Source organism: Pseudorasbora parva, chromosome 2 (assembly GCF_024679245.1).
Source record: "Pseudorasbora parva isolate DD20220531a chromosome 2, ASM2467924v1, whole genome shotgun sequence".
NCBI classification, from domain to species: Eukaryota; Metazoa; Chordata; class Actinopteri; order Cypriniformes; family Gobionidae; genus Pseudorasbora; species Pseudorasbora parva.
The window spans coordinates 46,597,539-46,885,896 of record NC_090173.1 but is presented as its reverse complement, the minus strand read 5'-3'; the positions used below and the strand labels follow the sequence as shown (position 1 = coordinate 46,885,896).

Genomic DNA, 288,358 nt, shown 5'->3' with positions numbered 1-288,358 from the left:
AGTAGCCTTCAAGACTCAAAGTGATTCAAGGCCCAAGTTATTTTTCATTCTTTACTTAAAAGTTAAACAAAGTTGAAAATAATAAGTTAAGTTAGTAAAATTAAGTTAAAAATAAAACATAAAAGTAAAAATTACCTTTGCCCTGCAGCAATACACAAAAAACGTGTTGTTCATGGTGCTGGGACCTGATGAATAGGCCTATGTAAATAGGCTACACTCTCATTGATCTCAATAACTAAATTTTTTAAAAAGTACAACAAAAACCACAGTGACCAGCAGTTAAACAAGCATCTGATCATAGCAATGTGGATATGTTTGCATTTCCCGTACTGCTTAACAATGTTGAAGAAATCAACTAGCTAGCTTAGTCATGACTGTTTCCCGAAACCGTATTGTTACAAATCTGTCGTACAACCACGTTGGTTAATGATGTCACGCAGGTAGTGGAGTAATAAATGCTTTTAATTAATTATTTTGAGATCAAATTCATGCTAGATTTTTTGCTATAAATCATGGACATGGCACCTGAGGACTTATTTTTATTTATTTTAAGTTATTTAGCTTCATTTTTGCATGTCAAATAGGCTCATTCTTACGTAGGTACTAGGGGACATTCACACATGTGCACTCTTAGGCACACTTCATGTGCACTTTCGGTCTTGTGGACTTACAATGGCCATTCTGTGCACGTCCACAGGACCATAGGGTGTCCCATTCGTCATTTAAGCTTAAAGAAGGGTGCTCTTGAGCGTCCCCTTTGCGACTGCTAAGCACCCTCGATGCGCCCTTCAGCTGAGCCCGCAAGTTTGCGAGCTATGCAGAGGACTTCTACCCGGCAGTCAAAGCGCCATTACATCGTGAAAGTGCGGACTCTGAGGAAGGCCCTGAGGGTTTAGGGTGCCATTTGGGACAGGGCCATAGTGCTTAAAAATCTCTGGACGAACTACAAGACATTTGTAGGTCTATGTGTTCGAAATAAAATATATAGATTGTACTAAATGTCAGCTTGCTTATTTTGCTCAAGTTATCATCTGTCATACAAGCAAGAAACGAACCACGTCAAAAGCTGTCGTTTGCAACCACACAAGTTTGTGATACTGTTGGCGAATGTTCATTGGGAACTATGGTTTCGGGAAACTCGCTTGACTCGTTGATAACGACGGAACTTGCAACCATAGTTGGCTAGCGATGCTTCTGGGAAACGCACTACAGAATATCTTATTTCATTAGTTGTAGAACGGAAGAGAGGCTCTGGGAAGCGTGCATAAACGTCACATCCTTTTGATTTTCCCGACAAAAACGCCCCGAGTCCTTCACATAAAAATCAGTCTACAGGATTTCATAGACAACCTAAGTAGGGGAAAAGTCTCATTTTTAAGTTTTGTTACAATCTATTCACACTTTTGACGATAAAAAAAAAAGATTACGAACATTCTTGCTCCTTTAATAATTAAATGAGCAGCCTTTCTTTCATATTTCCTCATAAACTTCTTAAGTGTTACGTGGAAACTGCAACAACAAATATAATTTATGCATTAATTTATTTCCATTTACTCCAATATAGCAAAATAAAAAAAACACAATAGCATTTCTTTCCAAAAGAGAAAAAAATATAGTGAGAGACAATTTTGAGAGAAAGATTTTTAGAATTGTCAGTCACTCCAGCCATTGTATTAATAAAATCTCATGCAGCATTGTCTAGTTTACTAAAATTGAATGACAAGGCAATATAACCAAGAATAGTGTTATAAATGTATAATAATAATGGTGGAAACGCGTCATCTCAGTGTGTGTGTGTGTGTGTGTGGGGGGGGGGGGGGTGCAGGCAGGAAGGCGTCATTATACACAAATGTGTATAATGACATGGGTATGACATAGGTATTACAAGGAGAGGGTGTAATATGAGGACATTGGCCATGTCCACTTTTCAAAATGCTTATAAATCATACAGGATGAGTTTTTTTTAGAAAGTAAAAATGCAGAATGTTTCCTGTGATGGGTAGGTTTAGGGGCAGTGTAAGGGGATAGAAAATACGGTTTGTACAGTATAAAAACCATTACGCCTATGGAATGTCCCCATATGTCACAAAAACAAACATGTGTGTGTGTGTGTGTGTGTGTGTGTGTGTGTGTGTGTGTGTGTGTGTGTGTGTGTGTGAGCCTGTTTATGTGGTTTATGAGGACACAAATTTGTATAACTACATGGGTATTACACTGGTATTACACTATAAATGTGGTTTATGAGGACATATCAAATGTCCTCATAATTCAAATGGCCTTAAAAACATACTAAATGATGTTTTTTTGAGAAAGTAAAAATGCAGAATGTTTCCTGTGATGGGTAGGTTTAGGGGTAGGGGCAGTGTAAGGGGATAGAAAATACGGTTTGTACAGTATAAAAACCATTACGCCTATGGAGAGTCCCAGTAAACCACATAGACCAACATGTTTGTGTGTGTGTGTGTGTGTGTGTGTGAAAAGGGTCCATAGTTAATTTAGTTTTCGAAATCTATTAAAATAACTATTTTACATGACAATGTAAGAGAGAAAACCAAAGACTGACACACTTCACACACACAAAAAACAATGAAAATAATAAAATAAAATATGACAGAAAAGCAAATGTGCCAATGAAAATGTCCGAAATGTTTTACCTTCAAAGTAAAGTGTGCTAACCTTTGTGGGCTCCGGAAAAAAATTCCCTGGGAACTGTACCTAATTTAAATGTTCAAAGCGCCTTTCATCTTAAAGGTGTATGTTTCTGTCCCCTGAAGACCACACGGTTAATCTGGCAAAGGCTTGAGAAGACTTTGAAAGTGTTTTGAAAAGTGGAATCAAACTATCTGACCACTGAAGGTAAATCTTGACAGTTTTTTGGATTTTACTTTAATGATAAAGATGTATCATGGTCTAAAGCGAGCCGTGTAACCTAATGCTTGTTTGTAATGCCATAATCTATATATCAGCACGTGTGTGGCTAATGCATCAAAGGAGAGGTAACACAATGCTGTGAAAAAGACTTAAGCCCCTCGGCCTGACCTGACCCAGTCGGGGAGATCAACAATGCTCAGCGATGAGATAAACACCAGAGAGCTGCACAGTGATTGGTCATCTGTGGTGAGGCTCCATCGGGATTGGAGCAGAATGCAGCTCTCACACCTTATCAGGTTGGTGCACAGCATTGCTTCAGGAGAGCGAGTCTCAGGAGGAAACGCCTGCGAGCGCTGCGCTTATCTTACACCAGCAAGAGGGCTTCATGCCTCTGATTAAGAGAGAGAGACCGTGAAGAGAGCCCAACTCATGTACCTTCAGGACACAGGACATAATAATATATGTCTAAAAATATTGTATGTTTTTACACAATGAAAACCCAGTTTTGATTAGGAGGAAATTATGCATGTACAAAAAGTCTGAAACCGTCTGAAAGTTTGAGGTCAGTAAATATTTGTTATAAAGAACTTGATACTTTTATTCAGCAGATTTCCATTAAACATTTTAAAATATACTAAAATAGAAAACTGTTGATTTAAACTGTAATCATATTTCACATACACACATGCATTTTTGACACAACCTTGGTAAGCGTAAGACTTTACAAAATGTACAGACCCGATGCAAACTCATTGGGCTGTGTATATAAACTATGAAACAATAACTACAAAAACTAAGATGATACATTTTCAGAGGATACATGAAACCATCATGTTGCAGGTGCTTTTTCGGGTGGTTGCTCATTGGCCAAATCAGAGGAGCCCGCTTCATGTCTCTATAATCTGTTTTCGAGATACGCTCCCGGTCCCTCACTCGCTTCATCATCTGCCAGGCATAAAGCTATGACTAATGTTTAATACTTTGGGTTAGGGGTTTAAAAAAGCCTAGCAAAACTTCACAAGAATAAACATATTTGCATATATCTGACCCGTGCGTGCTTATAGAGAAAGAAATAATGAGAACTAATCAGAAACAAGAAGAAATGCAGTGCTTTGGCCTGAATATGCGTATTAGTGCAGCAGGGTCACAAAAAAGTCAAGATCAAATCCATCAGATGGCTTGGCTGGGATGTCCAGCTCGTGTGCGTGTGTGTGTGTGTGTGTGTGCGTGTGTGTGTGTGGAGAAGAGCTGCATCTGGTCTGGATCCAGGCTGGTCCAGGGGGATGCAGAGCATTAAAGCCAGTGGATGCTGGGGAGAGGGGTTGTCCTCCCCTGGAGAGACTGAAAGAGGAGGCCTGCTATAATCTGCTTCCCTGGCTCTTCATGAAAGAGAGCAGAGGACACACACACCAGAGACTGACCCCCTCCTCCAGCTCGAGCCTCTCTCATCTGTTATCACCATATACCTCTACCGTTCTGCTCCTTCCCTCCATTCTTCCTCAATCCTCATCTGTCTTCCCTCCCCGGCTTAGGTCTTCTGTGCTAAAACCTGCTCCAGCCTTTTTAATCTTTCTGTCTCCATCCTTCAAGACTTTAGTTTGGTCGGTACACAGACTGACTTTCTATAAATGTACAATGTGAAACTCACTGATGCTTCAAAGAACCCACTTTGATTGCTCACCGGTTGCACTTTCATAGTTCAGAAGCGAACGCTGTTTGAGATCTCTGTTATGTTTCATACAAGTATCAAGTTTGTCGCTGATGTCTCTGCTGAAGAGACATCAAACTAGACCCAAATGAGTTAATAATTAGCGTAAAGTAAGAGTATAGAGCTTTGAAAGATCATATCCTCTTTGATGAAAAGTGCTCAAGTTAAAAAATCTAGGCAAATCTGATCATAGTTTGAGACATTATTGAGATATCTTCTGACAATTCTACTCAAATCACTGGGAGAAGCATAAGACATTTTTTGGGGAGTTTTGAGATCAATTGAGATCTGATTAGAGGGTTTTATGTTCTGTTGGTATAAAAAAAACTATTTGCCGATATGAAGAACCAGTAAATGCATCATTAAAATAGAACCATAAAGACATATCCAACGTGCTCCAAAAGAATAACTGAATGGGCTCCAATGACTCACTGAACATCTAAACTGATCATCGGTTCATTTTCTTCGCTCATGTAAACTCCAAAACTTTAAAGCAATCAAATTTGTGTCAGCTCTTATAAGGAATGTTTGGTTTTCAGTGGGTAAAAACCAATTTGTCAATATAAAGAACGTAAATGCATTGAAAACATGTTTAATCTCCTTAAAATCAATTTAGTCTCATCACTGTTTAGGAGAAACCGCCAAGATGTCAATATGAACCTATGACTGCATCATCAAAAATATGGGTTGGACTTTGTTTTACAGTACATACATGCATGTATTTACAGTATCCTTGCCTAAGAAAATATTGGGTAACGTAAGGCAACTACAGGGGTTAAGGTTAGGTTTAGCTGTAGGTTCAGGGTTTGTACCTAGTTATTATTATATATTGTAATTACTGTAATAAGTACATGGGTAACAGGATTAAACTAAAGTGCTACCAAAATATGATTAACCCACATGAAAAAATACAATAGTATATTATAGTAAAATTACTCTAGTAATACTATAGTGTTTTTGAACCATAATAGTAAATATACTACAGTAAATCAACAAAGTGTAGTAAATTTACTGTAGTATCTTTACTATAGTATAATTCAAAAACACTATAGTATTTACTAGAGTCATTTTACTGTAACTTTACTATAATATACTATAGTATTTTTTTCATGTGGGAATTTACAAAGAACCATAAAGACAATTCCAGTGTGTTACGAAGAACCATTTGAAGAATAAAACAAGTAAAAAAGTAAACATCTAAACTAAATATCGGCTCATTTTATTCCCTCACTTGTGAATGTAAACTCCAAAACTTTGAAGCGATCTGCAATTTTTTGGTCAGATCTCATTAGTAATGTTTGATTTTCAGTGGGTAGAAACCAATATGTCAATATAAAGAACCAACCTCCATAAAGACATTTTAGTCTCATCCCTGTTTAGGAGAAACTATCAAGATAAAGTCCAGCGTGCTAGAAATAACCATTTGAAGAACCTTTTTATTACTGAATATTGGTTCATTGTCTTCATTTACTCCAAATGACAGTCTAATGTTTTAAAATCCAAACGATATTTGATGAAAAAGAGTTTGGTATGGATGAAAAACGGTATGAATGAAAAGAGTTTTTTTTTCCCTATCTATCTCAGTCAGAGTGATAACGATGATACTTTCTGGGATCGTCATCCCTTCTCTCTGGCTTTTCTTTCGGCTGTCTTTCACAACTCTCAGCGTCAAGCCTTAATTTGTGGAATCAGGCCACAGAGTCTGGCCTAGTCTTACGGTTCCTCTTTTCCACCATCTCATCAAGGGGAGGGGCTTCCTTGGCAGTGCCAGGCTCTGTTTGGTAGAATGGCTCCAAATTAACATGAATATTCATGAGCCCCCCTCCCCTTTCCTAACAGCATCAACACTTGGTAGCAGCACATGGCAGGACAGCTGTTGAAGGCCAAAGCGGGCATCTGTGCACAGAGAGACAGAGATATGGACCAGGCGAGAGGAAGAGGTGTGGACATCTGTAGCCAGGGATTGACAAACACTTGGATGGATGAAGAAGAGAGGCGAGACGAGAAGGAAAAGGAGAGGAAGTTGGACTAGTGCAAGGGAGCAGGATTAATTGAACAGATGACAGGGATGTGCTAGAAAGAAAGAGATCACTGAAGGATTGGCGGTATGTAAATGCCGGATCCTGCATTCAAAACGAGAATTTTACCTTTTATAAGATGAAAACATAATGCACTTGCCCATGCAAAAGAGTCAACCAACATGATCTTCTGGTCTCGAGATAGGACTCAAGTCCATTGTTCATTGTAAATCTATGGGATTTTTTCACCTGGTCACTTAGGAACAGCAAACATCTCCATATGATTTAAGCAATATTCCTCACAGTAAGTTTCATAGTTAGGGTTAGGGGTTCGTTTAGATCGCAAACCGTTTGTAAACTCCTTTATAATAAAAGTTCTTCAATAGTTAGCACCTTTTTGGGGATTTTGCATTGAAAAACGTAAGATGCGCAAAGACACTGTTGCAACAAAATGCAAAAACTTGTTCTTTGTCAACAGGCTTTGACTATAATGGTTCTTCTGAGGTTCCTTGATGTTTCAGCTTTTTAAGATCAGTCTGTTGGTTCATGTTCTTTAAAGCACCAAATCATGGATGTTTTTCATTCAATCTAAGGAATAAACGTTATTTAAGTATAACTTAAAAGGATAGCTACCCAAATATTTAAATTACCTCATGTTTACTCATCTCAAGATGTATATGACATTCTTCTTTCAGACGACTATAATCAGAGTTATATTTTAAAAAATGTCCTGGCTCTTACAAGCTGTATAATGGCAGTGAATTACTTTTTCTGTTTTAAAGTCCATAAAAGTGCATGTGTCCATCAGAAAAGTGCTCCACACAGCTCCAGTGGGTTAATAAAGGCCTTCTGAAGCGAAGTGATGCATTTGTGTAAGAAAAATATTCATATTTACAACTTTAAAAAACTGTATTTGCAAATCTCTAAATTCCGCTGAATGTCCCACGTCCACGAGAGAGTGGTGTTCCAGCGTATGACGTGGGATTCATGCGTAACATAAGTTCCGGTGACGAATATGGAAGAACAGAGGATAGAGCAAAACAAAACTTGGTTCTTGCGAGAACTAGCAGATTCTCAACCGGAGCGTCCTTCGTCATACGCTGGACCGCCAGTCTCTCGCGAACGGCTTCACTTTAGAAGGCCCTTTATTAACCCCCCGGAGCTGTGTGGAGCAGTTATATGATGGATAGATGCACTTATGGAATTCAAAACAGAAACAGCCATTTACTGCCATTATAGTGCTTGGAAGAGCCCGGATATTATTTATATAACTCAGATTTATATTTGTATGAAAGAAGAGAATGTCATATACACCTTAAAGGTGAATAAATCATGGGGTAATTTTTGGGTGACCTATCCCTTTAAGCAGGTTCATCTATGACGACAAATCTTGAAACCCCAACTTAAAACCCCTGACACAAAGCCATTATCTTTATAATATTATTTTGCCACCCCTCGACATTAAACCACAGCTTGCTCAGTGTTTATCCTCAAAGGACTTAAGCTCTCCACGATCTTATTCCTCTCTCTCACACACACATATACACACACACAAACAGGGCGCCTGGTTCTCGCTGCCCTACATAGCCAGTAGCACAGCAGGCAGTCTCTATGAAAGGCCCATGAGGTTTAAACTGTGTCAGATCCCCCGATAAGGCTCTGTATACAGAAGTCTCTGAAATCCCTCATCTGAGGACCCTCTGTGTTTAGGGGTTGTGCTTTACATCACTTTCCATGATTAATTAGGCTTAATTGAAAAGGGAAAAGTAGCACAAAAATGTAAATATCCTCAGATCCAACATAATGCAATGTTTTGATTTAAAAAAAGCTCCCATTTTGAAGAGGAAAACTAAATGATTAATTAGGATATTGTATTTAATAATCCCAATTTAATTATTATATTAAAATGTTGACTTCTCACTACAGATTACACTGGGGAGATGTGTATTTGTTGCCTTAAAATATTTTTTTTGAATTGCATTGAACTAAATTAAAACAAGAATTGAGTTAAAGTATTTTAAGATGAAATAATACTAATTTGTATCCATTTGCCTGCTGTCTCTAAAAGAGTCCAGTCCTCAGGGAGGCCATGTAATGTTTTGAAAGGACTGGGAAACTGTACGTTTTTGCTATATTATACAACGAATGGCATAAAAAATGAAATGAAATGCTTCTCTAAATCACAGTAAATCCGAAAGTGCATCGCAAACAGACAGCAAACACATTGACCAGCAGCTTTAGGAGAACTTGCAAGCTCTAAGAGAAAATGCAAGCAGCAATCTTATCCTAGATGGCATAAAATGAGTTTCAGGAAGTGGGGAAAAAAGTGAGAAAGATAATGTGAAGTGAAAGAGAGCAAAAAGAAAGAGAGGGTGGTCATACCATCAGCCACGACCTGGCAGAGAAGTCGTAACACAGCTGCCACCTGAACCCTGGGTCAGCCTGCCTGTCCAGAGCCATTCCCGCGGCCTCCTGCCAGAAGAAATCCTCTTCCTGGGATGGCGGAAAAATTAATAAATAAAAGAAAAACGCACAGCGAGCACCAATCAGAAGGAGCGTGCGTGCAGGATGCAGCCAGCATGCATGCCTGTGTTTGTGTGAGTATGTGTTAGCGAGAGGGAGAGAGGACTTTGACATAGAAAACGCCAGGAAGTGCAATCCGGGCAGCTGTAGCCATACGGAGCCAGCGCCAGCCGCCCGCCTGCCATCAGCAGACTTACTGACACACCGATCCCACACAGCCAACCAACACTGGGCTCTGGGTGTCACCAGAGTGTTTTATGTGTACATACAAACAAATATTTACTTCAAGGACGGCATTCACAGGAGCTACGGGTGGTGAAACACTTTCACCTGTGCGTCAGTCTGCTTCTTAAGTTCACCTGCCTCATTTTTCATTTGAATTGACACTAAAGTCAATACAACAACATATTGCGCTTGTTAATTCTTACTGTCTGACACAGGCTTTTATGAGGCCTATTGTATAGCGATGACTGTAAGCTGATGTGCATTTTTGTTTTAAACTGTATCAGATTGTTTGGCTGGATAAACTGTGATCCTACAATTATGTTTAGTATGTTTAACAGTTTAAGCTATATATCTTGCATGATGTGTATGAAGCTTATGTAATGTTATAGCAAAAAAATTATAATAATAAGACCGCCTTTTCCATACAAAAAATGATTAGGGTAACTTTAATTAAATCAGACTGACATATTTATCAGGCTGATTAACCAGCATGTTTTTGCCTATACGTGTTGTTAAGTGTACATTTTAAATAAATAAAAACTGCAGACAGCCTTGTCAATGAATAATATGTTTTGCATTTTGGAGATTTTTTATTTTTTTTAAATAGTAATAATATATATTTTTCAATTAAATGAATAAAGACATATTGTAATTAAAAATATTAAAAGACAAAATTGCTGCAAAAAATTATAAACAATAAATAATCTTAATGACAAAACAAATGTCACCCTGGACCACAAAATCAGTCATAAGGGACAATTTTTTGAAATTGAGATGCATACGTCACATAAATAAATGGGCTTTCCATTGATAAATGGTTTGTTAGGATATGACAATATTTGGCCGAGTTACAACTATTAAAAACTATGAAAATCTGGAATCTTAGTGTGCAATAAAATAAAATCTAAATATTGACAAAATCGCCTTTAAAGTGTAATCCTTAGCAAGGCATACTGCTAATAATACATTTTTGATATATTTACAGTAAATAAATGACAAAATATCTTCATGGAACATGATCTTTACCCTAATCATTTTTGTCAGAAAAGGAAAATTGATCAGTTTGACCCACACATTGTGCTGTTTTGTGGTCCAGGGTCACACATTTCAAATGATTTAAAACATATAAATAAAATAACATAATAAAGACAACATATATTTTAAATGATTTCAGTTTTAGATTTAACACATACTTTGAGAAAACCGTCCACCACTGCATGTCTTCCAAAATCCTAATAATAATTACATTTCTCAAAATGTCAAAGAGAGATCATTGTCTAAAGGAGATCCCACATTAATTTACTATGATGAGAAAGCAGTAACTATATGGTAATTATTTTGGCAGTAACCGTGGTAAACGTCCACGCTGCAGCCGCTAATGAAAAATGTAAAGAACAAGCGGGCGTCCTACAGTTTTCTTTAGCTTAAAAGCAGCATGTCAATTCCATCGTATTATTTTTTTTAATTAAGTGGCATTCCTCAGTTCAAAATAGTTCATTGAAATATTTCCGTGCTGATTATCTGATTATCCTCGTCCAGCCGCATCTAAACGGTGCAGTCATGCATGCATGTAATGTGTGAAAGTGAATAACAGAGCACATGCAGTCCTGGGAGCAGCAGCGCTCTTTAGAGACACACAAAGCTGTGACGAAGACCCTACGTGTCAGATGAGGGACAATTATAAGTCTGCTTATGGTGTGATGGCTGCTAGCGCAGGACTTGGCACGGCTCCCTAATTTAAGGGAATTAAAACAAGCTAAACAAGACTTCTTTGTGTGCGTGTGAGAGAGTGTGTGATGCAGGACTGGCACCAAGCTGGCATGGCCTCAGAGAGAGAGAGAGAGAGAGAGTGAGAGAGTGAGAGAGAGAGAGAGAGAGAGAGAGAGAGAGAGAGAGAGAGAGAGAGAGAGAGAGAGAGAGAGAGAGAGAGAGAGAGAGAGAGAGAGAGAGAGAGAGAGAGAGAGAGAGAGTTATGCGCTTGAATGCATTAAGATACACAGAAATACTGAGGCTTGTTATGATCAATAAACATACTTGTGCCCAACCAACTGGCACCATAAAAGCGTCACTCAAGCACCTTTTGACCTCTGCCAGTGGAAGAAAAAAAAAAAAAAAAAAACAGTGATCGATTGCCAGTCAGCTTACACCATATGGGGACTTGAAGTTATATTTTCATATTTTTTTTGTGGATATTATCAAAGATCATAGGTCAAATGATCAGATATTTCTGTCATTGTAACATTTCAGAGTAACATGAACCAAATAATAAAAAGATAAAAAGCATCACTAAAACTATGATGTTTGTGCTTTTTCCCATAAAAAGCAGTCATATCCTGGAAGATGATGTCATTATTAAGGCTCATCATTCACTTGTCTCAGTAAAAAATGTGCTTGTCCGTAATTTTGTGTGTGTGTGTGTGTGTGTGTGTATGTGTGTGTGTGTGTGTGTGTGTTGTAAATATAATTTATTCTGAAGCAATATTCACAGTAGTGTTCAATCAACTTTGACATATTTTAAATCTGCATATTTGTAATATTTTTTTTACCATTTATAAAGGGCATTTACCCCCTAATCTTATTAAATAAAGGCTATGCTTCAGCTTTAATGTTAGATTCTTACATTTTATAACTAGAATAAGACTCTATAAGGGCTGTTACCAATTAAATTAAATAATTTACACTGAAAAATTACCACTGCATTAAATAACGTTTTGAGACTGTTTTAAATATTTTTGGAATATACAAATAAGAAAATGTTGGAAAGAATGTTTAAACATGAAACTAAACTGCCAGTAGGGTGCGCAAGTGACCATGATAATGAGTGAGTCGTTCAAACGGCTAATTCATTTAAGAATAAGGCAGTCGTTAATAAACAGGTCATTGAAACTTTGATTCAACCGATTCATTCAAATGCTGAATCATTCAGTAACACACACTGTTGCTGTGAGACGCGTTATGGTTCTGCTGTGATCTTTGTTCTGAACTATTTTCGTTGCTGAAATAGAACAAAAACAGTCAATATTGCATCTAAAATGTAAGTGACTTGTTGGTAATTAATTGAATATGGAACTGTCATATGAAATCAATGTCGGACAAGTAAAATTCTCTTTCACATGTCCCTTTAAAAAATCCACTTACACCAGACAAGTGTTAATGTCGAGCCCTGATTAAAGGATTAGTTGACTTTAAAATAAATGAAGCTACGATGTACTCACCCTCAAGCCATCCCGGTCTTCCGGCAGACCGGCTTCCGTATTCAACTTCTGTAAAAAGCGTAACTGACGCAACATATGACACTGGACACTTTCTGCGTAAGTTTAATACGGAAGGCGGTCAGCCGGAAGATAGATATTTTACTTTGTAAAATTTTTAAATTTTATTTTTTATATTTGAGCTTCAGAAGGCATTTATCAACCTCTGGAACCATACGGAGTAAATTTATAATGGATGGATGCATTTTTATGAGCATCAAACTTGTGAGCCCTGTTCACTGCCATTATAAAGCTTGGAAGCATCTTTTGGTGTTAATCAGAAAGAAGAAAGTCATATACCGATGGCTTGAGGGTGAGTCAATTTTGGGCTTATTTTAATTTTAAAGTGAAATATTCCTTTAAAGGGATAGTTCACCCAAAAATGACAATTCTGTCATCATTTACTCACCCTCAAGTTGTTTCAAACCAGTAAGAATTTCTTCTGCTGAACACAAAATAACATATTTTGAAGAAAGCTCAACCAAGCAGGGAGAGCAACCATTGACTACCATAGTATTTTTTCCCTATGGTAGTGAAAGGTTTGCCTGACGTGGTCATACTCAATTCTAGTCAGAATATGAGTCTGAAACTGCTCCATTGGGCTGTGATTATGAGGCGTGTTTCAACCGAACCAGGAAAGACCTCAATTAGATAGAGCTACAACCAATCAGAGCAACGAAGCGACGCATTGTCAAATGTCAACAGAGCTCAACTGCACGGTGTTGCCAAGTCCACGTTTTGTTTTCCGCTTTTCAGCTATGTCCGAGGGTTGAGGTGACTATTATGTTATATATAGACCCATGAGTGCAAATTTTAGCAGCAACCTTGCCAAAATAACACACATTTTACCCCCCAAACGCCATTTTTTTCCCAGAGAACCCTCAGAGAAGCTATTGTTTAGGGCTAGTAGTTGGCGGGTTTCGTTGTAAAAACTTGGCAACCCTGTCTGCACGTGTGCTGGAATAAACGATCTTTGCCGGTGTTGTAAAAAAATTAAAGAATTGAATGATACACAGAGTACTTACACTCTAAAAAATGCTGGGTTGTTTTAACCCAATATGGACTAACCCAGCAATTGGGTTATTTTAACCCAGTGATTGGGTTGTTTTAATCCCGGGTTGGGTTAAATATTTGCTTAAGACAACCCAATCGCTGGGTTAAAACAACCCAATCACTGGGTTAAACAACCCAACTGCTGGGTTAGTCCATATTTGACCCAACATTGGGTTGTTTTTTACTCAGAATTTTTTAGAATGTACCAACATGATCATCATTTCTGAGAGAAATTGTGAAGGTGAATGCATATACAAACAAGCTCTCCGTTTAGGATTTGAACAAATATAATCCAAGCCCCTTTGATGACGTGATGATTACATTACTGTTGATCATCTGTCCGTCATCGTCTAAAGCCCGCCCTGATGATTTCATAGGTCCGAACAGTTTCTGTTCGAAGATAACTATTCTTCTATGGATCGATGCCAGACCGAACCGCCCGACCTAAACATTTTGTGGGCGGGGCTAAGTTCGGCTGCCATCCAGGCTAGTGAATGGTTGCTCTATTAGCTTTGTTACAAACATTCTTCAAAATATCTTATTTTGTGTTCAGCAGAAGCAGAAATTCTTAACAGTTTTGAAACAACTTGAGGGTGAGTACATTTTCATTTTTAGGTGAACTATCCCTTTAAGGAAATAGCACTTTTAATGCCATGATTTAAATTTCACTACGTCCACTTAAAGGGGCCGTACGTAAGAATTTTTATTTATCGATCACTTTTTAATAATTGATAATGTGTGAACAACCCAACTTCCTAGGCTGTCTACAAGCTGATTTAAGTGATTTGTGTGTGAAGGACAAGGGACTAGGGTTGAGTACAGAACTCTTGGTACAGTATTTTTAAGGGCACCGCCTGAATTATGTCGGTTCTACCGAGTCTGTGCCAAATGTCGGTACCTGATAACACACCTGGTGATATAGTGTCTGTAAATATTAAACAGCAAAAAGACTATTTAAATATAAATCCTGCATGTCTCTGTGTGAATGAATGGTGCAGATGAGCATTTTAATTTAACATTACCACACACACACTCCGATCCCATGAGGATATGAATGTAATCTCCAGAATCACTTCATGATCATTTTACCGTTTTGAGAAAAATCACCATCATATAAACACAGAAACTCAAAGGTCTTCACGGCAGCCCGTCAAAATATACATTTGGTTTGATGTAACAAATGAATTATTGTTGTCCAGTAGAATGCGAATCAATGTAACAATAATAACCACTAATGTAATGCAATAATAAACTTAAGTAATACATCACAATAAAAGTCTCAATTTAATTATAAAGCACAGTTGTGCACCACTTTGTTTGAAAAAAAAGTTGAATTAAATCAAAAGATACATTTACATTTTGATTACCAGAATATAGTATTCGTGGGAAAGCTTTGTCACTTTTAAATGAGCTTTACGTATTACAAACCTGCTGCTTTAAAAGTCAATGTAAAATCACAATCATGACATTGAAACATGATATTCAAAAAAATAAGAAGTAAAACGTAGAGTGGGACTTAATTTTGTCCATCAGAAATTGATTGGACATTTTATGAACAATGTTTGGAGGGGGTGTAAAATATGGGTTCACGAAAAGGTCAGTTTCACAGTGGAGTGAGTTTTTAATAAAAGATTGGACTGATGAAGCGTTCATGATGAGACCAGGAATGTGCATTAAGTGAATTTAATTTACGTGAGACGAACCTCAACAGATTGCAACCCTAGTTTTACCTAAATAGAATTGGTTTTTAAAACAAAGTGCTTCTATTAAAGCCTGTTTCTGGGTAATTTGTCCATAAAAACTGGAAACACTAAACTTCACGTTTCTCTCTGCTCTCTCAGAGCCTAATTTGAGAATCCACTGGTTTCACTTATTAAATCTCAAAGGTTTCTGGGCAACGTAGGTTAAAAAAAAAAAAAAAAGTTACCATGGCATTTTTTTGGCACACCAGCGCTTGTGCCGTGCCCAGGACAGGAGGGTTACCATGGCATCAGCAGGCACCTCATAAAGCAAATCATTGTTGGGGGGTTTGTGTGAGCGTGTTTTCTGCGTGGCTGTGCCACCCCAAATATCTAAATGTTATGCCAGCATCCTTTAAATACTAAAGGGCACGGGATAATGCCAGGCTGCTTCTTATCCTCGCTAGCTTACCATTCCTGTCTTTCCACTGGAAATCATTGCTCTATCTGTCCGTCCATCTGTCTATCTCTCTAGCGCTCACCTCACACTTGTGGCACGGCCTGCCAGCTCATCTGCCACTTGATTTGTCTCCAGCTGCCTTCACCCAACAGCAAACCAATTTAATAAAATTGCATGTCAAAAGAAATCCAGCCAAAGTCTTGATCAATGATGGGCGATGCCTCGCAGCAAAGGAAACAATAGACGCCTCTTCCTGTGCGGACCCTTTCTCTGAAGAACGATCTGTAAAATCACGCTGCCTTCTATCTACAATGATTTCTCATAAAGACAACCGAAGCAGGTAGAAGGTGTGCTTTCAAGCCGAATGTGGATATTCCCAGTGTGGAAGCTGTGCAGAAGGAGCACAGCACCTGTCCGAGCACCTGCTTCATTAAGAAACTGATTATACAGATCCCACAAAATGCTGACTTAATTGATGCATGAAATTATGAACAGACGCAATAATGTATAATCCCTTAGATTGCACGAACACAACTGAACTTTAATGCTACGTAATATTGATATAATAATGATGTAGAAATTACAAGACCCTAAATGTTTATGTCACCCAGAGGAGAATAAAATAAAATGATAAAACTGAATTTCATTTCATTTACAGCCAGAGACATGTCCCAATACCAAACTCTCTACTTCCATACATAATAAATAAATAAATAATAATAATAAAATAGCCATCTCTATAACTTAACCATTATAAAATATAAAGTAAATTGGACTATGCGAGACAATCAAACAACACATGTTGTGCATATGTTAAAAGCAGTTCTTTACCTGTCAGATTATCTAAAAAATATATTTACGTACATACATATAAAAAGATGAAGCCTTTAGTTCTGTGCTTTTAGCACCACCTATAAATCAATAGAATAATGTATTAGATATATCTTCTTATCATGATCTGGATTGTCTAAGAAGTTTTGTTCATCAGTTTCTGAAGAACATGTGTCATGCACATGCATTTAACCAATAAAAACAGAAGCCGCACACTAAAGGCTATTTCATGCATACAACCAACCCAGAAAAAGGTCACTTTATTGATGAGGGAGGGAGAGAAGCCTTTTGCAAACCTGTTTTCAGTGTTTTAGCACAATATTCAGCACATCTGACCTCTGCCAGTGCACCGAAAAACTGTGTTGGATTTACATGATTTAATTGTGTACATCGGTACCACATGAATCAATTGCGTTAAACAAACATAATTTATTCATGTAACTTTAACATCATGGAATGAATATATTTTAAGTGACTCAATTAAGTAGTTTCAAAATGATTTTTACCTGGCTCCCTGACATGATTTAGACATTCAATTTCTTATTTTCATTCATCCACTTCAATTTCTTATACTTTAATATTACACAACTCAATTATAATACTGCATAGCTAGCTGACAAACTTTTAACAAGTAAAAGCACACATTAGCATTTTAAATAAATGCTAAGCATTCAAAGCTCCTCTGGCAAAGCCGTAATGACATTAGTTGTATTAGTCCACAGCCTAGCAAATGCTCCACTCTTCTCCACAGTGGTAACCCACTGTAATTTAAATATAGTTTATTCCAACACAATTGGATATTAAACTCTATTAAACACAAGCAAATCTCCCCCTTTCTCAAAAACTACATAAAAAACACTTTTACACATAAAATAACATTTACTCTTTCTTGATTTAGCCATATGAAAGCACGCTGGGAACTAACAAGCCCCTGCCCAGTTTCAGTTAATGCAACGCAAATCATTCACGAAACACAGCACAAACAGATTAAGTAAACTTCAATTTGACTTGTATTTAAATGGGTTGAACACAATCAAATTAAGTTAGGACAAAATGTAAAGAAATTGTGTTGCTTTATCTAATTTTAATTAAGCAATTTGAACAAGCAGTACATTTTTTCCCAGTGTAGAGGAATAAAATGATTTGTGTCAGAAAAAGCATTGTTTTTCTAAATTATACAGTTGGAATAATAGCTAAACAGTTCTGTTTTAAAGAAACATCACATTTCCCCGCACACTTTGCTGTATTTTTTTTAGACAAATGTTTAGGATACTTTGATTTTGACAATCATTTTTATCAATAAAAATCAGGAAAGCATGTTCCACACAGTCAGATAACAAGATATAAATGGGATAGGATTATTTAAAAAACAACAGTGCGGTGATCACTACAAAGCAAACAGCACAATTTGTGGAAATTCTTTCAAAATATGATATGAATAAATATTCAAAATAAAGGATGAGTTTTTCAGACATTCAGTTTGATTTGAGAAAAAAAAAAAACACTAATTCAAATGAAGTAGCTACCTTGAATTATTATTATTTAATTACTATCAAATCAACAATGCATACAATAAATAAACAATCTTGATTTAGATATTATTTATCAAATCTGTATGCAGTGTATCTGACATTGTGATTAAACACTAAATTGATTGTTCTTAATTTTGAATGCATTACCACACTTAAAATACAGTCTTCACTCTTTATACTGTGTGTGTATTTATTTAATGTAGGCTGTATTATTGTGTAAAGTAAAACAGTTTTTTCATTCATCTTTCAGCTTAAGGACATATAATAATGTTCCATGTCATTTTAATTCGCAATGAAAGCTTACATACATTTAAATAAATATTTGTGGAGTTGAAACAGGACGTACTATGTGTGAAATCATGGCAACTATTGCCAGTGGTTTGACTCGCTGTCGCTGTTCCAGTACATAAACATCAGTAAAGACAGGTGCGCGTGCATGAGAAGCGCGTGCTGCAGCGCCCTCTGCTGGATCACAACACTCACAGATTTCACATCAGGAGCTTCCGTCCGTTTTTTAGACCAAAGAGCCTTGAAGAATAAAGATGAAAGATGGGGTACACAGTGTTAGATTAAACGATAAGTGATGAAGACACACACACTGCTGAAGCGAACCATTTGTATAGCTTCCCAAGGGCACTTGGACAGCATAGGAAATATTATGAAGAAATATAAATAACATGATAAAAATGGTGAATATAATTACCATTCAATCATAAAATATGATGCTTAAAACTGTTAAAGCTGACAAATAAAATAAAAAAGTGTAATATAAAAATATTGTATTTAGTGCTAGGCAATCAATTAATCGCATCCAAAATAAAAGTTTGTTTGTTTACATAATATATATGTGTGTATTGTGTTTAATTATGATGGATATAAATACACACTCATGCATGTATATATTTAAGAAAAATTATATATATATAAAATATAACATATGTTAAGACACTTTATGCATATATATATATATATGTCTTAACATATATGCATAAAGTGTTTTTATTTACATAATTATACACAGTACACACACATATATTATGTAAACACAAACTTTTATTTTGGGTTAATCACGATTAATTGATTGCCCAGCACAAAATATAATATTATTTTTTAGTATTTTAATTAGTTTTTATTTTTGTATTATCTTGTTTTCATTTTTAAAAAATGTTTTAAATGCCTTTACAGTTTTTATGAATTTTTAAATGAAACTAAAATGAAATATTAACGAAAATGTATTTGTGTACATTTTTAATGTAATGTAAAATATTTTAGGAAAAAATTAGCCTATATAGTTTATTAAAAGTCAATGTCTATTGTATTTTAAGTAATTACTTTTTGTGTTTTTATTTTTAATTAACTAAAAATTAATGTTTTAGTTGGCCGAATTGAATTTCTGTGAATTAAATTTCATCAATTCACAGAATTTCAATTTGGCCAACTGAAAAATGTAGATGTGATCAGTCACTTGAAAATTGGAGCCATTTTTATTTATTTTTTACAGTGTGTCTATAGAGGATAAAACTTAATGGCAAGAACATTCATATTTCCTACATTTTTAATAAAAATGTCACTTAATTAGATAAACTATTTAAACAAATGGCATTTATCAAATGCAAAGAAAGCCCTTTTAAAACTACATATTTCACATATTTAACTCCCTTACAACAGCCAAGCAATGCAAAACCATTGCAACTGCATAGCAACCATCCATTGGTTGCTAAACGGTCATTGAGCAAAAGTGAACATTAGTAGCACCGTCATTTGTTTTTAGCATCCACACGATGTCTGTAAGCCGCATGCAGCCGCGTGAGTGAAAACACTCTCAGTCTCGAATCACATCATATGACTCTGAGCGTTATGAGACTGCCTGGCTGTGTGTGGAGGGTTAAAACCGAGGTGTTTATTTTTTTGGCACATGAAGGTCTTGACTGTTTTATACATGTGGAAAACAGCTCCAAACTGATTTTAGAGCAAGACAGGTGCCAACATAACCATCTGCTTTGAGTTTCAGCTCTCCTTCCTATATGTATTCAACACCAGAGCTGCTCACCGTCAGCCAATCACAGAGCAGCGTGTCTCACCCGGTAACACTCAGGTCAGGACGGAGACCTCGTCATGAAAATAATTGAACAGCTTTTTCATAGCATGTTTTTTTTTTTTTTTTCCTGTTCATACCACCCCTTTTATTTTGAATAAGTCTTTTGAAAGAAAACTGAATGAGTTTTGATCTGTATTAAACTTGTTACAGGCCAATCATTTTCTGTAAAATGCAGTGATTTTTTCTGATTGCAATGTGATTAGTGCTGTCAAACAACATTTCATTAAAGTGATCTTCACATAAACCCATGTGACCCGTGTGAGTGAGTTTCTCCAGGACCAAACCCTGATCTAACAAGTAGAAATCAGGCTACAGAAATTGAATAAAGTAATGAAACACTTCACAGTCTTGCATAAATTGTAAATTAAACATAGATGAATCTGCATTAAAGCTACTAATGTTATTCAGAGAAATCAGTGAGTGATTTTCTCTTTGTATTTTGTTCTTTGATTAACATATTTTAACATTGCTGTCTGAACATGCTCATTTTAAAATCAACAAACTTTTGTTTTGAAGGAAAACTGCAGGGAGCCTTTAAATATGACTGCCATGATGAAGGAATACAACAGTTACTAAAAATTAGATTAGGTATCCTCATGGGCGTCGGAAGCAAATAAAAAAGTGGGTGGGGTCAGTATCGGCTAAGGCAAAATATGATAGGTGGGGAAATTGTTTTGCGGGGGGGTCTGGTGGTTCTCCCCTATAAAAAAAAAAATTCATAGATGTGATTTCCTGCATTATGGTGCGTTTGAGGCCATATCCTTTCCTATACAAAAAAAAAGACCTCAAACCAGTCAATACCAATAGTCTGATAAAAAGACTATATTCATTTAACTGCCATAGAAATCAACAGTTTCACAGAGAATGATAATGAACAAGTTGCATGTTTTTTATGCTCCGTGTCCAGACAGACAAAGTGCCGTTTACTTAATGGTTGTTTGGGCTAGACAAAATTACAGAAATCCTTAAATTAATACCTGTGGCTTTAGAGTAGGGGTAAGACGCATGGCTTAGTTTTGACGAAAATCGAGCATAAGTTCGAATCCGCCTTTTTCCACACTCGCTCTACTCCCTTTCCCCATCACATATCGGATCGGAAAGGTATTTATTTTCAATAAAAAAAGGAGAAAATATTAGAAAAGGGGAAATAAAGCGTAACGTGTTTAATAATACGTTTCTTAATAAGTTTCTCAGTTAAGGGGTAGCCAAGGTAAACAGACATGTGCTGAATTACAGACGATAAAAGTGAGTGGGTCCAATATCATTGGTCTTAAAAAGTGGGTGGGTCTGGTCCCACACACACACAATGGTTCTGACGCCCATGGGTATCCTGATTGGACTACCAATCTAACAGTCAAATCTTCGCAGAGGTGTTATGAAACCAGGATCATACCAATTTGGCTATATACATAGGGGGAGCTCAATGGCCCCTTTCACACATACAGGCTGCATCCGAAATCCTAGGCAGCTGACTTATTGCCTCAAATCAAATGTGGAAAATGTTGGTTAAAAAAAAACGTATATTTACACCAACTGACCAGCAAATGCAACTTTTGGACACCATCTTTTTTTTTTCTAGCTCAACTGTCACTGAATGGAAAGCACAGGATTGTGGGATTTCAAAGGCAGCGAAGGATGCATCTATGCTGCCTTCAAAACTCGATCAGATGAAGGGATCTCAGGAGGCAGAAGGAGAAGCTAACATTAGATTTGGACGTGCCTTGATGCCTTGCTACCTTGAGATGTGTCCTCTGAAGGCAGCATCTTCCAGGTTTTTCAGACGCAGCCACAGTCTTTACTGGTAAAATACCAGTAAATGATCATGTGTGAACATAACTTTTCAAAAATATCAGTAAATCAGTTCCGGCAATTTACCAGTATTGCCAGTAAATTACCGGTAATGTGTTCTTTGTGAATGCAAAATGAAGATTACCAATATGAGCACATACTAAGTCTGCTTTGGGCCAATCATAAATTCTTATATGCGCTAAATGATCATCTGTGACAGCTGCGCCAAGTCTCACAAAATTGTAAATGTGTCACGCCGTCAATGTCAACTGCTCTAGAACAAAACTGTCTGTATTTGTGAAGGCAATCATCACTACTGTTGTTTCCTCTTCACTTTCAAAGTGATCAGACCTACGCTACGACTTTCACATATGAGTGACCAAACAGGCAGCAAAACCTGAGACCAAAATATCACAGACACATGAGGATGGCCTCCTCTGTCTTGGACCAATAAGAAACCACCTAGCAACCACATTACAATACTTTGGCTACATCCTTGCATTATGTCAGTAAGCTTTCCATGAGCAAGCGCCACTCAGAAAATGTGAAACCTCACTTTTTTGAATGCAAAACAACAGCTGTAAAAGTTTCAATGCCATTTTAATTAGCAATAAATGAGCACAGTTTAAATGTGTTTTGGGATTGTAACACAACTTCCTCTCTGTTAAAATGTGGTGACAATTTGTGGTTTCCCCAACTGTCACTGTTTTAGTCCATAAAAATCCAGCAACTAATGAGACTCTAATGACAATAATCGTCGACTCATCTGGAGGCGTTTATTTGTAATGCAGATTAATGAAAGCATTCGACCATCTTCCGTTTATCCATTAAAACCAGTGGCTGGATTGTAAATCAAAGATGACCTTTTGAGAGCAATCAAATAACTTTTTATCTTCAAGGCCATACATACTGTTTTAAGTTGATGTATCTTAAATATGTGGAATCTGTGGCGCATATTATGGCACAACCACAAAATACTCTCGAATCACATCATATGACTCTGAGCGTTATGAGACTGCCTGGCTGTGTGTGGAGGGTTAAAACCGAGGTGTTTATTTTTTTGGCACATGAAGGTCTTGACTGTTTTATACATGTGGAAAACAGCTCCAAACTGATTTTAGAGCAAGACAGGTGCCAACATAACCATCTGCTTTGAGTTTCAGCTCTCCTTCCTATATGTATTCAAAACCAGTGCACCAACACCAATGCTAAAAAACACTCCAAACACATCTTAATAACTGCTTTGAAACGGCTAAGCAACCATCTAGAGCACCCTAGCCACAGCCTAGCAACATGCTAAAAACTACTCTAAACACTCCATAGAAACAGCCCAACAAACACTTGAAACTCCTTTGCAACAGCATATTAATGTACAACCTTATCAACTGCAGAGCAAGAAACCACCTAGAACACCATAGAAACATGCTAAAACCCACTTTAAACACTTTAGTAACTGCATAGAAATGGCCTAGCAACCACTTTAAAGTCCCTTTCAGCAGCAAAACTCTAGCAACACAGCAACATCTTAACAAACATCTAGAACACATGAACTTATACACTATGCATTTATGCACTATATATGCTCTGTGTACTTATACACTATGAACTTATATACTTATGAACTTATACACTATGAACTTACAAAATATGAACTTATACACTTATGAACTTATACACTCTGTACTTATACACTATGAACTTACAAAATATGAACTTATACACTTATGAACTTATACACTCTGTACTTACACAATATGAACTTATACACTCTGTACTTATACACTATGAACTTATACACTCTGTACTTATACACTATGAACTTATACACTATGAACTTATACACTATGAACTTATACACTATGAACTTATACACTATGAACTTATACACTATGAACTTATACACTATGAACTTATACACTCTGTACTTATACACTATGAACTTACACAATATGAACTTATACACTCTGTACTTATACACTACGAGCTTATACACTCTGTACTTATACACTATGAACTTATACACTATGAACTTATACACTCTGTACTTATACACTATGAACTTATACACTCTGTACTTATACACTATGAACTTATACACTATGAACTTATACACTCTGTACTTATACACTATGAACTTATACACTATGAACTTATACACTCTGTACTTATACACTATGAACTTATACACTCTGTACTTATACACTATGAACTTATACACTATGAACTTATACACTCTGTACTTATACACTATGAACTTATACACTCTGTACTTATACACTATGAACTTACACACTATGAACTTACACACTATGAACTTATACACTATGAACTTATACACTATTAACTTACACACAATGAACTTACACACTATGAACTTACACACTATGAACTTACACACTATGAACTTATACACTCATGAACTTATACACTCATGAACTTATACACTCTGAACTTACACACTATGAACTTATACACTTATGAACTTACACACTATGAACTTATACACTATGAACTTACACAATATGAACTTACACACTATGAACTTACACACTATGAACTTATACACTTATGAACTTACACACTATGAACTTACACACTATGAACTTACACACTATGAACTTACACAATACACACTATGAACTTATACACTGTGTACTTATACACTATGAACTTACACACTATGAACTTACACACTATGAACTTACACACTATGAACTTATACACTATGAACTTACACACTATGAACTTACACACTATGAACTTATACACTATGAACTTACACAATATGAACTTACACACTATGAACTTATACACTATGAACTTATACACTTATGAACTTACACACTATGAACTTACACACTGTGTACTTACACAATACACACTATGAACTTATACACTGTGTACTTATACACTATGAACTTACACACTATGAACTTACACACTATGAACTTACACACTATGAACTTATACACTATGAACTTACACACTATGAACTTACACACTATGAACTTACGCACTATGAACTTAGACAATATGAACTTAGACACTATGAACTTAGACACTATGAACTTAGACACTATGAACTTACACACTATGAACTTACACACTATGAACTTACACACTATGAACTTATACACTATGAACTTACACACTATGAACTTATACACTATAAACTTACACACTATGAACTTACACACTATGAACTTATACACTATGAACTTATACACTTATGAACTTATACACTTATGAACTTATACAATATGAACTTACACACTATGAACTTATACACTATGAACTTACACACTATGAACTTACACACTATGAACTTACACACTATGAACTTATACACTATGAACTTATACACTTATGAACTTATACACTTTGAACTTATACAATATGAACTTACACACTATGAACTTATACACTATGAACTTATACACAACTTACACACTATGAACTTACATACTATGAACTTACACACTATGAACTTATACACTACAAACTTACACACTATGAACTTATACACTATGAACTTACACACTATGAACTTACACACTATGAACTTATACACTATGAACTTATACACTTTGAACTTATACAATATGAACTTACACACTATGAACTTATACACTATGAACTTATACACTATGAACTTATACACTATGACTTAAAAAACTGTGTACTTACACACTGTGTACTTACACACTATGAACTTACACACTGTGTACTTACACACTATGCACTTACACACTATGCACTTATACACTATAAACTTAAACACTATGAACTTATACACTGTGCACTTACACACTATGAACTATTACACTGTGTACTTACACACTATGCACTTATACACTATGAACTTATACATTATGAACTTACACACTGTGTACTTATACACTATGAACTATTACACTGTGTACTTATACACTATGCACTTACACACTATGAACTTATACATTATGAACTTACACACTGTGTACTTATACACTATGAACTATTACACTATGTACTTACACACTATGCACTTATACGCTATACATTTATGCCCCGTTTACTTGCATTTATGCACTATGAACTTATGCACTGTGTACTTACACAGTATGCACTTAAACACTATGCAGTTACACACTATGCATTTATGCACTGTGTACTTATACACTATACTTACTATGCAGACAGTTATACACTATATACACTTTTGCACTGTTTATTAATGCACTATGCACTTATACACTATCACTATGTACTTATGCTCTATGCAATGCAGACTTATGCACTATGTACTCAACCTTGTAGTGAAGGAACATCTGAGTCTGATATCCCCTCCCCCTCTGCTACATAATTAAAGCTGCAACAGTTGAGTGCATGAAGTGTCCCAGCACTTTGTTTTTGGTTAATTAAGTGCTTCATCTGGGTATTTAAAGTGCACTTTTTCTTTTGGGAATTTTAACTGTGAATTTTAACACTACTCTCACCATTTATACTACAAAAAGGCATATGGCATAAGTACGCAAAATGGGATTCACCTATAGTTCCCAGTTTGAGAGGAAATGTACTTTGATAGTTACTCTGAAAGCTTATATTGTTTTGGTGAAGGGGCGAGAGAATATAAGTCCACATTTTCAATTTAAATACATTAAGATTTTAAAAATCATCTTTTCGTACAGTTTATTCAAAGATCTAAAAATAAAATAAAAAACATAACTAGAAACAAAATAAGGATCCCATAATTCAACACAATGCTCAGGCCTTCCTCAGTCTCTCTGGCTGTCCTGAACTGAACCCTAAACCGCCTGCCCACCACGCAAGGAAAGCCATCCACAAATCACCTTATGAAGCCATATGCTCCGGGCCGCTGCCAGCATGCTGCACGGCACCATGGGACCTCAACTCAAACACAGGAAACTGAGAAGACCCACATTTTATGTTCCATACCTTTCCTTTGAGCTACGTCCAACAGGCACAATAGTCTACCTCGAAAAATCCACCTCTATTTTCTTCTTGGGAATTCAGCATAAAGCAGTCGACCCTACACATTCCAAGACCGTGAGTTCAGCATGAAGACTGAAGCTGAACATATTTTTCATCAAAACAACCATTTTCCGGGCAAAGTTTCGAATGAAAATGTTTTCATTTAAATGAGCCGGTATTTTATGCAAACTTGCCTAACGTGAGGTGACAGGCCTCATTTAGTGGATGGCGCCTGTGTTTATGAGCCTCATTATGTGAACCTGTGCGGCGAACGCTGCCAACTAATGAGCTCATTTAGATTAAGGTGGGCTCTCGACTCGGGGGTGGGAAAACAAACACACAGGTGACAAATTGTGCGGGGGGAACTGAATCTTTTATCACAGCAGAAACGCGAGCTTGTGTCTTGAGCGATTTCCTTTCCTCTTGGCGTCTGAAGGCGCAGGCTAAAGGATCAGATGCCAAGTAGTGGAGCGCTGACCAGCGGGGTTTCAGGAGAATGTAAAAGAGCGACTGCCGCTTCGCAGGTGTTCCTTTTAAAAACAACGAGTGCCAAATAATTTTGGCGCGGCTTCTTGAGATCTTGGTGCCGATGCTTTTAGTTTGTTTGTCTTCCCTTTTCAGAGCTTTACTCTTTCTGATTTAGGCCTCTTTTTCCCCCAGTTGCCTATTAGTCAACAAAACAGACACTCTCGCCCCTTTTTCCTCCCTTTCTCTTTTAGATTTCGGTCCACAATTACTGTTTTTGGTGATCTTCAGAATTTTAAATGTCGACTCACTTCCTCCAACTGGCCGTTTTAGTCCCCCCCAATCTCACAGAAAATTGCCATATTATATTTATTTAGCAACAAAGTCATAAATTGCATTCATTTTGGGCACAAATATCTCAAAAGGAGAATCTGCTTTTAGTTTGCAACCTTAGTCTGCAGTTTACACATTGTGATACAAATGCAGTTTAGGGAAAAACAGCAACCCGTAAAATAAAAAATGCATTCTTTCTTGAAACAAGTCTTAATATTAACATAAACCATAAATTGTTAACTGATAATGTCATTTCAATGGCAACCACACAAGTTTTGCAAATGCGATAAATATGCAATATTAAATAATGCAATTTTCTATATGATAATTCTTTATTTAAGTAAAATAAATTGTGTTTTTCTGCAGCATTACATAAAAAGTAAGTGTCATTGTAATAGCAGTTTAAACCAGGGGGTTTAGGGTTTCAGGTAGACCTATATTAGGTTTATTTAACAAAAGAAACTGAATGATCAAATGTAAAAATAAAGCACTCCTTAGTCTTTAAGTAAATGAATTAAATATCATGATTCTTATCAAAGCTTATACATTTTCTTTTTGTCTTTTGATTAACATTAAGCACACAGTCTGAAGCAGGTTTATTAAGCGGCTGTCACTTTAAGAGCTGCATGGCTCAAATATAGTTTTGACGTAATTTTGTCTGTATTTGGCCATATAAGCTTCAGAAGATGGACTGCATTTATATGGACTGCATTTATATAGCGCTTTTATCCAAAGCGCTTTACATTTTTGCCTCACATTCACCCATTCATACACCGACGGCGATGTCAGCCATGTAAGGCGCCATCCAGCTCGTCGGGAGCAGCTGGGGATAGGTGTCTTGCTCATGGACACTTCGACACTTGGTCAAGTGGAACCGGGGATCGAACCACCAACCTTCTGGTTTGTAGACAACCTACATGAACCACTGAGCCACTGCCGCCCCAGATAACTGATAACTGAAGATAACTGAATTTGGGATAATGCGCTGTCCGAGAGGTGGCTTTCTGTGTGCGAGCACTTATTGCATTTAATAACATTGAGCTAGCCTGACAAGCCAGACCCACATCAAGATGTTTGGTCTGGAAACTCACCATTGACAGGGCTCAATCTGAGGGGCGGGAAAACGGTTGCCTTTCAAACTCCCTCTGCACGCGATAGGATAGCGCTACACCAACCGGAGCAACGAAGGTGAAACAGAGCTGACTGATTAAACGTTCACCGTATCCGGTCGGCAAAACTCCGAACACATCTTCCCTTTTTAAGAATGACTTCAGTGCCGTTCTTTGTTCTTTTCTCAGAGAGAAGCTTAACTCCAAGTCTTCCAGAGTCGCGGTCAAAGCTGATTCGAAAGACCGCCGCCGTTCGCCAGTTTCTGTTTACTAGACAACAGAAGCACGCAAACACAACTCGGCCGTCGTCATTATGGCCCCGCCCGCTGACTGTATACATGATGTGATTGGGCCGTCCAGATTGTGAGGAACACAGCTCAGAAGGGTATTGAGAGTTCCTAGACGACACTTGGCAGATTAAATTTGCTGCCGCTAGGGTGCGTCTAGATTTCTAGGCTAACATTGAGCATGTTTGAAGTAAAATCTGGACATTTCAACTTAGAATTTATCTAGATTCTGATTTACATAGTTAAGTTGAAAATTTCTAAACTGCTAAATGTGTAGCACATATAAAGTATGTTGGGGATAATCCACATCCAGCTCTGTATTGAGGCAAAGCACCACCTAACCTTCCATTTAATGCATAGCTAGCCGTGGATTATCCCGCTTATACCATAGTTTTTTGCCAGCACTGACAAATGAAAGCTGTTGCTTGTTTGCAGTGCACATTTGACTGGAAGGGTATAACTTACAGTTATTTTTGGTAGTTACGGCTTGTTAGATGTAGCATTCTACCCGCTTTGAATAAGAGAGATGATAAAGTAGTGCGAAAGATTACATTTATTTGCATTTATTTTGAATCGAGATCGAGCCCTGATAAGATCCTACAACACAGCAGCATCATGACAGCGTGTTACATGTTATTACTAAATCAATATAGAGCTTTGTTTACAAAGTAATCAGGATCATAGCCAAGAATGTTAATTGCAATGTGGTCTAATGGATGCCTTGCAGGTATGGAAGAATTTCAAGACCTCAGCATACTCCATTATAATGAGTATTACTATTCGCATTTTAAATAGATTGTTTCCTCAACTCATCTTAACATCTTAGTTATTACTTCATAGCCACAATTGCCTTTATCTTGCTCACTTTGCACGGTACAAATATATTTTAGATGACGGGCGGCGTGGGGTGAGCCATCTGATATGAGATATGGGAAGATAAGTGGAAAAACAATCTTGTCACGGCACTGCTAGAATTATAAAAAAAAACAACAATCAAACCATGATGATTAGTGGTTGAAGATGTGATTAGTGTTCTGGGAGCAGCTTCTCTACCCACTCCTCTAGTCCCCCCAGCAAAATCCAAAGCGGGCCACAGTGGCACCGGGCATCAAGGGCACCTTGGATTTGCAGATGTTGTAGCTGATGACAGATGGCACTGGCACGGACACGGGAGCATCGGGACAGAGTCTGCACCAATCCAGCACCACCTGCACCCCTTTGCCAGTCTACAATACCCACAGCAATGGACGGACAGTGTGTGATTGTGTGTGTGTGTGTGTGTGTGTGTGTGTGTGTGTGTGTGTGTGTGTGTGTGTGTGTGTGTGTGTGTGTGTGTGTGTGTGTGTGAGAGAGAGAGAGAGAGAGTGAGAGATGAGTCAGCTCTCAGGGAGATCAGATCAACCCCAACAAAGGTGAGAACATCAGATGTGGATCGCTTCATGATCTCTGCATTTATGCTCTGTCTTTGGAATCAAAGTGTTTGTGCTGATATTTATACACAATCTCTACAGTATATAATATTTAATCTTGTCTAGAATTATCCTGAGTGTTGATATAAAAATACAACTAATTTTGTATAATATATCAAATTATATAATTTCTATATACTTGTCCTCTTTTGGCATATTATGGAACTAGAAATATGACAAAATGGTTTGAATTTGAATTGTATAAATCTGAATTATTGACAAGTGTAATCCAGTCCCTACAGTTTTTCGTGATTCCGCGATCGCTGAATACAATGCAAAATCAGAAAAATGTCGCATTTTTTTTGCGATCCTGCATAATTTGCCATTTCACCACAAAATAATCACAAAAAAAATATTTTCAATAACAAAAAATTAAAATAAATATCTAACTGAACTATCTCTAATTTATTTAAAGCTTTAATACATTGTTTTCATGAGGATTACAGACTTTGGGGTGCTTGCACAGTGTGTCTTTGTAAAAAACGAAAGTAAATCTTTCTCGCCTGCCATCTCGTCTCGCATAGGCCTAAGTGCCAGGACCGGACGAATTGATTACTCTAGATGGATGAATGACCAAATAAAAGTATGATATGCCCGATAACACTAAAAAGAGTTAATAAAAGCGTTGTATAAGCGTTAATAAAATACCACGAACTCAATTCGCTCCTGACACACGGACCGATGTCAGACTGGCGGAGGATTGTTTGCCGGCTGTCAGTGCTTGCGAGTATACAGATCTGTTCTATATAGGCTTATGCCCTTGAACAATCATAATCAAATACACCCATTATTATGTCTAAATGTCCGTCTTGGCAGTGTCTTGAGTGAATAGGTTTTGGGAAGTGTGGTATAGGCTATAGGCTAATTGGTCCGTTTATTAGCCTGTAGGCAGTAGGCCTAATCTTAAAAGTGAAAGCAAACCGCAGCCTATAGGCTAGCCTACCTATCAAAAAACAACCACTGAACAAAATAAAAGAAATAACAGTAGCCTGACTTAAACAATTAAAAAAACGACTTAAAAAGCATTTTTGTATTTATTTATCATTGTAGTTATTTGTCCTCATATCATTTGTTTATTAGTTCTTATTTTATTACTGACTGTTTACTTGATTAATTCATTATTTGAGAACTTTTTATATAGCCTAAGGCAATTGCTTATTGCTGTATTTACTTTTCCCAGATATTTCCCACCCTAAGCGATCATGTTATTAAAGCTAATAGTAGGCTACACCACTGGACTAGCCTTTTTGTGTAAGATACCAAAATAAACAAGATTTGTGCATTTTGTTTGTTCTATTGTTGTGTATGACTATTGTACATCTAACATAATACATAATATGGCAAATGTGGTATCTTAATTATTTTAAAAAAACATTGCAAAATTGTTCGCACATTTCTGGAAATAACCTCCACAAAATCAGTCATATTGATCGCAAAAATCACAAAAAAATATTGTGAAATCCTGGAGGGACTGGTATTGGTTTATAGATTTTTACTGGTATATAGATTTTCTTCACTAATCAGCGATTTAAAAAACAACCCACGAAAAATGAAAAATCTAGCCAAAATCTAATTTTCCGTGCATTAATCTAAACTAAACTAAAGTATGAAAGGGCCGTTTGATCTTTTCTCTTTATTCCATTACAAATTAGGGGTGTAAGAAAATATCGATACACGTGAATATCGCGATATTATGTTTGGCGATACTGTATCGATTCTCAAAAACGCCGTATCGATATTTATATATTTATTTATTTACATCCAAGATTCGTGGCTTTGTGTTCGGTTTAAAGCACAGACTGTATAACACCCAACCGCTAGATGGCAGTGTTATCTCAGAACGCATTACTGACGCGGAGCCGGAGAAGCGCAAGGTGAAAGTGCATCGCTAGTGTTTACATTAGCAAACCCAGCTCTCAAGAGGATAGAATTATTCCACTCCAGTATACAGAGCTGAAGTGAGGACTCATGTTGGCTTCAACTAAAAAGAAGCCACTAAGGAAATCAACAAGAATAATTTTTTTTGCAAAATAGGCCAAGTTATAATCTAATACTCGGGAAACACATTGAAACAGAGCTCGCTTAACATCCTAACATCCGCGCTGCTGAGAAGCCTTTCGATAGAATGTACTGCACGTTTTCCTCTCAGTAACAAAATAAACACACTCCAAAACTGACAGCGGTGGCAGGAGAACGAAAGATAATAGCGATGTGGATATGGATGCACCAGCTCTGCAGCTCAGTAACGTTACCTGAAATAGCACTTTATACAATAGACTGCTTTATAGAAAACAGCTTTAGGCGCACTGCACTCCCTTTTTTGGTCGGCGTTTATTCATTCAAAAATGAGCAGTGCGCTTTAATGTTTCTAGGCAACCCCCGAATCACCTGTACTGTCAGTCAAATCAATGTAACGGTCAACACAACGGAAGGGCCGCCGGCCCGCCGCTTCATTCATTCGTTTGGACAACAGAACATAAGCGTGATGATGTTGCGCGCTTTTCTGCTCAGAGTTGAGTTTTTTTCAACTTCATGCGCTCGCAGCGCTCCTTCAAAAACGCGAGGCGCAGCAAGCGGTTTAAACGCGAGGCGCCCAGGGCGCATAAGCAACGCGCATAACGCTCTCTGCCAACCGAAATCCATTAAAAAAGCCGCCTCTCGCTGCAAAAACGCGCTCTGTGTGATCGGGGCTGCTGTGTTAAATATAAAACAAACAGTCATTCAGTCATGAAATGGACTGCACTTTCTGTTGTTAAATAGCCACTGCTATACTGTGAACCTTTAAAACATTTACACATAAAGAATCCTGCAGTCACTTTACATTTCCCTTAACTTAGATTGCACATTGCATATGATTAGTGATATAAATTATACTGTATTAATTAAATAAAATAATTTGTCTCGTGTTTTAGGCTTATGGTTGTGTTCTTTATTCTTTTAAATTATAAAAAACAAAAACACACAAAAAAGAAATTTCGCAATATATTGCCTCTCTTACAATATCGCAATATATTGCAATATATTGCCTCTCTTACAATATCGCAATATATTGCAATATATCGTATCGTAACCCCTGTATCGTGATACGTATCGTATCGCCAGAGTCTTGGCAATACACAGCCCTATTACAAATAGGAAATAAAATAATCAGATGGTGCTTCGTTTGACTTTTCTGACATCCTTTACTCTTCCCTGATGATGACCTCTGGCCTACTTTCTGTAAGAATTTTAGAATATTGAGTTCCCTTTATCGAGGGAACAGATCAGTTCAGCCTGGAGGCGGGCGGAGTGCAGGTGAATTCACCTCTTCACTCCCCCGCTCAAGAAGAGCTGGTGATTCCGTTTGGCCTGCTATACATGAGGCCCCTCCAGTGGTGGCTAGGAACCAAGGGGTTCTCCTCGAGGGGAAAACCTTTCCGTATGATCAGGGTAACGCACAGATGCCTTCGTTCCCTCGTCATATGGAAGAATCCGAGGTTCCTGTCCCAGGGGCCGGTGTTAGGAGCGCTATGTTGCAGGAAGATCCTTTCAACAGACGCCTCCCTCACGGGCTGGGGCGTGGTCATGGAAGGCTGGTTCACGAGAGGTCTGTCCCAGACCTCCACGGCCACCATGTCCTGATACGATCCGACAACACGTCGGGAGTATCGTATCTGAATCACCAGGGGGGTTTGAGGTCGCGCCCACTATGCAGGTTGGCGCATCAGATCATCCTGTGGTCCAAGGGGAAACTGTCGTCCCTCAGAGCGATGTATGTCCCAGGGGACCAGAACCAGGGAGCGGACGTCCTGTCGAGGCAGGGGCTGAGGCCCGGGGAGTGGCGGCTCCACTCCGAGGTGGTGGAGGCCATGTGCGAGAGGTTCGGCCCGGTGGAAGTGGATCTGTTTGCATCACCAGAAACGACCCACTGTCCGCTGTGGTTCGGCCTCAGGCCTCCGGCCCCGTTGGGGCTGGATGCTATGACACAGACGTGGCCGAGGCCGAGTTCTGCTCCCGGGAGTTCTAGAGCGAGTCCGCCGGGAGGGCATCAGCCTCCTATTAGTGGCACCCCGGTGGCCGTCCCGAGCTTGGTTCTCCGACATTGTGGCACTACTAGACGGAACCCCGTGGCAGGTCCCTCTGAGGAGGGATCTGCTGTCTCAGGCAGGGGGAATGATATTCCACCCCAGGCCAGAGTTGAGGGACCTCTGGGTCTGGCCCTTGAGGGGGCACAGTACCTAGAGGATGGTCTGCCACAAGAGGTCGTAGAGACTATTCTCAGCTCTAGGGCTCCCTCTACGAGGAAACTGTATAGCCTTAAGTGGAATGTCTTCACTAGCTGGTGTAGAGAACGGGGGGTGAACCCAGTTAACTGTGCAGTCGCCTCAGTGTTGGAGTTCCTCCAGGACCGTTTCTCCGCCGGTTTGACCCCATCCACTCTAAAGGTGTATGTGGCTGCCATAGGGGCTTTCCACTCGCCTTTAGAAGGGGGCCCACTGGGCAGGCACCACTTGGTAGTACGGTTCCTCCGTGGGGCTAGGAGATTGAGGCCTGCGGCTCATCCCAGAGTCCCAGCCTGGGACCTGGCAGTGGTTCTTGAAGGGCTGGCTGAGGCCCCCTTCGAACCATTGGAGTCGGCTGAGGCGAGGAATCTGACCCTCAAGGTAGCTTTTCTCCTCGCTATCACTTTTCTGAGGAGAGTGGGGGACCTCCAGGCCTTGGCGGTAACGCCAACCTGCTTGGAGTTTGCCCCTGGCGGGGTGAAAGCTATCTTGCAACCCAGACCGGGCTACTTGCCCAAGGTCCCATCTTCAGGGATGGGGTCAGTATTTCTTCAGGCTTTTCATCCTCCGCCTCACGCGACGGCAGAGGAAGCTAGGCTGCACCTGCTCTGCCCTGTTAGGGCATTGAGGATATATTTGGAGAGGTCAGCTTATTGGAGGAAGTCGGACCAGCTTTTGGTGTGCTTTGGCCCCCCTAAGAAAGGGTTGCCTGCGGCGAGACAGACTATTAGTAACTGGATCGTGCAGGCTATAGCCATGGCTTATCGGGTGCGCAATTTGCCTTCACCCATGGCCGTGAGGGCTCACTCTACGAGGGGCTTGGCCTCCTCGGTGGCCCTCCTTTCGGGAGCCTCACTTATTGAGATTTGTGAGGCGGCAGGTTGGGCTAATCCACACACCTTTATAAGGTTCTATAAGCTGGACCTCCCGGCTACGCCGGGTGCTAGAGTGCTCGCATCCTGAGTGTGCCTGGTTCCCAGCTTCACACCAGGATGTGCGTGTTTCGGTGTGGCATAGTGGGTATTGCGTTCCCAGAGTGTCGTCACTCGACGACGCAGTGTTGAGTTCCCTCGATAAAGGGAACGTCTCGGGTTACTATTGTAACCCTTGTTCCCTGAGAGGGAACGAGACACTGCGTCTCGTCGCCACACCTGCACGTAGAGCGCTCGCTTCATCGCAAAGGCTGTTGGTTGTTTGGGGCGGCGCCTTCTTATAGCTTTCGAGTACGCCGTCGCCTACTACGTCATGACGTTGCACCAATCGGATTGGTGGCTGATTTCATTCATACTTCAGAGCCGTCTCGCTGGGGGCGTTCCCAGAGTGTCGTCACTCGATGACGCAGTGTCTCGTTCCCTCTCAGGGAACAAGGGTTACAATAGTAACCCGAGACGTTTGATGATCTGAATTTCTACTTCATCTGAAATCTTGAATATGTATTTTCAAAAACTGAATATTTCCAGTCTATTAATTCAGAACAAAATATCTGCTGTTTGAAAATATCTGCTGTTTGAAAATACATGTCTATACAATTTCACCCTGAAAACATTTCAGATGTGTTCAATTTCAAATGTTCTATATTCAACATTTAAAAATTCAAATTCAAAACTATGTAAAATGCAACATAATATTCAATTTTGTTAGTTTACACATATTTCTAGGTCCAGTATACGAGGGACTGTGTATCTGATTCTGAATAGTGCTTAAATGCTAAAGGGAAGCACTAAGAGGACATGGATTTATTCTCAGGACTGCAGAAGCGTTCAGATAATGATGACATTTGAATTCATTGACCATTAACTGTATTTAGCGCCTCTGGCACTGCATCCATTTTCAAAGTATCAGCAGAAGGGCTCGGCTTCTGATTGGATGATGCTGAGTCCCCGATGGGTAAAGACACAAGAGACGGACACAGAGCGCATGACACAAATGTCAAATCACTTATTAATGTGGGCATGCACAGCCATGGGAACAAAAATCTGCTCTCATATTTGAGAGTGGCAAAACAAATAGGCAACGTTTATGAGGAAAAGAGTTTTACAAAAAGAGTTTAAAATATATATATTTAAAGGGGTAGTTCACCCAAAAATAAAAATTCTGTCATCATTTACACACTCTCAAATTGTTCCAAACCTGTATGAATTTCTTACTTCTGCTGAGCACAAAAGAAGATATTTGTGAAATGTGGGTAACCAAACAGTTGATGGTAGCCATTGACTTACGTTATTTTCCATACTATAAAAGTCAATGGCTATCCAAATGAACTATTCCTTTAAGCAATGTTCCAAGTTTAATTTTACAAGATATAAAATAATGCCGCATTCCAGGTAACTTGTGTTTTTTTAACCTTCTACCCATGAAAGTGCACTGGAATGGCAGTCAAACCCGTGACTTCCCACCCGTGAACTTGTACTAGATCGATATACTCCCAGTTACGAGTTCTGATGTCACATTTGGCGTCACAAAAATGGGCTGACCCTACGGATGTGGTGTTTATGAAAGTCCTACACCAAATACATTTCTAAATATAAAATAACGTAAAATAAAAGGTATAACAGCTTTCCTTGTCTTATGTGACATTTTTTTCTCCTCAGTTTCCCTCAAATAAAGGAGTAAGCACCTTTGGCCATATAAATGATTGTAAATTAACATAAGCCCTGTACGTCTGCCATGCTTTGTTTACATCTAGCTACCACAATTCCTTGCACTCAGGCAGTTTGGTGTGACTTTGGAACGCTACAAAGTCGTGACTTGTGAGTCACCCAGTCGTAACTTACGGGCTCAGAAACCTGCCTGGAATGCAGCATATAAGTCTCTGATGTCCCCAGAGTGTGTATGTGAAGTTTTACCTCAAAATAGTGATGCCACTAACTCGGGAGGAGGCTTGCGTGTCTCTACCAGCCATTTGTTGTAGTCCTTAAAAAGCAATTTCTGTAAAAGAAAATGTTTCCCTTTGCTTTGAACTTTGAGCGTTGTAACTTTGTAGATATTGTTTATGCTCAAACAAAGTGAGTATCATTAAAAAAGTGAGATCATAATTAACCACCCGTTTAATACATTTTAAGCTCTATGAATTGCATCTGTGACATTACCACAAAAATTCCACATAATGGAATCTCTAGACTTTATATATGCGCCTTTTCAGCGCCACTCTCGTTGTGTTCTGTCTTCCGATTTGTATTTTCACAGCATGAAGTTAAGATCTTACGGATTTATGAACAAACCACTCTTTTTAAAATCAACCCAGACATTTGTTTTGACATCCACTTCAAACTTTCGAATGCTCTTGATAACTACAATAAGTCAATCCACTTCACCAGCTTCACCAGCTACTTGGACAGGGATGCCATATAAATATACAGAGCTACCGCTAAACGGAAGATCCAACCCTTTATTCTAAAGATGGCTGCAGGCTTGTTTCTCTGCCTCATAAGGTCTAGAGAAAGATGATTTCAACATTGCATGTTAACATGAATCTAGTGTGATAAAAATCAATTAACCTAATATTTTTGCACAGTGAAACCTATATGAATCCCATAAGCACAATGTACAATTTTAGCCCTGATTTGGCCATCTGAGACCAATTTTGCGATTTCTAAAAGATTCCTCGGATCCTGGGCCAAAATCTTTTGTCTTTAATCGCTAGTTTGACGTTCCCCAACAGCCGTTTAAATGACTGTTGTGATCAAATTTGACCTCAGACGAAATTCTAACAGTTGTCAGAGGTTTTGAGGTGCAGTCCTGCAGTGCGACGTCTCCTGTGATGAACGCCAAATCAAAAGCGAGTAGGAGCAAAGAACCTGATGACGCAATTTGTGCGACAACTATACAAACCACCACTTTGTGCTCCACCCCAAGCCTGCAGTCTCCCTCTCATTTACTGAAGCTTTCGGGCCTCGATCGCCCCCCGGTGACCGGTCCCAGTATAGCCGCCCCTCTGTGTTTTCTAATGGACGCGAGGCAAACTAAATAATAAAATTGCACTTCAAAAATGTTTCCCAAAAGTTAGTTTATGTCACTGAAGGCAGTTATCATCACGATGATTTCATTTCAGGTGTTCGTTTTTAAAATAAGTTTAGTTTGAGTTAGTTATCTGATGCTATAAAAACGGGGGGTGTGACGTCATGATTGACAGCTGAGACTGACGGCTTCTCTGAGTGAAGTTGTCACTGAGGCACTAACGGACTTTTTTCGAAATTTTTGGGAGCAGATTAGAGCTTTAGCTTTAATTTCTACATTTCCATAACTGTTTATTTCACACCAACATAATTAATTGTTCTGCATCTGCGAGAGTGTGGGCGGGCTTTTGATATCGCGGCTGTACTTCCTGCTCTACTTCCTGCGCTCTACTGCGCAACTCCGGTCCCGAAATCGCTACTGCGCAGACTCGGTCCCAAGATGTCCGCGCCGTGCAAGGCCGCCTGAAAGCTTCAAATCTGCCAAGCGGAAACGGATGATGTCGAGTCGTCCATATTTTTTTTACGGTCTATGCTCCACCCACATTGTCTTTTTTCCTCCCATTTTTCTTTTCAAGAAAGCCAAGATCAAACTTAACACTTGAGATTGTTTTTGTTTGCTAGCCACAATTTCAATCCAACATGTAAGGGCAGATCAAATCATGAGACTTGACTATCTTACAGGCTGACATTAAAGACTTCTCAGTTTTAGAAATGTAGCGCCACCACTAAAAGGACGATTTTGACTGTAGAGTTCACATTACATGTTAGAAGAATTAACGCAAGTTATTTAATAAGCATCACATTTCTGCTTTTAAACATCCAACGTGAACACAATTGTTTATGTTTAAACAAACTAAGGGGCAAAATAAAATAATTTTTAACAGTTTTCCACAGATAAACTTAACATGTTCGAAGTTTTAACATTCCTTTCAATCTTGTCTATAAACACTAATGTTCACTGACATATGGATAATTGCTTCAATCCATAATTTCATCTGTGAAAACACTATAATCAGAAAACACATTTACGATAATAACAGCTTCAATGATGATGTTCATGGGTTAACAATCCACTGTGCTCTAAAATCACCATGCTTTATTTATTTATTTATTTTTGCCTGTTAAACAAAGCCAAAAGACACGGAAAATGTTTGAAAAGGAGCCATAGTGAGTTATGACTAAGTTTCCTTAACTTTGCATCCCATTATTCTCTCGTCCGCCTCTGAAATGCGGTTTTCTGTCTCCCGCGGTGACAGAAACACATTATTAACGGGAGCTCAATGTGGTACGTCCATTATTGAAAAGCTCCCCGCTGAACACGCTCCCCTCCTGAGGTGCTTTCACGTGTACTTCTAGCTTGGGTTCGTTCCCAGTTTAGTGAAGGGGAATCATTTAAACAATGACATGAAGACTTCCAGATCCGCCTGCAGGATGAGAACATGAGCAATGTCACACTCTGCATGTGCACCGCTGATATTTACTTCTGTCTAATACGGAGCGGTCAAACATCTCAACAGAATGGCTGCGTTCAGAATGGCACACTACCGTGCCATATATTCCATGTGCAGTACGCAGTTCTGTGCCAACAGATGCAGTATAAGAGATCCTGTGGCCCAAAATGCACATGCTCAGCTTGAATGTTTATTTCCAGAAAGATGAGTCATTACGAGCCAGTAATATATCATTTCAACCCTAAAACACCTACATAACAAGTATATATAGAGAGAATATATATATATATATATATATATATATATATATATATATATATATATATATATATATATATATATATAAAGAGATTTGCGCAAATTGTAAACTAAGTAAGCACAATTCCGCCACACACACAATTTTAATAATTATGACTTAAAAAGGCAAAATTATGATAAAAATTATGATTTTGTCATCATTTTAACATGCTATAACTTTTACTTAGTATGCCATTATTTCACTATTTTACGTCCTAATTTTGAGAGTATGACATATTTCAACTTTAAGCACATAATTTAAACTTTTTATAATTTTAATAATATTTATGACTTAGTGTGTCATAATTAGGATTTACTAGAGCATGTCTTTTTTAAGTGGCAGAAACGAGCCATTCCATACTAAAATTTTCCATACTAAACAGCTAGTTGTGAGTGAAATGCAATGGAAGAGCTAAAAAAACCCTGGGTTGCTACCCTAACACCATAACATTATAACCCTAGCCCCAGACTAAAATGCATGTTTGAGCTGTTTTAAAGAAACTTGCTTAAAATCTTGTCATTGTTTTGTCTCAAGATGTTTTTTTTTTCTTTTTTCTTGCACACGTTATTAAAGCTACTTTAATACCACAATTGAACTACAGCCAAATCATGCCTTAATCTAAGCCCTGTCTATAAAATTGATCCAGCATGTTTTAGTAGAACATTAATTTAATAATGATAAGTAAAAGTAAAGTATATGCACGGAAAGTATTCAGACCCCTTTACATTTTTCACTTTGTTATATTGCAACCATTTGCTAAAATCATTAATGTACACACAGCACCCCAGATTGACAGAAAAACATAGAATTGTTGACATTTTTGCAGATTTATTACAAAAGGAAAACTGAAACATCACATGATCCTAAGTATTCAGACTGTGCAGTATTTAGTAGAATCACTCTTTTGATGTAATACAGCCATGAGTCTTTTTGAGAAAGATGCAACAAGTTTTTCACATCTGGATTTGGGGATCCTCTGCTATTCCTCCTTCTAAGATCCTCTCCAGTTCTGTCAGGTTGGGTGGTAAATATTGGTGGACAGCCATTTTCAGGTCTCTCCAGAGTGCTCCATCTCAGAGATGCAGGTGTTGAGCACTCTGGAGAAGATTTTCCAGGATATCCTGTACTTGGCCGCATTTATCTTTCCCTCAATTGCAGCCAATCATCCTGTCCCTGCAGCTGAAAAGCACCCCACAGCATGATGCTGCCACCACCATGCTTCACTGCTGGGACTGTATTGGACAGGTGATATTTTTCTCCATACATACTGCTTAAAAATAATGCTAAAAAGTTCTATCTTGGTCTCATCAGACCAGAGAATCTTATTTCTTACCATCCTGGAGTCCTTTAGGTGTTTTGTTTTAAGCAAACCTTCATGTGTCTTGCACTGAGGAGAGGCTCACCTTGGCCAGATCTGTGCCTGGCCAGAATTCTATCTCTGAAATCTTCAGGCAGTTCCTTTGACCTCATGATTCTCATTTGCTCTGAGATGCACTGTGAGCTGTAAGGTCTTATATTAGGTTAATAAATACTGTACGAATATATTGCTCAGTAACACAATGCATTAACTAATGTTAACAAATGAGAACTTATTGTGAAGTGTTCAATTCAGCTGTGAAATGATGTACGATAATATACCATAACTATATATATATATATATATATATATATATATATATATATATATATATATATATATATATATATATATTTATATATATATATTTTTTTTTTTTTCCTCTCATTTGTATGCTGCATTGAAAAAGCAACTGCTAAATGAATGAATGATTTAAACGTGATCAGTGAACAAATGTACGTATTACAGGTCATTGTGTGCACATTAAAAGCATGAGAGATCATCATGTTTACTCAGTTGACATCTGGAAATTCCCTGGGTTGTTCTCCAGTTATTGTGGGAGGGGGAAACAGCAGTGAACAGGAATAGAAACATCCCATAATGCAAGAGCTCCATGAATTTCTCATGAGTTGGTTGGAAATGGCTTGGCCTGTAAATATTTAATCATAAGGCCATATGGATGGTTTCTTTGGATGAACTCACAAGAGAACAATCCCATCCATAGTACCTATATAGCTGACCTTTCATGTCTAGACATGCCAAATAACAATGATGTCCTGTCCTGCGCCTGTTGCTAAAGGTATCACTGGGAATATTCAAGGACGGATCAGTACAAGTTAAGCCCAATTGAAGGCATTTGTGGTGTGATATCAATAAAAAAAAGATTAAAATCTTTTGTGTAAAGATATATTCATTTTCTCCATCTATCTGTCCATCTTTACTGTCCATCTATCCATAGCTCCTTTCACACAGAGAGCTTGGAAAATACACTGACAATCTTTATAACTATCCTGGGTTTGCTTCCCTCTTATTTACCGAAGCATACCGTTCAAAAAGCTGTAAAGACTTATGGTCTCCGTTCACAAGAACATCCCGAAAGTTTGTATAAATATGGATAAAAAGGTGTTTAGTTACACTGCTTGGAATCAGTTACACGATGAATTGTTTTAAAGAGTTAAGGCCCATTCACACCAAGGACAATAACTATAAGATAACGATAAAGATATCGGTCTAAACATTTTACTCAATATTAACACAGCGATAACGATATAGAAAAATTATGTTGTTGGAGTCACTTTCAGAACCTTTTTTTTCAGGTGATGAATGATAAAAACAAAATCCATCATCCAATCCTGCTGTAATGAACTCTAATGAGCATTTAAAGTGACACACAAATACACACGTAGACTGAACAGAGCGATATCGTCTGGTGTGGATGCTTATATAGTTATCTTTAAAGCTATCGTCCTTGGTGCAAACAGGCCTTTAGTCTCTCTAAATTAATTTAAGAGTATTTTAAATTATTTGGTATCTATGAGGGCTGTGCAATATATCAAAATTATCGAAATAACGCAAATGTACATATCGCAACAGCACACAATACTTGAATGATTTTAATTAAATATTGTGAAAAGTGTACGTTTTAGACCAATGCGTATAGCAGAGAATAGACTGGGCACACGACTACTGTAACTTATGTGACTTGCTTGATGTTAAAAAGAGTTATTAAACACACACAACTAACAACAACTCCTTGCAGTCTTGCGCTGTCTGACACACACACCGAAACTCTCTGAAAGTGTGTGATCCCTTCAGTTCTGTTTTGTGTCTTGTTACACTCAAACTGTCAAATACACACACAGTTATGTCAAAATGGCTGTTTTGATGAGTATTCATGCAAACCCAGTCACTTATGCTTTAAGTGAACGATGTCAGTCAGGGAAAGAAACCGAATGCGTGTCAATGGGATCAATGCATTAGGTCTTAAAATGTCAAACAACAATAACAAAATATCCATCCATCCATCATATTGTACATTGATTAATAAAATAAAACATTTTATTTATAAAAGTTTATTACTTAAGGTTTTTTGAATTGCTGAGCAAATGTACCATTTGTGTGACAGCAGGCCTACTTGTGACACTTGCCACAGCTTTTTATTATTATATATCATTACATGATAAAGTCCTGGCATTAATGCCAGCAGACCTGATTTTCTCAGACGGTCGTGTCTTTAAAGCCTCTCAGTTGGCACCGATCACCGGTGTCTAAATTAAGTCCTGTGTCACGCATGGCACACTGCGGACCCCTCTCAAACCCTCCTCAACCCCCCGCCATGGGAACTTTTGAGTTATAATGATGCGCTCGTCTCCACACAAAAGCTCTGACATCTGTCTCTCCAAGAGCCGCATTCTAAAGCTGCTTGTTTGTCCCATCTTTACATTTTTGAAAAGAAATCAAAACTAAAAGAAGAGTAGCGGAAAGAGAGGAGGGGTTTGTGATAGAGAGGGAGGGCTGGAGCATTTAAAACAAAGGCCTTTTTCTTCCTCAGAGTGTTTGCTGGTTAATAATCCAACCCTCCCATGCTGCGTTCCAGAAATTCAAAGCAGAGTTTCTGCTCATCTGCTCACTGAAGCTGGCACGGACCATTAATAAGAACAGAAGTAGACCACATGCAGCCCTGTGGGTGAAAGAAACACTCAGGGAAAAATCTAAGCCCCCTTAAGACTCTTCAAACATGATAATTCATCCATTCATCAGTAAATTACGTGAGGACAGAAACTCTCAGTGTGTTTGTAAAATAAACTCGATCGTAGTCTATAAAGCTTAACCTTATAAACTTTCACTATTGCTTGATTTACCGGATTAAGATCATAGCATTAAAATACATAATTAAAGTGACTGATATTAATATTCAAGCAAAGTTCCTTTATCTGCTTATTTAGTGATTCATATGGAAATATTCATTGTAGAGAATGCAATAAAAAGGCCTATCATATGTAGCCTATTATATCTATCTATCTATCTATCTATCTATCTATCTATCTATCCTTTCATGTTTTATCTGTTTATATTCTTTTTGTACTTACACATTTCTATAATTAGTCCTTCATAATATGTGTTCTATTGTTCTTCTTTCTTTAAAGTAATTCAATTAAATAAATATGCAATGTGGCCAAAACGGCTCCAAGAGATTTAAAATCAGCCATCATCTTTGTTTTTCATAGTACGGTCCGGACTCTGTGATAAACAATACCAGCGGACCAGATCCATTTAAGACCTTTATTTCCAACAATAGGATCCCACTGTGCCGCTAAACTACCGGAAAAGATTTAAGAGTCCACCATTTAGGACCCACAAAACCTTTGAGGATTGAAATAGCATTGTTAAAGGCCCCCTGGGGTGATGATTAAACTCTAAACGAAAATGATCAGGGAGGAGCGAGGGTGGAGAAACAGAGAAGACTCATCAGTCCCACAATACCAACAAACACTCAAGCTGAAAACCAATGCATTTAAATGTGTTTCTCATTAAAGGGATTCGCCCAAAAATGATTCTGTCATCATTTACTCGCTCTCAAGTTGTTCCAAACCTGAATGAGTTTCTTTTGTTCTGTTGAACACAAAAAGATATTTTAAAGCAAATATGGGTAGACATAGGTTTCCCCCTCTACTATGGAAGTCAATGGCTACCGTTAACTGCCTGTTTACCAACATTCTTCAAACAACCTTCATTTATGTTCCACAAAACAAAGACATTTATATAGCTAGGTTTGAAACAACTTGGTTCCTGCTTTGTTTTTGTTTTTTTACATGACAAAGACAATAAAGGAATGTTTCCAGCACCTTGCTGACTATATTCCACGATGAATTAAAAGGCAAAAGGGGCTCCAACTAGTGTACATCCTTTTTGACACTTTCATTTACACCAGCAGAGGGCGTAAAGACGTCAGCACCACGCGTCTATATGACGTCAGAGGTCACTGGGTTGTCATCAAACATGGCGGCCTCCATGCTATGCAGGAGGACAGCCTTATTCTTAAGCGTTAGTAAATTCAACTCCTGTATACCGGCTGTAGTCCAGCAGATCGCGAACTATAACCCTAGACCCCTCCGGTTGAATATAAAGAACCCCTACATACCAGACAAAGAGAGCGAGAAGACACCCGACTGGCAGAAGACTGAGAAGTATGAGCGCAGACTGTTCGGCCGTTATGGACGCGCGTCTGGGGTTGACCCGGCCAAACTCTGGCCCTCTCACGCCCGGCTAGAGGAGCTGATGGCCGAGGAGAGAGAGTGGCACCCTCCGATCGAGGTGATGCTGGAAAACATCGCGGCCAAAGAGAAGGAGAAGGCGCAGAAGCGGATGGAGAGGTGAAGTGAACCTTACTAGTCTCTATCGCATGTTTGCAGTCAACAATATTCAACAACCAACTCCACATATTCATTGATAAACGATTCAGGCCACAATTAATTTTTTTGTAATTCACGTTACTCACCTTAACGTGGTTACAAAGTCTTGTGAGGCGTGTTTCTTACAATACCCGAGCTTCGGTTTTCCCATGCTGAGAAAGTGGATAGGGACTGGTTCTGTCAAACTCCATAACCTTAAAGTAATAATCGTATTATTTACGTTATAACGTTAGTTGTGTGCCGGTTGACTATGCTGGGAAAAGAAAATGACTTCTGAAATCTTCTGAACCCGTTTAGGATTTAGCTTTGTGCTTGCATACCGAGATTGAAACCGTTTTTCAGTGACAAAATTCAAGTTTGACGGTTAGGACCCCTCCTCACGTCACGCTTAACTTAATTGGTTCCCGTGTGTGTCATGTCCGATCAAATTAAACAAATTAAATCTAGGTACATATTACAATACATTTTATTATTTTGTATTTGTTTAGTTTTTCCTGTTTAAGATGGAAACATTCTTATTCTTTATTTATGTTATTCGTTAAGACACAATTTGCTTTCATGCGGCAGTTGTTCTTAAAGGAGCAGTTCACCCAAAATTGAAAATCATTGAAAGTGCGAGGCATAGACTGCAAATTAAAAGAATGCACCTTCACTCTCTTTCATTGTAGTAACGTGAAGTCACCAGTGTCCAAATATTACACTGACATCTTGGGTCATATGGTGTGTTCAAGTCCTCCTGGGTTGTTGGTATTTACAAGGTCTTGTTTACAGCATCATTACAGCATCAAGTCTCTGGTCGGAGCAAAATGGCGTTGTAGCGCTACCTTCTTTTAAAGGTGCACTATCCAACTTTCCATCCACTAGAGGTCGCCTAATTAAAACAAATGCGTATTTTGATGACGCAAAGTTTGAGCGCAGCATCTTGGGACATGTGGGGCCTGTACCATGATGGTAGTTTAACAAACTCAGGGTTAAAGGATTAGTTTCGAGTTGACAAAACCAAACCATTGTATTAAGGCTTTGTTGGTCCCATGATGCTGATCATCAGCTTTCTTTGTCAACTCAGGCTTTGATCCTGACTTCAGGAGTTTAGCTGTGACATCAGCAGTGAACAGCCAATCACACGCTGTGGAACTGAGATTCACTTCTCGCGAGACAATCAGTGAGATTAATTTCTCTCTTCTGCAGAATATTGCATGATTGAAAAATATTAAGAATAAAAAATAAAAAAAAATACACAGCAAGAAGAAAAGCTGTCTATGAAAGAGGACAACTTTAAGAAAAAATTGTATAAGTCAATGCAAGTAAACGTTATGAAGTTAGTTTAGTTGATATAGAGAAAATTAAACATTTAAGCTCAGTGAGCATCTTTTTTTTTTATAGGCTATTTTTATTTATTGATTTTAAAACTTTGTCCATATGACTTTATGCAGGTGATGTTATTTATATGACTTATGTATTAATTTTAACAAAGTGCCTATTAATGATTGATTAACTAAAATGATAAATGTGTAATTGATTTAAGGTATAATAATTACATAAATTATAACTAAATCATTCAAAATTAATATTATTATAAATAAGCATTGTTAAAAGCAAGACGCTTTAGTCTTTAAAAACCATTTGCTATGTAATGACCTTTAATTTGGAGCAGAAACAGGGGGAGTGGCTTTACTGCATCAGAGGTGTGTCACTTTACTCACAGCTGATTGGCCCAATTTCAGTTTGAGATCTTTAATCCAGAACATAACCTGCCCTGGAGCAGGTTAGCCGTGGAGCATAAGTTACTATGGCGATGAACACAGCTAAAAGCCAAACCACTTTAATGGTACCTAAAACCCAGGATTGGCACAAACTAAGCTTAAACAAATCAGGCTAGCCAGCTAAACCAGCTTCATGGTACAGGCCCGTGGTCTTCACCTCACAGCCGGTGGAAAATAGGACTTGTGCAGAAATCACGTTCATGCATGCGGTTATTAACGTGACTATAGTGTAAAGCATAGCAGGACCGAGTGTTGTGGAGCGGAGCACAGCTGCTGGAGCGATTGTTAAAGAAATTAGGTATTGTATTGGCTAATTGTTACATTACAATGCTAGCTTACTTTATTGTAAAGAACAGCATTGCTGCTAAATCCCTGTTATATTCAACTACAGACGTTGCATCCATTGATTCTGCTGTTTCTCATTGACACGCCATTAACTCATACAGATCGGGTCTTAAAGAAAATCCCCAACTTCCACTGGTATTTACGACTTTGTGGTGGCGTTCATGCGCGTTCAACTCAAATATGATCTTTACGGCTTGATTTGAACACACCAAGTCTGCGCACTAGTGAACACAAAGTGGAGGGTCTCGCTAATCAACAACTTTTTGTGAATATGGAAATTAAAGGTAAAGCTGTCCGTCAGGTGCCTGACAACCTCGCTCAATTGTGACGTGTCACCCCCATTTTTATAGCATCAAATATAACTAAAACCGAACTCTTACATTTTATCAAACAAAGTTGTATCACATGGAGAGGATGGGGTTTATGACATATACCGCATCCAGCCACCTGGGGGGGCGAACAAGACGCTATGGCTTTACTTTTTAGAACTGTTATTTGTTATTCTTCTAGATGTTTACCTGCAGTTTTTAATGAATCAGAAATAGCACACATTCATATACAATACACTATCTGGCCAAATAAATAAATTGTATTTTGGATATAAATAGGTAAATGTTTTAATGATTGGATCATTACTGCAGTGATTTTTACGTTTCTAGCATGTCATATGTTTGGCAACAGTTCTTCTTACCCTAATTGATGGAGTGTGTAGCTTTTAATTTTCCTAAACAACCATGTAGGAAGATGCATCATGGCCATATTTCAGGTCACAGTGACCTCGTGATGGAAAAAAATGTTGTATTTTTCAATCATAAGGTGCATCAATGTTTGGTCAAGATCATGCCTTGACAATGCAAGAGTCCAGCACTCTGTAAAGTCTTCTCCAGTACATCCCAAAGACTTTCAATGAATTTAAGTGTGAAATTCATGTGTGAAAATGATTCTTCATGCCTGATAAATGCCTCTTGACATTGTCATCCTGAAATATGGCCATGATGCATCTTCCTACATAGGTGTTTAACAGTTAAAACTACACACTCAATCAAGAGTTAAGGTTAGAAGAACTGTTGCCAAACATATAACATGCTAGAAGCATCATATCACTGCAATAATGATCCAGTCATTTACTCTTGAGCATTTTCTAAATTTAGAATCATTCCATGGGTCAGTAGTTCTTTTCCTCACTAAAACTATTACATGCAACGGTCATCACCTGATCATAGCTATTAGTTTTTACACCGCTTTAATGCGCTTTTCACTTTATTTCAACACAGAGAAAAGACAATTGCTGCAAACATGGCCAAAATGCCCAAGATGGTCGCAGACTGGAAAAAGCAGAAAAAGGAGATTAAACAGAAACAAAGAGAGGAGAAAATAAAGCGGGACAAACTGCTGGCCGAGGCGAGAGAGCGCTTTGGCTATGCGCTGGACCCCCGCAGCATCAAATTCAAAGAGATGGTTGCTGAAATAGAGAAGGAGGAGAAGAAGAAGAGGAAACTTCTGAAGCGCAGGAAGAGAGAGGAAGAGCAGGGCTTGCCCACAGCGACAGCTGAATCCAGCCAGTAACCCTCATGGCAGAGGATAAGGACTTTTATACAGTGCTACTGGACTATATTGTAAAATTGGTTTCTTTGTACATGTCATTGTGGTTATTGTTGTTTAATGAAAATCAGTCACTGAAACAATTCAGAATAAACTGACATCAAAAAATAAACACTGTGATATTCAAAGAACTTCATTATTAAATTTGATAACATAATTCTGTTATATTTTAAGTAAAAAAAAACATACTTTTTAGTTTAGCTTATGCATTAAAAAAGCAGATGGAAAATTGATTTATTCATACAGTAACCCATAGTATTTATTGCTAAATGATTGCATTGATCTTAATTTATTATAAAAGAAATTGCATAAATTATACATTTCAAAAAATATTTTAATAGCAATAATAAATATTAACTACTAATAAAATATATTGCATAACAAAAAATAACCACAGTATTTGACAATTGATTATGATGCATGTTGGGGAACTATTTGATTATTATTAATGTAAGGAATATAATATTCAATCCCACACTCAACCTTACAATAATCAGTATGTTTAATCATCAGAACTTAGTGTAAAATGGTTTGTCCTTTTTTTTTTAAACACAGTCAGTTTTCCCTTATTACACTTGTAAAGGACTTGACAAAAATACAGATTTTTTTTTTTCTTTTCAATTTGATTTCTAATGCTCCCTAGAATGTATATTTTAACACAAAAGGAGCTTAAACCCCAGTTTCCATTCAAAGTTTTCATTCACAAACTATTTACTATCTGACTAAAACAAACATTAATTTGGCAGAAATAAGTGGGGGAGAATGTACAAATGAAAATGTTAGTGTCTCCTATAATAACACTAGGCAGTGTCAATGCATAAAAACCACACCGTGTCTTTCATTCTCCCCATAAGTGACCAGGTCATCAGTGAAGAGATGCCATTGATTTAGGACAATCTTTCCTTACAAAGCTGTTATTTCGTCTTGGTCACTGGTGTCAGCCTTTAGTTTGATCAGGGCTGCATGGACCCTGAACTGCGTACGAGACTCCATCGAGTACTCTTTGTAGTTATTCCTGACAGGAAAGACAATAATAATGTGACATTTTAAACTGGAGAAAAGAAAACAACAAACCAGTAAAACCAATCATTCTGTGTGTGAACTGTATGGGTTTTGTCCTAGCCTGAACTCACTTGGCTTTCTGCAGTAGTTTGATGGCTTGCTCTTTCCTCCCTGTGTCTATGTACAACAGACTCGTCTCCAGCAGAGCATTAGGAACCAGGTAATGATCAAACTTCAGCTTCTTTTCACTGTTAAAGACACAAACAGATCTCAAACTCCATCCTGAGATAGAACAAACATTTCTGAAGGGAAAATCCATTAAGACAGAAGCACTGGCCTGCTGTAAACCTGTCTGAAACAGTCCTCTGCAGCCTGCATCTGGCCTTGGTTCTTGAGACACAGGCCTTTCAGAAGCAGGATTAAGCATGTGTCGTCCACACTGTACTCGTTCTCTACACATACAGAAAGAGTGTAAAACAATATAGGAAACAGCATACTACTCTAAAGGTAGTATACATTTGTTGGGCACCATTGATTTCCATAGTATTTTTTTTTCCATACTATGGAAGTCAATGGGGACCATCAACTGTTTGATTACCCACATTTTTTAAAATATCTTCTTTTGTGTTCAACAGAATAAAGAAAGTTGTATAGTTTTGGGGTGTACTTTCCCTTTAAGGCCTGCTATTGTCAAACAATATTATAAAATTATAAAACAATATTCAAAAGGAAAATATATATGCAGTAATGATGAAAAAAGGTGTAAAATAACAGTTTACAGATTTTTTTTAGCAGTTACTGGCATTTTAATTGAGACTTTTCTAAAATGCACAAATGAACTCTATCTGTCTGTCTGTCTATCTATTTATCTATCTATCCACACACACACACCCTTATATATAAGGTACAATATATGTATTATACACATTACACGCACTGTTAACACAAACTTGTATTTTGAACGCAATAAATCTATTTGACAGCACTAATATATATATATACAAAATAAAATGTGTGTGTGTATATACACGTTTTTATGTATGCAATACACCATACACAATATAAAATCTTGTGATTCTTTTGGAATTTAGCTTTTGGATGTCGAAATGAATAAATAAGTTAAGAAATTCATTTGAAAATGAATCTATTATTAGGCTAATAAATAGGTTATAAACTCAAAATTAAAAAAAAAATTAACCAAGCAATAGAAATTAATTATATAAAGATGGTATATTGGTTTTTAAATATATGATTTGAAATGGATTTATTATTCACAGACTGCAATTACTTAATATAAAACACGAGGCATTATACATATTCACTAAGAAAGTGAGTGATACTGCTAAGATTAGCATATTTGCCTTAAATGAAATAGATGTCATTTCTCATTGAATACGCAGCGGAATGTGTGTAGCAGTACCTGGAGCCGCCTGTAGGGTGCGCTCAGCCTCTAACAGCGTGTCCATCATGCCCTCTGTGAGCTCAGGTCGTTTGCTGATCATGGAAAAGCCATTCCACATGTACATCATCTCCTGAAACACGCAGGACATTAGTCAAATATAAATATTTTCAATACTGAAAAAATGAAGTGTACTGAATGTGTTGTTTGTTATTCTTACAAGCACAGGAACAGGAAGTCTGATTGGATTGATGGCTTTGTACCGTCTTGCTTTACGAATGGCAAACTTCTCTGTGGGTGGAGATTTACCGGCTATCTTTTGTTTGTATGTTGGTACCTGTCTGAGTGACAGATAGAGAGAGATTGGAAGTGAACCGGAATTAAACAAAGACTAATGTCTGTTTTGATACCATACTGCATGATAATATCATACTGTACAACATTAACATACACGCAATGAACCCACATACAGAAAAGCTGCGTCCCAATTCGCCCACTTATACTACGTCCTAAAAGTATGTACTCCTTTTGTGAAGAAAAAGTATATACATTTGAGTGTGTAGCAGAAAAGTATGCAAGCTTCGGGACATACTACTTCGCCATCTTTAACAGACTCTGTCGCTTAGTTACGTGCATTCCATCACCGTTTAACTGCCCTGTCAGTCATCACACAGTTCAAATCCTCCACAGTTTGTTTAATCTCCTACCGTATCGGAGAGAAATGTAGCCGCACGTTGATCTGCCATTTGCGAGTCTTTAATGCAGACTCTCTTCATGTGCTTGCAGTTGAAATATAATGATGCATTTAAAAGTTAATGGCCAAACGTGTCATTACAAAAGTTCACAATGCTGATTGAGGTGAAATATAATGTGGACAACACTGAATCTACAACACAGGTCAACACAGGTATCTTTGGAATACTCTTTTCAACATACATATTTGGAATATTCTTTTCAACATACAAAAAAAGATTTGGGACATACTAATTCTATTTTTGAATACTAATTAGTATGGATAGTATGCGAACTGGGACGCAGGGAAAGAATTAATTGTTTCATGGAAGCCTCGTCTGCTCATGTGTTGGCAATGCAATTACATGCGAGTGTATTTACCTAAAGAGATCCACCTCATTATCCCCGAACGGCCGGGATTCTGCATCTGGAAGCATGCTGAGATAAGCCGCCTTCATGTACACGTACATGGCCTGAGAGAGAAAGAGAGAGACAACCATAATGATCCTTCTGTACACTTGAAACACACGGTACATAATCACAACCAGCAAGAGAACGAACCAGTCCAAACAAAAACCTGGCAAAGACATCAGCCCACAAAGCCAATTTACACAGCTTACACATGGCAGTTTGTATAATCGCTGGATATAACAAATGTAGCATAACTTCAATATATATATATAAAAAATAAAAAATAAATACTGTGCAATCCCAGGCTTTACCTGTATGGTTTTACTTCATGTTTCAGAAGAGGAAGTTTGTCTACATTTAGGCTAGAATTGTTGGCTAACGCAACTGTTGGCTCACAAACGGCTGAGAACATTTCGACAATCATTAAGAAATAGGTCATTTTGCCCTTTTTAAAAAAAATGTGAGACCTTGGACCACAAAACCAGCTATAAATTGGAACAGTATACTTGTGGCAATAGCAACTATACATAGTATGGTTCAAAAAGATCAATTTTTCTTTTATGACAAAAATCATTAGGATATTAAGTTAAGATCATGTTCCATAAGATCATGATATTTTATGAATTTCCTTATATATCAAAAATGTATTATTATTAGTCACATGCATCGCTAAGGACTTAATTTGGACAACTTTAAAGGCGATTTTCTCAATATTCTCTCCCAAATATTGTCCTATCCTAACAAGCCATACATAAATGGAAAGCTCCTTTATTCAACTTATTTAGAAGTATAAATCTCAATTGCATGACTTATGAATTGTTTTGTGGTCCAGGGTCAAATATATGTTAATTAACAAATATCTTGAGTTTTCTGACTTGGCGAATATGGAAAATTCAAATGGAAATTTCAGTGAGTACATTTATTCACACTCATGTAAATGGAAGAAATGGAAACCTTCCTTCATAATTTGGGAAGTAAAAAGATTTACTTCCCAAAGATTACTGCTGTCTTGATTTATATCTCTGCTAAATTCAAGAATCCATTCCATTTCAGATAAAATCATGTTTTTTTTTTGTTGTGTTAGTATATGTGCCTTGGTATATTTGTGTGTGTGTGTGTGTATGTGCATACATACAAACATTTTCCTCACTATATATATATATATATATATATATATATATATATATATATATATATATATATACATACATACATACATACATACATACATACATACATACATACATACATACATACACACACACACAGAAAGAGAGAGCGAGAGAGAAAAATAAGCATTTCACCACTTGTCTATCAGCTAGAATTTTGACCCTCACAGACCTGTTAGTCTGCCTTTAAAATGTCCACCTCCACTCCATGTATTATCCTAAATTAGATGCACCTGTTTGAGGTCTTTAGCTGCATAAAGACACCTGTCCACCCCATACAATCAACGGGGAAATTGCCAAGCAGCTTGGTGAAAAAAGGTCTACTGTTGGGCTGCATTTACACTGCAGGTCTTGATGCACAATTTCGATTTGGTGACTATATCCGATTTTTTTGACGACCCGCTTACATCATCTTTTCAAAAGCGACCCATATCCGATATTTGCATTTACACTGTACACTGGCAAAACAGCCCAAGACGATCTTAACCGGTGAAAGGAAGTAAACCAGCGCAATATGCAATGGACGCAGACAAAATGATTGCACAATGTTTTGCTGTCTCCACTGTTCCACGCATCTTTAAAGTCGGCAAAACATTTCTCTCTTAAGGCGGAGAAAAAGAGGAGAGCCCTTGACGGGGTTGCCAGGTTTTCACAAAAAACCCCGTCCAATTGCAACTCAAAACTGTGTTAAAGTAGCCCAATTCCGCTTGAAAACCGCAGACTTGGCAACACTGGATCGCAGTTTGTGTCCACCTGAGTTGACATCATTCGCCTCCATTCTTTTTTCGATGACGTACGACTCACATTTACTGGGGAATATCCGATCTGACCACTTACATGGTAGACGCTAATGCACGCATCCGAATCATATCGGATTTATTACCACATATGAGTGAGGCCTGAATCCGATCTGAGGATATCGGAATTCATGCGTTTTGTTCCTGCTTACACGTTCACATGCCACATCTGTGCCACATGAGAGGAAAAAAATCGGAATTGGGTCACTTGAACCATGCAATGTAAATGGGGCCTTAGAGAAATCATTAGAAAATGGAACAAGCTAAACATGACTGTCAATCTCCCTCGGACTGGGGCTCCATGCAAGATCTCACCTCGTGGGGTCTCAATGATCCTAAGAAAGGTGAGAAATCATCCCAGAAATACACGGGAGGAGCTGGTCAATGACCTGAAAAGAGCTGGGACCACCGTTTCCAAGGTTACTGTTGGTAATACACTAAGACGTCATGGTTTGAAATCATGCATGGCACGGAAGGTTCCCCTGCTGAAACCAGCACATGTCCAGCCCGTCTTAAGTTTGCCAATGACCATTTGGATGATCCAAAGGAGTCATGGGAGAAAGTCATGTGGTCAGGTGAGACCAAAATAGAACTTTTTGGGCATAATTCATAAGAAGAATGATGAGTACCATCCCATGAACACCATCCCTACTGTGAAGCATGGGGGTGGTAGCATCATGCTTTGGGGTGTTTTTCTTCACATGGGACAGGGCGACTGCACTGTATTAAGGAGAGGATGACTGGGGCCATGTATTGTGAGATTTTGGGGAACAACCTCCTTCCCTCAGTTAGAGCATTGAAGATGGGTCGAGGCTGAGTCTTCCAACATGACAATGACCCGAAGCACACAGCCAGAATAACCAAGGAGTGGTTCTGTAAGAATCATATCAAGGTTCTGGTGTGGCCTAGCCAGTCTCCAGACCTAAACCCAATAGAGAATCTTTGGAGGGAGCAACTCTGTGTTTCTCAGGCACAGGCCAGAAACCTGACTGAGAAGATCTGTGTGGAGGAGTGGGCCAAAATCCTTCCTGCAGTGTGTGCAAACATGGTTCTTTGACTTTTAGTTTAAACACCTTTAAAGTGGGCAAACCATGGAAAGCAAAATGCATAGCTTTCTAGTTTGCATGACACACAATTTAAGCATGCTTTTCCCCACCACCAATAAAATCCTACATTTGATTTACATTCTGGGTGGAGGCCATTTCAAACATGTGACACAAATGTCTTGGTTGTATAAGTGTGATCTGTATAAATGCCATGACATGGGTGTTTCTCAGACGTACAGTAAACTAAACTGCCTTTTGAATTATTAAGGATGTTATTTTGTTAATCATATCTCCAAAAATCAATGTAAATAAACTTCTCGATTTACACTAAAACATAATAATTCAGGTGATTAAATAATTCCCAACGGGCCTTAATCATGAAACACAACCAGATCAAACTATGTGAAAATTTTGAATTTTGCATACAAATCACCGATTTAATCTGTTTTGCACACGTTTCATTAGCACAATGAATATTTGGTCACTTAAGTAGAATTGCACGCTTAACTGTAATAAAGGCTTTGTGCAATTATCAAATCTCAAAGGCACAAATCGAACTAAATAAATGCACTGCCATGTGTTCTCTTCTCTGATGATATGTTTAATGGCGATCATGAGATCCACCGATAGCAAGCCACAACCATCCAAACAATTCCCCACGGATCAAGTCCTGCCCTGCGGTTTTCCATCAAAATAAAAGTTTGACATTTTAAAATTAAGAAATCAAGACAACCATAAAAAAGTTTATTTTAATTTTACAGCTGTAATGTCAAATAAAATTTTCATGCATTTCTTTATTTTACATTCTTAGTTAGTTTTAATTTAGTACTTATATATAGTAGTAGTAATTATAATTATAGCCATATTGATGAATAATCTAGGAAATAAATAAATAAATAATTTGCAACTAGACTTTTAACGCCCGCATTGTGCAGCCCTTCTTGAAAAGTTATTTTATTTAACATGCAGACTAGAGCTTTTTTAGCAGTAGGGTCACCTTAGACCAGCGGCTCTCCTGGCTGAGCAGGTCTGCGTAGAAGTACGCCATCTTCCAGTGCCTCTTAAAAGTGAAACACCACATCAACTCCCAGTAGCACATGTGATGAAACCAGACCTGCTGTTTCCAGACCTGCTGGGCCTTACAGCCGTCCTCAAACAGTGCCACCGCCTGGATATGCAGAGGTATAATAATGTTAATTGGTGAACATTAAGACCCATTTTTAATGTTAGTCAAAATTTCTTACAAGACATTATCTTTGGTCCGTCCAAAACCAGAAATTCTATAGTCAGTTATTTAGACAATCTCACGGCATATGTTAAGTTACATGCAAAAAATGTAGGTGTTATTTTTGATTCCGAGCTTTGTCTTAAAAAACAAATTAGCTCAGTTGTTAAAAACAGCTACAATCAATTGAGAATAATTTCTAGACTTAAATCAACTCTTTCCTTCCAAGATTTGGAGAAAGTTATCCATGCATTTATTACATCACGGCTGGACTATTGTAGTTCTTTATAGCATGGTCTCCCTCAATCTTCATTGGCACGTTTACAGAGGGTTCAGAATGCAGCAACAAGACTGTTAACTAGTACAAAAAAATGTGATCATATCACTCCAATCTTGGGTTCCCTTCACTGGCTTCCTGTTTATTTTAGAATTCAATTCAAAATTTTGCTGACTGTTTTTAAGGTTCTTAATGGACAAGCCCCATCTTACATCTCCGATCTGCCAATAAAGCTCTTATATGTCCCACGGTCATGACTAAAAACGAAAGGTGACAGAGCCTTTGAAGCTGCTGCTCCACGATTATGGAATCAGTTGACACCTGACATTAAGTGTGCTCCTTAATGTCAAGACTCAAGACACATCTTTACGTTTTTAGCATTTCCTGCTTATTCATTTTTGGATTAGTAACTGGTTTCTAATTCAGATTTTTTTTTAATTATTTTGTTCTTATTATTTGCATTTTAATGGATTTTTATGATTGTTTTGTACAGCCCTTTGGTCAGTGTAAGCTGAATTTAAATGTGCTTTATAAATAAATAATATTCTTACACAGTGCACACTGATATACAGAATAACTCTCTCAGGAATGACTTTGCAGACATTTGTCATGCTCAAACAGCAACATTACACACTAAAGAAAGCTGAAAATGTAAAAAAAAAAAAAAAAAAAAACAATAGATCCTCTTTAAAATCATCAAAATAGAGAATAAAATGCTACGTGGTCAGATTCAATATGAAACCACAAATATTTCAGTATTCATTATTTATGAATTCTGGTAAATGTTCTCCTCACGTTTCTTACCTCATCAATGTTGCCCTTTATTTCTTCTGCCCGACCTGCAAAGAAAAGGAAAATAGCTCCCTGGAGAGATAATCAGAAAATTAGCTTCAAAAACACAATAAAAAGAACCCAAGTTATGGCTTGACCAGCACAGGTTTCTTTCCTATTTGGGTTTCTATAGCAAGTTGGTTGCAGGTGTTAATGGGAGGGACATTCGCCTGAATAAAATGAGTCATCAATTATTTTGGGGTGTTTTTATAGAAGAGAAAGACTGCAATTTTTCAAATGTTCATATAAATATGAATTTGTCAGCTAGTATGCGAGAGAACTCACAGTGTGTGGACATGAACTAAATGCCACAAAAAGTCAAATTTTCCTTTTAGAGGGTCTTTAAAATAAAATTAGAAATAAACCAGATGATCTTCATGAGCATGCAAACTTGTAAAGGAGAGAAGGACAGAAGCAGAAACATACCCGTGGGTATCGCAGGAGAAATGGCTTCAGTAGTCTCTCTGCCTCCTCCACCTCCCCCTCTCCAGTTCCTATACAAAACATCACTTTATTAATAACAATAAAAATATCTGAAAATTCAATCTATACAGTTCAAATGTTTAGGGTCATTGAAATTTTTTGAATGATCCTTCAGAAATCATTCTAATATGCTGATTTGCTGCACAAGAAACATTTCTGAATATTATCATTGTGCCACTTCATATTTTTGTGGAAACTGATTAAACATTTATTTAATTTAACTGTTTGTAGCTTTAATAAATCTGTTTACTGTTTTTTTTTTTTCAATTTAACGCATCATTGCTAAATAAAATCATTAACTTCTTTAATAAACTTTGAAATAGTAGTAGTTTATATATATAAAAACTACTATATATATATATATATATATATATATATATATATATATATATATATATATATATATATATATACACATACATAATTTATATTAAATAAGTCATATAAAACTTATTTTCACTTATATCACTTTATAAAAGTCTAATGTATAAAAAAATATTTAAATACAATAATGTATTTTATACACTATATTGGACTGTATATAATGTATATATTATACATGCATACATACATACAAACACTGTATACGCAGCATTTTGAGATTTTTTATATATATATTCAATTTTTTTAATATACATCTACATATTTAATTATTTCAATTTTATGTCTGTCTATCCATCCATCCACCTATCTATAATTACTATCCCAAATAGTAATTATAAGTTATCCCTTTAAGTTGCACAGTTAACTAAAGAAAAATGAATGCTGTCAGATGTCTGATTTATGGGGTTATAAAATGTATAATTTAATCACAAATACATGCTACCTAATATAAAGGAGAGGAAGGTGTAGAAACAGAGCAGGAGGAGGGCACATAGCATAGAGCGCAGGGTGTGAGAGGTGGCTCCGGCATTCAGCTGAGAGATGCCAAATTCCTACACACACACACACACACACACACACACACACACACACACACACACACACACACACACACACACACACACACACACACACACACACACACACACACAAATTACACACTTAAGAATTAAGAAAATAATAAACACATTTTCTCACAAAACTGAGAATATAAGAATGTAATTTTTACTTAAATTTTCAAATAAAATTTCAAAACCTTATCTCCAGAAAAGCCTGCAAACTCTAGCAGCTTGAGTATCCGGGCAGGAAACAGTGAAAGAGTCTGTGTGAGAGTGAAGAACAGCAACACAATTGACAGCCTGGAGTTTATTCATAGGACGTAATATCACAGAAAAACATACCAAGTTGAAAGCCCCGATCCCAAAAGAGACTCCGCCCTCTAAGTGCTTGTGGTTAAGTCCTTTGAAAGATGTATCTGACTGGATGTAGGTGTGCAGCTCCCTGCATAAAAATCATGATGTCATATCAATCATGAGTCGCTGAATACTTCAATTCAAGGGCATGTTGTTGGTGCATACATGGGAATCAAATATAGGTTAATATTTGGGTTAAAATAGATAGGGTTAAATAGATTGGGTTAGATAGATAGTTCAGTCAAAAATGTCAATTGTCATCATTTACACACCCTCAAGTTGTTCCAAACCTGCATGAATGTCTGTCTTCTGCTGAACACATAGATATTTTGAAGAATATGGGTAATCAAACAGTTTTGGGGCACCATTGACTTCCATAGTATGGCAGGAAAAAAAAAACCTGTGGAAGTCAATGGTGCCCCAAAACTGTTTGGTTACCCATATTCTTCACTCTATCTTCCTTTGTGTTCAACAGAAAAAAATAAATTCATACAGGTTTGAAAAAACATGAGAGTGAGTACATTAAGAATTTTAATTTCTGGTTTTACTATCCCTATAAAAAGGGCAGGTGCCATGATGGCACCAATTTTTCTAATTCATGCACAACAAAAATACAGAATTCTTTCACTTACTTGCTAAAGACTTACTTGTATATGAGGTAACTGTTCCGTACTTTGATTCCTCCTTTAATAAAACTCACCATATTCTCATCCTGTCAATAGAGAGATAATTAGAAATCAGGTACAAATTTGAGCTTTGCACTTAGAATTTTTTTTCAATGGGGTTCTAGGGTTCTTGACTCAATAAATAATTAAAAAAATCTTTATGCATTTCTGTAGGCTAAAACCCAGAACAGAGTTAGCATTTTAGCAATTTTTTTAATTTTTATTTATGGGATTTTGGTTAACAGCTTAAAATAAGGTAATATATTTAATATAATATTATATAATATAAATATATTTTTCATGTTTTCAAAGCTTTTACGTGTCTTGGATGCAGAGGTTGTCGGGACATTAAGGTACGTTTACGAGCTGTTTAACTGTCATAAATGTCATAATATTTCATTAAGATTAAAAATGAATTAAAATTAAATCCAGAAAATGATGCCATGATAGAAACCCCTAAACGGTTCTATATAAGAAGAGCCTAAAAGAATCTTTTAAAGGGTTGGTTCTGTGTTTTTTTTCTAGGCTTGGTTGTGTTTTATGAGATGCAGTATAACATGTCTATTTTCATAGAGCTTTATTCCACACCGCTGTCTCCACTGTCCTTTGAACGGCTCGTTTGCTTCCTGCTTCTATGAAGCCCGTCCCTCCGAAAAACGCAATGGTCTTAGATTGGTTAGAGGACCAAATGTAGTTTCCTGTATTTTTATTGGCTGAAGTGCTAAGCACAGGTTGCCAGAAACGCCACGCCCCTTACCATTACGGGCAGAAGTCACATCTGGGGTGACTCGCAAGGGTTTATGATGTCACCAACCCGGGAAGAAGCTCGTTGTAGTCCAAACCGGCCGTTTTTGTAGGCAATAAACTGCCATAACTTTAAAAGACAATATCTCCGTTTGCATTGAGCTTTCAGCGCTCTAACTTTGCAGATACTGTTAATGCTCAAGCAGCGACATTACACACTAACTAAAGTTAAAAAAAGTGAAATCGCATGCAACCACCCCTTTAAGGATCTACATAGAAACTTTTCTTCAAAAAAAGCGTGGAGTAGCCATAACCAAGGACTAAAAGTCATTCAGCATGTTTACATGCACAATAATATGCTGATAACTATCAAAAATCAGTTTATTGAAATAACCCGATTTACATGCAAATCAATAACCTGGCAATGCAGGTAAACCACGTTTACAAGACTGTATTTAAAAAACAGGTTACTCCCCGCTGGTGACGTATACAAACATAAGCATCCATGTATTTCACTCAGAGTATTCTATCTGTTATGTTGTGGTGTTAAATAAAGCATTAAAACCCTGGATTATTTCAAAATATCAGTGGGAAACTTGACCAGATTCATTCTCGCATATTCTCTCATATCAAGTTTCTACAACTGAACCACTAGTCTTTGTCTGCATGAGATGAGAACACATTTTTTATATTTGTTGGGTCAAGAAAAAGTCAGAGTTTGCATTATATTTCTCCTCCACTGCGGCAAAACACTCGCTATAGCTAGATGCGCCTAAATCTGCCGTATACCTTAATTTTCAGCCATTTGTAATTTTAATATGTCTGGCTTCTGATGTCATTCGCTAAACTGGTATTTCTTAACATTATTTTAAAGCAATATCCTAATTATAAACACATGGTTTGTAGCAAACATTTTTACAGTCTACTGCACTGTGTTATATTCATCTCGTTACTTCCCAATAGCGGCTAATAAATCGGAAGTCTCGCACATTTACAGAAAACACCTTACTTCAGCGTTGAAAAATAAAGTGGATATGGATGCTTACATGTAATGTATAGCATATGACACTTCAACAAGCTGACAGACCGCAGGTTAAGTCATTTACATGCCGGGAAAAATTGAGGTAATGGGTAAACAAAAAAAACTATCTCTGTCGATTGGTTTATTCTTAAGCGAAAGCAGTTTAATGCATTTACCACACGCGCTGACGGATTACTAAGCATGTAAACGTATATATAGGCGTATCAGACCTCTAAGATACCAAATAGCACACATAGTTTGAACAAAACATTTGAGATTGTCTGAGTGACTGTTTTAAGCCTTATTTAAACCTGGTATTAAGATGCATTTTGATTGATTGGGTCACAAGTGGACGATGCTAAATACAGATGTAAATGGGGTCCAAAATGTTTTGAGTTTGTCCACTTTCAGAGTTAGTCGAAAATTCCACCAGATTGCTTTCATAGTGTATATGCTCATGTGGTCAAAAGTGTTCAAACAGCCACAAAAGATACCTACTCTCCACCTACTGGCATAATGCTTAAACACTATGGAGAGTGCACTAGCCAGACGGGATTTAAACTTTGTCGGCTGGAGACCAAAGTTTAGTTTGAAAATAAAAAACGTATCAAGCACAATCTCTCACTGATTTCTAACACACACACACACACACACACACACACACACACACACACACACACACATGTACCATCCTCTCAGAAATCAGGACAGAAGGGGTTTAAAGTGGACAAAAGAGACTAAACAGAATAAAACACCAGGTGTAAACGGGAATGGGTCTCTCTTGTCTACTTGTGATCTGATCAACCAAAACGCATCTTAATACCAGGTGTAAACAGGGCCTTAGAGACCTTTGTCTGGAAATGTGTCAAACCTGTAAAAACGTGAGAGCAGCTCTGTGTAGTAAACACTCAGCGTAACACACTTCAGCATGGAGCTGCTCTGTAAAACATCACATAAAATAAAAATAAAATTCAAAGCTTGGTTGAACAACATTTCATCATAAAATTGTCATTAAATTAAACACCTTCTAAGAAATGTTAAATGCCAGTTTTCAGTCGAAACATTAGCCTAAAAATCTTCAAAAGTAATGCTGTGCCACATAATACGTTTTTTTGAGTTTTATTTATTCTATAATAGCAATGTGAGATGGACATTTCTAAAAAGAGAAAAATGGCACCTTCTGAGAGATCATCATCATTTGCTCCTCGGATCCTCAGAGTACCAGACTTCTTACGGAACCTGAAAGAGAACAGAAAGAAGTCAAGTGAAGTCACACTTCTTGAAAACCACACTTGACCTGGCTAACATCAGCCATTATTTGAATTATTAATTCAAGAAATTCAAGATAAAATTTGAAAACATGCACTACCATTCAAATTTTTTATTTTTAAATTATTTCGTGCAGCACTTTCATGCAGAAAGTGAGAGTAAAATATATTTATAATGTTATTTATATTTCAAATTAAGGCTGTTCTTATTAACTTTCTATTCCTCTAATTCCTCACATTGATAATCATGGGCCAGTTGTTCAAAACATTTAATCTAAATCAGAATTATCTGGGTTTGGAAATTCCATGTTTTGCTATCTAGGATCAGGTAATCCATCTTACTTTTGTGCCGGTTTTTCAAAGCAAAATTGGATTGGATCCCCCTGATCCAGATACACACTTTTTCAGATGACCAATTCTGGATTACTAGTGTTCTATGGAGCTGATGGAGGAAAAAAAATGCTTTTGCATTCTCTCAGAAAAGTTTTTGTCTAGCGTTCACCCAAGAAACCTTGCATTCGCTCGCAAATAACATTTGACTGGTTTATGTTTTATAATTGATAAGAAAAAGTCTTATAATTGATAAAAAAAACATAAAATTTAATATTATATTTTTGTTTAATAGTTACATCTGTTTGTAATTATTTTATGGCGGCTAAATCATTTTTTTTACTTTGACTGTAGGCTACTGAAAGGCTTAATAGGTAGCCTAATGTCTAATTCTAATTTATTACTTAAAAAATGTGCCTAAATAATCAAGAACAAAAAAAATTAATATGTGTTTGTGTATTATATGATACAAATGTTGTATTTTTTGACCAGTTTTAAAGTTACTACATTTTCTTCCAGGAATTCACCTTGAAGTCCTTGGGATCAGGATAATCCTGTTTTTTTGGATCAAAGGTATCCAAATCCTACTGACAAATTTTGAACAACACAAACTGAAGGTTTGTTCCAGATTAAAACTATGATTGGTTCCCCATGATCTAATCTGATTTCAGATAGCTTCTTTCCCTTTTGAACAGCCCATTTTCAAGATTTGATAACAATCCGATAACCAAAATCCGATCAGTTTACCTTTGATCAACTGGCCACGTAAGATTATTTATTTCTTGAAGAGCATATAAGAGTATATGCTAATTGCTAACTGCACTTGCCAACTGACTGATGGGATATTGGATATGAATCTTTTACTACATATTTCATATCAGTTGCATAATTTGAAATATGTCCATTTATTTGTCAATGTGTACTGTAAACTGATTTATGCATTTACACATTAAGTATTTTTAGGTGGCTCTCTTACACATATATGATAACATATCACACAATCTTCTCTGTGATCTCTTCCTAAATCCCTCCAAACATCATACTGGGAGAGTGACATTATATATATATATATATATATATATATATATATATATATATATATACATACTTCAGTACAGACTAACGTCACTCTCCCAGTATGATGTTTGGAGGGATTTAGAAAGAGATCAGAGAGAAGATTGTGTGACTCGCTCCTCCTTAAGCAAACCGAAAGTGAGCTAGTGTGTGACATTGCTACACCCACATATATACGGCCATCTAGATTAGTGCTGCTTCATAACTGTGTGTGTGTGCGCATCTCTTCTGCTCAATTTAATCTATGTTATGTAAGGCCAATAAAAGTCCTCATTAGATATGACCAGCTGTCTGTCATTTAAAGCTACGCCGTTAAATGTCTATGCAAATACAAGCAAATGTAAACGCTGCAGGACTGGGTCAGCTGACATGGAAATAACCCCATTTGCCTAAAAGTACAAATGAAAAGCATTGTTTTGGCTCTCTTTCTACCTCTGGCACACCTCCTGAGCGCTCTTCATGGTGTTCCCAGCATGCACTATGTCGTCGTGTTGGAAGGTCATCATGGCCTGCATTTCTAATACTGTGGCATAGATCAGAGCATGATACATGCTCTCTTTAGACCTGGAATACAACACAACTCATGCTTTTACATTCACAATGTGAGATTACACTTTACAGCAGGCTGCTAGAGGAAAATACCTAAAACTTTCTCTATGCAGGAATCTGAATGAAAATACACTCAATTTCACATGATGTTTCACATGATTAGTTAGCGTGATGCAAGTTTAAAGGCACATTCACACCAAGAAGGATAACTTTCATTCACACTAGCATCCACACCAATGGATGAATATCGTTCTGTTTATTGTAAGTGCGTGCTGTAGTTATGTTGTCTGCAGCTTTAAATGTTTATGCTCTTTAAAGCTGCAGTCCTTAAGTTTTTACATCTCTGTTTGAAACCTGCAACTGCAGTTATTTGTGGAATTATCATCTTTACTTGAGGTTGTGCATCAGCACGGCTCCTCAGCGCGGACCAATTTAATGTTTTGATGAGTTTGTGTGGCTGTCATTCATTCAGCTCACCGGTGTGGAAACTGCACTTCGCAATCACAGATTCTAAGTCTTAGAAGTATGACCAAAATAAGAATTTTCACAGGAAAATGTCATCTGAACAAGTAAGTAACATGTCTGCCACTTTTGTTCTGACAAACTAAGAAAAAAAAACAAAAAAACATTTCAATAAATTGCGCTTCCAACAGAGGGAATCTAATGATCGCTCAGCTCACATCACATCAAACCATGCAAATTATTATTATTGTTATACTTTGTTCTCAAATTAATGGTCAGCATTGCATGACTGTGTATTTAGTGTGTATTAGCATGAACTGTAGATTTTAATTTCTGTACAGCCAAATATTTTGCTTTTGACTACGAGTGAATCTCCAGTTGTCACTGATGATTGTCATTTGGACCTTTCTGGATTACAATTTGCCATCAAAATTATATGTTTAATTATCCCAGCTACTGTGAGAAAAGGCAATAAATGATACGCCACACGCAGTCTCCTCACGTGTGATATAGCCTACTAGCCAGACTCCTTCTTTATGTATACCGATGCGACGTACTGCCGCAAAGATGAATATATATATACACACACACACACACACACACACACACACACACACAAAAAATGTTGTTATATATAGTTATATATATATATATATATATATAGCATTTCTGTCAATATATTCCTTATAAATACTACACACTGCACCTTTAAGTTATGAAAAAATAACAAAACATTAGACCTTCAAAACTGACTAGACAGAAACTTTCCTAGCATACTAATAACAAAAAATATTTATAGCTGAAACCAAGCATTGTGAGGCCCTACATAAAGTTTGGTTTCAGGCTATAAACTAGATTTCACAATTCTCAATATAATATTGAACCGTTCAGTATGGCATTCAAGGTTCAATACACACTTGTGAATTGCTTTTTTTTTTTTTCATTTAATTTATTATTTGTATTTAACTCCATTTTAAATATTTCTCTCATATGCACTAAAGTTAGTGGGTGTTTAGCCACACTTGAAATGCTGGTGTCAGAGAGTTATACTCACAGAACATAGTTATTCACATTAACAAAAGTTTATTATTTGCATGCATTTTAAAGTAGTCTAGAAATCTAGACACATCCTAGTGGCAGCAAATCTAATCTAGCAACTCTGAATACAGTTCTGAGCTGTAAAAAAAAAAACTCTGGTCGGGCCAATCACATCGTGTATAGAGTCGGTGGGCGGGGCTTAACACAATAATGGCTTGTTGCGCTTGCGTGCTTCTAGTAAACACAGAAATTGGTGAATGGCGGTCTTTCAAATCGGCTTTGACCGCGACTGTGGAAGACTCGGAGTTAAGCTTTTCTCTGAGAAAAGAACAAAGAACGGCACTGAAGTCATTCTTAAGAAGGGAAGATGTTTTCTGAGTTTTGCCGACCGGATACGGCGAAAGTTTAATCTCTCAACGAGCTCCACTTCACCTTTGTTGCTCATGTTGGTTGTAGCGCTATCCATTTGCGTGCACGCCATGCAGAGGGAGTTTGAAAGACAACCGTTTATCCCGCCCCTCGGATTGAGCCCTGTCAATGGTGAGTTTCCAGACCAAACATCTTGATGTGGGTCTTGCTTGTCAGGCTATGTTTCAAAGCCTTGGCGGTTAAACATTTAATTTACGTACTTATATGCACTGTTTTTCATGCGCTGAACGTGCGCACTAAAAAAACTTGACTACTGGAGTAAGTAGTCTTACTACACTAATAATACTGTCAAAAACACACAAGGTTAACATATATAACCACAGTAGTAAAAGTAAAATCGCATGCGTCTGTATAGGAGATTCAAGCAGGGCGAGAACACTTGTCCTTAAAGGGACAGTTCACCTCTAAAATTATGTTAATAAAACAACAAAAGACAATGAGAAAAATCACTCACTGCTCTTGAATTAAAAAAACTATTACAGTAGCTTTTAATCAATGTCTATTTTATATTGAAGACTATGTAGTGTTTTAATTTTACATTTATTCATTCAATTTCATACTTAAACGCTGCTGTACATCTCTGAGCTGCCACTGTAAATCTTTATATATATTTATTTTATATTATACAATACACTAGGAATGTGTACATAGTTTTTTTGAGCAACGTTTTTTGCTTTTTTTTGCAATTTTGCTTTTTTGAGTAAAGTAAAGTTTTTCAAGTCTTTTAAGTAAAATAAAGAAAGAGTATTGCAATAAAAAAAGAATCTTTCTGTTCCTGTCGCCTAAGAATAGAATAGCAGAAAAACGAACCAAACCGGAAACCGTGGTTGAAAACCGAGGTATGTATTGAACCGTATTGTTGCATCCCTATTATGAATTTTTTTTTTTTTAAAGGATGGTTGAAGACACGTAAGAATGAGGTTTCCTTCCCAGCCTAAGTTGTCTTCCGGCTGTATATTAATGAGAATGAAATTACTCTGTATGCGGGACTATTGTCAGGCTTGGGGGTGTGTGATCTTTAGGCAAACATCCTGGAGAAGGGAGGAAGTCTGATGCAATTCTCTATCAAAACCGGAATAAAGCATGCCATCATGGGATGGCATCTACAATTAAACAAGCACTTCACAGGGAAGCACATTTAAAGCAGCAACAGACAAAATTTGCTGGTGCATCTGACAACAACAAAAAAAAAAAAAATAGAAACATGGGCTTGGTAGGTACCACACCTTTACTAAACACCTCACCTGCTCTTAAAAATACAGATACTAGAGGGGTGGAGAAATGAGAGAACAGAATGGCTAACACTTCTCTCACCGTGGACGTAGTTTATCCAAACTCTCATTAAAGTGGTTGTTGAGGAACAGATCCAAGGCCTCCATGCATTCATCAAGACAGGCCTGAAGGGAAATCTGCCTGGAACTGATGACACACACGCACACGCACACAGACACACACACAAAATGAGTACATGCCTAGACTTCAATTGCTTTTCTTTTAAGCTTATTCTAATGACCATTCAATGACCTATATCATTAATATGTATTTATTTTTAAAGCCATATATATAGTACAAGCTGTGCGATAAGAAATGTAATTTCTGATGATATATAATTGTAAATGATAGCTAAGAAACGTGCACACAATGTATGCATTTTTTTCATACATTTATGGATGTGCATGCACACTTTCAAGATTGATTTCAGCAATCATAAATGCTTGAGCAATAAATCATATTAGAATGATTTTATGTGACACTGAAGACTGGACTAATGATGATGAAAATTCAGCTTTAACTCACTGGAATAAAAAAAATGTTCTGGATTTAAACATACCTGGAAACATTTGGACACAAGCACACAAGTCAACAAACTAACATGGTTCCATTTTAATCCCCAAATCTTACATATTGTGTCAAAATATTACATGTTGAATAACATAAAAAAGCTTAATTTTTTTAGGGAGTTAATGTAATGTAAAAAAAAAAAAAAGGTTGTCATGAATTCTGGATCATATAATTTTTTACAGTGTATAGGTCTTTAAATAGGTTTTTATTGCAGCATCCACAGCCCTTTAAGGCCACTTATAATCCAAAGTTGCACCGAACGAGGGATAGAGCAGCATTTAACACTGAAGCACCGTTCTTCACACAACGTGTGTGTCACATGCACTGCTCACTCACCAGGACACGTCTCTGATGTTTGCTCAGGCTTAAGATGAACAGAAGGTTCTGATCGGGTCATTGTCCAAAGAGAGATGAGATAAACATTTAAAAATCACCAATAAAGGACTACTGATGCAGCAAGTTTCACAATTACAGACTGTCAGTTAGTCAAACCTGCTGAGTGCCAGTAGAATAGCTGATCCGTTTTTGTCCCCACTTCAAAAAGTATGACTTCAAACTTGACAAATGCAGTTTTATTTTATGAAGGTAAAAAATAAAATAAAAGTCAGATCCCTTAGAACAGGTTAAGTCTCCTCATGATTTGATTTTGAGGAATCATCAGACTATATATTGATTTTTTTTATTGAAAGGAAATTAATTAATACAAGGATGCATTCAATTACTCAAAAGTGACACTAAATATATTTTTAATTAAATGTACAAAATATTTGTATTTCAAATAAATGCTGATCTTTTGAACTTTCTCTTCATCAAATAATTCTGAACAAAAACTATGAAGCAGATAATAATCAGAAATGTTTCTTGAGCATCAAATAATAATGTCAGAATGATTTCTGAAGGATCATGTGACACTGAAGACTGGAGGAATGATGCTGAAAATTCAGTTTTACCATCACAGGAATAAATTACACTTTAAAATATATTCACAGAGAAAACAGTTATTTTAAATTGTACAAATATTTCACAATATTACTGTATTTTGGATCAAATAAATGCATTCTTGATGAGTAGAAGAGACGTCTTTTAAAAACATTTGTAAAAAAAAAAATCACAACACTTTTGAACGTATATTATAAACATTTTTGTGAATAATTTTCCAGATGGTGAATGCCATGAAATCTCCCAGAAATAAAATGGTCACATTTGGTTATCATCTGTCTGTTGACAACTTTGCTCCAAAGCTCCCAAAGTCAAGTAAACCCACTTGGTGAAATTACATTTATTACTAAATACCAAGACACCATTCCGACCTGTAAACAGCGCCCTTTATAAATTATGAAGGCTACCTGATGCAGAGTTCTTCAGCACCGGACCATTGAAGATATATTTAGCAGGACTAATTAATGTCAACTGGTTGATCCTGTTTTAGAGGCGCATTAAAGAGCAGATATACATTCATGGAAATGCACGAGTGAGAAATATGGGTCTCCAGCAACTGTTGTTGCATATGAAATATATAAACCAATTCACATGCATTTGCTTGGTGGTGTAAAGCAATTGCATGACTTTACAGGTAATTTAAAGGTATCTCTAACCTTTAACTCTCGCAAGCCGCAATGACTCATGTACAAACACACACATGCACTGCAAAATATGGCTCACACACTGTGTCATTTTGTCAAGGTGTTTGATGTTTGCTCTGAGTACACATGCAGGGCTTGGACAGCCAGCGCCTTTGGATAAGAACATGAATAAGCCACACTACACTCAAGAATTAAATCGTTAAGAGTGCAAAGTAAATCATCTAAACTAGTGTATGTGCCACCTGTGAACATTTCTAAAGCATTATTTCCAGGGATAGTATTTCATTCTCTCACTGAGAACATGAGCTGGGCTCAAACTCTATTGCAAAACAAGGAAGGAAGAGATGTGAAAATTTGACCAAAAAAAAAAAAAAAAACCCTGCCAAAACTAAACACAGACATACTGAATCAGCCATTTAGTGACTTCAGGAACCACAAAGCATCAGAGTTTTCAGTTTTACTAAGTAGACAGTTGAAATGTATAGCATTGTTGCATTTCTTTAGCTTCAAAATAACTGTACAAAAATGTACAGAAACAAACTCACTCATACTCACTTTTCTGAGACAGGTGCATTTTTCCCACTGGACATGATGTACTATTTTGTCTTGTTAGCTGTCCTCCTCTGGGCCTTGTGGCCACACAAACACCTGTTTCGAGTGCTCAGACTCCCTGTGAAGAGCTTTCCTTCAGAAGTCCTGTGGAAATTCACTCTCACTGTGCATGGAGGTGCTGCATTGATGAGGAATGTTATAAGATTCGACCTGAATAAGAAATATGGATCAGTAGTTCGGCTCGATTGGCAGAAGTTGTGAGGTGGGTGTGTGTGTGTGATGTGAGAACACTGAGCTCTCGACTCCTCCTCGGAGCTCACGGCAGGTTCAATGGCAGGATATCAGTGCGAAAGGGACAGAAGTTCGTAGCGACATCTGGTGGTGGGGTGAAATAGGTGCTCACACGTTTCATTCACTGTTACTTGCTGCTGTTTCTTTGTAATTATTCGATATTTACGAGCAATTTCTGAGGGGAAATTGTTGTCTAGCCTTTGTTAAATAAATCCTATTAATCAAACGGTAGCCACCAGTGACTTTTATATAAAATACTATGGAAGTCAATGTTTTAAAGGCACAATATGTAATTTTTCGCCTCTAGATTCCCAATAGTGATGACGCCTTGATTTCACGGAGCTTTTATTATTCTGCAGACGGACGTTTCCGATTCTTCTGCTCATGCGTATGTGGGGAAACTCAGCTTTGCTTTATCATTTTGAATAAATTTGAGCATGTTGAAAGTTATTCTTATAGTAATGGTACTCTGTGAGTTCACTCTGCAGCTATAAGAAACTTGGTGCACACTGCAGTGAACTAGTTCGATATTTAACATGGTATTCACAGTAAATCATGAAAACGAGACTTAAAAAATAAGATTAACTGTGTTGAGCTATATAACAATTTGTTTTCTGTTGATGATATCCAAACAGTTTCTCAATTGTCTAATAAAACACAGAATATATAAAAGCCTTGTCAACGCATAGACACTGACACGGACACGGCTCATGTCCTGGTTAAAATTGCTTATTTCTCTGGATTTAAACATTCTTGGAAGCATTTGGGATGATGTAATTATACAAGTCAACAAAATGTATAACTCCGTTCTAGTGGTTTTTGTACATTTTAATAAAAAAATCATACATATTGTGCCTTTAATTACAGACATCCTTTAAACTATCTTCTTTAGTATTCAACAGAAGAAAGATAGGCCTACACATATAGGTTTGGAGCAGCTTGAGGGTTCTGATCGGGTCAAATTATGAATTTTTTTGGGGGGATATCTTTAAATCAAGACACTGGGACAATATTACTATTAGTATGTCAAAGTAGCGTACTGGCAGCCTAAAGTTTTTTAATTAAATTGGTACCAAGCCATTGCAAAAAAATAAATATGTATAAATATATACATATATATGTCAAATATGTATATTCGAATGATTGTGAAAAATACATTTTCTGTCTTTTCTCAGTCTAGAAAGCACCAAATTCAAATATATCACATTTCTACTACATTAATGACCCAGTTTAAATACAGATTCATATTCCCAGCACTGAAGTACCCCTTAAAGATTTTTATTTTAGATCAGATATACTTGTGCTGCAAAAATATGTATGGATTTTTGCCATGTATGTATGTGTGTATATATATATATATATATATATATATATATATATATATATATATATATATATATATATATATATATATATATATAACATAGCACAAAGCTCACACAGTATAGGCAAATATAAAAACCTAATTAATATCTGTATAATAAGTGACAGCTAAATTTTTGTACAAAAACAATGAATACATGATATTTTCTTAAACCTTTATGCTCTTTACACCACAACCAACATATTTTCTTTAGTAGTTTATCTTTTGTCAATCCACATCATGCATCGAGATGTCAGTCATTTTGCGGTATCGCCACTTTATAACATTAGAGGGCAGCACAGTCCTATGAGACATGAAGCGGTTCTGCGCCAGTAGAGGCTGATAGTAGTAGAATTGTTATATTTATATATTATAATAGAGCTGTTTAGATTTTAGGTAAAACACAGACACAAGGGTGAGTAAATTATGACCACACACAAAATATTTTCAAAACATGAATTGTTCATCCTCTGTCTAGACTTAATCAATCCTCATTTGCAAAAAATAATTTTGCAACTCTAAAAAGATACAAAATGTTTTAAAAGTGTCCTTGTAGGACACAAAATGTGATCAGATGTTCGCAATACAGGCTACATTAAAGGAGCTGAAGTTAGCTTAACAAAATGACAAGTGTAGAAATATTGTCGTTATAATTATTTTCAAAATAACATCTTACATGAACGTTTTAGATATAATTGTTGTTGTCTTAAAAACTCTATACATCACATACTCTAAAGATAAAACAGTGCTTTATTATGAACAGGCACATATAAAATGTTTTGTAAAAGGTTTACAATAAATTAAAATCAGCAACATTTGATAGAAAACATTTGGCCTCTTTTTGGTCATTGCACATGTAACGACAATAGGAAAACATCCCAGTGTGTTCATAATTACAAAAATAATGCCGTGGGTTGTGCAATTAAACAAATCATTCTGTTTTTAAATAAGAAAACATATTGCATAGGAAAAGTAAAAAAAAAAAATCATAGGTCTCAGGAAAACATTAGGTATTAAAACATCTAAAATATCTTATTTTAACACAACTACAGTAAAAATGGGATCCGTCAAAACACACATTTTCGGCTTGACAGTCTTAATTTACTTTTCATTAAAGGCATTGAGAGCGGCTTGCGAAGTCTGTCAGTGTGATACATTTGGAAATGGTTGAAGTCGTCACAGTGATCTTGTTTATATAGATGATCCACTTCATCCTCAGAAAAAGAGGAGTCATCAGAGAGATATTTAAATTAAAGTGAGACATTAATCAATTTTAGACCCTATTTTACAATACAGGGTCATGGACACAACCATCGCTGCAAGCTGAAAATGAGAACAGAAAGAGAAATAAATGTCATTAGTGTCACAGAGATTCATTACTATCATAAAGGGCTTTGTATTTATATTTAGTGTTACAATGAGGTACATTATGTAGTAATTATTCTCCTAACAAAGGAAATGAATGCACTACCCATCAAAGGCAACAGGGAATCAAATGCTTGTTAAAAATGTATTATGCATTATTCATTCATGCGCATACGTGTCATCAGTGTGGCGTCGCACATCAAGTTTATAGAGCTTTATTCACAGAGTCCATTCAAATACTGATTTTGGCTGCCTGAAATGGGTCAAACCATAGATATTTCCTAAGAAGTTCAAGTAAATATGCTAGCGCTCAAATCCGCGCTCATTGAATGATGTGCATTTATTGCATAGACGGAGAAATCGTGGACGCCTGCAGGATTTCATCTGATGGTATGCAAAGTTCTTTATTTTATTTAACACTATAAATTTAAATAAGCATATAACTATTACACAACTTTCAGAGCATCAGTGAGAGCAACGGGACCGCAGAACATCTCTAGACGTTTTAAATGTTTTTAAATCTGAAAACAAAATCGTCAGAAATCCATTCAGCGCATTTCCACAGACGAAAACAACTGAAAAACAGCGCTGTTGTTCTTTCAATACTGTCTGTTTATTTTACTGACTGAGAAATTGATTCAGGTGATTAAGTGAGAGAGCAGTCCAAACGAATTCAAGTGGATTCAGGCCATTTTACAAATGCGTTTGACCCATTCATAATAGAATTTAAGTGTCAAAATGGGTGCACAGTGTAATTCAGTTAACAAAGTTTATCTTTTTTAACCTAATGCCGTTTTTGAACCTTGCGACGAGCCGGTCTGTGCCCCTACCTTTCATCACGGCAATTATTCCAACCTGCAGATTCGAACACTTGGCTTTTTTGTCTTGTTTATATGCGCATGTAAGATAAACGCTGGATGCTCTCATTGCGTTACATTCACGGTAAGCTGTTTTCTCGCTTTATTCTCTCCTGTGGGATGGGGATATAGTGTTTGCACAGAGGGCGACAATAAAATAGTTGTGTTTACACACATGCTTCAGACACTGGTGGTGACACTAATGATGTTCAGGATAGCAGTGTTGAGTTCCCCTTTCTCAAGGAACCATGGTTACACCCTTAACAACTTGTGAGATATAAACTCGGAATTACGAGATTTAAATTTTTATTCATTGGGGGGGCACAAGCTTTCATGGTAAGCAGTATAAGATTTCCTTACTTTTAAAATGATTGACAGCTATAAAGAGTGTATAGTACCTCAAGAACAGCGATGCCCAATGCAACAGCTATGATGATAACTGCATTATCGTCAACCAGCTTATTCAGTGCTGGGAAACAACCTGGTATAGTCTGAGAGAGAGACAGAGAGAGATAAGAAAGATACACAAATATAAAAGGTCAGAGAGTGTGCAAAATTGATTGGAGACCGCATACAAATAAATATAAATACTGTCATCAAGCCTCACCGAATTCCTAGCTGCGGCCTCATTACAGGTAACTCCATTACAGCACTGAAATGGGTAATTCTTGGTTTCATTCACAAAGGTAGAATTTGTGAAATCTGTATAGTTGTTGAATCCACAGCACTTCAGCTAAAGAAGAAAGCAATGACAGTTAGATTCAACATCAGCCCAATTCAGCCACAAGCTGATATTACATTCCTTACATTATATTCATTATTAATCACTGGTCTCATAGGTGTAAAGAGTATCTGAAAACCAAACTTGAGTAAAAGTACAGATTCCTTGCAGTGAAAATGACTATGAGTGAAAATGAAAATGACAAATAAGTCACCAATTCCAACACAACTCGAGTAAAAGTCTTAGCACATCCGATTTTAACAGCTCTTAAATATTTTACTCATTCTAAATATAAGCTCAAAAATGATCTAGTCCTAGACACCTGAGAGACATACAAGTGAAAATAAGAAACAATTGATTTGGAAGATGAGAAATCATGTTTATTTTCTAAAATCTAAATAAAACTGAATTATTGTAATAAATCATGACCGACACAATAGCCTTTTAAACGTCTAGAAACTCTCAAGGTCTCAGTAGAGAAGGCCATAAGTAAACCAATATCATTCAAAAAGGACTTGCCAATATAGCGAATAAATAAAATGATGTTTGTTAAGTCAAATTAAATAGTCAATGATTTCTTGCACTGGATGTGCCAGTGGTTTCAGCTTCATCACCGGCTGCTGTCATGTCCTCATCTCATTTGAGATTCATCATCTACCTGCTAATGCACTCGCTGTCATCTTAAGTAGCCTTGTTGACATGATTGGGTGAGTAAAAGGCAAAACACACAAGATATAGTACCTTCAATGCCCTAAGATGGTGATAAAACTAGAAATAAACTGTTTTAAAAGAAATAAAAGTTAGGTGCCATGCAAAATGTTATGTGTAATTGCATTACTCAACACGCATGTATTGGAGTAAAAAGTACATTTACTTGTTCAAAAATGTAGAGTAAAAGTTGCTAAAATCATTGATACTCAGTACAACTACAAAGTAGCCAAAAAGATAACTAATTACATTTACTCAAATACTTCACACCGCTGTCTCAGTGAAACAAATGTTCAATATTAAAACAGAAGAATTGTATGTATTAATTTACATGAGTATCGAGGTTCTTTATAGGAATGTTTCTGTAATAAATCTGAATTCATTTTATAATAGCCAAAGTGTCACAAACCCCTTTCATTGTCGTGTTCCAAATTCCAGTCACATCTGGGTTTTTCCCATAATCTTTTCTGATGCTTTTCACAGCTTCATCTCCCAACTGCTTTATGAGCGTTGCTGCCTAAAATATACAAACAAGGAGGTTTGAATGGTATGTGATTGAAACAAATAAAGGCTTTTTACATTTTCTTAATCCTCGAGCGCCATGGCCTTATATGTTTCTTAAGGAGGTTTGAGTATTCCTTCTGCGTGCACAGTGGGGTCTGTGGAAAATATTATGTGTACAAACTTACCAGAGGCTTAAAGACCAGAAGCACAATCGCTCCAGCGACTTCAGCGATGAAGACAATCAGAATAATGATGAAGAACTGAGGAGGAGAGAGATTTAGAGACAAATTGAATGAATGAACAAATATGGGCTATCTAAAGATATTTAAACATTAAAGAAAATGTTACAAAACATTTATATACAGTAAATACTGCTAGTTTGAACTATTCTTTAAAGAATCCTGAAAAAAATGTCTCATCACGAATTCAACAAAAATATGAAGCTGGACAACTGTTGTTTTCAACATTGATAACAATCAGAAATGTTTTTTGAGCACCAAATCATCATATGAGAGTGATTTCTAAAGGATAATGTGACACTGAAGACTGGAGTAATGGTGCTGAAAATTCAGCTTTTGTAGTAATTGTGATAATATTCCACAATATTACAGTGTTTTTGAACAAATAAAGGCAAATAAATGCTTAACCCCTTAACTGTCACCCTCTTTATATATATCCAAACTTAAATGGATGTGTAATTCAACTTAGAATGCTTTGCAATATAGATCTGAAGTTTGAGCTTGTTTTAAAGACGACATTCAACAGATAATTGTTGAAGTGCAATTAAAATATGAAAGTCAGGGAAGGTTAAATTCACTGTAAATGAAATACTGTACTAAATAATTTTTATATTTATATAAAATATATATTTTACGAAAATACTTTTACTCTAAAAATACAACCATATGTCTAACCAAGGTGCGTTTCAAATTTGAAGTTCCCATGAGATTTTGTTTAGGCGCTATACCAAAAATATCCACCGGGTGTCATCCATATTCCATTGATGGGGTTTTTTTGGCGTATTTTCCTGTACATTTCTGTCCAGGGGCCTATTGCACAAAACTAGGATAAGGGATTCAGCCGGGATATCTTGGTGATCCTGGCTCAATTTATCCGCTACTATAGTTTTCTTTCATTATCATTCTTGGTGTGAGTGTGCCTTCAGAGTACGTTTACACGACAGCAGTGGACTAAATTTTGCATACATGACAAGATCAAGATATCCCGGCTTAATCCCTTATCCTAGTTTTGTGCAGTAGGCCCCAAATATCACTTCCATCACAAAACTGTCACCAAATATGGAACCTTGAGACTTAGACCTTTCCGACGACGTGTTTTGTCAAGATCAGAAAAGATTTTGCTAATAATGCAGTTAAAATAATTTTAATAATATAAAACATGACACCGCCCACTAGGGGAGGAGCCCGCTAAAATAATTTAGAGTACCATTTTTAAAGGTAAGGCAATGCCCAATTTCAACATTCTGTTTTCACAGGATGAATTTTGAGAATGGTACCTAATTTATATTAATTACAAATAATATAAAGAAAAAAGGCCGATACATAAACTGATACAGGTTTGAGAGGGCGAATAAGTGATGAACAAATATAATTTTTTGGGTGAACTATCCCTTTAACTAGAATTCTAGTTGACTACAATAACTCTCCTCTGAGAGGCTGATATTGTGGAGCAGCTGGAGTTGTGTAGTTGTCGTACCAGCATCAGCATACACCTGCTCTCTCTGATCGCTCCACAGCAGCCCAGGAAGCCCAGGACGAGCAGCACAGCGCCCACCGCAATCAGGAGGTATCCCACGTTCAAGAGCTGCCCCAGCTGACCTGAAGCTCCTGGTATATTCTGCAGAAAATTTAGGATAGACCCACTGTCCACCTTCACCCAGATCCCCACACCCAGAATAGCTGCTCCTGCCAGCTACACAACAAAAACACAGACAAAAAGATTTTTGAATTAGAAATTGGAATGGGTTTAAACATCAATCATACTGCAGCCTTTAAATGTCTTAAGTCACCGGGGTATCAACATTTTTAATGGAATATTGCAGTATTTATTATAGATGATTTATCCATACACATCTTTCTTTTTTTCTGATAATGAGGGCGGGGCAACCTGTCACTCACATGAGAACAACCAATAGCAAACCACAAACATCCAATCAATTCCTGTTGAACAAAATCAAGCCCCATCCCATTCTCTCTTGAAAACTCGAAAATATGTCACAAGAAAATATATCTTTAAAGAGGATCTGTACTGTATTATGCCAATTATCAAAGTCTTGATTTTATGGTTTACCAGAATAAGTTTTGGACATTGTTGCAGCACCTCTCCTCTGCTTCTCAATACTGAAATTGTTGCTTCCTCGTTTTCCTCGCTCCTATGTCCTCGAGCCAGTAATCTGTCAACTGATCGCGCTCTGTAATTGTGCTCCGAGGAGGCGAGGAAGGTTCCTGAGGAGTCATGAGCGAGGATACTCAGGTCTATCCTTCCCTCAAATCCTAAGAGGGTGGAGCTGAGACGTGAGGAAAGGAAGCGAGGGAAGTAAAATGAGGACGCACAAATAAGAAATGAGAAGCACCCTCGGTTTGTCAGCGACGTTCTGTTTAGTTCCAGTCTCTATGAAGCCACCCCTTCTGAAAAAGCACAGATTGCTCAGATTGGTCGGCTGGATCAGGGTGTTGTGATTTGTCAATCGTTTTAGCGTGTTTGAGAAATGCCACACCCCTTACCATTACTGTGAGTATCAACCAGGGGTTGAAACACTCAGTTTCAGTCACTCTCATGTCAATCTTGAGTACCTATAGAGTAGTATTGCATCCTTCATATCTCCGAAAAGTCTTTAGTTTTATTATATTTATAAAAGAAATATGGGCTGTACAGAGTCTTTCCGGAAAAAAACGAGCGCCTGGAGGCGTATCGTGTGGGCGGAGCTAAAGAATGACGATCGTACACAAAGCGGTGACCCCTCAAGTGTGGAGAAGAAAACGCTACCCTAAATCAGATTCAACTAATAGATATATGATCCAGAATCAGATCTGAGGCTGAAATAAATTGAACAGGGGAAGCAACAACAGCAGGACGTCCGTCTCTGTGGTATGTACTGTATTTAGTGGCCTGTCAACATTTGGTTGTCTTTACTCGCAGTTTATGAGGACATGATTCGGTTTATGGACTATTGTATGCGACTAAACCTTAGCAGTAGCAACCAAAACGGTTTTGCACGTCAGACTAGTTTAACCTTATACAGAACAACAATGGAGTAACCGTTAGCACATTTGAATGACGAAGCATGCTTTCGCTAGGTTTATGTTTGGGTGGTTTTACTGACACCTACAATGTTAGTGGTCAGCTAAACAAATGTATTTAAACACACACCATAGATCGCATGCTCCATTGATAAATTAACTAACGTTATACACGATCGTGTCGTTTACTGATGTTTACTCACGCGACGATAGCCAACAGCAGAGACATTTGAAGCAGTTTAACTCACCGGCTGCTTCCAAAGCAGGACCGAACCTTTATCGCTGGGACCGCTCCGTCAAAAACACACTTCTTTGGTAACTGTTGATTTGGTGAAATCCTGTGACAGCAGAGACCGTGGAGATCCACTTTTGCGACGCGACTGAAGCGATGTTGTGAAGCTTCCCGTCATTTCTGCGTTCAAATCGGTTCAAATGCAGCGCTGCCTACCCGGAATACTGTGCTGAAGCGTTGAAGTCGTTTGATGTCACTTATAGGAATAAAGTGAAGCGTGGCGCGGCCTATAACGTCATAAGTGTTCACGGACGACTGGATCTGCAGCTGAGCGAGTGTTTATGGGCGTGCATTTCCTCTCTCGCTCTAGTCGCGCGCGCATGCTACCGGGAGAAGAGCCCGTACGGCCCATACAAGGACCTTCCGCTCTATCGACGTCAAGCTGACCCATACTCGAAAAAAACTCTCCGAAACTTGTGAGAAACCGGAAGGAGTATTTTTGACACAGAAATACTCCATCAAACATCCAACTTAGTTTTTGAAACTTTGTCGATGTTTAGGATGAGAATCTAAGTCTTTAACAGTGTAAAAAGCTCAGTATGCATGAAACAGCATTTCACCCCCCTTTAAAGGTGTCATGAACTGGCTTTTTAATTTTTTTTATACTGTTGTCTGAGGTCAACTAATGATGTTCGTGTGGTTTTTACATTCAAAAACATAACTAATCAGTAATAGGCTATTTTTTACACTGGTTTTGAGGCTCTCCCCAAAACGCTGGGTTTTGATGGGCGTGACGCACTGGAGGATTGGACGTAAACACCCACGGCTAGGATTGGATAAGATTTGCATATTTAATGATCTCCAGCTCCCCTGTCAGTTCAGTGACATGAGAGAGGAGATAATCATTCTGGTTGCCGATTCTCCTTCATTTTCTCGATCACATGTTTTATTTCTCATCGACCAGTGACTGATTGGACTATTATTTTTATATTACACATAGCCCGCACAATCGGACGATATAAGCACGAATCGTGCGGACACGTACACGTTCGGCGCGCGATTTCAGATGTCAACTTGAGAGAGAGAACAGCAGAACAAGAACCGAATATTAAAAGATTCATCAACCGGAGATTTTTTTTACAAGCGATCCCGCAGTAAACATGTCTTCTTCACCCAAGCTGGAACTTCATTAATAATAAGTTCAACCACTCATGCCTAATTTTAGGATCAGCACGAAGCTTATGTATCGACTGTGTTCTTCCACAACCAGGAATAGTGCAAAATCTTAATCTTCCTTTGTTTCCTCTGCATTTATTGTTGTTGACCAGCTTGCACGAGCCCTCCATGAGTCGGTGGGTGAGGCTTCTGGATTAGACGCGCTGTAGATTCTGTAGAGGCGTGTTTCATCGTGCACTGACATCAGGATGAAGCACAGGACCGTTTGCTGAGCCTGGTGTCTATAAAAGCTTTTCTTTGACTAACAAGGACGTTTTTATATATCAAAAGCTCAAGGGAAAGTTGATTCCTCAATTCATCACCCCTTTAATTTTGCATATGCCTTGGGCAGGAAATATTTAAATGAGTAACTTTTGTAACTTTGAAGACCTTTTTCCTGCTCAAACAGCAACGTTACACACTAAAGAAAGGAGAAAATGTAAGAGCATAATAGGCCCATTTAAATGTGGGTCCTATAATGCCCTAAATGTATTTGGACCACCAAGTCACACCTAAAATGCCTGAATGTCATTGTGCTAGATATTTATTTTGTCTGCACAAAAGAGGCATATTTGCAGCAATATGATTTGCATTCAACCTAGCTAAACCATATGCAAATGAGATGATTTGCTTGTTTGTTTGTTTGTTTGTTTTGTTCTCTGAAGAAAAGGCACCATTTCCATCGCACACAGTATTCAGTATATAGACTGCACATAGCAACCAAGAACAAAAATGTAAATAGATGGTTTGGAATGAAATAAAATACACACAGTAGATACATCTGTCTTTATGCAAATCAAGGAAACAGAGTCTTAAAGGGATAGTTCACCAAAAAATGAAAATTCTGTAATCATTTACTCACCCTCAAGTTGTTCTAAACCTTGTATGAGTTTCCCACAAAAAAAAAAGATATTTGGAAAAATGTTAATAACAAAGCAAAGATCACAACAATTCACTACCATAGGGAAAAATACTATGGTATGGAACAGTTGCTCTCTGCTTTATTACAAACATTCTTTCATTCTTCCTTAGTGGTCCAACAACTAGAGGGTGAGTAAATTACAGAATTTTCATTTTTGGGTGAACTATCCTTTTTAATGCTAAAGAACTTGTCAAACTTGAAATGATTTTCACAGAAATGTTTTAACCATAATCAACCGAAAAAGAAGAGCAAATCAGGCTAGATGTCATCCGTTTAGTAGAGGAATGTATGCAACTCATAACTTTTCTTAAACATGTCATCTAACAAACATGAGCTTTACTTACAAAGATGATCCCATTGAAGAGAAACATCATAGTTTTCAAAAATCCAAAGCAGCCCATTTTTATTGGATGGATACGACACCTGAAAAGAAAGAAAATAATTAACAATAAAGAACTTTTATAATTAGGGGACTTTTGCTTTGCTTATAAATCTCTCCGTGTGTCTTGTTCCAAAGTTAATCTTTCTTAAAAAAACTTTTAAAATTGTTAACATTTTTTAAGGATACTGTATACACAATAAACACAGCTGCTTAGATGATTCTGTAAGACAAATGACACCGTCCAGGAAATGCTGAGGGGAAAACAATGGTTTTGCTGTTGTAACTGATTTAACTAAAACCCTCGTTAACCCCGAAACGCTGGGCCGCAGGTCATAGCGTCATGCAAACCTTGCAAAGTAAGTTGGTCACTTATACAGGAAATGGCTCTTTAAAAAGTTACGCTCAAACTGTATACAAACTTAAAATATTACACATACAAAGAGGACTCATTTTAAGTACATGAAACTAGTATTTGTTCTCTTCCAAATGTTAATATAATCCAGCACCTAAAGGACTGGGCAGTTTTCTATGTAGTCAACGAAGATTAATAAATGTGAGATTTTATTATAAACAAATACATACTCTATAGATTATGTTTATAGGTTTTTGTGATACATAATGTTCTGATGTGTATAAATAAATGAACTTTTTTTGTTTTCTGAACTTTTTTGAACCATGTAACCTGAATAAGGCGTGTAGTACCCATATGACAATATTGCACACCCTTTTCAGCTCTTTTAAAGGTCAGATCCGTGTTTTAATAGAGCTGTGAATAGACCGAAGGACCTGAGCTAATATTTAAAGAGTCTTTGAGCTTTTTGTAGGGAACACAATGGGAGCGAGACAAACCTTCCTTTACTCTTCCATACTTGGAGCGAGGTCCAAAAGTTTGAGATAAGAAATAAGATTCTGCACTATCCTAGGTCTCTACTCCAATGAAAGAAACACCAAGCACCAAGCCTCACACAGAGTTTCTTGCTTTATTATTTACACACGCCATACACGTTATATGTTTATCATGGGTGATTCAAAGCTGAATTTTTACCATAATTACTCCAGCCTTCAGAAGCACATGATCTTTCAGAAATCTCTTATATGATGATTCATTATCAATGTTGAAAACAGTTGTGCTGCTTAATATTTTTTGGTAACCTGTGATACTGTTAGGATTCACTGATGAATAAAAAGTTAAAGAACAGCATTTGTTTAAAATGGAAATCTATATTTTTACTATCACTTTTTATCAATTTAACACATCCTTGGTGAATTAAAATTTTTTTTTCAAAATGGAAAGAAAAAAAAATTACTGACCCCAAACGTTTGTTTGAACAGTAGTGTATAATGTTACAAAAGGGTTTCTATTTTAAATAAATGCTGTTCTTTTTTTTTTTCCTTTTCTTTTTAATTCCTCAAAACTCCTGAAAATGTATCACAGGTTATTTAAAAATTAACTGTTTCCAACATTGATAATAAATCATATTCTATATTATAATGATTTCTGAAGGATCATGTGACTCTGAAGACTGCAGTTATGATGCTGAAAATTCAGCTTTGATCACAGGAATAAGTTACATTTTATAGTATATTAAAATAAAAAATAAAAACATTATATAATATGCTTCAAGAGATTCTAACCAAGCAACTGATGTCACATATGGACTACTTTGTTGATGTTTTTATTCCCTTTCTGGACATGGACAGTATAGAGTGCATACACTTGGATACGCTCTCGGACTAAAAATAAAATATCTTAAACTGTGTTCTGAAGATGAACGGAGGTCTAACGGGTGTGGAACGACATTAGAGTGAGTCATTAATGACATCAATTTCATTTTTGGGTGAACGAACCCTTTAAAGCATAAAATACTTATTTTAAAAACATTAAAAAACATATAATATTTCCAAACTTGACCGGTACTGTGTGTGTAATTTAAATAAATCAAATGTTATTATATGACTAAAAATATACTTTATTTCACATATCATTGACTTTATTATGAAACTGCTAATTAATGCTCTCTGTACAGCTAATGTACTTCTGTTGCTTATGTTGCTAAAACAATAACTGCCAGCCAGTGACTCAGAGACAACAAGGTGAGGGGATTTTACAAGAGCATTTCCTTTTAAAACACAATGTAAAATCAGAACACACTGCAGCTTTCATAGAAGTATTCCTGTACGTGTTAGTAACCTGATCACTACCGTACACAAATAACCTCATTTTATGAACTACACTTCAACTTGTCATTGTCCACCAATAGAGGCTGTTAGATGACGCATCACTAATTGATAGAAGCGGAGATCACTTATGAGCCTTTATACTTAAAATAGAATTTTTAAGTTCAATCAACTTGACTGTGGAAGTCATTTCACTTAAATTATAGAATACACTTAATGAGCTGAATCTTGTATAACTTATAAAAAAGTAGAAAATTGGTTAACTCATTTTGATAAGTTAAAGCAATGTGACAGTGTATAGGTCTTTAAATAGGTTTTATTGCAGCATCCACAACCTTTTAAGGCCACTTTTTTAAACCAAAAGTTGCACCGAACGAGGGATAGAGCTGCATTTAACACTGAAGCACCGTCCTTCACACAACGTGTGTGTCACATGCACTGCTCACTCACCAGGACACGTCTCTGATGTTTGCTCAGGCTTAAGATGAACAGAAGGTTCTGATCGGGTCATTGTCCAAAGAGAGATGAGATAAACATTTATTGGTGATTTTTAAAGGACTACTGATGCAGCAAGTTTCACAATTACAGACTGTCAGTTAGTCAAACCTGCTGAGTGCCAATAGAATAGCTGATCCGTTTTATCCCCACTAGACTTCAAATGGTATGACTATTATTATTAATTATACACTAGATTTTTTTTTACCATGTTTTATTTTATGAAGGTAAAAACCTTAAGTCAGAAAAGTAACAGCTCATGTCTCCTCATGTCTTTCAATATTTTTATTGAAAGGAATTAATACTTTTTTCACGCATTCAGTTGATCAAAAGTGACACTTAAATGGTTAGTTCACCCAAAAATGAAATTGATGTCATTAATAACTCACCCTAATGTCGTTCCACACCCGTTAGACCTCCGTTCATCTTCAGAACACAGTTTAAGATATTTTATATTTAGTCCGAGAGCCTATCCAAGTGTATGCACACTATACTGTCCGTGTCCAGAAAGGGAATAAAAACATCATCAGAGTAGTCCATATGGGACATCAGCTAGTTAGTTAGAATCTCTTGAAGCATCAAAAATACATTTTGGTCCAAAAATAGCAAAAACTACAACTTTATTCAGCATTGTCTTCTCTTCCACATTTGTTTTCAATCCTAAAATAAATATTCAAACGGTTCAGCGGATTGATTCATGATTCGGATCGCGTGTCAAACTGCCAAACTCACGTGACATTGGCGATCCGAATCATGAATCAATCTGCTGATTCATGACCGTTTGAATATTTATTTGATGATGTTTTTATTCCCTTTCTGGACATGGACAGTATAGTGTGCCTACACTTACATACGCTCTCGGACTAAATATAAAATATCTTAAACTGAAGATGAACGGAGGTCTTACGGGTTTGGAACGACATTAGGGTGAGTCATTAATGACATCAATTTCATTTTTGGGTGACATAACCCTTTAAGATATTTATAATGTTACAAAATATTTGTATTTGGAATAAATGCTTCTCTTTTGAACTTTCTCTTCATCAAAGAATCCTGAAAAAAAGCCTCACGGTTTCCACAAAAGTATGAAGCAGCACAACTATACTGAGAATACATCAAATAATCATGTCAGAATGATTTCTGAAGGATCATGTGACACTGAAGACTGGAGGAATGTTGCTGAAAATTCAGCTTTACCATCACAGGGATAAATTACATTTTACAGTTTTTTAAAAATGTTATAATATTCCCAAATATTACTGTGTTTTTGTATTTGTATTGTATTTTTGAAAAGTTGTCTGAGCCAGGGTGAGATAATATGATAGTGATTTTAGCACCTGAGGGTCAAAGGTCAGGTCACTGTTTAGCAGTCTGGTAGTAACATGCATAGATATGTAGACATATCTATGGTAACATGATATACATCCTAAAAAAGATGATACCGGGGTCAAAGGTCAGGTCAGTGTTTAGCAGTCTGCTGATTCATCATGTGATGAACTACAACTAAAACCTTTTGCTATTGTTATTTGTGTTCTGTCAAAAAACTAAAAATATATATTTAAAAAAAAAAAAAAAAAAAAAAAATCAGCTGTTTTTTCCTCATTAAAGAGAATTCATTAAAGAGAATTAAACTATTATTAGTTTGATCACCCACGAGAATTTATGACCACCGAGTCCATGGTGACATAAGGGATAAACAAACATGTTAGTCTTGGTGAAAGGAAAAAGCTTCCTTAAGGTCTGTGCCATACGTGTCGCCTGCGCCAGACACTAGTATGCTTGTTTTTCCTAGATGAAAATCATTGATAGGAGTGTGTTGATGTTTACTCTGGATGCGTGTTCAACTTGATTAATCTGCTTTTGGAACCCCTGAAACTCAACACCCGACTCACACATCAGGTTTCCTCATTTCAGAGGTAAATCACAGGAAAAACTGCATGTCAAAAGCAGGTTGCAAAAACGATAAAGCATGCTTTGTGTTGAGTGTGCATGGGACATTGTCTTTCTGAGCTCAGGGTACTGGGTCAGGGAGAAATTAAGACGTCTAATGTCCCTTGGAGACTCTTGATAACACACAACCTTATTATTTGATAGTAGAATACACAATATGTGTATTGTGTATTCAATACACATATGATTTTCACGGCACATATAATGTTCAAAATGATTTTCACGGCTGTTTTGATTTTCAACATCATATTAATACACAAAAATATCTGTTTTATGTCACTGCATTCATATATGAAGTAAATAAGTTTACTTACACATAATTACAGATTATTTGTCAATCACTCCTGATTATCTATTGAATTAATATAAGTTTGTCCTATAAATATATTCTCTTTGTAAAGATATTATTCGTTACTACAATATTGTTTAAAATACCAAAACAATATGAATATGATAATTATTTGCTACCTTATTAATTATTAGTGGTAAGCCTACTACCATATAATGTATGCCAAATACCCTAGCAGCTCCATATTACTTTTTTCTAGTGCCAAATTACCATGTCATTATCTTTTTTAGGATGTATCTGGTACTAACATGGTATAGGATACTTTGAAGTACCATAATGTAAATATTAACATTGATGTACTGACGGTACACCAATGTTAATATTTTGTTCAAGTCTTACAAGTTGTTTCTCGACCGTTTCTTGTTTCTGCAATACATACAGCATCGCAGCTGTGGTGAGCATTACAACTGATGAGCCTACCATGGTAACCTACTTTCAACAAAATTGTTTTATATATTTTGCAAGACAGTTTCAGACTGGCCGATAAATAATGTCCGACATCATTGTGTGTACATTGTGAAGATGCGGTCGAGAAACAAGACTTGTCAGTGAAGTTAATTACAGCTCTGCAAAACAATGACTCAAGTGAGGAAAAGCCATCAAAACAGCAGCCCGCGCGTTTCTCGTGAGATTTCAGTCCGAATGGACACGACGCGAACACACAACATGAAATGCTCAAAACTCGCATTAAACACGATCCAGCGTTGAAAAGCTCAGTTATTTACAGGTGTGCTGTTTTTTGCTGAGGATTAAAGAACAGGTTTGTATTCTTTATTGTAAGGTATTAACGGTATTTTTTACGATAGAGTAGCTTCACAAGTCGAATATCTTACCTTTTTACAAACGTGGGAGTTTTTTTTGTTTGTTTTTTTGCTTCTGTAAATCCCTGAGTGACTGACTGTCGATCGGTGAAGAGCCGTTGCGTGAACCTCTTTTCCCTCTGTGGCGCGTGAAGATGATTTACACGGAGATGAGTGAACAGGTGGGGGAGTGATCACCACTCCTCTTTTCTCTGGAGAGGGAGAGTGGGTGGAATTAATGCATCGTAGTCACGGTGATATCACCGACTTCAGTCCTAAGACTCCTGAACAACACCACAACTCGCTTTGTGTCAACAGGAAAATGTGTTGTAGCCTACTGCTTCAAAGTAAAATATTAGGGGGTTATAATAGCCTGACGCCTGTGTATAGCCTGCATACAATTGCAATTCTGTAGCCTAGTAATTTGCGTTATTATATGAATGGCAGTGTAATTATGAATTAAGAAATTTAAAGATGAAATTATGACATCACATGAAAGGAACAAAAGATTCACTTAAACAATAAACTGATGTCACAACCCTGGCGGATCTTTATTTCAAAGTTCATGACAAGAACATTAAGAAAACGAATCCATAATCTAACAGAGGGGGGGGGGGGGGGGGGGGGTAATAAAAAAATATCTAAAATTAGTGTTTGGTCATTTGGGACCAATGAAATTACTTGTGTAAAAAAAAAAAAAAAAAAAAAAAAGTAATTTAAAAGTACAAAAAATATTGCTGTTATGGTATCAAGATGTTGTCCTAAGTTGATATGGCGCATGGATTGGACTTGTTTGTTCAGCACATCCCACAGATGCTCCAATGAGATGGGGAATCTGGAGGCCAAGTCAACACCTCAAACTTGTTGTGCTCCTCAAACCATTCCTGAACCATTTTTGCAGCAGGACACATTATCCTGCTAAAGAGGTTACGGCCACCAGGGAATACTGTTTTTATAAAAGGAATTTAAGCTACAGTAGCTTGTCTGTTTGATTTGACCACACCGGCCAACCTTAACTCCCCACATGCATCAATGAGCCTTGTCCGCCCCCACAACCCTGTCGTCGATTCACCACTTAGATAGGCTTCTGGCCACCCAACTGCAGACTGGGAACACCGCACAAGAGCTGCAGTTTTGGAGATGCTCTGACCCAGTCATCTAACCATCACAATTTGCCCCTTGTCAAACTCGCTCAAATCCTTACGCTTGCCCATTGTTCCTGCTTATCAAATCAACTTTGAGGACAAAATGTTCACTTGTTGCTGCCTAATATATCCCATCCACTAACAGGTGCCATGATGAAGAGATAATCAGTGTTATTCACTTCACCTGTCAGTGGTCATAATGTTATGCCTGATCTTCTGTGTATATATATATATATATATATATATATATATATATATATATATATATAAATATATATATACACACACACATACACATACACACAAATAAACTTTTATGTTAATGTGATTAATCCCGATTAACCCATTTGAAACAATGATGAAAAGAAAATTCAAAAGCTCAGAAGAAAAGGTGACAACTGGAAGAATAATTGATCATTGGGTTTTTTTAAAAAAAAAATTTAATATAAATTACAGGTCTTAGAGAAAACTAAACAAGAATAAAAAAAAGTTTGTTCCAAAGGACAGAGGAAAAAGTAGGTATGAAAATTTAAAAAAAGAAAGAAAATAAAGGCGAGACAAGAAAAATAAAAGTACTTTTATAAGCAGAAGTCATTGTTGAAGTCAATATGCAGGTAAGAAACGTAGATTAAGATGAACAATGACGTCATTGTTCCACCTGTAGACAAACCGGCATTTTCCCAACCTCTGCCAGCCAATTGAACAAGCAGCCGTCACTGTTCCTGAAAAGCTCAAGGCTGTATAGTTATGACTCAGCACCTCATAACACTTCAAACAAGGTCACTGTGCTTCATTCAGGCACTCTTTAATTTGTTCATCCACTGCACCAAATCGTTCTCTCTTAATAAAACATGTAGGAATAACGATGTACAAATGATAAAACAGGACATTCACATCAAACCAACAACAACACAAAGAAATTCAAAAGAATGTTGCACAAGAGGAACTTTATACCTGAGAGAGTTGAAGTATTTAATAATGCTTCCCCTGTGCAGAGCAGATTTAAAGCCGTTCTCATGAATGTATCATTGATAAACAGCATCACAGCACACAACAGGTCTACACTGTTTTACACTGACCAAGAAGTAAAATAAATCCAATAAATGTAAAAAAAAGTTTAAGGACTTTGCTCAGAAATACTTTTTGTTGTGTAAACATACCCAAAGTCTTACACTGCAATATTTATTTCTGTCTCAGTGCACGTGACTCTCTAAGCAACGGTGAATTTGGGAATGTTTATATGTACACATTTAAAATAATTTCAGGTAGCCGAAAATATGACGGTTGATTTACCAATGAACCGAGAAAAAAACCCATTGTAAGCAGGAAGAAAGACTGATATTATCAACAGCACCAAAAGAGGTACTATATTATAAAGTCACATAGTTACACATTATTACATGTACTATAGTAATAACAGTAAATTATGCTATATAGTAAATGTATTTAATTAGTATTACGCCATACTTCTTTGAGTGTAACTACATCACCTTAAAATAAAGAGTAACCACAAATATTCTACAAATGAAAGCATGTATTTGCCTAGCAAAACAAATATATGTTGCATTGTGTTGAACCTTAAAGGAAATAATGTCCCTTTGCTTCAAATTTCAGTTTAACAAGATTCTTAGCGTCACTTGTTTGAACTGAAATATTTAAACAGGAAAATAAATTGGTAACACGTTACAATAAGATTTCATTTTTATCAATAGCCAAAAAGCTAAACTCTTTACAATAAGGTTTCACCTTATTAGCATTAGTTAGTTAACTATATTAGTTAAATTCATGTTGCATCAATTATAATTTCAGCATTTACTAATACATCTTTGAAATCCAAAGTTAACATTAGATAATGACCAGTGAACTAGCAAACATTAACAAACATTAATAGATGCTTTAAAAATATATTGCTCATTGTAAGTTCATATTAGAAGTTTTACCATCAATTTTAGCCAATGTTTATTTCAATATTTATTAATACATTTTTTAACCTCAAAAGTTCTTTAAGCACTGTGCACATGAACAATTAACAAAAATGAATACATGCTCTAAAAATATATAGTGCATTATTAGGTCATGTTAGCAAATGCAATAACGATTTTTAACAAATGTGAATTTATTGTAAAGCGTTACCAAAAAAGAAAACTGTAAAAACGGATGTGTTGGCAGTTATGTGCTTACATTTGAAGCGCAAAGGGGAAATGCACAAAAGTTCCAGTGTCCCTTAACTTGTCTGTTAATATATACAATAATATATAATAACACGACTAGGAATATTTCAGGTTACAGACAAGGCTATTTCCTAACAGAACTTTTTAAAGATGTGGATTGGACAAGACGATGTAAAAATAGGTTTGTATGTGGTAGTATGGTTTTATGGTATGTTAAGTATATCACCCTGATTGTATGATTAAGATATGGGATTACAAAAACAGGTGTAAAATATAATCTGTTTGTTCATGCAGTGTCAGCAGAAGTAGTTTTGCTTTTCTGTGTCCAGCACAGGAATGAGAGAAAGAAGAACACACTTAAGAGAGACAAGAAAACAAATGGTGTCAAATCAATGTCTCTAGGTTTTTGCAGGTTCATTTGTCCTCAAATCAATTATTTATCAAGCAGGTCCTGATTTTTTACTCATATTAACACCTAAAAGTGCACAAATGCAATTACTGATAAATAAACACTTTGTTTAAAAGCCTTTATAAATTTCCTGCACAGAGTTTTTTTGCCTTCTCTTTAAGAGTCTTTCAGGTCTGCTGTTTGTCTGGATGGCTCTTAAGTTTGTGGAACTTGACGCTGTCGAGTTTCTCGAAGCGCTTGCCGCAGTGTTCGCAAGTGTAGTTGAAGTGGGCTTCAGATGTGTGTTTCCTCATGTGCCAGTTGAGTGACGCCCGCTGTCGACACTGATAACCGCATATCTCACATCTGTAGGAACAGGTTCAAGAAAAGCGTTTCATCAAATGTCATGTTCATCATGTTCATTATGAAGTGAAATGTATTAAATATGGCAGACGTGCCCATGAACCCCAGTTCTTTCAGTGAACTCACTGTAACGGCGTCTCTCCCGTGTGTGTTCGTCTGTGCACCTCTAAATGATTCTTGCGTTTGAACGACTTGCCGCAAGTCTCACAGATGAAGTCTCGTACACCTGCATGAGAGAAGGTAAAAATATGTTTAGTTGATTAAAAAAAGCCATTTATGGCTTTTTTAACCCTTTAAAGGGATAGTAGAGCCAAAAATGAAAATTAGCCCATCATTTACTGTACTCACCGTCAAGCCATCATAGGTGTATATGACATTCTACTTTCAGATGAACACAATCAGAATTATATTAAAAATGCCCTGGCTTTTCCAATGATTATAATGGCAGCCCAAAATTTAAAGTCCAAAAAAGCGCATCCATCCATTTTAAAATTAATCCACACAGCTCCGGGGGTTTAATAAAGGCCTTCTGACTGCCTGACCTATTTAACTTACACAGAAAGTTTAACGCCTCTCGCAGTTCAAAATGCTTACGCGACGTCATCGTCATGCCAGTTATGCTTTTTTCATAAAGTAAATATGGAAGGCTGTCTACCAGAAGCTAGATATTTTACATTATAACCTGTTAAATATGGATATTTTTCTTATACAAACCCCTCAATTCACTTCAGAAGGTCTTTATTAATCCTCCAGAGCTGCATGGATTACTTTTATAATGATGAATGCACTTTTTTGGGCTGCCATTCACTGCTATTATAATGCTTGGAAGAGCGAGGACTTTAAAAAAAATATATAACTCCAATTCATCTGAAATAACAATGTCCTACAGACATTTTGCTTGAGGAAGACTAGCCTTTTAAAAGACTAACTTGTAAATCTCACATTGTTATATAGATATCCTGATATTGGATTCAATCTTTTTGTCCACTTGTTTTCTTTCCGTTTAGGTTTTGTATTTCTTTTTAATATCTGACTGATCTGAGCTTATACACCTCAGTGTTAGAGTGAAAAAAGTTCACATGCTTATTCGCTTAAAAAAAAAAGAAAAAAGAGCAATCATATCCAAAAAGAAATACAAAACCTGCCCTTATTGTACAAAAACAAGTTGACAGAAAGCTTGAATCCAGTATTTGACAGTAACATATCATAAGAGGAGATTTATAAGCAATTTAAAAAGCTGGTCATTTCTGCATTTCCACAACTGTAAGAAAGTAGAGAGAGAGAAAAAAAGCATGCGATTGTGAGCGAACTCAGCAAGTTTTAGTCCAATATACTAGTCCGATAACATTCATTTGCATTTTCAGGAGAAATGACCGGAAAAATACTACAGTAGTAACATTAACATTTTCTAAGCTTGATTAATATCATCATCATTAATAAAAACTAAAATGAAAAAAAATTGGTAAGTAAACTAAAACACATTTCCAAAAAATGAAAATGACCATGAATTGATTTCTGTTTTAGTAACAATATATTTTAAAAGTAAATATATTCAAAATAAATATATTCAAATTTTATAATATGAAATTGAAAATGCAGATAGAAAACTGTGAGCATTTTTGTTAATCCTATTTAAATGATATCAGTTATCACATAACTAATTGTGAAATGGGGACATATAACGTGATCGGTCAAGGTGATATTACAGTTTTTAGTCGTTTTCGCAGATATGCTAGAACGGGATCATTTTAGTTTTTAGTACATCGTTGTCGTATAAACGCACCCTGAATCTAAATATACTGGAGGGGTAGAATGCTGAAAAACCACATCTAAACTAATACTAACACAAAATAATGTAAATACATACTTGAAGTTGAGTTTAGAAAACTTTATATACATCATAGTGTTTATAGTGTTTATTTCTGGACTAGCACAAATATTATTTGTTGCCTGTACCTGAGTGTATGATCATGTGCCGATGAAGATGGTTGGACAGATAAAACTTCTTTCCGCAGCCTGGATGAGGACAGACTTTGGTCCGGCCCTTCCTGTGCACCAGGTTCACATGATTCTGTCCAACGTGCATCAGAAAAACATCTTAAGAAATCATGATGCATCTTATAGACAGAATCAGAAAGTGTGATTTTTCTTTCCCACACGTCCGACATGAGCTCCATGAGCTTGTGCTCTTAAATGTTATGTCTTGCCAGAAAACTAACTGACCCACATTTGTAATTACATATGCATTTATTATCAATGCAATTAATCTGATGTGGCAAAAATTAACCAACTCAATAAATATTTAGCAGAATTACATTCCAGCATTCACAATATTTAACCCACCCTGTGCGAAGGGAAAGTTCATTTTATTTCCTGTTGCTAAGGTCCACTGAACAATTAGAGCGTCTCCTTTGTGATGAACAATAAAACAAGACAACAAAGCACCTGGTAGTTCAGGTTTACGTCGATGCATTTCATAGGATATAATTTCCAGCGTCTATTTTTATCTGTTTGTACTGTGGCAATGGGGATTCTTTGGCCACAGGCTCATTAGACATGCACTGCACACATGACCTCACCTGGAAACTGCTAATGGCCACATACACCTGGCTGCAGCCTTCATACGGACAGTGGAACATCTTCAGCATGCCATCTGCCTCGATTACTGGGCCTCTCCTGCTCCTCTTTGACCTGCAACACAAACACACACCATTGAACTGAGATCAAATCTCATTTCAAAGACTTCATGCCTGGATACTTTTGATGTCCCAAACGGAGTGGCTTCAATTCATTCTGTAGAGCATGTCATTATGGCTACGTCTACATGCGAAAATGCATATTTTTTTCATACATTTTGGGCTTTTATCCACACTGAGACTAAACTTAAAACTTTTCGAAGACGTTCTCCCAAGCGGATAAAAAAAAAGGCCTTTTCCATTTGAACAGCGAAAACAGTAACATGTTAAGTCACATGATCCATATGTTACCCATTGACATCTACTGTATGTTTATAATGGTATATTCATTTTCACAGTGTTGCTAAAGATACAGTGCTTAAAGGGTTAGTTCATTTAAAAATGAAAATTCTGTCATTAATTACTTACCCTGATGTCGTTCGACACCCGTAAGACCTCCGTTCATCTTCAGAACTCAAATGAAGATGTTTTTGTTGAAAGCCGATGGCTCAGAAAGGCCTTCATTGACACCAATGTCATTTACTCAAGGCTCAAGACCCATAAAGGCACTAAAGACATCGTTACAAAGCCCATCTCACTACAGTGGCTCTACAATCATTTTATGAAGGGACAAGAATAGTTTTTGTGCGCAAAGAAACAAAATAACGGCTTATATAGTGATGGACCAATTTCAAAACAATGTTTCGAACGGTTATAAATCAGCATATTGATTCATGTTTCGGATCGCCAATGTCATGTGATTTCAGCAGTTTGGTAGCCTAGAAATCTAGACGCACCCTAGCGGCAGCAAATCTAATCTGCCGCGAGTGTCGTCTAGCAACTCTCAATAGCCTTCTGAGCTGTAAAAACCAAACTCTGGTCAGGCCAATCACATCGTGTATAGAGTCGGTGGGCGGGGCTTAACAATGACGGCAGAGTTGCGCTTGCACTACTAGTAAACGAACACAGAAGCTGGTGAACGGCTGTCTTTCGAATCAGCTTTGACCGTGACCAGTGATGCCAGTAGCGCGTTACATAGTAACGCGTTACTCTAATCTGACTACTCTTTTCCAGTAATCTAACGCGTTACTATTTCCAAACCAGTAATCAGATTAAAGTTACTTATCCAAGTCACTGTGAGTTACTATTTTAGTCATTTTCCTTAGTAAAAACCGACAGCTTATCAAAATTCTCAGCCCGAGTCCGGCTGGAGCCCGTGTTTTTTATTTAAATTTTTTTACATTGTTGCAACCATTAAAATAGTTCAGTTTCGTTTTTAATGTCAAAGTAGTTATATTTCGTTTCGTTTCTTTATTACCTAATTTAGAAAAATGTTCAGAGCAATTTTTTGTTTGTTAAATTAAAGTTTATATAGGCAAGACAAGTCAAGAGTTGGTTTGAGAGGCTAAATTGATTAAACATGCGGTTAACTCACGGGGTTGTCACATAAAAATTAAAACTTTAATTTAACAAACAAAAAAATTGCTCTAAACATTTTTCTAAATGAACTTAATAAAGAAACTAAACGAAATATAACTACTTTGACATTAAAAACAAAGTAGTTATCATACCACCACAAAGGCATTTTTGACGAACTGAGGCAGACTGATAAGCTACCCTACTGCTCGCAACGGCGCTCAAAAAAATGAAACGGGCTATACAATCTAAACAAAAAACAAAAAAACAAAAAAAATAACATGCAGGTTGTATTAAAGCCTACCTTACACTTCCGCAAAATTATAATATAAATCCGATCTTCAATTCCCAGCGGTATATGCTCATTTAACGGAGTTCACATCAAAGCAAAAGATTCTAGCATTTTATTCAGCAGCTCATTTGATATTCAAAGATCGCAATATGAGAGAGAGCGACCTAAGCACTGGTAAGATCATTTAGTCTCATTAATTTTTATTGAAGATAATTGTGTTTTGTGTGACTTATTTTAAGATTCATTTACGGCCATTTGCGTTGGCTTGCTTTACTCATTTGCAGCGATGTTGCAGTAGCAGCATCATATCTATCTGACTACAACATAACATGCTCTCACACTTTTATTTTTAAATGATTTGCCAGGAGTAAAATTTACACACGTGGTTTAAACAACCAGATACATTTACATTTGTCCGGTTTAGTTTGAAATGCTTTCATGCACCTTCTGAATTGGTTTGTTTGAGTGATCGGAATTAAATACGTCTCAAAAGACTCTCGGACGGCATTTAGGCCTACTCCTGGTCATTTCGCAATCAGATAGATACCTGGTCAGAGAAAACGAATGAAGGAACCAGTTGTAAAAAGGCCATAACTCTAGCAGCTGCACTGAAGAAACGGACTCTTTAACCCTGTGCGAGCCATGTTTTGACAGTGGTGTAAGTTATCATTGTCTCATGTTGTTTCCACCAGCGCAGCACATCACATTGTTCCTTTTAATTATTAAAATAAATATAAAACAATGGAGAAGAACAAAAAAAACGGGTGTAAAAAAGTCAGGGCCGTCGGGCTCGGGCATAAATGCAGGACTCTAGTCAGGATACATTGTTGACGTAACTGTTAAAAATGCACTTCCAATAAAGTGAGTGTTGGCAAAAACGGTTGTCGTTTCTATGTTGAGGCGGCAGGGGTGTTGTCGGCAACTGCTGAATGTAACTAATAAAGTAACTTGTAATCTAACTTGGTTACTTTTAAAGTCAAGTAATCTGTAAAGTAACTAAGTTACTTTTTAAAGGAGTAATCAGTAATCAGATTACTTTTTCAAAGTAACTGTGGCAACACTGACCGTGACTCAGGAAGACTTGGAGTTAAGCTTTTCTCTGAGAAAAGAACGGCACTGAAGTCATTCTTAAAAAGGGAAGATGGCTTCTGAGTTTTGCCGACCAGATACAACGAAAGTTTAATCTAACAACTAGCTCCGCTTCACCTTCTTCATTGCTCTGGTTGGTTTTAGCGCTATCCTATCACGTGCAGAGGGGAGTTTGAAAGACAACCGTTTGTCCCGCCCCTCGGATTGAGTCCTGTCAATGCTGAGTTTCCAGACCAAACATCTTGATGTGGGTCTGGCTTGTCAGGCTAGCAGTTTGGCAGTTTGACACGCGATCCGAATCATGAATCAATACGCTGATTCATAACCGTTCGAAACATTGTTTTGAAATCGGCCCATCACTATACAAGTCATTTTTTTAGTTTTGTTACGCACAAAAACTATTCTCGTCGCTTCATAAAATGATTGTAGAGCCACTGTAGTGAGATGGACTTTTTTAACGACGTCTTTAGTGCCTTTATGGGTCGAGAGAGGAAATGACATTGGTGTCAATGAAGGCCTTTCTCAGCCATCGGCTTTCAACAAAAATATCTTCAGAAATGATGATCATGTTGGGTAAGTACTCTGTGTATCATTAAATTGTTTTATTTTTTTACATCACCAGCAAAGATCGTGTATTCCAGCCTGATTTCAGCGCGCGTGCAGACAGGGTTGCCAAGTTTTTACAACAAAACCCGCCAACTACTAGCCCTAAACAATAGCTTCTCGGGGGGGTTCTCCGTGGAAAAAATGGTGTTTGGGGGGTAAAATGAGTGATATTTTGGCAAGGTTGCCTGCTAAAATTCGCACTCATGGGTCTATATATCACATAATAGTCGCTTCAACCCGCAGACATAGAAAACAACCCACGGGGAAATCAACGCGGACTTGGCAACACAGTGCAGTTGAGCTCTGTCTGTTAACATTTGACAATGCGTTGCTTCGTTGCTCTGATTGGTTGTAGCTCTATCCAATTGATGTCTTTCCTGGTTCGTTTGAAACACGCCTCATAATCACAGCCCAATGGAGCAGTTTCAGACTCATATTCTGACTAGAATTGAGTATGACCACGTCAGGCAAGTTCTGAAGATGAACGGCAGTTTTACGGGAGTCAAATGACATTAGGGTAAGTAATTAATGAGAGCATTTTCATTTTTGGGTGAACTAACCCTTTAACAAATTTATTAGACCACACAAATATTTTAGTCTTTAGTCTTTTAGTCAACTAAATAGTCTTTATTCACACATCAATAACCAAGAAATGAAATATTTTGTGAAAACTAGAAATAAAAAAAATGCTGTTGCCCAGATTAATGTATATGTGGCCTATGTAACACGATTTGCCATAACATTTATGAGATTTGTGAGTCCACAATCAGATAATAAAGCACACTTATTTTTTAATAGTGGAAAAACTAGCCACAATGAAGATTATAATGAGTAGCGTGGCTACTAAGGTGTTCTTAGTGTTTATTTATGTCAAAAGAAGCATAATGACTATTTATTCTAATAAGCGTTTTGATGCATATATCAATTTCCATATTTTTAGGTTTGAGGTGTATAAACCTGTATCTCAGGTATTACCCAACCTAACCCAACAACAAAATGCAGAAGACTCCTGTTCCTATCACAAGGAGTCGTTTAATTCCTGGAAAATTAGGCATGTGAACAAAGGCGTAGCAATACCTCTTAAGGAGTGTTCAAAATTAGGACACTCAGATGTCTGAAGCCTGATATCAGTCAATACACAAAAACAATAATGGTGTGAAATATTATAACTTTTTAAAATAACAGTTTTCTATTGTAATACGTTATAAAATGAAATTTATGTGGTCAAAGCTGAATTTTCAGCATCATTACTCTAGTCTTCATTGTCACGTGATCCTTTAGAAATCATTCTGATATATTGGTTTGAAAGTCAAGAAAAAATTATGATTATTATAAATGTGGAAAACCGTTGTGCTTCTTTCATATCTTCATATCTTAAAAATCGCACTGATCACAACAGATGGAAAAAAAATGTATTTCAGAAATAAGAGGTTTCATGCTTTGTGTTTTCATAAACTTCACTAACCTACTGAGAGATTGCTGAAGCCTCTTCGGACAGTGTGTTTCTTCACTGGGATCCAGCAACTGCTTCTCACACAGATCTGAAACCATTAAACATCAACAGAGTGTCTTCATAATATTCCTATTTTAAAGATCAAAATCCTTAAAATAGCTTATATTACTGACACTGGTTAAATGGACACTAAATTTAAAACAGATTGCTAGAACACTAGCAGTTTAAGAGCTGAAATAGGAGGAATATGATGGGACCAAAACCTGTGTCGACGTTGGGATGTGACGTCGACTGGCACATCTGATTATACGACATGTCTCCGATCAGAGTACATGTGACCTCCTCGACATCACCGCCGCCCACGTTCAGCTGAATGCCTTCGGACGTCAGAGCCTCATAGCTGGGACCTGTAATTATGATCAGCTACAGGAAGGGAAGGATAGAGTTTATCAAAGTGTAGGATTTAACATTGAATGTTCTGTTTAACCTAGATGAATTTCTTCTTTCTGCATAAGACAAAAATAAAATATCCTGAAGGATCTGCGAGCTGCTGTTATTCATGCGGTGAAAGTAAATTGTAGTAAGCAGTTGTCAAGCACCAAAAAAAGGGAAAAAAAGTACCACAGAAATATCATAAAAGCAGTCCATTAAACCTGTAAACTCTATTCAGTGTCTTTTCTGAAGTCATGTGAAAGCTGTGTGATAAATAGTTCTGCATATTCATTTTTATGGTGCCATTTGCAGTTTGACAACCCCTGGCCACAATATTACACTTTAAGTGCATGGAAAATGTAGCTTGCAAAAATCATATTGTGTATGGCAGAAGAAAGTCATACACAGACAATTAAAAAAACAATAATAAAATGCAGTTGAGAGAAGAAAAAAAAGTTTTCAACTAATTTTATTTTTTCACACACCCTTCGACCAGTTGGGAGGGGTGGGGGTACTGGTTTGCTTATCTCAAATGATTAGAAATTTGATCCCTTACCATCTCTATCGGCCAGTTAATTTGAATCACACTCAATCATTATTACTCGTCCTGTTAAAATCCATGTGGTAGGGGTCTAACGTCCTCCAGGTCACCTCGGTAACTTTGTGGAGGAGTTGGATGTGTTACTTTCTAGCTTCCCTGAGGATGGCACTCCTCTGATTCTGCTTGGTGACTTCAACATCCATCTTGATAAACACCTAGCCGCAGACTTCAGCACGCTACTGACTTCATTTGACCTTAAGTTAGTATCTACTATGGCTACTCACAAATCAGGTAACCAATTAGACCTCGTCTATACACGCTACTGCTCCACGGACAACACTTTAGTTACTCCATTACACACCTCAGACCACTTTCTCATCACTCTTAACCTCATACTTACTCCTGACACAACACGTACTCCTACACAGATTAGCTTTTGGCGTAATCTACGCTCACGCTCTCCCTCTCGCCTATCCACTATGGTTTCATCTTCATTCCCTCCACCTGCTCAGTTCTCAGCACTGGACGCTAACAGTGCTACTGACACTCTTTGCTCCACTCGAACATCCTCCTTAGACAGTTTTTGCCCCCTTTCATCCAGACCAGCCCGCCTCACCCCATCTGCCCCCTGGCTGTCTGATGTTCTCCGTGAACGTCGCTCTGGACTCAGGGCGGCAGAGAGGAAATGGATTTCTCTACAAATGTCTCCACTGCTAAAACAACATACAACAAAATCAACAATTGCTCTGACTCTCGCACACTCTTTAAAACTTTCTCCTCTCTTCTTTGTCCTCCTCCTCCCCTTCCTTCATCAACTCTTACAGCTGATGACTTTGCATCGTTTTTCACAAACAAAACATCTCTCATCAGCAACCAGTTCTCCTCACCACAAACTGACACGCACATCTCAACAACTAACACGAACACGTTTCCATCCTTCTCTCCGCTCTCTGAGGCAGATATTTCTAAACTCATCCTTTCCAATCACCTTACTACCTGTCCACTTGATCCTATACCCACTCACCTCCTTCAGGCCATTTCTTCTTCAATCACTCCTGCACTCACTCACATTGTCAACAGTTCTCTTCACACAGGAACCTTTCCCACAGCATTTAAGCAGGCTCGGGTAACCCCACTGCTTTAGAAACCCTCTCTGAATCCAGCACTTTTAGAAAACTACAGACCAGTATCCCTTCTGCTTTTCATTGCAAAGGCACTTGAGCAAGTTGTGTTCAATCAACTCTCTATGTTTCTTGAACAGAACAACCTCCTGGACAACAACCAATCCAGCTTCCAAAGCGGCCATTCGACTTAGACTGCCTTGCTCTTGGTAACTGAGGCACCAAGACTGGCAAAAGCAGCTTCCAAATCCTCAGTGCTCATTCTGCTGGATCTGTCTGCTGCTTTTGACACAGTTAACCACCAGATCCTCCTGTCAACACTTAAGACGACGGGGATCTCTGGAACTGCTCTCCAGTAGTTCAGGTCTTACCTCTCAGGTAGGTCCTGCAGAGTGTCATGGAGAGGTGAAGTTTCTAAGTCACATCATCTAGCTACTGGGGTTCCCCAGGGCTCAGTGCTTGGACCACTTCTCTTCTCCATCTACATGTAGTCATTAGGCGCTGTCATTCAGACACACGGCTTCTCCTATCACTGCTATGCTGATGACACTCAATTCTACTTCTCATTTCAAGCAGATGATCCTACACTCAGTGGTGGTATCACTGCCTGTCTGACAGACATTTCTGACTGGAGGAAGGAGCATCACCTTCAACTTAATCTTGCAAAGACAGAATTACTTGTTGTCTCAACCAACCCAGCACTTCATCAAAATTTCTCCATTCAGCTCGGTTCATCAACCATAACTCCATCCAGGACAGCCAGGAACCTTGCAGTTGTGATTGATGACCAGTTAAACTTCACTGACCACATTACTGCAACAGCCCGGTCCTGCAGATTTGCTTTATACAACATTAGAAAGTTTAGACCCTTCCTATCAGAACAGGCTGCACAACTCCTGGTCCAAGCTCTTGTTCTCTCCAGACTGGACTGTTGTAATGCTATTCTAGCTGGCCTTCCAGCATGCACTATCAAACCCTTGGAGCTGATCCAGAATGCAGCAGCGAGAGTGGTCTTTAACGAACCGAAGAGAGCGCATGTCACACCTCTCTTCATTAGACTGCACTGGCTGCCAAAGGCCGCTCGCATCAAATTCAAGGCACTAGTTCTCGCCTACAAAGCAACCACTGGCTCTGCACTAATATACCTAGACTCGCTTGTTCAGACTTACACACCCTCCAGAAGCTTGCGTTCTGCAAGTTAATGGCGCCTCGTGGTTTCATCCCATTTTCCTGGACCGTTCCCACCTGGTAAAATGACCTGCCGATCTCAATTTGTGCTGCCGAGTCTGTAGCCATTTTTAAAAAACATCTTAAGGCACATCTTTTCCACTTGCACCTTACCAATAAAGACTAGCACTTAACTATCCAATTAGATTTTTGGGTTTGTTTGTCTCCAAAAAAAAAAAAAAAAAAGTTTGTGTGAGCTTGAATGTGCCCCTGTTGTGATCAATCTACTCAGCTCTGATTGGTCCGAAATGCCAGTCTGTTGTGATTAGTCTACTTAAAGGACAACTCTGGTGAATTTTTACGTTTATCTTGACCGTTATGTCTTTGTGAGTACAGTCTATAGAAAAAAACGAACCGGATTGGTGCTTGCAACACAGAGTTATTACAGTTAATGCCCAGAGCCCCCTCAGCTAAAACGGCAGTTATGGGGGCATAAACTTAAAGGGTGTCTTTGTGCCTCTAAACAAAACAAAACACAATTAAAATGTCTGTCCAACATGAACAGGTCCCTTATATGACAACGAGATGAGTTTAGACACTTAGCCATTGTTTAAATTCAACTGTTTTAGACGGCTAGCTGTGTCTCGCGCTGAAGTCCCGAGGGAACGCAGTGTAGCCGGAAAAAAGGCAAATAGTCCAGTTGGGAAGAGCGTTGTGTGTATGAAGAGGCTCTGCTCATTGGCTTGACGGTTCTCAGTATCGAACGTGTCCGAAAGAAACGGTTTTCGGTTCTGTCCTGCTGATCCGATGAGGACCGCTGCATGTTAAGTTACACACGCATGCTCAGTATCAGCTGCTCGTGAGTTCATCAGATCTCTCAGCAAAACATGACTCAGCTCAGTGAACGGTTGGAGTTACAACATAATTCAAGACATTAGTTTATTTCTATTTGGCGGGACTGTCACTCATGTCAGAAAGTGAGCAACTAAAGTAACTTGTGGGATCAGCGCTGATTTGGGACACGAACCACTTAGAACGATTCAGTCCGATTTGGTGAACTGGTTCAACCGGTTCACTAAAAAGAAATGGTTAAAAAGAACGTTTAGTTCCTGAACCGGAAGAAGTGAAGAAGAAATGGTTCACGTTTGTGCCTTTCCAAATTGTGGCAACAGAATATGAAAACTTTCAGCGAACACTTTGACAAGGATGACTAACTTACGCAGACTCAACACCGCGGGGACGTCTGAAAAAAAAATGCCATTCCATGGTCGAAGACGAGTGCAAACACTGTGGAGGTAATGCAAACTTTATTTATCCTTTTATTTAGGCGCACACGGCTTGAGGAAAGATCTGCAGTAATAAAATAATCATGCCTTACACACACAACGCTCTTCCCAACTGGGCTATCTGCCTTTTATCTGGCTACACTGCGTTCCCTCGGGACTTCAGCGTGAGAAACAGCTAGCCGTCTAAAACACTATTTAGGTGCATTTAAACAATGGCTAAGTGGCTAAACTCATCTTGTTGTCATATAAAGGACCTGTTCATGTTGGACAGACATTTGAATTGTGTTTTGTGTCTGTTTAGAGGCACAAAGACACCCTTTACGTTTATGCCCCCATAACTGCCGTTTTAGCTGAGTGGGGGCTCTGGGCATTAACTGTAATAGCTCCGTGTTGCAAGCACCAATCAGTTATTTTCTTTCTTTTTTCTATAGACTGTACTCACAAAGATATAACGACCAAGATAAACTCCCCAGAGTTGTCCTTTAAAGCTCTTGATGAAAATGAAACTACCATTACCATAACTGAATTTCAGCCCTTCAACACTTGATACACGTGATATGAGCACAGCAGTAATGATGCCGTTGGCTTTATCGTATCAATTCAAGCACAAATCACCATATCCTGTGCGTTAAAATAGATTTACTTTAGCAGTGCAGAAAACAGTGTCTTCTTGACAACACAAAAAGCTTCCAGTCTCAGCTACAACTACAATGTTTGAGGGACAATGTATACATGGACAGAATTGGTTCTTTCTTTTGGAAGACAATAACTCATTTTTCTGTCTTTTATTTTACATTCACAAACAGCTATATTACACATCTAAAAAGGCATAGTGGGGCATTTTAAGAAAAGGGTGACGAGCACACCACTGAGAACAAAAAAAAAACATGCAAATGGACTAATCTGACTGCAGATAGTCAACAGGTCCTAAAATTTTTTAAAAGTGGACATTCCCTTTCTGTGGTATATCCATAGGGGTCAATATGTACAATGTGACTCAAACGTGTCAAATGACAAAGCAAGCAAGAAGCAACAAGAAAAGCAGCTGAAAGTTCAGCTCACAAATTTACAATGCAAAACAAGTAAAGACCTGAACAGAACAACCTTTTTACAAAGACTTCCTTTACAATTACATAATTAAGGCTATGTTGTTGAATACAACTGAATGTAAAAAATTATGTATGAAATAATGAGTCAAGGAGATTGAAGCTGATATTACTTTTGTTTTATTTATCACATTAAAAATGGAAGGTGAAGTTCAGCCTTTTTACCTTTTTTATGTTTATTAAGGTATTACAGAAAAGATACTTGGAATTTTTCCCCTTCAATTTAAATTGAACAATAAGAAATATGGAAAAAGGTTTTACTCCTTTTCAATTTAAATAATTAAAATAAATCTTATTTCCTTTAGGCAAAATATTAATTTCTTCAAATTTTTGTTGTAAAAGCCAAGTATACAGAATAAATAGTATGCAGTATATCCAGTATTTATATTTGTAACAGTATTTCTCAACTTTTTTTAACCCAAGGTCCCCCATTGTCAAAAACAACATCTGGGGCCCCCAAGATACTTCTGCTGTAACAAAAAGTGGCTTGTTTACTTTTTCTTTTCTTTTTTTTTAACTGGGAATAGCAATATATATAATATATAATATTATGTTTATAATAATAAGTATTTAAAAATAATTTTAAAAAATCAAAAAGATTCAATGATTGAATATTCTTCAGCCTTTACAATTCATATTTATAATAACTTTTATTACATTTGTGATTGTTACATTACTAACTGCAGTTGTTTGCGATTAAAGTATTCTCATAATTTTAAAGTATATTTTATGTCATATTTTAAATAATTTTACATAATCTTGTGCCCCCTTTGTGCAGTGGTTCTCAACCTTTTTGACTCAAAGGCCACCCAATTTAAAGCATAAAGTTTAAACTAAATTTTATGAAGTCACATTCTGAGGCTTAAGTCATCCTCCGTCCCCCTTGTAGGTTTGCTGAGGCAATTAGTGATTGAGAACCACTGCCCTAGTGAGTCTCTTGTGACCCCTTGAACCTACTTGAGATCCCTCCAGTGTAGAGTGCTGGTCTGGTAGCTCACATTCGCCCATCACCGTCTGCAGATCCTGACTCTCAAAAAGCTCGCTCTGAGCTGAGGCGGCCGCCAATGACGGGATGCTCTCTTCAACACCTTTTCCGGAACCATCATCTCCATCCTCCCTCTCCCGCCCCTCCGTCAAGGGAGCCGTGACAACCATGCATTCATATCTCTCCTCAGAACCCCCACCAGCCTTTTCTTCATTTTCTAATGTTCTTGAACCGTCCGTCTGCTCTGTGACAGGTTCCACCTCTCTGGCCCCATTCCGATCCGAGGCTTTTCCATTAGATTCAGCTTCTCGGTTCATGAGCACCTCCATCTCCCACATGGCCTGGCCGCTCAGACAGTGCTCCGAGGCGGGAGGACTGCTGTGGGCCGCAGGGGATCCTGGGAGATCACTGAGGGATGTGCATGTCATCTGATGCTCCATCTCAGATTCATGTTCATCATCATCTTCCAATTCATTAACTGCATCTGCAAGATTAAGTAGATTTAATTCATTATTTGATGTTAAACACAATATGACAGAATGGGGGTAAGTGAGTTGATGAAAAGCTAATAACTAATTAAATAAAATAAAAAAAAACAAGTAACTATTTTAACAATGTATGTACTGTATGTTAATTAAATATTGAGTTAAATATGGAGGGGTCAGAGAGCTCTCAGATTTCATTAAAAATATCTTAATTTGTGTTGTGAGGATAAACGGGTGCAAATACATTTGCATATGCCTGCCTCCAGAGCAAGACATCACACCATAAGCAGTGGCATTCGGTCGCTTAACGGCTGACATTTGTCAAGACCAGATGTAAGTGTCGCATCGGGTCAGAACCCATTATAATCTTTGACGCTGTCTACACTTGACAGAGATGCACATTCAGCTTCTGACATACTCCACGCGCTTGAGTTTGATGAGAAAATAATTATTTTTATTATTCATGTTCAGAAATTTTAAATGTTGTTGCCCCTTATACAATCAAAAAAACTAAAATCAAATAATCAACCATGGTTTAATAGCGACATCAAAATTTTAAGGAAAAAATGTAGAAGAGCAGAAACACAATGGAAAGAGGACAAATTACAAGTCTCACACCAAATCTTACAGAGTAACTTGTCAAACTTGCAGGAAGCAGTTTCCCTAGAAAGGGAAAAATACTTCTCAAACATAATTTCAAAATATTCCCATTGCCCAAATATACTGTTTTCTACATTAAATTCGGTATTAAATCCTTCTAGACCGGCCGGTACAGAACCGAGCCTAGATTTATGTGAGAAGTTTTGCAACTTCTTTGTAAACAAAGTTACTGAAATTAGGGCACAGATCTCAAATAATTTACCACAGAATTATCAATATGCAAATATTTGCCCCTCAGCTTTTTTACATTTTCTGACTATTTCACATTCTGAGCTGTTGAGCATTATCTCTAGCATGAATCCAACCACTTGCTCTTTTGATGCCATTCCAACAAAGTTACTAGTGGATGTTCTGTCCTCGGTGTTGCCAAGTCTTCTTTCTATTATCAATAGCTCTTTACAAACATGTACTGTACCATGTTGCCTCAAACAGGCTGTGGTCCATCCTTTACTTAAAAAAGGTAATCTTGATCCTTCTGATTTGAATACCTATAGACCCATTTCGAAATTACAATTTTTTGCACAAAGTTCTAGAAAAGTGTGTACTAAATCAAATTTCCCCCTACTTAAACTCTAACAACATTCTGGATCCATTTCAGTCTGGCTTCAGAGCTAAACAGTACTGAATCTGCACTTTTGAGGATAGTAAATGATCTTTACTATCTGCAGATTCTGGCAACTGTACTATTCTTCTATTATTGGACTTAAGTGCGGCTTTTGATACTGTGGATCATCGTATCCTGTTAAAGAGACTAGACCTTGAAGTTGGCATTCGTGATGCTGCACTAGACTGGTTTGCATCATATCTCGCTGACAGGAATTTCTTGGTGAAAATTGGAGAATGTTTATCAAGCTCAGTTCCTGTCACTTGTGGGGTGCCCCAGGGCTCAATTCTTGGTCCAGTCTCATTTTCCTTATACATACTCCCTCTTCGTTTCATTTTTGAGTCTCATAGGATTTCATATCACATTTATGCCGATGACACTCAGCTCTATTTTCCATTAAAATCAGGTACTGATTCAGTTTCCTCTCTGCTAGCTTGTTTAGAGGACATTAAGGTTTGGATGGACACAAATTTCCTTCAATTAAATCAGAAGAAGACTGTTGTTATGTTGTTTGGCCCTTCACGCATTTTAAATAACATACGTTCTACCCTAGGCCCCCTTCAAGATAACATTTGTGAAAAAGTTAAAAAATCTGGGAGTTACCCTTGACCCTGAGTTAAAGTTTGATAAACACATCAACTCTGTAGCTAGAGCCAGTTTTTTTTCAGCTTAGGGGACTTCGCAAGCTGAAAAATATTCTGAGCTTTAGTGATTTGGAGACTTATTCATGCCTTTATTTCAACAGGACTGGGTTATTGTAATGCCCTATATGCTGGAATAAATCAGTCCTCACTTTCGCGATTAAAGCTGCTACAAAATGCTGCGGCTCGTTTTTTAACAGGGACAAAAAACATATTACACCTGTGCTGTCATCACTTCATTGGCTACCCGTTCGGTTCAGTTGATTTTACGGTTTTAGTGTTTGTATTTAAATCAATTCATGGTCTTGGCCCTTCTTATATCTCTGAACTAATCCATTGATCCATTCTTATTCCTCAGTGAGAACGCCCAGATCTTCCACCCAGATGATATTAAATGTTCCAAAATCACGACTTAAATCTGAAGGTGACAGAGCTTTCTCCGTTCTGGAATTCCTTACCTGTGTCTATTAGACTTTCCCCTACTCTGTCTACATTTAAATCTTCTCTCAAAACATACTTTTTTTCTCAGGCCTATGTTTAATTTGATACTCATTTTTAAGTTTTAAATATTGTTTTATTATTGCATGATGTTCTTGTCTTAATTTTATTACTTTTGTTTGGTTTCTTTTGATATTTTATTATTAGTGCTTAAATTGTATTGTATGAGGATGCTTTGTTTGGTATATTGTGCAGCACTTTGGTCAGCATTTATGTTGTTTTAAAGGGCTATATAAATAAACTTGACCTTGACCTTGAAAAGAAAAATAAAAGAGTGAAAGCTAGTTTGCTCATTTCTGTAGAGACTTCAGGTAGAATCTCAGCATCAGGAACAAGTGGATGATTTATTTTAAACTGCATCAGAGGATTATATGTTTGTTTGGAGCATTTTATTTTGTCAGCAAGGCACAGTGTAATGGAGAGTCCGTAAAGAAACCTTGGATGAAAGATAATGCAACTGTATTGGATCTGACAATACTGACTGAGAGCTGCATCACAAACCTTAAGTAAATGATCTCAAAATGTTTTGCCTGTAAAAAAACTGTTTTATATGGATGTTTTTATAACACTAACTCATGTGCAATAGCGAGTGCCGAGTGGAAGTTTATACGGTTTCAAATGCAACGATGTTAGCCAATAACAGTGGCTGTTTACTGACACGTCTACTAAATAAAATACATTAAAAGGACTAAAATTACTAACTAAAAAAAAGAAGTAGTAAACATTAATCAACAAGTAATTAATTCAACAAGTTAAAAAAAAGAGCATTTATAACAATATAACAAAAAAAATTATAATACAATTGAAAGGGGGGGTGAAACCAGTCAATCTCATGTCAATCTTGAGTTCCTATAGAGTAGTATTGTATCCTTCATATCTCTGAAAAGTCTTTAGTTTTATTATATTTATAAAAGAAATATAGGCTGTACCGAGTCTTTCCGGAAAAAAACGAGCGCCTGGAGGCGTATCGTGTGGGCGGAGCTAAAGAATGACGAGCGCAGCTACTGCATGAGAGCTTCTGAAAGCTGACATCTTCAAGCGTGGAGAAGAAAACGTTACCCTAATAAATGGCTATCAATCAGATTCAACTAATACATATATGATCCATAATCAGATCCGGAGGCTGAAATAAATTGAACAGGAGAAACAGCAACAGCAGGACGTCCGTCTCTGTGGTATGTACTGTATTTAGTGGCCTGTCAACATTTGTGTGTCTTTCCTCGCAGTTTATGAGGACATGATTCGGTTTATGGACTATTGTATGTGACTAAACCTTAGCCGTAGCAAGCAAAACGGTTTTGCACGTCAGACTAGTGTAACGTTATACATAGAACAACAATGGAGTAACCTTTAGCGCATCTGAATGACGAAGCACGCTTTGTGAGAACGCTAGGTTTATGTTTGGGTGGTTTTACTGTCTGACACCTATAACGTTAGTGGTCAGCTAAACAAATGTATTTAAACACACACCATAGATCGCATGCTCCATTGATAAATTTACTAACGTTATACACGATCGTGTCGTTTACTGATGTTTACTCATGCGACGATAGCCAACAGCAGAGACATTTGAAGCAGTTTGACTCACCGGCTGCTTCCAAAGCAGGACCGAACCTTTATTGCTGGGACCGCTCCGTCAAAAACACACTTCTTTGGCAGGATTTGGTGAAATCCTGTGACAGCAGAGACCGTGGAGATCCGCAATGTTGTGAAGCTTCCTGTCATTTCTGCGTTCAAATCGGTTCAAATGCAGCGCTGCCTTCCCGGAATGCTGTGCTGAAGCGTTGAAGTCGCTTGATGTGAACCATAGGAATGAAGTGGAGCGCGGCGCGGACTATAACGACATGTGTGCACGGACGACTGGATCTGCACCTGAGAGTGTTTACGGGCGTGCATTTCCTCTCTCGCTCTAGTCACTACTGGGAGAAGAGCCCGTACGGCCCATACAAGGACCTTCCGCTCTATTCATGTCAAGCCGACCCATACTCGAAAAAAAACTCTCCGAAACTTGTGAGAAACCGGAAGGAGTATTTCTGACACAGAAATACTCCATCAAACATCCAACATTAGTTTTTGAAACTTTGTCTATGTTTAGGACGAGAATCCAAGTCTTTAACAGTGTAAAAAGCTCAGTATGCATGAAACAGCATTTCACCCCCCCTTGAAATGAAAATGGAAAATTTTAACATAGTTATTTTAAAACTATAATAAGACGTAAATAACTGATCTCACAAACATCTCTGCATGTGCTGCAAGTTTACCATGTATTTGTATATCTCATGTTTAACAGGAACTTACTGGGTTGACTTTACACATTTGCAGAATTTCAAGCATTTCAAGTTTACAGTATTTCACCAGTATTCTGCTAAAACAAACTTGTTGTTTGAAATGTTAAAGTTTTGAGGGTTTGAACATTTCAAAGTGAAGATTTTAAGACAATTATAATTTACAATATAATTTACGAAAGTATATTTCTTATATTTCTATAGCCTGGTTTCACAGACAGTGAATAGAGTTTAGTTTGATTAGTTATATGCCTTAGAAAAAACATTACTGGTGGGCATCTCGAGACAAAACAATGGCACTGACATATTTTAAGAAAAGTTGCTTTACAGTAAAACCACTCGAACATGCATTTTGGTCTGGGTCATATGTCAGGGGATGTCTGGGTCATATGTCAGGGGATGTTAAACCAAGGGGATGTCTTTTTTATATTTTAGAGGTAATACTACTACTACAAATAATAAAATATTATAAAAATTAATATATATAATATAAAAAAATCTATATAAAAATATAAATAATTTTAAAGTAAATACAATTAAAAGAAAAAAATACTTAAAATAACAAATATTGTATGTGTTTATCTGCATATGACCACAGAGAACAGTGAACAGGCAAATATACAGTTAAATTATTGAATTATTAACCTAAAATCATTCTTAGGGGTGAAAAGGAGGAATATACTGTAAACTGTTTAAGATTTCCATACCCTGCAGCTGCCCATGATTTTGTAGTCTCCTTCTTCTGGTGTTAATACTCTCATTGTCAGCAGCTTTCTTCTCTGAATGCATGTCCTCCTCATCCTTCTCCATAACACTGTCCTCCACGTCTGACTCAGACTCTCCTGCAGGCCAGGGCAGGTACTGCACAAACGAGTGACCAGCCACACATTGCCACACTGCAGATGTAGATATTCCCAGAGTGGGCTCCACCACCTGCAGCTCAGGCTCATGCGGGCAGGACTGGCAGTGACACTGGTACCAGCTCACCACATCCTGCAAGCTGGTGGCGGACACCTTCTTCCCTGCGAGGAAAAACAGTCTCACACTTATTTGCTCACAGAGATAAATGAACAACAAACATGCTTCTAATAAATGAATACGTTTATACTTTTATTCAGAAAGAATGCATAACATTGATCAAAAGCGACAGTAAAGACATTATAATTAAAAAAAATGATTTTTAAAATACTTTGAACGCTCAGTTTTTTTTTTTTTTTTTTTATGCTGAATTTTTTTTTTATCATGATTTCCACAAAAATATTAAGCAGCACAACTGTTTTCAACATTGATGATAATCATAATGCATAATTAGAATGATTTCTGAAGTATCATGTGACACTGAAGACTGGAGTAATGATGATAAATTCAGCTTTGATCACAGGAATAAATTATATTTTAAATTGTATTACAATATAAAACAATGTATTTTAAACTATAAAAAATATTTTACTATATTTTTTCTTTATTTAAAAAAATATAATAATATATATATATATTAATGAAATGAAATTATGAAAAAAAAATGCAAAAACAAGAGAGAACCAACAAAATATTATTTACTGACCTTTTTGCTTTTGTGCTTTTTTTTTTTTTTGCATGGTAAAATTAAACCTGCAGCCTTAATTTGCCTTTTTTGCCATATATATATATATATATATATATATATATATATATATATATATATATATATATATATATATATATATATATATATGGCAAAAAAGGCATATATATATATATATATATATATATATATATATATATATATATATATATATATATATATATATATATATATGGCAAAAAAGGCAAATTAAGGCTGCAGGTTTAATTTTACCATGCAAAAAAAAAAAAAAGCACAAAAGCAAAAAGGTCAGTAAATAATATTTTGTTGGTTCTCTCTTGTTTTTGCATTTTTTTTTCATAATTTCATTTCATTAAGGTTAAAAAAGTAAGTCTGCACAATTTGGCATGTTTCACTCCGTTATCCTGATTCCGTAAAAAACTTAACTCCAAACAAGAACTGCAAAATCTTTAACAAATGTTTCATAATACTTGAATAAAGGGTGAACAATACTTTTTGAAAAGTAGTTTGGATTAGATGTGTACATGTCAATAAAAGACAGATGTAATGCATATATATATTACTCACCTTTCCTGTTGCATTGTTCAGGAATGGATTTCCTCCTGTCCACCACAACAGATGAGACATGTTTACACCACCCATGTTAAAAAGAAAAGCCACATGAAGCTAACTATCGACCACAGCTGATTCTGGTCCCCATCAACTTTAACTATATTGAGAAAAGCTGACACTTTCTGCTAAATCTGTCTTTTTGCATTCTACACAAGTCACTTAAAAGGGGTTTGAAAAAACATCTATTGATAATTCAATCTGGCGCCTACATTTGGTTCATTCATAACAGGCCAAGTCAAGCACATTGCATTGTGGGATGCATTACTAAAGTGATACATAAGGAAAAATGTCATGGTATACTAAATTATGACTATCATGTGCCATGGTGCTTGCATTATACTCAAATATACTAGTATAGTATAGTATAGTATAGTATAGTATAGTATAGTATAGTATAGTATTTCCAGGAAAACCTTGGCAATAACATGAAACTGCTTGGTACTTTTTTTAGATTAGAGCAATGCAAGTAAACAGACTAAAATAAAGAAATCCATCAATAAGCCCAATCAATGGCAGATGCAGGCTACCAGAGAACACTTGCAAGATACAATATGCTTATTGGTTTTGAGTAATGCATGATCAAATATGTATTTTATGGGTCATTTGTCAAGTCTAAGTATCTACCTGCCGTATTTCTGCTGGTATTTTTCTCCATACGCCGAATTGAGCAGGATTAAATACTCCGCGAGACCCGCGTCGCTCAGGCTCGTGCGCCGGCGCAGCTCGCTCCAGACCTGATGTGCTTCTCCTAGATAAACCCTGCGCACGTCGTACTTCTTCCGCGATTCTAGCCGTCGCTGCGCCCGGTCCGCGTCTGTCAGCCGAGGTCGACCCCTGCAGCGGCGTAAAATGGCTTTAATCTGCTCGCCGGCGGCTTTCGAGTCTGTGTTTACCGCCGCCATGTTTTTTTATCAGCTGTTGAGTTGTTATGTTTTGTCTTAAAGGGAAGTGCTGCGTGTAGCCTTAAAGGAAGTGGATTTTTTTTTCCATTTTATTTTATTCCGTTTTTTTTATTTTAGTTAGTATTCTTTTAATATATTTTTAATTTTGTAGATAATGCGTGAAATGTACGATGAAATATATATTTTTGGAAATTAGGACGAGGATAATATGCATTTTAATTTTAACCAGATTTCAACCGACACATTGTTTTAACCAATCAACCGTGAGCTCTCTTTAATGGCAGCCAATCAAATGAGTCGTTCCAAGAGAAGGCAGTGGGAGAGTGTGGGACGTCAAATTCGCGGGAGAAAAGAAAACTGTTACTTTTACGCTGTTGCTTCCCTTAGATAAGTCATACTGCATTCAAATTGATAATCGCTAATGCTAATATTAACCATTTTTTTCGCAAATTGTGATGGCTGATATTTTAGGACTCGTTTTCAGACGGTTTGCATCAGGAACTGGAAGGACTGATTTCCTGTTTCCCTCGAGTGTGGAAGGAAACACGCTACTGTGTGGAGATGCAAAAATCAGTAGATCTGTGCTATTTCTATCCGCAGTGACAGCTGCCACAGATCTGGGGCTCAAAGTGCTGTTTTTCACACAGACTTCTTTTCAGTCTCTACCCGTTTCCCTGAGGGCTTCAGTGCCTGGACTAAAACTTGAGAGTCTGAAGGTACTACTAATGACCCGTTTGAAGAGTCTTAACTTAATTAATAATAAAAAAGACATAAGTTACATGTAATACAAGACGATTCAGTCAGAAATGCGTTTCGACATGATCAAAACTTTGCTGAAAAAACCTGTTGCACACACATATGCCATCTGATAATTTATACTTTTTATTAAGTAAAAGGCCTTTTACTATTTGTAATACAGCTATATATATATATATATATATATATATATATATATATATATATATATATATATATATATATATATATGTGTGTGTGTGTAAAAAACGCGCAGTACCTTTTATATTGTTATTAATATTTCACAATGAGCATTTACTGCACTGAAGCAACTTAGGTTTACGTGAATATCCAAACAGTGCCCCCCCCCCCTTTTTAAATGTATAAAACATCATCCATCAGACTTTTGAGGAATGTTTATTTAATTGTATTGCTTTTTTTTTTAACTACGGAGCTTTGATCATAAAACTAAGCATTTAAATATCTTTAAGTATTATTGATTTTTGCTTTATTTTTTTAACCATAAATCTCAGCATCTGCACTAAATAGCATATTTTATCTCAGTTTGGGCCTCTAAATAAAATGAAAAATTTGAACTACATCATACATTGTTTAGATTAAAGAAAAGTGAAAGCATAGGGGAGGAAATTCATTAACTATTACAGGGTTAAGGACAGGCCAAATATATATTTTTCTGAATAAAAGTCACCTAAATCATGTTTTCATGCATCTTCACTTACAGAATGTGAAGTTTGTGTATGTGAAGACTTTGGGGGAACTCGCTGAGGATGTGGCGTCCCTTCATGAGCTGGCGTCCGAGGCCGCATCTTCTCCCTCTCTGATCATTGTGGACGGTCTGGAGCAGTATTTGCAAGAGCTACAGGACGACCCTAGCCCTGTGGCCCACGTGGCGGCCCTCCTGCACGACACGGCTGCTTTTCTCACACAGATCCAGCAGAACAGAGCAGACGGCCAGGGCCTGTGCAGGGTCATGGTCTCTTTTCAGAATGAATGCGAAGGCAGTCGGGTCAGTGAAGCCCCTGATCTTCTCCTTTCTGTACTGGACCGTTACCTGCAGGTGAGGTGCACCTTTGAGGCAGTAGCGGGGCAGAATGAGTGGCAGGTGTATCTGTCAGACACGTGTCCCTCGTCGACCCGTCAGGGACAGCAGTGGCACATGGTGCTGCAGGCAGAAGGTGGTCTGGAGTTTCGTCCAGTCATCGGTGGAGAAAAGCAGATTCTGGACCAGCGGGACAAAATCAAACAGGAAAAGGAGAGATGTGAAGACCGCAAATAAATGTTCATATTCAAAAATAACCTATTTTTATTTCTACATTCAACTTGATTTATAGGAATGTTACTGTAACACTTTAGTAACACTAAATACAGATAGATGTTGTACCTCAGTCAACTATACGTGCATAATTAATATTGACAATGTAGAGACTATTTTAATGTTTAAAGATGTCTAAAGTATGAAACAAATGGCAGTGTTTATTTGTAGTACATCTTTTTTTTATCCACAAACTGTTATATGTTTACTTTTGATTATATTGCATTTAATAAAAACTCTTGCATTAACTTAAACCCCCAAAACCATTTAGAATATGGATGTTTACATTAACTGTACAGTATATATTAAATATATATTTAATGTAAAAAATGTTTTTTTTTTAAATCTAAACCTAACACCACATGGCACAAGCTGACTGGCTTCTTCTGATCCTGTAGCCAAACTTTAAATATTCTGATTCATTGTTTGCTGTAGATAGTTCCTCTGAAACCCTCCACCTCCCCCACCCACGTTGCTGCCTAGATCATATAGATTGTATCCAATAACATAAAACCACAGATGCCCAACTCACTGCAAAATTAAATGTGCTCCTCAACTTTAATTTTTCCACCAAAACTGTTCATCGGGAGCTCAACATTCATGGTCAGGCTGCTATAGCCAAACCTTTGGTCCAAATGCTGGTTTCATTGGTATCAACAATGCAAATCTTGTGCTGTGGACAATGTGAAGCATGTATTGTTCTTTGATAAGTCCACCTTCACTGTCTTTCCCACATATCAATGGAGTTACAGTGTGGAGAAGCATAACACCCAGACTGTTTCTGTACAGTATGTAGCAGGATGGTGGATCAGTGGTGGTTCGGGCTGCAATATCATGGTATTTCCTACTGTGTTTGATTAGCACAAACAATTCTGAAGTAACCAAATGGTTCAAACATTGTACTCTGAAGAGGGTGCTGTGTGTAGCCCCTGCTAATTTTATATATTGTTTATTTTGTGCTCTGTTAACGTAAATACAAGATATTCTGAAGAATGGGCCAGTTCAGTTGTCCTTGATGTACAAATACACTTATGTTTTAATGTCTTAATGTTATTATAAAGTGGAAGTGTTGAAATATCCTCTTGTGAGTAACCTTTGAACCCGCTGTCATTTTGTTTTGTATTGAGTGGCCTGGTGTCAGTTTGCTTGTCATCCAATCAGTGCCATCCAGAGAGCAGTTGGGCAACCTATCAGGTCGCCGAGGGGGTGGGTCTATGAGGGAAAAAAAGAGAGCGCGAGACTGGAAAAGGGGAACGGAAAAAAAACACAATGGAGGATGGTACGAACTACGAAGTTAGTTCTAAGTTCTGCAGGATTGATATATTAACGGTAATCGAAGTTAAGAGCCAGGGGCGGATTTTTCTTGGTTTTGTCAGTGAGTAATCTGTTAAAACGGGAGAGTGAGCGTTGTTTGGAGCTAAATGAGTCACGGAGATTCGTCTGAAGTGAAACTAACGCCATTGCCATGTGCGAATTGCTACTATATAGTCGGAAATCCACTTTGCCACCAAATTTCTGAGTGAGTATGGACATTGTGAACTAAAATGAAATTGACAATTTTGGACAAGATATAGTTAAGATCATTCAGTTTTGTGGACTTTTGGCTAGTGTGCGTCAGATGTTGCCACCCACGTTGCTGCAATAGATGTGCTCAGGATTCGCGCTGCAGGCCGGAGGTCTTGCGTTTGCACATGGATGGATGGATGGATGGAGTTTCAGGACGAGTTTCATCATTGGTATCTCACCATTGGACGGATCAGTTGAATGGACGGTCACTATAATCTTTCTGGTACCAAGGAATCGTGAGTACAGACAATACTATTTGGAAATGTTTTAACTGAGCTCCAACAAGCGCGTCAACATTGTGGTACCACAAAACTGAGACAAGTGAAAAGAAAAACCCCAGGGTATTTTTCATTGCATTTCATTTGAAATATGATGACGTTTTAAAAGGTGAACACACCTAGTTCTAAAGAAAAAAAATCAATATAAATACATCTTGAGTTTAACATTCAACAATTGTGGTCTGATATTTGTGTTTGATTTTTGAAATGTGATTGGTGTTATATATATATATATATATATATATATATATATATATATATATTATTTATTTATTTATTTGTTTCATTTTTGCAAGTAAGTGCTATAGTGGCTAAGTATATGTGCATGAGAGTTGTATGCTCACAGTAAAAAAAAACCAAAACAAACGAACACAGTATATTTAAGCTAACCAGGCCTCTCTACACTTAAGCAAGAGTTGCATGCCAAAAGTTTAGTTGCTGTCAATACATCCTGGTATAAAATTCTAGTAACCTCTCACAAATTCTTTCCCCATGCACATAACTCATTAAAAAATAAATAACTAAAGGGAATTGTGTAGGAGGGTTACACGTGGGGGCTCGTCCGGGATCGTGGTTTACTGTGTTTTGTTTTGTGAGCAGGTTTATAAAAATATTTTAAAGTCACAGGGAAGCCAGTGTTAAATGAAGTAGCTTAATAGTCTATAGCCACTTAGGTGTGTTTAAGAGAATTTTGATTTATTTTTTTGTTGTGTGTGTGTGTGTATGTATGTAAAGCTAATATAACATGGATTCAGAACAGATTTTCAAATGGTGTAAAGACAAAGGTATTGATGCAGGGAAAGCCTTTGTGCTTAGTAGGGTCTCTCTAGGTGTCACTGATGAGACCATGTACAAGGTACTGGATGAGGTTGAAGTTTTCGGCCCCTGTAAAATAAGAGGACGGTGTGTAGAACACTTCAGTAAAAGCCAGTTAGTTTTAGTTGAAACTATTAATGATATTACTAACACTGACATACCGGAACAGTTACTAGCTGGAGATGAGTTTGGACCTTGGATAGTGAATGTTACCAAGACCCAGAGTGTTCCGGTACCTGGTAAAGGAGACTTCCAGTCCAAGTTGCTGTCATTCTTAGCAAGTGAAGGGAAAACACTAGCTGATGTCACAGGCTTACCTCTGCTCCACCCATCGCTCCAGACCTGAACACAAAGCTGGTGAATGCCATCTCCTCACTAGTTGAAAAATGTCAAGCCACTCCTGTAGATGGACCTGGCTATCGCAAGCTACGCATGTTCTCAGGTACGAAACCCACTCCACATGGAGAAGAGGAGTATGATGCTTGGGCGGAACAGACACATGTTGGACGAGTGGCAATGTTCTGATGTTGTCAAGAGACAGAGAGTAGCTGAGAGTCTTAAAGTGCCAGCAGCAGATATTGTCCAAGGATTGAGAGTCACTAATCCTCAGGCCTCTGCCAATGACTACTTTAAAGTCCTTGAAACCGCTTTTGGAACCAGAGACAGTGCAGCTGATCTCATGGTAAGGTTTCGTAATACACTCCAGCAAGACGGTGAGAAATTATCAGCCTACTTCGATTAGACAAGCTATTGCATGCAGTCATTCGTAAAGGTGGAATTGACGTGATGGATATGAACCAAGTGCGGATTGATAAATTTGCTAGAGGTTCTCTGCTTCATGACCTTGTTGCCCTTCGTATAAGACTGACTTACAAACTCAAGCCTCCTCCCAGCTTTACTGATTTGCTTCGGGATGTAAGAGAAGAGATGATCCTTGAAAGACCGTTTGTAAAGAAGGGTGTGTCTTTAGCTATTGGTAGACGTGCAGAGTGTGCTACAGCCTCAGTTGTACAGGTACTGCCAGAGCCTGCGGCAGTTTCTGACGTAGCAGAGAAGGATCCTGCAATAGAGAGTCTTAAGGAGAGAATTTCAAGGTCTCAAGACTGATGTTGCACGCCTCCTTTCTGCCTCTGTGACTGCATCAGCAAGTGTGGCACAGCAGGTAGATCAGAACCCCAGCCAGAAAGCTACTGGAAACTCATACACGTGTGAAGGAGAGGGCTCCCAAACCTCAGTATCGTGGGGATGTCTTTTGCTACAGATGTGGTGAAGATGGTCATTTCCAGTGGGAGTGTCAAAACCCAGAAAATCTCAGAAAAGTGAACAAGCGCCTCTTGAACATCAAACAGCCGATGGGAAACTTTCCAGGGGCTCAGTAGAGGAACAGCCTGACGCTCCGGAGAAGATACGTTCCACAAGGTGTGACACGCTACCAGAAAAGATGGCTAACTTGCCAGAGGGTTTAGTTGGACCTAACTCTATTGTCTCAGTACAAATTGAGGGCATTTACGCCAAAGCTTTACTTGATAGTGGGTCTCAAGTTACCCTACTGCATCACTCCTTTTATGATAAGTATCTGAAGCACCTGCCTTTGACCCTTATTGAGTGCCTGGAGATTTGGGGCCATTTGGGTGGAGTATCCATATAATGGTTATTTGTGCTTGAAGCTTGAGTTTACTGGAGAGGTAGTGGGAGTAGCTGAGACTGTAGAAACGCTTGTGTGTCCAGATCCGGTCATGAAAGGGGATGTTTCCATTGTGGTCGGTACAAACACCTCTATAGTTCGAAGACTGTTCAATTCATGCAAAACACATGGAGGAGACCATTCTCTTAACACCCTGTCTGTTCATCCTGCAATAAAAAAGCTTATGAAAAGTTTCCGGATTGTTTTCCTGAAGAGCTTCTGGTCATGCCGGTTGTTGAAAAGTCCATTGCTGTTCATTGTCGTCGCATCAAAGTCACCATGAGGAATGTTTCCAGTCATGATGTGACATTAAAACGTGGAGCTCGTATTGCTCATCTATTCCCTCTAGATGTAATAAATACAGCGCCTGTGTCAAAAGATGATTGAGAGAAAAGGGGTTTTCTCCTGCAGTGAGTTCGATGTGGGTTGTGCAAAGAGCATACACCACAGCATTTGGGTGACAGATGATAGACCTTTCAGAGGATGTTCTAGATGTTTACCACCGGGTGATTTGGAGGATGTGAGGAAGCATCTGAATAATCTCAAAGAAACCGGAATTTATCAAAAGTGCGCACACCAAATTTCCAGCGTACACCTTGCGTACACCCAAACCCACGGTGACTTTGAGATTTATCAATAAGGACGTTGGCGTACGGCACGCTCAAATCCTACGCCAGCTCAGGAGGTGGTGTACGCACGTTTGAGTTAGTGGGAAAATGCGCAGAAAAACAATTCCTAACACCACAAAACGCACTGACAAGATATGCTATATGACCCACTGTTAAAAACCACAACAACAACATTCAGTGTTTATTTTTGTGCAACATGAACGTCAATGTTTAATTTTTGTGACTTTACCAAAGCGTTTGATTTTTAGGCATATGTATTCCTCCAGTCGCGAGCCTGTGCGCTTTATCTGACGTTTCAGGCCCGCCTGGCCCGGCAGCTGCGCACGGACTGGGACTAAAATAATTCAGACTGACAAAATAATAAAAATGACCTTCTTCTTTTAAATAATAATAAAATCAATAAAAATGACATTCTTCTTCTAAATAACAAGCGTCATTAAGAATAATAATCATCATAATAATAATAACAATAATAATCTTACAAATTGTCATGTAATTATTAATGTGAATGAATCTTACTCCACATCACATCATCATCACTATTGTACACCCCAATACATGTGCCGTGATACGAAATTAAATGCTAATTTTTTTCAAAACGTGCTGTAAAATAATGCAGTGATGGCAATTTATCATCCAAACAGCTTTAAACTGCTGGAGTGCGCTTCTCAACCTCCACACTATACTCGTTATTTGTGTCCATATTTTGTTTTTGTAGGTGCCTTTAATTCCACTCTTTAAACTCCCAAATAAAACAATTTCGGGTTTTTTTTTTCCACTTCCCTGGTGATCTCAATAGTTCAGTAGTCAGAGCACTGATCAGAGAGTCAGCCCATTGACTTATGCCCTAATCAGTAGGGTTGGGCATCGAGAACCGGTTCTAACTTGGAACCGTTTAAAAAATAACGATTCCATTGGAATCGTTTAGAAAATTTATTTTCGGTTCCGATCTTCGGTTCCAAGCGCGCAAGTTTTGGTTTCCATGGCCACCTGATTTCCGGTGCTTGCGCGCCCGGTTGTTCTTATAGTCATGGAAGCCCGGTAAGCGGCTCTGAAGTGTGGATTTATTTCACTTTTAAAAGCCTGGGTCGGCACAGTGCAACTAGTGTTGTCAAAAATATCGATACTAAAATATCTGAAAAGATACGATAGCCTGCTCAGCCTACACAATCGATCCCAGCTGCTCTCCTCTCTGACCGACAGCGAGTTGACACGCAGCCGCATATTCTCATTCAGCCGGTTAACCTCTGAACACGACGGACGCGCGTTCTGCTGGACTTTTCCTTACGACAGCGTGTTAGTGTTAGTGTGTGTGATCGGTCTGAATTTCGCGCGGGATTGCACATAATTCTACAAATCCCCGCAGATTTCAAGCTCACATCTGAAGCGCACGCACACACATAGCCTACCGTAATAAAGCCGCCCCTGACATACAAGTGCAAATATTCGCTTCTTTTTACAGCTTATTATTGGTCAAATACACTCAAACAAATTCTCAGTGCACATTTTGAACAGTATGTAAACATAGTCTTAAACAATTCAGCAAGAAATGAATGAGGAACAGTGTTCAGGATCAATGAGTGAGGCAGTTCTTAAAGGGACAGCAGTCATTTGTTATTCAAAGTCAAACTACAAAAAGACAAACGATCACACTGCTCTTGACTGATCAACGCGTGTAACTTTAATGGTTTTATATGAAACTATTTAATTTTTTGCAAAAACATTATCCAATGTTATTTTAAATTTATTTAGCCACTTTGCGTTTTTTTTATTCAGTTTCTTACCTGAATGTTAGACCTACCTGAAAAAATAAAGCAGTCTATTTCATTTATATATTTTATTCTATTGTATTTATTTGTGCTATTTTTTGTAATATGTATCTTTGTTTATTCAATTTACCATTCAAAATCAAGCTTACTTGTGCTGTGTGTAAACTATTGCAACACAATTACCCCGTTGTAAAAAATACATTGAGTTAACAAATATTTGTGAGAATTTTAATAGTAATTGATCAATGTTTATATATGAGAAAAAGCTTAAAAGCTTTATCATATAAAGTGATCTCTTCAGAAGAAATGTTTGATTGCCTAGACTTTCAAAAGACAGACAAAAAAAAAATTATATAAAAAATATCTAATTGACAGTATATGCAGCGTTTTTCCCCCGTTGTATTGAAAATAGCATTGAATATCGATGTGACATGTTTTGACTCCACCCCTCAAAGAATCGGAATCGAGAATCGAAAAGAACCAGAATCGAAAGTAAGAATCGGAATCGGAATCAGAATCGTTCAAATCAAAACGATGCCCAACCCTACTAATCAGTGCCCTGACTAGTGAGATGATTGAGCGCGCCCGATCTCCACGTCGGAGAAGTTTCGCTTCTTTGCCGTCTTCTGTTTGTCCATGGCGTAAAATGAGGGCGTGGGGGAGACGGAGACTTGAATATATAGGGGTGGGTTATTTTAATGACGATCGTTTTCAGCCGCCGCATTTATCAAGGACAAGTATTGCGTACACCTGGATTGCAGAGGTACGCACAGCTTCATAAATCAGGCGGTGAGAGGAGTGTAAGCATAATCTTACGCCAACATATACACCAGTTTCTACGCAAGATTGATAAATGAGGGCCATTGTGTCTAGAAATGGCATTGCTACAGACCAAGCAAAGATTGAGGAATCAATCCTGTGAAATCATGGCCACGCCCACACAACATCACTGCTCTTCGTTCCTTCCTGGGCTTCTGTGGATATTACAGACGTTTTGTAAAGGATTTCTCCCGAGTCTGTTATCCACTCAACCAGTTGCTGCAGGGCTGCATTGTGACTGGAAAGACAGGGAAAGTGACAAAGGAAAAAAAAAAGAACATCCAAGAGCAGAGGAAAGCACAAGCAGGCACAGCAACAAAAGATTGGTACCATCCTTCTGAGACTTTTGGGGCTAGGTGGGATAAAGACTGTGAGAAAGCTTTTGAGGCTTTAAAGAGAAGCCTTATGGAGGCGCCTGTGTTGGCAATTGCCAACCCAAAACTGTCATATGTGCTGCATGTTGATGCGAGCAGAGAAGGATTGGGAGGTGTCCTCTATCAGGATCAGGGAGAAGGTTTGCACCCAGTTGCTTTTGTCAGCAGAAGCCTCTCCCCAGGAGAAAAGAAGGACCCACTTTATATTAGGTGGCCTTAACTACTATGTACTAACATTGTAATTAATCATTTGATACAATGGACTTATTGTGTACATACATGTGTTTACATTTTACTTACATTTAAAAAATACCTGCATGTAATTACGTCTGTAATTAATTTCTGTAGTTACATTTGTAATTCTAAGTTATCACTTCCCTTACACCTAACCCTACCCTTAAACTGACCCACATCACCACACCTGTCCCTAACTCTACCCGTATCCACCTCAGTATCAGCAGAAGTGTTCTGCAATACAATTTGAACACAGTAAGTACATTGTACTTATTTTTTGATGTAAGTACATAGTACTTAAGGCCACCTAATATAAAGTGGGGCCGAAAAGAATTATCCCTCGCATAAGCTCGAGTTTCTGGCATTAAAATGGGCTGTTGTCAACAAATTGCATGATTACCTCTATGGAGTCACATTCGAGGTCCACACCGATAACAATCCATTAACATATGTCTTAACTACAGCTAAATTGGATGCAACCGGGCATCGATGGTTGGCGGAATTGTCAACATATGATTTTAGTCTGAAGTATCGGCCTGGAAAACAGAACGTGGATGCGGATGCATTGTCACGCCGTCCTCATGCAAATCAAAATGCTTCACATGAGAAGGAAACACTGCTTGCCACCACAGTCCAAACTGTCTGTAGCATGTCCAAAATTGGAGTACCTCACTGTCGCCGGTGCAGAGCTGTAGATCTCATGGGCTCATCCAAAGGTGCGGTGCCCAGAGCCTATTGCAACTTGTCTTTTCTGATCACTCAGCAGTTGCCCAATTTGAGCACAGCAGAAATCTCAAATTCTCAGCAGAATGACCCATGCATTGGAGAAGTGTGGCGTGCTCTCTTTCAGAAAAGTGCCAACTACGCCAACAAAGAGAAACATCCTGATGTGTCATTGTTGTTAAAAGAGTGGGATAAGCTAATGTTCAAAGACTGTGTGTTGTATAGAATGAGCCATCCACCAAACAAACCAGCTCGGCAGCAGCTGTTGCTCCCACAAGAGTTTAGATCAACTGTGCTCCAGTCATTGCATGACCAATTGGGCCATTTGGGGGGTTGACAAGACATACGGGCTGATACGAGAGAGGTTTTATTGGCCTCACATGAAAGTTCAGGTTGAACGGTATTGCAAGAGCTGTTCGAGGTGTATTCAGAGGAAGACGCTGCCTAAAAGAGTTGCTGAGTTGTCACACCTTAACAGTGATGGGCCGATGGATCTCGTCTGTATGGACTTTCTGACGATTGAGCCGGACTCAAGAAATATCTGCAATGTGCTTGTAGTTACAGATTGTAAGACTGAAAAAACTAGTATATGCCGAAATGTCTGAATGAGGAACAAGGACTCTCTGAGAAAATAAAGGAAATTAACATCTGAACTGTCCCTCACACACCAATGGAGACGCAAGTCTCACCTCACTATCAGCTAATCTACATTTTTCCCTTTTGACCCACTCCCCCCCAATTCCTTCCCACTTTCATGCTGAGATCACTGAAAACACACACACAATCTCTATATTACAATGGCAATCCACACGATACAGTATTATATGTGTTTGATATCGTTTGAAATGTCTCAGTGCGACTGGTACAAAGATCTCATCCCCACAGAAGTTAATCAAAAGATAATCAATGTTTTAAGAGTTTAGAGATATCTTGTCTTAGTTTGGTGGGTGTGGCTTTCAGCCATTTGGCCTTTGCATCAATACAAGTCTTGATCAATGCAAATTCCCATTGTGAACTTGTGTTTACATTTGAAAGAGTTTCTACATTTGTTTCTGGGTATTTAAGGAAATGTTGCAAAGAGCTCAGGGCTTGACACTTTAAACCGGTCAGCCCGTAATGTTGGATGTCTCAAGATAGCCAGCATTATGTAGTTTTCAGAAGTCAGGTATATATTTCATTCTTTACTTCAGAGTATTTGATGTTATATATGGATTACCTTTGAATTGACTATGTAATTGGCTTTATACATTTACCTGACTGTAAATAAATTGTTACACTTTGATTGATTCTGACTTGCTCTGGAATTATTCAGGTTGGGTATAATTTCAACAAAGGGTTAAACGGAATAATTAAATGTGTAGTTAAACTATTAAAAATGAATGACCAAATAACCAATTGGCATTCAAACCTAAATTCTAAATTATCATTAAATGGAGTCAGATAACGAGGAATTGGAATAAAATCCCTTTTGCCCCGCTGAAAAGACCGAATGAGCAGCGACCTTCACCCGCCGATCGTTAGCCTCCATTGGGACGATTTGGGCGGCCTTACAAGATCATTACACGAGATATGCTCAAGCTTTTGCCACTAAAGATCAAAAGGCATCGACTGTCGCTAAGTTTCTGTGGGAACAGTACTTTGTCCACTATGGTTTGCCAAGAAGGGTGCACTCAGATCCGGGCAGGGATTTCGAGAGTCGCCTTATTCATGAACTGTTGAGCATGCTTGGCATAAAGAAATCCAGAACTACTCCCTACCACCCTCAGGGTGATCCATAGCCTGAGCGGTTTAACTGAACTCTTCTTGACATGCTTGGAACTTTGGAACCACAATACAAAAGTAGATGGGGTAAACACCTCAGCCATCTTGTGCATGCATACAATTGCACTGTGAATGAGTCATCAGGCTATTCTCCCTATTTTCTAATGTTCGGGCGAGAAGCCAGGCTGCCGGTAGACGTGACATTCGGGGTCTCAAGTGATGGCACCTCCACACAATCCTACTTGAGATATGTCAAAAACATGAAATGTGAGCTTCAAGCCGCATATCAGTTGGCTGGGAGGATGGCAGATAAAAAAAAAATGAAGGGAAAAAGCAAGACTATGATCAGAGAGTTCGTTCTGTCCATTAGATTCCGGGGAAAGGGTCTTGATCCGAAACCTTGGTTTACAAGGGAAGCACAAGCTTGCTGATCGGTGGAAAGATACTCCGTATATTGTGGAGAGTCAACTGCCTGGTTTGCCCATGTTCAAACTGAAGCCAGAGAGTGGACATGGCTCTGAGAAGATACTGCAACGCAATCACATTCTGCCGATTGGACTGGAAGTGCAGCTACGGGCTGAGATGAACAAGGAGCCCCCGAAACAAAGGAGAGCCAGCAGGCGGCTCAAAGCAAAGAGAAAAGAGAACTGATACCCCTTGCTTCCCACCGTCTGAACTGGATGATAAGATGGAGGTAGCATCTGACTCTGAAGATGATGAGATGAGTGTATGGCATGACTATTATGTACCACAACCTCAAAACATTGATTACTTTGAGCCTTTTAATCTGGATTTGGATCTGGCTGTTTTGACAAGTAACTCAGAAATGGATGAGACATCTGAAGAACTTGCCGTAGTGGAGGAGGATGACCATTTGGTACAAAATGTGACTGCAGAAATTTTAAAAATAGAAAGGGACATAGAAATACGGACATCAGACGAAGTAGCTGAAAGACTAAACGATATAACTGAAGTTCCTGACAAGACAACTCTACCTCAAAGACTAAGGGTGCGTTCACACTTGTAGTTCGGTTCGTTTGGTTAGTTTGGTCCGGACCAAAAAACAAAAACAAACATAATAGTCCTGGTCCGCTTAGCGTTCACACGGGCATTTTTAACAGCGAACCTAAAGTTACCGAACCAAAGGCACAGGGAGACGCTCACAACCTGATTGGTCGGTTTATATGACGTAGAAGCTCGCTTACCGAACATTCAAAACAATGCTGTGTGCGGATTACACGCGCGGGCATTTTATGCGTGTACATATGGCATTATTTTTTACCAGAGAACTCATGAAGAGCTCATGAAATGTTCACAACATTCAAAACAACGCTGTGTGCTGGATTAAACGCGATCATTTTATGCGTGTAACACATATGGCGTTATTTTTTACCAGAGAACTCATGAAGAGCTCATGAAATGTTCAAAACAACGCTATGTGCTGGATTAAACGCGATCATTTTATGCGTGTACATGTGGCATTATTTTTACCCGCTGAGAACTCATGAAGAGCTCATAAAATGTTCAAAACATTCAAAACAGCAGCAGGATATCCTCCGTTGTGCAGAGACGGCCGTTCTGTCGTCTGTACCTGCTAATAATGGGCAACACAGGAACTTTGATGAGAAGAGCCAGGTATGCTTTTTGTGTTTTTTTTCTAGCATTTTCGAAACATGCTCGTCAGACCAAATATTGATGAGGCTCTTCCTCGTTGCTCTACGTTTGCCCTCTAACGTTAAAGTTACTCATTTTGGATAACGTACACCGATCTTTCCGCGTCGTCAAATCAGCTGCATTATGCGTGGCATCTTGTGACATTATACGTCCGGTTTTTGGTCCGTTTACATGTCTTTGGTCCGTGTTGCGCATGGTGTTGCGTTCATATATCAATCGAACCGCACCAGAGTTCGTTTGGAAGCGGACCGAGACCCATCTTTTTAGCGGTCTCGGTCCGCTTGTTTGGTGCGCACCAGAGTTCGGGTGGCAGCGTTCACATATGTTCAAATGAACCGCACTAACCGAGCAACCGCACCAGGGTTCGTTTTAATCGAACCAAACATGACAAGTGTGAACGCACCCTAAAGAAAGCTCCAACCAGACTGACTTATGACTTTCTAGGGACCCCAACGTCAGTAGCTGTTGGTACACATAGTGCTACCGTAGTTGAGATTAATGACAAGAACGATTCTTTAGCCCTACCTCCTATTAAGAGATATAAAAGATATTTTTTACAAGTGGATAGGTTAAAGGGAATTTTAATAATCTTCCTAACAATATTTTAAGAATTTTTTTTTTATTTTCTTGAATGTGATTTACGGTGTTAGACATGTCATGGGGGCATGACCATTTTTGTTTGGGGGAGAATGTAGCCCCTGCTAATTTTATATATTGTTTATTTTGTGTTCTGTTAACGGAAATACAAGATATTCTGAAGTATGGGCCAGTTCAGTTGTCCCTGATGTACAAATGAAGAGGTTCGTTGCAAAACGAGATATCCATTTTGAGAAATGTTGGTTATTTGAAATTATTATTTAAGACATCAACAGTCAAGTTCATTCACAATTTTTGTACATTAAACTATTACTTGAGCTCAGTGCAGGCCAAGGACACAATATTCTTCAAATCCAGGATATTTTTTTATATTAAGTAATAATAATAATAATAATAATAGATTTTATTTATAATGCACTTTTCATTCCGAAGAATCTCAAAGTGCAACAAATGGGGGGGGGGGGGGGGGGTGGAATAACAAAAAAAATGAATAACAAGTAAAAATATAGAATACTACAAACAATCAACCAACACAGAAAACAGAACAGAAACAGGGCTGATGGTGAACAAAAACAGGGCTGATGGTGAACAGAAACAGAGCTGATGGTGAACAGAAAACAGCTGATGGTGGAAGTCTCTGTTAGCTCCGCAGCACACTGTGGTCCACTCCATGTTTTAAATTTCTCCCAGCGGCAGTGTGTCCTGATGATATTGCCGAGGCAGGACAGCTGAAGACCAGATGATGGGTCTTCATGACGATTCAAACGATGGGGATCGCTGCAGCACCATGCAGGAGGCAGAACATTTTTCCGGGCACTTCTGTGGACACACCGGGGTCGGCGCAGAAGTCCAAGCCGCTCCACGGCCGCAATGCATGACGGAACAGCGGCGCAGCCGAGAAGTGGAACATCCCAACATCATGCTGGACGCCGATTACGATGGCCAAGATGACGCTAGCCCGGTGCAAACTTCAGCCACCATGCAGCTTAAGCCCAAGGGAGACCACCAGTGAGCAGTCGCGGCGAGAAACATCAAATGTCCTCCAAACCAGAACCAACCGCAGCAATTCAAACGTAAACATTAGAGAAGCGGTGGAAAACGGCGAAACGACGAACAACGACCTCTCAGTGGCTGCCAGCAATCAGCAACAGCCCCAATTGTAGCTCTGACTGTTAGACTAGTCACAAACATAAGAAAATAAAATAAAATCTAAATCTAATAGTACATTAACATGATTTGTGGGTGGAGAAGCGGCGAACAGACGACGCCAGCGTCCTCTCCCCCACGTTGCCTAGCAACAATCCATCAAGTAGTTCATAAATAAGTCAAAAACCATGCCAAACTGCAACATATGTATTTTAACATTGTCAAACATCTTAAATTGGTTAAAAAAAAATACATCATAAATATATGGAAAAGTATATACAAAGATTTATTAATAATAATAAGATTCCGAGTAAGTTTCGGCCAGAACATAAATTGATTTTTTTTTTTTTCTTTCCCCAAAACGCTATATATCCACCATAGGCTATATTATTATACTGTAATACCATTAAGAAAAGTGTGTGTTGTGTGTTGTGTGTTGTGTGTGTGCACGCATGACACAGACCAACGTTACTCGCCACAATGACCAAAATAAATCTTTGGATGTTTTCCCTCCCCTGAATGCCTTGCCCGTTTGGTCTTCTCCCTTTGATGATTTTCTTAAGATACCTTCCTTACCGGCTCCAATCCGTCATCGAAATCCATAACGTTAAGCTTGACTCTGAAGCTTTGATTCTCTGACTGACAGATAGCTGTTGATCAGTGACGTAGCCAATACGTGACTGCCAGCTCGCCTACAGTATAAACAATTAAATGGTAAACCTTTTTTAGTTAGCCTAATGAATCCTCTTTTTAAAAATATGTTTTTTGTTTTGCTATTATCGTTAAATCACTGAGCAAACTCGGAGCACTTCACCGGCGGTGACTCTCTCCTCGCGTGACATCCTGAGCTCGCGCAGCATCCTGAACGTTCTTTATCGCACTTTGTAAAGAAACTGGGCTGCTGGATATCGCGTTTTGTGAAAAAATACATTTTGTAGGAGGCTTAAAATGTACATTTTTAAATCTTATTAAAGGCAGCAATTCACACAGATTAAGGTACATCCAAACAATGATTTCCAATAATAAATCTAAATGTCAAAAAATGGCGTTTATTGCGTTTTGCAACCAAACTCTTCAAATACACTTTTGTTTTAATGTGTTAATGCCATTATGAAGTGGAAGTGTTGAAATATCCTCTTGTGAGTAACCTTTGAACCCTCTGTCATTTTGTTTTGTATTGAGTGGCCTGGTGTCAGTTTGCTTGTCATCCAATCAGTGCCATCCAGAGAGCAGTTGGGCAACCTATCAGGTCGCCGAGGGGGTGGGTCTATGAGGGAAAAAAAGAGAGCGTGAGACTGGAAAAGGGGAACGGAAAAAAACACAATGGAGGATGGTACGAGCAAAAGTTAGTTCTAAGTTCTGTAGGATTGATATATTAACGGTAATCGAAGTTAAGAGCCAGGGGCGGATTTTTCTTGGTTTTGTCAGTGAGTAATCTGTTAAAACGGGAGAGTGAGTGTTGTTTGGAGCTGGTTAAATGAATCCCGGAGATTCGTCTGAAGTGAAACTAACGCCATTGCCATGTGCAAATTGCTACTATATAGTCGGAAATCCACTTTGCCACCGAGTTTCTGAGTGAGTGTGGACATTGTGAACTAAAATGAAATTGACAATTTTGGACAAGATATAGTTAAGATCATTCAGTTTTGTGGACTTTTGGCTAGTGTGCGTCAGATGTTGCCACCCACGTTGCTGCAATAGATGTGCTCAGGATTCGCGCTGCAGGCCGGAGGTCTTGCGTTTGCACATGGACGGACGGAGTTTCAGGACGAGTTTCATCATTGCGTATCTCACCATTGGACGGATCAGTTGGATGGACGGTCACTATAATCTTTCTGGTACCAAGGAATCGTGAATACAGACAATATTATTTGGAAATGTTTCAACTGAGCTCCAACAAGCGTGCCAACGTTGTGGTACCACAAAACTGAGACAAGTGAAAAGAAAAACCCCGGGGTATTGTTCATTGCATTTCATTTGAAATATGATGACGTTTTAAAAGGTGAACACACCTAGTTCTAAAGAAAAAAATCTATATAAATGCATCTTGAGATTAACATTCAACAATTGTGGTCTGATATTTGTGTGTTTGATTTTGAAATGTGATTGGTGTGATTTATATAATTTTTTGTTTAGTTTCATTTTTGCAAGTAAGTGTTATAGTGGCTAAGTATATGTGCATGAGAGTTGTATGCTCACAGTAAAAACAAAAAACAAAAAAACAAACCCAGTATATTTAAGCTAACCAGGCCTCTCTACACTTAAGCGAGAGTTGCATGCCAAAAGTTAAGTTGCTGTCAATACATCCTGGTATAAAATTCTAGTAACCTCTCACAAATTCTTTCCCCATGCACATGATAACTAATTTAAAAAAAAAAAAAACTAAAGGGAATTGTGTAGGAGGGTTACATGTGTATCTGCACCAATACATACAGCAATGGCCTCATTTATAAAATATTGCAAATAACCTTAAAGTTGATGTGTTAGAAGCAGAGGTGGAAAGTAACGAATTACATTTACTCGCGTTACTGTAATTGAGTAGTTTTTCTGTGTACTTCTACTTTTTTAAGTAGTTTTAAAAATCTGTAATTTTACTTTTACTTAAGTACATTTTGATTAAAGTATTGTACTTCGCTACATTTTAAACCACATCCGTTACTGAGTAAAAATAAATCATTAATGCAAAGAGAGGAGGAAAAAGACCGCGATCCGGAAATGACTAATATTGAATAGAGCGCGCGGGACGCGGGAGAGAACATGCGCGCAATTATCAGATGGAGACGAACCAAACGTCAGTGACGCAGACCCAGGTGAAAGCAAAACGCCGTCGTGAACTCCTGGCTAGTATGGAAATACTTTGGATATAAAAAAAAATAATGTGTTGTTGTCCTGGAGGATATCAAATTTGCACAAAATGTGGATGCAAATGAAGAAACACATAGAACATGTTCGGGCACACATCCCTCTGTGCAAATAAAGGTATGTTTATAACTTACGGCCGATTGATTTCTGTGACGCAGAGGGAATCCCGGAATCCAGTCATGAACATTAACTTTACATTATAACGTAGATTTGGTGTAATACACGCAAACTGGTGGATGAACGAAAAACTCGAATGTAGAGCTGTAGGCCTTAGAAATAAATCAAATCGCGACATGGTCTGTGAACATTAAAGCACAACATTTGTAACGCTTGTGTCCGGGTGAAAAATGCGGATAGCTCACTATATATATCTGGAGTGGATGCAAACACGGAGGCGATTGACGTCAAACAGATGGCGCTTTATTTCCCGCTGAACTCTCATCACAAACTCCATTTCCGTCCACAGCATTACTCAATAAAACAAAATAACTGACTCTTAGCAACAGAAAAACAGAATAATCCCCACACATGGGAGCTCAAAACTCAGTGTGCACATACACAAGATGCAGAACTCGTTTTCAGGGAGCGCGCGCAGCTCTTAAAGGGGCCACACTATATTTCTACTCGTTACACATTGAATGCTATATGAATATATGATCTGCTTGTTCTCTCTCTGTGAATGAGCTGCTCCGTCTACTACATATAGACTCTATTATTCTTAAACATTTTTACGAATTAATGATAAAAATAAGTTGTTAATCTAATTCATAATAATTTATTGAATTTAGTTTATTAGACATGTTTTATTGAAATTTTGATAAACAAAATAAACAAATGGTTTTAAGTTTGTTATAATAAAGCATTTGTTCAACCAAATAAAAAAAGACCAATCTTCTTCATTCATTTAACATCATTTTAACAAGTGATAATAACCATCATTTAATAATAGGTACAGTAAATGTTTAATTGGTGTTTTCTGAGATAGTTGTCATATCGTGAAAATCTCATTCTATCACAACCCTACAGGGGAGAGTCCCCCACCCCCACTGTTAAAAAAGTAACTAAGTAACTTTTACTCTGAGTACATTTTAAGTGAGCTACTTTTTACTTTTACTTGAGTAAATTTTTAGACCAGTAATTTTACTTGTACTTAAGTAAAATTTCATTGAAGTAACAGTACTTTTACTTGAGTAGAATATTTTGTTAATCTGTCCACCTCTGGTTAGAAGCAGGAAAAATGGGCAAGTGTAAGGATTTGGGCGAGTTTGACAAGAGCCAAATTATGATGGCTAGATGACTGTGTCAGAGCATCTCCAAAACTGCAGCTCTTGTTGGGTGTGGGCTGTGGTCAGTATCTATCAAAAGTGCTCCAAGGAAGGAACAGTGTTGAACTGGCGACAGGGTCATGGACGGCCAAGGCTCATTGATGCACATGGGGAGTGAAGGCAGTGATTAAGTTGCATTTAACAAAAACCTTTTCTGCAACCTAGGTCAGCGCTGGTACACATAATAATCCATCTCCATTTGTTTGGAGCAGTCACTATCCAGTACAAGTAAGATAAAAACTTAAAAAGTCCTGGCGAATTTGAAATTAAAATAAATTAAATGGATAATTCACATACTAATTTACTCACCCCCATGTAATTTCAAATCTTTCTGTCATGTGTAACATAAAATTAATTGAGAAATGTCTCTCCATACAACGGAAGCCTAGGCTAACGGAAGCCAATGGTCACCAATGTTGTGGACAGCACATTCCAGGGCACAGTTTATAGCCGGGCCTCTCTGCCCATAACTGTGGACAAAGGTTTGCTAATTGCTACATTTGGATTGGATCTTGTTGGACTAACACAAACAAACTGTCCAACGCCAAACTATCCAACACACATAAAGATACCAGGACAACAGTCAGACACCTCTTAGAGGCCAAGAAGAAGACCTCTGGTTTCAAGCCCAGGAAGGACAGGACTTCTCATTAGTCCACATGCAGTTTCTGCCTTTCATCCTTATAGAAACTGATCCCTAATGTCCTGGTCTGTGACTGCCATAATAATTCCTCAGGACCTCAGCAGTAGTGGGTGAAACAAAAAGACCGTAATGATCCATCCCAATCCATACGTAAATATGTTTGGAAACCTTAAGACTGATGTAAACTACACACATCAATGTCATACTTATTCAGAGAAATAAGTATTCTCAGTGACATCTATTTGTTATGCAAGATCTTACACCGAATCCGCTGTTAATGAACAAATGAATTCATTAACAGCCTGAGTCCTGACGATTCAATCATGTTTGGTGTCTATTTGTTTAGAACATTGCTAATAATATTCTGGTGATGTTTGGAAAGTGAGACATGCATTGGTAAATTTTAAAGACTTCTAACTTTGTACAGTATGCAAATGAGTTCCACAGGGGAAAGAAGGGTGGGCCACACTGTGTGCCCCCTCTGATGCATAGACAGTAAAAGAAATGGACAAAGCTATCCCATTGACGTCAACGGCGGAATGTGATGTCAGTATAGGAGCACTCACTTCCTGATGGCTGAGCGAACTGCGCAGGCTCAGACTGAGCTTGACGACGTAGATGTGACGTGAGCCTCCTGTCTGACAGCTGTAAGTCTTCTAGTAGCTGTGGAAAGTGAAAGCTGAGTCACGTTTAAATATTTTCTCCCGTTGCTTTTGGCTCACTATGGGCTTCTCCCCATTCTTCCCCCTTGACTTTATCAGACTTTATGTCTCCACGTCCCCCCGACTGTCTCATAGACAGTAAAAGATTGCCTGCGAGCGTCTCCCAGGTCTATACGGTAATTTCTCAACTGTGCGACAGAGTCGCGTTGGTTATGACGCAATCGTTAGCCTATTTTTACAAAAACAGCTTCTGCGGGGCAAGGTAACGGAGCCTTTTATGCATTGTCGTGTTTCTTTGGAAATAAAAAATGGACAAATGGAGTCTTTAAACGCATCAGATGTAAAGTTATTCACTGTCAAAGTGACTCAAAAATGAATGGGAGTCAATGGGATGCTAACAGCAGGTGATGGCTTGGTTAGCAATGGCCGCCCCTATTGGTGGAACGCTTTCCGTGTGCTAGATTACCCCCTGCCAGCAGCCAATCACAGCACTGGAATGGAGAAGTGCCAAACTAAAATCTCCTTCTCATCGGAAGGGGATAAATGTACCCTTTCAACACACCCCTTGTTCTGAGTCTCCCCTTTAGAGAGATATAATGGATACACCGTAACATTCTGAGCCTCTGCTTTATCCAGAGAGACAACAAAAGAACCAAGGATCTGAGTCTAGCTTGTGAGGCAGCAACAGATACAATCAGCCTCCAGTCTGTAAGGAAAGAGACAAACACTATTTTCACACTACGAGTTTTAGTCCAGTGAGACGACTTCAGCAAGTTCCAAGTCTCCTTGCCAGAGAGACAAAAGCGGATTGTCCAAGTCCTGAGTGTCTGGCCCAAAGAGGCAGAAGACACACAGAGACATTTGCAACAAGGTTAAGCTTAGGAGAGCAAACCTTCATTTCAAGGTTCCTTCATCTGCGTGTTCCAGATTTTAGGACCCTTTGGTGCTCCAGGAGATCAGCATCCCACAGATCTTCGTGTTCAAGGCTGTTGAAACGGATTCCAGTCACAACCATTATCACCCAGCACAACCATTGGAAGAAATCATCACCATCAGACTGCTTAAAATCACCACGTAATTGGTGTCCCTCGGTGGGCTAACTTAGAATGAAATTAGCCTTCTGTTTTTTTCAACACAAGTCAATACACTGAAAGATAAAAAAGGAGAAGATAAAAATCAAGCAGAGAGAGCGACCATTGACTACCATAGTATTTTTCCCTACTATCGCAGTGAATGGTTGCTCTGTCATGCTTTGTTACAAACATTCTTCCAAATATCTTCTTTTGTGTTCAGCAGAAAAAGGAAACTCATACAGCTTTGGCACAACTTGAGGGTGAGTAAATTATGACAGATTTTTCATTTTTGGGTGAACTATCCCTTTAAAGGGTGCTTCACTAAAGCGCCTTTTCATCCTAGCACTAAACTGGCATGTACAACCAAACTAAGCCACAGACAAAATATCCCTTGCCCAAGAAAATAATAAAGATTTTTTCCAGGAACTCAAAAATTAGCTGGCTGATCTGCATAGGGATCATTTGAGATCAAGAGCTAAAATATGTAGATTTGTCGATATAGTCCATTGCTAAAAGTCAGGATGCAGAGCTTAAATGAGTCAACACTGACATGGCCACTCTGCAGACAGACAGAGAAGTTCAATTCTCTGAGCTCTAGTGAGACAAGGACTGAAGCTAAGTTAAGTTCAGCATTGCTGAAATTGAATATGCTCAAACAAATCGAGCATAAAGACAATAAGTCAGCTGGATAACGTCAAGTGTCTCCCTGTTATGATCACCATGATGATAGTACCCATAATCACCACCAGAGGGCACTCCACCCTGGACTATTGCCAGAACATCTCAGACTACATTTCCCATAATCCTTTGCCAGATTCATCAGCCATGTAACCTCATAAGCCATCCTATATAAACCATGTTAATACTTGTTTAGTGGAACAACTGCAATTCTGAGTGTTTTTCCTGGTTTCTTGTCTGTCGGTTTTTGGATTACTTTTTTGCCTGTGTTCCCTGCTTTGTTGTGTTTGTTTGTTTGGACTGCCTGTCTGTGTTTTGACCTTTCCTGAACTCTTGACTACGATTGTGGATTACCCTTTCAATAAAGCTGTGTTTGGATCCTCTACCTGTGTCTCTCTGAGCAGTACATGACTCTCCCCCAGCAGCAAAGGATGCACCTCGCTCCTTTGGTTCAGCTGGTATGGCTCCCCTGTTGTATAGCTTTGAACAGAGAAGGCATCATCAGGACAGTGATGTCACAGCCTCAAGCAGCCTAACTGTGAGTGCCTCTCCTAAAGTCCGCTGCTTACCTAAGCTTCCAAGCGTGTTATAGCAACAGACTGTATATTCTTAGAGAATTAGCATGTGACATAGAGGCTTTTAACCCTGAGACAACTAAAAACTACATAGAGTTGTATTTAAAGGCTTTCTCAAACAGTAGAGCATGGCGCTACCAACGCCAAGGTCATGGGTTTAATTCCCAGGGAAAGCAAGAATTGACAATAATGCAAAATGTGTACCTTGAATACAATGTAAGTCGCTTTGGATAAAAGCTTCTGCCAAATACATAAATGTAAATAAATGTAAAGGATGTAAATGCAGCCTTGATGTACTTTCCTGAGGCCAGCATGGCTGACAAAGTCTTTCTTCTGAGAAAGACTACATCGCAGATTTTCCATGGCTTTATGGTTAGACAAAGCCCAGCTATTGCTAACAATTATTACAGATTGTGTAAAGCTCTTCTGGTAGAGTATACTCTATATCAGAACCCATCTGCCTCTCATCTCTCAGCTTTCTGAATTAGGCAAGGCCGCCTTGAGTCTACCAAAGATTATTATGAGCGCTTAAGGAAAATGTGTTTTGCTGTCAAAAATAACCCCAAGACAAAGGTTATGCTATGTTTAAGAGTCTGTTTGTAGCTTTTACTCCAATGTGAGGAAACTCCTCATACTCCTGGTAGATGTTGAAAATATGTCTGCTGGAGAACTGAGGCAGCTTGCCATGCAAGCCTGGGACAATGGGAAGGTAGGCACAGATAGGCAAGACAGGCAGCCATGTTCATCTGTGCTTGAATCTAAACATGACTGTAAGACTCCCATTCATTTGGTAGTCAGAACTTACCCCAAACAGATTAGTCCATTGCAGCAATTTCCAAAAGAGCACCCAGAGCCCTAAGCTCTCAGGTAACATAACAATCACAGGTTGATGATTAAATGACTGAACAGCCTCCATTTTGGAGTGTGTTTTGGAGAGGGGGAAGGTGGTCATCTGATGTACTCATAATAACCACACCTTAAGTGGCAGGTGATCCAAAAATCACAACGTCAGCGGTGACATGAGCAACAATCACTACCTTACTTAGCATCCTTCACCCTTAAAAATAGTTTTTTGTGAAAGGTTCTTTAAAGAACCATTTTGTTCTAAACATTTTATAGTTTAAAGAACCCTTTTGCACTACGAAGAGCCTTTTGTGTAATGGAAAGGTTCTTTGGCTATTAAAGGTTCTTCATGGAACGCCAACCATTTAAGAACCTTTCTTTTTAAGAGTGTTGGATGGATGAACGTAAAATCACTTTAAAATATCAAAACAATGTGTTACACACAATTCATTAACTTCAAATATAATGAAAATGCATGAATGCATTCATTTAGACAGAGAATAACTTTAAATGAAAAAGTCATTACTGAAATGTATGATCCCAAAATAAAGAAAATCCTTTTAATAGAAAAAAATAGCTTTATTGCTGATAGAAAAAGTGAAAGACAAATAGTTATTAAGAAATTGATTCATCTGCTTTCAATCTTAAATGTTATTGAAATAAAACAACACTCAGCGATTGTACCATTGGATAGACAGGACTACACGTAAAAAGAATGTGTCAGAAATTATGCTTTTTATCAACGTCTTTTTTTTTTAACCTTTAACACCAATGGAACCTTTCCATTCCACAAAAGTTTCTTTATAGTGAAAAATGTAGGGTTTTTTCCTTATTGAAAGGTTCTTTGGGGAATTAAAAATCTATTGCATCGCTGCAAGAAATCCATTTTTGGAACCTTTTTAAAGTGTAGTTTGCAGATGGGATTAACAATTCATCTTGGCTAACTCAGAGTTGTTCACATATTCAACATTTGGTTTAACTTTATGGATTATATTACAGCATATAGAACACAAAGATAATTGCTGAGAAATTAAACTTCTATTATAAAATAGAAGGTTTCTGTACAGTATTTGATTGGACTGTATAATTCAAACCTTAGGGTCAAGTCTAAATCAAAACTAACTTTCCTAAATCACCTTCCTGGTCTTGTGAATGATTCATTAGTGCACATTATTCAACAGAACTGAAAAATATTTGTAATATTTTATTGAAAGAACAAAGTGCTTGTTTTTCAGTTAATGTCACCAAAGCTACTTGAGTGCTGGTGTGTGTTTCAGGAAGGGTGTAGTCCTCCTTAATCAACTACAAACTCTGGTAACGCCCACTGTTCACGATCTAATCAAGTCTGCCTGCTGCAGTTATGCTATACTGTTCCACTCACAAATGACACAATATAAAAGTAAAATGGGTCGCAAATGTCAACGATGAGAAATGGTCAACCATACAAGAATTCCCAGAATTCACCAGAAGAACTGTCCAAATGCAAACAGGACATAAAGCACGAAATGGATAAATGAATGGATGGATGGACTGACAGATGAACTATCCTTCATATGACTCAATAACTAATGTTTGTTCATTGATTTGTTGACTGACTTCCTCCACATCCAAAAGATACATATTGCTGTAACTTTAAACACAAAAACAGAGTAAAAAAAGTTTTATTTACATTAAAAAAATATATATGTACAATTTACAAGACATTTTTAAACCCAAAACGGAATGACGTGTGAACTGCAAATCAGGCACTTTCCACAAAGAGGCTAAAAAATAAGGTAGGTTTTTTTTTTTTTTTTATCAGTGTTTCAAAAGGGATGTTTAATTTAAGAAATGATGATAATCAAGCTCAGGAGGGAAAAATATTATGTTTTCCTTTTTTTTTAATTTAACGTTTGTAATTTCTCCAATCCTGTTACAAACATTAGGTGACGTTTGAATAGTTTAAAGCTGATGTATACATGCAAAAATTATTTAGTCAATTGATCAATATAACCTTTGTATATAAAAGTATGAAATAATAATTCAGAGTACAGATTTTGGACACTCTTAAAAGTGACTATTTTACATTATATAATAAATAATTACGAAACTTATTTAATATTTCTCCTTACAAAAATGCAGAAATTTTTGTATTTTTTCTTTTTTTTTCAGGGACATGGATGGAAGTGAAGCCTATTTGTGGAAAGTGCCACTAATTAATGAATTCAGAAATGAATGTATTAGAAATGGAAACTCTCCACTGGTATATTAGTGGTACATGATACACTGTATTAAATGTTTTATTAACAGCTGCCATAGTATTGCTATAATGTTAGCTTATTTTATCTGATGGAATATGTTCTTTTCTCCTGAAAGATCCTAGTGTTTTCATATATTCAAAAAACATCATGCGTCAAACATAAATCAGTAAGACCCTGAAATGAATTTGTAGTATCAGTATCCAGATTCCACTTGTCGACTGGTGAGCGGCCACCTTTGGCCAAAAATCTCGTTTTTGTATTCATTGGTGTAGATCCCGCGATTCCCAAGCTCCGCGATCCTGCTTGAGCTCATCGGGCTGTAGTCCATGGAAACCCCTGAGTCTGCGACCGCCATGTAGGCGTATCCCGGCCCTTTGGGGGGCCACGTATGGTTGGGATACTCAAAGCTGGATTGCGAGGACAGTCTGCCCGAACCCGAGCTCTGTGGGAGCGAGCCAAGGTCGGAGTGCGAGGCGCTCAAAGACGAGGTTCCCGCGGTGGTAAAGAGCGTCTGGAGCGGTAACGTCTCCTCGAAGACATCGTTGTCCACCTGCCGCTCGGCTTCTCCTTGCATGCGCTGGGAGTTTTGATTAAGAGCGACGTAGGTGTCGTGCGACTGCAGTAACGTTGACTGGGAGAGAGATTCCGGGTTTTCTTGAAGTGCCCTCAGTTGTTCCATGAGCCAATGACCGTGAGGAGGTTCTCGCCATCCTCCCAATATTCCCGAATCCGTACGCTCGCTCTCCTCTACCTCCTCCACAGGTTTACTCTCCTCTCTCGGGGACGTGCTGTAGCTGGTCAGAGAAACCTCAGACAAAACCTCCACAGGTGAGGGCAGCTCCTCCGTGTACACATGAACTGATCTTCCCCACATGCTGCCGTTATTTTGGCTCATCCACTCCTGAGGGCAGAGGAAACAGAACAGTTAGTTACTAAATATCTAGTAGATGTTTTTTTTTTCCCTAGTGATTTTGCAGTTCCAATTTTTTTTCTACCTATATACAGCTGCTGACAGGAGGACCACTGCAAACACTGGGCAAATTTCAATCGAAAGTGATGCCCTTTGGAGCCCTACTCGCTCCAAAGGGCAGAGCCCATACAGTGAGGAGTTTGAAGGGAGCAGGCACTTGCGTGTCATAAAGTAGCCATTTGGAACACACTTTGCGAAGTGGGCAATCTAAGAATGGAATTGATTAAATATCTTCATCTGGAATGTTCCCATGATAAAGCAGCGTCCATTAGCGTGAACTTTTGTTTGGAATGTCCCTATGACTGGCCCTTAAAGGGGTGGTTGCATGCGATTTCACTTTTGTGTGTAATGTTGCTACTTGAGCATAAACAGTATCTGCAAAGTTACAGCGCTGAAAGTTCAATACAAACGGAGATATTGTCTTTTAAAGTTATTGCAGGTTTTTTTTCTACAAAAACGGCCGGTTTGGACTACAACAAGCTTCTTCCCGGGTTGGTGACATCATAAACCCTTACTAGTCACCGCAGATGTGACTTCTGCCCATAATGGTAAAGGGCGTGGCGTTTCTGGACAACCTGTGCTTGGCACTTAAGCCAATAAAAATACAGGAAACTACATTTGGTCATCTAACCAATCTAAGACCATTGTGTTTTTCGGAGGGACGGGCTTCATAGAAGCAGGAAGCAAACGAGCCGTTCAAAGGACAGTGGAGACAGCAGTGTGGAATAAAGCTCTATGAAAAATATGGCATTTTTACAAAAAAAGAAGTATTAAGACATGTTATACTGCATCCAATAAACACAACCAAGCCTAGAAAAAAAAAACACGGAACACACCCTTTAATGAATTAATTCTGATTGATGAATCTGAACGTAGTGTTTCCGAACAGGGGTTACACCCTTACTCTTTTTCTGAAGGACATCCTGGGATTTTTAATGACCACAGAGAGTCAGGACCTTGGTTTAACATCTCCAAAGGACGGTGCTCTCTGACAGTATATTGTCCCCATCACTATACTGGGGTGTTAGGATCCACACAGACCAAAGGGTGAGCGCCCCCTGCTGGCCTCATTAACACCTCTACCAGCAGCTACCTGGTTTTTCCAGGTACTGACCAGGCTCAGCCCTGCTTAGCTTCAGTGGGAAACCAGTCTTGGGCTACAGGGTGATGTGGCTGCTGGTTATATTAATCAAACAGTAAAAACGCCCTTTCCCGCGCCCAAAACCAGTCAACTGTGGATGAGAGTATGAAACAAGGACTGGCTTGACGTTGTCCTGCTCCACTTCACAGACGACAAGTGGAAAGAGAATTTTAGAAGGACAGGACACTCATTTATGACAATATTCAACTGTTCCAGATGTCAAAATATTATTTCTACGTCCCTGCACGTGCGCAATACTCTCCAGTTTCAATTTATTTTCAATTCAATCAAGTGTTTACATACATGTACTCTCAACTGGATTACAAAAGGAATAAACCACCCCTTACAATCCGAATGACATTTTAATCAGACCTACATTTGACTGTTTTATTGCGATTGTGCAACTAGTCTGGTTACGATTGGATTATTAGAGTCCATGTAAACGCAGCTACTGACTTGACTAAAAATGTATTTATTTATTTAATAATAAACATTGATTTGTTGCATCGTTTAAACTTTTGATCAATTTAAGGCTGAATAGAATAAAACTATCACTTTCTTTTTTAAATAAATAGCTGTATATAAGCTATATAACTTTTCATTTACTCCTTTATCAAACTCCCTTTGGAAAATGTATTGTCAATTATTTGAAATCATGTTAAGTTACACATGGTACCATGTAAATGGTGTAGTGACATTCAATTGGAAACATGAATGAATTACCTTGAAATCCCCTTTGTAGACTGTGAAGAGACCAGGAAACTTGTGCTCTGGCGTGGGGATGTCAGGCCACAGTTTCTTCAGAAGAAACCTGTAATGTGCACAGAAGCGATTCATGATTCACTAGTTCATAATTACGGTTCGTCTGAAGTGATTATCATTATCATATAAAAACAATATGGTATTGTATGTTCTCATTATGCATGCATTTGTGAAAACTGACTTGTGGTGTGTTAGGATCACAGTCAGAGACAGCAGGCAGAGGATCAATCCGATGAAAAGCACCAGTAACACGATCAGCGGATCCATGTCTGTTACAAAAAGAGAAATAAAAAGGATTCCTAAATGACAACGATTTGCCTGCATCTATTTAAACTTTGACAAAAATCTCACTGGAAGTACTGGGACAAATGTTTATAGTTCAGATATAAACACTGATGTCTATGGTAGGGCAATACTGTTTATATTATATAGCAAATCTCAAGTGATTGACTGCTTATATTGTTTCAAAATGTAAATTGTATTATATTACCCATCTCTAATCTGCTAAATGTGAATATAAGGCCTGAAGATTATAAATATAAACATCATACATTTCTGTAAAGTGCTTTGAAAAAGTGTATACTGTGAAAAGCGCTGTATAGATAAATTTGAATCTACTTAATGTTTTTATGAAAGCCTGTTTCTGCCACAGTAAAAAAAAAAAAAAAAGTATTTTGTAAATCTTAACTATATATATTTTTTAATAATAATTATGACATACTACATCATAATTATCACATAAAAAGTTATAATTATGACAAGATGGAATATTGAAAGTTTTTGTCATAGTTATGACAAAAAATATTGCTTGGCACAGTGTCATATTCATAACTTTGTATGTCAATTTAGATCAAAATCCTTTAGAAAGTCCTGCTTTGGTAAATACAAGTCATAATTAATACATAAAAAGTAAAATTAAGAAATACCAAGTCATTTTATGTATGACATACTAAATCCTAAGTATGAAATTGAGATGAATTCAGATAAATTAAGATAAACAGAAAATTATGACTTTCTATTTCATAATTTAAACTTTTTGTCATTATTTTGATTCATGTCATTTATAACAAAATCAGAAATTCGCATTTTTATCATGATTTCAACTTTCTTAAAATGATGTCAAAACTATAACTTGGCACAGACATAATTTCTACTTTTATTATGAGATAATTAATTTTAATGACAGATAATACATTTTTTATAACATAAAAATTATGACAGTAAATCATCATTCTGAGATTAAAAATGTGAAATTACGAGATTAAATTTTTAACTTTATGTCGATTGACTTTACTCAGAATTTTGACTTTTTAGGTCATAATTTTGACTCTCATATTTATGACTTAGCATGCCTAGTTCTGCCACATTAGAACAATTCTGAAATCCTTTAGAAAGTCCTGCTTTGGTAAATAAAATTCATAATTAATACATAAAAAGTCAAAATTATTACATAAGTCATTTTTGACAAAGTCAAAATTACGACATCCAATGTCATATTTTTTATGACATAATAATAACATAAAAGGTCAAAATTATGACATACCAAACCCTAGTCCCATAATATTTCTCTTTCATAATTTAAATTGTTTTCATAATTTTGATCTGTCATTTATGACTAAATCAGAATTTCAGATTTTTTGTCATGGTTTTGACTTTGTCATAATTATGACTTACAAAAGCAAGCATATTTTTTCTGTGATGGAAATGGACTTTAATGTGTTTAATTTGTTGATGTACTTTTAAAACGCTTTCAAATCCACATACCACTTGGTGGCGTGACTGCAAACACAGGATTGGTCCAAACACTCCAGTAGCCCTTGTAGGAGACGCCATCGGGTTTGACACGGACCCACACCTTGTATCTGGTGCCGGCCTGTAAGCCACGCAAAACCAGCACGGTGCTGGCCTTTACCTCCTCCACCTTCAAAAGACAACTCACTGCTCAATTTGAACAAGATACACAATACTTCGGCTTATTCAAACTACACTAACGGCCTCGATAAGGAACACACACCTTGCCCATGTGGCTTCCCTCCACTGCGTATCTGACCTCGTATATCATACTGTCATCCATGTATTTGAGCGGAGGAGGCAGCCAGCTCACGTTCAACTGCCCTTCCTTTCCCGAGCTCATGACCGTCAGGTTTCTGGGAGGATCTAGAAATACTGTGAGAGGGAAAATGTCTTAAAGTTAGCATGAAATCAAAATTGAATTCATCTTTTTTGTTATTTTTGATACGGACAGGTGACAAGGACAAGCTGTCACTCACGTGACATCCACCAATGACAAACCACAACCATCCAATCAATTCCACATGGACAAAATCAAGTCCCGCCCTACATTTTGTCTTGTCTGAAAAGCAGTTTCACTCGGATATATGACACAATAGTGGAGAGAAGGCTATTGCAACTCCTGTTTCATGCCTTCTTTAAACTCATAAGGGCTACACCTGCATTCTGCTTAGTATTTTCTACATGTATTACTTTTAAGACTTACAGACGTTCTCAACATTGAAGCTGCGATTATAGAGAATCCGGCCATCACGGAAAACCTGCACGTCAAGAGCCGTGAAGAACAGGGTTTGAGGGAGTTTGCAAAGGAAGACGGTTTTGTTACCAGCCAAAGACAGAGATGAAACCACACAAGCCATCTTGTTCTCGTTCCTGAAGACATATGAAAAGAAGAAAATAACATTGATTGGTATTTTAATGGGACGTTTAACTGAACCGAATAATATTAAAAGTCTTCAAGACCAATATTTTAAAATGGGACCAGTGTGTGTTATATTGTGTTAAAATTTCTGGAACAACACACAAAAATGATTTATAGCTTTGGTCTTGAACTGTTACTTACTCATATGAATACATGAAGGTATATTGATCATTTAAATGATTCCCTGCTCGCTCCACTTCCCAGAAGCAAGTGAGATCCTTTTTTCCCTCCACAAAACATTTAAGATCCTCTGTTTCGTCTCGGAGTAACTGGGCCACTGAAAAAAACACACATTATATAAATATGAAAGCATTGTCAACATTATTCAAAGACATTTTTAAAAAAATATATTTTTACAAAAGTTTCTGTATTACAGCTTTTTTATTTTATTTAAGAAGTTCAAAAAACTATAGATTATATAAAATGCATGCATATTTCACCGTTTTCAAAATTAAAAAAAATAGTCAATTATTAATAAATTCTTATTATCAATGTTGAATTTTTGCTTCTTACTCTTTATATATTTTTTCATGATTCTTTGATGAATATAAAAATGCAAAATTCAAAGGAACAGCGTTTAAAAAACAAATATTTTGTAACATTATACATGTCTTTACTGCCAAAACCTTTTTTAATTAAAGTTTTAATTTAAACTTTTCCCACCCCCTGATATTTTGAATCTTTTGAATGATAAAGTATCAGGGTTTCCACAAAAATATGAAACAGCACAACTGTTTTCAGCATTAATAATCAGAAATATTTCTTCCTCGAATTATGAAGGATCATGTGACACAAGACTAGAGTCATGATGCTGAAAATTCAGCTTTAACATAAAAGCTCATGAAATATGCATGTAACATCAAACTGGAAAAACATTAGTCAAACAATAAAAGGCACATCTCTTACCTTTACTTTCAAAACTCTTTCCTCCTGCGATGACGAAAACAAGACAAAGCATGAGAACAACTTTCAATCTGTCGCTCCTCATTTTTCTCATCCATTTACATTACAAACTAATCACTGCTCAGTGTGACGGTTCCGAAAGGTGTATCCTCCATTCCAGGTGGGCTATTCGACCAAACTGTTTTGTGGACACCATTGACGGTTACGTGCATCACATCTGATGAGCTGATAGTGTGTTCAGACAGAGTGTTTACGCTTTTACTATTTGGGGGCGGGGCATCAAAAAGTGTGTTGTTTACTGGGAGGAGCTTGAGTGAGGACATGCTGTCATGACCGTTTGAAGTGCTCCATGTTTTCTCAAGAAACAACATTACATACTCAACCTAAAGGACTGAGTAGGAAACAATGACTTTTTAATCTTGGTGTTTAAAAACTCTTAGCATTAGAGGCATGACAATCAACACGTGGTCAGTTACATGTGTTTTTAAGAGTGCAAACTGTACTGTTGTTGTTCTGCAGCAAGTAACCGGTTCTTTTTATCACAGCCTGACACTCATGTTTTTTATGCTCAACCTGCGTTATCAGCACAGCGCTGAGCTTCTCTTACGCACAGATAAGCGCAAGTATTGCGAGCCGATCCAGTCTGCCCGCAGCTCACTGTCCATTATCACTATGACAGGACTGTACCGTTATTTCAACCCAGGGCACATTGTTAAGATGGGAAATGTGACACCCGATTAGGCCCACAGGTGGTTTTCATCATGCCAAGGCTTTGTCTGTTTAGTAAAGAATGATTTTCATGTGCATTAAACAGATGTTGGTCCTCTAATCCGCTCAAAACCAAATGTAAAAGGAAAAAATGGTCTTTTACATAGTACATGCGTTCAAAAAATAGTTTGACGCTCAGGTGACACTCAGGTCAACGGTGCATGTACTTCCCTTGTTTCCTCTGGCACTGGAGGTTGTGGGTTAGTGGTGCGTAACAGGAAAATGAATGTTCAGGAAGCCCCTTTGTGGTAGATTCTGGGCACGTAGATAAAAGCAGAGGACTTACGAGTTTAAAGTCATAAATTACAGATGCTATCAGCTATAGCAAGTACACAAAGTCACGTTTCTTTTTGTGCAAGTGAAACTAAAGCGAGCTCCTCAAGCTGAGCTTTACAGTAGTGTTTTACATGATGATGTTTACTGTTTAGTATTGTATCTACAGTCCCTGGCAAAAAAAAATTCAAATGTGTTGAATTTTAAAAGTGCTATACTAAGTGCTCAGACTTTAAAGAGGCGAAAATTCTCATAGATTTAAATTGAAGTAAGAGATTCAAGCCATATTTAGACACCAGAATAGTATAGGCCATATATAGTATACACCTAGCAACCAGGCAGCATTGCCATAGTAACCACCTACTGTAGAACACCCTAGCAACCAAACCCCTGGTGCTCAAACATTCGAGAATTACATTTTAGTATCATTGATATAGGCCTACTATTATAGTTTCTTTTTTTTTTTTCCATTTACATTTTTTAATTATAGGAGTGTTTTTTTGTGTGCTATTTCTTAGTTATTTAATGTCTATATAGCTTTTTAAAAATAGAAAATAGAGATGTTGAAATAAAATAGGTTTATACATTTTACATTATAAAAATTATTTATATATTTTTATATATTTTATTCTGTCAGTTCTTGTTTATTTTTTTTCAGGTAGAGATTATTATTGTTTACTAAAATGAGAACTATTATTTTTATTATTATTAATTGAAAACAAAAACTGAAGTAAAATAAAATATAAATATTAGTTAAACTTTAACTAAATTTAAAATATTAACTGGAAATTAATAAAAATGAAAACTAAAGCTAAAACAAAGATAAATTAAACAAATGGGAATATTTAATGCGCTTTTGCGAATTTTTATGTATCACTTTTTTTGTAGTTGGAAACATAACATCAAAAACAAGACCTTCCCTGACTTCCTATGTGTATGGAAGGCCAGTATAATTACGCGTTTAAGGAGCCATTTATGGGTTCACGTCTGTTTCACAGCGTTCAGGATAATTCTGAAAGAGCTATTGAAAGTGTCATGAAAGAAAAGGCATTCACTTAAACTATAGTCTCACATAGACATATTTATTGTCAGTCTCCATTTATGTACTTTATAATCAAACTATCATAACAGTGTAATTTTAATGACCTCATTATCTGGAAAGAATGTCAGTGAACTGCTTTCTGAGTCCTGCTGCGTTTGTCCCATGATTTTCGTTCGGCTCACTCACACGTTATTGAAAAGACACATTCAGTGGTGTTTATTTTCTAACTGAACAAAATTATTGTATTACTTACTATGAAAATCAAGGACGCTGGGGGCAGTTCCGGTGCCTCGGTGTGATATAATAGTAGCAGTGGCTTTAGGAGTGTCTTCTGTCTTTTCTCAGTCTAGAAGGCACCAAATTCAAAAATAAATTCACATTTCAACAACATTAATGACCCACTTTAAATACAAAGCTTAATGCTAAATCACTGAAGTAACCCTTTAAATGTTGCTTTCTCGCCGCTGTAATTTTATTTTGTTTATTTTGTTATTGAGATGAAACCTGCATATACATTACATTTCCATTGCTCTCAGCAATGTGGACAATGTCTGGATGTTCGTTGACAGTATATCGGATTCACTTTAAAGCTATTTCTTAGGCCTTAAATCACTTCAGTCACTTGTAAAAAAAAGAAACAAAAAAAACTATTAAAGGTTTACTTCAGCGATCAGCATATGGCTTTGTATCAGTAGAAACCCTGAGTATATTTAAATGATTGTGCAATATCGAAATATCGTCAATTTGCGTCATCGGAGCAATTTTTGGCCAGAGGCTAAAGACTACAGCCAACAGAGGGGGATGGGAGATCACACTCACAGCTCAGCTCGCAGCCTCAGGCATTCATGGAAACAGTGTTGCCGGCAGGGCAAAGTCAGTGTTTCAACTTCTCAAAATAATTCCTCAGAAAGTTATGCTTCCAAAGGCATGAACTGAAACGGGCCAGACTGAACACGTGTTGTGAATGCATTGCCACAAGCACGGTCGTGTTTACCTCATCATGAGAGCTCATTCAGCTCATTCATCACGGTGTAATCTGTAATCTGCAGCGTTTGTGCTGTGAGTGTGACACTCCCTCAGCGGCTAAATCACATTATATTGAACAGACACGTTCAGTTTTTAATAGTGTTTTCTAACTGAACTGATTTTGTGAAAATGAACGCGGGAACGATGGGAAAGTGATCCAGTGATTCAGTAGCGGTGGCTTTGGGAGTGGCCTCGTAGGGCAGCGAAGCATTCTGCGAATTGTTGTCTTTCATCCTCATGAGACAAAAATAAATTTTCTGTCTTTTCTCAGTCTAGAAGGCACCAAATTCAAAAATAATTTCACATTTCTACTACAACAATGATCCAGTTTAAATACAGATTCATCTTTCCAGTGCTGAAGTACCCCTCTAAAATGACGAAAGCAAAGCATATAACGAAATCACTGAACATTAAACTAAAATTAACAAAAAAAATGTATGGAAAAAAATATATGATTTTAGTTATATTTAATGATAACCCTGGGTCAAGGATATGATTCCAATGAAATAAAATGTACACCTAGAATGCAATGCAAGTCACTATTGATACATAACGGCAGAACCCCACACTTTATAGGGTCTGTAAAGAACCTTTAACACCCATGGGATCTTTCCATTCCACAAACGGCTCTTGATAGTGGAAAATGTTCTTTACACTTAGAAAAACATGCTTCTTTTAAGAACTGTACACTGAAAGGTTCTTTGGGAAACCAAAAACAGTTCTCCTATTGCATCACTGCAACAACCTCTGTGGCTTTTAATGAGAAATAGAAACAAAAGATAAACAAAAAGTGTTGGACAGAAAAGGAAGAAGCTTAATGCGACATGGATGGAAAACAAATTGAACAAACAGACCCAAGTCACAGATCTATTTGTTTTGCACATATGACAGATTATGGGGTATTTTGATAATGCATGCGAGGGTTGAGGGAGGGGCTGTATAAAGACGTGTCACTGAGTTTAACCTGGCTGCCACTGCAGAACAGTCACATCTCACTTGGCTTGGTATCATCTGACTGGACGAGAAAGCGTGAAAAAACTTCAGCGCAGAAGGCGAAGCTACTATCTTACTACAATGGACATAACGGACAGCCAGGGGAGTGTGCAAAAACAGAGATAAAGAGGACGAGTGTTTTAGATGGCCAACACTCGTGTCCACTGTATTGTTGATATCTGAATAGCCCATTTATAGGATTTTTGGATTAATCTCACAGAACTAAGAAAAATCAAACTAAAATCAAAAGAAACTAAGCCAATTTATATTTATATATATATATATATATATATATATATATATATATATATATATATATATATATATATATATATATATATATATATATATATATATATATATATATATATAAACTATAACTATTTTTGTTTTGTAATGCAGTAAACTGTATTCCAGTAATGGAAATTACAAAGGAAAACATCTGGACACAATAAGATTTTTGGGGGTAAAAATAGTCACAATACTGCAAAAAATAAATAAAAAATATTATAATTGCATGTTTTTTTTTAAATATGTCAAATATTACTTTATTCGTTATTTAATAGTGGTCACTGTTTGTCACAAAATAGTTTGTTTTTATAATAACAAAACAATGTTATTAAAGATTGACAAAATATCAGCTAATCAGACACACTCCTTTTATCTTTTCTATAAAAATTGTTTTTTAATTTTATAATACAAAATTCTCACATTTAATAGTGTGTATTCAGCATAATGAGGCAATGCTGTTTCACCAAGTCAAAGAGCGATACAAAGGTTGAAAGGTTAAAAGTTGTTCTAGAATCTAGAGGATGACACTACCTGCTTCAAACTTCAAGACCTTCTGAGACCTCAAGGGCTTAACTAAACTTAACAAGCAGCCTTCAGTTCAGGGATAGAACTGTAAAGTTCACCCAAAATTGGAAAATCTGTCATCATTTAATCCCCCTCAAGTTGTGAGTAATTTTCTTTGTTCTGCTGAACACAAAAGGAGATATTTTAAAGAATTTCTATAACCAAACTGTTGAAGAATACTAACGAAGTCAATGGGGACCATTAACTGTTTGGTTACAAACATTCTTCAAAATATCTACAACTTGAGGGTGAGTAAATAATGACAAACTGTTTTTTATTAGATTTGATTGGACAGAAAACCTGATGAGAAGATGAAGTGCAGAGAATGGATTTATGAAATATTTACAGTTAAGAAAGTATAATGAGATATAACAAATTATTGTGACAGCATACTGGTCATTTGGGGTTATATATAGTTTATTTGCTATCTTATAAATTTAAGGAGATGTTCATTAAAAAAAAAAAAAATACTTGTAAAAGACTAAAACATTCATATTTCTAAATGTGTGAATACAGACTTCTATGGAAGCTTGTTTCCGCCACAGAATAAAAAAAGGTATTTGCGACATTTTACCTCACAATTCAGACTTTATTTCTAAGAGTTGTTAGAAAACACGTTACAAAAATAGTTAAAAAAGATGGAGTTAAATGTTATAGAAAGTCAGATTTGCGAGATTTATAAAAAGTCTGAACTGCAAGTTTATATCTCGCAATTTTCACAATTGTGTTTATATCTTGCAATTTAGACTGAGAATTTTGTGAGAAATAGTCAGAATTGTGACAAACTTACGATTAAAAAAGTAATTGCAAGTTTATGTCTCACAATTCTAACTTTTTTCCCCTCACAATTCCGAGCTTCTCACAATTACAAGAGAAAAAAAGTCGGAATTACCTTTTTAATTTTTCTTTATTTTGTGGCAGAAACAAGCTTCCATAGGTTTTATCAGCAGGTGTTTGTACATTTCAGAATAACAGAGTGCATTTATCTCAATAATGGTACTAAATGAGCCGTTTAAAGCAGATGGACACCCAGATAGACAATACAAGTGCAGAGCGGTCAGGGCTGTGGACGTTACGGGCCAGGTATCTGATGAGATAGCCAACATGTGCTAAAACCACAAAGACCCATAAAAATGTGACCTTTTTAAGGGAAAGACAGAGAAAAGATGGCAAACTGGGCAAAGAGTGTGTGGAATGGGTGTGGATGAATATCTCCGGTTGTTTCCGTCTGTGTGTGGATGTGTGTATATGAAAGGGCCGTCACGCAGATCACAAGTGCAGTCAAATTCCAATCCAAACCGTTCTAAAACCACAAAGACCCATAAAAATGTGACCCTTTTAAGGGAAAGACAGAGAAAAGATGGCAAACTGGGAAAAGAGTGTGTGGAATGGGTGTGGATGAATATCTCCGGTTGTTTCCGTCTGTGTGTGGATGTGTGTATATGAAAGGGCCGTCACGCAGATCACTAGTGCAGTCAAATTCCAATCCAAACCGCCCTATCTCGACTTCCACTTATGAATCCACGCCAACAAACAACGTGAGTGCATTTAGCAGTTGCTGTTTGGGTTAAAAGAAGGAAAGCAAAGATTTTCCCAAGTAGTGGTAAATAGTGAAGAGACGTTCTCAATGTGATAAAGACAGAGAGAGTTTGTTTTAGCAGGCGCAGCCGCTGTGTCCCTCGGGGGACATGTCCTGCTGACTGGAGTCTTTATGGTTGGACAAGGGACCGTCTCCATCCAAACTTTCAGTCATCTTGTCACATATCACGTCCACCAGACACTCGAAAACCTGCTTCACGTTGATGTTGTCTTTAGCGCTGGCCTCGAAAAACTGGAAACCTGAGGAAAGAAAGAATGAGGCCAAACGCATAAGAGAAGGATGGTAGGAAAGACAGAGGGAAAAGATTATATCATATTAACTGACAATTTAAAATAATAGTCATAACATTTTCTCACGGTTAAATGTGGAGGAACAAAGACATAGGAATAGCATGTGTGTGTTATTTTCTACAATTAAATAATTATTACGGTATATATTTAAAAAAATGTAGTCACACTTACTAATGTTATATTTTTAATAAAAATTATTTAAAATATACAATTATATGTTATTTTATATTTGTATGACGTATTATATGTATATATAATAATACATATGTATCTTATGTATAAATCACTCTTGTAAATAAATTATTTATATTATAGCTTGTTCATTAATATTATATTTTACTTAGAAATTGTCTCAGGGGATTATTAAGGAAAATGAAATTAAATAATAATAAAAAACTAATGAATGAATGAAAGAATGGATGAGAGTTCAGTTTTTTTCTACATTTATTCCAATAAATAAATAGGAACCAGTTTTGTGGAAACATTCACTACTTATTTTTGTCCAGACATAGATGTAGCTATAGATATACATTTATTTTCAGTTATAAAAATGGCTCTGTGGAGTTGTGGCACATTGAGACTGGTGCTTATGCGGGTAATGTTTTGAATCTTATAGCTTTTCCTGATAATGCGTCCACTATTTAGCTTATTAAATTAAGCAAACCAAACCTCTTCCTCTCACCGAGTTCATGAGCCAATCTCTGACTGTCCTCTGTTGGAATGAGTCTGTCATCTTCCAGGTCACACTTGTTGCCCACCAGTATCACCTGTGCGTTATCCCACGAGTATGTCTTAATCTGTGTGGCCCTAAGAGCAATTTCAAGATTAAACTTTCTCCATACACATATAGGGTAAAGATGCTTGAGTGTATATCACTTACCAGTCCTGAACGGCATTGAAGGATTCCTGGTTTGTGATGTCGTACATGAGCAGGAAGCCCATGGCTCCTCTGTAGTACGCCATAGTGATGGTTCTGTAGCGCTCCTGTCCGGCTGTGTCCTAAACAACAGAATCATTACAATTATCCTAAATATACATGGGCACAACATATTGGGATGTGAGGCTGATGATAAATGGTCTTTGTAGTGTTATTACCTATGATGACCAGTAGATGGAAAACAAGAGTTGTTATTTTTTCTGGTGTCAAATTCAGAGAGGCTGTGTTTTATGATCATCCACGTTTGACATATTTTGTTTTTAAATTCTAATAATAATAAACCTTTTAATAACCCATCAGGACAATGTCACCACACACACACAAAAAAACATTATTATATATCATATGTATAAATTAATTATATTAAAACATTACACACACACACATTGAAATGTAAAATAAAAAATACAAATAAATGATTTCAAAATCATCCAACTATATTTAAGGACTATGGGCCTGGGTTGGCAGAGAAACTATGCGTTGTCTCTTAGAAAACTGCTATTGACCAAACAAAATTTGCATGAAGAGCTTTTTCATCATCATAGAGGGAGGAGAGAACGGTTGCTTGGGCAACCAGTGGGTCACACAGGTTTACACATGATCCATTAAAGCTTGGCAAGAGTGACAGACAGCAGAGATGAGCTCCAAAGAGCAATCAATTGAACAAAAAAAAAAGCTGCAAGGCTTGTCAGAATACAGATATGGTAAAATTAAAAAAAAGCATGTGGCCCGATGAATATTTATTCAAATAAATATTTATGCAAGTAATTATACTATTCTTTTCCTGCATAGAATTAATTATTATTACATAAAAGCCATGAAGGCCATACATTCATAAAGGCCAAGGCCAAGAGAAAAAAAATGCAATGATTTTCTATCATGCTCACTGTGTGCTTTATGAATCATGAGCATGCTCATGATCCCACCGCTCAATGTCCCATTTTAGGTTTCGCAAACAGAATTGCAAAAACACATTTCCATGTCTAAATTATGCATAAGAAACTGCAAAAAATGTATTGCAACAGAATTGTTCCAGCGCATCTGCAGAACTCTTTCCTCCGAGCTCAAGTTATCAAAGTCGGGGTCTTGTTCCAGTCAATGGCTGACAGCTGCAGAGGTTCTGCATGACCAGGAAGAGCTTTTATCAGAAAAGAAACTACCACACACCCACACACACACACACACACACACACACACACACACACACACACACACACACACACACACGTTTCTAGTTCTGGATCAGAGCCATAGCACACATTAAGACTAAATGCACTGCTGTGTGCACAGCCATCCATTTCACTTTCAGAGAAAGAAAAGCTGAATAGCACACTACTCTTTTTCAAATGTTTGGATGCATAAAACCTGGATGAACTACAATATACAGCGGAAAGAACTGCATTAGAAACTGTATCCCACAATGCACTGCACTTGAGTTCACCAGATTAACGACGGATGTGACAACTAAGTGATATAAGCTGTATTCCTCGTATATGATGAAAAATTGGATTGGATTAAAATTCAAATTATCCATTTTTACGTTTGTGAGATTTTAATTGGATGACTTACTCAATTAAAGGGGGGGTGAAATGCTGTTTCATGCATACTGATCTTTTTACACTGTTAAAGACTTGGAATCCCATACTAAACATAGACAAAGTTTCAAAAGTTAAGGTCAGGGCCGGCTCTAGCTCTTTGGTTGCCCTAGGCGAGATGGACTTTTGCGCCCCCCACCCCTCCCCACCCCACTCACTTTTATCGTCTCTATTCTAATTCAGCACGTCTGTTTTCCTAGGCCTACCCGTAACCGAGTTAAACACGTTGGCCGCTTTATTTCCACTTTTCAAACATTTTCTCACTTTTTATTGAAAATATATGCCTTTCCGATCTGATATGTGATGGGAAAAGGGAATAGAGCGAGTGTGGCAAAAGGCAGGATCAAACCTCTGATCGATCTGCATCAAATCTTGATGCCATGCGCCTTACCACTACACTACAACCTCTGTAAAGAATTAGGTGAACACAGCATATTTGTGTTTAATGTAAATAATATGGCATCTATCGTTAGGCTGCTCCAGTAAAAAAAAAAAAAAAAAAACGAGAGGCCGTATTTATTTCCTTCCGACGCCAACGTAGAGAGTTTTTGTACTTTTCATAAATAACATGCATACGTTATCCATATTCATAACGAACTGGACTTTTGATGACATCCATTTAGGTTATTGTAGATTATTGTCAGTGAAGTTATGTTTGCAATACGTATAGTAATTATGTAGAAAACTAGCAAGTGATAGCTTAGTGACAATATTAATAATATTTATAAAATAAATATTAGTTGATAAGATTGATACTAAGTAATTTTATTTAGTTTGACAACTTATTGGCTGAGATAAGAAGACTAACCTCTATACTGGGCTTTCTTTCGATTTTCTTCCTTTCTTTTTTTCTCTTTTTCCGTCCCTGTGCATCCGCGGGTTTAGACGCCTCACTTTTGATGAACGCGCAAGATGAGCACTTGCCTGACCTAACGCCTGAACTAATAATCAATAATCACCATCAATTCAATCTAATAATCAGGTTGATAAGTAATTAAACGTGTGGCTGAGGGGGCGCCCTATGATGATCATGTTTAATGATTATTATGTTGTATTTCGCTTGTTTCGATTCTATGCTTAATGGGAAGTAATGGGTGGCACTAGAGCGCGCTCGCGCCCCTAACACAATTGTCGCCCTAGGCAACCGCCTAGCTCGCCTATAGCAAACGCCGGCCCTGGTTAAGGTGGACGTTTGATGGGAGTATTTCTTTGTCAAAAATACTACTTCCGGTTAGTCATAAGTTTCGGCAAGTTTTTTGAGATCATGCGTCCCCTTTGACGTTAACGGGGGCGGAATTTCCTTGTATGGGCCTTACGGACAATTCTACCGGAAGCGCGAGGGAGAGAGCGAAAGCAACAGGCTACGCCCATCAAAGCGCTGGCTTGTAGGATGCTAAACAGGTGATATAACCAGTAGCTACTGACTTACCCACTGATAGGCCGGCGGTCGATCTGTATTAGCACTTTCCTCACGCGACGGGCGAATCACTTTCCTCACTGAGCGACTCACTTTCCTCACGCGGCAGGCGAATCACTTTCCTCACTGAGCGAATCACTTTCCTCACAGAGCGACTCACTTTCCTCACGCGGCGGGCGAATCACTTTCCTCACTGAGCGAATCACTTTCCTCACAGAGCGAATCACTTTCCTCACAGAGCGACTCACTTTCCTCACGCGGCGGGTGAATCACTTTCCTCACTGAGCGAATCACTTTCCTCACAGAGCGAATCACTTTCCTCACAGAGCGAATCACTTTCCTCACAGAGCGAATCACTTTCCTCACAGAGCGAATCACTTTCCTCACAGAGCGAATCACTTTCCTCACGCGGCGGGCGAATCACTTTCCTCACGCGGCGGGCGAATCACTTTCCTCACGCGGCGGGCGAATCACTTTCCTCACGCGGCGGGCGAATCACTTTCCTCACTGAGCGAATCACTTTCCTCACAGAGCGAATCACTTTCCTCACAGAGCGACTCACTTTCCTCACAGAGCGACTCACTTTCCTCACGCGGCGGGTGAATCACTTTCCTCACTGAGCGAATCACTTTCCTCACAGAGCGAATCACTTTCCTCACAGAGCGAATCACTTTCCTCACAGAGCGAATCACTTTCCTCACAGAGCGAATCACTTTCCTCACGCGGCGGGCGAATCACTTTCCTCACGCGGCGGGCGAATCACTTTCCTCACGCGGCGGGCGAATCACTTTCCTCACGCGGCGGGCGAATCACTTTCCTCACTGAGCGAATCACTTTCCTCACAGAGCGAATCACTTTCCTCACAGAGCGAATCACTTTCCTCACTGCAGCGCGCTGCTGCACACGTCATTATTTAGCTCATGCTCACATGACACGCCCCCACCCGCTCGGCTTTTTTCGGAAAGACTCGGAACAGCGCATCTTTCTTATATAATTATAAAAAAAATAAAGACTTTTCGGAGATATGCAGGATGCAATGCTACTCTATAGGTACTCAAGATTGACATGACACTGACTGAAACTGAGTGTTTCACCCCCCCTTTAAGCATGCATGAGTCATGTGATAAACATTTAAAATACTAACTTTTGCAGCAAATAGTATTTACTTTGCCACATGCAGTACAAACTAACTAGACTATTGTTTTACTAATTTTTTTTATTGATGCATCATGCAAACTGTTTCACATTCTAGTATTTAAAGTTTATGTTTTTACAGATATTATTTTTCATGTGGGGTGTAATACAGCTGTTTTTGAATGTAAAAGGTCTGTAAAGTTTCATTGATCAAAGTGCAGATAAATAAATAAAGAGCTGAAGAGGTCACTTGCAAAAATGGATAATTCCGTTTTTCTTATTTTGCATATGCAAATTGATTCTGTAAATTTGCATAATGCTAGCATATATTCTTCATTTGCTGCCTGTAAACAATGTTTACTTTTGTTTGTGTTGTTAACATGTTGTGAATATGCTTTTTCTGCACTGCTAAAGTAAATCTGCATTAAACTTCCAAAGGATAAGGACTCGCGCAGGAATTGATATGTTAAAATCAACACCATCATTACTGTTTGTATCATTCATTGTGTATCAAGTGCTGATGAAGATGCTGAGCTGAAATTCAGTTATGGTAATGGACGTTTTATTTCCGACACATGCTGTAAGCTGTCAACCGTTTCTTCTTACACAGCAGCCATCTGACCAATCAGAGCAGAGTAGACCAATCACAACAGACTGAGCCATCTGACCAATCAGAGCTGAGTAGACAACTCACTCAATAACCCTCCAAAACAAACCTTTATGATAGCATAATAGTGCACTTTATTTGGACAGATAGCAGCACACTAGTACTCCAGTAATATATAGTTAACACGTAGACTAAGGACTAATCCACAATTTATCATTGCAGCATTTCTGCTATGGAAGAATGTACTGACTTCACTCCCACTTAAAGTACCGTACCAGTCAGCAACTGACATTACAACACATCTACACACCCATCTGCAGCTGATAATTATGGCTTTCTGAGATGATTTTAATAACACCAGTAATCTGACCTTCAGTGCCTCAAGCTAAAACTTAAAGCTAAGGCTAAGACATGCAAACAAAGCATAACAGAACACGTCCAGATTGAGGAAAAATTCTCAGAAGTCCCTGTTAAGCCCCGTTTCCACCACAGGAACTTTACCCAGGAACTAGGAACTTTGGGTGGTACTTCGTGTGTTTAGACCGCAGGAACCAGGGTAAAATTGAAGTTCCGGGTAAATATTTCCCCCTCCAAACGGCCCTGCTCGCGAGGTAGTACTTTTTCAAAGTTCAGGAACTTTCGAGGGCGGGACTTGGGCGCTGAACATGCTGATTGGTTGAGCTCACGCAGTTCAACCGGCATTTTTAAAAGTCTTTTGCGAGGTTCGTTCTGCGTTCAGTAAATATCAGTCTTTGCTCTCTGTCTGGTGGCGCGCGGTCGTCTCAGCCATCTCACGTTCAATGTCCGTAATAGCTGATAATAATATACATTGTCATTTTAAATCTAGCTTTACAAGCTTTCTGAATATGCTGCAGCTGCATGCTGCTGAATCTGCATATTAGTGCTCTTTTCTGTCATTGTTAATTACCTCTTTAGTAAACCTATACATAACCAGCAAAAGCAGCAAAGCTTGAATCTCTTCCATACTCGTTATTAATTTTTTTTCACCATGTAAACGACCTGACCGATTACTTTTAAGTGTGTGTCCTTACATGACGTGACGGCGCGCGCCGCGCTCATGTTGACAAGAGAGGAAAGTACATTTTTCTGAGGGCTAAACTTTTTATTTCGTAAGTTATGAAGATAATGTTGGAGTAATGACACAGCGTATATTGCCCCAGGCAGTTTTTACTTTAACTGCGCCTGACAGAAGATTTTTTTTTCTGAGATGATTATTACACTTTACAACAAATAGCTATAAATAATACTGTATTAGTCCTGGTGGCCGTTAAGAGTTGCTATGGCTACAGTCAACACACTCCAGCTGCTGGAGAAAACAGCGTTGACATTTTTGGTGCGGCAGACAAACTGCATGTGACAAAATGATTGCGATTGAAAGTCATCACATGTAAACACCAGATCGGTTTAGATAACGTCTCATGTAAACAGATCACTAAATCTTTCAATCGGTACACACACAAATGATTACTGTCCTTCACTGATTTGGAGGAACAGTCGCGCGCAGTCCTACATCACCGGACTAATTTGCCTAATCTTCTCGGAACTTTATCGCGGTCGAAACGCAGACAGCTGCAGGTCTGGGGGGGAGAAAAGTTCCTGTAAAAAAGTTCCTGGTACAAATAGTTCCGGGTAATTTTGGTGGAAACGGGGCTTTAGTCATTTTACAGTATTTACTATTACTATATTCTGTATCTGCAAAATTGCCACTTTAGTTAATACCACAAACATGCATGATCCACTGAATCTTAAAGCTGGTTTATACCTGTTTATAAAACAATTAGTTCCAGTCCTTGATTCTGATTGGTCAATAGCTGTGTTTTATTCACGGCTTAAAACACAGCTATGACCATCACACAACACCCTTAGCAACATAAAAAATATGTTTGTTCTCCATTGATATTGCGCATTAAATCTTACTGTATTATCGTGAGAATGCATTACCTGAAAGTCATATTTAGCATATTCCTTTAGGTCAGCCCTATGTTTCTAATAAAAAATCAGTTTGAATGTCCTCTGCGATATCTTGTCAGTAAAGGGGTTTTCCGTTGTCCTAACACTGACGGTAGTGAAAACATTTGTTTGTTGCATCTTGTTCCCGTGTTCACAACAAGTTTCAATCCTTTCAATATAAAAGTCTATACTGACTGACACACTCATAAAGACAATCTTTGCCACCAACTCATGATGTACTAATGTATCTTCTGTTATAGATCAGTGCTTGCTGTTTACAGGGACTATTTTTTCACCGCGGAAGGAAGGCTTTTAGAGCCTGACGAGTCAGACCCACATCAAGATGTTTGGTCTGGAAACTCACCACAGACAGGGCTCAATCCGAGGGGCGGGATAAATGGTTGTCTTTCAAACTCCCTCTGCACGCAATTGGATAGCACTACAACCAACCAGAGCAACGACGGTAAAGTGAGGCTAGTTGACAGATTAAACTTTCGTCGTATCTGGACGGCAAAAGTCCGAACACATCTTCCCTTTGACTTCCCTTTGACTTTGAATGACTTCAGTGCCGTTCTTTGTTCTTTTCTCAGAGAAAAGCTTATCTCCAAGTCTTCCAGAGTCGCCGGTCAAAGCTGATTTGAAAGACCGCCGTTCGCCAGCTTCTGTGTTTACTAGAAGCACGCAAACGCAACTCGGCCGTCATTATGTTAAGCCTCGCCCACCGACTCTATACACAATGGCCCTCATGTATCAATCTTGCGAAATGGGTGTATATGTTGGCGTAAGATTATGCTTACAATCCAGGTGTACGCAATACCTGCCCTTGATAAATGCCGTGGCTGAAAACGATCGTCATTAGAATAACACGCCCCTATATATTCAACACAGCAGTTTATGTTTGGATGAGAAATTATCTATCATTATTAGGCCTATACAGCACGTGTTTTGAAACAATTAGCATTTAATTTCGTATCACGGCACATGTATTGGGGTGTACAATAGTGATGATGATGTGATGTGGAGTACCACTAATTCACAATAATAATTGCATGACAATTTAAGATTGTTCTTCTTCTTCTTATTATTATTATGATTTTTATTATTAATGACGCTTATTGTTATTTAGAAGAAGAATGTTGTTATTATTTATTTTATGATTATTATTTAAAAGAAGAAGAATGTCATTTTTATTATTTTGACAGTCTGAATTATTTTCAGTCTCAGTCCGTGCGCAGCTGCCGGGCCTAACCCTGAACCGTCAGGTAAAGCGCACAGGCTCGCAACTGGAGGAATACAGGCCTACAAATCAAATGCTTTGGTAAAGTCACATGAATTAAACATTGAAGTCCATGTTGCACAAAAATACACACTGAAGTTTATAATTCCTATGTTGTTGTTGTTGTTTTTTTACAGTTGGTCATAATATAGCATATCTTTGTCAGGGCATTTTGTGGTGTTAGGAATTGTTTTTCTGCGCATTTTCCCACTAACTCAAACGTGCGTACACCACCTCCTGAGCTGGCGTAGGATTTGAGCGTGCCGTACGCCAACGTCCATATTGATAAATCTTAAAGTCACCGTGGTTTTCGGTGTACGCAAGGTGTACGCTGGAAATTTGGTGTACGCACTTTTGATAAATGAGGGCCATTGTGATTGTCCCGACCAGAGTTTGTCTAATTAAGCTCAGACGTGTATTGAGAGTTGCTAGACGATACTCATGGCAGGTTAGATTTGAAATATGCTGCCGCCATTTTATAAAATCAATAAGGTTCTCAAAGCTGTGCTGTATCGTGATTAAGTCACGGCTGAAGGGGTTGCAGACACTCTGCTTCGCATCGTGCCAAAAAGCTTGGAACATACTCGTTTCTCCGCATTAACCACACCTACTTTAAATGTATGACCAATCACACAAAAGTTCTCGGACACCCACAAGAAAAAAGTTCTGCCCAGGCAATGTGTCGAGAACAAGCTGCGAGAACTCCCAAACCAGGGCTGCGAGAACAAAAATGACGTCATTTTGTTCTCGCAGCTCGGAGCGAGAACCTTTTTCTCTGTTCTTGTGGAGAATGTTGCAGGCTTAACAACGCCTTGAGTACCTTCTTGCTTACACGCATGATTTGTAATGCCAGATACACACTTTCTGACTTCATTCTTAAAAATGAAGGTTCCAAAAAGGGTTTTTTTAATTGAAAAATAACATGATCATCATCATTCAGAGCATGTGAGCAGAGTGTGGCGTGAGCGGAGCGGTAAAATTTCCTCCAGAGTGGGTGGCGCCTTTCTGAAGATTCCGCTCAACTCACTCAGTCCGCTCAGCCGCTCAGCCGCTCGCTCAACCCAGAATGTCCTTTGGTGATATGCTAGTTCGAGAATCCGTGAAATAGATAAGCAATAGTGGAGCAATAGGTTATGGAGTTCAATTATTGTTTTAACAAAGTTGCAAGCCTTATACATAAAAGCACAGTAAAAAGTTAAGAACTAGCAGAGAGAAGAAATTGAAAGAGTGTGGAGAGACTGTGAGAGTTAGCAAAGATTCTTATTGGAATCTAAAGCGGCACATTTCCAGAAAGCACGAGAATATGCTATACAAACATGGTAGTGCAGCAAAAGGTGCGCTATACCATTAAAGGGGTACTTCAGCGCTGGGAAGATGAATCTGTATTTAAACTGGGTCATTAATGTAGTAGAAATGTGAAATTATTTTTGAATTTGGTGCCTTCTAGACCGAGAAAAGACAGAAAATGTATTTTTGTCTCATGAGGATGAAAGACAACAATTCCCAGAATGCTTCGCTGCCCTACGACGCCACTCCCAAAGCCACCGCTACTGAATCACTTACTTTCCCACCACCACGTTCATCTTCATAAAATCAGTTCAGTTAGAGAACAGACACTACAATTAAAAACTGAAAGTGTGTTCAATATAATGTGATTTAGCCACTGAGGAAGTGTCAGCACAAACGCAGCAGGAGTCAGATTACACAAATCGTGATGAGCTGAATGAGCTCTCATGATGAGAGCTGAGGTAAACGCATCCACACTCGTGGCAGTAGTTCTCAGAGTGTGTTCAGTCTGGCGCGTTTTCAGTTCATGCCTTTAGAAGATTAACTTTCATAGGAATTAACTTGAGAAGATAAAATACTCACTTTGCTCCGCCGGCCACACCGTTTCCATGAATGCCTGAGCCGAGCTGAGCTGTGAGTGCGACCCCATCCCCCATGTGCGAGTTGAAAACATGCGGAAATAGCTCCCTCTGCTGGCTGCTGGCCAAACATTTTACCGATGACGTAAATTGACGACATTTGCATCATGGGAGGAATTTTACCAGAAATAAAATGCATAAATCTCTCGTCTTAGGGGCATATGAGAGGGGAGAGCACAATCATTCGAATATACTCCAGGGTTTCTACTGATAGAAAGCAATACGCTAATCGCTGAAGTAACTCTTTAATACATAAATAGGTCAGCTCTTTCTTTAGAAATATTGCACGCTCAGATATCCATAAAACTAAATATTCTATGGGCTATTCAACTTCTTTTTTTTACGCTGGCGGGGAAAGAGTTAAAGATTCTTCATGGAACCATCAATGCCAACAAAAGACCATTTATAATTAAGAGTGAAATGAATTTTCACAACTATATCGCAGTCTCTTGTTATTAGGATTTTAAAAACATTTAATAGAAAGTGGACTTAGAATTGAATTCCTTCAATTAGTTGAAGACTTCAGTTCAGACTGATCAGGTGATAATCAAACTTACCCAGATTTGTAGTTTGATCCTCTTGTTGTTGCGGAAAACAGTTTTCACCTTAAAGTCGATCCCCACCGTGCTGACGAAGGCTGAAGTGAAGGAATCATCCGCGTAGCGAAACAAGAAGCTGGTTTTACCCACACTGCTGTTGCCGATGATGAGGAGTTTGAACATGTAGTCAAAGTTTTGGTCCGCCGCATCTTTCTGTGACGGCTGCAGACGCGAGTTGGTTACAGATGCCATCTGAAAGAGAGAAAAATATATTTCAAAATCAATACAAGAGCCTCTTGGTAAATGTTAATGACCTCATATTTCATTTAGAAGTTGCCTGCAACTATTTAAATACATGAAACTATATGAAATTTGGTGTCTTATAAAGTCAACATGAAATCATACTGGACTTAAGATTTAGATTTATTTAAAAAAAATTTTTTATTTTATTTTAGATTTATTTTCTAAACACATGCAAGAACAAAACATCCAGTCCAACATTTTTTCTTATCAAATATCCTGTGTCACTCTGAAATATGTCACAATACTGTATGTCCGGAAGTAAAATGGACTTAAATAAATAATAAATTACACATTCTGGTCTTAAAACAAATATCTGATTACCCTCTGAGCATAACCTTCAGAACCAGCCATCTCCACCGGCAGCAGAGCCTAAACTAACAGGCAAACCTTTGGGAATGGAAACACAACCCCTCCACCGTTCAGCTGATCAATCAGACCCTCACGGCCCGTCTCCATGACAACGGGCCCACAAACAAAGCATTCAGACCTATTAACAGGCGAGCAGAGCGCCTAAAACACAACTCCACTTCAGAGGTGGAGATGCTACAACAAAGACACTGAATGCCCACGGCAGCTATTTTCTCAAGGACACAAGAGCAATTGTTAGGAAGGATCTTTTTGAACTCCTCATTTGCAATAGTAATTTCGAATGGCCTGGTCTGAAGGACCGGTACTGAACTCTCAGAGTGGCACATCGCTCCATATCACTGATATTGATGTGCACAGTATCGCTGTTTTGTGAGAAGCTTGCGGCTGGTCTGGTGGTTAATCCTAACGTTCAGATTACAGTGTAGAGGGTTGCAAAATCATTGGGTAAGACCATAAGAAATACTTGAGAGGTTTTGAAACATCTTCCTATTGTAAAAGGAAAATTGAGCAAATGAGCACAGAATGCATTAAATGGATAATGGGGAAAATATTAAGCAACACAACTGTTTTCAATATTGATAATAATCAGAAATGTTTCTTGAGTATCAAATCATCATATCAGAATGATTTCTGAAGGATCATGTGACACTGAAGACGGCTGTAATGATGCTAAACATTCCTCTTTGATCTCAGAAAAAAATTAAATTTTAAAATATATTCATAGAAAACAGTTATTTTGTAATAATATATCAAAATTGTATTGTATTTTTTGATACAATAAATGCAGCCTTGGTGAAGATGATAGACTCCATTCTAAAATATTTGTAAGAATCCCACAATTCGTTGATAAAATAGAATGAAAGTAGAGACTAGGGCTTTTGAAGTCAAACAATGACAAAAAAATCATAAATGCAGATACGATTAGTATTCCAAACAGTGAAACCAACTATGTTATATTTCTTATGAACTAGCACTTAATTGCAAATATTACTGTAACACTTTACAATTTGTTAACATTAGTAACTACTTTAGTTAACATCAACTAAGAACAAACAATAATTCTACAGCATTTATTTATCTTAGTTCATGTTTATTTCAATATTTACTAAAATATTATTAAAATCCAAAGTTGTATTAACATTAGTTAATGCACTGTGAACTATTCTGAACAAACAAGAACGATCAATTAAAAAAGACATTATATATATATATATATATATATATATATATATATATATATATATATATATATATATATATATAGGTTAGTTCATGTTAGTTAATACATTAAATAATATTAACAAATGAGACCTTATTGTAAAGTATTAACGATATTACACGCATGCTTTGCTATTCAATGTAGTTTTCACTTGTCATGCCTTATTGCTCAAATGAACACAGCGGTTGAGTAAAACTGTACTTTCTTAGGCCTTAGCAAAAGGATCTTAAGCTCCCTAAAAAGCCCTGTCACATGTTGAGCATGTGTACTGGCTACATGAGGCCTTCCAATACTAAAAATGAAGCCAAGACATCAATAAAAGTGGATTTTCCCCAGTGATCTTTAACAACGAGACACTGGCAATACAAATCCCCCTAGAGCTCCTATCTGGTTTCTGGCTTCTGCAGTTTAAATGTGTATCTGGATGAAAACATAAAGCAGATCTGACGAGGCGAATATATGCCCAGCCCCAGCATTAATTTTACAGCTCAATTTAATGGTGTTATACCAAATGGCACTCAGCACATCCATTAGTAAGAGCATGGAATCCCATCCCAATTGTCCCATTAGGAAGACAAATCAATAATGCTTATGCTATGGACAGTATGGAACCCCTTCTCCCAATTAACATTACTTTTATCTGCTCAGAATCAGAGCTTAATCTTTCACATTAATAATAAAGACCTTAGAACATAAAATATGGCATCACCTTCAACAATGTGATCCTTATTGAGGAGGACAATTGTAGATCATATCAAGTTACTACAGTTTGATTTGCCAGGCTACATCGCACAATTATGTGAGGGTCTTTGTGTCTAATTTGACATGTTCAAAATTTTCAGTATGATTTTTTTCCTAATTTCTGTCATAATTTTCAGAACAATTAGGCATGATAGGCACAAGGACACGGGAAAGGGATGTAACAACTATCCATAAAATAGGTCTACATGGAACAAATCATCAAAAGTTAATTTTGCCAACAGGATGATTTAAACAGTGTTACAGCTCAAATAAAAATGTTACACAGGAGGAAAAATAAAAAGATACTTTAAGTAAAATACCTTTCTGCTTTAAACCTTACGGGTATGTCTTGCCTCAAAGACTTTCACTGGATGTTTTTTTACTATTAAATTAACACAACTCCATTTAAATGATCAGATCTCTGCAAAATCTCAGAGACCCCAGGGCCAAAATGCACCTCAGCTGGTTTGAATGCCTCACGGCTGGCTATAGATCAATGATCTGTAACATCAGAGATTCACCAGAGGGCCAAATGGGGTTTTTGAGGATGGGGTCTTCTCTGGTTACCATGGTGCTGATCTGTTTATTGATCGTCTAGCAGATGTCCATAACTGTCTTCCAGTTGAATAGAATTAAACAGGACACAATTTGCTTTCTTACATTGCAGACAATCACACAACTACATTTTATAAAATTGATAGGCTAATTTCTAATGAATGTAACTAAATAATGTGTTGTTTGGTCCATGCATGCAAGAGGTTTATCATACAGCAATAACATAAATAAATTAATAATTGAGTGAATGAATAAATGATTGATTGAATCGATTAATGAAAAAAGGGAAGGGTATCAATACGTTACAGAATTTAATAACCTCAACATTCTTTTCAATCAACCTGTCCTTCTTAACAAAACAGTACCAGAATGGTATCACTTAGCCTAATACTTTGGTAGGCTATACCACGGAATTTACAAAGTGCTACCTCAAGTGATCGTTTGTAAATAGATACTTTTTTTTTGCAAGTGTTCTGTTGCTGACTTGATTCGAATCATCACTTTCTGATATCCTAAACTTTTTTGAAGAATATCAATGACATAATCAGGGTGTCTTAAACTACACAGTTGATATCCTGCATGCCCCAAAAGACAATGAAACTGCAGTCGTTTTCCCATCCGGAGACAGACAAATGTTTGTATGAGGGTCAAAAAATAACTTTCAAACGCAAAGACTAAGTTACATTAAATTGAATCCTACCTTCACAAGGGTAGTCGGCGCTTTATCTCTTGCTCCGGTAAAGCCACCGGGGTATCCTTGCGAGGAAACGCGTATGTAACAAACTCTGTCGGTGTGTGTGTGTGTGTGTGCGCGCGCGCGCGCATGCATGTGTGACGGAGCTCCCGGATCTGAAGTGTGTACACAACGGCTTCCAACTCCGTCATGACAGCATCTCTGCTCCTTTTCTTCCTCTTTACGCTATCTATCTATCTATCTATCTATCTATCTATCTATCTATCTATCTATCTATCTATCTATCTATCTATCTATCTATCTATCCGTCCGTCCGTCCGTCCGTCCATCCATCCATCCATCCATCCATCCATCTATCTATCTATCTATCTATCTATCTATCTATCTATCTATCTATCTATCTATCTGTCTGTCTGTCTGTCTATCCATCTATCTATCTATCAATCAAAAAAAGAGTAAATAAATCTGTTTTATATGCCTTATAAATATATGAAAAGGTAGATTTTATACCATTCATGAATTATTTAATAAATACACTTTTTTTATTTTATTAAATCGACTAAAATGAAAAAAAAAAAAAAAAAAACACTTCATTTCCCAGGATGCCATTACTTCCTGTAGTTTCTATACAATTTAAAATCCTAACTCATGAAATGCAAATCTAGTTCCATTGATTCCACCTATGGCACTGAATGAGCCATCATTATAAAGGTATTACGTTTTTGTGAATATGGTATCATCACTATAGGCCTATAGCACTTAAAATGCGTTTTCTTCCTTCAATAAATTTATAAGCAAGAGATGTAAATTTATTGAAGGAAGAAAAAACCTTTTTAGTGCTATAGTGTTGATACTATAGTCACAAAAACATAATACCTTTAAAATACCTCCTTCACTCAAGTCTCAATAGAAGAGTCAGTTTTATCTAGCGCTTTCTGTGTAAGCATCATAATATAATGTCACATACTTGTAAGTCACTATGGTAAGCAAACAGTAAATGCAAATAAAAACACTCAATGCTTTATTTATTTTTTTGTAAAAAAAAAAAAAAAAATCAACTTAACCTAAATACAGTAGTTGTTTTGGTATTTCTTTTAACTAAATAGATGTTTGTTCAAGGTCAATCTAAATAATACACACACACACACACACACACACACACACACACACACACCTTTGAATTAAAAAGACAAATGTGATTAATAAACTGTATATAAAAAAAAAACTAAAGATTACAAATAATCAAATCTTCACAGCAAGGGCTTGAATATGCCAAAAAAAACATCAATTCTTTTCCCATGTCCAGAAATAGCAGGAAGTTTACTTTGCTGTTTAAACAGTAAGTTTACAAAGATGATCAAAGGTTCATTTTCTGTACAGTTGCTTTTCCATAGAGATTAATTGCAATTTTAGTGTCATTGAAATATAAAATATATTTTATATATAAGCAAATATAAACAGCATTTTATGATAGTCAAGCCTAAGGTTGGTCCTCTTATTTCCATAAGTGTTTCTACAAACAGCCCTCTAGTGGGAAAATACTGTAAAAGTATTGTTCACATTGTAAAGCATAAAGGCAAAACAGATAAGAATTATTGTACATATATACCAAAACACAATCATAAAAATCTATATTATCACTAAATAGATATTATGTTTGTAAATAAACAAAATTCAGTGCAATTACCCACTTTGAAATATTTTAAATATATACACAGTAGAAATACTGTGAACATTCATAATAACATCATTCAATATGGATGGGCATCTTTATATAATAATAATAATAATAATAATAATAATAACAACAACAATAATAAAAACTAAAAATATACTTTAAAAGCAGTTCACAAGAATGATGCTTTTAGATATAGATTTTTTTGGTAACACTTTACAAAAGCATTTAATTTATTACCAATTGATTAATTACATTAATACACACTTACCCTAACTGTGAAAAAATATCACATTTATTAATCTTAGGTAATTTCAACATTTAGTAATACATTATTAAGATTAAAAAATGTATCCGTTAATATTTAACAGACCCGATCTGACATGAACTAACAATGAACAGTTGAAACTTGATTATAACAAAAAAAAATACTGTCACAAACACACCCTTCAGTCCAAAAAAGAAGGCTAAAGTTTTGCCTGCCTTTCATTTAAAGTAAAGAAAACAGCAGACAATTATTATTTAATTGAATTTCCTACTATTTAGTTTATTTTTAACATTATATTATAAAAGAAGAGATGATATTATAATTCAAATAATAATATTCTATTGTGAATGAGATCAAATAAAATGGACTAAAAGGAGATCCGACTCCACTTTTAGGGACAGTGTCAACATAAAATCAACTGGACACCTTTTCACTCAGTTCACATTTGTGTCTACACTTGGTTCTTAATGAACACTAAACACTCTTGTTGCATTAAAAATATCATTATTGTTAAACAAAACAGTTTGAGAAAATAAAAGCAAACAGACACAGGATAAATCAATAAAAATATCTGTCTGTATGTACTCTCTCATACTCATATAGTTCCCAAATGGAGGGCCAGGTAAATGAGATTGATGGTGGTGGAGAAAAAGCCTATGAGGTTACAGAGGTTAGACAGACCATGGTAACGGTAGAAGGTGGCTCTGTGCTCCTTGTATTTGGGGTCCTGCTCACGCAGTTTGGCATATCCTTCCTTGTTGGAGCTCATACCCACCTGACCTCCCAGACCATGTTCCTTCTCGATCTCCTGCATGACCAGCATGCTCTCTGTGGCAGACGGACCAAACCACTGAGCGTTCAGACCGGCCAAGATCACGGCCACAAAGAACAGACTCATCTGTTAAGAATAGAGCGTGTGGTGAGAGGGGCACGATAGTGGGAAACAAATACATGCATAAAGTTTTGATGGGTCACCTGTATGCCCTCGTGCCAGTCCAGCAGTTCTCTGGGGTGGTACACAGCATATATGGCCAGACTGACTGCATTACCGCCCAGCAGACAGTAGAAATAAAACGGGAACAACTTGCTTTGCACGAGGCCGAACGTGTGCATGGATACCTGGGAGATCAGCACAAAACCTGAGAGTGAAGAATGCAATTAGGACCAATATGGCATGCTTTATGATAACATAATTAATTGATGAATGTAACATAACACTAATGTACCTGCTATGAAAGACACCCACACCTGCATTCCCCAGGTGAACGAAATCACCAGAAGGTGAAGTACTTTCACAAAGTCAGTTGGGTCACCCTCTGTAGCCATAATTAACTTCTGAAAAGAGAAAATCAATCAATCAGTCATCAATCAATAATAATAATCATGCAAAATAAAGGGGTCATAAAATCCTGCATCGACATTCATTAAGATGCACAGTCTCTCCTTATATATATATATATATATATATATATATATATATATATATATATATATATATATATATATATATATATATATATACACACACACACACACACACACACTTTTATGCACGCAGAGTGTGTCTAATGGTCCGCATAGATAAGAGTTGAGCTAGACTGACGTTGATAAAATGAAAACAGCATGCAATTGCAATACAGAGCCCGTGACCCTTACCGAAGATCCTGGTCGCTTATGTTTTTGGATCAAATAATAAAATGTACTAATCGGTTTATTTTCTGTCCCGTTAATACAGTATGACAACAGCACGTTTGAAGACTTCCGTGATAGTCCTTCACGCAATTTCTCTACTTACGCAAGCATGACACACTGAAGCAATTTCCTTCTCGGTGTGAATTCTGTCGGTTTATAGAAAATACATACCCGATATTTTGAGTCTCTTTATGCAGGTCTTTCTATATGAATCAGTTTCGAAGAAACCTGTAGCTTGTCTTCTTGTCTTCTACACAAAATTTCTGTTGTTCCAGTTGTTGACTATCACGCCTACCATGCTGGTCCCGCCTCCATAACAAAAACATCCAATCACGCTCTATTGTTCAAATAGATGAGCTCATATCATCCAATTATGATGCAAGGAGCTGCTTGTCTTTCTAATGCCCACCAAAATATTTAAATCAACGCATATAAATTTAAACTTTAGACTATGACACTGACTTTATAATACCATAATATTTAGAGTTAGCGTTGTTTTTGTTTCATTTTTTTTTCAAGCCGAACTCTTTTCAGCTTTAGCAATTTTTTTGTTTGTTGTTATTTCTATTATTGTTTTATTTACATGTTAACGTAACGTATTATTATTATTATTATTATTATTATTATTATTATTATTTTATCCGTTTTTTTCGACACTGATAATACTAAACTTTTTGCCTTTTTTAGGAATTTATTGTTCGAGTTTTGTAAGGAATATGGCTTAGTAATATCAACTCAATATATTAATATAAAAACAGCATGTAATGAAATAAACACGAAACACAACTTTTGTTTACAAGACTATAATAAATAAAGATGCTTTTGATAATGATATAGACTTATTATGCTTCTAGTTATTTGTTGTCTTTCTAATGTTTAACGGGAGCATTTGATCAACCATTTGAAAAAAGAGCATGAACGTAGAATCACTTCGTTTAAAAAAAAAAATAAGTGCATAAAAAGCACACAATTAATTTACTGGTAATTGATTTTGTGCATTGTTTACTTTAGCACAAAAAAAAAGAAAAAAGAATATTGAGTCAGGTTGTAGTTCCGGTGTTCAACACTGGAAGGCGCTTAGATCTGACCCCGCTCCTAAACTCACTTGACCGAGCGGAAGTAAATGCTCTGTTTATCCTCAGCAGGCAGGCAGTGTGAGCTGTTGTTCCCAGAGAGTCGGTTCACGTTAATCGCAGTTTGGTAAGGGATTTGTTTTTCACCGAAGGCGCAATGTCTGAAATACGCGTATATATCGTGGGAGTTTGGACCATGTGGGTTTGCTCGGGTTTTCATAATATTAGCATATTAATGATTGTGTGTTTGTTTTTCCTCTGTACGTGTTGTCTAGCTTCAGACTCATAAGAGCTTCGAGTACCTAAACATCTCAAAACTGTAACATTTGAATAACAAAATAAACATACCAGCTAGAAATACACCAGTTCGAATATTTTGGCAGTTTTTAGACCGTTAGCGTGGTTGAATAGGTTCCCATGAAGAATGTAGATGAATTTTACATTACTTTCAGATGCTGAATGTCGTTACGCGAAGGTTAGCATGATGTGTGTTTATATTGTAAACCTCAAGGCTGTTGCTTCTGTTTATGTGACACAAGAAGCGTCTTCATGTTTTATAAACATGACCATGAAAACTATTATAACTAATTTTGCTTGTACTTGTCAACATGTATTTCCCCCCCTCCATGAAGCTTTTGGCAAGATGGGACGCAGAAAGTCCAAGAGAAAACCCCCTCCTAAGAAAAAGATGACAGGAAACCTGGACACCCAGTTTACCTGCCCCTTCTGTAACCACGAGAAATCATGTGACGTCAAGATGTAAGAATAAACTACTCCTTAGACTAGCATACCTGTTGAACTGAACAAAACGACCACTAACACTCAGCGATTTTACTTCATTCCAGGGAAAGAAGTCGAAATACAGGGATAATATCATGTACTGTGTGTCTAGAAGAATTCCAGACACCAATAACCTGTATCCTTCTCAAAATCTGTTTAATAAGACATGTGCATGTGTTTTAATGTATTATTAGTAGAGTATGAGTAACTGTACTTACTGCATAATGTATGTTTATCAAAGTGTTCTTTTCCTTAAGCTCCCTCTCAGATCTCTCAGAGCCCGTGGACGTGTACAGTGATTGGATAGACGCTTGTGAAGCAGCCAATCAGTAGTTTCCCGAGGTCAAATGTCACAGATGACCAAATACACTTTGTTTGTTGTTTGTTTGTTTTAAATCCATGTAATGATTTTGCTTCAGAATGATCTAAAATATCCACAAATGGAGCTTCAGGCAACATCGAGATCATGGTGTAAAATCCAGCCTTTTCCCTTTTGTTTAGTTTTACAGAAATGCAGAGAAAATGCAAGGGATGCCTATCATTTCATTATGATTATTTTCTTTTTTTCCTTTGTTTCTAATCTTTTAGTTGTTACAATTTAGGTTTTTATTAGAACACTTATTGTCAATAAATGACTTGCATATTCTCTCCAGTGGAAAAATGTTGTCTGTGTTTTTGAATCCTTTAAGAGGCTGTTTTTAAACTAAAAACGGAAAACTTTTTATACGTTTTGGCCATTAATTATTTTTTATATAAAACAATGGTATTCGGGGTCCTGAAAATGCAAACATTTTTAAAACAGGTGTGAAAGTGCAAGTATTTGACAACGCTACCGTTATCATCTCTGTGTTAACTACAAAAATGTAAATTTGTGAAAACTGTGACGTCATGTGTATTATGTGTTCGGTCTATAGGGTTGTAGTGTTTGTGACATCGCCATCTACTGGCCTGGCATGATTAATACAGCGCTTTTAGTAATTTTGCAGATCTGTGTGAACCAGGATTGTTTTGATCCCATCGTCTGTACCTGAAAAACGTTTCCGTTTTAAGTGCATCGTTGTCGTGGAAACATACCCTTATTTAAAGGGCTGTATTCAACTAAAAACTGAAAACTTTCTATGCATTTGGCTGTTCATTTACACGACCACTGCATTTTGAAGGCCTGGAAACAGACTGCAAAGTGCAAGTTTTTTAAAACTATATTGTCTCTGTGTAAACTACAAAACACAAATTTGTGAAAACGGTTATTTTGTGTGGGTCACGTTTTCAGTCTATAGGCGCGTACTGTTTCTTTACAAAGTGACATCGCCATCTACTGGCCTGGCATGAAACATGTTTTCACTGATCCATGTGAATGGGGATCGTTTTGACAATGTTGTCTTTTACATGCAAAACTTTTCAGTTTTTAGTACATTGTCGTGTAAATGTACTCTAAAATGTAGTGTCTATCATGTTAAAGATTTCAGTTTTTATCCAGTATTCATATAAAAGGAAAATAAAGACAAGTAGTTTGAAAATAGTGATTTATTAGGTTTTTTCACTTGCTAAGCCTCATATAAATAAAGACATTTGAAGCATTGATGCAAGAGGGAAACGCTATATCACCTTCTGTGAGAAACAAAAGAGAGAGTCGCTGTCAGAGTTACTGTCTTGCGTTCTGTTCCCAGCAGCAATGCAAAACAATGACACATTCCTTAACATGCACAACACTTTGATATGTAACTGAAATATAAAGGTCTGTGACATGTTTGATAATTTCATCAGGGAGAAATCTAGTCATGGCTAAACAATTAATAGTCGCATATAAGCTAAATATATTAACTCTGCATATTCAACAATCGTCTCAGAAACATCTTTTATCATGTTATTCTTGCACGTAGTATTTGTGATATGATCTCTGACATGACTGGTCGCTTTGATAGTCAAGTGTGAGGCTTTTCAGGCTAATATCCAAGTTTACTGAGTATAGCATATAGCCTTTGGGAGTAACAGTCATTCTGGTTCACATGATTTTTCACAGTATGCTTTGGTAATCAAAAACTGCTTGTCATCAGCCCTCATTAACAGTAGATTGTTCTCTATTTGTCTATTCACTTTTTAATTTTGGATAAACTGAATTAAAAAAATGTTCAGAAATGTTTTTTTTCCCCAAATCCTCCCAATAAACAGCATTATACTAGGTTAATTATTCGAATACATTAACAATTACACTTCATTACTTCAATCTTTAGAATTCTGTTTAACACAAAAGATGATATTTAAAAAAAAAAAAAATGTTGGTAACCAAACACTTGATGGCACCCATTGACTTCCATAGTAGGGGGAAAAGAAAACCCCCCACTATGGAAGTCAATGCTAGCGTCACTGTCTGGTTACCAACATTCTTCAAAATCTTCCTTTGTGTTCAACAGATGTAAACTCGAACAGGTTTGGAACAACTTGAGGGTGATAAATGATGACAGAATTGATCCAAACATGGGTTGAAACAACCGGGCATTTTTGTCCTATGGTTGTTAAATAGGGTTTAATGTGACCTACTTGTTTAAATCGACTTATAAAGTAAAGATAAATTCACACACACACACACACAAAAAAAGAAAATATTCAGTTTACAACAAACAACCTTTTTTTTTTTTTTAAACAACTATGCTGACAGTATTTAAATGCTTAAAGGGATAGTTCGCCCAAAAAATTTAACTAGCCCATGATTTACTCACCCTCAAGTTATCCTAGGTGTATATGACATTCTTCTTTCAGACCAATAAATGTTGATTTATATTTTAAAAGTCCTGCTAATCCAAGCTTTATAATGGCAGGGACTGTTCTGTTTTTGAAGTCCATAAAAATGCATCTGTCTGTCAAATGACATGCTCCACATGGCTCTGGGGGATTAATAAAGGCCTTCTGAAGCAAGTCGTTGAGTTTGTGTAAGAAAATATCTATATTTAAAACTTTTTTTAATTAAACTGCTGGCTGATCGCCTTCTGTGGACAAGTGTTGAAACATACGAGTATACGAGCGTAACTGGCACTTTCAACACTTTTTCCATAAACTGAATACGGAAGGCGATCGGCTGAAACGTTACTTTATAAAGTTTTAAATAATTATATATTTTTCTTACACAAATGCATCAGTTTACTTCTAAAGGCATTTATTAACCTCCCGGAGTCGAGTAGCACATTATTTGACAGACAGATGCATTTTTATGGACTTCAAAAACAGCAACAATGCTATTATAAAGCTTGGATTAGCCAGGATTTTTTAAAATATGGCGAGTAATTCATAGGCTAATTTAAATTTTGGATGAACTATCCCTTTAATTAAATCTGTTGGATGCAGTAGGCCTACTTCATGTGGGTTCTTTTAGAAAACTGATAGTATGGCAAGTATAATGGCATCTTTGGTGGATTTCCTCTTCCTCTCTCCAGTCAAAAGGACATCATGGAACATTTTAAAATGTAAGAGTTACTGGCATAACCAATCCACTGGAATTGCCACCCTTTAAAAGATTTGATTTGATGAAAAATACAGTAATATCATGAGACATCATCATCACAGAATGATTACTGAAGGATCATATGGCTAAAAACTGGAGTAATGATGCTGAAAAAAGAAAGAAAGCTAATAATATTTCACAATATTTACTGTATTTTTCATCAAATAAATTCAGCCTTGGTGAGCAGAAGAGACTTCTTTCAGAACCATATAAAAATCTTAATGATTCCAGACTTTGACCGGTAGTGCATATGTAACTACGAGGAATCATAAATAATATCTCAATTATTTACTCAATCATTACTCAATATCTGGGTAATGAGGGTGATGAAAGAATGGCACAAAAAAAAAAAAAAACGACAGGTGAGAAGCAGGAAAAGCCTGTGTTTTAAAAACAAAAAGCTAAGAAATTCCTCCAAATTCGGTTTTCTACGCACAGTCAGTCACTGAAGGTCTCAGCTCTGATCGGTGGCTGTGATGTGAAGCTGGTCCTACTGGTCGACAAGAATTTGGAATATCAAAAATAGTGCAGGTGAATGTTTAAAAAAGCAGCGTGCTGGCAGCTGTCTGTTCGTCCTAGTCAGAATACTGATATCCGTCCATCTCTGAGTCCTGCCCGTTGTTGATGTAGTCAGTCGGGTTGGAGCAGTATTTGCTGTCGTACACCTGACGCGGCAGACCGTACACAGTCATGCCGGTCTGGGATGCCACCTTGTTGGTGCCCATCTGCAGAGAGACGGTAGAGGTGTCGCACATCTCCATGTCCAGGTTCTTATCGAAGATCTGACGTTTGGTGCCTGGCGCGGTCATGCCGGCCTGTGGGAAAAGAAATGGGAAAGTACTAAGCAAAATCTTGGTTATGTGGCCTATTTATGAATAGTAGGGAATTATAATTGTAAAAAGGAATAAGAGCATGTTTAGCAAACTTTTGAGTACCTGACTGGCTCCTTTGTTAGTGCCCATCTGCAGGCTGATTGTTGATTGGTCCAGAGGATTTTCCATACCCGTCTTAGGGTCGTAGAGATGACGCCGTGTGCCATAGGATGTCATGCCCTTTTGACTGGCAAACTTATTGGTGCCCATCTGAAAATGCAAGATTTTTTTTTTTGGTGAAAAATATAAAGACATTGCTGGGGGAAATGCATTACAAGTAATTTGAGTTACTTGTAATCAGATTACTTTTCCAATTAACATGTACAGTAATGTACTACTTTAAAATTCACAACAAATAAGTAATGCTATGTTGAGAGAAACAGAGTAAGCGCAGGGGTGTCGTGTGCGAACATGTGAACAAGATGGTCAGTATTCTTTAAAATGAATAAAAAATGTGAACTGCAAATTCAGAATACTACACATACCTGCAATAATTAAATGTTAAATAATACAAATATACTCTCACTTTATTAAGCAGTCTTTACTGCTGACCTTCAATTATCTAATTCAACCATACTAATAAACAAAAATGTTTGCAAAAGTTACATTTGTGTTTCATTTTTTTAGTTTTTATTGCTGAAGTAAGAGTGTTGAACTTTCTTCTGCGAAAGACAGAAAGGCGTGCGGCTGATAGATTTTGCTGTGCCCTGTACAATACTACTCTACTGTGCATTTCACTCTAAAAAATGCTGGGTTAAAAACAACCCAAGTTGAGTTGGAAATGGACAAACCCAGAAATTGGGTTGTTTGAACCCTACAATTTGCCAAAAATAGAATACAAAAAAAAAAAAAAAAAAATCCCAGACCAGATGAGAAAAAGTTATACAAAAGTAGTGTAACTAAGTAACGTAATTAGTTACTTTTTAGGGAGTAACAATATTTTAATGCATTACTTTTAAAAATAACTTTCTCCAACACTGGTTTCACATTTTAATATTCAGCATCATTACTCCAGTCTTTAGTGTCACATGATCCTTCAGAAATCATTCTGATATTTCATATTATAAACAGTGCAGCGCCACTTAATATAACTATTAACTGTCACTTATGATCAGTTTACGGTCTCCTTGCTAAAAAGTAAATTTTTATTGATTTAATAAATTTTTAATTAATAAAAAAATCTTTCTGACCCGAAACGGTTTAAATGGTATGAAAAATATATAAATATTATTTATTTATATATTGACTTGATGATATATATCTACCAATGAATTTAATTGGATAAAATCTGTAATATTTTTTCAATGCATAAGGCTTTAAATAAAACCGACGTTTCTTTTAATATAGAGAGAAATGGACAATTCCCGAAGACCATCCACTCACCTGCAGGCCGATAATGTTGCGTCCCTCCTTTAATTTCTCAGGAGCAAATCTGCGCTGCTGTTTCTCTGCATATTTCACTCCAACATCACAATTAGAATGGAAGCCTTTAGATTTTGCCTGCATTTCAAAACAACGATAAATAAATAAAAGTAAATATTAAAAGAATTTTACATTTAGAAAGTGGAAGTATATGATGTTATATAAACTAACATGTACAAACAACTTATTTTGACGACACAAAAGAGAGATTCCTTTTTTTGGTGTTTGTTTGATTGTTTAGTTTTTTTTCCTACTAATTTGAAATGGGGACTTTATAGAAGTCAAATAATGTGACATCTCCAAAAGGCTACAGGAACATGTTTTCATAGTTCAAATGTTTTCAATGTTTCATATGAGGTGTGCATATACAGGTCCTTCTACAAAAATTAGCATATTGTAACAAAGTTCATTATTTTCCATAATGCAATGATAAAAATTAAACTTTCATATATTTTAGATTCATTACACACCAACTGAAATATTTCAGGTCTTTTATTGTTTTAATACTGATGATTTTGGCACACAGCTCATGAAAACCCAAAAAGGTTCTCTAAACGAGCTATTAACCTAATCATCTGAATCAACTAATTAACTCTAAACTTTATTCCTGAGTATTCCTGAGATAATTCCTGAGGCTTTTAAAAACTCCCAGCCTGGTTCATTACTCAAAACCGCAATCATGGGTAAGACTGCCGACCTGACTGCTTTCCAGAAGGCCATCATTGACACCCTCAAGCGAGAGGGTAAGACACAGAAAGACATTTCTGAACGAATAGGCTGTTCCCAGAGTGCTGTATCACTGAGGTGGGAAGTCTGTGGGAAGGAAAAAGTGTGGCAAAAAACGCTCCACAACGAGAAGAGGTGACCGGACCCTGAGGAAGATTGTGGAGAAGGACCGATTCCAGACCTTGGGGGACCTGCGGAAGCAGTGGACTGAGTCTGGAGTAGAAACATCCAGAGCCTCCGTGCACAGGCGTGTGCAGGAAATGGGCTACAGGTGCCGCATTCCCCAGGTCAAGACACTTTGGGCTACAGAGAAGCAGCACTGGACTGTTGCTCAGTGGTCCAAAGTACTTTTTTCGGATGAACGCAAATTTTGCATGTCAATCGGAAATCAAGGTGCCAGAGTCTGGAGGAAGACTGGGGAGAAGGAAATGCCAAAATGCCTGAAGTTCCGTGTCAAGTACCCACAGTCAGTGATGGTCTGGGGTGCCATGTCAGCTGCTGGTGTCGGTCCACTGTGTTTTATCAAGGGCAGGGTCAATGCAGCTAGCTATCAGGAGATTTTGGAGCACTTCATGCTTCCATCTGCTGAAAAGCTTTATGGAGATGAAGATACCCGACTATTGACTATCTAAGTATTGAGTGCATAACTGAATGTAATTATTTGAAGGTTGACTTTTTTTGTATTAAAAACAATTTTCTTTTATTGGTTGGATGAAATATGCTAATTTTTTGAGACCGGAATTTGGGGTTTTCATGAGCTGTATGCCAAAATCATCAGTATTAAAACAATGAAAGACCTGAAATATTTCAGTTGGTGTGCAATGAATCTAAAATATATGAAAGTTTAATTTTTATCATTACATTATGGAAAATAATTAACTTTATCACAATATGCTAATTTTTTGAGAAGGACCTGTAGTATGGGGCATCCACTATAAGAACTTTAATATGTTTTGATGTTAATCACTCTGCTAACAGTTAATATGATTCTCCTTATTATGAATTTCTGAAATGTGTATAAAAAGTAAGAATATGACAGAAGCCAGATGTTCCGTCTTGAGTTAGTCTTTATCAGTTCTGTATTAAAATGTGTGACTCACCATGCCAGCCAGTGTAATAAGTGTGCTCTGGACCTGAGTGTGGTTAACGTTCTCAAACAGGTCGTTGGCCTCAAATACATCATGTGGCCTCAGTCCATACTGTTGAATGGCTCGGACAAAATTACCAATATTTTCCAGCTGCAAAAAACAAGACCAAACCAGGAAGAAAGTGACAGTCTCTGTGATTTGTCCAGAATCTGAAAGTATGCACAACTGATTCAAAAGTACCAAGAAGCCCTGTTTATATTTGGAACAGAGGATTATTAGATTTAATGAATGACACAAGCATTACAATCTGCACAGAACTTCCAAGAACATATTGAAACTGTATAAATAGCATTTATTTTATAACAGCATTCCAGTTGATGAAAAAAATGTAATTGTTCATCCCACATTGTGTTTTACTACAAGGTTTTCCCTAAAAAAATCTAAACAATGGGCAATGAACAAAATTATTTCAGTCTGTTAGGAGTTATATGATTGTGAAGTTCTTTTAAAAGGATTGTTTAACACGAGTATAAATACTGAAGACATTTGGAAGCATTTCCTTGGATTTCATGTGCAAATCAGACCTGAACTGGATTAGCCAGATACAGTTGAGAAAGTGAAATTCTTGCTCACCTGATGCCAGTTTTGAGGAGAGTTGTTGATCTTTCTTATAGAACCGGGCTGAAGGATATTGATAAGCCTGTTCATAAATAATGTACAGAAATTAGAATAACTGATTAGAAATTTTGCCCTTTGAGATATTTCGGAATGATAAGTGCGTTATAAATAAAATCTCATTATTAAATAAATTTTTTTATTTTTTATTTTTTGTATAAATGAGCGGCAATTTCTTTTAATTAGCCTTTTCCAGTAGTTCAGTGTTTCTATGCTGAATACTTATAGCTTTATAGGTGACAGATTGATTATAGACAGACAAACAGATACACTATATTGCCAAAAAAGCTTTGAGACACCTGCCTTTATATGCACATGAACTTTAATGACATCCCAATCAGTAGTGTTCAATATGGAGTTGGCCCAGCCTTTGGAGCTATAACAGCTTCAGCTTTTCTGGGAAGGCTTCCCACAAGATTTAGGAGTGTGTTTATGGGAATTTTTGACCATTCTTCTAGAAGCACATTTGTGAGGTCAGGCACTGATGTTGGACGAGAGGGACTGAATCGCAGTACCACTCAAATTCATCCCAAAGGTGTTCTGTTGAGTTAAGGTCAGGCCTCTGTGACAGTCAATTTCCTCCACACCAAACTCACTGATCCATGTCTTTATGGACCTTGCTTTGTGCACTGGTGTGCAGTCATGTTGGAACAGGAAGGGGCCATCCCCAAACTGTTCCCACAACGTTGGGAAAAGAACATGAAATTGAAAATTGTGACAAAACATGAAATTGTCTTAAATATCTTGGTATGCTGAAGCATTAAGAGTTCCTTTCACAGGAACTAAGGGGCCATGCCCAACCCCTGAAAAACAACATAATCCACCTTTCACCAAACTTTACACTTGGCACAATGCAGTCAGGCAAGTACTGTTCTCCTGGCAACTGCGTAACCCAGACTTCTCCATCAGATTACCAGACAGAGAAGTGTGATTCATCACTCTAGAGAACACATCTTAACGGCTCTAGAGTCCAGTGGCGGTGTGCTTTACACCACTGCATCCAACACTTTGCATTGCACTTGGGGATGTAAGGCTTGGACGAGCTGCTCGGCCATGAAAACCCATTCCATGAAGCTCTCAACAAACTGTTCTTGAGCTAATCTGAAGGCCACATGAAGTTTGGAGGTCTGTAGCTGTTGACTCTGAAGAAAGTTGGCGACTTCTGTGCACTGTATGCCTCAGCATGCGCTGACCCCTCTCTGTGATTTTATGTGGCCTAACACTTCATGGCTGAGTTGCTGTTCTTCCCAAGTGTTTCCACTTTATTATAATACCACTAACAGTTGACCGTGAAATATTAGGTAGTGAGGAAATTTCACAAATGTTCTTATTGCACAGGTGGCAACCAATCACGGTACCACACTTGAATTCACTGAGCTCCCGAAAGCGACCCATTCTTTCACAAATGTTTGAAGCGTCTGCATGTCTAGGTGCTTGATCTTATACACCTTTGGTCATGGAAGTGACTGGAACACCTCAATTCAATGATTTGGAGGGGTGTCCCAATACTTTTGGCAATATAGTGTAGACAGACAGACAGATATGTGACTATATACACTGAATAAAATTATAATTAAAAACACTTGTTTTACCCCAAGACTTTTTCTATGTGCATAAAAGGCCTATTTCTCTCAAATATTGTTCACAAATCTGTCTAAATCTGTGTTAGTGAGCACTTCTCCTTTGCCGAGTTAATCCATCCACCTCACAGGTGTGGCATATCAAGATGCTGATTAGACAGCATGATTATTGCACAAGTGTGCCTTAGGCTGGCCACAATAAAAGTCTACTCTAAAATGTGCAGTTTTATCACACAGCACAGCACCACAGATGTTGTCAGTTTGACCATGTATGGCTATATATTGATACATAAAAATATATCACAAAATATATAATGTAATATATTTATATTTACTTTCATTATAAACGTTTCATTTTCAAGCTAGTTAACAACAGTACAAGCCTCCTTTCTTGTACTAATATATTTAGCAAAGTGACTACCACTGTGCTGTGGAAAGCTATTTAATATCTCAATTTAATATCGCAATAAAGTCTTAATAGTGTTTGGCCAATTGTCAGCCTAACCACAGGCTCTACTCTTCAGCACAATGATAACCCCTCAAAAAAACTCAGACATGCCAGAAAACCTTTAATCAAAAACTAGGTTGTGTGTGTGTGTGTGTGTGTGTGTGTGTGTGTGTGTGTGTGTGTGTGTGTGTGTGTGTGTGTGTGTACAAATACATTCACATTTATATGGGAACATGTTTGTGCAATAAGTTGGCAGGTAAAGTGGTTAAACTTTATGACATGTAATGCTAGTTGTCTTCATTTCTAAATATTTATCAATATATAGCCATACATGGTCAATGCATATACTGAGGTATATTGACAAATATAAGCACTTTCCTATAAATGGAAATGTATTATATAATATATCGCATTATATTTTGCAGTATATTTCCATATATTTTTGTTCTGTAAAGGAAACCTCAGGTCGTTTGAACTTCTCAGATAGTCTGAAGAATCACTCACTCGCAGAGGATAACTCCATCTTTCAGTCCCTCCATGAAGTTCTCTGGAAGTTTGCGGCCTGTGACCTCACTGATCCACATTCGTAGCTCCTCCTCCTTTTGTGGGTCATACTTGTGTGCCAGCTGGAGGTCAAAGGTCAAAGCATCACTACGCACATCTAGTTTACAGTATTTATATATACGCTTCATTATTTATCAATTATTCAGATGCAGATTTTAATTTATGTGTCACACTCAGAGCTAATTAAAATGCAAGGTTGGGAATTCTGGGGAAATTCCTACATGTGAAAACTCCTTCAATGTATTGCCGTGTTGGCAAAATATTTACTCTAAACGGCTACGCAATAGATTGCAGTCTTTCAGTTCTGAAGTATTTCTAATAAAGGAAGAACAAGAAAGAAAAACAGAAGACTGTGAGAGATCTGATTCTCCCAAGTTTGGTGTGCTGGTGCGGAAGCCAAACAAACGCTGTAACTTTAAATCAGTGTTATTGTTGGCCATCTCTCTCTGTCACAGCTGCGTGTCGGTCGGTGTCTCATCCGATCTGCCCTCCATTCTGATTCTTTCTTCGTCCTTTACTTCTCTCGCCTGCCTGGCTTGTGTGAAGCAGCATACTTAGCACACCCTAAATGCGTCCGATAAAAGAAAGCCAAGACCGACAGCACTCATAACCTTCCAAGGAATTCTGCTGAGGGCTTGATTTATTGTTTTTCTCTCATTCTGGACATCTGGAACAGACCTCAGTCTAACACTATAGAATCCAGGCCAAGATTGGATTTTTTTGCTGCAGGAATTCTGTCACAGACGGCCTGGATAACATTCCTTTATACCCTTGGTTATACTAGAAATACCTGCATGTTGTACATTGACATTTATTTTTAGCAGTTATATTGTAGGCATATATGATTTCTAAATTTGAGTACACTCAAAAATAAAGGTACTTTATTGACTTTCCATAAAGAACATTTTACATAAATCGATGCACAGACAGCGCAACCAAAACCTGTTCTCTTTCGCGCTTCAATGAACATTAAAACACAAAGAATTATGCCAAAATGGCAGTTTTGTCGAGTAGTCTCATAAGAACATGAGTCTCACATAAAGTTAGAATTAAATAACATCCTAAATGAACTTAAAGAGTTGTGAGAAAATGAGGTGTGTGTGACAGCGCCTCATGTTCGGCTGTGGCAGATCTTAAAGGCGTAACGTTAGTTCACTTCAAAGTAAACATTTCCTGATATTTTACTCACCCCCATCTCATCTTTTCATGAATTGAAAAGAAATTACGTTTTTTAAAGAAAATATTCCAGGACTTTCTCTACATAATGGACTTCAATGGCAACCAATAGGGTTGAAGGTCCAAATCAATGCAGTTTCAAAGGAAGGGCTTCAGAGGCTCTGCACGATGCCAGCCGAGGAATAGGGTCTTGTCATTTAAAAAAATTATAATTTTATATACTTTTTAACCTAAATTGCTCATCTTGTGCTGCTCTGCGACGCCACGGATTGCGTAATCACGTCGAAAAGCTAGACGTAGGTGGAAATACAGTGCGTTTCCAGTTAGTTTTTATTACGCACTTCACTCGCTAACTTCCCTCCGTCTCGTTCACTCGGATGTGCGTCATTGCTTACATCCACACTACTTGCCGAACCTTAGCAATGGACTGAACTGGAACGTTCTAAGCCACTAGAATGTCCAGGAATCCACTATGGAGTTGATTTATTATCTATTTTTTCTTGTGCGAAATTGTTTAATGCAGCATTCTATATGTACATAGGTGCGTTTGGGTTGTTTTAAATATTTAAACAAATAAAGATATAGAGTTGTTTGTGGTGGAGTAAATTATACGCGATACGTGGTGACATCACAATCGTGTTGCACTGCGGTAAATGAAGCTGCTTAAAGTGTACATATCCCAAATCGATGGCGTGAGGGCCTGTCCATATAACCTTCCCTTGTGGAAAGCACTTCAAAATGGCAGCAGGATTTCCCAGAAGGTAATGCTTAGGAAAGTTTGAAAGTGCGCGTCTAAAAGTGGAGTGGAACGCAGCCCTGGATGAGATGGGGGTGAGGAATTTATTTTGAAGTAAACTAATCCTTTAGTGAAAGAAGCCTAATAACCAAGCTGATGTGATGTCTGCCATTAATGTTAATCAAATAACAAAGATAACAGAGAAAATGTTAGCTTAATAAGGAATAGTCTATATTTATTTTTTAATAAATTATTTATGCAGTGCAGACTGTTTGATAACTATTTCTGTACATTTCTACCTGTTAAACAGGTAGGAAGGGCACAGGTGAATGGGTGTTAAACAATGGGTTTAAAGTAAATTAACATCAATTTAAAGTAAGTTTTTAAAGCCTAATGAATGTTGAAATTGATATATATTTTGATTATACTGTAATGTTAAATGTCTATCATTAATGTTACACGTCAGTAGCAGTATTAGTATCAGTGATGTTTTTTAATCGTGATTAAGTACATAAAAATGTATTAATTAGTAAATGTTTTTAATCGATTGACAGCACTATGTCTACATATATACATTTTATTGCAGTGATGCCAACCATTTTAGGTCCCCAAATAACCTTTCAAAAGAACCTAAAATAAAAACAATTTTAACTAATGTGAAGAACATTTTAATAATCTAAAGAAAGGTTTTCCTCTATAAATAATCTTTTGTGCAATGGAAAGTTTCCAAAGATGTTAAAGGTTCTTCATGAAAACATCAATGCCAATAAAAACCCTTTATTTTTAAGAGTGATAGTGGGAAAAGGTTCTTTAGACTATTAAAATGTTCTTCACACCAATAAAAAAATGGTTGTTTTAAGAATTGTTTACAGACCCATATGCGGTCTTTCATCACTGCCTAAAAGACAAATACTGAAAAATGAACTGTGTAATGTAAATTTTCAGACATTTCTATAAAGAGCAGACCTGTATCAGCACTGCGTGAAATGACTAATGGTTAGCTGAGGCTCACAGAGATGATCTTCCAACAATGCTCCTCCTTATTCTAAACTGTTTACAACATGCTCCTCTCCTCAGATATTGTGAGTGAACACAACTCTTCCTTATATGGGGACCGAAAGCCACATACCTAAGACACATCTGACATAATACCAATGACATGCAAAATCCTAGTTTGACACCTGAAATTGTGCAGCATGACGTGTGTTATAGAAGAGAATGCAGATATGTGCTGCTGTTATGACTTCTGTTCTGTTGCTGCTCGGGAAGTGTAATGGGATATAGCGATATAAGCCAAAGCGTTTATGTTTCTGGGTTTTCTGGACCACCGAGACCAGGATGGGAACAAATGTGGCAGAAGTTTGACAGAGGAATCAATGAAATGTCCCTTCTGATGTCATACACTCTTAAAAGTTCCCAAAGGAGGCTTTCATACAGCAATGCATTAGCATAGCCTATTTTGTTCCCCACATAACCTTTCACAGAACAGTTCTTAAAAGAAAAGAACTGTTCTTTTCTTAGTGTGAAGAACATTTTAATAATCTAAAGAACTTTTTTTTTTTACCGCTATAAGGAACCTTTTGTGCATTGAAAAGATTCCTCATGGAGCCATCAATGGCTTTACTTTGAAGAGTGAAGGCACTAGACAAACACACACACTAACAGCATGTCACTTTAGCACAGAATGATATGATCAAGGCCAAAAACTATGACTGAGAAAATATGACTGAAATTACATATGGTTTTTGTTATTTTTTAGTAGAACTTTTAGAACAACATGTAAAAAAAGTTATATACTACACTATAAGCATACTTTTATCTATCGACACGGGTATATTTGTGGCAATAGCCAACAATACATTGTATCGGTCAAATTGATGGATTTTCCTTTAATGCCAAAAATCATTAGGATATTATACATCAATGGAAAGCTTATTTATACATGAATGACTGGGTTTGAGGTCCCAGGTCACATATAGGCCTTGAAGTTATATGGCTATCCATTCATAACATCATTTCACCTTTTTTTAATTGCACATTATTTGCAAATTGTATCTTATTTACCACTTGACCACGTTCGGATTGAAAATATTATAAAGTATTTGAGGATCATTGTGTCTAATAGCCTATTCTCTAACACAGTGCAGCTAAACATTGATGCATTCAAAGGGATAGTTTGCCCAAAAATGAAAATTTGCTGTTTATCTGCTTACCCCCTGGGCATCCAAGATGTAGGTTGACATTGACACGCATTATATGAGCGACAGTTGGAGTTAAAAATCTTCATTTGTGTTCTACTGAAGAAACAAACACACCTACATCTTGGATGCCCTGGGGGTCAGCAGATAAACATCATATTTTCATTTTAGGGTGAACTATCCCTTTAAGGCATTTAAAGCAAAACAATATTTCTTCATATATGTGCAATGTAAACACAATAAAGTGAAAATGACTCTAGCTACATGTTCTTGTCCGAATTTTGTTCTTATTAAGTTGTAGTCAACTCTAAAGTTTTTGGTTAGTGAAATGTTTTTATACTGAAATATACATAGCCTACCCTACTTGATTAAAAGTAAAACATACCTTTAATAACCCTTCTCCTTAACTTTGTCTTTGTTTTTGGCTAGTTGGATTCCATCCCCTTAAACCCTTAACCATTATTCACATTCTGATGACATTTGAAAATAGCTAAAATTCCCTCTATAGAATACACGATACAGTGAACACTCTGACTTCAGTAGCGCACGTGCCCAGCGCATCTTTGGCAGCTGTCAATCACAACAGACGCTTACCTTACTCTTGACCTCCGCAGACAGTCCGAAAGCAGGTCCGCTCTTGAATTGAGTTGACATTGTGCTTTTCAGCAGATTCGGCGAGAAGATGGCGATATAATGTTAGATCTAGAAACTCCAGTCCAGCTGTCCGATCATCTGGGAAGGTTTGGGCCACATCTTCTTTTCCACAATCTTTTTTAAACTCTTCCCATCTGTGCGTGCGCGGAGCGAGCGTTGATTGGCCGGGGCCGACGTCCAATTATGACGTCATGCCGCTCTGTAAAAATGATGTCACCGGCATGGCATTAAACGCGTCCGATGTCATTTTTTCCACTTTGAAGTGAATTAGGGATGCCTCTGATTTGTGTAGTTCAGTGCTTCTCAGCTGGATTTGCTCGAGGTTTTACAATGTGCACGTCGTACATCAGGTTTTACATTTTGCACGTCTTACATCATAGTTCTGCCTCAACACATCAAATGTCTATTGTACCAAAGAAACAAAAATGCCCTTAAAATCATACATTAAAGAATATTACCCTGATGAATTAATAGTATTCTTTCATTCCTGTCATTTTCTTCTACAAACACAACATAATTTCCTTCACATTGCAGTCTTTGATAATATTTTGTGATGGAAATGACAATTTAATTAACACTTGGGAATAAATAAAAATAGGCATCTCATTTAAACTAATTTCATAGCTAGTATTTTATATGTCCTAAATACATGCAGTTAAATAGCATGTTCACACACACACACACACACACACACACACACACACACACACACACACACACACACACACACACACACACACACACACACACACACACACACACACACACACACACACACACACACACACACGTCTGATTCAATAACTTTATGGGGACTCTCCATAGTCGTATAATGGTTTTTATACTGTACAAACTGTACATCCTATCCCCGTACACTGCCCCGACCCCTAAACCTACCCATCACAGGAAACATTCAGCATCATCATTACATTTTCAAAAAAACTGAATTTAGTATGTTTATGAATCCATTTACATTGTGGAGACCACTGGCTGGTCCCCGCAATGTAGGTGATCTCAGGTTTTACTATCCTTATACATTTGGAAAATGTTTAGTTTAGATGTAAAAAGTTTAGATGCATGTATACATATGTTTGTTTATGTCTATATGGAATATACACATATATGACAGGTGAAATGAATAACACTGATTATCTCTACATCAAGGCACCTGTTAGTGGGTGGGATATGTTAGACACAAAGTGAACATTTTGTCCTCAAAGTTGATGTGTTAGAAGTAGGAAAAAGTGGGCAAGCTTAAGGATTTGAACAATTTTGACAAAGGACAAATTGGGATTGCTAGACGATTGACTCAGATCTCCAAAACTGCAGCTCTTGTGGGGTGTTCTGGGTCTGCAGTGGTCAGTATCTATCAAAAGTGCTCCAATAGGAAGAAACAGTGGTGACAGGATCATGGGCGGCTAAGGCTCATTGATGCACATGTGGAGTGAAGGCTGGACTGTGTGGTCCGATCAAACAGATGAGCTATAGCTCAAACTGCTCAAGAAGTTAATGCTGGTTCTGAGAAAGATGTCAGAATACACAGTGCGTCACAGTTTGTTGCGTATGGGGCTGCATAACCGCAGACCAGTCAGGGTGTCCATGCTGATCCCTTTCCACTGCCGAAAGTGCCAACAGTGGGCACATGAGCATCAGATCGGGACCACGGAGCAATGGAAGAAGGTGGCAGGCCTGGTCTGATCACTTTTTCTTTTACATCACATGGATGGCCGGGTGCATCCCTTACCTGGAGAATACATGGCATCAGGATGCACTATGGGAAGAAGGCAAGCCGGCGGAGGCAGTGTGATGCTTTGGGCAATGTTCTGATGGGAAACCTTGGGTCCTGCCATCCATGAGGATGTTACTTTGACACGTACCACCTACCTAAGCATTGATGCAGACCATGCACACCCTTTCATGAAACGGTATTCCCTGGTGGCTGTGGCTCTTTCAGCAGGATAATGCTCCTGCCACAAAGCAGAAATGGTTCAGGAATGGTTTGAGGAGCACAAGAACGAGTTTGAGGTGTTGACTTGGCCTCCAAGGTGGCCAGGAAGTGGAACAGGTTGAGTCCTTTACATATTTGGGTACTGTGATTGACAGCAAACTATCCTTTGTGCAACATGTGATCTGCCTCTAGTCTACAAGAAGGCTCAGCAACTCTTATTTCTTCTGAAACAGCTGAATATTATGGGATCTTATTAAATTATGATGAACATTGTATCAGTCACTTGTACAATCAGCTATAACTTTTAAAAAATTTTCATGGTATATCTTAATTTCAGCTGAAAACAAGAAAATAATATCAAGAATTATTAAGCAGGCATCAACGATTACCAGCAGCTTCAAATCTTATATTTGTATAACATGGCAGTAAATAGAAAAAGCAGCATATTTTATTACAGATTCAACTCATCCACTTTATAAAGCTTTTCAGCTACTTCCATCAGACTGCCGGTTTAGAACTCCTCTGGCTAGGAAGAAGGCTTACAGGAACTCCTTTGTGCCCAATGCAGTAACATTTTAAACAAGGCTAAGGGATTGTGTATGGGTTGTAGAATCACGCACAACTGTTGATTATATTTTTAGTTATTTAAATGTATAAGATGTTTTAATATGTTTTAATAATGTGTTTGCTAATTGCTGTATTGTTGTATGTATAGTTGATTTGTATGTTTGAGTGAGCCACAAGAAAAATATCTATCACTGGTGATAGACAATAAAGTTTCTCTAACTCCAGATTCCCCAGATCTCAATCCAATCGAGCATCTGTGGGATGTGCTGAACAAACAAATCCGATCCATGGAGGCCCGTTCTCGCAACTTACAGGATTTAAAGGATCTGCTGCTAACATCTTGGTGCCAGATACCACAGCACACCTTCAGGGGTCTCATCAGGTCAGGGCTGTTTTGGCAGCAAAATGGGGACCAACACAATTTTAGAAATAACACTAATGCTATGCCTGATCGGTGTATTTAATATATAAACTTTTTTTTGTGTGTGTGTGTGTGTGTGTTTACACTTTTTGTTTAGATTCCATTGGAGATATATTAGAAATAAATGTTCATTTTTATGACTTTACATTGTGGCCCACTGGTGTGAATGCGATAATTTGTTTTAGTGTCTCTGTGTTATGCACTGTTGGCGATGAGCTGATTTTCCTTTTTCAGTGCACTACGTTATTCTGATTCAGATGACAAACCATAGGAATGTGTGGCCAGGAGTGTGTCGTCCAGTCAGAGCACATACGCTGGCAAAACCTCCTCATCATCCACTGCAGAGCACATGATCAGCAGAACTATGACATCATAATGGCGGAATTAAATAAAGACAACACTTCATAAAATAATGTTTTTACACTTACACTACACTAGAATCTGTTGTAATGTAATTTTTTATTGTTTATCGCTTTATCACCAAAAGGAAAAAATCAGATACTGTGCTCAGTAAAATGTCAAATAAACCAGCGGTTATGAAAGCGCTCAAGTAGTTGTACTATAATATGAAAGCACAGGGTCTGATTTATTGTGTTAACATTTACAAAGGTGGAATACAGCTCTCTTTATACATCACTGTAATCCAGGCTTATCTGACTGCAGGATTACTAACTCCTGCTCAATGACCAAACGCTAAGAAATATGGCTAATTAAAATGTTCATGTCAGAAAAACTTTGGGATACACAGAGTGATCAATGGGAGGGTTGACCTACTACTGATTAAAATACATCAGTCCCTTGTAATGAAAATGACATCGATTTTAGTCACGATAACAAAAATCATTATACGAAATATGCTATGCAGTCATTTTATTAGATATAAAACATAACACGTATTTAAAATATATAATATATATATATATATATATATATATATATATATATATATATATATATATATATATATATATATATATATATATATATATATATATATATATATATATATATATACACACACACACACACACATTACATGTATAAGGAACATTTTTATCTTTTTGACCATTTTCATGCCTTCCAATGATGATCTGGTTGTGTTTGATTGGACCATTGGAACATATTAAAACATCTTTTTTTTTGTTTATATAAGCAAAATTATAACCTGTCCTACTACAAAAATGGCATTTTATCCCCTAAAAGATGCTGTAATGAAGGGACAATCTGGAGATGGATGATTTGAATTTGTTTCCCTGACAGTCACAGGGTTTAAGGCCACTGACATCAGACAGTTAAAGTGTGTAAGGTGTCTAAAAGCGGATCTGTGATGCTCCGATACAGTAGCGGGTCCCAGGGAGAGAGAGTCATTCGGAGTGCAGTCTGATCCAGCGTTCTTGTAAACATTCTGGGGGTTGAAAAAGAGCAGGGGAGGAATTTGGACGCTTTATTTGGTCATGACTGAGGCAGACTATCACCCTGCTATGAGGGTCAAGACGAAGAGGTGTTCATGCTGTACTGCTCATGAGAGGACTTCACTTTCAGTTGGAGTTCATCAAGTACACCATAAATGAGTCCAAATAACTTCTGTCTCTCTCTATGTATATGAATACATCATTTTGTAATGCTGGCATCGTTTAACTCGCAGTATCCCTTCTTAGATGCTCTCTGTTCTGTGCTAAAGGTGTTTTTTTTTCACTTTACATCCCTAATAACTCACCCAATGAGGATGTCAGCAAGGTGTGAGTCGGTCCCTGGTCTGTCAAACAACTTCAGCAAAGATAAGCAAATAAATGACAAAGGAAAGTTCTTGTTAGTGGGTTGCTAAGGCATTCTGGTTGGTTATATCGGAATATTTTCAATGGCTTTACAATGGACTGTACATTAAATTAATATCTGGTTAGAGATTTTGAAAGAACTCTAAACGTGTACGATAACAACATTTTGGCTTTGTCATGGCAAAGGGAGGGAATAAAAATGTAATCCTAAAGGAAATAGCCAAAAGGAAAAGCTGACAATACTGATTGTAAAGAGACAAACAGCTGGAGTTTGATGTGAATGAGTTTGGCACTCATCGCCATCAGACGCGGTGATTGCATGTATGCGTTTATGGACACAAATGAACCAGAGAAAAGTCAAGAAGGATGGAGAGATGGTGAGAAAAACAGAAATGTTACAGCATCTGAATGCGCCAGTTCCAGAGATTTCCCTGCCCTCCCTGCTTCCTTCTCTCCTTTCTCGGATAGGTCTGTCTGCCTATTTATGGTAGATGGCTCATTCAAGCTACAAAGCTTAGAGGAATTCAGTAGGCTCTGGAGATCTAACAGCCATGGGCAGGTTTTCTGCACACAGTAGTCATCCGTATCCTAAGCCCACCAACCAAATGGACTGGAGACTATTGTAAACAAGCAAATGCCAAGGGCCCGTCATAAATCTGCTTGAAGTTCTTTACAACTCTGATTAGAACAGACAATTCGACCCTCAACCAACTTTAATGCCTTGTAAACGTAACTATATAAAGATCATAGAGCGTCTGGAATGCAAATCTACGCCTGGGAACAACTTCAAGATGAATGTCTGAGTGCAGTTCAGTTTCCTTTATATCTCCTGGATGTGTGTATGGTCATTATTTTAAAGATCTGTACCATAAGTTGGATTTAATATCAGAGCAGAAATCAAATTTGGAGGGATTTACATATTTCTTTGCATATGCTTTAAACATATACATAATGTTGGATATACATGTCTTGAAAACAAGTCATGAAAACCATCTCTGCCAGGTAATAAGTGAAAAGTATATACTTGTGCTTGGTGTGAGGCATACAACATGTCACAGACAGCAGCGCTGAAGATGTATGATAAGGAGTATTGTGTGTGCGTGTGTGTGAAGGTACAGGGGAGTTTTTACTGAGCCTCAGATGCACTGTGTGACCATGTTTGGTAAAAGCTATCCACACACACAAAGTCTCTCTGACCCAACCCATTGACCATGAGTACATGCAGTAGAGCTGGATTCAATCAGAGCCAGACTACAGGCTCAAAGATCTCTAATTCTCCCACTTTAATATTGTCATCATCGTTGGCTTTCTTTACCTCTGCTTACTGACAACATTTCAACAGATGATGACAGTCTGACAGACAGACAGACAGACAGACAGACAGACAGACAGACAGACAGACAGACAGACAGACAGATAGATAGATAGATAGATAGATAGATAGATAGATAGATAGATAGATAGATAGATAGATAGATAGATAGATAGATAGATAGATAGATAGATAGATAGAGAGATAGATATAGAGTTTCACTTTGTACGTCTTAAACATGAGGATGTCCATTTGCACTGAATCTGGATACATTTTCAATTAACATCAAGAATTATCAAACAACTGCCATTTGCCAATGGTCTTGCCAACAGAAAAGTGCTCTGAATGTTCAAACAGACAGCTAAATAGTCAAAACAGTCACTTTATATGTCAAATAGAAACCGACATTAAACAAACATTCAGTAGATTAATGAACACATCAAAACATGTCATGATAATAAAACTACTTCAAAAAGTGTACAGCACAAGCATGAGTATAAATTATTTGCTCCATTGCTAAATCTAAAATATTTCATTAACAAAATCCTTCTGCAATTTAAGTACACGTGTAAGACTTAAATTAAATGAAAAAAGTGAAAGTATTAAGAATTAATTCTTATCCATCCATCACAGAGAACTATAAACCTGGAGAACATTTATGCTCTCTTGTCACCAAGGCTGATCAAGTAAAACAGAAATATTGTGACATATCATTACTATTTAAAACAACAGTTTTCTAATGTAATATACAACACATTTGTATATTTATTGTGGCCAGCCTAAGGCACACCTGTGCAATAATCATGCTGTCTTATCAGCATCTTGATATGCCACACCTGTGAGGTGGATGGATTAACTCGGCAAAGGAGAAGTGCTCACTAACACAGATTTAGACAGATTTGTGAACAATATTTGAGAGAAATTAGCCTTTTGTACACATAGAAAAAGTCTTAGATCTTTGAGTTCAACTCATGAAAAATGGGGACAAAAGCAAAACTGTTGCGTTTATAATTTTGTTTGAAAATGTAACTGTGGCGAGGTGGACGAGCGAGAGACATGGGAGGAGCGAGCGAGACCGGTGGCGCTCTTTCGCAATCACGTCCCCGGTCTCGCTCGCTCCTCCCATGTCTCTCGCTCGTCCGCCTCGCCACAGTAACTTATTCCTGTGATCAAATGATCAAAGCTGAATTTCACATGATCCTTCAGAAATCACTCTATGATGATTTGATGCTCAAGAAACATTACTGATTATTATCAAATGTCGAAAACAATTGTGCTGCTTCACATTTTTGTGGAGACAGAGGCGTATATATTTTTCTGGATTCTTTGTTAAATAGAATTATAAAAAAGCATTTATTTGAAATATAAATCTTTGAATGAGTCCTTGGTGAATAAAAGTATGGGAAAAAAAACGGATTAATGACCTTAAACTTTTGAACAGTAGTGTATGTTAAACTATCGAAGGCTTTCAGTCAGTCAACAAATATGTTGTTGACAAAGTTATAAAAGACAACTCAGGATGGCTTTTTTATAATCTCTTTATTTATTAATGAATAAATCTGTAATTTCTTCAAAGTTTTGACTGCTACTTGGACAAAATTATTAGTGGTCATAAATGTCATCCATCATTTTCAACGTGCACTGACACCAGAGCTCTGAGGCCTCTGTCCGTTGTCGATCTTCACATTCAGATTTCCAGAGACGATTAGATCCACAGCACAGTAATGTGTTAAAAGAAAAAAAAAGAAGATAAAATCATTCAATTTAAAAGATCAGAGAACTGAACTACTACAATTATCCAACAGTTCTGTGCTCATTTTAGTATACTTATAATCACATCTCATAAGCGACTTGTACTTCAAGACTGAAGGTATATACAAATACATAGATTTTCAATACTGGCATTGGACTAGTCACCAAATTGCACATAGTAAATTATCCCATTGAATTCCATAGCAGGTTATCTGTACCAAAGGCTGACAGCATTAGAAGGAAAAAGCTCTGTCCAAACATCTGGACAGGTAGAAAAGTCTGTCTAGTCCCCCTCCCATAGATTATTGCTCATTATAGAGCGCAACAGTTGGTTCCAGAAGTAAAAACTCCATTCATTTACTCATTAGGAAAAATAATTTGAACGATAACTTTTTAAACCTTTAAAGACAGCCCTACTGTGAGCTACGAGGTTGTAATTTGATAGTATTTGCTTCTCCTGAAGCCGTCAGCATTAATTCAGCTAAGTTTTAAAATAATCGTGTTTAACAGCGTAATTCCTGGTGGAAACCCTACATTACCCATAATGCTTTAGAAACCTTCCACCAATCAAGATATCGTACACTCCCATGAATCACTGAGAATGACGATCTCTCAAGGCTCTCGAAATACTTTGCAATAAAGTTAAAATCTATTGTTTTATACATATAAATCAACTTTTGTAAACGAGTAGTTGTATATCCATCGGTTTTAATTTGATTATGCTGTTCGCACAGCATCATGGGAGCGTAGTTCTTGTAGTTCTTTCCTCACTAACGCCATCAAGTACACAGTCTTGTATTTTTGTCAGTTTTTCTGACTGGTTTGATTGATAACTCTGTAACAAAGACTATTTTAAAAATCCCAATGGGAAAAATGAATAAAAAAATACTTCCGGAACCAGCGCCGCTGAAAAACGGGGCAGGAACTGTTACACTCTATTGATAATCGAAAAGCAAATATGGGTTTCCTTCCTCCAAGATACTTAAACAATTCAAAATAAATCCACAATTTATCCTGCCTGCCTATAAGATTTATTTGATGGCGACTGCTTATTTTTAAAATCATGTGAGCTTCTTGAGATCATAAAAAACACTTTTTGTCTTGGTTAGGATACTGTCTATATTTGCTCCACATGAGGATCGGACCAAACGAGAGCAGGCAAGTGCAGCATGAATGATAACAAAGGTCTTTGTAAACAATAATGGAACGTTTGATATGGGGGAACCTGTCCACTAAGGTTATCCTTTGAATTAGCACAGTGTCCACTATGACGCAGGAGTTTAAAATCAGAGGATATGCACAGTACTATATTAAGGTTGTGCTAACTCTACGACTGCTTTATACTAGCACAGTCCTATCTATACTTTTATGTCATGCACTTATTTTGCAAAACAGGCACGTTTTTTGTGGCTGTTCTAAATAAAACAATCAATAACTGTAGAGAAAAGTCTGTTTAAATGAATACGTGTCATTTTTATGAGTATTGTTAATCCAGTTTGTATACTTCCAACTTTTTATTGATTTCTATCAGCCCCTCAAAATGCAATAGCAAAGTGAGGACGGCCAGCCACTGAAGAACATTACAATATTAATGTGACAAAGGCATCCGATTGTGCAACGTTTGTGTGGATGTCGTACCACCAAGCCTAACCTTCTTTTGCATTTCCATAAACACAAAAATTACAGCTAATTTCAGGCATTATAAGTCACAGCTATCTATTGTCACAGCTTCACATATTCAAGGCCTAGAGGATGATTTGGTTATTTCGAATTACGGATATAAGGCAAAAAACTACATTTCCCACAACTGTCTCCCATTCTCTGCCAGAATTATCCAATTTAAGAAGTTCAAATAACATTCATTTTGGAGGTGTACCTGAATTTCAGAAGAGAAACACTAGCTCTCAATACACAAGGATTTTCTCATCACTTGGCAGAAGTAAGTACCGCATATGCGTGTTTATATATATATATATATATATATATATATATATATATATATATATATATATATATGCGCATGTATGTATGTATGTATGTATGTATGTATGTATGTGTGTGTGCACACTGTATCGTAACACCACAGCACAATGCAACATGGGTTTACATGCCCAGATAAATATAAGCTGGAAATCACATTCAAGAGAATCAGCATTCATGCATCAAGACAAAAGCCTAAATATTGGGCTGGAAGTTCTAGTGACCAACAAGCAGAAAAACCCCTTGAATTTGGCAGAAACAGGACTAAGATGAAAAATATATAGTTTAAAGTATCTATTTGGCGAGAACAGAAACAGTCTAAAAGCTGTGCACGTGTAGATTAGAGAGACCATAATGCAACTTCAGCATGTTAGAGAAATGCATGCAGATACAGAAAATGAGGCAAGAACCTGAGAAATGAATAAATCGCTGCAGATTCCTTGAATCGAATGCAAACGTGACCTCAAAGCATGCACACAAACTAACAAAACTCTCAAAGGCTTTTACAAACCATTTTTTCACTCTGTTTCCACATGGAAGACAACTTCTGGAAACACAAGAGTGACTGAGGTGCAACATAAGAGGAGTTCTGCAGGTATGGGCTATAACAGTAAAGGCCATAAGCGTTTGTTTCTTTTCGTAGCAAGTCCATATGGTGTTGGTTCTGGGACGGGCAGGTGCTGCACTTGTGCTTGACACGGTGAGAGAGGTAGATCTGTAGTTTCACGGAGCCTTGCAACCAGTCAGACTGGCGATGTAGTGTAAGACTGAATGAATTTGATGAGCATTTCCAATCAGCCAACAAATAAGCAATTGTGGAGCAAGTTCAAACCTGGAGACCACTGAGGCACATCAGTGTAAATATCACAGGACACATGGCTCTTAAGCCAACCACGATTGGATTGGAGAAAAACATGGACGGGTACTGACTGGATAAGGCTTTGCGATGGAGATGCGATGGACTTTCCGTGGTCACAAGCTCATATATTCATGTTCTATTGCTTCTCTTTGTGCTTTGAGGCACTTTGGTTGTGTTTGAGGCATTTATCTGCTTGACGTTCACCGGTGTAGGTGAATTCAGATTGTATGTAAATGACAGAGGTTAAAACCACACTGGGATGAATCCTCTCAACCTCTTTTTGAGAGCACGTCCATCCAGAGCACAATGAAAACGACTCAGAAGTCGCTATATTCCGGGAAGAGAATAAGTCTAATCTATGTGTCATTATTGCGGATAATTTTCAGTCTTTGTGGTTGTTCACGAAATTTGTCTTTTTGGGGTCCACTTTGCCCCCTCTTAGCTTGCCAGTAATGACCTTGTAGCAGCCGCGGGCGATTTTGTACATCCATATTGTATTCAAGATATCCAAACAAATGCAGGACACGATCCAAGCCACCTGAGCACCGAAACCAAGCCTTTCAAACGCTGGCGTACCGAAGGTGCCAAACACCTTCGCCCAGTAGGGGGGCATCACGGCAATCCGCACCAGGAAGAACACGACCGCCATGGCGATGCCGTTGACGACAACCAGCTGGTGGGTACGAGGGTAGGCTAACGCTTCAAAAAACCACCTGCGGAGAGAGAAATAGAGGTCAAATGAGAAGTTTAGCATTTGGCAAATAATGGTTATGAATAAATTGTTCCCATTGAGTAAATCACACCTTTGATTCACAAATGGCGTTGACAATTCTGAAATCAGTCGGAAGTTTGCAAAGTAAGGAAGCACTCCACGTGTCTGAAAATAAAAATAAAATAAAAATGCAGATCATACAGACAATCATTTGACAATTACACATGCACACGCACACACAAAATGGGGAAATTCCATAGGTGTAACGGTTTTTATACCATACAAACCCTATTTTCGATTCTCCTACACAGTTAGTATATTATTTAAAAACAAGCACGTGAAATCAAAGGGTATCAACATGCCATTTTGTTTTCATGTAACTAACTAACAAGTTTCTGTGCCAAGGCTGGTAGGTTTCTTAAAAACTGAAAGGTTAGCTTGGGCTGTCAAATGACAAGCTCAAAAAACAAAAACAAAAAATTCATAATTATATATTTTTTTAAATAAAAGAATAGTGGGAAACAATACTTAGTCACTTGTTTTTTAAGATGTAAACTTTTGGCTTTTCATAAAAGATTTTTCATTTTTCTCAGATGTCTTTAATTAATCCTCAATTTCAAGGGCCCTTCGTGTTGTGCTCTGTATTACCAGGTACTTACCAGCACATATCCATAAGCGTACAGCGCCGCCAAGTGGTGACAGACAAAAAACGCGTCACCCATGGTACTCCAGTTACAAGCTAGAAGCACCAGGTCTGAGAGAAGAGCAGAGGATGGAAGAGAAAACAGGATAGTAAAAAATGTAGACAAACCTGAAAAGATCTGAAATGTGTCATCTGTGCGTGAACTTCCATAATAAATCAACGATTCATACCATAGAACAGGTATCCACAGGTGATGGCCACATTGAGCTTAACCATGTTAGGATCACCCCTGAGGAAGGAGAAAATGATAAAGCTCAAACAGAAGGCTCAGATAACAGTATATACGAAATGCAGTCACTCAGCAATGGAAATGCTGCACTGTATGGACTTGATAAGATTAGCACAGACTGCTTCTTTCTGAAAGGTGTAATCCGTAAAAGCATCACCAGCCAGTAAACCTGCAGATGGAAACCTTAGCCAACAACAAAGCATGAGGAGGGGGTGGTGCTGTTTTTGACTGAAGCCATTTATCTGTTTACAGCATGCCACTGTGAACACTGCCATGTGTACAAGTGATGTTCCTCTGTAAAATTACATTCCAATAAATAAATAAAAAATCATACAAATATTTCACCTTAACTGGCAGTAATCAACAACATTTGCATGAAAAATATCATTTTTTTTCACGGTCACAGATTTCTGGCAATATATATCTTGTAAGTAAATATCTTCTTAAATGTTTTATGTTTATTATGTGAAACAAATGTGTGCTGTGACATTTTGAACTGTGACAGATCAGTTTCATGCATTCAATTTTTTTTTAGTGCTATCAAATTGAGTAATCGTGATTTATCACATCTAATACATACGTGTGTATGTATGTGTATATTTACCCATATTATATACAAACTTTTATGTTAGATGTGATTAAATCATGATTAATCAATTTGACTTTAAATTCTATTTGACTCCAAAATTCAGCTTTTTGCATTTTAATTTTTCTAGATTCCATTTTGATGGTTGAATTATATTTTTAATTTGCCCAAAAATAATGCCTAACCAACTCTTTTTTTAATTAAAAAAATTATGAATTTCTTAATGATTATTATTTTTTCTCTGGTCTGTTTTATGATTTAATCCAATCTTTTATTATAAACAATCTTTTCAAATTTACATCAGAATTCCCTTTTTAAAAATGTAAACAATTACAATTTTTTGGTTGACTGTTAATTAAAACATGGATGAGAAAAATGTTTAAATAAAATATACTATTGCTGTTATTATTACTTTGAGAAAGACATTCTACTATACATGGCAATACAATTCTGTTATAATTATTTAATAATATTAATATGGCAGCAGGTGAAAGTGAGTGAAAATAGCATATTTTCTTAGTGATAGATGTTATTTACACTGAGGGAAAATGGCAACAGATTATATTTACACTATGTAAAAATAGCAGTATTTTCTTTGTAATAAGTGTAAATAGAAGATATATGTTATTGATACTTATAAATAGTAGCAGATACGATTTGCAATTCAGTGTTGTTGTACAGTAAACTGTGTGCTATAATAACAGAGTGTAAATGATTATAGGCTACTTATTAAAATGATAAAATGGATGCAGCCTTATTGGGACAATAAAGCTCTCCCTAAAACTATCCATAACCCTAACTGATAAACACTTTATTATTAAACACAAGTTAGACACATTATTTCCACTTTTCAAATATTTTCTTTATTTTTCACTGAAAATAAATATCTTACCGATCTGATATGTAGAGCAAAAAGGAAAGGAATATGTAGAGAGAAAAGGGAGTAGAGTGAGTTTGGCAAAAGGCGGATTTGAAATCGATTTGTGTCAACATTTTCTACCTTACCCCTACACTATTGCTACTGTTGACAAACCAGCATCTTCCGTAATCTTCCATAATTCTGTCTGGCTGAATCAGTGTCAGTGGATGGAGTTAGAGTAAATAGCCTCTGCCAACAAGGCGGGTGTGTAAATAAGTCCATATTGTTATTAAGTGTATAGCCCTACTTTTAATGTGTATTCCTAGGCTCTTTTGAACCACGATCACAACTAATAAAAGACACTTTGTTCAAAGATCTTTGAACAAAGTGTCTTTTATTAGTTGTGATCGTGGATATGCAAAAAGCTGCATAAACTTACATACACAATCATTCCAGTGGCTTAATCTGTGGAAAATGGCACCACGCATTTGTTTAAGCGGTTTGTTTTCATGAAATTACATTCGAGTGAAGTCGATAGGGTCATTTGAGAGTTATGAACTGTGATGAAATAAACTAAACTAACCCATGTGCTTGCCATATGGAAGATAAATATCTTGGTGAATGAATAACAAGCCAGCGATACAGTGCATGCGTCCCTGAGATCCATGTCTCTCTCCGAGGCGATCAGTTAACTGATACACAGCGATCGCAGGTGTCCAGTAGCAAAGGAGGTGTGTTTGAAACACGATCTCTATACGAGCGCTAGCAGACTTTCATGCACAGGAAGCTAAGCTCTGCGTGACTTCATTGACCTCAAACACCTGAACTCTCACTGCCAGTCTAGCACTGCACAGCTGAAGCCTCCATGCAGGGTTTTACACTTAATCTTACATGTGCAGGTGGTTCTGAAGTATCTACGATATTTCTTACTAAGCAATTTGGGAAAAATAAGGCAGACTTTATTTTAGTACACCAAATTTTTCCATCTGTTGAAAGACTCTCTCATATAAATATGTTTGCTGTTTTGCACTACTCATCTTTGTATATGAACAAATACATAAAGCATTTAAATCAATTCTGAGACTACACGTCAAGACACTGGTATTTTAAAAGATCAATTGCCCAAAAAAAGTAATTTAATTTTAATTAATTACTTACCTTCATGTTGTTCGACACTCATAAGACCTCCGTTCATCTTTAGAACACAAATAAAGATATTTGTGTTGAAAGCTGATGGCTCAGAAAGGCCTTCATTGACACCAATGTCATTTCCTCTCTCAAGACCCATAAAGGCACTAAAGACATCGTTACAAAGCCCATCTCACTACAGTGGCTCTACAATCATTTTATGAAGGGGCAAGAATAGTTTTTGTGCGCAAAAAAAAAACAACTAAATAACTCAAATAAATTATGGCCGATTTCGAAACACTGCTTCGAACCATTATGAATCAGTGTATCGAATCAGCGGTTCGGATCATGAATCATGAATTGATACACTGATTCATTAAGCTTCGATGCTTCAGGAAGCTTTGTTTTGAAATCGGCCATCACTATATAAGTTATTTAGTGTTTTATTTTTAAGTTTTATTTCATAAAATGACGAAAATTGTTTTTGTGCATTAAAAAAAAACACTTTCAGAAGCCTTTCTGAGCCATCGGCTTTCAACAAAAATATCTTCATTTGTGTTCCGTAGATGAACGGAGGTCTAATGAGTGTCGAAAAACACGAGGGTGAGTAATTATTGACAATTTTCATTTTTGGGTGAACTAACCCTTTAACCAAGAAAATCAAATGCAATCATTTTAATAAGTAGGCCTACTGTAACCTGTACTAAAGCACAAAAATACCATAATACGTTTGCAGAGATTTAGGAAACATGTTAAGTTTCTTTGAAAAACAATGTTACACCCAGTTATTCTAGAAATCTGCGCTCCATGTCAGAATGCTTTTTTTGGTCTGTATGATCCCGCCCACTGCCAATTTACCCAGTATTTCAACACCCTGGGTTTCCAGTTGGCGAAAACATGGTGTGTTCTAGTCACAGAATAAGATTAATAATTGACAGATTTCCAGAAGGCTCGATGCCTTGCATTGTGTTTGCTCCTGTTGCGTGTCCTCAATCTGGCAACCCGTGTGTTTGTTGAGTCTGAGGAGGAAGGGGAGGTGCAAACAACTCTCCAATATTTTGAATTTACAATGCATACCAATTTCAACCACTAGCGGTCTATATTACATAATTACGTAACTTTGATGATCATTTGTCAGAAAAAAAGAAATTAGAATTATTTTCTTTCAATTATTACTTTTTATTATTATTAGTGGGCAATTAGCTGGGCAATTGATTAATCACATCCAAAATTAGTTTGTGTTTACATAATATTTTTTATAAAATAATAATATAATAATATATAAAAAATAAGATTTTTTATTTATGAATATTTTTCTTAAATATATACATGCATGTGTGTGTGTGTGTGTGTGTGTGTGTGTGTGTGTGTATGTATATATATATATATATATATATATATACACACACACATGCATGTGTATATTTAAGAAAAATGTTCATCAATAAAAAAATCATATTTTTTTTATATATATACGTAATTATTATTACGTGTATATATATATATATATATATATATATATATATATATATATATATATATATATATATATATATATATATATATATATATATATATATATATTTAATAATAATTATACACACATATATGTACATTATGTAAACACAAACTTTAATTTTGGATGTGATTAATCAATTACACAGCAATAAATATATTAAATTTGCCCTCTTATCTTATCTATTTCTTTCATAGATTTTTATGGTTTGAACGTGGAACATGTCATTCTGACAATAACCTTTAACCTACTCGATTATCAGATTATTATTTCTTTCTTAGTACAGATAACTCATTGGCTTAGTGGAAAAAAGGGTACAAGTTCATTTGGATAGTTAGATGTAGTATAGCCTTCAGATGGACAAACCTAAGCAAGTTTTCAACTGATCTAATTCAGTCGACTATCAGCTTTGGGGAGAATCAGACAACTGACCCAACAGATTTAGACAATTCCAATGAAAAACATTTTAGTGTAAGGCTCAAGTAAAGCTGCATGGCAATGTATGTAGCCATTACCATAAAACACAAACAAGATCAACTTGAGCGGAAAAGGTTCTGTGAAGCGTAACTCTTCAGGTGAGACTTGATTAAACAAATAGCGAATAAACATGCATAAGTGTTTTGTTAATTTAGAAAATAAATGATCACTCACTGAAATAACCTTTCTGTTGGGTCATTCTACAAAACGAGCGCCTTTCATTACCCTGCATGTATGAGTTCAAAATGTGAATAATTGCTAATATAGTTGTAGTAGTTGTAGTAGAAAACAGGTGCGCCTACAGGTTATGCATCACTCCTAAATAAAATAATAAACTGACATCATCCTTCTTTCAGCAAATTAACTCTAATACATATCTATTTCTCTATAACTTTATCAGTCTAACTTCATCTCCTATTTGGTTACGTTTGCCAGCGCTTAAAGCCACAATAGCTAAGATTTTTGGATTAAAAAGACACTAGAACAATGCTATATATTTTGTTGACTTGTGTACTTACATTATCCCAGATTTTACCAAGAATGCTTAAATCCAGAGAAATAAGCAATTTTAACCAGGACAATCAATATTGTATCAATACTGAAATATCTTAAATGGTTCGAATACTCTTTTTCTGCAATATACATCAACACCAGCTGCGCATTCTCTTTCTCTTCTGATGGCGAATTTCACCCCCCTCCTCTAACTCACTCCGGTTGAATAATGTTGGCGTTATAAAATCCTGAATTTCGGGAGGGTTTACAAAGAATGGTTTGAAAAGGGAAAAACATCCAGTATGCAGCAGTCCTGTGGGCGAAAATGCCTTGTTGATGCTCGAGGTCAGAGGAGAATGGGCCGACTGATTCAAGCTGAGAGAAGAGCAACTTTGACTGAAATAACCACTCGTTACAACTGAGGTATGTAGCAAAGCATTTGTGAAGCCACAACACGCACAATCTTGAGGTGGATGGGCTACAACAGCAGAAGACCCCACCGGGTACCACTCATCTCCACTACAAATAGGAAAAAGAGGCTACAATTTGCACAAGCTCACCAAAATTTGACATTTGAAGACTGGAATGTTGCCTGGTCTGATGAGTCAGAATTTGGCGTGAACAGAATGAGAACATGGATCCATCATGCCTTGTTACTACTGTGCAGGTTGGTGGTGGTGGTGTAATGGTGTGGGGGATGTTTTCTTGGCACACTTTAGGCCCCTTAGTGCCTATTGGGCATTGTTTAAATGCCACGGCCTACCTGAGCATTGTTTCTGACCATGTCCATCCCTTTAAGACCACCATGTACCCACCCTCTGGTGGCTACTTCCAGCAGGATAATGCACCATGTCACAAAGCTTGAATCATTTCAAATTGGTTTCTTGAACATGACAATGAGTTCACTGTACTAAAATGGCCACCACAGTCACCGGATCTCAACCCAATAGAGCATCTTTGGGATGTGGGGGAACGGGAGCTTCGTGCCCTGGATGTGCATCCCACAAATCTCCATCAAATGCAAGATGCTTTCCTATCAATATGGGCCAACATTTCCAAAGAATGCTTTCAGCACCTTGTTGAATCAATGTCAAGTAGAATTTACGCCGCATTCAACGCTTCCCATTTACTTTGAATGGGTGACATCACCCATTGCCGAACTGAATTGTGGGTTCCGTCGCGTCACTTCACTCGTGTTGCAAGCGGCAGAAGTTGAAGATTTCTCAACTTTTCAAGCGCCAACGCAGGCGTCATCCAATCAGATCGCCGTATGCAAATATCCTAATGCAGACGCTAGCCAATTGCGTTCATTACTGCTCAAACAGTGAACCATCTAGACGTAGCTCCCGGACCAGTGGCAAGTAAGTTAATGTGATTGGCTGTTGTCACTATGATGATCGCGTCAGCACCACGCTTCAGCCACGCCCTCCGTCAAGCATTAACGCCTACGCCCCATGTGAGTGCGCTTGCATAAAGCTGCCTCTCAAACAGCTAGCAAGTGCAGCTCTTACAGAGTATTCAGGTAAATACAGTCAGTTTTAGAACGTTAAGTTGAGAAAACATGTTGTGTAACAGTATATGGGATCCATGCATCAGCTCCGTGCAAGTGACAGCAGCCTAATAAACCTTCTGCTGTCCGTCATGTTAATCAAAGAACAAAAGACAAAGAGAATCACTCGCTTCTCTTGATTGAATAACTTTTGTGTCCTTAATTTTGTAAGCATAAATCTGTATTTTATTTTTACAATAATAGCTATCCACTGTTAATTTACATTTGATTACTCTCATTAGCGTGACAACACTACTTTGTGTTATATTACCGTGGCATTAAATTTCACTGCGTGAGTGTTTCTAATACAACGGCTGAGGAAGTGTTGACGACATATTTCTGTCTTCTGACCACCGTAAACAATCTCTCAATATTTGTTTCCTCTTTTGAAAAGTCATAGAAATGCTGTTGTGGATTGTGTTGCTATTCAAGCAAACGGGAATGTTAAAATCAAAATGTTTCCGCTCATCAGCAGTTTAACTAGCTATATGACAATTTCATATTTTAAAACCCCGAAAATGTGAAAAGGGACAATGGGGGTGAGGATGAAGTGAGGGGTGGATGGGAATGAATTCTCAGCAGTGTGTTTGAGGAGGCAGCATTTCTGGCCTGAGGCAGAAGGACTGGCCTGGAGGACTGTCACATGATACAAGAGAGGAGGGGAACTGGGAATCTGTCGTTTCCTACTGAAAAAGTGCCTTGTTGGCAAGACTAAAAACTCTCTGATGTCTAGAGAGCGAGAAAAAAAAGAGGACAACAGACACTGACAACAGACAGACAGAAATATGTTTCCCTCTCTGAATGAGTCAACAGGTAACCAAAAAAAAAAAAAAACAGGGGGAAAAGGAGGTGATGAGAAAGGAGGAAAAAATAAAGCAAGAACAAGGAACTGGGGAAAAAGTTATTCTGGAAGTAAATATTCATTTTTCAAACATTCATTCAAGAATATTCATTTGTTCCATAGAGAAAATCTCCCACCACTATGAACTCTGAGACTTAAGTGAATATATATATTATATATATATATATATATATATATATATATATATATATATATATATATATATATATATATATATATATATATATACACACAAGACCAACTCAATTAACTATTTATATGTGATATGTTGCAATACACTTAAAGTATACTATGTTTATACCTAAAATGAACTATTATAAATAAATATAGTGATGTTGTTCCCTCATTCATTTGCAGTGCTTTATGGGATGAGTAGTTCACTCCCTCATTTACTTCAAATCAAACTGCTTAATGTTGTGGTTCATCTCAGATGTTTGGTACGATTCAAGGCTCTCTATTTAAGCACTTAAAATCTCTATGGAGAAAATGAAAGAAAAAAAAATACCCCTTGATCCAAAATAGCAGAAAAGGTCTAGTCACTGTTAAACTGAAAGCAAATAGCAAAAAAACAAACAGATTAATATAGAAGTGAAATACAAAGACAAGTGCTCTGTTCCCAAACCTAGTGAGCTGCCTTCCTGTTTATTTGATAAAAGCAGCATTTTTTCATGCATTAGAATATATATATTATATATATATATATATATATATATATATATATATATATATATATATATATATATATATATATATATATATATATACATATATATATATACTTGACTTGACTCTCATTTGATTTCTATTAAAGTCTGGTGGCATTAGCATGTCACTATTAATATTTTGGTAAACTATAACTGTGGCCCATTTCAGAGGTTGCCTCCTTCAAAAGACTCATCTTCGAAGCCTGCGAAGGTCGAACCAAGTGTTGTTTAATGGGACGATCTAGCCTTCAGAGGATTGTAATTTGACAGCTGCCGTTGATGAGTGGTGGTAATGTTCGTACTAGACAAAAAAAAAAACGTTATATTCAACTACACAACAGGATTCACAACCTTTCGAAATATGTTTACATTGTTCCATTAATTTTCCTAATAAAGAGTATAATCTATAAAAAAAACATATATTAGTAAGATATGTCAACTAGGGGTGTAACGATATATCAATACCACGGTTCAGTTTATGTCACGGTTTTGGAGCCATGGTTCGGTACGGTTCTGTTTGCTGTGGAGTCATGGTTCATGACAGGGCACCAGCAATAATAACACTAATTCACTTTTAACTTAATAATAAAAACAGCAATAATTTTACTTTAAATATTGGCTTAATGTTTTCTTTAGAGAAGTTAGCATACCTGAGTAAACTCAAATGAAATAAACGTCTGCACTGTAGACAAGTCAGAAATAATCTGCTCATTTTACCATTTACCACAAGCACATTTATTTCATACAAATTGATCACACACACACACACACACACACACACACACACACACACACACACACACACGAAACGCACGCGCGCACACCACTTTATCCTACTTATTAAACACATAAATTGTATGAATATGACAAATGCTAATTAAATCCTAGAAGTTAGCAGTTTTTTTAATACTATAAAGTAGCCACCACACTCATTTAAAAATAAACAAAATGACAAAGTTAAAATAAAGTGGCATTTTGTGAAACAACAGTTAGCATCGTGAATACACAATACTTCATGAACTTTGCTCCGGATGAACGGAATGCACATCATAACTGCATGCAAATCCTTCCCAGCTAACACACGTTGGACCAGTTATGCGATCATGACTTACAAATTGACATCATAACTTGCATGCTCATAGTCTCTCTTCTGCTTATAATATATGGCATGTAACTAGAGTGTGTGCTACGAGTGCAGTATAACGGCTGACAGGACAGAAAAAGTGGTTTTCTGGGTGAGAGAGATTTTTTATTTTGTAACAAGCTATGAAAATGACAATGTTGCTGGGACTCCAAGGTAGTCTCTCTTTGTCCTTCCACCATGCTGCAACTTGAAATATTTTGTGGCATAAGGTGAATAAGTGCTGGGCTGGGGCAGCAGGGGACGGGGCACGTTTGGGTCGACATGAGTGAATCGTGTTTCAAACCATGGGTGATGTATCACGTTATTTCGTTTCAGTTTGAATATCGTTACACCCCTAATGTAAACATAAAAATAAAAATATGTCAAGCAAGTTGAAACCCAACTATACCTACATGTAAAAGTGTAATCCGGCATTTTCTCTTTAAAAAAAATATCCAATCCACATTGGCCACAATGAAACTGGGCTAAACTAGGCTGTGAAGGGTCCACTTCTTCTATCCTTGTGTCCCAAAAAAAAGGATGCATTTCTAGGCCGCATTCAAAAGAGCTTTCAAACTGAGACAGCTTTCTTTGCATCACTGTGATGCATTCAGCCTTCAAAAGCAGCCTTTGAAGGATGGAGCCTCCCAATTTAGACACAGCTTATATTTTATGCTCAGAGTACTGTGTTGCAATACATTCTGGGTTTGTTTTGTCCATGAAGCCTTCATGCAATGCTGCTCAAACAAAGCAATTTAGAAGGAAAAATTAAGGGTGTGTTCACACTTGTAGTTCGTTTCTCTTGATCCTTTTGGAATACATTTAATCCTGGTTCCCTTTGCGTTCACAGTCACACTTCCATTTAAGACAAACCTAAATACACAGATACGGATTTTGTGATGGAACTTACCGAACATCGAAAACAACGCAGTGTGCTGGGCTAAATATGCTCCTTATGTGTGTAAGTATGATGGCATTTTGACCAGCTGACAACTTGTGAAGAGCCTTTGAAATGTGTAAATGAGTCAAAACAACAAATCCCTCCTTCACACATGCAATCCAAGATCTGCTGCGAGAAGACACAATTCTGGCTTGAGTATTCTGTCCTTTAAGGGTCATGTCTTGTTACATCACCATTGTTTTTTGGTTCATTTAGAAGTCTACTTCCATTATATCAGGGGTCTTGGTCCGCTTGTTTGGGTGGCAGCATTCACACTTAATCAAACGAACTGCAGTAACAGAGCAATTGCACCAGAATATGTTTAAATCGAACCAAACCTGCCAAGTGTGAACACACCCCAAGTTGCTGTCTACCTTTTGGAACAGCCATCTTGTTGGTAGTGTGCTTATGAGGCCTCAAAATGCTGACTCAGTAGGCAGCTCAGTAGGTTTAGGAGCAGAACTACAAAGGACAACAACTAAAGACAAATTACCATTCTTCCCCTTCAGGATGCAAAGATGCAGACCAAACAGGCAGCAGGCAGAAAAGGAAAGATTAAAGAGGGAAAGAAGAAAAGAAAAATAAAGACAAGAAGACAAATGAGACGGCAGTTCTCTGCACTGGCGACTACAGTGGACACAACATTTCTGATGACAGAGCAAAAGTTTCAATTAAAACTTCAGGATAAAGGGGAATTTGTCATATAATCAAATACTGCCATTTAAAGATTGATTGATACTAATTGTTTGAGTCTTGCTTTTCTGGGGGTTTTATGGATGCATAAATAACCATTCTACTAAAGATGCATTTGGGAGTTTGGTTTTAAGCAGTGAAAAAAATGAACATTTCACAATGAGATCCAAAAAGAACATTAAAGGTGAAAATAAAACTGCCCTTTTTTTAAACTACTGGGCTCTTACCAGACGGGGTCTTCGTTGACGGCATCGTCGTACCAGAGGATATAAAGACAGAACAGCCCCACAATTAATGCATGGACAGTGGACACCAGCCTGAGGACATAAAAACAACTCTGTTATTCCCAGACAAGAGAATCATTTCAATCTTGAACCTAAAAATACAATTTAAAAAAAGCTTAGAAGGGCTAAACAAAACTATTTGAACTCTCTGCGTTTTACATTGGGAACTTTCCACTGAGTGTTCAAGTAACATTTCAGTAATCAAACTCAAGCAGGTTTCGATTAGGGTTGCGCATGATTCAGAACCAAATTAAAAACTGCCTTGTAAATTTTAAATAAATTCCTTAATTTTAATTGAATTCGACTTGAGGTAGCATACAGAATACAAAACTGTGATTTGAATCTGAATTTAAAGATTAGAATCAACTAACTGAAGTTAACTGAAATTAACTGAAATGACACAACGCTTCCCCACCATTGACAGTATTTTCTGCCAGTCCATGTTTTATTGTACTAATACGGTAGGGGCGCTATTACGCATCTTCTCAAAGAGTACAGAATAATTGTGCACGCACATGTAAACTAATACTACCATCATACATTAAACAGCAAATAAATCAAAACTGCCTAGCGTTAGAAATGAAATGTTAAACCCATGAAGAGGTAGGACTATAAAGCTTTGAAGTTGCTTATGGACGCAATCTTCTCGTTTGAACACTGCTTTGAATCTGATTTGGATGTAGTCTTTGAAAAAAATGTGATTTTCTCAGCTTTTTGTTCAAAATGTTGCTTTTTGAAAAAATTTAACTTCACCACATTCAATTATTGAGGAAAAAAAGAATCCATGAAGCTAGAGTATTTTATTTTTTTAAAGCAGAGTTCTGTTCTGTCTTTTGATATACTGTATGTTCACATATTCATACAACAAAATATCCTGGTGGCCATGAAGGTTGTGAAAATGACACTTAGCGTAATTTTAATCAAGAAAAGGTGAAGGTAAATGATGGCTAGACAGTATTGTTTGAAAATAATCTTATTTGCACAGTTAAAGAGTTGAACTCTCATGCTAAACATGGCCAAAAATTCTAAATACGAGTTGGACCTATGACAGAGTAAGTTATCCAGGGATAGTGTGTGTGTGTCTTGTGCAGTCATCCAGTGGGCAGAGCTAAAGAGTCATAAGCACATGCGTATGTATGCATGCATGTATGTATGCATGTATGTATATGTATATATATATGTATATGTGTATATGTATATATGTATATATATATATATATATTTATATATATGCATACATACATACATACGCATGTGCTTATGACTCTTTAGCTCTGCCCACTGGATGACTGCACAAGCTCAGGTGTTTTTGGAAAGATTTAGTACAGCCTATCTGTGTTTTGCAAATATGATCAAACTAAAGACTCTTTGGAGATATGAAGGATGCAATACTACTATATACTACAGGTAGGTAGTCAAGATTACCATGAGATTGCCAGAAACTGTGTGTGTTAAGTAACCTTTAAAATCTGAATTTTGATATTCTGAAAAATACATGTTGGCATCAAATAGACACCTAAAAGCATAAGTACATAATCATTTTTTTAAAGGGGTTCAGCACTGTGAAGATGAATGTGTATTTAAACTGGGTCATTTATGAAGTAGAAGAAATGTTAAATTATTTTAGAATTAGGTGCCTTCTAGACTGAGAAAAGCAAGAAAAGATATTTTTGGCTCATGTGGAATTGTGGATGAAAAACAACAACTCCCAGAATGCTTCGCTGCCCTATGAGGCCCTACCACTACTGGTTATCACTTGCCCACCACCTCCATCAATAAATTATTTTGTTTAGTTAGAGAATAGACACTACAATTAAAAACACGTCTGTTCAATATAATCACAGCACAAATGCAGCAGAAGTCAGATTACATTCATCACAAGAGCGAAGAGCAGAGGTAAGCGTGGCTGCGGCATACACTCACAGCGTGTTCAGTCTGGCGCATTTTCAGTTCATGCCTTTGGAAGCTTAACTTTAATAGGAATTCATTTGAAAAGTTGAAACACTCACTTTGCTCTGCACCGGATTATACACATTATACATTAATTATACATAGTACACACATATATATTATGTAAACACAAACTTTTGGGATGTGATTAATCGATTGCCCAGCGCTAACATATCTTATTGCAATCTTCTAGTTGTAGTTGGTGAGATAAGATCGAGTCCTGGAATTTACCAAGAAATGTATTTTAAAGAGTGAATCCCCTGTAAAGTATTATATTTATTATGTATGTATAATTTCCATGCTGGGTAGAACTAAATCTGCATTAGGAATATCACATAGATAACATAATGCTGACAGAGGAAAAAGGTATCTACGGTAGATAGCGGACAGTGAATAAACTATGATTTGATCTGATCCATTAGTGTGTTAGATTGTGAACATTGTCTGTGGACTGTAGACCTTTTTATCTGTTATCTGTTAGAAACCCTGAGAAACAGATATTTTCTCTGAGGGTGTTGAGAAACCCTCTAAAAAACTTTTCACCATTTAACAGATTGAAAACACAAATAGGACAATTAGTCCAATGTGTTGTTGTGGTTTTTTTGTGTTTTTTATTTTTATTCTCTGTTCTAAGGTTAGTCTTGTGTAAAAAGCAATCAAGGTTGACAAGTCTGACAGGAAATACTTTACTTACTATCAGATTACTTGTAACGAACAATTCAGCCTTATTTTCATCCCATGATAGTGTGAAAAATGTTTCATCGTTGTGGCGGAAGGTTGAAAATTGCTGTTGGGTTTGTCGATATTTGACCCAAACATGGGTTGAAACAAAATAGCATTTTTTTTGTGTAGGTGTACATAAGTTCACAACAGATAAAATCTTTTTAAAATTAAAAAATTAAAAATACATGATTGTACCGTGATTAATGGATTAGTGGATGTTAAACTATCTTTCAAAAATTAAATGTCTTTATAGGGGGAAAAAAATGCTACAGTTGCATTTTAACCAGCAGTACAAGCAAGTTTGTTGCGTGCTTTCATTACAGCATTAAAGAATTGAGTTTCATTCACTAAACACGTCTTGACTTTTAAAATAATGCAGGATGTCAAACATGGAACAGGGGTATTTAGTATCTTCTAAAACCAATTCAATTATCTTGTGTTTTTGACCTCTAACATTATAACCATTTAAAATGCTGAACAGAGACCAAACTCTAACTAAGTGGTTTAAGGTCAAAGTTAACCAGGTTCAAAAGATTAGAAAGAGGAAAGGTGATTAGAGGAAACTGCCATTCACCTACATTTCACAATACAGTACAGAGATCGCAAGGCCTCACTTTTAATGGCCTACACTCATGGAGTTCAACATTACCAATGATATTTGAAGGCTTGTTTGTACTTAAGAAGATGTTCATCAATCAATAAAGAATTATAGTAGAAGACCAAAAAAGTTAAAAATCTGAAAACCAAATGGAGGTGTGCCATGCAGCTGGCACTCATCAACACTCATCACCGGCCCGCTCTCGCGGTCCCTCGCCCCGCTGCTTGTCACACCACAGGGAGTATTGATAGTGTGCGGGACTTTCTTTTGTTTTTCAGATGTTCATCAAAAAAAGAGAATTCTCTGACTGGCTACAGTAATTCTAACCAAATTTGTGTCTCCAACCTACAAGGTTTAAATCCCATCCGGCTAGTGCACTTCACATAATGTTTACTCATTAGATCAGGAGAGTAGACATCTTTTGTGGCTGTTTGAACATATTTGACCACATGAGCATTTACACTACGAAAGCAATCCAGTCTAATGTGTTTTCAACTACCTCTGAAAGTGGCTGAAAGTGGAAAAGCTCAAAACTTTTACACACCGTTTACACCTTTATTTATACCGTTGTTTACTTGTGATCCAATCGACCAAAATGCAACTTAATACCAGGTGTAAACAGGGCCAGATATTTTCTCTAAGATCTAAATGTTCTAAGTTAAACGTTAGTAATTTTTTTTTTTCAAACACCTTGAAGTATTCATAATTGACAGAATCATCTGAATAGCTACATCAGCATATTAAAAACTCTTAATTCTATTGCAGGGAAAAGTTGTGGCTCTGACATTTTTCTCTTATTTTCTCTAATAAAGAAATAAGAATATTTTGTCGTCTTAAAATTGTTCTTAAAATGAAAACCTTCAAGTTATCTAAAATCCCTTAAATTTGACATGTCTTAAACTGATTTATTAGGTTGTTTTAAATATTAAATCAAGTCAAGGCACCTTTATTTATATAACGCATTATAAGAAATGTTTCAAAGCAGCTTCTCAGTAATAACCAGGAAAATGTTGATCAATGATGCAAGCTTCACCAAATCAAATTCTGCTGTAAAGCAGCTCAACAGAACACAATAGTGTCATTTTTCAGCTCAAGTCGGTTTAGAATTAAGCATTACAAAATAACACTAGTGATACATTTAATGCATTTTACATTAAAAAATAAAAAAAATTAAGAGCTTGCTACTTAAAAAGGGCTTAATAGATTGATAAATACAATATTTGATTTAAATTGGTTTATATGCTGGACAGTATACAATCAGACAGCATACATTTTACTATGCTATTAATATTTTTTCTTAAGAAGATGTTTGAGAACTTCTTATGATTTTTTCCAAGCAAGTTCTTAGAGTTTCGCTTGAGTTTAATCCTAAGATCTTGAGATAATATTTTTATCTTATGATTTTCATGAACCCAGTAGCATTATGATTCATGTTCACAATATGTGACTTCCTTTAGAACTGCTATGTGTGTGTGTGTGTGTGTCATTTGTTTACATTTCTATTTAAACTGTATACCCATCCATGCATTTCAACCCACATTTCTGTTCGGGCGACTGTGATTTATATTAAGCTCATACCTGGAGTTCCAGTCGTTGAGTTTTTGTGGCGGAAGTTTCCCATAACCCTGCGTGAAGTTGGAAGACAGAACAGGACTGACACAGGAGAAGAAGAGCTGGAATCCCACGAAGCTGCCAGCCACCACATACACCTCTCTCATATCCATCTCTCACCTGCACAAGAGACATCACAACACACACCGTCCGTCACACTTGTGCTCACTCAGCCAGTGATCGAATGTTGACTGAGTTTTTCAGCCGACGATGAGCAAACTCTTACCGGTCAAAAGCACGACAACAGTGCAACTGATTGACTGCTCATTTATTTCACAAATACTATGTGCTAAGAATTAATCTGTTTGTGAAAAAAGAAGTAGACTGACAAAGAAAGTTATTACACGTGTAATATTGTGAAAGCAGTTCATTGTTTTCCAAATGTTTCCCAGAAAGAAGATTATGTCGGTGGGAAAGAGTGGCGGAGAATGTGAGAGCAGAAAAGACAAACTATTTTGTATTTTGAACATTGTAATTACTTATGTTCAGATGTTTTATTTATTTTTTGTCTCTTTACACTAACTAACAATAGCCAAAACAGTTGATGACAACAAATGAAAATAGATAACTTTAAACATTTAGCAGGATTTTAGACCGATTTACACTGTACTTATCCTCCATTTCCTCCCCATTCTTCTAATTATAAATAAGAATATTTTGTATTCACAAAAATAGAAAATGTTCTTTTCTTTTTTTCTTAAAAAAGTACTTCAAAAGGCACAATATCTATGATGTTTGGATTTAAACATCAAAAAACCACTAGAATAATGTTATATGACTTGTGTACTTACATTATCCCAGATGTTTCCAAGAATGTTTAAATCCACAGAAATAAGCAATTTTAACCAGGACACGCCTATAATGACATCATACCTAAAGTTATCCTCGATTTCAAACACCAAAGACACTCTAATATATTATGTGTTTTATTAGACAGGTGAGAAACTGTTTGGATACATTCATCGACAGAAAACTAACCATTGTTATAGCTCATCACAGTCTTATTGTTTAAATCTCATTTTCTTGATTTACCATGAGTATCATGTTTTACCATGCCTAATATCGATCTAACTTACTGCAGTGTGAACAATTGTCTCATAGTAGCTGCCGAGAGAAACGTATAAAGTAGCATTATAACATAACTTTCAACACAGTAAAATAATGTATCTAATATGATTAAAAAAGCGCTGCGTTTCCCCATGTACAAATGAGCAGAAGAAGCGGAAGAGGTGATCTGCGGCAGAATAAAAGCTCCGCGAAATCCAGGCTTCATCTGCCTTCGTTTTAAATAAGTGACCTCTAGGGGCGAAAAATTACATAATTTGTGGCTTTAAAATAACACTTAAAAATCATCATAAATAGCTTCTTAAAGCAGCATTTGGCAACTTTTGCTCTCGGGGTCCCCCTACAGTTGGGAAAAAATAATGTCCTCAACTACTGTCGTAAGCTCTGTCATCCTACAACAGGGGATGCCATCGCGCGTGCATTTGTTGACATGACAACCCTGAACTAGTGATGAGCAGGTCGTCTCATAACCCGCGGACCCCGTATGTCTATTTAATGGTCGCGGGTGCGGGGCGGGTTGTAAAAATATATACAGTGGTATGGGGAGGGCCAAATAACTTTATAAAAGTGGCGCCGCAGGTTGGTGCAGCACTAACAGTTAACCTGAACACTGCAGGAGGAGTTCACATGCAGGTGTTCTTCTGGCGGCACGTGTGAAATGTCTTCATTCCAGGTACAGTCACTGGCATATATTTCAGCATGTCATATGAATATAATTTCATGGGTTTTATTTTTTTCAAACGCTAAATAATCACGATGCTCACGTTTACAAGCCAGCGTCATTATAGTAGTCTATTGGTTACCGTTTTACAGAATCTATATGATACTTCAGTTCAATGTTTGAGTGGTAGGCAATCACCATAACAAGCATGACAGCATCGGTCGGGCACGCCTCCTTCAGCTCACGCCAACAAGCAAACGCTGGTCACATGTTGATCCTCGTCCTGCCTTTAATCCCATCGCTTTTACGTTTCCTCTTATTGCTTTCCTCCAACAAAACCTTTACTTTCTTATTTGTCTGTGCTGCTTCGGACATGACTATATTATCCGACGAACAAAGTTGGGCTCGCACATCCGAATTTAAGGAAGTGTGGGTGTTGGTGGAAGTGACGTATATGCCGTAAAGCAGTCGAATTTTGTAGTTCTTTTTGTTCTCGGGTTACTACCCGAAACCTGAAGTTTAAAAGTACGATTAAAAACGATACAGACCCCATCAGGCTATGGCAGACGTGTCATTCAACCTATTGTAAGTCGATGTATCATCACAAGAGTCTTGAAAATATATTATGAAGGTTGAAAAGTTACCTAGTGCTTTAAAGTAAGATAAACTCCAAGTTCTCAAATTCTAATGTGCAGGATAATAAACCAGGCAACAAAAACTAAACACTCTTAATAATATCATTTTATTCTTAAGAAAAAAAAAAGTCATGTAATATTTAGTGAAGAGAATATTTAAGAATAGCTTAAAACAGTTACATACATTAACATTTATGTATTTGGCAGGCTTTTATCCAAAGCGACTTACTGTATACATTGGATTTAATGTACAGTGCACAGTTTTTCCATTCAGTTCTTGCACACAGGAAAACTAAAAAATAGTCTTAAAGGAATGATGACTGCAAAAAATTAAAGGAATTTTGAGTGAAAACAACCACAGGAAACATCTCATATCTCAGGTCAGTGTCTCAGAAAAATGAGCACCAGAGGCAGGAGAAATGTAATAAGCATTTGTGTGTGTGTGTGTGTGTGTGTGTGTGTGTGTGTGTCATTATAGAGTGGGGTCACTGTCCCCCAGCATGCTGAAGAGTCATATTGAGTCATCTGGTATTTTTCAAGCTGTATCAAGCTTCAACACACACACACTGAAGAAATACTAATCTGTCCATTAATTTATTTGCAATAAAGCATTTCTACAAACTACTTCAACAATAAACACGCATTTTAACCTATTTTTAGTATAGAATGTATGGTTTCCAAATACATTCTTCCACGTAAATGTCTGGCTGTTCATTCCAATCTCTCGCATTTACTTGAGAGTTGCGAAACCTCTCATGATTGCGTCTAACACAGTTACAATGGGCTAAACCGCACTAATCCCCCAAAAAATGTGAGTAAACAGCTGTACTTTATTAAGATTAAACTAACAAAGGATTAAATCATTACCCAGGTGCTGACGAGACTGCAACAATAGGACATTGATTAAAGAGGAGCCGATTGGGTCATCATGATGATATCTGCAGACTGTCTTTCTTTAATCTAGTAACCAGGCTCCTGTTGCCCCAAAAACACTTCCATTGTAAATCTATTTACAGACTAAAAAAGGTGACTGGCAACATGTCATCCCCTCGGCACGTATGGAGCACATTCTGCATTCTATAGCGTGACGCATACTCTTGTCTTGAGAGGGAATGTGCTGCAGGTAACCTTTCATCAACAAACAGTCGACCACCACATAACCACAGACTTTCATGGCTGGTCACGAGACTGCTGAGCGGGAATGATAGATTTTAGGGAATAATGTATAAGGATGCCGATTCCACAACATGCCACGCTATATGATGTTTTAATAACAAAGTAACCTGTTCATGTAAGAGGATCATTCTGAAAGATTACTGTAAAAAAAACTTTTGATGTTTCCCATTTTGATATTCCCACTATGAAGTTTTAGTAGAGTTTGAACATCGGTTTAGGCTTGACTTCATTAAAAAATGATGATCGTATGGCATGTGTGTGGTTGACCAGTTGGCCTAGCTATGTATCTATTTACATGCCATCTATTTATTATATATGACACGTGATAAAGATTTATTTTTCTAAATTAACATCTGCAATGACATCTATTAGATCATCTAAAATCTAAAAATTAAAATGTTACTCTGCTGTGGTTTTTAGAAATTTGCTTGTTATCTCTCTCTCTCTCTCTCTCTCTCTCTCTCTCTCTCTCTCACACACACACACACACACAAATATATGAGAGAGATAGACATATAGACACTAGACAAATATAGTTAACACTTTACACTTTATTTTACAGTGTCCTTGTTACGTTACATGTAATTTCTATAGTAATAATAAAAGTAAATTTTGCATACTTACATGCAAGTAACCCTCAACAAAAGACTAATCCTACCCTAACCTAGTAAATAGCTAGGTTACTACTCAGTACAGTATAATATTATAAGTAATTACAATGTAACAATGACACCTTAAAATAAGTGTAGTATTTAATACTGCTTTCTCCAATACTGTGGAGAGCAAATCTTTGTTATAAAAACATACTTATAAGTTATTTGGAAACAGTGCTAATTTCTTCATATGGGCCTGTGTCTGTGTGTGTAAGAAAATGAATTAAATACACAGTCATAAAAAGTGGAAAGGTTGATTCAATACCCAACTATAAAGTTTAAATGTATATATATCCATCACACCCAAAAACACGTTTTCTAGTGTCTTAAGAAGCTGCGTGACCAGAAAGGCTAGCTATCGAACGAAATTATGCGGAAGTTCAGTTTCTCCAGGAGTAAGAATAACAACGCAACAATTACCAATTCTAAGTTTGAATTCCACATCCACTCATCCTCCGAAATAATGAAAGAAAGCGCGACTGCGTCATAACACCCAGTGCGTCATAATGCGCCGCATAATAATGATCTGCGTAACCGTCCCCGATTCTCAAACTCGCGAACAATAACAAATCCCACACGCAGTGAATCCAGTCGCTTTTACGCAGAAAACGTGTTGCATGTGCATCGCGTAAGAAAAATCACACATGCAGAGACTTGAATGAGGGTCCAAACCGAACTCTAGCGCGCTAAACTTTTCTATTCATCGGCCGCGCTAACAATGGCCATGTAAATAATGCATGTGACAGGTGCAGAGAGCGATGCTTCAGTACACACAAGCCTTGCGAATGACATTTACAGTTTACATCACCTGATAAGAGTCTCATAGGTCTGTGTAAACGTGTCCAGAGCCTGTCGTCTTCTTTCTTCTGTCCACGAACCCAGTTTTATTTCGATGGCGACGGCTAGCGAGCGCTTTGCTCACACGCTGTCTTTAAAACCGCACGTCGTCAGTGGCGTACTGGCGATTAAACCTGTATTTCTGGAGCGAGGCCATTTAAGACCTTTAACAAACACGCAAGGATTTCGTAAACCTCCACGGAGTCTGCTGCACCAAACACTGCATTTCTTCACCGTGTATTGACAGGCTCCGTGATGAATACGTCAGCAGTTTCCCCGCCTCCTCCTCCTCCTCTCCACGCACACCCCCTAACGAAGCCCCTCCCACCACACAACAGTACTGATGAAATCCCCCCAGTGTGTAAACTCAATCTGAGAAAGTCTGTCTGTGTCTGTCTGTCTGTCTGTCTGTCTGTCTGTCTGTCTGTCTGTCTGTCTGTCTGTCTGTCTGTCTATCTATCTATCTATCTATCTATCTATCTATCTATCTATCTATCTATCTATCTATCTATCTATCTATCATAGGAGAAATGCATTAAAACATGAGAGCTGCAGATTTCAGTTTTGCTGATCTTGGTGCATTTTAGGTGTTGTGCAATATTGACCGTGTTATGACACAACATGAGGGCCACTGGTTATCCGTCCTTCAGATGATATGTTAAATCAGGTCCTGACTCTCTGTGGTCATTCAAAATCCCAGGATGTCCTTCTAAAAAAAGAGTAAGGTGTAACCCCGACATCCTGGCCATATTTCCCCACTGGCTTCTGTCACTCATGGTCTCCTGATAATCCCCATATAGGCTACCGATTGGCTTCATGACTCAGTCTCCTCTTCACCAATAAACTGTGTGTGATGGGTGTTCTGCCTCAATTTGGGTGCTGTCGGATCATCCAGGTAGATGCTGCACATTAGTGGTGGTTGAGGTGATTCCCCCTTTGAGTAACCAGAAAAACACTATATAAATGTAATAAATTAGCACTATTAATGCTTTCTGTAGTGGTATTTGGACATCATCATACTACATAAAGAACTACTGCAGTTGTCCTGCAGTTGTTTAATGTCTTTTAAAGCTGACACTTTTTCAAAGTTCAGGAATTTTTAAAAAGCGGGAGGGTCTTGGGTTCTGAAGTAAGCGTAGAGTTGTTTGCTCTTCTAATCAACAATGAAGATTGAATGCGACCAATGGACTGACAACGAGGTTCAGACTTTATTAAGCTTATATTAAGATGAAATCCAGCGGGAATTGAAAAGTCGTGCTCAGTCCTACGTCACAGGACTACTTTGCCTAATCTTCTCAGTACTTTAGACTGCAATGGATATGCAGGCAGAAACGGGTCTGGGGGAAGAAAGTTGGTCACTCTTTTGGTCAAATATTGTACCTTAAAGGGGACTGTGCGCCCTCTTATGCCCCTTTTCAAAAGATGTAATATACGTCTCTGGTGTCCCTAGAATGTGTCTGTAAAGTGTCAGCACAAAATTCCCTAAAGACCATTCATTATATAAAGTTGACCCTATTTGGGTGTGAGCAAATACATGCCATTTTTGTGTGTGTCCTTTTAAATGCAAATGAGCTGCTGCTCCCGCCCCCTTTCCAGAAGAGGGCGGGGTTTAATAGCTTGTGCTTCGGATAGGATACTTAACAGCAACAGAACAGGAGAATCTAGCACAGCAATTTGAAGAAAGATTGTATAAAAATGTACACAAAAGAGAAAAGTTCAGAGGAATATCACTGGAAAAAGATGGGTTATGATCAGGCAAGATCTTTAGGACCTTAAGATATTCATATTAGAAAAGCTTTGGAGAGACCCAAGAGGGAAGACCTGAAAACAGACACAGAGGTTGCTTCGTTTCATTTCCATATTTGAGTAACATTGTTTTTGCTGTTTCCCAGATCCAAGATATGCTGTTATGAGTAACAGGACAGACTGAGTGTCATTGTTTGTCTGGAGCTGGTGCGCTGCCGGCGACTAACAACCAAATCTTTCTTATATATACTTGTGTTTAAAAATTTTCTTATATGTTAAATTATCATTCGCCATCTTCACTTATTCTTAAGGAAACATTATTTTTTTTCACTTCAGCTATGATAGAGACATCCACTCTTGTATTGTGCGTTTGTGCATTGTGTGGGTGGAGCAATGAAGGGAGGGTGTGTTTGTTTGGGCTAAATCACACTACTGATGGAACCCTTGAAATTTGTTTAAGTTTTAGAGTGATGATTCAGTTTTAGAGTTTTTTTCCTTATAAATACTTTTTTTGCACCATTTTATAGGCCTGTGTTTATGCTCGGGCAGTTAATTTTTTTTTATAAACAAATATAAAATATACACTATATTGCCAAAAGTATTGGGACACCCCTCCAAATCATTGAATTCAGGTGTTCCAACCACTTCCATGGCCACAGATTAATAAAAAATCAAGCACCTAGACACGCAGACGCTTCTACAAACTCTTTTGAAAGAATGGGTCGCTCTCAGGAGTCCATTTGTGAAATTTAGAGAGCAGTGGAGATGTGTTCTCGATTCTCTGTTTGGCAATCAATGGATGAGTCTGGATTTGGTGGTTGCCAGGAGAACTGTACTTGCCTGACAGCATTGTGCCAAGTGTAAAGTCTGGTGGAGGTGGGATTATGGTATGGGGTATTTTTTCATTGGGCTTGGTCCCTTAGTTCTAGTGAAGGGAACTCTTAATTTTTACCCATACCAAGACATTTTGGACAACTTCATCCTCCCAACTTTCTGGGAACAGTTTGGGGATGGCCCCTTTCAGTTCCAACATGACTGTGACACCAGTGCCCAAAGCAAGGTCCATGAAGACATGGATGAGCGAGTTGGTGGAGGAACTTGACCCTCCTGCACAGACTCCTGACCTTAATCCGATAGAACACCTTTGAGATGAATTAGAGTGGTACTGCGATCCAGTCCCTTTTCTCCAAACATCAGTGCCTGACCTCACAAATGCGCTTCTAGAAGAATGGTCAAATCTTCCCATAAACACACTCCTAAGCCTTGTGGAAAGCCTTCTAAGAAGAGTTGATGCTGTTATAGCTGCAAAGGGTGCAGCGGATAAACCTTACGGATTAAGAATGGGATGCCATTAAAGTTCATGTGAATGTAAAGGCAACCGTCCCAAAACTTTTGGCAATATAGTGTATATTTGTATAATTATATTAAATATAAAAATACACAAACAAAAACAAAAATTCAATAACTATAACGGTGTAAAAAAAACTGTTAGCTATTAAATGTCAAAATACTGTAACTCCACTGGCCCTGTCCTACATAGCATGCTGCACATGCAGTCATGTGACTTACAATGGCTGCCATGTGCAGACCACAGGGCGTTCCATTTGTCATTTTAGGTTTCATAGGGGTGCTTGCGAGTCCCCCCTTTGTGGTATAGCTATGCACCCTCAATGCGCACTTTTGCTGAGCGTGCACTAAAGCGAGCTCAACAGCAGACTTCTTCCCATGTCGAGAACTATGTTACGTCCCAAAAATGTGGGTTCGTAGGAAACAGGCTTGTGCTTAGTTGAAACAGGGCCAAAACTATATATCTATACATACACAGAGTTGTGTGGAATGTGGTAAATTGAGCGTGACCTGCTGTGAAGTCACATTTTTCTGCCTGAACTGTACATGTTGAGTATCGCTCCCTCAGTCTAGGTTTTCTCGCCCACTTGACGAATTGAAACGCACTTCAAAATGGTGGCAGACATTCTTCCGAGGGGAAGCGCTTAGGGAAGTTTGTCTAAAACTGGAGTAAAATGCAGCATTGGAACAGGGCTCAAGCAGTCAACAAAACCTTAAATAATGATGTCAGAAAGAGTCAGAGACAGGTCACGCTTTTACTTTATTAAATTACCCAAAACACAAATCAATGACTGGTTCATAAAGATCACCAAAGTGAAGTAACAAATGAATCCGGTGCACAGGAGTGGTATATCATGTGCAATTTTTTTTCTTTTTTCTTTTTAATAAAAAAAAGACTTGGTTTGCAAAACTCTACAAATATATTGTTTTAATTGGGTGTATGAAAGAAGAAATAAAAGACGTGAGAGCTACAGGTGAAAGATTTTTAAAAGTGAAGCGAGTAATTTTTTCCACGTTAAATTCTTTCTTGTATCCTTGTTTAATATGTAAAACACAAATAAATCATTTGTAGGTTGATTCCCCTCCAAAGTGTAAAGATTCTTTGCCTGTGGCTCTTTCCTTGCTCTATCTCTTTGATTATTCTATTGGCTCATCCAAAAGCGTGAATTTGGAGTGAGGTTTTATGTTGGTCTAATAACGTCTAAAAATCATTGTTGTTGCAGTTCCCTAGTCTTATAAAAAAATTGCACACTTCACCTTTAAGGGATTTTTAAGGGTGTAAATGTGTTTCTTAGCATGTGAAGCATGGTGCTCTTACAACAGAGACAGTAGCTGTACGTAGCACAGAATGTGGCAGAGGCTGGACCTGGTGCCGGGATGTAAAGGCTGAGGGGGTATCAGGCAGATTAGATGTCACAGTTAAAGTTTCAAACATTAATTTTCATCCATTTGGAGTGTAACTAGGTGGAGAGTTTACACTCATCTGATCAAAAGTACACAACGTTAGTATACACAGCTTACTTACAGTACCAAACATTTAGTCTCTAAACACAATGTTAAAAATAAAAGTGAATCAAAGCAAGAGATCAAAAAAATAGACAGAAACCAATTTAACAAAACTTCAATTAAATTATGTAGAATACATATACAAAACTTGGCCTATGGTACAGCACATCCATGTACATTGTCACTCATGAGCTTCCTCAGTTTAGCAAAAAAAAAAAAACATAACATGTGGACATGAATATGTGAGCATCCCTTTGTTTTAGCTGCCTGAGACACCAAACCATTTGTTTGAAATTGATCCTATTTACTTGATACATTTTCCTGGTCTTGAATGATTCATGTTCGTCCAAAAGAAAATAATGTTTGTCTTAAAGAGGACATACACTTTTTTACATTGTGTAATGTTGCTGTTGCAACAGCATCATTGTTTACAAGTTACAAAGCACAAAGTCACTCCAGAGGGAGTTATACTCTATATGAGTGTGTACTGTTTCTGAACTCCCTGAAATGCCTCAATTTGTAGTCTTGAGGGTTTTTTTCTGGGAATAAACACGTCACAATATCCCATTCGCAAAATTAAAGGGAAAGGCCTGGGTGAGTTGAGTTAGTAGTCTGTTATTGAAAGGAGTGTGACATTTTCCAAACACACTCGAAGCGGTTGACAGCACATTTAGCTTTTCAGAAGAAGGGGCTTCATAGAGACAGGAACTAAGCTTTACTAACAGACTGAGAAAAGAGGAGCTGCAGTCAAATAATGGTTATAAAAATAATGTGTTTGTTTGAACCTTCATGCATGAAAACCTATTTTAGTAGACCACATACACAAAATTAAGATTTTGTAACAGGGTGCTCTTTAACCTTTCATCAAAATGTAAAATCTTGTTCCAATACCTAAATGAGTTTCCTATTCAGCTCTTAGTAGTCTTCTTCCCACTCCCTTTCAGGCAGAATTCGATCGTCATATTTGAATACTTTATATTCTGTTTTTGTTTTGTTTTTTGTTTTCCTTGCACTATATGACTTAAATTCTAATTTGTCTACCTTGTACTTTTTGTGCCATTGCCAGGAATAAATGAATAAATAAATAAATTACCTAGGCAGTGCAGGCTACTGGTTAATGTTAACCAATCATTACATAGCTCAAATAACTAAACGTTAAAATCTCACTGCATTACAAGGCATCCTGTGCTGTTTGCAAAGAGCAGGAATTATTTCATTGCAACGTCCTGTCATAAGATCCTCAATATAAAATGACAGACAAAGGTTTTTGCTAAGGAGGGTTTTGCAAAATTCAGAATTGGTTCCCCTTCAATTTAAAAAATGTGAATTTGAACTAAACTGGCCTCCCTCCCTCCCTCCCTCCCTGTACAGTAACTTGAATTCCTTTGAATTCCTTTGAACTTCGAATCACTTCCTTAAATCCATATTTGAACTGCAACTCTGCATCTGTCTGCTACCTCAGTTAAAATTTAGGAACCGAATTGTAAATTAAAAATGCTTTTTCTGTTCAATTCTGTATTTTCTGTTCAATTCTGTATGGTGCACAACCCTGTTAGTAACACATGGTGATACAAATGTCAAAAGGTTATTCACTGTACAAGAAAGAAACTAGCTGAACTTCAGTTACTGCATTTTTGAAAACCGTCACAAAAATACCAACAACAATATAAATGTTGTCTTTACTGTTCTGTTGACGTCATGGGATGCAATTCTTGCAATGCTTCTTTTCTCTCCTGAAAAGCGAAGAATCCAATCCATCTTTGATGAAAAACTGTATGGATGTCTTGCATTTGAAAGTGTTGTGATGCATCTGGGGCGACGGTACTGAAAATGACGAACTGTGCATTATTACATCTAGCTGGTGGAGAAATCCTTGTGAGCACAAACTGGACATTAAAAATAATGCTGTGGTTGAGTTTTTGTGTGTATGTCATTAAACATTCCAATTCCTTCTGATGCATCCAAACTTTTTAAGAGCTAGTATCAAGAACTTCTCCAAGTTTAGATGTCTTTTCCTAAGGAAATTCTTGATGTGCACTTACAGAATGTCCAGATATCTGATGAGATTGTCCCAAGTTCATAGTGAATATGGCTCAAAGAAAACCAATAGATATTTCATGTATAGATGCACTGCCTTGATTATCTTCAAAACTAAACAGCATGGTGGGTGATGAATATATAAACTTAACTCCATCAGTACTATGAATAAAATAGAAAAAAATAGACATGCCTTTAACCAAAAGAAGAAAAAACTGTGCATGTATTTACATATGAATTGAAATATCTGCAGTAAAAATCAAGTTCTGCATCTCAGCCAAAAGCTGATCAAGACTTCTTCATCGGTTCCCCAGGAAATAGGTCAGGTTGAGGTTTGAGGTCTAAACGGGTGCAAATCCTCCGCCCACAATCCAAACAAACTGTCTGGCAAGAGAGAGACGCCTACCTGCGATTTCTGGCGTTCGAGATCTTCGAGCAGGCTCTCTAAAAGTGCTTCTCGTCGCTTGTTTGTGCGGTTTGTGGAGGCCCTATCGGCAGCATGGAGGATGATGGAGGATGGGGGGTTGGAGGTGAGGAAATCTAGACCTGCGTCGAGTAGGAGCGGTGCAGAGTGGCGGAGCGTCCCGCGGAGTGGGCGGCGCAGTGGCGCGCGTGCTGGGACGGCTGGTCTAGACTTCGCTGGAAATGGAGCGAGACGGTATGAGGACATCGGGGGGGACGGGGAACCGATGAGGCTGATGGTCATGTGATCTCAGTGAATGAAGATCCCCTTGGAGTCTGTAAGGGGGGAGAGAGAGAGTGTGAGGGGAGAAAGAGAGAAAGGATGAGAAACCAAGACTGGAAGGTGGAAACTGCGGAAACTAAAATTAGTGATGCACCGAAATGTATTTTTAGTCAAAACACTCGATACATTTTTAATGAAATAATTTTGTATGCATCTACTTCAATATGTTGATGAAATATAAACATTTAAACTTGTTTTTATGACAGATTTATTCAGACATATATTAAATAATGAAGACATCACAACAGGTTAAGTATAATGAATATATATAGTGCAAAATGCTCCTTTCTAGAGTTAATTTTTCTTGCTAATATCGAATTTATGGTAATTGAATGGCTTTTCTGAGGTTAATATTTGTTTACAAGCTGTTTTATTGATGCTGATTGAACGATTATATGAAACATGATGAAATACTTTGGTTGTACCGTTTCTTTCAACATATCTTTTGATGTTCATTCATGCATATTTTGTTCTATAACTAGTAGTAAAGAGAAAGCGATGATTGGTGATTGTGATGACTGGATCTGTCAGGCCACATTAAGAGAGTCAGAAAAGTTTTATTGTTTGAAATTCAAAATAAAATTGACATAATCTGAACTTCTGCTGTGTCCGAAATCACGTATGGTATAGTTGGTACTACATTTGGTTTGAAACATACTATATGTGTTGTCTCTATCATGTGGTCTACTAGCGTTAGTTGCGTCTCTTCACTGCGTTTATATTGTATTCAAATGTAACAAAGCACAAAGCTTATATTGGGTGACAGGTGCCCTAGCGTTTTGCGCATAAAATAGACACTGACACAGTTAAAACGCATCATCGGAGAAGCGTAAATTAAACATCACTCTTTCTGTGAATGATTTCAGCCCTCCAAAACGATTTCAGCCAGAAACTTTCGGTTCATCACTAAACAAAATATAAGACTGAGGGAGAAAAGGGATGACTGAATGGTCGAGGTGACAAAGAGAGGGGAAAAAAGGCAAATCAGCTTTAAAAGTGAGGAGGATGAGGGTGGCCTACGAAGGGAGACTCACACTGTCGTAATTTTTCCCATCTAATTGCCTTCCGCCTTTGAAGTTCCACTTGCTACACAGTCCACTTTCTAGAGCTAAATTTCCATCAGCCCAATGAGGAATCAATGAATTAATGGCCCTAAACATTGTGTTGCTTCTCTATTACTCTATTATGAAAGTAATAGCAACGTCTCTTCATGACAAGCAAAGAGCAGAACAATCCTCCAGAGCATCAGTGGGTTTTGCAGGGTTGGTGTTTGGGTTGTGCAGGTTGGACATGCTAGTAAAGGGTGAAGAAGGGCTGGGTGGGTGGGTCGTGGGAGTCACAATAGGGTCCACTGGGTCAAAAAACAGAAGGACAGGGTGGGTCGTAATCCATCCCCCTTATGTGTGCAGCCCTGCCACTAACCCACTCCCACCCCTTACCTGAGTGCCACTTAACTTTTCAAGTGGACTCTCTACGCAGGGCAGCGCCACCATGGGCATGCCCAGTACAGACTCAGGACGCTGGGGTCGCGCTGGAGGGGGTGGGGGCTTTGCCTGCTGGAAGTTGTTGATCACGCATGTCACCTAGTGTGAGAGAGCGAGAGAGAGAGAGAGAGAGAGAGAGAGAGAGAGAGAGAGAGAGAGAGAGAGAGAGAGAGAGAGAGAGAGAGAGAGAGAGAGAGCTCAAAGAAAGATAGAGAGGGAATAAAGAGAAGAACCGGTGGAGGGAGTGATGGAGAGAGGGAACACTTGGGCCCTGTTTACACCTGGAATTAAGATGTGTTTTCGTCAATCCAATCACAAGTGGACGATGGTAAATACAGATGTAAATAGGGACTAAAACGTTTTGAGCTAGTCCACTTTCAACCACCTCCAGAGGTAGGTATTCTCTAGAAGAATATTTCAATATTCTCTCAGCATTCCTGATTTCTAACTTGACACTTGCAGGGTCAGAACAGAAACGAAAGCTGATGCTCTCTGTATGATTTCCCATCATCTCTGAGCGTGTTCAAACATAAGGGAGTTTATTTCTTCCATTAGATCAAAAGATCTGAAAAAGCCCATATACATGTACATGCATAGACCCTCCTCTCGTAGAAATCAGGACAGAAGTGGTTTAAAGTGGACAAAAGAGACAGATTAAAACACCAGGTTTAAACGGGAATGTGTCTCTCTTGTCTACTTGTGATCCGATCGACCAAAACACATCTTAATACCAGATGTAAACAGGACCTTGCGAAATTTGCAAGTTGTCTCAACCACAAGCAGGTTTGATGTCAAATTTAAAGTGATACTGAAACCTTGAATAACACCTGGTTATAAACTACCGCTCAAAAGTAGGGGTCGTTAAGTTCAAAGTTTAAAAGAACAGGATTTTTCTGAAATAGAATTAGAAATGTCTGTATTTAAAGTAATAATTCTTTCCACAATTTTTTCCCCAAGCTTTTAAAGTGCAGTGTATATGCATATATTTTTATACGGATATTATATATAACCTGCATATATGCAAGAAATGATCTTGTCATTTCAGTGTTATTTTATCCCACTACACACTCTCACCAGAAAGACAGCGATGGCTCCGCCAGTGAAGTATCCAGCGAGGACGTCGGCCCAGTGGTTGCGATATTCAGCCACTCTGACCACACCTACCAACATGGCCAGGCACAGCAGAGTCAGACTGAGTGTGGGTTTGGTCAGACGCGTCCCTTTTGTCCTAAACACCAACGTCACGTACATCTGCAAGCACAGGCAGACAATGGGGAAGAATAAGCCTGATACAATAGACACGCACACGCACACACAAACACACACACACACACGAGCACGCACACGCACACACAAACACACGTTGGGTTTCCATATTTTATAGGGACATTCTATGGATATAATTATGTTTATACAATACAAACGTTGCATTATATCCCACAACCCTAAACCCATCCATCACCGAATATTTTCTGCATTTTTACATTAAAAACTTAGTATTATTTTTACGCTGTTTTCCTCATGGGGACCAAAAATAACTTGTAGGATTTTTAGATGAATATTAAGTTCAACTGAACAGCATTTATTTGAAATAGTTTTTTTTTTTTTTTACTCTATACATATCTTTATTATCACCTTTGCACAAGCCCAATCCAATCACATTCATTTTAATTTACTAAGATGGAAAGACAAAATTCAGTTTTTTTTAACACTTTATTTGTCTAATAGAAAGATTAAAAGCTTACAGAAATTGTCTTTAAAATTGTAAAATGGAAAAGGCACCTGTTTCACAGAATGACACTAATGCAGGTGTGATTCTTGACAGTTCTTAAGACCAAGACTTTCTTGTCTGACCAGATTCAACAGATGGAACATGTTCCAACAATTACTCTTGTGTCCTGGGGTTTGTGAGATAAGGCCGAAGTTTACAGCTGCACTATTTTGTTTGTCTGTCAGTACATCAACGAGGGAGTCGTTTCAGATTCATTCACATGACTAAAATGATTAAAATAGTTCTAGGTTCATTATACTCACTACGGTATACACTGCAGAATAAACACTGAGGGCCGCATCCTTGGAGGGAAATGATTTCCGTGCAGATGCTACTATGAGGGGGTTTCCTGTGCAGGCTTTGCGCTCTGTGATGTACTGTAAGTTGGTATGGCAGCCCAGTGCTGTGTAGTTTGGTCTGCACGCTGACAGGAAGTGAGGCGTCTGGTTTCCTGTCACCACCTGTCCAGCATTGGCAAATATGGTGGTGGTGAACACGCCGAAGGTATATACACCTGAGTGAGTGAACAGAGATGAAAGGCATCAGAAACACATGTGAAACATCAAATATTGAGGCTGCGGATATATTGGAGGCCACAGGCCGATCGCATGACAAACCCATTATGTTAAGACTGTGTTTTAAGAACTAGTTTGACCAGCTAGCATTTAGGGGTAGTCAGTCTTTCTTTTCAGATTCAAATTAGACCAATCTAGCTTTTGATGTTACTGACTTTTAAAAGGTTATGACCAGTCTTGAAGAAAATAATTAGATGACTAACTTGTAAGACTAGTCGAAGCAGTTTTATGCAGCTGGCTAATCTGATCTGTTTTGAAAAGATAACAAAATAAAATATATTTATAATATTTGCTACCATATTCATTACTTATTAATATTGTCCATTATATTTGTTATTGGTTAATTGGTGCTTACAACAAAACAATAAAATAAATAATAAAATAAAATAAAAACATTAAATAACTTAATAATGTTGTCCTTGTCCATCATATTAATTATTGGTCATAATAAAATAAAAATATTATATATATATATATATATATATATATATATATATATATATATATATATATATATATATATATCTATATATATATATATATATATATATATATATATATATATAGATATATATATATATATATATATATATATATACACATTTTTTTTAAATTACCGGCTATTTATTATAACTGCAGCTCTTATCAACTTGCATTTACATGCATTCCCTAAAATCTTGATGTTGAAAAAAAAAAAAAACTACCCATTAAAGGGTTAGTTCACCCAAAAATGAAACTGATGTCATTAATGACTCGCCTTAATGTCGTTCCACACCCGTAAGACCTCCGTTCATCTTCAGAACACAGTTTAAGATATTTTTTATTCAGTCCGAGAGATTCTGCCTCTCCATTGAAAACGTATGCACAGTATACTGTCCCTTTCCAGAAGGACCAGAAAGGGAATAAAAACCATCTTCAAAGTAGTCCATATCTAATATCTGTGGCTTAGTTAGAATCTCTTGAAGCATCGAAAATACATTTTGGTCCGAAAATAACAAAAACTACGACTTTATTCAGCATTGTGAATCAGCGGATTCATGATTTGGATCGCGTGTCAAACTGCTGAAATCACGTGACATTGGCGATCTGAATCATGAATCAATATGCTAAAATGTAACATGGTAAAATTACCAAAGTTTGATTTTTGATGCTTCAAGAGATTCTAACTAACCCACAGATGTCGGATATGGACTACTTTGATGATGTTTTTTTTTTTACCTTTCTGGTCGAAAGGGACAGTATACTGTGCATATGTTTTCAATGGAGAGGCAGAATCTCTCGGACTAAATATAAAATATCTTAAACTGTGTTCTGAAGATGAAGGGAGGTCAAATTTTTTGGGGGGTGAACTAACCCTTTAAACTCAAACTGCATAAAAATAAAGGTTCTTTATTGGCATCGGAGGTTCAATAAAGACCTTAACATCCATGGAATCTGAAACAGTTCTTAATAGAGGAAAAAGGTTTTTAGATTATTAAAATGTCATTCACACACACACGCACGCACGCACACACACACACACACACACAAACACTTGTTCTTTAAAGAACTGATCAGTGAAAGATTCTTGCTGAAACCTTTTTTTTTTAGAGTGTATGATGACTTTAATATCACAAATATATTTTTTTCCAAAATCCCTAAAAGGTTGATTGTTAGCTCTTCTCCACTGAATGTAGATGTACCTAGGAAGCGTATGATGCGCCTCAGCAGGGGGTTGAAGTAACAGCAGTCGGCAGTGACTATGGTCTTCTCCTGCGTGCCCTCCGACCTCATGAAAAACGCCATCACCTCGCCAGCAAGAATCTGAGGAGGAAAACACACAAATGAATCAAAAAGCCTGCCAGAACATCCTCCACCCCATTTGTTTTGGCATCATTTGTTGTAGCTCCATTTGGTTGAAATCCTATAGTGCAGGGAAACATGCGCATATTCTTGCTAGGCAGGCGTTTTGTGCCTCCATGTGAATTTGAATCAAATGCCAACAGCAGAAAGAACCTCATTATTTCTGATCTCCCTGGTTACGGTTAAGACAAGTAACAGCTCATCAACATGACTAATTCTGCTTTGCAATGTAAGAGCTACATACACATCAGTTATCTGTGTTTAAATAATGATACTCTGCAATGCAAATAGAAAAAGGAATATTATTCACAATTATTACACCGCTCCCTGACATACTCATTCTGTAGTTAAAAACTATGAACAAAACTATGCAATGTAATAAAAAAACAACCCAGATTATATTAAAATACACCCAGATTGCAGTCGCTATGAGAATAAGCATGGTTTGTGTCAACCACATGTGTTTAGTGCAATGACATATTGGATGCTGAGCGCATGGAACCATCAAACTGCAAAAGACATTTATAAACCAAACATAAACCATATAAAAGATTCAATTGTGTATTTGACCTCACCCAGCGTAATTGATGGCGCGCTCGTGGCTGTTGTACATATTATTTATATAATTTTTTTACCTCAACACTGTTCGGTTTCTCACACAAACCGATCATTTTGTGTCTTACGACATCAATGTGTTGTCATGAGCCACAGGGTTTAATTTAAAGTTGTTTGTGCATTTGTTTTTCTCTCTCTCATAGAATTACACCCCATTGACATCTATTATATGACTGGCAGACCACAAAGGTCGTTCTGTTCTAACTACTGAAGAAACAAACACACCTACATCTTGGATGCCCTGGGGTTAAGCGGATAAACATCACATTTTCATTTTTGGTGAACTATCCCTTTAAGAACTATGTGTGAGAAAGTTAGGGATGTCTAAAATATTGGAGACCATATTTGTATATAAATAAAATAAAATATTAAAGTGAAAATATAAAAAAAAAATAAAGATTCAAATTAAAATAAAATAAAATACATATTGAAATCTAATAAATATACAGATCTAATAAAATAAAATTCTAAAGAAAATGTTTAACTTAAAATATAAGTAACACTAAATGTCAAGATAAAAAATTTGCATTTTTTTAAATTATGCAATTCATGGAAACTTTACTACATTCAAATTTTTGATTTTAAGAGCATTACATTTAAAAAAAAAAAACATTTACTTAAGCACAATAAACATTTAGAAAAAAATACTCGAATTATAAAACTTATAAAAACAAAGTCATATTGAAAAAAAAACCTGCATGGGATGGGATGCATGAAATTTGCATTGAATAAATAAATAAATAGGATGGATTTATTAGACTATAACTAAATAACTAACTAACTAACTAAATAAATAAAATATTGCCATGTGTCAGACAAAGACACAAAAGAATTAGCGCAAGTGCAAAGTTTATTATCAGAGGTAATGGACACAGGTGATACTTGATGGGTGGTGACACTCAGACGAAGGACGATGAAGGTGAAGACAAAGATGAAGGTGAAGGTGAAGACGAAGACGAAGACAGGTGAGGGCTTCGAAGAAGGACAGGTAGTTGAGGTTGGATCAGTGCAAGACCAGACAGTGAGTGTGAAGATGAGCCAGGTTGATATAGGGTGACTGGTGATGGTGCCCAGGTGTTTAGAATGCAGGTGATGGTGAACGAGTGGGCGTGGCAGTGTCTGATGGCTGTGAGGGCGTGACACTATGTATAACAATAACAACTATGTATAACTAAAAAAGTAACTAACTAAAAATCTTGGCTAAAAATATTTGCTAAATGTTGTTCAAATATATGCAATTCATGCAAACACTACATTTCAGGTTTTTTTTATTTAGAGCATTAACATTTTACAACAGAACCTTTAATTGGGTACAATAAATCAATTCTGACTTGTGATGCAGCCTGAATCATAATGACACCGTGTTCATTCGTTGGCCTGAGGAGAACTGGCCCCTGACAGAGCCTGATTTCTCCCAAGGTTTTCTTTTCTCCTGATGGAGTTTAGGATCCTTGCCAATGGCTTTCATGGGGACATTTATTATTTTTTTGAAGGACTGCTTTATAGATGGAATGAACTCATTTAATAATTGATAAACTGGACCTGAATCAACACAGAACTGACTTCAGCTGAATAACAGCCGAAATGCATCTTTTTTTTCTGTTATCACTGTAATAACAGATTAGCTTTAAAACTATAGGCAATGCATTCTATAAAGCGCTATATAATTGAAGGTGACTTGACCTGAATAAACTATTTCTGTAGGCCCACCACATGGTAAAACAAAAACCCAGTTAAGAACCACTGAACTAAACATCTGAACCGTACATGGCATACAAGCAGTTCCCTGATGGCAGAAAAACAGGAGACCAAAAACACCAACATCAAATCCCAGACCCTAAACTCAAAGAGACAGAGAGATACGTCAGGGATGAGATGGTAAAGGACAGGGACACGGCATTCACCTCACACATTTCCCAGTTTAGCACCTGACCGCTGACGCAGACTGACATGGGTGATGCACAGACACACAGAGGAAATGATCAGACACACAGTCAGTCCACATGACTCATGCAGAAGACAAAGTTTGGACGGCATTGGAACGATATCATAAGGGAGACTGAGTTGCTCTTAAAATCCGACTGTTATATCTGACGTTGTTGTGGTTGTGCATCGAATATAGTGTGTTGGTGAGACTGAGAACAACAGTTTGAGTGTGAATTATGCACCATTAGATGAGATAAAGCAGAGCCTCTAGATCCTTCTATCAGCTTTTATAGCCTTTCATGGGGGATTAGGCTTGTGGCTCACGCTTCTCATTTAAATGTATATTTTAAAGCAGATCTCAACACCACAGCGGCTCCCAACTGAGCTCAGAAAAGTATCACCCGCAGGAAATGAAGTCTAATTCCCACCATACAACCACACGAGTATCTGATATCATAGCAAATGATAAGAGATAACAGCACAGAACAGAAAAAAATCCTCCAATTAAAATGGAAAGAGCACGATTTATATTTAGTTAACATTCATTAAGTCAACATGTCACCCCATTCACTTTGTTTATACACGTTTCTGTTTTTCTCTCTCTTATTGAATATCCTATTTTTGGAAAAACAACAACAATACAAGATATTACAGAACTACAGTGGGTTGTGAATGCCAAAAATAAGACACCCAGATTATTATTTAGATAAATCAGATGAAATTGGGAAGTGTTTCCATGACATTAACATATAAACATTCAAAAGTTATATATATATTTTTTAAATGTTTTTAAAAAAGTCTCACCAAGGCTGCATTTATTTGAACAAAAATACAGTAAAAGCAGTAATGTTTTCATTTTCAGCATCATTCCTCCAGTCTTCAGTGTCACATGATCCGTCAGAAATCATTCTATTATGATGATTTGATGATCAAGAAACATTTATGATTATTATCAATGTTGAAATCATCGTGGAATCCGTGATCCATGTTGTTTCAAATTTCTTTGAGGAATATTAGGATCAAACAAACAGGATTTATTTTAAATAGAAATGTTTTTGTAACAATATAAATATCTTTACTGTCACTTTTGATCAAAGTATTAATTCTTTAAAAACGTAAATCTCAGTTTTGCCCTTAAACTTATGTTTAACTGCAGTTTTTGCAGTTCAATTATTTTCTAGAAATGGCTATTTCAAGATCACGCGATACGCGGCATTCCTAAATACTACAAATACATCTGCATCGTTTAAAAGCGCCTTTTGCTCATCTCCACAGCTCCATAACACAAAACCAGACAGACAAGCGGTGCTTTTTTTATTATGTGTGATGAATGAAAGCCTAGAGGCCTGACACTGCTGCTTTACCCCATTTCATCTTCGCTCTTATTGTGACGCAAAACAGATCATAAACGTACTCTTCCCTGAGGCTACGAGTGGACATTCATGCCATGACAGATAGTGCACAGTTCAGACATATGTTGAAAGGCCAGTGCATTCACCCCCTCGAGTAGCTAGTGCCATCTGCTCCAGTTTCTCAGGTGGCATCACTGTTCCCCTCCGCACGCTCCAACCCTCCCTCTGGCCAAAAGGTTATATTTAGGCTGTTTTGATGCAATTTACACCACCTCAGGCTGAAACATATATCAGCGATTTTATGTTGCTGATAAATTAAAGTCGGCATAAAACGGAAGTTGTGATAGTGTCTTTTCTCTGTTGCGACATATATTGGAGTGAAACGGCTTCTCAGACAAGAAAAAATATCTAGGGCGGGGCTTAATGTTGTTCAGGGAATTGATTGGATGGTTGTGATTTGGTGGATCTCATGTGATTGACAGGTTCCTGTAAACACATCATCAGAGAAGAGAAGAAAAGAGATGGGAGGGAAAGAGGGAGGGGAAGCTGTTTTTATTAAAGATGTGAATTTAACAAAATAATGATGTGCACGAATACATCATTTATAATACTGCAATACTCGGTTTAGGGGTGTATTACACTGTAAAAAATTATATGTTCAATAAGTTATGACAACATATGTTTTTACATTGTTTTAACTCATCAAAATACGTTAAACAATGTTAAACTTGTTTTTATTAGTTATACAAGATGTAACTCATTTTTAAAAGTCAGTTTAACATAATTTAAGTTGAAATAACTTAAACATCCAAGTCGATTGTACTGCAAAAGTCCAAAATTTGCCTTTTTTTTTTTTACAGTGTACAGCCAACCGAACATTTAAATGGTTTTAATGTACTCCAAAATGTACTTTTTCTGTTTGTTCGATCATTGTGTTCTTTTTTATTTAGCTTTGAGACTAGCGCACCATCATATGTAACGTTTTTGATGTGGTTTCATGTCACTTTTGTCATTTTTCAAGCTTGACAGCCTGTATCTGTGATAGCTGAATATGTTAATTGTATGTGAAACACAGCAGTATGAACTTTTTCCAACATATTCCCTTGGGTGCTAAACGGAAGTAAGTCACAGTAACAGAAACATGATATGATCATGAGTTTACATAACGACATATTTAAAATGGAGAAGTTTTTCCTCTGACTATATTGTCTGAACGATCACATTGATTAGCTGGCGATGAAACACTACAGACTGAACATGTAATACGTATGTGCATGACGTCATTGTTTTCGCAGATTCACGTTACAGGCACCAGTGCGGTCCGCCATCACATTTCCAGAGAATAAAAGTTACCAATAACACCTGCAGCTTTTGAAAATAACTTTTTTAGCAGAACATAATTAATTATTAACTGCTTTTTTGACATTCTTTCAGCATTGGAGTTTGGCTCTTTTGATCATATGGTATAGAGAGTGTTTATCTTTGGCTTTCTTTCATCAGTCTCTATCACTCATGCAAACATGTCTCTTGTTCTCATGTTCTCTTCAAATGAAACACTCTTTTTTTCTTTAATTGATGCATTATATTATATTCTGTTGGAAATATTCTAGTTTCCCCAAATGTCTTTTACTTACCCATATTAAATCAGCACATCACTTCCCTCATTATGAATTGCACAACATTGCTGTGTATTTGAATGAGAGGGTATTATTACTTTCATCCTTCCTTGCGAAAACAAATGTTACGAAATATTGATGTCCACTTTTCACAGGAATAAACCTAGCATTCACATCTGACCAGAAAGCTCTAGAATAAGACAACATGTTAATAATTAGATATCTGTCTGTCAAATAGTTTCTCATCAGATTTTAGAAACATGAAGAAAGCCAATTCTAGTCCAGAAGAGTGTCACATTTGAAAAGAGGTGAGTAAAAGCAGACACATCACAGAGCTTGATGGGATTTGTGGCTGTACATTGAGTGACATTACAGCTTAAGTGGTTACAGTTCGAAGTCTCAGTGTGAATGTACAACAGGTGACAGAAAACAATCTATCAAATTCACTGAGAGACAGTGAGAGGTGACAGGAACATTTCATCTGATTGTTATGGAACACATTTTATTTTATCTTGATGCTTGCTTGCTTTTTTGTTTGGGATCCTTATGAGTAGTTATTTTCTTGTTGCATTTCATAATAATAATAATAATAATAATAATAATAATAATAATAATAATAATAATAATAATAATAATAATAATTAATAGACGTGCTGCAGCTGTTGTTGATTGTTGCTTATGCAGAGCAAGTATAAACTTGCGACTGCTAATAGATACACAGACACGCAGCTGTTAGCATGCAAGATATGCTGCTGATGGATAAATATACATTCATAAATCCCGTAGCAGATTTGGCAGGTGGGGCTGGGGGAGGTGGAGGGTTTCAGAGGAACTCTGATAGCTCACTGCAGGACTAGCTAACAGCAAATAATGAACCAGGCTATTTAAATGTTGAAAACACAGGCTCATTGGCTGCGGGATCAGAAGAAGCCAATCAGCTCGTTCCAAGCAGTAATACATAGCCGCAGTGGGCAGGAACATATTTTATCAGGAGAGTGCTGGGGGCGGAGCTTGATTTTTCGGGCAGTGCCGTGGTGGAGGATTTGGAAACAACCTTTCTGGACCTTGACAGTGTTAATTAAATCTTTGTCAATGGAGGGGCATAGCTCTCAGATTGTAGCAGAAATATCTTCTTTTGTCAATCAATCAATCAATCAATTTTATTTATATAGCGCCTTTACAATGACGATTGTTTCAAAGCAGCTTCACAGTGTTAAACAGGACAATATTGCAACAAAATTTGATTTGGCAAGTTTGATTTGGATAGTTTATAGAATTAAATATGACCTAATTAATAAATGTAATTTGTATATTTAGTTGAATAACTTGGATCATAATTTTAGTGTCCCCAACTGAGCAAGCCAAGCCAAAGGCGACAGTGGCAAGGAACCAAAACTCCATCAGAGCATGATGGAGAAAAATAAACCTTGGGAGAAACCAGACTCAGTCGGGGTGCCGGTTCTCCTCTGGCCTATTATTAAACATGTATAATTATTATTCTGCCAACCCTGCAAGTCATAAATCATATAAGATAGGAATATTCAAAATTTTGGGTATCAAGCAAGAGACACAATTACACAAGAATATGAATACTTGAAAGATCGAAGTTATTGCGCCATAAACGTGTTTATTCAGAATGACGTGCCGGTGAGGCAAATTCAGAGGACACTCCAGGATGGAGTTGTGATCCAAAGATGAACGAAGGTCTTGTGTGTTTGAACAAAATGAGGGTGGGTAATTAATGACAGAATTTTTTATTTTTGGGTGAACCTAACACTTTAAGTAAAACAGTCATCGGCAGCACCCTCAACACCCCTAGTTCTTTTGGCCGTGCAGTAAAGATGTGATTGTGATTGCTTGCAGATTGCATGTAAAGGACCTGCGCCCTCTAGAGCTTCATGGCTGAACTACATAGTAATAATAAATGCAACAAAAAATGACCACTAATAAACTGATAAAGGTCTAAACAATGAAGCACTGGTGTCTTCTTTTGTAGTCTGTGATGAAGGGAACTAATGATGGATGAGTTAAAGAGCTGGAGACTGATCTGGATGTCTCTCCTCCCTCTGGCACTGCAGGAAGGCTTTCTAAAATAACTGAATAGGACTTTAGAAAGATCAAGCCAGGTCAGTGCAACATGCTGACATGTACACTATTAAAACAGCTGATGTCTGTGTTTGATGTTGATGACTGATGTCATGTCACCCATGGGCAGTGGTGTGTGATTTTTGATGAACACTTCATTTTATCAGATGGGGGCTATATGAGTCAAGGTACCGCAAGTGATTTCTGCCACACCAAATTAACCTAAAAACACTCACTCTGCTATTGTTTTACTTAATACGAATTAAAGAGAGTAGAACAAATGATATTAATGTTTGAATTGTTCATAATTTAAAGTTATATAACAACATCCCAACAGGTCTAAAACAAACATAAAAGGCTTACCATAGTGAATCAGTGTAAGCCAAACACATTTTGGAAGTAAGTTACAGTTTACCTGTAAAAAAAATGCTGTTCTTTTGAACTTTCTATTCATCAAAGAATCACTTTCCACAAAAATATGAAGCAGCTGTTGATTACCGTCAACATTGATGTAATCATAAATGTTTTTTGAGCAACAAATCATCATATCAGAATGATTTCTGACGGATCATGTGACTGAAAATTCAGCTTTTGTAGTAATTGTAATAATATTTCACATTTACACTTATTATTTTTGAGTTTTATAGTGTATTTTATGCATGATATTCCCAAAAAAACCTGGAGACCCTGTGTCACTGTGTGTTGGACAGAAAGTGATTGTGTCCCGATGGGTGAAAGCACCAGATGTTGCACATTTCATTCCCTTTCTCATTCTCAATCAATCATAGCCCCTGTCGGCCATCATAACATCTCCAAATGAGTCTCATGTGCGTTGTTCCTATCCCACTATGCCTTGCTTGATTTCTTGTACTTTCTCTCTTATTTATGAATCTAACAGAAGTTCATTTCAAACACCTTCTCATGCGTCTCTCGTCCTCGTCTTCACTTGGCTGTACTTTATGTGTGAGCGCGTTTTGGCTCATGCCAGTACGCTCGTACATGAAGCTCGTAGTCCAGGCATCAGATCTACTGCTGGCTCATACACTCGCCCAGAAACACACACACACACTAGAAGTACCACACGTGGCTCTGACAGACTCAGAAAAGGAGGGAGGCAGATCCGTGTGGTCCCACAATCTGTTGCCTCCGCTTCACAATGTAGCAGGGAGACACCAGTAAAACCAGCGCCTACAAACCATCACATACAGATAAAGCTGCTGTCTATACTTTCTTTACTGTTGTTCAGAGGTTTCTCCGTCACTGCTCAAGGACATTTCTCTTATGTTTAATGTCAGTATCAACTTAATCTCGAATGTTTCTCATTAAAGTTCCTAAAGTTGGGTTGCACCAACAGTGATCAAGGTTTATATGATAATTCTGTAACACCAAGGTTATCAAAGAATCAGGTTTTGGCAAAACTTGAGACGTTAATGAGAAATGTCAGTGGACTTTTCCGCTTTTTCAGTGGAGAAACATTTGAGAACCACAGGAGTAAAAAACAATTTACATTTAATCTCATTTTTGTCTAAGAGAAACTACTGAGACATAGGCAATATAAGAGTATGTTTACACGGCAACAATTTCCTTAGCATTTTTCAGATTCTGTACACACAGATCCACGAAAACAATTAAAAGCGCTGTATCATTCATGTGAGGTCAGAAGATGACGATGTCACTTTGTAAAGAAACTATGCGCCTCTACACTGAACTTGTAATACTAACCCTATCTGTGCAATTTGTTTTACATTGTAATATTATAGTCATGACTTCATTTACTAAAATAGAAAAAAAAAACTAAAATTTGGCCAGACGTTTTCTAAATTTTATACAAAGACATTCCCTACATTTTACAATTTAAAGAATATATTATTAAATGTAGGGTATAGGCAATTTTGGCAATTCGGACTGAATGCAATGATTGAATAAAAATTGTTTTAATCCTAAAACTTCCACAGAAGATCTAAACTATATTGGCAAAAGCTTTGGGACGTCTGCCTTTACATGTACCTGCAATTTAATGACATCCCATTCTTAATCAGTAGTGTTTAATATGGAGTTGGCCCATCCTTTGCAGCTATAACAGCTTCCACTCTTCTGGGAAGGCTTTCCACAAGGTTTAGGAGTGTGTTTATGGGAAGATTTGACCATTCTTTAGAAGCGCCTTTGTGAGCTCAGGCACTGATGTTGGACGAGAAGGTCTGGCTCACAGTCTCCACTCAGGCCAGTCAAGTTCCTTCACACCAAACTCTCTCATCCATGTCTTTTTGGACCTTGCTTTGTGCACTGGTGTGCTGTCATGTTGGAACAGGAAGGGGCCATCCCCAAACTGTTCCCACAAAGCTGAGAGCATGAAATCGTCTAAAATGTTGGTTTGCTGAAGCATTAAGAGTTTCTTTTCATTGGAACTAAAGGGCTAAGTCCAACCTTTGAAAAACAATCCCACACCATAATCCCACCTCCACCAAACATTACACTTAGCACAGTACAGTCAGGCAAGTACTGTTCTCCTGGCAACTGTGTAACCCAGACTCATCCATCAGAATGCCAGACAGAGAAGCGTGATTGGTCACTCCAGAATACCGTGGAGTACTTTACATCTCTGCATCCGACAATTTGCATTGCATTTCGTGATGTAAAGCTTGGCTGCAGCTGCTTGGCCATGGAAACCCATTCCATGAAGCTCTCTACACACTGTTCTTGGGCTAATCTGAAGGCCACATGAAGTTTGAGATCTGTAGCTGTTGACTCTGCAGAAAGTTGGTGCTCAGCATGCGATGACAAATCTGTGATTTTATGTGATTTTAATGAGTTGCTGTTGCTCCCAATTGCTTCCACTTTGTTTTAATACCAATAAGTTAACAGTTGTTGTGGAATATTAAGTAGTGAGGAAATTTCACAAATGTTCTTATTGCACAGGTGTCAACCCATCACGGTACCACTCTTGAATTCACTGAGCTCCTGAGAGTGACCCATTCTTTCACAAATGTTTGTAGAAGCGTCTGCTTGCCTCGGTGCTTGATCTTATACACCTGTGGTCATGAAGGGATTGGGACACCTGTATTCAATGATTTAAAGGGGTGTCCCAATACTTTTGGCAATATAGTGTATGTATATGTTTTAACATTTAGACCACTAGTATTATTGATTGCTATCAAGATTACCCTGCACTTGACAGAATTGTGATATCTGGATTCTACATGTAACTTACATATCAGATAATAAATGATGATTCATCCTTTATCACTCATGTTTAAGTTGACTCTCACTACCCACAAGCACACAGAGAAATGAAGGGAAGACAGAGGCTACTCACAGTTATAGTAGGAATCGCAGCAACCAGAGAGTAGACGAGCACCGGTGGTACGTTACTGGTCTCATCCGGTCCAGGGTAAGGTTTGGAGAAAGCCTTATCGAAGCAGAAGAATCCCTGGATGTGTACGGGAAAGGTGTCTGTGTATTCGAAGTAGTACGCCAGGAGAACGGTGCCTGCCATGATCACCAGCTGAAAATAGAACATGATCCACGCTTTACAACCAGAGAAAAAGACGCTCCGCCACAGCCTGTGTGTTAGCGCACAATCACAGAGACACTCACTCCGGTGTCGTGATACTGAGAATGTTACATGCTGTTCTATGAGGAGAGGCGCGCAGAGCGAGCGCGAAGAGAGTGGAAAGCGGGGAAAGATGCAGAGAGAAACAGCAGGGAGGGACAGCGTGAATTTGAGCCTGAGCAGACACAAATTGGCTCAGCTGTGCGAGTGTGTGTCCGCATGTTCACGTCCCTGACATTTTGGATGTGTGTGAAACACAACGAGGGTGTGAACATGCTCATTAGCGACTTTCAAAATCAGTTTGCTTTCATTCAAGCCTTTTTATACACCGTTCTTCTCATTAAACCTTTAAAATACAAAGACAACATGCTCTGACATAAGCAAACCGCAAATAACTACAAGAGAGCTGCACAATTTGGGTAAAACAAATTTAACTGCATTGTTTAATTTTTTTTAAATAAATAAAAATTATGTATATGTATATATATATATATATATATATATATATATATATATATATATATATATATATATATATATATATATATATATATATATATATATAGTATTCAAATACAGTGGCCTCAAAATGCATTTGGACACTAATTTCATACTTGTCAGGTCACATTTAAGACTAAAATCAAAAGAAAAAGCTTAAATATCATCTTTAATACAATAAACTTACTGCCAAATTATTATTACAATATGGCTAGGTGGTTTCTAAATTAAAATAAAAGAGACAATGCTTATGATTATTACATTTTAATATTATGGTGATGTCAACCATATCATCATTTTCATTTTATTATGCATTTCATTCTAACAGAACATGTTTTATAATAACTTTATAATTTTATCATTTTAATTTTAAAATAATAAAAAAAATTATATTAAATATTGTCAAATTATTTAATAAAATTAGTTTCAGTTTCATTTTCATTTAATTATAATAATCACTACCGTGTGTGTGTGTGTGTGTGTGTGTGTGTGTGTGTGTGTGTGTGTGTGTGTGTGTGTGTGTGTGTGTGTGTGTGTGTAATACAATTATGTATTTATTTAATATTTTCATATTATTTAAAAAAGAATGTGAAATATTACAACAGTATTTGTAATGCTTTGCATTTCTTTTTATTTTAATGTTATTATGATTCCATTAATATTTTGATATTATTTTATGATTATTTAATAAAATAATGTGAATTTTTTCAATAGCATTTATAAAAATTTAATATTAATTATATTTATTATTTTGTTTTTATTTAGCATTACACTCGTAATTGCATTACACTCGTATCCTGAGCATTTGAAAAGCGTGTGAAAAACTCACGGACTATTCACCCAGATCTCTCAACTCACGCACGCATACACACACACACACACACACACACATTGACCCATATGTCAGAAGTATCCTCGATGTCTCTCGCATATAAAAAGAGAAAAATAAAGACGAATACTGTTGAATACTGAATATAATTGTCGTGGTGAAAGACTAAAATATTCAGCACTTTTGATTCCTATGTAACAACATGAATATAAAAGTAGATAACTAACAAACAGAAATTTTCGTACAAGGCTTTTTAAAACACACTGTAAAAATAAAGAAGATACAGCAAAAGAGCTTAGATTTGGAGTTGTGCAATGTTGATGCTGTCCACTAGGGGACAGACCAAAGCTTGGAAGATGATCAGCGGTGCTTGATAAGATAAGAATCACTATTATTTAGGAAGGACTCAAGACATATTTACAGACTTCGTAAGGCTGAAGTCTTTTTGATCTGACCAATAGACAAACACCTAGAGCAGGCAGCAGCCCTTAAAACACTCTAAACACTGCAACAGTGCATTAAAAAAAAAGCAAAAAATCTATTTTGGGAGGTTGTTCAGACACATTTTTTTTTTTTTACTAAACTACTGCCTCAAAGAAGCCTTGATAATGATGACTGGAAACTTATCAATTCTGACACTGTTTAGTTTTTAAGTTGTTTTTAACCTCTTACACTCCTTGCCATTTTTTGGGATTTCCGCCTGGATTTGGCCTACCCAAATGGAAAAGCTTCCCATTCACACATACAGTGGTCTAGGTTCAAAATTTTGGTGTCATTTTACAGGAAAGTTACATACAACACTGCTAAAAGGGATAAACATGGAAGTATATGTTGTCTAAGCTGTTATAACACCCCCAATTTTTTTCATAAATTTAATTTTTGAAAGTGTGTAAGGAACCTGCATACAGTTTGGGCTATTTCCACTAAATTACAGAAAATAGTAGAAAAAAGAAGTTTGTCTGTCATGTTGTATGACAGATTTATTCAAATGGGTCTGAAGGGATATAAATGCAATATCCCAGTGTCATTAAATTAATTATACATGCTGGAAACAGCCCAAACTGTCTGCAGGCTCTTAGAGTACACAGGGCCTGAGTTACACACTTTCAAAAATTAATTTATATAAAAAAAATCTAAAAGCACCTATTTTTTAAAAAAAAATTGGGGGGGGGGGGGGGGGGGGGGGGTTATAACACCTTACACAACATATACTTACATGTTTATCACTTTTATCAGTGTTTTATGTAACTTTAAAGGGTTTCCTGTAAAATGACACCAACATTTTGAACCTATACCACTGTATGTGTGTGTGGGAGGCTTTTCAATTTGGGTAGGCCAAATCCAGGTAGAAATGGCACCAGAGTAATTTAGTGTAAATACATTACTTTGTGTAAAACAAATGCCAAAATAAAGCATATCTCCAGAAAGTAGAGACTCTAAGCTTTCAAATGGTACCACGTATGACATTATATCTCCTCCACAGACATTTAAAATGGAAAGTATAAATATGACGATGTCATTCCGGAACGTGCCCTACAATGAAAAATGTAATTGCCATGGTGAAATAATAAGAGTTCAATACATGGACATCACATACTGTGAGTCTTAAACATCATTGCCTTCTACTTCATATGTAAATCTCGTGAATCCAAAACTCCACAGAAAAAAAAAGTGCTTCTCAACATAAACCCAACAGTGATGCAAGCGTTGGGGATCATTTATATGCACGCCCCCAACATTTGCATCTGTCCAAACATGTGCTTTGTCAGGCGGAAATAGAGCGAATCTTCAGGTAAACAAGCTGCTCGCATGGACACACTTCATGTTCCAGGCTGTTCGGGAGACCTGAGGACTTGAATTCTATCCTTCCCACAGATACAAATATGTCAACAGTCATGGTACCGCACGAACGCGAGCTCTTTCTTGCACGCGAATGATCTGATAAAATAAGCCAATCAGAGCAGAGCTCAACATTAATATTCATGACCCTTCCAAATAAGGCAAAAACAGAGCATTACATCCTAGGGACAATTTATAGGGTTGTAAATGGACCTGTAAAACTGTATCTGGACAGTTATAGCTCACAGTTATTGTTATAACTGTATCAATAAGCCACCCAGAGAACAATTTAACATATTGTTTCAAATCATTGTAGGGCAGCTTTAAACTTTCTATTCATCAAAGAATCCTGAAAAAAGTATGACTGTTTCCACAAAAAGCAGCACAACTATTTTCAACATTGATAATAATCAGAAATGAGTGATTTCTGAAGGATCATGTGACACTGAAGCCTGGAGTAATGATGCTAAAAATTCAGCTTTGATAACAGGAGTAAATTACACTTTTAAATATTTTCATAAAGAAAACAGTTAATAACTTTTTTATTCTCTGCAGTACTTTAAAAAAATCGAAACGACCCAAACAGACAGACAGATGGATAGACAGATAGTGTACACTATTTCTTCTATCGCCATACTAATTTCAAGTGTATGTATACACATGTAGTATCTGAGCATTTATTCATTCATTAGTTGGAAATATTCAGCCCAAATTTTAAAAATATCCCATTGGAACATGCTGCTTGTATTTGGCATGGGTTAGTGAAACGGTCATTAAACCCACTGTGCCAGAATCACTCTGTGGGTCTGTGTTCACTCAGAGAGTCTAATTAGAGAGCGGGGGAGCAGGAGTATTCTGGATGTTTTTCCACAGAAACAAAAAGTCAGCATTACTCTGCTATCATCAGTCAGTTCTGGATAGTTTAGCCTGAGACAAAAGTTCAGATTCTGAACAAGCCCGGAGACATGACCGTACCAGACCGAAATAAAGAGCCCATGTGCTGTGGAAGACACAGTGTCACAGATGCATATGAATTTTTGCTCTGTAATAAATGTACTTCTATATACCCCTACTGTGGCACATACAGCAAACAAGTTGAGACAGATCAATAGAGGCCCTTGCCGTATTAACCACATCTTCACAATAAACAAAGCTGACAGCAGACGCCACGCTTTTGAAGAAGCGCAGAGGAGGACACGCTTGATTATGTTTGGAGGAGAGCGGAGAAAGGGACTTCCAAAGGACAAGATTCATCGCTGTCATAAATTAATCATGACAGATGTGCTGTATTCTCGGGAAGAACGTGCTGAACCGAGATCTGTTTCAAAGCCTGTTTGAGAAGGTACGACTCCTCAGAGCATTCTGACCTCTTTCTGACTCAGGATTCAAGAGCTGTGTGCAGCTGGCATGTGAAATATTAGATCTGGAGGACATAAAGCCGCTGGGAATTTATTTCCCATATCTAATGTTTAGGGTTAACTATATCTACATTGTTTGTCAAAAATGAATAAGAAAACAAGGAAAGAACCACTGAAAAATATATATAACACAATTTTTTCTCAGTCACTTTGGTGCATTTCTCATGATCACAACCGAAATTCTCAAATTGCAGTTACAGTATGTACTGTTGTCTGTTTATCAATTGCTTATGTTGATCAAAATATACTAGCCTCATTGGTTCCCAGTTGAAAAGTCTTACCCCTCAAAACATTTGGGCATTAGTTTCTTGCAAGTCATTAAACTGTCAGCATGTTTACTGAAAGGGGGATTCTGAAATCCACTGCCGATTTAATATACCTGTATATTATATATATATAAAATTATAAAGCTCAAAGTTCAATGCCAAGCGAGATATTTTATTTAACAGAAGTTCCCTTTCAAAGCCTACAGCGAACGGCCGGTTTGGACTACACCCCTGCACTTCCTGGCATGAATGACGTCACTAGAACCGTTTTTTGACTAACCTTCCGCCCACAAGTACACGCCAAATAGGGGGCGTGGTCTTGTTGCTCTCCCACGTGGAGAAGAGCGCGCATTCAGCGCTTGCATCTCCCTGTTATGGTAAGAGGCGGGACCTATCCGGACAAAGTGCGCTAAGCTGCCGTCCAATCACAACACGGGAAGCGCTGGCCCAATCAGAACTCGTTACACATTTCTGAAGGAGGGACTTCATAGAACAAGGAAATCATCAGGCCGTTTTTAGGACAGAGGAAACAGCGCTGTACAGATAAGTAAATTGTGTGAAAAATACTGTGTTTTTACACGCAAAACATGAACTCATGTTATATTGCACACTGTAAACATAATCAAAGCTTTAAAAACACATGTAGAACGGGACCTTCAATATTTATCTTCCTATATTATTATAATGATTCCTTCCAGTTATGATTTTGGTCTGAGGGTCTGGCCTAGAGATCTGTGGTGCGTCACTAAAACACTTGATAGCAACATGTGTCGTGTGTTTGGATTTTTGAGGTATCACACACCCCTAACATGTCAGGAGTGCAGTAACAGTGTTTGCTCATTTAGTCCAGCATCCAGATATGAAATATGGATTTGTCTTTAATTTAATTTATTATATTATTAATTTTATATTTCCTTTTACTACAGAGTCAAGATTAATATTGCCTGTAAAACTGTCTGTACCTCTCACTGAGAGAAAGCACATGCTATCAGTATGTTTTGGTTAGAACTGGAGCCTAATCAGCTCCAACCTTGGAAAGACTGTGTATATGTGTATGCGCGCAATAGTCTGTGTTAAAGATCAGTGTTGAGAATGGTGTACAATGGGCATCCTAAGAAATTGATGGACTTGTTGTTCTTCAAGCTGGCGCCTGGTCCAGACCTCGAAGGTCACTACGGGCCTAATTCTGGGGTAAAAGCATCAACAAGTGACTTGCTATGGAGACATGCATCAGATTAACTGACATGTGTAAATTTACCATGACTGTGCAATGTCTCTGAGCCAATCAGAACCATCCACATTGCAGTAATGACGTGGATAGACCTTGAAAAAGGGCAACGAGGCGGTGAGAGGGGGAGCACGGCCTGCGAACTCCTTGTGAGACTTGAAGCTGGCTTCTGCTGTTAAAACTGCAAACTAAAATTAATTTTTCTTTTAATTAATTACACTCTTAATCAATGGTCTTCATTTTTCACTACTGGTCTTGGGTCATAAGCTGTTAATCCCTAACACTATACATTTCTATTTTTGTAAAAGCGTCCTGAATTGATGAATTGCAGAGGTGAATTTTGAATTTCATTAATGAACTGGGTTGTAAAGCATTAGATCAACCAATGATCAGGGAGTTCATTAAAATAGTTCAGAGGTGCATCTCATGAAGCTTCATTGGGCAAGCACATAAAGACAGAACAAAAAGTGTTACAAATTCTGACAATGGAAGAAGAAAGGAGTGCAGATGCATGGTGAAAGGGTATGGAGGCAAAACAGTGGAAGAGGTATAGAAGAGGCCAGGATTGCAGCCATGTTTCTGATGAAATCAGCCACTATTGTTCTCAATAATGTTCACAATCATGACCTTACAATGTCTGAGGCTGGTCAAAAGGTACAGCCGATTCATTCAAAGGTTTGTAGATTAGACTGTATGTAATCAGACAACGTTCACTGCAATACATCGTCTGCAATGACATTATACAGTCGTTTGTTGACAGACCAACAGTAAAAGTGTGACAGTGAATCCTGTCCAGTCTCTTGCAATTACAGTTTTTCTCCATTTGACTCATTTCTTGAAAAAGAAAAATTATATTCTCAATACAACATGGACAAACTTCCAAACCACTTTTGGAAGCAATTGAAGCAATTCACTTTTGGAAGCAATTGTTCACAACAGAATTGAATTTGTATTCTGTTAGCTAGACAAAAAACAACACACCATTGCCAATTAACCATTGTCAATGAAGGACTGGGCTAAGACTGAAAGGTGGATATTAGGGATACTTCAATGGTCCTCTACCATAGTAACAAAACATCTAAACATTTCGACTTGCAATGCTTACACAAATGCCACAGGGAGAAAGCAGTTTGGGTGCACTGACTGTTTAAATGAGAAGGAAATTTAGTTTTGACAGAGGCATGAGCTTTTGCATGTGAACAATGGCGAACCATCCACGTTATTTGGGCAAAAGCACTAAGAGTGTTGAGAACGTCCGGTCTGTTTCAAGAAATGAGCCAAAGCAATTGAGAAGGATCTTTGCCATTTTCGTGGCACTGACTCGAGTTTTGAAGCATGAGTGAACAGTTTTGGGAGCGATATTAGCTTTTGCAAGTGAGCTTTAGTGTTGTACTGAACTGTAAGACTGTTTTGCCAAATTATATGCCATACAGATAAAGTGCAGTCTTGTGCATTTTCAATCACTGTCATCAAAATCGTATAGCCATAGTTTACTTCTGAAAATACTAACAGGGAACAGTTTTATTGACAACATTGTTTGTTAAAAATGACACAAGGTCACTTTTCATTCTAATAGCACTGATATGTTCTTTGACTTACTTTGGAGAGATGAACTAAGCATTTTGAGCTAGTAACAGGCTTTTGCAGGAAATCCATTGCGTGGCTATTTGAATTAATTGTTTTGGGAAATGAAGACAGACAGACAGACAGACAGATAGAACAACAGACAGATAGATAGATAGACAGACAGACAGACAGACAGACAGACAGACAGACAGACAGACAGACAGACAGACAGACAGACAGACAGACAGACAGACAGATAGATAGATAGATAGATAGATAGATAGATAGATAGATAGATAGATAGATAGATAGATAGATAGATAGATAGATAGATAGATAGATAGATAGATAGATAGATAGACAGACAGACAGACAGACAGACAGACAGACAGACAGATAGAATCTTATGGACAGACAGATGATAAATAGATAGAACGACAGACAGACAGACAGACAGACAGACAGACAGACAGACAGATAGATAGATAGATAGATAGATAGATAGATAGACAGACAGACAGACAGACAGACAGACAGACAGACAGACAGATAGATAGATAGATAGATAGATAGATAGATAGATAGATAGACAGACAGACAGACAGACAGACAGACAGACAGACAGATAGAATCTTATGGACAGACAGATGATAAATAGATAGAACGACAGACAGACAGACAGACAGACAGACAGACAGACAGACAGACAGACAGACAGACAGACAGACAGATAGATAGATAGATAGATAGATAGATAGACAGACAGACAGACAGACAGACAGACAGACAGACAGACAGACAGACAGACAGACAGACAGATAGATAGATAGATAGATAGATAGATAGATAGATAGATAGATAGATAGATAGATAGATAGATAGATAGATAGATAGATAGATAGACAGACAGACAGACAGACAGACAGACAGACAGACAGACAGACAGACAGATAGAATCTTATGGACAGACAGATGATAAATAGATAGATAGAACGACAGACAGACAGATAGAACGACAGACAGATGGATAGACAGATAGAATGACAGACAGATGGATAGACAGATAGAACGACAGATGGATGGATAGACAGACAGATGGATATACAGATAGAACGACAGACAGATGGATAAACAGAATGACAGACAGACAGACAGACAGACAGACAGACAGACAGACAGATAGATAGATAGATAGATAGATAGATAGATAGATAGATAGATAGATAGATAGATAGATAGACAGACAGACAGACAGACAGACAGACAGACAGACAGACACAGACAGATAGAATCTTATGGACAGACAGATGATAAATAGATAGATAGAACGACAGACAGACAGATAGAACGACAGACAGATGGATAGACAGATAGAATGACAGACAGATGGATAGACAGATAGAACGACAGATGGATGGATAGACAGACAGATGGATATACAGATAGAACGACAGACAGATGGATAAACAGAATGACAGACAGACAGATAGAACAATAGACAGACAGATGGATAGACAGAATGACAGACAGACAGATAGAAAGATAGACAGACAGATGGATAGACAGATAGAACGACAGACAGATGGATAGACAGATAGAACGACGGACAGATGGATAAACAGAATGACAGACAGACAGATAGAACAATAGACAGACAGATGGATAGACAGATAGAACGACAGACTAATAGAATGACAGACAGACAGACAAATAGACAAATACAGACAGAGAGAACGACAGAGAGAACGACAGATATGATTCATAATCTCAGTGCCATTCAACTGTCTCAGCTCTAATTGTGCTTGAAATCAGACTCCTCTTTCCGAGTATTTTTAGAGTTCTTCCTCTTCAACAGCGTCCTCAAGCTGACAGACACTGAAGACTGTCTGGCAGTTTGAGTGACATCTCTCTCGTCTTATTCAGAGCTCATTAAGGGCTTTTATTCTGGCTGACGAGCAGAACTAAACAGCACCAAAGGACAGCACGCACCATACACTCGTACTGTGTGAGGATAGATAGATGGATGGATGCATGTAACGATAATAGCTTTAACAATGACTCCATGAAATAATTTCTTACAGGTATTTGTATGCATCCTCTGCATTTAAAAAGGGCAATTTTCAGCTTTATAAATAATCATTTAAAATGCTATATTAATTCAGGTAATACTGTTGCAAGCACAGCTCAAGCTATTCACTCACTGCACAACGGGAATAATGTTTCAACATGTCTGTTGTTGCATCACAATTAACAGCTTATTAAGAGACTACAGCCGCAGATGCAAGATCAGTCTGTTATTAGTCTGTGTTTGTGCAAGTGTGCAGTGGAGTCTCAGCTGAAAACACACATTATCCTGCCATGGAGCGCAACATTCAAGCCATTTGCTCTTACTTCCTTCATGTCCTCCCTTTCTACAAGTCTTCGCAACCATTCTTCCATTCGTCAAGAGCAACACCGCTCCTCTGCCTGCACGCTGTTTGTCTTTTATCCTTCAACTGAGTCAAACTGCTCAGCTCCCACAACGCTCATCAGTGACCTGCCAGTTCAAGTGTCAAAAATCAATTTATATTCCTTTCATTTTCCTGTGCCTTTGTAGATCTCTACAAAAGGAGCCAGGGAGATTGTAGTCGAGCAGATCTGCTATTGCTCAGGGCTATTCACTTTCAAAGACCCACCCATGATGAGAAAGATAGAGATGTCTTTTTTTCTAGTAGCATTTTTGGCCACAATCTTATACACTTCCTTTAAAAATGAAGGCTATGCCATTGAAGAACCATTTTGGGGACCCCAAAGAACCTTTCAGTAAACAGCCCTTAAAGGGTTAGTTCCCCCAAAAATGAAATTTATGTCATTAACGACTCGCCCTAATGTCGTTTCACACCTGTAAGACCGTTCATCATCGGAACACAGTTTAAGATATTTTATATTTTAGTCCCAGAGCATATACAGTCAATGCACACTTTACTGTCCATTTCCAGAAAGGGAATAAAAACATCATCAGAGTAGTCCATATGGGACATCAGTGGGTTAATTAGGATCTCTTGAAGCATTGAAAATACATTCTGGTCCAAAAATATCAAAAACTATGATTTTATTCAGCATTGTCTTCTCTGCCGTGTTCCTCCAAAAAGATTCAAACGGTGTGAATCGATCAATGATTCGGGTCGCTAATGTCACGTGATTTCAGCAGTTCGGATCGCATCAAACCGCCAAACCGCTCAAATCACGTAACACTGGCGACCCGAAGCATTGATCGATTCACTGATTTATTAACCGTTTGAATCTTTTTACAGCAGCACGGAAGAGAGGACAATGCTGAATAAAATCATAGTTTTTGATATTTTTGGACCAGAATGTATTTTCGATGCTTCAAGAGATTCTAATGAACTAACTGATGTCCCATATGGACTACTCTGATTATGTTTTTATTCCCTTTCTGGACATGGACAGTACAGTGGGCATTGACTGATTACGCTCTGGGACTAAAATATAAAATACCTTAAACTGTGTCCTGATGTTGAACGGTCTTACAGGTGTGAAACGACATTAGGGTGAGTCATTAATGACATCAATTTCATTTTTGGGGGAACTAACCCTTTAAAGAAAAAAAATGTCTTAGTGTAAGAACCCTTTTTCCACAACAAAGCACCTTTTGTGAGATGAAAAGATTCTCTATACTATGAAAGGATGTTAAATAAAGAACCTTTATCTTTAAGAGTGTATTCAGTTTTTTATGTGATGTCACACACATATAGGTCCGCCCACCTAAAGGGCAAAACAAGGCTTTCCTCCACTGTCCGCCAGTTACTTTTTACCAGGTTTATGCTAAGTAAAAAGACAGCAATATTAAAATAACAAATTCACTACAGGCAATTTCTTTCTTGTGTTTAGCACAAAAGAAGATATTTTGGAGAATGTCTATAACCAGCTGACAGGACCCTGTTGACTTCCATAGTGTTGAAGAAAAAACAAATAAATAAATGAATAAATAAATAAATGGGGTCCCATCAACTGGTTATAGACATTCTTCAAAATATCTTCTTTTGTGCTAAACAGAAAAAAGAAATTCATACAAGTTTGGAATAACTTGAGGGTGAGTAAATTATAAAAAAAATTTTGGGTGAACTATCCCTTTAATATGATTGAAATACTGCAGCAGGTGATGTATATGGATCACAAGTGCCCAAAACTTGCATTGTGTTCAAATAAATGTAAGTTTATAAGTTTTTCCTTTTCTTGTGATCTAAATACTTGGGGCTTCAAGGAAAATTGACATGCCTGTGCTGCAGTTCGCTAGTCACATGGAAACTATAAATTAACATTTACTTTTTCAAATCATTCTTGTTCAACTTGTTGCTTTTCTATTTTTAACAGCATTTTATGATTTTGAGACACACTTTTAAAGCAAAGGTCTAAAGGTTTTATTTTACTGTTTTTGTGGACATTTTGTCACCCCAAGTGAGCCAAAGCAGACCCAGAGACAATGCAAAAGCACCTGTTGCAGTGTTGCGCCCTCTGCTGGATCTTATAAGAACTACAAAACAAATTAAAAAGACTTAAAATGACAGTGCTTGTGTGTTTTCATGTTCCCCATCCCTGGTTACTATTTGCTTCAGTTTAAAAAAGAGCAGTATGAACATTCTTCAAAATTTCCCATTATAACAACCTGAGAATTTGTAAGTGAATAACAGATGATCTTTCTCTTAAACACACACACACACACACACACACACACACACACACACACACACACACACACACACACACACACACACACACACACACACACACACACACACACACACACACACACACACACACACACACACACACACAGTAGTGAAAGGGCCAGACCTTAGATTTACCCTTCCATTAAGTTGTATAACTGGCTGTTATGATGTTTCTTTCACATTCCCAGCTTCCGTGCTTTTTGCATTCGCCTTGCTAAAGTGAGTCATGGCAGTAGTTGAATGCACTACATGAAAAAAGAAAAAAAATCAATGTGGCTCATCAAATAATCATATATGCATTCTGCAAGACCACAGATCCGTCGGTGTGTAGACAGATGTGCGGGCGAATTACTGAAAGAAAGCGGAAGGCAGCAGCAAAGAGAAGATTTACACATGTGGGGGAGAGAATCTAAAAAGCATAGCATAGAGACGGGATCAAGATCCAGCTGATTGGTATCCATAGTAACAACAGTGGAGGCAAGTGTCGTGATGTGCTTGTGATGCACACGCAACGTTCAGTGCACAAGCTCACACACAATAACACTCACAAAACCAATTCAGTCCATTATCCTTCCATCCTTCATGAAACAAAGAATGAAAGAAACTGGATCTGAATCATAGAAATCATTTAATGATTATTTTATTTATAAAATTCTCGTGTATATATATATATAGGCCTACACACCCTACAATTCAAAAGTTTAGGGTCAGGAAGGTTTTTTCTCGTTTTATTAATCACTTTTATTTAGCACAGACACATTAAATTGACCATGAATATAAAATAAACACTGTTCTTTTAAACCTCGTCTTCAACAAAAAAAAAAATCCTGAAACAAATATGTATTACAGTTTCCACAGAAATATGAAGCAGCACAACTAATTTCAACATTGATAATAATCAGAAATGTTTCTTGAGCATCAAATCATTATTAGAATGATTTCTGAAGGATCATGTGAGGATCATGAGGATCATGTGACACTGAAGACTGGAGCAATGATGCTGAAGATGTTGGTTGCCAGCAATTGTAAACTGTTTACTGGTCTTTTACAGTTTTAATCAATTGTTTACACACATATACTGGTACTTGAGACACAATGACCACAACATGTAACTTTTGCACCAACCCCCTGAACCAATTCTGCTAAACAAGCACAATTCTACTTTATACTCAAATTGCAGTTTTAAAATGTGCACACCGACTCATCACATGGGCAAACACCTGTCAAACAGAGCTTCATCATAAAAGGGCAACAAGTGAGCTCTTCTGTTTTGGAGCAATGTCAAGGGTCAAGTCATCTTCATTTATATATAGCCTAGGCCTAGCGCTTCTTACAATACAGATTATTTCAAAGCAGCTTTACAGTGATAATATGAAAATTAATAGACATAGTTTGTTTTGGCTTTACCAACAGCTCTAGTTTATCGAGCTATTAAAGTTATTGATCGAATCACTTTCCTTGTAAAAATCATTAACTCAAGACGCTTAAATTACACCTTTTTGACTGAAAACAGAACAGAAACAGAAATGTTTAATCCGCTCTTGACGTTCATTTACTTGTTTGAGACCCTATGTATTAACACATTGAAAAATAAAGCCAGAAATTAATATATTTCTATATTTATTGCCGTCTATTAGCGTCATATATTAATTAGTCAAATAAGGCTACCTTTTTTTAAATAGCTATATCTTATTAAATATAGGCATGCCATCTTTTAATTAAAATCTTAAATTTAGTCAATACAATTAGTTTGGCACTTGTTTCAGCCCAAGGGATCCTGTGCTGCAGAGGTGGCAATGCAGCATCTCAAGTTGCTTTAGATGTATTTACACAATTTAATGCTGAGAGAGTTCTGTAAATACATTCACACAGCAAATATATAGCCTCATGCAATGACATTAGTTTTGTTTCATACAAAATGCTTTGAATACAGAAATATGAAATAGAATTACAAGATGAAACGAATATTAAATATTGCCAGTAGGTGGCAGCGAGTCACTGTGTTAATGAATGAGTCATTTTATTCATTATCAGCAGTCAGCTGATCACTTCACTACAACATTCTCTCTGCTCTGTCCAGTGAGTTGCGCATTTTTGGCACACATATTTCAAGAGTTGATCAGCTAATGGTGTGCCAAATGTGACAGCAGATGCAATGTAAATTAATTAAATGTATTATGAGAAACAAATTCCACCGCACGCAAAAGCATAGGCAGAAGAAACAATAAATGTGTCGTGCCATATATTAAACTGATTGTTTGATGAGATAGCCTATAGACCCAGATGAAATGTCCGATACATTCTCTCCGTGCTGTCCAGTGCGTTGTGTCGCTCCAGCTAATTTTTTTATAGTTGGTAAGCTAAATAAAACAGCGGTGTGGCAAATACATAGCTAGGAGTAGTTGTGGGAGCAAATGCCACGTAAATTAATATTTATTACTATAAATTTATATTTCTCTGCACATGAATGTGAAAGCTCTGTAGGCTCTGCTCTGGAGGTTGTGTCAAGCCATTATTAGTCTGGCTGTTTGATGAGAATGAGTTTAAAGGGGGGGTGAAACACTCAGTTTCAGTCAATCTCATGTCAATCTTGAGTACCTATAGAGTAGTACTGCATCCTTCATATCTCCAAAAAGTCTTTAGTTTTATTATATTTATAAAAGAAATATGGGCTGTACCGAGTCTTTCCGGAAAAAAACGAGCGCCTGGAGGCGTATCGTGTGGGCGGAGCTAAAGAATGACGAGCACGCAAAGCGGTGACGTCCTCAAGCGTGGAGAAACCCATGGCTATCGAGCTCAGCTAATACAGATAATGATCCACAATCAAATCTGAGGCAGAAATAAATTGAACAGGAGAAACGGCAACAGCAGGACGTCCGTCTCTGTGGTATGTACTGTATTTAGTGGCCTGTCAACATTTGTGTGTGTTTACTCGCAGTTAATGAGGACATGATTCGGTTTATGGACTATTGTATGCGACTAAACCTTAGCAGTAGCAAGCAAAGCAGTTTTGCACGTCAGACTAGTGTAACGTTATACATAGAACAACAATGGAGTAACCGTTAGCGCATTTGAATGACGAAGCACGCGATCGTGTCGTTTACTGATGTTTACTCACGTGACGATAGCCAACAGCAGAGACATTTGAAGCAGTTTAACTCAACGGCTGCTTCCAAAGCAGGACCGAACCTTTAGCACTGGGACCGCTCCGTCAAAAACACACTTCTTTGGTATGATTTGGTGAAGTCCTGTGACAGCAGTGAACGGTGGAGATCCACTTGGAGACGCGACTGAAGCGATGTTGTGAAGCTTCCCGTCATTTCTGCGTTCAAATCGGTTCAAATGCAGCGCTGCCTTCCCGGAATGCTGTGCTGAAGCGTTGAAGTCGCTTGATGTCACCCATAGGAATAAAGTGGAGCGTGGCGCAGACTATAACGACATAAGTGTTCACGGAGAAGTGGATCTGCACCTGAGAGAGTGTTTATGGGCATGCATTTCCTCTCTCTCCCTCTAGTCACGCGCGCGCGCACCCTACTGGGAGAAGAGCCCGTACGGCCCATACAAGGACCTTCCGCTCTATTAACGTCAAGCTGAGCCATACTCGAAAAAAACTCTCCGAAACTTGTGAGAAACCGGAAGGAGTATTTTTAACACAGAAATACTCCATCAAACGTCCAACATTAGTTTTTGAAACTTTGTCTATGTTTAGGATGGGAATCAAAGTCTTTAACAGTGTAAAAAGCTCAGTATGCATGAAACAGCATTTCACCACCCCCTTTAAATGTAGTTGCAATAAACTCTGTTAATAATCTGTATACATGCATTGGATAGATAGCTAGTATTCTGTTGCCCAATGCGCGGAGCTAAGAACTGAAGGCGAGGCTTGATTTTTGGTTGACCAATCAGCGGAAAGGGGCGTTTTGTTCCGCCCATGTTGAGATCAAATATTCAAGCTGTTTATCCATTTTGGGTTTATTGTTTTTCCATTTGGCAGATTAGAACAAAGTGTGATTAAAACAAAAATAAAAATATTAAGAAAACGACTCGAGATTTGTTTATTTATTCTCATAGAGGGTTGAATATGTAATAAATGAATGCTTTCTTTGTTTTTCCGTTTAGAAGACAAAAAGGAAAAAAACAAATTATCTGAAGTTACACAGACCCTAGTATTGATATGTTTTGTGTGTGTCATTTGAAAACAAAATACCATTTTGAGAAGAAATAACATTGTTTTGAATGTAAAATTTCATTTAGCAGGAGAATTGAAGGGGTTTGCCCATTGTGTGTTTTTTGATTAGAGTTCTGAGAGTCTGAGGCAATGCTTTCAGAAAATGTGTGCAAACAATCGAGAAAAACTGAAAAGGGCTTAATCCGTGTCGGGGCAATACATTACAAGTACCTTGAGTTACGTAATCAGATTACGTAATCAGAAGTAAATTGTAAAGTAATGCATTACTTTTGTCTTTTTTGTCATGTATGACAGTTAGGGGAAGTTAGATTACAGTTTGTTAAGTTATAAATGGATATTTTTCTTACACAAATGTATGGCTTTGCTTCAGTATGGCTTTGTATGGCTTTGCATGCATATATATATATATATATATATATATATATATATATATATATATATATATATATATATATATATATATATATAAAACTATATATAGCTAAGTAATGCAATTAGTTTGTTTTTAAGGGAGTAACCCAATATTGTGATGCATTACTTTTCAAAGTAACTTTCCCCAACATTGGTCTTAAACATTTTTATCACAAATCACTGGTCAGGAAATTATCACAAATTGCACAAGTACTCTAGATAAAGTAACACAGAATAGCCTTCCCCAACTTGCCAACAGCTTTTTCAGGAAAAATAGTCAGTGTTGTTCCACTCAATGTTGATGCCATCAAACACTTCATGAATAGTTGCAATCTGTCTCCCAGTTCATTTAACTTTAATGTGAGATCAGACATTCCCATTAGGGCTCAAATCTGGACTCTGACCAGGCCAGAACAGGCGTCTGATGGACTTGTTCTAAAGCCACTACTTGGTTGTCTTTGCATTTTTGACAGGGCAGGTGTAGTCAAAAACAACACCCAATCATTCCTCATTAGATAACAACTTTTCACTTGTGGGAAGCAAGTCATTCTGTAATTATCTCCTGCACTCTAAAGCATTAAATGTCCTCCATGTCTAATATATATATATATATATATATATATATATATATATATATATATATATATATATATATATATATATATATATATATATATATATATATATATATATATATATATATATATATATAACTCATGTTTCACTATTTTTCAAACAACTTCATATTCTGCCAAACAAATTATGTTTATGTTTTATAATGTTTTTCTGAGACAGCAGTGGCTTTTTAAGTAGCTAATTTCCTGACCGATAATTTGTGGTTAAGACAATTAAAAGCTTAGTGAGTTTAGCCATTTTGGGCATAGCCTAATATTTTTGCTGACAGAACAGACCACTGAAACTGTCCAAATGTATTTTTCAAAATAAAGCGATATTAAGCAAATTGTTGATGTGTAGCCTTTCTTTATATGATTAACACCATGGTATTGATCTGAACTTCACTTCCTCCTTTCAGGTCATGACATAACATAACAACCTCACCTTCACTGCAAGCCCATTGAGTGTTAATAAAAGTGCCTGATAAAGTTCCTAGATATAGTCAATGTTCAGGATTATGTTTATTGGATAACTCACCTCCACAAATAGGAAACATGGTACAATGGAGCTACTGCTCTTCACAGCAGGCTTCTCTTCTGCTGCCATTGTAGATCCCTCTTCTTTCTGCAGTTCCTCCTCTCACACTCCCACTTTAGTCTTCACACATGAAAGAGAAAGAAAAAATAACTGGTCAGGTGCTAGAAAATTACAATAACTTATTTTTCATTGCACGTCTGAAGCACCTCTCTTGCATCAAAACACAATCATATATGTAAAATACATATTACATTTCATAGAGTTGATTTGTGACGAGCATAATGCAACTCACTACGCGATGGAGCCTATAGAATGAAGTTTGAATGCCCCTAAAATAATAAAATATCAGGGCAAAAATGCCCCTGTATGAGTTTTTGTCTTATATCACAGGATAGCAATAGCATGAGAAAACGAGCACAATATCAGTGTACGAGTACAAATGTGATACAGTGAACAGTTAAAAAAATCTAAGTTAATATTGTTATATTTTATACAATATTTTTCACAATATTGTCTGTTTTTGTTCAATTTTGCCATAAAAAAATATTACCTATAAAGCTAGAGAAGAACTGTTGTGCATTTCCGAGCAGTTTAGTTACTGAATGAATCCGTGTTTTGAGCGAATCAATCGGATGAACCAACGATTCAATGGCCCATTCATAAAGAGAGTCATTTACTTCATTCCTGAATAAATCAGCCATTTAAACAGATTATTGTAAATACGAGTTTCCTAGGTAAAAATTGCACATGAACACCCTCACATTTTGAAACTTGAACATTTCTGACTCATTTATATTTATACACCATATATCCATTTATGTTTTAAAAAAGGCCATTATATGAATTGTTAGTGACTGATCGCCCAGAGAAAAAAAGCCCCAAACATGCAATGGAAAATATTTATTATTTACACATTAAAATAGGCTATTTATTGTGTTTCATGATCATTTATTTATTGTCTTTCCTGTTCTTGTGTATTCTTTATAGAAAAGGATTTTATCATCACTGACAGTTACATGACCCAAAAAGGTTTTAAATATAAATGGTAAACGGAATTACTATAAGACTTGCTGTTTACAAACTAAAGGCGCTTATTGGCTTATTATCAATTAAGGTAGATGTCATTTTAAGAGACTACTCATTACTTTAAAGAGAGCTTATGACCTACAAGATTAACTTTTGTGTTAAGATAAAAACGTGCAACCATTTTCAACAGATTACAATCTAATTAGTAGTTACAAAGCCTACTTTACTTCAGGATTAACTTGCAAACAGCTGGTCTAAACCTACCAAGACCTCTCTAGGATTGGACTTTCATTCGACCGTGAACCACAGAGCAGCATTTTGTCAGTGGGTCTGTTCAACATCACACCGTAAACCTTTGAGTTCAGGACAGGGAAATGAATATCACATGAAGCCAGGCACTAAAGCCCAACGACAGAAAGCATCTAGTACATGCCTCCGCTTTTAGTGCGCCTTACGCTCACAGCGGTGGAGCGGTCAACATTTTACATCTGTCAGAGTGCGAGTCTTCAGATAATGTAAAAAAAAAAAAAAAAGGAGCACAGCATTTTTTGAAACCTTTCCTTGTTGCCGGGCAACACTGGAAGGTTTTCTAAAAAGTCGGCCCTTGTGTCGTTTTAATATCTTTGAGGAAAAAGAAAGCTAAAGTGCATGATCCATGAGAGAGACGCGCTCTAATGTAAGACTCCAGGAGTAAAATCATCCAAATATGACTGTAAACAAGACAAACTGGCCAACCTGGAAAAAGGTGAACAAAATGGGTCTCTCTCGCTTTTGTCAACAAGTGCTTTGATAAGTATGTAGATGCTTCAAGCTTAAACAAACTGATGAAGGTAAAGTGTCTGGAAGAGCATATGGTCTACTCATGTACGACTCAGACGGCAAGCCTACAGACCAGCCTAGCACCCATTACAGACCGTCTGTCGCGTTTTACACACAAAAAGCGCAAGATTGTAGTCAACATTGTAAGCTAGAATTCTCATTGTAAGCTAGAGTGCTCTTGAAGTTTTTATCAATTGGCCAGAGAACAAAGTCAAGCTTTAGAAGGTACCAATTTCACACAATGAGCAATTTTCTACTAGGTTAGCTAACTTTTTATGCTAAAATAACTATATAGACCCTGCGTGTTTATGTACTGTATGAATGCTTGAAGTAATTACACACGGAAAGTTTCAAGGGCATATATTATGTCACTTTTCACAAGATGTAATATAATGCCCCATTTACACTGCATGGTTCAAGTGACCCAATTCCGATTTTTCCTCTCATGTGGCACAGATGTGGCATGTGAACGTGTAAGCAGGAACAAAACGCATGAATTCCGATATCCTCAGATATCCTCGGATGTGTGCATTAGCGTCTGCCATGTAAGCGGTCAGATCGGATATTCCCCAGTAAATGCGAGTTGTACGTCATTGAAAAAAGGACGGAGGGCGAATGACGTCAACTCAGGTGGACACAAACTGCGATCCAGTGTTGCCAAGTCTGCGGTTTTCATGCGGAATTGGGCTACTTTAACACAGTTTTGAGTGCAATAGGGCGGGTTTTTTTGTGAAAACCTGGCAACCCTGTCAAGGGCTCTCCTCTTTTTCTCCGCCTTAAGAGAGAAATGTTTTGCTGACTTTAAAGATGCGTGGAACAGTGCAGACAGCAAAACATTGTGCAATCATTTTGTCTGCGTCCATTGCATATCGCGCTGTTTTACTTCCTTTCACCGGTTAAGATCGTCTTGGGCTGTTTTGCCAGTGTACAGTGTAAATGCAAATATTGGATACGGGTGGGTTTTGAAAAGCTGATTTAAGCGGGTTGTCAAAAAAATCGGATATGGTCACCAAATCGGAATTGTGCATCAAGACCTGCAGTGTAAATACAGCCAAAATGTCTGGTGTCCCCAAATTGTGTCCGAAGTTTCAGCTGAAATAACAAATATAACAGCTTTAAATTATAACTATCACAACTTACATTTGTACAGACAATGAAGTTAATGCACAGGTTAACTTGAACTAGTGAGAATCTGTAAGCTCACAACGTGGATATATTTGGCCTTAAAATGTGCTAATCATAATGCACTTAACAGATGGAATCTCTAAAAGTTTTTTTCCCTGAAAAATGTAAAATGCCTATTAGTAAAGAAGACTGAAGTACCATTATTTGGATAAGCTGACATTTTTTTGCAGAGCATTATCATTGTGGTCATGTGGCACTAATTGAACAGTTTTTGGTCAGAGTAAACTGCAAAATTGGCCAGACATCGTTGATAGTCAAAAGTCTGGCTCTGTATGACTAACTCATGTGAATCACAATCTACAGAGGCAAGCTGACAAACAAACACAAAGGCAATTACTAAAATAATAAATTATACAGAAAGAGCCACTTCAAAAAGGAGGTCTTTTCTAGAGATGGAGGGTTGCTGGATTACTGCAAAGTGAGATTAGGCAGCTACAGTATCCCCAGAAGACACTTGAGCTTCAATTAGTACAGTCAAGTGGAATAGGCTCCCAGAGCAGACCAACTTCAATACAACACAAAGCTTGGCCTTATTTTCCATTATGGTTCATGTATGAAAATATAGACAGATAGTCTGTATCAGCTTTCATATTACACTAGCGTCAAGAATGATCGTCATAAAAGGATGGTGAAAAGTAAAACAAAAACAGTCAAGGGCTTTAGCTTTGTATATAATCCTATAATAGAGCATTACTTGTCTTCACCAATACAAACTGACATTTACAACGGACAAAAAACAAGACAGACATGGTTTGGTAAGACAAGAATGCATACATGCCATTTTGCATATTATTGTCAGCTAATATTAGTAAAATTATACGCAATGACAGAGTGCCAAGAGAGGAGCTGTGGTATTGTATGAGAGAAGTATGTTAGAGTGGTGCAGGATATGTATGAGAGCAGTAGGACAGTGGTAATGTGTGCCATAGGTGAGACAGAGGACTTCACGGTGAAGGTGGGACTGCATCAAGGATCGACTCTGAGCCCCTTCTTGTTTGCGGTGGTGATGGACAGGCTGACAGATGAGGTCAGACAGGAATCTCCATGGACTATGATGTTTGTGGATGACATTGTGATCTGTAGTGAGAGCAGTGAGCAGGTGGAGGAATGTCTAGAGAGGTGGAGATTTACTCTGGAGAGAAGAGGAATGAAGGTTAGTTGCAGCAAGACAGAATACATGTGTGTGAATGAGAGAGAACCAAGTGGAACAGTGTGGTTACAGGGAGAAGAGTTAAAGAAGGTGCAGGATATTAAGTACTTAGGGTCAACAGTCCAGAGCAATGGGGAGTGTGGAAAAGAGGTGAAGAAGCGTGTGCAGGCAGTTTGAAATGGTTGGAGAAAAGTGTCAGGTCTGTTGTGTGATAAAAGAGTACAGCAAGAATGAAAGGAAAGGTGTACAGGACAGTAGTGAGACTAGTGATGTTGTATGGTTTGGAGACAGTTGCACTGAGGAAAAGACAGGCGGAAGAGCTAGAGGTAGCAGAGCTGAAGATGTTGAGGTTCTCTTTGGGAGTGACGAGGATGGATAGGATCAGGAATGAGTACATCAGAGGGACAGCACATGTGAGATGCTTTGGAGACAAAGTTAGAGAGGCCAGGTTGAGGTGGTTTGGACATGTTCAGAGGAGGGAGAGTGAATACATCGGTAAAAGGATGCTGAGGTTAGAGCTGCCAGACAGGAGGTCAAGAGGAAGACCAAAGAGGAGGTTTATGGATTTAGTGAAGGAGGACATGAAGGTAGTCGGTCTGAGAGAAGAGGATACAGAGGATAGGACTGGATGGAGGCAGATTATTCGCTGTGGCGACCCCTGAAGGGAAAAGCCGAAAGAAGAAGAAGATACGCAATGTTTGAGTCTAAAAATGTACACTACTGACCACAAAGTCTTAGCCTGACAGGCCAGACCCACATCAAGATGTTTGGTCTGGAAACTCACCATTGACAGCTCAATCCGAGGGGTGGGATAAACGGTTGTCTTTCAAACTCCCTCTGCACGGTGTGCACGCAATTGGATAGCGCTACAACCAACATGAGCAACGAAGGTGAGCTTGTTGAAAGATTAAACTTGTCGTATCTGGACGGCAAAACTCCGAACACATCTTCCCTTTTTAAGAATGACTTCAGTGCCGTTCTTTGTTCTTTTCTCAGAGAAAAGCTCAACTCCAAGTCTTCCAGAGTCACGGTCAAAGCTGATTCAAAAGACCGCCGTTCGCCAGTTCCTGTGTTTACCAGAAGCATGCAAGCGCAACTCTGCCGTCATTATGTTAAGCCCCGCCCACCAACTCTATACACGATGTGATTGGCCCGACCAGAGTTTGGCATTTACAGCTTAGAAGTGTATTGATAGTTGCTAGATGACACTCGCGGAAGATTAGATTTGCTGCCGCTAGGGTGCGTCTAGATTTCTAGGCTAATAAAGTCTCACATTTTCCAGTAATTCCACTATTCCTACTGTCTTACAAGATGCATATGTAACATTCATATTGTGTTTACTTGCAGATACCTTAAAGTTGCATGAAATATGAATTTTTTCAGTATCTATTATACAGTAAATGATTTATCCATGCATGCTCATCTTTTTTTTAATGCATGTGCCCTCATATTTAATCAAAATGACTTCTCCCTTTTGCAAACTCAGCTCTTTTTTTTTCTCTGATAATATGTTTATTGGCGCAAATGGGGCAACCTGTCACTCACATGAGATCCACCAATAGCAAACCACAGCCATCCAATAAATTCCACATGGACAAAACTCTGCCCATTTTGTGGTTCGAGAAGTTGTTTCACTCGAATATACATCCTAATGGCGAAGAAAATACTTGACCAACTTTAATCATGGTATAGCACCAAAAGTGAATCAAAGGTTTTGCACAACAAGGTACACTTGACTACTATCTGGGGCTAAAGGGTGTTGTTTTGGGTGAAAGCTAGGTGTTTGCTTATCAGTCCAAGTCAAAAGAACCCCTCAAAAGAGTCTCTATCATATTTAAGAGGCCAACAACATAAATTCCACCATGGAAAAAAAAAAATCCTATTGCTTACAAAAGTATAATAGCTCTCCTATCCACATCAGTTGTATGTCTATGCTGCCTTTTCATACTATCAGAATTCTCCATTACTTAAACCCACTCAAGTCATATTTACCACTGAGAAATTTAGAATTTTGATACTCATGTTTCCGAGATGGGCAGGCCACAAGCTTTAAACATGGCGGAGAGGAGAACAATTGCTGCTGTGACATTTTTTCCCACAACAACTACATTGTCTTTGATTGTTAAATAGTGCATATTTAAATAAATTAATAATCAATTGAAGCGAACTGTTTGTATTATACACAGCTAAAATAACCTGTATTTGACCGAAATTTCAGGATCTTCACCAAACTGTCTAAATAGCTTGGTGAATGTTTATATGGTTGTCACTGAATGGGACGCAACATATCATTTTGGCTAACCCTTATTGTATAAAGTTTTTTTTTTTTTTAAATCTTCTTTTGTGTTACACACAAGAAAAGTTTTTGGGAAGACATGAAGGTGACAAAATAATGACAGTCATTTTTTGGGTGAACTATCCCATCAAAAAACCATCATAAACCAAAACATGCTGCACGACTCACTCACTATGTCTCTTGTCTCGCCCTCTTCTCTTCCTTCCAGTAGAATATCCAATCCAACCATAATAAAACACATGCTCAGGAGCGTAATCCTCATGCTGGCGCGAGCTGTTGTAAGCACCTGGATTACACTGTACTTTACGTGTCTATTGCTCTACAGTCATTTGTTGATTTGAACGTGTCTCTGGGTTTCGAGCACCCCCAAAACACATGCACGTTTCAAATCACCACATGCATTACCCGGCAGCAGCATCGCAATTTAAAGCTATTAAAGGTGGGGGATGTATGCGAAGGCAATAAGAGCGTAAAACCCTAAAGGGATTTTGCCAAACAGGGTAATTAGAGCTAGTGTTTGGGGAATACCACACCCCCATCCTCCTTTTCCATGTCCTTCTGATTTCCAGCGATATGGGGCAGGGTGGTTCACTCCAAAGCGGCCAAACTCACCGTGAAATTACAGAACCCCTCTCGTAACGGTGACCAGAAGCGTCGGCATGCACAATTAGATGGAGAGCCACTTACTTCACACCCTGCAGCCGTCACGATGGATTCCTATGCGATCGCCATAACGCGCGTTTGCCATGGAGCTCCTGGTCACCGATCCAGCTTTCCTCCCCTTGTCCTTCCTTCTTTCCTCCCACCCACACAGGATTTTTTTTTTCTCGTGGAGTGTTTCCTCACATTAGAGCATGCAGATGCGCTCACGGTCTGTGTGCAAACCGCACTCGCATGCACAGGCGGATCCTCCTTAATGAGGCGTGAGAGATTAAACCGTCCCCTCAACCGCAGCTCTCCAGTGCGGCTGCAGAGAATGCGCGTGTGCGTAACGGGGAATCGAGGAGGGAGTCTGATTTGTATTCAAGCTCGCGCCTCTCTCTCTCTCTCTCTCTCTCTCTCTCTCTCTCTCTCTCTCTCTCTAGGTAACAATCGAAGTCGTAGTGAATGTAGGTTAATGTTAATGTAGGTCAATTTTTATCAAGCATGCCTGTCTTACAATATCTATATCAAAGAGTTACATTATTACACTCATTAGTGTTGTTTGCTATTGCATGCATTAGTGTTACTGTCAAGGATAGTAATGCATACAATATAATGAATGTACCCATATAAGACATATGGCTGGCAATAATTGCATATTTTTTATAAATCCAAGTCAATTTTACAGATATAGCAGGTGTTTAGGATCAAGTCTGATCACATTGAGCCGGAACTCCAGTTTTTCCAAGCAACTGTTCATTAGAAATGATTGACTTTCTGTCTGTTGTTTATCATAAGTTTTAAGGTACCCTATATCATTACCTCAAATGTAAAAGTCCATACTCACCCTGTTGTTCTAAACATTACTTTTTTTCTTCTTCTAAGAAACACAAAACATGATATTTTTAAATGTGTTAAATATTTTTGTGTACACAATGGAAGTCCATTTGTTTTGTCTTCAAAATGTCTTTTGTTAGCACATTAAATGCATCTGGAATATGAAGCAGTGTCATTTTTGTCTGAATGTTTATTTCAGGGCTCAAACTGGTGGACAACAATAGAACCAATATATCATTAAGACTTAAGGATGGACAATAGCCCAATATGAAAATAGCAATAACCAATAGCAACCATCCAGAATGGGTTTTGCCTGGGCAAGCACCATTCATAGGCCTATATTTTTCAGAAATTGGAAATATTTATTTGGAGATTAAAGTGCCAAACCTTTGAATTAAAAAGCTTCTGGATATTCCTTTAATATTATTTGCAAATAGCAAAGACATCACTGACTGGAGCAAATACAAATTAAATCTGAAACTAAAGCAGCTTGCATGTCTCAAGGGCAATTGCTGTGCATTATAGCAGTCCATTGGGTGCAAATGTGACTTCACCTTTTGCTTTTAGACTGTGTGTGTGTGTGTGTGTGTGTGTGTGTGTGTGTGTGTGTGTGTGTGTGTGTGTGTGTTATTGGACAGCTCTGCTTAACATCTTGTCAGGCAGCAATCTCAATCCCTTGAGTCCTGCATTCAGTCAGGCAGCGCTGCTCACACTTGATCACTCCAGTATGGGGGTTTTCGGAGGAAGAAAAAAAATCGATAGACCTAAAATGCTTCATATTGTTAGCTGTATAAGCAAACGACTGCATTATATTTCCCAAGACCTGACGGAAGAATAAAAAACAAAAAAGGGCAAACTCATGAATATTAAAAAGCATTGATGTATTATGCACAGCACATAAATGTTACTACAAATTGAACTTGAAGAAGCTCTCTGTTATTTGGTGTTTCTCTTGGCGCAAGATAGGGAATCACTCATGCAACTTACGTTCAGCACAGATTTTATGGGCACATTTTCACTGTTACCTGATTTGCATAATTCCTTCAGTGAATTAGGTGCTAAAGCGACGCAAACATCTTACGCAAATAAAGGACACCATCAGCGGGTGCAAACTCATTCTCCCCCGCAGTGTTATGCACAACGGGTAAATGAACATCATGTTTCATTAGAGCCTGTTTCAGAAGATCTTGTAGAACCTCGTTCCCTAGAAAACACGGCTTTCTTTTCTGTCGCCACGTGGGAAATGATGCGTGTTATTCAGTGCACCAGATGGAGAACTGATGCAGACTACACTGATGCGACCGGCAAATAAACGGCCTTCGCTCATTAAAATTCATAGCATAGCAAACAGTCAGAACGGACAGGTTGTATTTCTGCAGTTTTTTTCCTTTAACACACACGCACACACACACACCCATATAAAGTGTCTCCCTATGGAAGTAACACATTTCTAGAGAGCAGTGTTTTTTATATCTTAACAGCGTATTGCAACTTAAAAGGGACGATTTTTCTCATTTATAGATTTAGGCCTATAGGCATTTAACAGCCTGTACTCTAATTCATATTTTGATTATATTCTTAATATTTAAAGAATAACAAATAATAATATTTAATAATTACAGAGAGACAACATTAAATGAACTCATGTCTCAAAGCATGTAACATTACCGTTATAATGAACGTAAACATCTTACTGACCTGTTCCACCTGACTGCTGCACATTGATATAGAAATGCATAATCCGAGAACGTCATGTCTTGCCATCTCTTAAAGGGTTACTTCAGCAATTAGCATATGGCTTGATCAAATGATTGTGCTCCCCCCACCCCCCCAAGAGATTTATGCCATTTATTTATGGAAAAAGTCCTCCGATGACGCAAATATCATCAATTTACGTCATCGGAGGACTTTTTCCATAAATAAATGCATAAATCTCTTGGGAGGGTGGGGGGAGCCCAATCATAAATTATCCAGTAAGTAGCGTGGACGCGTTTACTTCAGCTCTCATCGGGAGAGCTCATTCAGCTCAATCATTATGATGAATGTAATCTTCTGCAACGTTTGTGCCATGACACTCGCGCGGTGACTCACTCATTATATTGAACATACACGTCCAGTTTTTAATTGTAATGTCTGTTCTCCAACTGAACAGATTTTATGAAAATGAACGCAGTGGGCAAATTGTCCAGTAAGTAGCGGTGGCTTTGTGAGTGGCCTTTTAGGATCGCGAAGCATTCTGGGAATTGTTGTCTTTCATCCCCATCTTTTCTCAGTCTAGATGGCACTAAATACAAAAATAATTTCACATTTCTGCTACATTACTGAGCCAGTTTAAATATAGATTCATCTTCCCAGCACTGAAGTACTCCTTTAATTATGACATGGCGTGAACGTATCATAGCTCGTTGTTTTGGTTCGGGAGGAACTGTAAAAGGCGGCTGCAGTTTGTCTGTGGCACTCGGTGACTGTGACTCTGTAAAAAAAAAAAAAAAGGACACGCCTTCCCTCTCTTCCAGTGAAGTAAGTGAGGCTGCCAAATATGTTCCAAATATGGCGTGTGACGTCTGTGCGACCAAGTGCGCGGAGGTATGAATATACATAAGTTGACAGGCAGGTATGACATCCTATCATTGCATTCAGACCGAATGCAATGATTGGACGAATATTTTTGGTCCTGAAACTTTCACAGAAGTACATGTTAAATATGTTTTAATATTTAGACCACTTTGATTGGTATCAGGATGTGAAGAGAGTTTTAACCAGAATAACAAAACGCATTTATGAAGAAAATGGTACATTCTTGATCACAAATATAGCTAATTTTTATCAGCTCCCTTAGGCCAATCCAATTCCACAATCCAATTCCAGAATTAAAAAATCAAGTATCTCTATCATTTTAGCTTTTAGAATAAACTGCAAAATAAAACAAAGATTGTGATTGTGTGTTAGAATGACATTGTAACGAGGCAACAACAGAAAAAGCACCTAAACTATCTGAAACAGTCAGCTATCAGTTCGGATTTTAGAGTTATGAATGAACACAGCACATTTACAAGCACATGACATTTCTAGAATTTGGACCTTAACAATGCAAAATGTGCATATAAACATAGCCAAGAGTATTACAATTAAAAAAGCAAAAACAGATGTATGTTGTACATCTCTTACACATCTTTAATTAGCTGGCACATTCAGTGAACGTTCAATAACCGGCTGACTGGTGTGGCCAATAACCTATATTGTGCGATGACATTTCAGCACACAGGTATCATTATTCTGTAGTGGATCTGAAGATCTAAATGATTCAGATAGAGAATCTAACCATTTAGATTCACATGTATCTGATCTGCACTTATTATGTATGAGGTATGAGGTGCCGTCACAATCAATGTCTCAAAGCATCCTAATGCAAACCTAAGAGACAGTCTTATGAATAAAACAATGCATTTCTTTTCTTTACACAAATTAGATTTATGATAGATTCAAATTTACAAATGATAAATTAATTTAATATTTTCAGCTCTCTTCCAAAAAAACCTTTCATAGCTCAGAAGATATTAAAAAGCTCAGTTATTATTTATTTTTTGCATGAATTTACTTACATTGTTAAATCTGTAAAATGCACTCTTTAAAAAAAAGGGTGCTATTTGGCGCTAAAAGTTTTTCTTGGCTTGTAATCATAGGGGAACCACTTTTGGTGCCAACCATATCTTTAAAGGTGCTCTACAGCACCTTTGTCAAATAGTGCTATGTAGAACCCATAAGAGATGCCATATCGCATTTATTTCTTCCTCAATAATGGTGATAAACGGCACCAACAGTAGTTCTTTGGCATGTAAAGAACCTTTAAAGGGCCATGAAAGGTTCTTGGTATGGCAGTGGTGCTATATAGCACCTTTACCACCTCAAAGACCCACTAAAAACACTGGGGAACCATACAGGGGCTTAACAGGTTGTGTATATGGTAACGGTGCTATATAGCACCTCAGTCATCCCAAAGAGCCACTGAAGAACCGCTGAAGAACCACTGAAACACCAAGATTTGGTGCTATACAGCACTTAAAGTGGTTCCCCTATGATTAAAAGCCAAAGAACCACTTTTAGTATTATATAGCACCGTTTTTTAGAGAGTAAAAGCTTTAAGTTAGTTAAGTGTAAGGTAAAAAAGTTAAGTGCATGTGTAATGGTAAATTCCCATACTATATGAAAAGCTGAAATTAACTGTGGAAAACCATGAAATGCAATGTTTACTGTTTTATTTTAGCTACTTGTGATGAAACTTAGCTCAAAACGGTGGTTGTCATTTTAGTTCAAAATGTTATTTTTGGCTTTTATTATGATAGGACAGTATCGAATGAAGCGAGGTGGGATAGAGTGAGGGGGTTATGTTCGGGAAAGGTCTGCAAGCTGGGATTTGAACTCTGGTCGCCCAAAGCACAACAGTGCTATATAGATGTCAGGCTATCGGTGCTGACCAAAATATTATTTTTGTGTTTTTACCATAAAAAAATGGCAGCAACATTTTATCATGAATTATTTTTTTCTATGGTGTGCGAGAAAGAACTAAGACACCTCACTTGGACTGGAATCTCAAGCAAATGCACACAGTGAGAGTCATTGGCACGGGTCTGGATGTTCTTCGCCGTGATCGCAGCTGCTGGCAGCTCATTGAAAATCCAGATTGTGTCTGGAACAGTCAAGCTGATTTAAATCATACCCGCATGATCTTCTTCATTATGTGAGAGACAGGAATCTTCCTCGGTCCACCTTCAGTCTCATCACGCATGGCTGCTTTAAAATGTCCCATCATTCCACTGAATTAATATTTCAGGCATGAGAGGTAAACCAAATGTGTGTGTGTGCATGTTCATGTGTGCGTGCCTGAAGTGGGGCTAATGCATTTCACTGCACACTTCAAAAAATGAATTTCCTACTGACCTCTATTTTCTTGAGACCGTCTCAGATGCCTTTGTTAGTATCCCTGCATTATACACTTCAAAAGGATAATTACGCAATGAAAAGAGTATTATTTTATACATTTATCCATATTTCATCAAAATCAATGCCATTCCTATTATTACAATAACTTTAAAGTCAACATGAAATGTAAATTGATTGCATGTACATACAATATATCAGTTTGCATATACTCAAAAATAGAAAATCTTTCCTTGTAATGATGAAACGATCTTGATTGATTGTTTTACTGTTATCAACAATGGCTGTCTAAAACTTATACAAACCAGTTGATGCAGCAAAAGAATGCTTGCTTTCCTTTATAAATATTAAACAACAAATATATAGATATTAAAAATGAAAAGCATTTTATAAGTGAATTCATTTTTTTAAAATACATTTAAATATTTATTATCACGTTGAAATATGTTTTTATTAAATATAAAAAGGGGTAAGAGTTGTGACATTTTTGAACTAAAGACTGTCTACTAAAATAGATTTCTTCAGTAAAAAATGTTTTTTACCGTCATGCATTTGGGGTCAGAGTGGAGCAGATGCGAGTTGGGTGATGTGGAAGCATGTCATATTTTAAGGCCTGGGGCTCCCTGGGTCCCTCTGAATACAGCATGGTCGAAATCTGAGTACAAAGTGTTTGTGAGTCACGCCAGAGCAAATCTCCTGCAAACAGCCAGAACCCTCGGGATGAGAAAGAAGGGGCATTTAGACGAACCAAGAAACTGGAGGATTGTGCTATATAGGAATCATCAAAGAATTATGGAAATAAAGATTTGTTGTCATTTACAGTATCTACACTAGTTAGTACACACTCAGTTGTAACAAAGAGGGAAATATATGATAAGTGTGTGTGTGTGTGTGTGTGTGTGTGTGTGGGGGTGGGGGGTGGGGGGGCATGTTTTCTGTGACGGACATGAGGACACAAATGTGTATAATGACATAGGTATGATATAGGTATTACAAGGAGAGGGTGTAATATGAGGATATTGGCCATGCTCCCACTTTTCAAAATGCTTATAAACCATACAGGATTAGTTTTTTTTAGAAAGTAAAAATGCAGAATGTTTCCTGTGATGGGTAGGTTTAGGGGTAGGGGCAGTGTAAGGGGATAGAAAATACGGTTTGTACAGTATAAAAACCATTACGCCAATGGAATGTCCCCATATGTCACAAAAAAAAGTGTGTGTGTGTGTGTAAATAAATATATATACAGGTTTATGTATGTGTGTGTCCTCACTGGAAACGCTCGGCTGATGAGGGTGCTGAGGTGGGAATTAATTTGACAGAATGATTGATGGCAGGGCACTGCAAGCCAACAGTTGCAAATATGAACACAAAAGAACAAAATTATGCTCTGGAGTATAAGCTTGTTTATTATTTATGCATTTTGGCCGCATAGCCCTATTGATCACATCAAATCACTGTATGGACTAAAGGCATCTACCGACATTTCCATGAATCAAACCTGATGTGAAGCAGTTATCGTCACCATTATCATGAAGCTTTCACTGAAATATACACGAGAAACCAAAACAGCGGCAGTATAATTATTGCTCCATTAGAAAGCAGCCATATTTGACAAAAATCGATGTTCATAAAGAATTTCCTGATATATTGCTGTGCTATTAACTGCATTTTTTTCTGTTGTCGTGTGATGTATGTATATTAGGTAATCAGGTGAAAGTTAATGCTAAAGTGAAGCTTTAAGTGGACACTATAAATCTGCACTTTGACTGAGATTAAAAGAGATGAGGGTTGGAAAGATCCCTCTGGCATGATGGCGGAGAGCTCTGTCTGTATTAGTCAAAACATCTGCAGACATCATGTCTCTGCCACCAATCTACCACAGTCCTGCAGCCTCTAACCAGAGGATTTGTAGAAGACCTGACTGTTGGCTGATTGCTTTCACATCTGAATATGAGAAACTCTATAACAAGTAATACTGAGTTGATAGAGGTTAACCTTCTGATGTTAGACATAGCCTACATATCTAGTTCAGTCATGAAAGTTTTGAGGGCGCAGGCTGATAGGCAAGCATTCACATCATGACACAAGCTTATTGGCCTCTGCCGATCCTGCAGCCTGTGTTTTCAACATTTAAATAGCCTGGTTCATTGTTTGCTGTTAGCTTATCCTGCAGTTCCTCTAAAAACCCTCCACCTCCCCCAGCTCCACCTGCCAAATCTGCTATGGGATTTATGAATGTATATTTATCCAGCAGCAGCATATCTTACATACTCACATGTCCATGTCTGTGTATCTATTAGCGGTAGCAAGCCCATACTCGCCGTGCAGCAGCGTAGATCTAGTCCATCAAGACAAAACACTTTAACCCTTAATGCATGAATGTCATCTCAACCAATATTACCTATTTGGTATTGTATATCTAACATGGATGGATCTAAACCAGGATAAAACTCTCCTGATATTAGATTAACAACTACAAAAGACATTTTTTTTTCAAGTTTGGAATGGTTCAGTTTGAGCAGATCACTGTCCTCACTGAGCTAATTTCTCAGGAAATTCAGCATCTGACTCATATACGAGATCTGAAACATATTCTCAAAATAAACATCTTCAAAATTAATAATTTGATCACTGACAGCTTCTTCACCGGATCCACAATCAAGTGGTGGACTCTGCAGTAAATTGCTGAGCCATTTCAAGTTTTGTAGATGATTCTTCCTATTCTTCTGTTTTCTGCCTGCAGTAACTATGAGTGAAACACCACTTCATCATTGTGTATCAGACATTGCCACCTTGTGGAATAAAAGTGATCTACACAAATTCAGTCATTAAAGATTCAATTGTTGTAGTGCACAAAAACTGTTAGACACCTCAGGTCCTTTTTCCCCCTAATTTTTTACAGAATATAAATGGGAAAACAGGCAATGTTTTATAATTGTACTATTTTTTTCTTGTTTTCTTGTTTATAATGAATTGATTGAGGAATTCTAAAGGTTGATGTCTAACTTGATGTGTAAAATGAATGAGGAGGAGGGTAGTGAATGACGTAGGACACTTAATTGCTATATTTAATAACAAGCTAAATATTTATCATGACTGAAATAGTTCCTTTTTTAGCTGCTGATTTAGGGTGTTCACAATTTAGTTCTCTAAATTCTTCTGATCCAGAGCGAAAAATAAAATAATACATTTAGTCCCTGTTTGCTTAGCGGCCATTTTTAATACCCAAACTAAAGATACATTAAAATGAAAAATAAAAAACTTTATTTTGTGAAGGAACTTACCAAACATCTCCCTAAAAAAGTGGGTCTCGGTCTGCTCATTTGGTGCGCACCAGTGTTCGGATGTCAGCGTTCACTGAAAGTGAAACATATTAACAGAGCAATCGAACCAAACCTGCCAGAGAACACACACACAGTCTCTGCCTATTGGATTTCTATGTGCACCACTTATAAAATTCCAGTCTGTGAGAAAAAATATTACATGTGATGACAACATAATACATATATATTGTTCATTACCAAGAATAGTGCCTTAAAACCCCCAGTATACACTCTTAAAACATTAAAAAAATTGTTATGCAATCAAACATTGGAAGTTTTTATCAGAGGAAATCCTCATGTTGTCTGGTGTGCCGGAGCAGATTGCTTTCTTTTTTTAAGGGCTTAAAGACTATATGCGACAATACAGCCTTCCCAAGAGGAGAGCAGATGAAAGCAGAAAATGAAATGGGTCGAGGAGAAAGGGAGTTGTATGTGGGCGAAGCACACATGCAGAGGACGACTAATCAGCTCTGTGCAACAATACCATAAAGTTCTTTCCTGGAAATTTTTGTCACAATGATAGGAACAATTCACCCTAAAATGAAAATTCTGTCACTATTTACTCACCCTCCTCAAGTCCGTACATATGACTTTAATTCTGGAATACAAACTGAGATATTCTGAGATGCATTTTAAATAAAGGTTAACATCAGTCAAAACTGTCAGTGTTCATGTTCTAAAGAAAAGAAAGATCTTTCATTAAAATGCAATAACTTAAAATAGAGTGAAATCAAAAGTAATGTTATTGCTCAAAGGTCGCTCTTTCAGGAGTTCAGGAGACATTAAAGGGATAGTTCACACAAAAATGAAAATGACCCCATGATTTACTCACCCTCAAGCTATCCTAGGTGTATATGACATTCTTCTTTTAGACAAATACTATATAAAAAATATATTGGCTAATCTAAGTTTTATAATGGCAGTGAATGGCAGCCCAAAAAGTGCATCCATCCATTAGGCTCTAGGGAGTTAATAAAGGCCTTCTGAAGCAATTGGTGGTGTTTTAGAAGAAAAATATCAATATTTAAAATATCCATGTTCTACATTACTTAGAGAAAAAGCATAACTGGTGTGACTTATGACGCTGGACATAGCATAAGCAGAAGTGCGAGAGGCGTTGCACTTTCTTCATAAATTGAATACGGAAGGTGGTCCGCTGGAATCTAGATATTTTACTTTATAAAGTTTTAAACATTGATATTTTTCTTACACAAACACTTTAGAAGGTCTTTATTAACCAGTTTTTTTTTTATAAACCCCCCAAGATTATACAGGTATAGTGCTGTAAAAGTATAAACTGCAGACTTTGGGAGCACAATTTGAGACTTTATTTAGATTTTATTCTCTAGAGAAGAGATGTGTGAGATTATTGGAGTCTTTTTCTTTGCATTAAAAAAATCTGATAAGCAAGAGACTTCAGAAAATGTCTCCATTTGTGCTTCATTTAATATGGATAAATTAATTGCATTCTAGGTTAAACAGAGGAGTTATAGATATATAATTTATGATTCATACCCTGAAAAAAGGTAACACGGGTAACCCTTATCATGCAATGTTTATGGCTATTTGTCTCTAACAATAAGCATTTCATAAATTAAATTAAATAAAAAAATATTAAGACAGCAGGGACATCAACCCATAAACCTCAATAAATGTGAACTGTCAATCAACAAACATAATTATGTAAAAAGATGAATATCTTTTTTTTATCAGAGGAAATAACTCTGAGCTCTGAGCATAACAACACACAACAAGAAACATAACAGAAACAATAAACAACAGCAGCATAAAGCCAGCAAAGAAAAATAATATTTTTATTTTAATATTATTATTAATAATTTATTAATGTAGCAATGCATGGGAACAAATCTGCATTATTGTTGCATTGTTCATATTCTCTGCTAAGCTAGTTTAACAAAATTGTTTATCTACAACATGTCCTACTATCTGTGACTCAAAAAACAATGTTGCTGTAAACAGCTGTTTCTGTTTCAAGCATGAACCTCATCGAGCACTGTTTTTTTTTTTTTTTTGTAAATTGTAATATTTGTTAGTCTAAATAGATGTGTAAACTTACTGTCTGAACTAACTAAGCACTTGTAAGTCAAACCCTAACTGACTCCAAATAGGCACACCAATTGTTTTACTGGATGAGATTGAGCAGTCACTCCAAACGCACATAAAGCTTGAAATGTTCCCAGGTTTATTTTTCTTCATGTGTATGAGAATGTCAGAGTATCACATACAGTTATTTTTTCACATATAGGCCATATACCAAAGCTAAGAAGAAAAGTCACAATATAAGCAAGCCAGTTTGTGCTGAAACACCTGCTGGGTCTCTAAAAGAAAATGAAGGTTGTAGAAGACTTTAAAAACAAGCCCAGAGCAGGTCAAAGTAAAGAAGCTGAATAATTCATTGAAGAGCCAGGCAGGCCTCTGCTTCCCCGAGAGCTAAAGACATACTCCCAACAAATGGTGATCAAACAAACCCACCAAATCTCCAGAGAAATGTTTGTAATTGAAAACTAGAAAATAAATATTTACAGCATCTCTTATGTATTTAACTACATGAGGATTAACTGCATCTTTATAGTTTTCAATATTTGTTTAAAGTTAAACAGTCAAGCCTGAACGCAACCGCTAAAAGCATTTACAACGTCATTTTGTAACACAAACGGTTTCTTTTTTTTATCCTCACGCACAGCGACAGCACTGTCTCACACTCAGAAATACATCAGTTCACCAAGAGTACAAACTTACCATTTTAGTCCAATCATCAGTGCATGTGTGTGTCACTCAAACTGGATATTTTTCATTATGCAATATATTAATCAAGTAATAGCCTACTGGAAAATCTACTTGCAAACACACTATATTGCCAAAGGCATTGGGACACCTCTCCAAAGCATTGAATTCAGGTGTCCCAATCACTTCACATTTAAAAAAATAAAAAATAAAATGGTACACTTGAAATGTCTGTGATGCACTTGATGCTTTAAACTGTTGCACCTTTTTTTATCTGCAGCCAAAGTGGATGGACTCTGACAAAATAACCATCATACACTAAACAGTTGATGGTGCAGTGTTATTTGGGACTAAACTTCCATCTTTTCTATGAAATTTCCATATAAAAAGCATCCTTTCACACCATTATGGAGATCAAAAACATCAATCTGACATGAATCTGTCAAATTCAAACGGAATCAGCTCTTTAT

General features: G+C 37.4%; 13 protein-coding genes and 1 long non-coding RNA gene across 30 annotated transcripts in view; 4 read left to right on the top strand and 10 right to left on the bottom strand.

The window, feature by feature from the left end:
- LOC137045687 (uncharacterized) overlaps nt 1-3,379 on the top strand; it is a 9,053-nt gene extending 5,674 nt beyond the window's left edge. Inside the window, exons 3-4 of the long non-coding RNA XR_010898828.1 lie at nt 2,775-2,856; nt 2,967-3,379. This is a non-coding gene — a long non-coding RNA (uncharacterized lncRNA). The remainder of the gene's footprint in view (nt 1-2,774; nt 2,857-2,966) is intronic.
- nfixb (nuclear factor I/Xb) overlaps nt 1-9,275 on the bottom strand; it is a 205,071-nt gene extending 195,796 nt beyond the window's left edge. For 2 of the 10 annotated variants that reach the window (XM_067422344.1, XM_067422363.1), the window contains exon 1: nt 8,980-9,273. In XM_067422344.1, coding sequence (XP_067278445.1) covers nt 8,980-9,234 — 255 coding nt within the window. In that variant the 5' untranslated portion in view covers nt 9,235-9,273. Of the gene's footprint in view, nt 1-8,979 lie in introns of all 10 variants that reach the window. The other 8 variants (XM_067422353.1, XM_067422451.1, XM_067422385.1 and 5 more) reach the window with 8 other exon arrangements.
- A 36,692-nt stretch (nt 9,276-45,967) lies between these two features.
- Nucleotides 45,968-50,251, top strand: gadd45gip1 (growth arrest and DNA-damage-inducible, gamma interacting protein 1). Its single transcript, XM_067422507.1, has 2 exons — nt 45,968-46,371; nt 49,793-50,251. Exons 1-2 carry the CDS (start codon nt 45,998-46,000, stop codon nt 50,082-50,084), a joined length of 666 nt encoding a protein of 221 aa, XP_067278608.1. The 5' UTR covers nt 45,968-45,997; the 3' UTR covers nt 50,085-50,251.
- Nucleotides 50,252-50,379: 128 nt separating this feature from the next.
- On the bottom strand, nt 50,380-72,650 carry zgc:158403 (tetratricopeptide repeat protein 39A). Of its 2 annotated transcripts, none has more exons than XM_067422486.1 (18): nt 72,348-72,650; nt 69,682-69,786; nt 66,322-66,453; nt 64,395-64,456; nt 64,089-64,156; nt 61,435-61,499; nt 60,776-60,875; nt 60,631-60,696; nt 60,316-60,427; nt 59,436-59,503; nt 58,983-59,042; nt 57,674-57,844; nt 53,635-53,726; nt 52,742-52,862; nt 52,543-52,654; nt 51,460-51,574; nt 51,254-51,370; nt 50,380-51,135 (listed from the first exon to the last, which is right to left on the bottom strand). In XM_067422486.1, the coding sequence occupies exons 1-18, from the start codon at nt 72,380-72,382 to the stop codon at nt 51,024-51,026; spliced, it is 1,713 nt and encodes a 570-aa protein (XP_067278587.1). In that variant the 5' UTR covers nt 72,383-72,650; the 3' UTR covers nt 50,380-51,023. The 2 variants fall into 2 exon arrangements, with proteins under 2 accessions (XP_067278587.1, XP_067278596.1); XM_067422495.1 differs by having other exon boundaries at nt 60,319-60,427.
- Nucleotides 72,651-74,730: 2,080 nt separating this feature from the next.
- Nucleotides 74,731-90,111, bottom strand: tspan34b (tetraspanin 34b). The gene is made up of 8 exons (XM_067429040.1): nt 89,970-90,111; nt 84,127-84,205; nt 79,870-80,085; nt 78,339-78,413; nt 78,059-78,166; nt 76,828-76,953; nt 76,619-76,711; nt 74,731-75,321 (listed from the first exon to the last, which is right to left on the bottom strand). Exons 2-8 carry the CDS (start codon nt 84,181-84,183, stop codon nt 75,262-75,264), a joined length of 735 nt encoding a protein of 244 aa, XP_067285141.1. The 5' UTR covers nt 84,184-84,205; nt 89,970-90,111; the 3' UTR covers nt 74,731-75,261.
- Nucleotides 90,112-93,044: 2,933 nt separating this feature from the next.
- znf653 (zinc finger protein 653) lies at nt 93,045-116,511 on the bottom strand. Its single transcript, XM_067422471.1, has 10 exons — nt 116,167-116,511; nt 115,498-115,532; nt 114,053-114,367; nt 108,145-108,656; nt 101,798-101,957; nt 101,547-101,622; nt 96,583-96,694; nt 95,960-96,074; nt 94,130-94,229; nt 93,045-94,006 (listed from the first exon to the last, which is right to left on the bottom strand). The coding sequence occupies exons 1-10, from the start codon at nt 116,442-116,444 to the stop codon at nt 93,829-93,831; spliced, it is 1,881 nt and encodes a 626-aa protein (XP_067278572.1). The 5' UTR covers nt 116,445-116,511; the 3' UTR covers nt 93,045-93,828.
- A 181-nt stretch (nt 116,512-116,692) lies between these two features.
- On the top strand, nt 116,693-119,138 carry swsap1 (SWIM-type zinc finger 7 associated protein 1). 2 transcript variants are annotated; one of them, XM_067422604.1, is made up of 3 exons: nt 116,693-117,160; nt 117,922-118,257; nt 118,342-119,138. In XM_067422604.1, exons 1-3 carry the CDS (start codon nt 116,900-116,902, stop codon nt 118,474-118,476), a joined length of 732 nt encoding a protein of 243 aa, XP_067278705.1. In that variant the 5' UTR covers nt 116,693-116,899; the 3' UTR covers nt 118,477-119,138. The 2 variants fall into 2 exon arrangements, with proteins under 2 accessions (XP_067278705.1, XP_067278697.1); XM_067422596.1 differs by having other exon boundaries at nt 116,701-117,160; nt 117,922-119,138.
- Nucleotides 119,139-142,888: 23,750 nt separating this feature from the next.
- Nucleotides 142,889-150,635, bottom strand: epor (erythropoietin receptor). The gene is made up of 8 exons (XM_067422308.1): nt 149,976-150,635; nt 149,211-149,346; nt 148,854-149,020; nt 148,371-148,522; nt 148,121-148,277; nt 146,538-146,625; nt 146,318-146,405; nt 142,889-144,384 (listed from the first exon to the last, which is right to left on the bottom strand). Exons 1-8 carry the CDS (start codon nt 150,064-150,066, stop codon nt 143,677-143,679), a joined length of 1,587 nt encoding a protein of 528 aa, XP_067278409.1. The 5' UTR covers nt 150,067-150,635; the 3' UTR covers nt 142,889-143,676.
- A 4,098-nt stretch (nt 150,636-154,733) lies between these two features.
- rab3db (RAB3D, member RAS oncogene family, b) lies at nt 154,734-172,224 on the bottom strand. Of its 2 annotated transcripts, none has more exons than XM_067422320.1 (5): nt 168,845-169,074; nt 168,239-168,472; nt 157,700-157,818; nt 157,502-157,626; nt 154,734-156,768 (listed from the first exon to the last, which is right to left on the bottom strand). In XM_067422320.1, exons 1-5 carry the CDS (start codon nt 168,872-168,874, stop codon nt 156,584-156,586), a joined length of 693 nt encoding a protein of 230 aa, XP_067278421.1. In that variant the 5' UTR covers nt 168,875-169,074; the 3' UTR covers nt 154,734-156,583. The 2 variants fall into 2 exon arrangements, with proteins under 2 accessions (XP_067278421.1, XP_067278430.1); XM_067422329.1 differs by lacking the exon at nt 168,845-169,074 and adding an exon at nt 172,108-172,224 and having other exon boundaries at nt 154,736-156,768.
- A 1,696-nt stretch (nt 172,225-173,920) lies between these two features.
- Nucleotides 173,921-176,065, bottom strand: tmem205 (transmembrane protein 205). 2 transcript variants are annotated; one of them, XM_067429038.1, is made up of 4 exons: nt 175,908-176,065; nt 175,271-175,379; nt 175,020-175,183; nt 173,921-174,942 (listed from the first exon to the last, which is right to left on the bottom strand). In XM_067429038.1, exons 2-4 carry the CDS (start codon nt 175,368-175,370, stop codon nt 174,640-174,642), a joined length of 567 nt encoding a protein of 188 aa, XP_067285139.1. In that variant the 5' UTR covers nt 175,371-175,379; nt 175,908-176,065; the 3' UTR covers nt 173,921-174,639. The 2 variants fall into 2 exon arrangements, with proteins under 2 accessions (XP_067285139.1, XP_067285140.1); XM_067429039.1 differs by lacking the exon at nt 175,908-176,065 and adding an exon at nt 175,701-175,840.
- A 714-nt stretch (nt 176,066-176,779) lies between these two features.
- On the top strand, nt 176,780-178,241 carry elof1 (elongation factor 1). The gene is made up of 4 exons (XM_067422296.1): nt 176,780-176,936; nt 177,442-177,568; nt 177,655-177,725; nt 177,858-178,241. Exons 2-4 carry the CDS (start codon nt 177,453-177,455, stop codon nt 177,920-177,922), a joined length of 252 nt encoding a protein of 83 aa, XP_067278397.1. The 5' UTR covers nt 176,780-176,936; nt 177,442-177,452; the 3' UTR covers nt 177,923-178,241.
- Nucleotides 178,242-181,411: 3,170 nt separating this feature from the next.
- On the bottom strand, nt 181,412-193,339 carry cnn1b (calponin 1, basic, smooth muscle, b). Its single transcript, XM_067429037.1, has 7 exons — nt 193,165-193,339; nt 188,401-188,522; nt 185,827-185,893; nt 185,206-185,343; nt 183,341-183,457; nt 182,021-182,167; nt 181,412-181,900 (listed from the first exon to the last, which is right to left on the bottom strand). Exons 1-7 carry the CDS (start codon nt 193,222-193,224, stop codon nt 181,661-181,663), a joined length of 891 nt encoding a protein of 296 aa, XP_067285138.1. The 5' UTR covers nt 193,225-193,339; the 3' UTR covers nt 181,412-181,660.
- A 9,639-nt stretch (nt 193,340-202,978) lies between these two features.
- On the bottom strand, nt 202,979-226,879 carry tlcd4b (TLC domain containing 4b). Its single transcript, XM_067422617.1, has 7 exons — nt 226,576-226,879; nt 221,545-221,697; nt 216,639-216,728; nt 205,424-205,482; nt 205,210-205,304; nt 204,642-204,715; nt 202,979-204,551 (listed from the first exon to the last, which is right to left on the bottom strand). Exons 2-7 carry the CDS (start codon nt 221,688-221,690, stop codon nt 204,221-204,223), a joined length of 795 nt encoding a protein of 264 aa, XP_067278718.1. The 5' UTR covers nt 221,691-221,697; nt 226,576-226,879; the 3' UTR covers nt 202,979-204,220.
- A 5,848-nt stretch (nt 226,880-232,727) lies between these two features.
- Nucleotides 232,728-276,402, bottom strand: plppr2a (phospholipid phosphatase related 2a). 4 transcript variants are annotated; one of them, XM_067422575.1, is made up of 8 exons: nt 276,091-276,402; nt 268,928-269,047; nt 250,565-250,753; nt 239,498-239,618; nt 237,504-237,754; nt 236,544-236,720; nt 235,425-235,568; nt 232,728-233,978 (listed from the first exon to the last, which is right to left on the bottom strand). In XM_067422575.1, exons 2-8 carry the CDS (start codon nt 268,994-268,996, stop codon nt 233,943-233,945), a joined length of 987 nt encoding a protein of 328 aa, XP_067278676.1. In that variant the 5' UTR covers nt 268,997-269,047; nt 276,091-276,402; the 3' UTR covers nt 232,728-233,942. The 4 variants fall into 4 exon arrangements, with proteins under 4 accessions (XP_067278676.1, XP_067278659.1, XP_067278685.1 ...); XM_067422558.1 differs by having other exon boundaries at nt 235,441-235,568; nt 276,091-276,400; XM_067422584.1 differs by lacking the exons at nt 268,928-269,047; nt 276,091-276,402 and having other exon boundaries at nt 250,565-250,943.
- Nucleotides 276,403-288,358: the final 11,956 nt, after the last annotated feature.

What these genes read in the sequence shown, in the direction of transcription:
- rab3db (XM_067422320.1), bottom strand. Translation starts at nt 168,874, where the DNA reads ATGGCTGGTTCTGAAGGTTATGCTCAGAGG. An exon ending in CTGAAGGTTATGCTCAGAGG is followed by an intron (nt 168,473 to 168,844) that starts GTAATCAGATAT and finishes TCTCTCTTTCAG; the next exon opens with ATGGCATCTGTAACCAACTC. An exon ending in TTCAATGCCGTTCAGGACTG is followed by an intron (nt 157,627 to 157,699) that starts GTAAGTGATATA and finishes AATTGCTCTTAG; the next exon opens with GGCCACACAGATTAAGACAT.
- plppr2a (XM_067422558.1), bottom strand. Translation starts at nt 268,996, where the DNA reads ATGGCAGCAGAAGAGAAGCCTGCTGTGAAGAGCAGTAGCTCCATTGTA. An exon ending in GCGCATCATACGCTTCCTAG is followed by an intron (nt 237,755 to 239,497) that starts GTACATCTACAT and finishes TCACTCACTCAG; the next exon opens with GTGTATATACCTTCGGCGTG. An exon ending in ATTCTGCAGTGTATACCGTA is followed by an intron (nt 236,721 to 237,503) that starts GTGAGTATAATG and finishes CTGTGCTTGCAG; the next exon opens with ATGTACGTGACGTTGGTGTT.
- gadd45gip1 (XM_067422507.1), top strand. Translation starts at nt 45,998, where the DNA reads ATGGCGGCCTCCATGCTATGCAGGAGGACAGCCTTATTCTTAAGCGTT. An exon ending in GCGCAGAAGCGGATGGAGAG is followed by an intron (nt 46,372 to 49,792) that starts GTGAAGTGAACC and finishes ATTTCAACACAG; the next exon opens with AGAAAAGACAATTGCTGCAA.
- tmem205 (XM_067429038.1), bottom strand. Translation starts at nt 175,370, where the DNA reads ATGGCTACAGAGGGTGACCCAACTGACTTTGTGAAAGTACTTCACCTT. An exon ending in GTGGGTGTCTTTCATAGCAG is followed by an intron (nt 175,184 to 175,270) that starts GTACATTAGTGT and finishes CTTCACTCTCAG; the next exon opens with GTTTTGTGCTGATCTCCCAG. An exon ending in ACTGGCACGAGGGCATACAG is followed by an intron (nt 174,943 to 175,019) that starts GTGACCCATCAA and finishes TATTCTTAACAG; the next exon opens with ATGAGTCTGTTCTTTGTGGC.
- cnn1b (XM_067429037.1), bottom strand. Translation starts at nt 193,224, where the DNA reads ATGTCAACTCAATTCAAGAGCGGACCTGCTTTCGGACTGTCTGCGGAG. An exon ending in CTGCGGAGGTCAAGAGTAAG is followed by an intron (nt 188,523 to 193,164) that starts GTAAGCGTCTGT and finishes TTTGACCTCCAG; the next exon opens with CTGGCACACAAGTATGACCC. An exon ending in CTCCTCAAAACTGGCATCAG is followed by an intron (nt 185,344 to 185,826) that starts GTGAGCAAGAAT and finishes TGTTTTTTGCAG; the next exon opens with CTGGAAAATATTGGTAATTT.
- zgc:158403 (XM_067422486.1), bottom strand. Translation starts at nt 72,382, where the DNA reads ATGTCCAGTGGGAAAAATGCACCTGTCTCAGAAAA. An exon ending in TTGGATAAACTACGTCCACG is followed by an intron (nt 66,454 to 69,681) that starts GTGAGAGAAGTG and finishes GTTGTATTCCAG; the next exon opens with GTCTAAAGAGAGCATGTATC. An exon ending in CACCCTACAGGCGGCTCCAG is followed by an intron (nt 51,575 to 52,542) that starts GTACTGCTACAC and finishes CTGTATGTGTAG; the next exon opens with AGAACGAGTACAGTGTGGAC.
- tspan34b (XM_067429040.1), bottom strand. Translation starts at nt 84,183, where the DNA reads ATGGGCTGCTTTGGATTTTTGAAAACTATGATGTTTCTCTTCAATGGG. An exon ending in AGGCCGCAGCTAGGAATTCG is followed by an intron (nt 76,712 to 76,827) that starts GTGAGGCTTGAT and finishes TCTCTCTCTCAG; the next exon opens with ACTATACCAGGTTGTTTCCC. An exon ending in TGGGCATCGCTGTTCTTGAG is followed by an intron (nt 75,322 to 76,618) that starts GTACTATACACT and finishes TCTCATTTTCAG; the next exon opens with CTTGCAGCGATGGTTGTGTC.
- swsap1 (XM_067422596.1), top strand. Translation starts at nt 116,900, where the DNA reads ATGGCTGATATTTTAGGACTCGTTTTCAGACGGTTTGCATCAGGAACT. An exon ending in TAAAACTTGAGAGTCTGAAG is followed by an intron (nt 117,161 to 117,921) that starts GTACTACTAATG and finishes CTTCACTTACAG; the next exon opens with AATGTGAAGTTTGTGTATGT.
- elof1 (XM_067422296.1), top strand. Translation starts at nt 177,453, where the DNA reads ATGGGACGCAGAAAGTCCAAGAGAAAACCCCCTCCTAAGAAAAAGATG. An exon ending in AAATCATGTGACGTCAAGAT is followed by an intron (nt 177,569 to 177,654) that starts GTAAGAATAAAC and finishes ACTTCATTCCAG; the next exon opens with GGAAAGAAGTCGAAATACAG. An exon ending in ATTCCAGACACCAATAACCT is followed by an intron (nt 177,726 to 177,857) that starts GTATCCTTCTCA and finishes GCTCCCTCTCAG; the next exon opens with ATCTCTCAGAGCCCGTGGAC.
- tlcd4b (XM_067422617.1), bottom strand. Translation starts at nt 221,690, where the DNA reads ATGGATATGAGAGAGGTGTATGTGGTGGCTGGCAGCTTCGTGGGATTC. An exon ending in CTCAACGACTGGAACTCCAG is followed by an intron (nt 216,729 to 221,544) that starts GTATGAGCTTAA and finishes TTATGTCCTCAG; the next exon opens with GCTGGTGTCCACTGTCCATG. An exon ending in CTGTGGATACCTGTTCTATG is followed by an intron (nt 205,305 to 205,423) that starts GTATGAATCGTT and finishes CTCTTCTCTCAG; the next exon opens with ACCTGGTGCTTCTAGCTTGT.
- znf653 (XM_067422471.1), bottom strand. Translation starts at nt 116,444, where the DNA reads ATGGCGGCGGTAAACACAGACTCGAAAGCCGCCGGCGAGCAGATTAAA. An exon ending in AAATCATGGGCAGCTGCAGG is followed by an intron (nt 108,657 to 114,052) that starts GTATGGAAATCT and finishes TTAATCTTGCAG; the next exon opens with ATGCAGTTAATGAATTGGAA. An exon ending in ACGGGAGAGACGCCGTTACA is followed by an intron (nt 94,007 to 94,129) that starts GTGAGTTCACTG and finishes CTGTTCCTACAG; the next exon opens with ATGTGAGATATGCGGTTATC.
- epor (XM_067422308.1), bottom strand. Translation starts at nt 150,066, where the DNA reads ATGAGAAAAATGAGGAGCGACAGATTGAAAGTTGTTCTCATGCTTTGT. An exon ending in GTGATCCTAACACACCACAA is followed by an intron (nt 146,406 to 146,537) that starts GTCAGTTTTCAC and finishes TGCACATTACAG; the next exon opens with GTTTCTTCTGAAGAAACTGT. An exon ending in TCTACAAAGGGGATTTCAAG is followed by an intron (nt 144,385 to 146,317) that starts GTAATTCATTCA and finishes CTCTGCCCTCAG; the next exon opens with GAGTGGATGAGCCAAAATAA.